The 259,208-nt window shown below is 43.2% G+C and overlaps 4 protein-coding genes and 1 long non-coding RNA gene across 14 annotated transcripts; 3 read left to right on the forward strand and 2 right to left on the reverse strand.

Annotated features, from left to right (window-relative positions):
* The first annotated feature begins 8,068 nt into the window (after nucleotides 1-8,068).
* Nucleotides 8,069-42,435, forward strand: TWSG1 (twisted gastrulation BMP signaling modulator 1). 2 transcript variants are annotated; one of them, XM_032603266.1, is made up of 5 exons: nucleotides 8,069-8,251; nucleotides 9,779-9,935; nucleotides 28,906-29,005; nucleotides 37,332-37,598; nucleotides 39,085-42,435. In XM_032603266.1, exons 2-5 carry the CDS (start codon nucleotides 9,813-9,815, stop codon nucleotides 39,264-39,266), a joined length of 672 nt encoding a protein of 223 aa, XP_032459157.1. In that variant the 5' UTR covers nucleotides 8,069-8,251; nucleotides 9,779-9,812; the 3' UTR covers nucleotides 39,267-42,435. The 2 variants fall into 2 exon arrangements, with proteins under 2 accessions (XP_032459157.1, XP_032459158.1); XM_032603267.1 differs by lacking the exon at nucleotides 8,069-8,251 and adding an exon at nucleotides 8,427-8,563 and having other exon boundaries at nucleotides 39,085-41,207.
* On the reverse strand, nucleotides 34,753-38,574 carry LOC116739134. 2 transcript variants are annotated; one of them, XR_004345469.1, is made up of 4 exons: nucleotides 38,178-38,574; nucleotides 38,037-38,085; nucleotides 37,901-37,958; nucleotides 34,753-35,136 (listed from the first exon to the last, which is right to left on the reverse strand). It is a non-coding gene; the product is annotated as an uncharacterized LOC116739134 (long non-coding RNA). The 2 variants fall into 2 exon arrangements; XR_004345468.1 differs by having other exon boundaries at nucleotides 38,037-38,574.
* Nucleotides 42,436-69,153: 26,718 nt separating the features above from the next.
* On the forward strand, nucleotides 69,154-114,815 carry RALBP1 (ralA binding protein 1). Of its 4 annotated transcripts, XM_032603458.1 has the most exons (11): nucleotides 69,154-69,549; nucleotides 81,302-81,329; nucleotides 92,052-92,344; nucleotides 94,290-94,748; nucleotides 98,200-98,549; nucleotides 99,951-100,112; nucleotides 101,101-101,232; nucleotides 106,387-106,494; nucleotides 111,886-112,007; nucleotides 112,248-112,371; nucleotides 113,130-114,815. In XM_032603458.1, the coding sequence occupies exons 3-11, from the start codon at nucleotides 92,101-92,103 to the stop codon at nucleotides 113,334-113,336; spliced, it is 1,908 nt and encodes a 635-aa protein (XP_032459349.1). In that variant the 5' UTR covers nucleotides 69,154-69,549; nucleotides 81,302-81,329; nucleotides 92,052-92,100; the 3' UTR covers nucleotides 113,337-114,815. The 4 variants fall into 4 exon arrangements, with proteins under 4 accessions (XP_032459349.1, XP_032459348.1, XP_032459347.1 ...); XM_032603457.1 differs by lacking the exon at nucleotides 81,302-81,329 and having other exon boundaries at nucleotides 69,373-69,520; XM_032603456.1 differs by lacking the exons at nucleotides 69,154-69,549; nucleotides 81,302-81,329 and adding an exon at nucleotides 81,823-81,939.
* A 1,142-nt stretch (nucleotides 114,816-115,957) lies between these two features.
* On the forward strand, nucleotides 115,958-122,145 carry LOC116739232. Of its 2 annotated transcripts, XM_032603460.1 has the most exons (3): nucleotides 115,958-116,231; nucleotides 116,973-117,022; nucleotides 120,027-122,145. In XM_032603460.1, exons 1-3 carry the CDS (start codon nucleotides 116,190-116,192, stop codon nucleotides 120,892-120,894), a joined length of 960 nt encoding a protein of 319 aa, XP_032459351.1. In that variant the 5' UTR covers nucleotides 115,958-116,189; the 3' UTR covers nucleotides 120,895-122,145. The 2 variants fall into 2 exon arrangements, with proteins under 2 accessions (XP_032459351.1, XP_032459350.1); XM_032603459.1 differs by lacking the exon at nucleotides 115,958-116,231 and having other exon boundaries at nucleotides 116,243-117,022.
* A 126-nt stretch (nucleotides 122,146-122,271) lies between these two features.
* On the reverse strand, nucleotides 122,272-184,476 carry PPP4R1 (protein phosphatase 4 regulatory subunit 1). 4 transcript variants are annotated; one of them, XM_032603451.1, is made up of 20 exons: nucleotides 184,370-184,476; nucleotides 184,227-184,271; nucleotides 166,098-166,182; nucleotides 165,160-165,266; nucleotides 160,961-161,103; nucleotides 160,367-160,513; nucleotides 157,486-157,593; nucleotides 157,292-157,357; nucleotides 156,255-156,413; nucleotides 155,725-155,852; nucleotides 148,135-148,646; nucleotides 142,931-143,085; nucleotides 141,487-141,582; nucleotides 139,783-139,968; nucleotides 137,806-137,967; nucleotides 127,887-127,987; nucleotides 125,270-125,390; nucleotides 125,044-125,178; nucleotides 124,494-124,635; nucleotides 122,272-123,287 (listed from the first exon to the last, which is right to left on the reverse strand). In XM_032603451.1, exons 1-20 carry the CDS (start codon nucleotides 184,374-184,376, stop codon nucleotides 123,124-123,126), a joined length of 2,769 nt encoding a protein of 922 aa, XP_032459342.1. In that variant the 5' UTR covers nucleotides 184,377-184,476; the 3' UTR covers nucleotides 122,272-123,123. The 4 variants fall into 4 exon arrangements, with proteins under 4 accessions (XP_032459342.1, XP_032459341.1, XP_032459345.1 ...); XM_032603450.1 differs by having other exon boundaries at nucleotides 166,098-166,233; nucleotides 184,370-184,456; XM_032603454.1 differs by lacking the exons at nucleotides 184,227-184,271; nucleotides 184,370-184,476 and adding an exon at nucleotides 183,737-183,744.
* Between the last annotated feature and the right edge of the window lie 74,732 nt (nucleotides 184,477-259,208).

Consider the following 259,208-nt stretch of genomic DNA (forward strand, 5'->3'; position numbering starts at 1 on the left):
ATCCCACATGCCGCGGAGCGGCTGGGCCCGTGAGCCATGGCCGCTGAGCCTAAGCGTCCGGAGCCTGTGCTCCGCAACAGGAGAGGCCACAACAGTGAGAAGCCCGCTTACCTCAAAAAAAAAAAAAAAAAAAAAAAATCTCAAGCAAAGATCCCCTGAAGCTCATTTTAACAGACTGAGGAGTTATAGAGTTATTCTAGAAATTGAGCAATGCTAAATATGTATTTTTCTTAGTTATCCAAAAAGTTAGCAATATTTTTTATTCTATCTCTGATATTCTGACACATAAAACCCAAAAATTTGATGTAGGGGAAATTGACTTTTTAAAACTCGTGAGGTAGTCATGTCTTGTATTTTAAATGAAGCATTTCCACAATTTTTTTTTAATCCTTTTTCAAACCTTAAAGTTTAAATAATTCCTAATTAATCAAATGGCTCAAAAGGTAAGTACATGTGGAAGGATTGACCTCTTTTTTTTTTTTTTGGCCATGCTGCGAGGCATGCAGGAACTTAGTTCCCCCGACCAGGAATCGATCCTGTGCTCCCTGCAGTGGAAGCTTGGAGCCTTAACCGCTGGACCGCCAGGGAAGTCCCTGGAAAGATTGATGTTTAAAGAAAGTTGTTCTGTTGATATAGAGAATGAGGCATATATAGCGTATGTCTATAGAGTAAAAAACACCACCTGTGTGCCCATCACTCAGCTTAAGAGCGGTACCTTTTTCCTCAGTTTTTTTTAATTGTGTAATTTGTATCCAATAAAAATACCCACATCTTAAGTAGGCAGTTTGATAAGTCCTGACAGATGCATACAAAACATTTCCATTCCCCCTGCAGTTCCCTCCTGCCCCCTTGCAGAGTACTTCACCCCGGAGGCCACCGCTTGATGACTGCCGGCGCCATGGATTACCTGTACTTGTTCTTGAGCTTCATGTATATGGAATCAAACAGTATACACGTGTTTTGCGTCTGCCTTATTTCAACATAAGGTTTTGAAATTCATGTTGCATGTGTCAAGTCATCTGTTCCTTTTTCTTACTGAGTGGAAGTATATTGTACAAGCCTGTTTTATTCACTCTTGTTGGTAGACATTTGGATTGTTCCCAGTTGGGGGCTGAATAAAACTACTCTAAACATGCTAATCTTTTTTTGTGAACACGTTCTTTCATTGCTTGGCCCCATACCTTGGAGTACAGTCACCAGGTCATAGGGCATAGATGTATGTCTAACTTCATCAGAAACTGACAGTTCTCCAAAGGGGTTGTACCGTTTTATCCTCCTACTGCCAACTATCAGAGGCCCAGTTGCTCTGAATCCTCATCAATCTTTGGTGTTGTCAGTCTTCAATTTTAGCAGTTTTGGTGGATATGTAGTGGTATCTTACTGTGCTTTTAACTTGCATTTCTCTGATGACTCAAGAGGTTGAACATATCTTTTAATATGTTTAACAGCCATTTGTACATTTTATTTTGTGAACTGTCCTCAAGTGTTTTGCTCATTTTTCATTGTGTTGGTCTTTTTATTATTGATTTGTAGGAAGTCCTTATTCTGCACACAAGCCCTTTGTCAGGTAGGTCTTTATTAACGTCCATAAGAATTTAAGGAATGTGTGCATATCCATGCATTTAGGTTTTGGTGGCAAGGATTCCAGGCAAAAAATTCTGTCATTGCAAACATTCTTAACGTAAGCAGTGTTTGCTAAAATAAATTATAGTACTATATTTTCAACCGTCTATCTCAGAATGCTTTTTTCTTTTTAAATTTTATTTATTTATTAGTTTTGGCTGCGTTGGGCCTTCGTTGTTGCGCGCAGGCGTTCTCATGTTGAGGTGAGTGGGCTTCTCATTGCGGTGGCTTCTCTTGTTGCAGAGCACCGGCTCTAAGCGCACGGACTTCAGTAGTTGTGGCTCACGGGCTCTAGAGCGCAGGCTCACTATTTGTGGCGCACAGGCTTAGTTGCTCCGCGGCGTGTGGGATCTTTCCAAACCAGGGCTCGAACCTGTGTTCCCTGCATTGGCAGGCGGATTCTTAGCCACTGCGCAGCCAGGGAAGTCCCTCAGAATGCTCTAATTAAACTACTTGTGTAACTGTCCCAATTGGAATATTTGGAGAATACAAAAATTCTGTTTTCCTAAAAGGGAAAGAGAATCACAGCAACGTGCTTTGTGAGATGGGCGTGGTACTTAAAAATGAAAAAGATGGGGCTTCCCTGGTGGCGCAGTGGTTAAGAGTCCGCCTGCCGATGCAGGGGACGCAGGTTCGTGCCCCGGTCCGGGAGGATCCCACATGCCGCAGAGCGGCTGGGCCCGTGAGCCATGGCCACTGAGCCTGAGCGTCCGGAGCCTGTGCTCCGCAACAGGAGAGGCCACAACAGTGAGAGGCCCACGTACCGCAAAAAAAAAAAAAGAAAAAGAAAAAGATGAATGTCACATCCATATTTTAAAAAGCATGAAGGGAAGAAAGAAAAACCTCGACTTGTAAGTCTGACAGGCTTAAAGGCAAAAAGCTGAAGTCACTGATTAAGGGAAAAAGAATAGAAAACCTGGACAGGTACAGTCTAATCAGGGATACTACAGATGGAAGCCCTGTTGAAGCCATCTGAGTCCCTGAATTAATGACAACGAAGGCTGGAGGTGGTGAAAAGGAGCAGCTTGTCCTTTAGAGGCATCTAGAAGCTCTGGCTTTCTGACATAAGTTAGCACTATGGTGGAAGTTTCACGAGGAAACATTCACTGAGCAAAAGTATATGGTCAACATGGAGGCAGACAAAAATCCAGTCCAAAGACATCACTAATTCAGAGGGAGTGAACAGGCTGATGCTGGCAAGCAGGTGAAGAGCAGGAGACCAGCTGCCTTCTTGTGGAGGTTTGGTGTGTGGGTTTCTTTGTTTTTCCGTTCGCTTGTTGTTTTATTATGTTTAGCCCTCCCCAACACAATCCTGAAAGAACTCTTGCCTCAGAATTGCTCTGTCTCCACGTGGGATAAAACAGCACAGCTGTGACGCAGTCCCGTGTCCCCTCTTACCTGCCCTGGAGCCTCTCACCTCGGTGCACCCCCATGAGTTTCAGAGTGGAAACAAGGTTTCCAGCCACTGAAGACTGCTCATACTAAGTGAGGTAAGTCAGAAAGAAAAAGACAATACCATAAGATATCATTTATATGTGGAATCTAAAATACGACACAAATGAACTGATCTACTAAACAGACACACAGACGTAGAGAAGTAGAGAACAGACTTGTGGTTGCCGAGGGGTGGAGGAGGGAGGGATTGGGAGTCTGGGATTAGCAAATGCAAACCTAGTATATGTAGGATGGATAATCAGCAAGGTCCTACTGTATAGCACAGGGAACTATATTCAATATCTTGTAATAACCTATAATAGAAAATCTGAAAAAGTATAATATACACATATATATATATATAAACTGATTCACTTTGCTGTACACCTGAAACTAATACAATATTGTAAATCAACTATACTTCAATAAAATAAATTTTTTTTAAAAAGAGTGGATAGGGTTTATGTAGCCAGGAAAAAGAAAAAAGAATCATGTCCCAAGCAAAAAGAAAAATGCAGAATACAGGAGTGGGGAAGTATGAAGCATGCAAATAGACCACCTTGGCTCTATGGAGAGGATTTGTGTAACATCAAAAAAGATCCACATTTACTAGCATGAAAAGACGTTCTGGATATGCCAAATGGGAAAAAGCAAGTTGCAGTGAAGTATTCTTAGCATAATTTCATTTTTTGCAAACGTGTTAATACATGTGACTTAAAAAAGACTGAAGGAATATATAGGAAGCTAGGTGCAATCTCCAGGGGCTAAAAATGGCCAGGGTCGCACATGAAGTCCCAAAATTTTTAAATTCTCTGTCATCAGAAAAAAAGGAAAAAGTTGAATATAAATTAAGAAATATTCTAAATCAGTAAGCTACAAAGTTGGGACCTAATTTGGTAGGCAAGAGTGAGCCATGAGTAAATAGTGGATTTTGAGAAGCCTTAAGAGCTTTTGAGATTTGTAAATCTCTCAATAGCCCTTGATAGCCCTTTGCAAACATCTGCCAAAACAGCATTTTCTCTTAGCAGGCGGGGTGGGCAGTTTCCCCAGAGGTTTGCTAGGCCTCCTGTAGCCCTAGGGACCTGAGCCTCAGAAAAGCTTGCTTGGGCGTTCCTTTTGCCTGGTGGATTCACAACCGTTCATTGCAGAAGGAATTATAAGTATTTTATGAACCCAGAATGGAACAAAACAAAACAAAAATAGCCTCAAGATTTTCTACATTTCTTCTTGTTTAAAACAGGAAGAGTTGAGAGGCCTTTGGAAGTAAGCGTTTTCCTTTCCCCATTCTTTTGAGAGCTTTGCGGTAATTCCCACAACAAAGCAGGGAGGGAAGAGGTGGGGGAAAGGGTGGAGGAAGGAGGTTTCTTCCCAAAGGGCCTTCCATCCCTAGATCTTTCCTTCCACACCACAGGCTGCCAGGCTGTTAGATGTGGCTCCTTTAGTTCAAATCTGTAAATCGAATCAGCTAATTCAGCTGAGTCTCTCGGATGGAAAGCATTAAGAATGGGACAGTGGATTCCAAACCATAATCCCCAAACTGCCGCAGTCAGCCGGTTCCTTGGGACACAGAATAGTCTTCCTGTCTCCACAGGCTGAAAGGCGCACAGGCTGGACGCCTCCTCCAGGCAGGCCCGAGCAATCCCCCCGCCCTTCGCCCCCCCCCCCCCCATCCAGTCCCACCTCCGGCAGGGCCGGGGGCTCTGCCCATACTCCTGTAAGGAAGCTCAGAAGTGGAGAATCCGACCAAACTGGAGTGCTTAGCAGGGGCACCCAACACCTCTGTCTCGGGCTCCCATTTTGCTCCATCTTCTGGGGTGAATTGGCTGGGGTGAGGGGAGGCCCAAAGGTGAGAGTGTAGAAGCACCACCTACAAGAGTGAGTTCACAAACTACAATTGTCCTTGTTATCTCTCTATGCTGGGCAGGATAACACCCCCTCCCCTAGCTTCACTCCCTCTACCCCAGCGGTCCCCAACCTTTTTGGCACCAGGAACCAGTTTTGTGGAAGACAGTTTTTCCACAGATGGGGCGCGGGGGGAGGGGAGGATGGTTTCGGGATGATTCAAGTGCATTACATTTAATCAGTGCGAGCCCTGAGCTTGTTTTCACTTGCCACTTACTGATAGGGTTTTGATATAAGTCTGCAAGTAATTGATTTATTATGGTCAAATCTTTCTGCTAATGATAATCTATATTTGCAGCCGCTCCCCAGACCTAGCATCACCGCCTCAGCTCTACCTCAGATCATCAGGCATTAGATTCTCATAAGGAGCCGCACCCTAGATCCCTCACATGTGCAGTTCATGGTAGGGTTCACGCTCCTATGAGAATCTAATGCCACCGCTGATCTGACAGGAGGAGGAGCTCAGGAGGTAAGAAAATTAATTGTTGTTTTATGGCAGTAAATTTACAGTAATTTGTTAGCAACAATAGGAAACGAGTCACCTCTACACTGTAGTTGGCTGACGGTCAACCACTGATGCGTCTGTATCAGGTGATTGACTCTTACGTGAATCAGTGACATTTGACCCTTTCATCAAACCCTACTAAGAGGCTTTATCGCATTGATAATAAAGGCTTCTGGTAAAATAAAATAGCCACTACAATAACCCCTGCAGCTCTCAAATTCCCAAACCCATTCAGAACAACTTGATAGCCACCTGGAGGCTCAATGGACATTTGATCTTCTAGAGCTTATCAAAGAGGATCTTTAAATTAAAAATAACTGTTTTTAATCTTATTACCAAAGTAATACAGGCAAAGACATGAGAAAATGCAGACAAGCACAAAGAAAAAACATCAACACAAATCGCTCATAATCTTCATTCTAAAAATACACACACTGCTTTAAAAGTTGATACATCATGAATATCTTTCCATGCCAATGGTATTTCTCTGCAACACCAGTTCTCCAAGTGTGATCTGGAGACCCTGGGGGTCCCAGGACATTTTCAGGTAGTTCATGAGCTCAAAACTATTCTTATTTTAATTCTAATGCATTATTTGCCTTTTCAGTCTCCTCTCACACTGTAGTTTTTTTAGAGGATATAATATATATTGCAACAGTTTGAATGCAAAAGCAGATATGAAAATCCAGCTTTCTTCTATTAAGTTTGACATTAAATAGCACAAATGTAAGACAATGCCACTCTTCTCACTATTTTTTTTTTGGCTTGGAATATATATATATATATATTTATATTTTATTTTTTCTGCGGTACGCGGGCCTCTCACTGTTGTGGCCTCTCCCGTTGCGGAGCACAGGCTCCGGACGCGCAGGCTCAGCGGCCATGGCTCACTGGCCCAGCCACTCTGCGGCACGTGGGATCTTCCCGGACCGGGGCATAAACCCGTGTCCCCTGCATCGGCAGGCGGACTCTCAGCCACTGCGCCACCAGGGAAGCCCTATATACTTATTTTTCATAAAATATGTATTCATGTTACCATATAACAGAGTCTATTATTTTTAAATGAGATAATTATTTCTTAAATTTCCGTTTTAACTTCAAAAGTTTTGATAGATGTAGCACACATAAACAAAACCTCTTTGGAGCCCTCATTAATTTTCAACAGTGTAAAGGGGTCCTGAGACTACAAAGTTTGAGAACCTCTGATCTACAATATTAGTTTTTAATATCTGATTTAGCCCATTGCACTGTATCATAGTTCATTTAACCAGTAAGTAATGCTAAGAATAAGATCCTTAAAGTTAAATTTGTGTACACTCAATTATTTCTTTCGGATAATTTTCAGGGATGGTTTTTTTTTTTTTTTTTTTTTTTTTGCGGTACGCGGGCCTCTCACTATTGTGGCCTCTCCCGTTGCGGAGCACAGGCTCTGGACGCGCAGGCTCAGCGGCCATGGCTCACGGGCCCAGCCGCTCCGCGGCATGTGGGATCTTCCCGGACCGGGGCACGATCCCGTGTCCCCTGCATCGCCAGGCGGACTCTCAACCACTGCGCCACCAGGGAAGCCCTCAGGGATGGTTTTTGAAATGTATACTTACTTACTGTACAAAAATGGACTAACAGCAATAATGCAGTCCACCCCGTCAGCCAATCAACTCTTTCCATTCTTTCTGTTTTCTTCATCAACCAAGGGGAATGTGGGCACTTAAGATCCTACCAGCTTAAGACATTAGTACTAGGTCTAAATGGTCTAGTACCATTTCCAAAGGAAAAGTACAATAGGCTCCAACTTAATAACTCTGGAAACTTTTTAAAAAGCAAATTCCCAGGGTTGTGGGAAAGAACTGAGTGCCATTCTCAGTCGCCTTTATCTACAAGCTAACTGTTGGTCACACATGCTTGGGCAGGCGTCTCCTGCCATCTGTCCAGGTGTCCATCCGTCCTCTCCCCCGGCCTGCGACCTTCTGGACCAGCACCCACGGCGCCCCTGCCCTCTTCTAGCGCTGAGCACAAAGCCGGGCGCCCACGAAGGGCTCGGCATTATAAGTGCACTGCGGGACGAAGGCTCTACTCTTGGAGACCCTTATTCAGTAGGTCTGAGGCAGACCCCGGAAGATTGCGTTTTTAATAAATCCTGTCTCCGACGTCAGTGACGGGATTCAGGTATGAGCTGCACTGGGTACCAGCGGGGTGCATCAGTCGGTCCGGCATCCCCATAACGGGGCGGAGACCAGCTCCCAGGGTGGCTGTGAGGAGGCGAGGAGCTCCTGCACATCACGTCCCAGCTCCAGGACCAGGGCAGGGTGAGCCCGGAGAAGGGGCCGGGCGGCAGAGTCTGCGGGAGCCCGAGGCGGGCGGCAAGTCGCCGAAGACGGGGACGGTGAAGAGAAAGGGGGACAGCGCGCGTGGGCCGGGTGGGCGCGGCCGCGGTCGCGGTCGGGGCGGGGCCGGGTAGGGGGTGGGACCCTGGGCGCGCTGGGCCCGCGGGGAGCGTGGCCTGGGCGGGGCCGGGTCGCGAGCGGACAGGAGCGCCGGGGGGAGTGAGAGACGCCTCCTGGCGGGAGCTGGCGGCGGCGGCGGGAGCCGAGGGGGGCGGAGGGAAGCGGGGGGCGGGGGCGAGACAGCGGCTGGCTGGTCTCTCCCTGTTTTACGGCCGAGGCTCGCGGGCGCTGCGCGGAGGACTGAGTGGAGGCGCGGCCGGCCTGCCTCCCTCCATAGAGCGGCGCGCCCGCTCGGCCGACCCGCGGGGAACGAGAGCCAGGCTGCTACGCGGCGCCGCGGCGCACGGTGAGCGGGCAGGGGTGGCTGGTGCCCCTCTGAGACTGGAGGCCGCGGCCGGGCGGGAGGAGCGGGAGGACCGGGCCCGCGCGGCCTGGGCGGCCTCCGCAGCTACGAGGCGGGGCGGGCGTGGGGCGTGGCTCCTCCGCCGGCGGCCGGGGCCGCTGTCAGCGCCTCCCGCTCGGCTGCTGCGCTTTGTTCCCAAGGCCCCGGAGGGAGCCGCTCCCCTAGGAGGAGCTCGGTTACCTGCCTCTGCGTGCCTCGTTCACCTGGACGCCTGTTCTGGGGAGGTTCGGGGAGCGGAACGCAGACGGCCGTGAGGTGGGGGAAAATATCCCATTTTCAGTTGCTGTGGGGAGAAAACTAGCTCTGGAAGAATCCGTTTTCCGATGCCTTCTTTGGCCTCCACGAATACGTGCCGGTGGCTCCGGAGTCACCGGACTTGGGCGTGCGGTTCAGTAAAGCGGGTGGTGGGTCCTGACGGTCCCAGGAGGGTACCCCCGGCCTCGGCCACGGCCCCTGAGGCTTTCTCCTACAGAACCGAGCCACACGGGCACAGAGCCCGGTACTCTTCACCTTCTTCTTGCCTTTGCTTTATTGTTCTTGCTAACACTTAGAATACAGGTTTACAGCAATCATAAAGGCCCATAAACGCACCTTTTATCCGTCTTACATCACTAGTCGTTTATTTAATTGATTCTGTTTGGGGGGTGTGTTTTAAACCCCAAGAAGTTTTATCTTCTTTTTAAAAGTTTAATGACTGTTGGTTGTTCAGCCACTGTCAGAATTTGTGCTGGTCTTTCTTTCCTTTTTCTTTTTGGACTGTAATATTTTCTTCAATATCTTTGAAGAATCACTGGTACCTAAGGTAGAGAATTAAAAGAATATCTTCACATTTTGGTAAGTTAGAGTTCTTAATGCAGTTAATAATTTACTATTCCCTTTGTTATTCGCTAAATTATTTAAGGAGCAACTGTCCACTCCTTCCGCAGAGCTGCTTCATTTTGGCTAATTACGTTAAGAGACAAAATGAGATAGTAACAAGTAGACACTAGAATAATTTGCATTTTTAAAATTTGTCTTAATTCTAAGAATTAAAATATTGATAAATGTTTTTTAAATTATAATACAATATTAATAGTTTTTTTTTGTTTTGCAAAGCAGTGCAGCATTGAAACTACTTATTTGCTTTATATATTGATACTTTCAGGTTACTGATGGTATGTATACATACACACACACACACATATTCACTTTAATTTTCACAGTCACCATTTCTGGGTACTCTGAGGAATTTCAGAATTCTGTATCTTTGAAGATGGCTAACAAGATATTACTGTATATTGTAGCTTTTTTTTGAGTGTTTAAGTAATCTTTCGTTGAGAATAATCTTTAAACAGTCACTCAAAAGTCTTTTAACACAATGAGTCTTGGTTTATTTATTTGATTTTCATTTTTGTATTTGTTTTTACCCTAGCATTTGCCTTTGAATTAAAGTTTTTGTTGTTTTTTTTTTCTTTTTGTTTGTTTGTTTAGCTTCCTGGGAGTTGGTGATTGTCTTTGAAGAAACATGAAGTCACGCTCTGTTGTTATGCTTACTGTAGCCATCCTGGTGTTCCTGACATGGGTCCCCATGTCACTGAGTTGTAACAAAGCACTCTGTGCTAGTGATGTGAGCAAATGCCTCATTCAGGTAGGACTAAGAGTACTTTTTTACTATTAAAATATACTGTAGCGCAGACACAGAGCACATATATACAGATAGAGAGTGTAAGATCTGAGGTAATGAGCCATGACACTGGTCCGGGGTTTTGCCCCCATACTTCTCTTGCATACAAGCAATGTCAGACTCAAGGAATTCAGTATGGAAAATGATATCCAGCTTTGTAAACATGCTGTTACAAGGTGATGAGTAGCCTATTCAGATGAATTAAAGGGTTCCCTTGTATAATCTAGTTTACATAGCAAAGAGACTCACTATATTTAGAAAAAAAAATTTAGCTAGTCAAATCATAGACAAACTGTTCCCTAAATATAATACACTAATTGTCTGTTCTAAGTAACAAGTTACCCCAAACAGCAACTTAATGCAGTAAACATTTATTATTTACGCAGTTGCTGAGGGTTGGGAACCTAGGAGCAGCTGAGCTGGGGGATTCAGGGTCAGGGTTTCTCAAGGTTGCAGGTGTTGGGAGAATGTGCTTCCAAGATGCTTGACAGTGATCTCTCTCTCAGCCATCAAGGCAAGCCTTTCTGAAGAGAGAAGTGAGGTTAAGTAATGGCTTAGTTTACAGAGCTATTAAGTGGCTGTGGAAGGTGGCCTGTATTTGAACCCGAAGCCTGTGGCCTTTCCATACACATACTGGTTATTACTGTTCTTAAAGTTGCATTAATTAGTGGTGAACTTCATGTCTTACACAGCTGTTCTTTCTTTTCCCATCCTGTTAGACCGTCAGCAGTCTTGGGTCTGTATTTATTAGCCTCTCTTCCAGCTGTTGGCTAAGAAATTCAGTAACCACACATATTAGAATTCTGTATAAAGTATGACTCAGCTACCTCTTAGCTGTAATCCTGACATGAGAGCATTTGTATGTACTAGAAGTGGTAATAATTTTTATAGACGAGAGGTATTATGTGCTGATTTGTGACATTTTGGTCCTCATTAATAATTAAAATTTTGGGAAGCCTGGCCTTTATGTGAGTGTGGTGGTCACCATCTCATACTCTGTACCCTCACTTTGCATTTTAACCAAAACATTTAACTAGAGAGGTTGGCTGGTTAGGGTTAGGGTTTTCACTATGGATGTTTTTAAGCATAAATAGAAGAGGGAAGAGTATAATGAACAGCAGTAATAATCAGCAGTTACAGCCATCATTCACTCGGGGCTACCCTTGCTTCATCTCTGTTCCCCTGCACTGTTCACCCTATAGCTCTGTTTAGTGTCAGTCAGACCCCTGATATTATTTTATCATAAATGTATAGTCTATCTCTGAAAGATAAGAACTCTTGAAAACATAGCTATTAGCACTTTAAAAATTAACAATAATTCTTTAATATCACGTAGTTTTATACATGGAAGTTTTTTTAAATTTAATTTTATTTTTTTTTGGCTGCATTGGGTCTTCTTTGCTGCGTGCAGTCTTTCTCTAGTTGTGGCAGACGGGGGCTACTCTTCGTTGCGGTGCGCAGGCTTGTCGTGGTGGCCTCTCTTGTTGCGGAGCTCGGGCTCTAGGCGCGCGGGCTCAGTAGTTGTGGCGCGCGGGCTCAGTAGTTGTGGCGCACGGGCTTAGTAGTTGTGGCGCACGGGCTTAGTTGCTCCGCGGCATGTGGGGTCTTCCCGGACCAGGGCTCAAACCCATGTGCCCTGCACTGGCAGGCGGATTCCTAACCACTGCGCCACCAGGGAAGTCCCTACATGGAAGTTTTGATATGGCACGTCGGCTTAGGCTTGTGCTGGCTGAAAATTTGGTAGTTTTCTCATGAAGTCCAGCTTTGTGCTGTGGTCAGAGGTGAATCTGTGCCACTTCCCACGTTGTTTCAATGTATCTTCATTATTCATTATTGGAAATAAAGTCTCATAACAATTGCTATATTCATGTTTAGGTAGAAATTTACTTAAATCTCAGATTATTTTTTGACTCTCCAAGTCTGTAATTTCCATTATTCAAATAATTAAAAATTGGATTTTATTTGAAAGACCTTGCTTGGTAATGCAGTATTTAAAGAAGAAAGTGTTTGGTTACTATAGATAAAAACTCTCAGAACTTTTTGTTTGTTTTGTTTTTCAGTTTAAAATTCTGTAATACTTACAAAATGCTTCAAAAAGTAGAGTAAAAATTAAGTGTAAAAACTGGAAAATCAGGCGAAGCTTCACCTGCTTGTTAAATGGTGATTTTAGTAAACTCATTGGAAAGAAGGTAGGACTCTTTTTTTTTTTTTTTTTTTTTTTTTAAACCACTAATTCACTGATGCAAACATTTCTGATTCCTGTTCCTTCCGAACTAGGAATCATCAAATCTTTTTCTGGAATAGTAGAGACAGTGCTTCAGGTGCATAGTGGCAGGGTGCTTGGGGTTAAAATGATAGAGGCCTCGAGTATTGAGGGTTTTCTTGTTCATTTATTCCTAAGCACTTATGACATTGTGCTAAGCACTTACTGGACATTGCAGTGAAATGTGATTGGTTCTACCATTTACCTGGTTTTATGGACTCCGCTGATTATTTCACATTCTGCCCTTAACTCTCCTTGCATTCCCTCACTGTGACTGTGTGACAAACCACCCCAAAGGTCAGTGGCTGGAAACAACAACAACGTTTATTTTGAGCATGAATTTGCATCCTGTGTGGTGCTTGGTAGTTCATCTGCACCACACAACATTATTAGCTGGGGCGGCCTGAAGGCTGGCAGCTGAAATTACCTGAGGCACCGCTGTCCACTAGAACTTTCTATGATGATAGAAATGGTCTACATCAGCCCTGTCAGGTACAGTAGAAACTAGTCACGTGGTTGTTAAGCACTTGAAATATGACTAGTGTGGCTGAAAAGCAGATTTTTAAATTTAATCATTTTAATTAATTTAAATTTAAACAGCTGCATGTGGCTAGTGACTGCTGTATTGGATATCACAAAGCTAGGCTAGGAAGATTCTTCGTTCTCTCTCTCTCTCACCCCCCTGGCCCCCTCTCTCTCTCCCCTCCTTTCCTCCCTCCCTGTCAGTAGTCTCTTTGTATGACTTCTCCAGCATGCTGGCTTAAGACTAGCCAGATTCCTTATATGTTGGCTCAGGGCTTCCAAGACCATGTGTCTCACGAAACACAGCAGGGGAAGCTGTATTGCCTTTTATGGCCACACCATTGAGGTTATGGTGTTACTTCCATCATGGTGGTAGGCCCACCTGGATTTAAGAGGAGGGTACACAGGCCTCGCCTCTGATGGAGGAGCATGAGTGTAACACTAAGGAGAGCTTAGTGGATGGGGTGAATGACGTGGCCATGTTTGGAAAATACAATCTGCCACATCTTCACTGTGACTTGACCGGCTGGGTGATCTCAGAGTTTCCTTCTAATTCTACATAGTTCTAGAGAAAGCAACCAACTATTATTATGTGTTAAATATATTTTTTTTTAATCAGAGTATCTCTATATGCCTATTCTGGACATTTAATATGAATGGAATCATACAATATGTTGTCTTTTATGCCTGTCTTCTTTTATTGAGCATAATGCTTTCACAATTCATCTATATTACAGTATGTATCAGTACTTTGTTGTTTTATGGTCAAATAATATTGTACTGTGTGGATATGCCACATTTAATTTATCCATTCATCAGTTGATGAATGTTTAGATTGTTTCCACCTTTTGGCTATGCAAGTAATGGAGCTGTGGATATTTGTGTATAAGTTTTTATGTGGGTATCTGTTTTCATTTCTTTTGGGTATATACCTAGGAGTAGAGTTGCTGGGTCATATTTTCTATGTTTCACATTTTGAGGAACCACTAAAGTATTTTCCAAAGTGGCTGTATACATTTCCACCCCTGTGTATGCAGGTTCCAATTTTTCTACATCCTCACCAGCACTTGTTATAGGCATCTTAGTGGGTGTGAAGTGGTTTTGATTTGCATTTCTCTAACGACTAATGATATTGAGCATCTTTTCATGTGCTTATTGGCATTCATATATCTTCCTTGGAGAAGTGTCTATTCAGAACCAATGCCCATTTTTTAATTGGCTTATTGTCCTTTTATTGTTAGGTTATAAGAGTTATTTATATATTCTGGGTACAAGTCCATTATCAGATATATGACTTGCAAATAATTTCTCCCATTTTGTGGGTTGTCTTTTCACTTTCTTGATGGTATTATTTGCAACACAAAAGTTTTAAATTTTGATGCAGTCTTATTTATTTATTTATTGTTGCTTTTGCATTTGGTGTTGTAGCTAAGAAACCATTGCCTAACTCAGGGTTATAAATATACTCGTCTATTTTCTTCTAAGAATTTTGTAGTTTTAGCTCTTATATTTAGGTCTGCAATTTATTTTGAGTTGATTTTTATATATGGTATTAGGTAGGGGTCCAAATTTATTCTTTTGTGTATGGATATCTAGTTGTCTCAGCATCATTTGTTGAAAATATTATTTTTTTCTCTGTTGAATTATCTTGACACTCTTGTTGAGAATTATCTGACCATAAATGTAAGAGTTTATTTTTGGACTCTCAGTTGTATTCCATTGATTTATATATCTATCTTTTTGCCAGTACCACACTGTCTTGATTACTGTAGCTTTGTGGTATGTTTTACAATCACAAAGTATGAATTTTCTAATTTTGTTGTTTTTCAAGATTTGTTTTTAGTACTTTGGGCCCTTGCATTACCATATAAATTTTAGGGTCAGCTTGTTGATTTCTGTAATAAAGCCAGCTAGGATTTTTATATATAAATATATTTGACTTTATTAATTGGAGTAGTTTTTGGTTTACAGCAAAACTGAGCAGAAAATGCAGAAGGATCCCATATACTCCTTTCCCCTACACATACCCACTGTTTCCCCTACTATTAACATCTTGCATTAGTTTGTACATTCGTTACAATTGATGGACCAATATTGACATACTATTATTAACTAAAGTCCACATTACATTACATTAGGGTTCATGCTTTGTGTTCGACAGTTCTATGGATTTGACAAATGTATAATGTCATATATCTGCCATTACAGTGTGACACAGAATTGTTTTGTTGCCCTAAAAATCCCCTGTGCTTCCACATGGCCTCTGCATCCCCCACTGCATTTTACTGTCTATATAATTCTGCTGTTTCAATATGTTATACAGTTGGAGTTATACAGTATGTAGCCCTTCCAGGCTGGCTTCTTTTCATTTAGCAGTATGCATTTATGGTTCCTGCATGTTTTTCTGTGGCTTGATAGCTTACTTATTTATATTCCATTTTATGGGTGTATCACAGTTTGTTTTCTATTCACTCATTGAGGGACATCTTGATTACTTCCAAGTTTTGCAATTAAGAATAAAGCTGCTACAAACATCCATGTGCAGGTTTTTGTGTGGACATAAAATTTCAACTCATTTGAGTAAATACCAAGGAGCACAATAGCTGGATCATATGCTGAGAGTGTGTTTACTTTTGTAAGAAACTGCCAGACTGTTTCTAAAGTGGCTGTACGGTTTTGCATTCCCACCAGCAGTGAGTGAGAGTTCCTGTTGCTCCACATCCACACCAGCATTTGCTGCTGTCAGTGTTTTGAATATTAGCTGTTCTAATTGGTGTATATTGGTATCTCGTTGTTTTAATTTGCAATTTCCTAATGACACGTTGAGCTTTTTTTCATATGCTTTATTTGCCGTCTGTATATCCTCTTTGGTGAGGTGTCTTTATGTCTTTTGCCCATTTTTAAATTGAGTTGTTCATTTTCTTCCTGTTGAGTTTTAAGAGTTCTTTGTATCTTTTGGATTAACAGTCCTTTATCGGATGTGTCTCTTGCAAACATTTTCTCCCTGTCTGTGGCTTGTCTTCTTGTTTTCTTTTTCTTAAGATTTTTTTTGATGTGGACCATTTTTAAAGTCTTTATTGAATTTGTTACAGTATTCTGTATTTTTATGTTAATGGTTTTTTGGCTGCAAGGCACATGGGATCTTAGCTCCCCAACCAGGGATCAAACTTCACACCCCCTGCGTTGGAAGGCGAAGTCTTAACCACTGGACCTCCCAGCAAGTCCCCTGGCTTGTCTTCTTAATCTCTTGACAGTGTCTTTTGCAGAGCAGAAGTTTTAAATTTTAAAAGTCCAAATTACCCATTTTTTCCTTTCATGGATTGTGCCTTTGGTATTGCCAGCTATGATTTTGATTGGGTTTACGTTGACTCTGTAGATCAATTTGGGAATTATTGCCATGTTAACAGTATTAAGTCTTCTGATTCATGAGCAAGGAGTGTCCTTCCTTTTGTTTAAATTTTTCTTTCATTTCTTTCAACAGTATTTTGTAGTTTTCAGCGTACAGGTCTTATACTTCTTTTGTTAGGTTTACTCATAGGTATTTTATTCTTTTTGATGTTGTAAATGGAACTGTTTTCTTAATTTCATTTTCAGGTTGTTCGTTGCTTGTATGTAGTGTCATAAATCTTAAATCTGTTTTCACCTTATTCTGCTTTTTGGGAGAGTTCCTTGACTTTACCTTTGAACCCTTTCTATTGAATTTTTAAATTTTAGCAATAACTTTAAAATTTTACTTCTTATTTTCTGCTTGTTAATTTTTCTTTTAACACTTTTACTTGTATTTGAATGCACTGTTTTCTCAGATATCCTGAGAATACTTACTGGAAATTTTACTGATGGAGATGGAGGTGTGTCTCCACCCCTCACCTCCCCATTCTGTTACGTGGATTTCTCTTTCTTCCAAGATTATTTTTTTCTTTCAATTTATATCTCTTTCATGCAGGAGGCTTTCCTCAAATGTATAGTGTTCCTTAGTTGTCCATTATAGTTAGGAATGAAGCATAAAAGCCTGATTGGGGGCTTCCCTGGTGGCGCAGTGGTTGAGAGTCCGCCTGCCGATGCAGGGGACACGGGTTCGTGCCCTGGTCCGGGAAGATCCCACATGCCGCGGAACGGCTGGGCCCGTGAGCCATGGCCGCTGAGCTTGCGTGTCTAGAGCCTGTGCTCCGCAATGGGAGAGGCCACAACAGTGAGAGGCCCGCGTACCGCAAAAAAAAAAAAAAAAAAAAAAAAGCCTGATTGGGAGACTGTGTTTGTGGGGAGGGCTGACATACACAGACTGGAGGGTATCGCCTGAGGGACAGGGAAGCCCTCGATGCTGGAGTGTGTTTTCTGCTCTGAGGCTGATCATTTTCCTGCAGAGAAGTTTTTGGTTTGTTTGTTTTGAACGGCTGGTGTTCTTGCTGTGGTCTGGGTGGTGGTTGGTTGGTAGATGCTTGGTTCTTGTTTTTGTGCCCTAGTGTTGGGGGTTGCCTCTGTGGTTTGATAGAAACTTGAACTTTAGTGCCCTCTTTTATTCCTGTTCTCTTCAGTTGAGGAATAGATTGGCTATTGGCGTTTCATGTGCCAAGAACTGTCAGCTGGTGTCCTTAGGCCTCTTTGGTGCTTCTCTTAAAGGGGATCCCCAGAATTATATTCAAATTTGCAAATGTACTGTTTTCTAGGAGAAAAGTCCATAGCTTTCAGGAGGTTCTCAAAGTGGTTGATTGCCCTGAAAAGGTGAAGAATTGCTGGGGCTTTGTTTGCCATCACACTACTAAGTTATTAAAATTCCACTTTCACATTCAACAAAGTACGAGGCACGTTGACATTTTAGATGACAATTATAGCTTTTCTCCTTAAACTTAGAGACAAACATGCACAGAAATGAAGGTGAGAGATAAGAACTTTAAGAAACGCCATGCTATAGAAGTGTAAAGAAACTTCCCTCCTAAGAGGGAGTTTCGCTTTTCTTTTAGTTATTTGGTTTGAACAACATCTGTAGTGTTGAAATGCTGTACTGTGAGGGTAAGTTAGAACATTTGTTTATGTTGAGCCCTCCACAACTCATGAAGTAACTAAATATAAAACATTTTCCCTGGAAGCTCAGGCTTGTGTAAATGTTTTTTACCAGCACAGTCATTCCTGCCTCTCCTACAAGTTGCTATGCAGAAGGGTGGTCCCTACGTAAATATTTATTTTGTGCTTCTGACAGGAAAGAAATGTAATTTTAACATCAGGAAAGTAATATTGTCATCTTCGTGTGTTCCTTTGCTCATAATAATGAGTGGTTGAGCTGTCTTCTTTCAGGGGAAAAATGGTAAAACAGGATTTTGCTTTTAATAAGATCTTTACTTGTTTTTTCTTCTGCTTTTGTGAAAAGAGCATTTAAAATTTGAATCAATATTATGCTTCTACACCAGAAATCTCAAGACCCATTTTGTATTAAGAACTGAAAAACCAGGGCTTCCCTGGTGGCACAGTGGTTAAGAATCCACCTGCCAATGCAGGGGACGTGGATTCAAGCCCTGGTCCAGGAAGATCCCACATTCTGCGGAGCAGCTAAGCCCGTGTGCCACAACTACTGAGCCTGTGCTCTAGAGCCCACGAGCCACAACTACTGAGCCCCGTGTGCCACAACTACTGAAGCCCGCACGCCTAGGGCCCATGCTCTGCATGCAACAAGAGAAGCCACCGCAATGAGAAGCCCATGCACTGCAACGAAGAGTAGCCCCCACTCACCACAACTAGAGAAAGCCTGTGCACAGCAACGAAGACCCAATGCAGCCAAAAATAAATAAATTTAAAAAAATATTAAAAAACAAAAACTGAAAAACTCCTTACTGATTTGTGAGTAATTTTAGCTAATATTTATGGTCATATTTAGGATGATGTAAACTTTATATTTCATGAAGATATTCAAACTTAGGTTCAGAGATCATTGATGCATTCTTTTAGCACTTTACTGGTTTTCTGAATATTTATTTAACGCTTTTATATACTAAATCAACAGTCTGCTTTTTTTCTATTCTAAAAATTGATTTAACTACTAAAGAAATCTTAGATTATCTGAAATAAGTTGGGATTTCAAAGTAGTTTCTCATTAATAATTCTAGGTTTTTTTAATGTATTTTGTTTTAAGTTAAAAATATAAATAGTTCAGGTAACATCAGGAATTTCTTAATCACAGCAAACTAAAAAATTAACTTTCTCTTCCTTTTTCCTTAATGAGTGCTAATTAAATTCCATATTAGTTTTTTTGCTACAGTTATCTTTTTTTTTTTTTTTTGCGGTATGCGGGCCTCTCACTGTTGTGGCCTCTCCCATTGCAGAGCACAGGCTTCCGGACGCGCAGGCTCAGCAGCCATGGCTCACGGGCCCAGCTGTTCTGCAGCATGAGGGATCTTCCCAGACCGGGGCACGAACCCGTGTCCCCTGCATCGGAGGCGGACTCTCAACCACTGCGCCACCAGGGAAGCCCATACAGTTATCTTGATTTGTTACTCTACTAGTAATATTTTGGCATATAGTATACAATGTTCCCTCTTTCCTTTTATAAACACTACTTTATCTTCCTATAGTGTATTCTCTCTTTTTTCTGCTTCCCTGCTCTTAAAAGTTGTGACTCTAACTTATTTTTGTCCTGTTTTGCTTCAGTTAATACCTCATGAAAATCTCTGAAATTAATATCCCAAAGTAATGAGTTAGGAACATCCCTGGTGGTCCGGTGGGTAAGACTCCACGCTCCCAATGCAGGGGGCTGGGGTTTGATCCCTGGTCAGGGAACTGTATCCGGCATTCATGCTGCAACTAAGAGCCTGCATGCTGCAACTAAGAGCCCGCATGCTGCAACTTAGAGCCCACATGCTGCAACAAAGATCCTGCGTGCTGCAGCTAAGACCTGGTGCAGCTGAAATAAGTAAATAAATAAGTAAATCTTAAAAAAATAAAAGTAATGAGTTAGACCTGATGTAATTTAAGGGAAGAGTAAGTTTTGTTTCCCTTCAAATGTTAGCAGTTAGAATAGCTGATAAAGTTTATAAGTGGAGACTAAAATTTATTTTCACTGGCTGTTTCACCTGTTGAATTATTACATTAAAACAAAGATGAAGGGGACGTCCCTGGTGGTACAGTGGTTAAGAATCCGCCTGCCAAGGCAGGGGACATGGGCTCAAGCCCTGGTCTGGGAAGATCCCACATGCCGCAGAGCAACTAAGCCAGTAGGCCACAACTACTGAGCCTGCGCTCTAGAGCCCACGAGCCACAACTACTGAGCCTGCATGCCACAACTACTGAAGCCTGCATGCCTAGAGCCTGTGCTCTGCAACAAGAGAAGGCACCGCATTGAGAAGCCCGCACACCGCAACTAGAGAAAGCCCGCGAAGCAACAAAGACCCAGCGCAGCCATAAATAAATAAATAAATAAAGTTAACAAAAGAAAAAAAAACAAGAAAACAAAGATGAGGGCTTCCCTGGTGGTGCAATGGTTAAAAATCCGCCTGCCAGTGCAGGGGACACGGGTTTGAGCCCTAGTCCGGGAAGATCCCACATGCCACAGAGCAACTAAGCCTGTGCACCGCAACTACTGAGCCTGTGCTCTAGACCCTGCGAGCCACGACTACTGAAGCCTGGGCGCCTGGAGCCCATGCTCCTCAACAAGAGAAGTCACCACAATGAGAAGCCCGTGCAACACAAGGAAGAGTAGCCCCCGCTCACCACAACTAGAGAAAGCTCGCGCATAGCAACGAAGACCCAACACAGCCAAAAATAAAAACAAATAAATAAATAAATTTATTTTAAAAAACCAGAGATGAGGGGGACTTCCCTAGCAGTCCAGTGGTGAAGACTCTGTGCTTCCACTGCAGGGGGCACTGGTTCGATCCCTGGTTGGGGAACTAAGATCCCACAAGTCATGTGCCATGTCCCCCCACCCTCAAAAAAAAGAAGGCCAAAGATGAGGATTTCATTGGGACACTTGGAAGTTTTCAAATATAATTTTAATAGGGAGAATAGTAAAGTCCCTATTTACCCGTCACTTAGCTTCACCAGTCGTCAGGCTGGTCCAGCCTCATCTCTACCTGCCCCTATTTCACCTCACCTGGATGATTTTAAAGAAATGCTTTGGGGTACTTTTGTAGTAAGTAGGATTAAAATTTTGTTACAAGGTTTATATAAGAAATGGGTGTCGTTTGATATATTTTGGTAGATCATGTATGTACATGAACTTGTATGCTGATCTATTTAGCCAAAAGGATAAATTCTGTTTTCTGTATTTCACTTGTTTATATTATTTTCAAGGCAAACGTTTGAATGTATAAAGAACATGGTGATAAGATTTGGTTTAGATACTTCTGTTCCGAGTTTGAAAGTCTGTCTGATGGCCTCCTTAAAGAGTATTAATTTGTCAAAACAGATTTGTTGTAACGTAATTATAATTATGTTTATTGTTTTGAATAAAGGCTAATTGTTCGAGGGTGTGTTGTTTATATATTGGTTTTTAAATATCCATTTGACCTATATAAGGGTTGTGAAAATAGTATCAGCAAAGGTACAGTCTTGTTGGTTACTGATGCTTATACAGTGTTCATTTTCATAATTACCTTTGTTCTTACATTCCTGGGGGTTTTAGGTCAAGATATTATAAACACTTATAGTTTGTTTGATTTAATATTTAAGAACATTAATTTGTGTTTTTGAGTGTGTTTTTTTTTTATTGTATGAAATTAAACTGGATCTTCAGAAGTCCTACTGCTTAAATTTAAAATGTTTACTTGCCATTATAAAAATATTTTGTTCTCAAAGGAATCCACAAAATACATAGAAGTAGAAAAAGGAAACTAAATCATTTATAGTCCTGTTTTCTAAACACAGACTACTCTTAATATTTGATATAGTCCTTTTTAGGTTTTTATTCTATGTTTAGGTGATTTTTAACACCTAAACATAGAATAAAGGTTGTATATTATATATACAGCTTTCACATTTTGCATTTTTCACCAGCATTGTTTTATGTTTCTTTGTTTTTAAAAAAAGTATGTTAGTTTAGAGAAGTTTAGCTTTAGCTTGAAAGTAGAATAGAGAAATATATTTTCTGAACTACCTTCTGTACTGCTTGTTTCTGTACTGGCTTGTTTCCAGTTTTTGGTGATTATGAATGAAGTTATTTACTTCCATGTATAGGTCTTTGTGTGGATGTATGTTTTCATTTCTCTTGATTAAATACCTAGGAGTAGGATTGCTGGATCACAAAGTATCTGAAAAGCTGAGATTTGGTGTTACATGCTGCAGTTTACGGGCCAGGACTTGAATCCAGATTCTGTAAATCCAAGTCATTTGCTGTCTGGTAGACTATAATGTTGTTTTCAATGGTGATACTTCCCTGTTTTAACAACATTGCTAACAAATCTCTCAGATTTTGGCAACAGTTAAAGAATGGAGATATTTATCAGCAACTTTACATCAGAATATAAATAAAAATTTCCCTCAAGTTACTAGTTTCCATCTCTGACCTGGAAATTTGGAAGTTTATAAAATAAATTTTAACTCTTAAAATCTAGGCTTAGTCTTAGATGAATAATTACCCCCCCCCCATTTATTTTGCATGGATTAAGATCTCACCAGAACCTTAGATGTATAGAGAACAAGATTTTCCATTAAAGTTGATTTAATAATTATATAAAATCTGTCTTCTGGCATAAAAAAATTGAAATTCTTTGTCATATTCAAGATTTTCAATAATACAAATGTAAAATACTTTTTTTAAAATTTATTTTTGGCTGTGTTGGGTCTTTGCTGCGCGTGGGCTTTCTCTAGTTGCAGCAAGCGGGGGCTACTCTTTGTTGCGGTGCACGGGCTTCTCATCACGGTGGCTTCTCTTGTTGCGGAGCGTGGGCTCTAGCCACACAGGCTTCAGTAGTTGTGCCGCTCGGGCTCAGTAGTTGTGGCTCGCAGTCTCTAGAGCACAGGCTCAGTAGTTGTGGCGCACGGGCTTAGTTGCTCCACGACATGTGGGATCTTCCTGGAGCAGAGTTCGAACCTGTGTCCCCTGCATTGGCAGGCGGATTCTTAACCACTGTGCCACCAGGGAAGTCCCTTCATATAAGTTTTTAAAGCAAATTGCCAAATTATCTCTAAATACTCATTCTGGTCAACGTAGGATAGCTCAAATGTATAAATTTCTGTTTTCTATTTAGTATAATGTTATAATTTTTTCCACCATAAATGTATTGAACGGTGTGATTACACTTTAAGAACATCTAGCGTGGTACTTCACGATCCACGTCACTCTGGCTCTGACACGCGGAAGCAGTGGTGGCAGGAGCAGCCCTGTGGCAGAAGATCTGACGTCAGAGCCCAGTTGGGCTGGATCACTGACCCATCCCTTCCAGCCTTTCATCTGTACCAGGAGCAGCGCCCATACTTTCCCTGGGACTTCCAGACCAGGGAGGCAGATGATGCGATCATTAACTGGCCCAAGCAAAAAAAAGAATTAAGTATTAAATCCCAACACACTGGTTTTGCAACTCTTGCCATTGATACTTATTTTACCTTTACAAACAATGATTAAACTTTGGCAATAGCACTTGTAATTGTATTCAGGTAGTGAGAGTGAAAGATATAATAGTGCCTTTGATTAAACAACCTGAAGGGTTAGCTAAGTTTAATTATGGGCTCATTCTCTCTAAGAAAGTAATAACTATAATTATTGAGATGCTAAATTAATAAGAAATAAGCTTTATATTTCTCATCTCATTGTTTAAAAAGCAGCAATAGCTATCCAAAACTGGGGTCAAATCTCAGCCACTTACTAATTGAATGATGTACAAATTCATCACCTTATATGAAAATGAAGGTGAATAATACCTTGATAAAGGTTTTATGAGCTCCAAGATAATGCATATAAAACACTTAGCACAGTGCCTGTTAATGTTACATAAAACCCACTTAGGAATTTTGGGGGAGGCTGTGGCAGGAAATGAGTGGAGACACTGGATCCACCTTTCTTCTGTGAACGCTGTGTTTGCTTGGGATCCCCACGTTCAGCCAACTGAGCCGTGCTCAAGGTTAATCATAGGAAGGTTAGTGAATTACGTAAATAGCCAGTCCACACAGGAATCCCACATCTCAGCACAACCCTCTTTCTAGTTAATACGGATGACTTTGAAGTAATAGTGACAGGGAATATAATAATGACGTTTCTGAAGGCGGTGATACAGAATGAGAACATGGACAAGCTGTGAAAGAGATGAAGTATTTAAGGCCTGCCTCTGAACTTTGGTACATAATATGTTCCATTATGGAGCCGTTATGTTGACAGATTTTTATTGATACAATAGGGAAATACTTTTTAAATCAGGGGAGTGCGCCATCATTATTTTGTTAGAAACGCATAGGAATTTACCGAAGTGGGAGGAACTTGGGTGCTTTTTCCTTCTACTCTGGTAGATTTTTTTCAAAGTCTTTTATGATTTAAAAAAAAAAACTCTTAAAAATTTAAAGCATTCCTTTTATCTTGATTCTAGCCTCTTTAGCAAAGCCTTTCTAGTTATAGAAGATTCATTTATGTTCTCATAAATAAAACAGCTAAAGTAAAGATTTCTTTTTAAGTGTCCTGAAGAAAAGATTCTACTTAATTTAAATGGAGTAATTTTTTATGTTTTTCTGTGATCCTTGATTCTTCATAGTTACGTTTTGGTGTGTTTTCTTTCTTTTGTATTTCCAGTATGTGACTTCAAAGCACCTTAAAATTTTTTTTTTATATTTAGAAACATTCTTCCCAACCATAGTTTGCTAGCTGTCAAAAAAATTAAAATGTATTTCCAAATGTGTTTATGACCAAACTTATTTAATAGTGTGATTCAGAAGTACACATAAAGTGAATAGAAAGTAATGGATTTCTTGATGAGCTACACGTTTGTTATTCATAATTATTTACACATAGAAATTCATTGTTTCCTTTCCTTTTTTGACTTGAGAACATAGAAACAAAACAAATCATTTCCACAAATTTTTTCTCTTTAGATTTGCAGTGAGGTTTTTGAGATCCAAAATGCCATATGTTAACTTTGCCTGTGTATTATTTTTCTCCTGGAAATTGAGAAGTTAAATGTGTAATACTGGCTAAAAAGTTTGTTTGAGGAGCTCGTTTCCATTATTTTCCAATCTCCTGGAAAGAATGCTTGCGTGAGTTTTGAAGAATACAGATTGTTTGGTACATTTTGAAGCTTATTTACTCTCTGAAATCTCATAATTTATGAAATCAAATTGGCTTTATTAAGACAGATTTTTCATTCTATTTTGTAGTAAGATGGAAAGAAAATATTAGTTAGCATTCAGCCAGTTTTAGCAGTAATTTTTACCAATGAAGTCTTAACCTGGATTTTTGTCTGTTTAATGGTATAGTAATAAAGCCTGTGTTTCAGTCATTTCTCCCATGTCTCGGCTTCCTAGAGCTTCTCACTTTGTATTCTATCAGTAAATTAAAAGTCATTAAGCATGTTACTTCAGTGCATTGTTCTGTCACACTGACATGTAAAAGTACAGGATAGGCATCTATTAAGAGGGTGTGAAATACATTTAATCTTAAGGGGTAGATAAGGCAAGTTCAAGTACCTTTTAATAGTCTGAGTTTTAACCTTCCGTTAGTTAGCAGTCATCTGATGTTATCGTCCACCCTTTCATTCCAGTTTAAAACACCTCACAAAAACCTGACACTAAAAGGTAGAATGAATGCTTTAAAGACTCAGATTTCTCTAATGTCCATTAAATCGACATTCATTTTAAAATTATTTAGCATAATATACAGTAATTAATTTAACAGGCTACCATTTGAAAGCTGTGATAGGAAAAAGGAGAGACTTATTCTTTGAATAAGTTTGTTACTTTCCTAATATGTTTCTCCTGAGCTATGTAGATAATGTAAATTTACACAAGATAGTAAAGGAATATTTTCTATGGATAATGTAAATTAAAATTTTAAAAAACTTTATTTCTTGTGACTAAGTTGCAACCTTTTTAAAACTTAAGAACAGGGCTTCCCTGGTGGCGCAGTGGTTGAGAGTCCACCTGCCGATGCAGGGGGCACGGGTTCGTGCCCCGGTCCGGGAAGATCCCACATGCCTTGGAGCGGCTGGGCCCGTGAGCCATGGACGCTGAGCCTGCGCGTCCGGAGCCTGTGCTCCGCAACGGGAGAAGCCACAACAGTGAGAGGCCCGCATACCACAAAAAAAAAAAAAAAAAAACTTAAGAACAAAAAGTATCAATATCCTTAATTCTGATGGTATTTTTTTTTAAAATGTGTACTAAGAAAATGTTCTCTCACTCCAAAGACGACAGACAGGTTTTTATGGAGCAACAAGTCACAACATACAGCTTTGGCAGCTCTGTTTTTCTAAATTTCCAAGTAAGTTTGAGTTGGTGTGAATCAGGCATCACCAATTTTATGATGAAGCACCTGTACTTCTCAGGAAGGCCGTGCCCTTTTAGTCCCTCTCTTTCCATCAGGCCTAGCAAGGTTACTCAAGGTGTGCATTACATGCATGTGGCCCAAGTATAGAATTCCATGGTACTAAAATATTATAATTTACATATATTAGGTCACAGCTATATACTGATATCAAACTAATGAATTAGAGCATAGCACAAGTGTTTTTTTTTTTTTTTTTTTGGCCATGCCACACAGCTTGTGGGATTTTAGTTCCCTGACCAGTGATCAAACCTGGGCCCCCTGCAGTGGATTGTGACGTCTTAACCACTGGACCACCAGGGAATTCCCAGCAAGTGTTGATTCTTGAAAGTGCTGTGTAATTGTGTAATAGCTAGGGGACTTTTTGAGAAAAGGAATTAAATGTCAGTGTTGCTATATCTGATAAGGGGTTAATATCCAAAATATATAAAGAACTCATACAACTCAATAGCAAAAAAAAATAGAATCCAATTTAAAAATGGGCAAAGGACCTAAACAGACATTTTTTCAAAGAAGATATATGAATGGCTAACAGGTACGTGAAAAGATGCTCAATATCGTTAATCATCAGGAAAGTGCAAATCAAAACTATAGTGTGCTATCACATCACACCTGTTGGAATGGCCATGATGGCCATCATTAAAAAGATAAGAGATAGCAAGTGTGGGTAGGGGTGTAGAGAGAAGGGAACCCTTGTGCACTGTTGATGGGAATGTAAATTGGTGTAGCCATTGTGGAAGACATTTTGGAGGTTCCTCAAAAAATCAAAAATAGAACCATCACATGATCTGGCAATTTCACTTCTGGGGATATATTCAAAGGAAGCAAAAACCTAACTCCAAAAGGTATCTGCACCCCCATGATCATAGCAGCATTACTTACAATAGCCAAAATATGGAAACAACCTAAGTTTCCATTGGTGGATAAATGGATAAAGAAGTTGTGGTATATGTATATAATGGAATACTCTTCAGCCATAAAAAATGAGGAAATCCTACCATTTGCAACAACATGGATGGACCTTGAAGGAACTATGCTAAGTGAAATAAGAGCAAAAAATCCCCAACAAACTCATGGAAAAGGAAATCATACTTGTGGTTACCAGAAATGGGGTCATGGGGAGGGGGAATTGGAGGAAGGCGGTCAGCAGGTACAAACTTGCAGTTATAAGATAAATAAGTACTAGGGCTGTAATGTACCACATGGTGACTGCAGTCACTACTGCTATATGATGTATAGGAACGTTGTTAAGAGAGTAGATCCTAAGAGTTCTCATCACACGGAGAAATATTTTTTCTTTTCTTTTTATTTTATCTATATGAGATGATGGATGTTAACTAAACCTATTGTAATCATTTCACAATAAATGTAAATCAAACCATCATGCTGTACACCTTAGACAGTGATGTATGTCAATTATTTCTCACTAAAACTGGAAAAATACCAGTTTGCAAAAAATTATGTCACATTAGAATGATTATCTCCAGTCGTCTAGAAACATAATAAGATGAATTTAATAGGGATAAATATTATGTGCATGTTTAACTTTTTAAAAATATGTATAATATCTCATCAACCAGGGAAAACCAACTGAGCCGTGTGGCCACGGAATTTCCCTTTAGGTTGGGTTTGTTTAGCAGTGACTCTCTGGTGGCCAGGGGAGGGACAGAGGGAAGGCTAAAGGAATTACCTTGAAGCTTCATGTACAAAGCAAGCCATGTTAATTAGTTTTCGTGCAGTAACAAACCATCCCAAAGCTTCCTGACTTGAAACAATAACTTTATTTTGCTCTTGTTTCTGTGGGTCAGCAATTTGGCCTCTATCAGCTGGGTGGGTTTTCTGGGCTCATTCTTGTGTCTGTTGTCAGCTGCTGAGTTAGTTGGAGGCTGGCCGAACTGGGATGGCTTCAAGATGGACGGACTTGTCCATGTGGCCCTCTCCCAGGCTTCACATGGCAGCTGGGCAAAGTTCTAAGAGAACAAGTGGAAACACTTCAGACCTCTTGAGGCCCAGACTCAGAACTGACACTAAATCACTTCCACCAAATTCTGTTGGTCAGAGCAAGTTTCATGATCACTTTCATTCAAGGGGTCTGGAAATAGACCCTGTCTCTTGATCAGAGGAGCTGCAAAGAGGGTGACATGGGGAGGGGAAGAATCACTGCCTTCTTTGTAAACAGACTGCCACGCCAAGCACACTGTTTCAGTATATTGTAGATCAATGAAAATAGTTTTTAAAACATGCTTTTATTCACACTTTACATATTGAGAAACCACAACTCCCACTACAGGTCGGCTGGCCATGCATTTAGATTAATTTGGACAGTGAATCTAATAGCTGGAAAGTAAGTTTCGTTCTTATGCTGAATTATTCGTTGAGGTAGTATGGGGGGTAAAGTTATGGGTTATAAAGTAAAATGTTTTCATTTTGTTTCAAAATAAGATAAAAGGATCCAAAATATGTTTTCTGAATGTGTCCAAAAGAAAATCTAAATCTACTTAGATCTAGTAGTACTTAAATGTAAATCTATCTACCTTGTAGATATTTATGTTCCTACAAATAGTTAATGATGTTGAATAAAAAAATTGTGCCAAGAGTAAATTACTATAAATGTAAATATTATAGAGTTTTTATGCTGCAGAAAATTAACAATTTTAAATATAGTTATTTGGAATTTAAAATTTGAACATCTGTCTCATTTCTAGGAGCTCTGCCAGTGTCGACCTGGAGAAGGAAATTGTTCCTGCTGTAAGGAGTGTATGCTGTGTCTCGGGACGCTTTGGGATGAGTGCTGTGACTGTGTTGGTAAGTTGACATACAGTAAAGTTTCTTAATATTTCACATCACAGAATCCTTTACTTTAAGAGACTTTAAATAATATAAATGTATTTTTTGTGCCTAGACTAGGTTCTTTATAAGATACTGTAGGTGTATAGAACAATATATTATTGCATTTGCTTGTATTTAATAGTATTTACATATATATGTATTTTTATAGAAAAGGTCTGGGAGGAAATTAAAAGCTCTTATTCTTGGGAAGTAGGAGTGGAGGAACAAACAGGGTTTTTTTACTTTTTCATTTTTATACTGTTGTTATATATATGTTTTTAAAAGCCATGCAAATTAAATTAGATTAATTTATTTTTTTTAATGAGAGGGGCCAGGGAGGGGGTGGTTTCGGGGGGAGTTGGGCTTGGCAGAGAGCCGAGTTGTTTGTTTGTTTGTTTGTTTTTCTTTTGTCTGCACATATGGGATCTTAGTCCCCAACCAGGGGTTGAACCCGTGCCCCCTGCAGTGGAAGCGTGGAGTCTTAACCACTGGACTGCCAGGGAAATCCCCTGTTGATATTTTTTTATAAGAAGTATGTGGTATTGTCACAGGTAAAAATAGGTACTTAGCATAATAAAAATAGACTATCTTCATTTATATACGACTTCATTACAAAGATCCTTGAGAAACCAAAAGCTGTTTTAAGGGCTTTCTGAGGAACAGTCTCTAAGATGTATTACGTAAAAAAAAAAGCAAGGTGCAAGAGTATGTTTATAGAATGCTATCATTTGCGTTTTGGAAAGAAAATTTACGTGGACAGACTGTTGCTGGGAGAACCACTCATCCTCTCTCTGACCAGTTAACTCTTTAACCCTTTAAAACTGCAGTTCAGCTGTCCCCTTTTCTCAGAATCCTTCCTCATTTGACTGAGATAGGATCCTCTGTGCTATAAAGAGAATCTGTTTCTCTTTTCTGATTTTCTCTTAAGAGTAACAGCCGTAGCTCATTTCATCTTTGCTGTCCAGCATATTCCTCAAATCCTGTGGTTTTTAGATCTGGATCTCTACCCTCAGGCTTTGTTTTGGGTATGTGTGTGTTTGTTTTGTTTTTACTTTTCCAGATGTACACAAAAATAGAGAGCACAGTGAACTACTATGTACCTGCGCCCCAGCATCAAGGCCATACCTGTTCCACTCGTCATCTATGTGTCTATCCCTGCCTTTTTTGGTTGGATGACTATAAAGTAAATAAATAGTTTTACTACAACTCCAAACTACTTTAGTTATTCCTCTCAAAAAAAGAGTAAATTTCCTTACATAACACAATGTCAGTACCACATGATTAACAATACTTCCTCAGCATCTAATACCCGGTCCTACTCAGATTGCCCTAGCTGCCTAAAGGTTGTTTATAGTTGTTTTAGTCAAAGCAAGATCCAACAGAGTCCGCTTAGTATATTTAATTGTTAGATTTCTTTTATTGTTCCTCCTCCCCTCATCACCTTTTAAAATTCCATTGACTTGTTGTAGGAACTAGTGAGTTGTGATGGAAAACATGCCACTTTCTGGATTTGCCTGATTGCTTCCTGTGGTTATTTAACTTGTTACCCTGTCCTCTCTGTCTCCTGTAGATCTAAAGGCTGATCGGACTCAGGTTTAGTTTTGGGAGGCGGGGTGCAGTGTACAGTGTCCCCATTAATAGTATCTTGTCGTCCCGCTTTCAGTGTTGCTAAAATTGGTGGGTGGGTTCAGATGGCGAAGGTTTGACGACTTCATGGTGAGTCCCCACCAGTCTTTCACCCAGTGGTTCCACCCATGGATTTTTTATATATATTTGGCGTTTTAATCAGTTGTTGTCATTATTATTATTTTTTGCTCAAATTGTCCCATCTTTGGTTAGTAGGAGCCTCTTCAACTTGGCTCTTGAGTCTTTTTGACATGACTTCTGTCATCTTTGTTGGTTTCAGACAGGTGGTCCTGGGCTCATCTTATAAATATACATCATATACATCTTATACATTTATATCTGTTGTATAAAACATTCACTTGTTACATAAAACATTAATGTGTCTTGTTTTTTCTTTTTTCTTAATTGAATGTTCTGGAATTTCTTCCACATTAATAGCATTTTTTGGTAGCTCCCTAAAGCCCTGTTGTCGGCAGTAACACTTTATATACTCATTCATCCCTAGGTGGACATGTAGTTGCTTCCAGTCTTGTACCATTACAAATAATAGTATGATGAATAACCTCGTATAGATAGTCAGTTCTGTTTAATACTGCTAGATGTTGTCAAATTCTCCTTCCAAAGGGGTTTATCGTTTGCATTCCCCCCAATGAGGCACATCTCTTCATCTCCACTGGTATCACCCTAGACCAATTCTCCAGCACATTTTGACTGGACTTGGAAACACTGTATTTTGATGGATTTTGAACTTCTTCCTCTCTCCTTCAGAAACTCCAACTCCTTTAAAACACATTTTATTGGATTTTTCCATCTCTTATCCCTCCTTTTGCCTGTTATCTTTGTATCCTCAGTCACTTCCCCCTCATTTATTAATAGCTTCAGTACCTGAATCAACGTCTCACTTCCACCACTAGACCCACTGCCCCTTTCGACAGTTCCAGTGTGCGCATTGAAGATCCACCCTGGCCTTCTGTTCCTAGGCCTCCTTAGTGATGATGGTTTTTAAATCCACCCCACCGTCATTTACCCAACCCATAGGTTGGTGCTTAATTCCCCTCTTTCCTCATATCCAACATCCAGTTCAAACCAAACGATCCTCTGTTGCACTTTTAAAATATGATGTGTGAGAGGCACGTTTTAAAGATGTAATAGGGGATTGATCAAACAAGATAGGGCAGAAGACCAAGAAAGAGGAAAACATGGGTTGAAGGAAACAATAGCTTTAACCAGGAGTTAAGGATGGTTGTAGAACGATAACTGTTATTTCATATGATGGTCAGTCAGGTGCAGCCATAGAGGAGACACAGGAGAAGCTGAGGAAACAGCTTTCATCATGCTCCCAGGTCTCAGGGAGGGGTCACTGCATGCCACGCAGGGTCCCAGGGGAAGTGCCAGGTTTTGGTCAAGTGGGAAAGACAGGAGCAGAGGAAAGTGTTGGCAGTCTTCTTTTGGGGTTTCTTCAGGAAAGGCAGGGTGGGGCAGGGCAAGCAGTGTAGAAGTGGCTAGTCTGAATAATTTTGGTGGACTCTGAGCTGTAGGGGTGGTCCCTAGTTGTCTGGTACATGGCCCCAGGATGGTGAAGGCAGAGGAATATATTGCCTCCCGGGGTGTACTGGCCAGAGAGAGGAGGTCTGGCTCTGCACTGGTTAGTTTGCTGGATCCAAGAATTGCCTACCCCAGGAGGGGCAGGCTCTCTCCCACCAAAAAGGCTTTTTCTGTATTATACAGCAGATTTAAAGCATCAATGGCACAGAGACCTAGGAGACAACTAGCCTGACCAAAGCAAGAAGTGAGGGTTCTGAAGGTCTTATCTCTGAGAAGGAACTGAGTTCCATAGGATATCAAGCATGTACTTGAGAAGCAGAATGATTTTTCAAGATATGCTGAAAGTTTATGTATGGTCCTCAAGAAAAGAAACTTCCAAGCATAGAAATTCCAAGAAAAAACAAAAGTTCAACAAGAAAATATTAGTCCATAAAGGAATTAAATATAGCAGTTCGTTTTCTATTTTGAAAGTTTTCACACATACACAGAAGTGGAGAGAATAGCACGATGATTCCTATATACCTGTCACCTACTTCAGCAGTTGTCAAGAATATGCCACCTTTGTTTCATCTATCCTTTTTCATTCCTTTCTCTTTCTTTGTGTGAAAGTGTTTAAAAAGCAAGTAACATTGTGGTAACCTAAATGGGAAGAGAGTCCAAAAGGAAGGGGATATCCATATGTGTATGGCTGATTCATTTTGTTGTGCAGTGGAGGCTAACACAACATTGTAAAACAACCATACTCCAATAAAAATTAATTTAACAAAAAAGCAAGTTAGGGGCTTCCCTGGTGGCGCAGTGGTTGGGAGTCCGCCTGCCGATGCAGGGGACGCGGGTTCGTGCCCCGGTCCGGGAAGATCCCACATGCCGCGGAGCGCCTGGGCCCATGAGCCATGGCCACTGGGCCTGCGCGTCTGGAGCCTGTGCTCCGCAACGGGAGAGGCCACAGCAGTGAGAGGCCCGTGTACCGCAAAAAAAAAAAAAAAAAAAGCAAATTAGAAACAGTAAATAATTTTTACTCCTGCATTTTTCAATATCAATCTCTAAAGTAAATACAGACACTTGCCTTTTTAATCATAATGCCTTATGACACCTAACAAAATTAACAATAATTTCTTTGTTTAATCTAAAATTCAGTTCATGATCACGTTTCTCCTGATTTCTCAAAAGTGTGTGTATAATTAATTTGTTCAAGTGGATCCAGACAAGGTCCTTGTGTTATATCTGGTTTCTGCGTCTGAGTCCTCCTTTAATCCAGACTGGCCCCCTCTTTTTTTTCTCATGCCATTTGACATACTGAAGAAATAGTATCAGTTTTCCTGTAGAATATCCCACATTCAGGATTTGACTGTCTGCTTCCTTGAGATACCATTTAACTTGTGCCTCTCTCCGTATTTCCAGTAATTTGGAGCTAATTATGAGAGTTTGGTTAGATTCAGGTTTAATCATTTTTTGCGAAGAAGACCTCATAGGTAATGGTTTTCAATATTTTATGGAGTTCAAAGAAAAGTTCATTTCATCTTGAAATTAGAAATATTTTCCTTTGGTTGTGTGACATTGGACAAGGAAATTCTATCATAGTATCTGTTCTGCAGTCAGCAGTGTTCATGGGGTCATGTGAAGGTAGCTGCTGTTTGCTGGTTTTCAACGTGCAGAATCAGTGTTTAATAAGACAAGATTTCATTATGCATAGGCAACAGAATGTGTAATAGTTATAAAATGTGTTGATGTCACAGGAGAAGTTGGGTAGGGAACGTGGAAAGGGCAACAGTATCCTTATCTGCAAATGAGGAAATGAAGCAACGTGGAATAAAAGTGAGAAGTTTAAGTGTATTTAAGATTACAAAAGAAACAAATAATAGTATTAGAATAATATAATTATTAGAAATATGGGAGAGAGATGGGGTTAGTATAAATGAACTTAATCTTCATTTTTCATGTAAGAAGATTAATAGGCAATGTCTGTGGTTGTTTTTACTGCTACTTATACATTAATCATTTTTACTTAAATTCTTGTAGCAGTAACCACCAGAGAAACTTAGAACAGACTTTAAAAGTACAGTTTCGGGTGGGAGGAGGGGAAAGGAATGCTCTTTTCATTGTAAGCTCCTCTGGACTCTATTGTTGCTGTCTAACCAGCACACTAAAAGAAAGGAATAACCCTTTTTCCCCTTAGTCTTAATTTCTACCCTTAAAATGTGGTTTCATTGAGTAAATTCTAACTTGACATATCCTTAGTTTTCAAATGTATGATGAAACAGGTCAGATTTATAAAAGAATTAAGCACAGATTTAAAAACCCCTTCGTATTTAGTTGTTGTAGACCAAGAACACAATAGTCATGAATTCTGGCTCACTGAAAGAAGTCGCATCGGGATTCTGGGCACTTAAAGGATTTGAGATGCTTGCCTTTTCAGTTGTTGCCATTTGTTTCCTGGTTTTTGTCCTCCCAGGCTGTCATGTGCAGAGCCAATTTCTTGAAAAATTTTAGTATAATTAGTATGTAAATGTTGGTAGTGAAACAATGCCACAAAGGAACAAACTTTCTCAAGAAAATGATAATGAAGAGAAATGACAGCTTCCAAAATAAACTTTATAGTCAGCTAAACAAAAGCTCCCTAACAATGATAAACTTCAGGGCAGTGGTGAGATGCTTCCCAGAAAGGTTTTACTAACTGGTTTAAATTATGGGTGGTTAGTAACTCCAACCAGAAAATGATCCATTTTACATAGCGAAAATGGACAACTAAAGAATTTCCACAAAATGAAAAGGTTACTTTTACTGAGCAGGATAACTTCCACACTTCATTCGAAGAGCAGAGTCCATGGTTCACCACCCTTGAAAGAATGCAGAACCTGAAGAGTGCTTTAGTGTGGAAATAGAAACAGAATCCGCTTGCCTAGGAGAACCTCTAGTGATGACCTCTGGACAAGAGCCTAATTAAAAAGAGAAGATAGATAAAAATTTTATAATGATACCATGGAAACATATTACCTAGCAACTGTTTACTTCAGGCTTCCTGGTTTAAATGCAGTGTTTTGAGATTTAAATGAAAAATGCTTTTGGCCTAAGTTTGTTAAATGCACAAAACTCCAAAAAAGTTTGTTGTGTTTTTTTTTTTAATGTAATGGAATCCCCGGATATGAGCACTGAAGTTTTTTCAAAGCCTCAGTAGATGTTGAGTTTAGCTCTTCTAACAGTTGGACTCGTTTCTTCACCCTTTCCTCTCTAATTACTAGTTTTTATTCATTATAGAGTCTGGCAGAAGAATATATTATGTATGTTTGCATAAAATAAGTATTCTAAGTATTATTTGCTTTTCAGTGGCACTTAAAGATTATTTCTAGAATGTGATTATTAGAGCAGTGGACACAAAATCAGGCTGAATCATAATCTTGTCTCTAATCCTAGATTATATAACATTGGACAAATTATTTAACTTATCTGGGCCTTTTTCCTCTTTTATGAGTAAAGGAGTCCAATTTGACCATTGAATCTGTGATTCTCTCACACAGTCTAAATCATAAAAGTTGAGGTATATTGAAAGATATTACAAATGGTATGCACAACCTGTTATCCTCAGCTCTTGCCTTGTTCCTTAAACTAACAAAATGTGGAACACACATGAGAGAGTTTTTCCTTTTCCCTAAATTTATAAAGTACAGGAATTTATAAATTTGGTATAACTTTTCAAACTTTTAATGTGAGGAAAAGGAAAAACTTCATATTAGACCTAGTAGTTGCTAAACAAAAATGAAACATAATTTAGCTTTTAAAAGTGAAATGTTCACAAAAGGAAATCCAGAGGGTTCTGTTTCAGTTATTATTGCTAGTAAACAACCTACCCCAAAACATAGTGGTTTAACACGGTAGTAATCATTTAGTTAGCTCACAGAACTGCATTTTGGGTGAGGTTCTTTGGGATCGCTCCTTCCTGCTCCACACAGTGTCAACCGGGACAGCTCGAAGGCTGGGGCTCATTAAACATTTCCACAGCTCTCTCCTTTATAAAAAAAACTCCTTCGAAGTTTTCTATAGTGACTAATTCTCTTCTGCTGTTTTCTCTTTTAAAAATAATTTTTTTTAATAATTCATTTTGAAACAACTTCAAATGTAGAGAAAATTTGCCAAAAGGGTAAAAAGACTCCCCAGTTATTAACATTTTATTGCATTTGCTCCGTTGCTTGGTACCTCTGGCTCTCGCCCTCTCCCTTCCCTGCCCAACACACACACACACTCGCACACTCATGGGCACACACTCCCATGAGACTTTTTTTGAAACTTTAGAATAAAAGCAAGCTTTACACACAATGTCCCATCACTGCTAAACAACCTTGATCTGGGCACATTGGTGTCTGCCAGATTTTTCCATATTAAAGTCACCATTAACCCCTTTGTAATTGATTAGTATTTTGTACAGTTTTCCAAGAGTACATCAGTATGCTCCTCATCCAACCTCTACCCACCAGCCTTAGCATCCATTGACAACTCCCATCTGATCAAACACCTCTACGATGATTGCCAAATGGTGCTTTACTCTTTCCTTCATTTCGTCTACATTTATCCTTTGGCACTCTGCTAAAAGGAAGAGCTTTCCCTTCTCTTCCATTTTTTTATTCTTTTATTTATAATATAAAGACTCATCAATCCCTATTTTATTCATAGGGTGGTAATCCATTACTATCACTATTTATTTTAATGTTAAAATTGTCAGTTTGGCCAGTGGGAGCCCCTTCAGGTTGCCTCCTATGTTGTTTTGACGTGTTCCATCATTCATTGATCACTGCCTTACTTTCTGGCACAGAAAGGTGTTCCAGGGTCATTTCGGACGTTCCCTAACCCAGCCCTGGAGTCAGTCTTTCCCCCAAGGAGCTCTGTTCCTCCTAGCCAAGGATGGGTATTTAGAAAACAAGATCTGGGCACTTGGTGTGCTCAGTGCTACTAGGGTGTCATCGCCTCTAGGCCCTCTCAGCAAAAAACCTAGGAAGGTATCTAGGTACAGTGTTAGAAGGCACCTGATTTTAATATGTTGGAGCTTGGATTGCAAGGCAGTACCTAAGAATATCTCATGACAGTCAGTGAGAAAAAGAAATTTTATTCTCTTTGCCTTCCTCGCCACCCCCCCCCCCAGGTATGTGTAATCCTCGAAACTACAGTGACACGCCTCCAACTTCAAAGAGCACAGTGGAGGAGCTTCATGAACCCATCCCTTCTCTCTTCCGGGCACTCACAGAAGGAGACACTCAGTTGAACTGGAACATTGTTTCCTTCCCTGTTGCAGAAGAACTTTCACATCATGAGAATCTTGTTTCATTTTTAGAAACTGTGAACCAGCCACACCACCAAAACGTGTCTGTTCCCAGCAATAATGTTCATGCACCTTATTCCAGTGACAAAGGTAACTGCCAAAGTTGGCTTTTTCTCTCTTGCCCCCCTCACTTTCTCTGTGGTCTGTGAAGCCTATATTAACATTATCTTTTAGAGTAGCTTTTTGGTTTTGAGTGTGTATAGTCTTAAGTAAGTTCTGGACTTTAATAACCCCAATCCCTGAGTAAACAAGGAGGAGTTGTTCTCACAACTCCTTCAGACTTCTGGTGATAGAAGTTCTGTTGGAAAATAGATAACCAGGTTCTAATTTTGATATTTATTTGCATTATGCTTTCATTGTTCTTTTCATGAGATAGCAACAAGGCTGCTTACCTTATGCAGAGTTGTTCATCGTCAGGTAACATCCAGAGTGTCCTAGGAGGTAAGGTTTCTATAATAGCATTAGTGCCACGAATGCTGCCAGGTCATCAGCTGAATTTGTTAATGAGCAAGTTGGTATTACATTTACCTCATTTCCAAGTGTAGCCTTACCCCAGGCAGTGCTCTGCAAATGAGTGCTGTTGGTCAGAAGGGACACTGAATGAGAGAGTGACGTGTACAACTTGGAGAAGCATGTTAAGGAACATTTGTTAGTGAACACAGGTCATACCTTAACTTTGGAATGTAAAAGGCATGTAATTTTCATAATGTCTGTGATGTTTTCAAATTAAAGGCTCCACACAATTTCACTGTGGAAGAATAAGACAATTATGAATATTGCAGTTATTTCTTAAAATATGAGATGAGTTATATATAAACAGTATAATTTGTGCTTTCTTATTTGGCTTTTTTGTTGTGCCCTCCATTACAACCCTGTCTATAAAGTCGTATGAACTTTGGCCATCAATAGTAAAAGCAAAACAGCTTTTGTTGATAAAGAATAAGAATCCTTATTTCCTCTCAGGTTAAAGTACTTTATAAGACAAATTATAAATCTTGGGAAACATCAAAAATGTACCGAAATGTGTTTGCTACCACTTTCCCATTATTAAAATGTAAATAATCAATATGCTAGATATTAAATAATTCATAAATTTTTCTCAAAGGTTATTCAAATTCATGATCTAATAAGCAGGAAGCTAATTCCTGGAAACACCACCCAGGATAATTTCTAATAGCTAATGCTGAATTGTGCCACATTGCTAATCACATTGCATCATTTGAATTACCTTATTTTATTGTAAATTCTCAGTATAAATTTAGAACACTGTTTTTCAAACTTGTTTTAGCTGGAGAATTCTCTCCTTATGGAAATCTTATCAGAAATGCCCAGACCCAAGTCTAACATCTGAGGAAGTGGTGAAGGAAGCCCTTTGTGTCCGAGCTGGAGTGGGAAACTCCCTTCTCAATGTGATTAACAGATGTGATCTTTTTTCCCCACACCTCACCTGTTGTCCTGGGCAGACTAGCAGCAAGAGAGCTAAGATAAATAACTGTTAATAACATTCAGCTAAGTGTTAAAGCCTTTCCTGCTTTTCCTATTTATTGTGCTAAAATCTTAATCTTTTATTTTTCAGAACACATGTGTACTGTGGTTTATTTTGATGACTGCATGTCCATACATCAGTGTAAAATATCCTGTGAGTCCATGGGGGCATCCAAATATCGCTGGTTCCATAACGCCTGCTGTGAGTGCATTGGTCCAGAGTGTATCGACTATGGTAGTAAAACTGTCAAATGTATGAACTGCATGTTTTAGAGAAGGAAATGGTATGCACACCAAAGCAATTTAGTCAAGGGTATGAAAAGCTATTCAGTGATGTCTACTGGTTGCACCTGAATGCCAGCAGGTTAGGAAGATGTGAAGAGTTTGGATTGAGTTACTTCTAAAGTATGATGAATCCGGGATTGTGTTAAATTATGTTTATAACTGCTCTTATTGATCTTACTGCCCGCTGGTAGCGATAAACCCTTTCTTCTAAACACATGTACAGCTTTGATCACGTGAGAAGCAAGTGCATAGAGAACACCCTGAGAGAGGAGAGGTTTCTAACACAAAGCCTGGTGTCATTTTCTTGTCACATTCCAGAAGCCTTTTGTGTTGAAGGTTTACAGCATGTTAACATAGGCTATGATTTCTTCATTGTAACTACTCCTAGGACACTGAGTTTTTAGAGTTGTTTGCCATTTTTCACTGTGCCTGGTATTATTTACCTGTTCTATAAGTAGGGTAGATATCCAAATATATCACCCTGTGTTCTCGCCAAAAAATCACCATAAAAAGCTTAATTTCAGACCTCTTTATGTTGGTTTTAGAAGGTAAATGCTTACTGTATTTTACAATTTAAAACACTTCCATAGCCGAATCCACCCTACGCTACACATACCGACAAAGCTGTAGGGAAAGTTTCTCCTCCTCCTCCATCCCCGACCCAGAGTACTGCTGTGGGTAGTGATGAAGCATCCATACCAAGAATTGCAGGGCACACCTGTGAGTCTCTGTGCGATACACTGCTAGGGTATATAAGAAGGGAGAGCTTTCCTCTGACTTAAGGTACCAGCTTAAATAGCTCCAGGAAAGGGAAGCCACTGCCAAGCGGACTCCAGGGAAATTTTATGGAAATGGCAGGGCTGTGGCTAGCTGGCCAGTGGGGATGAGGCTGCTCAGCCGTCGCGCCACCTTCTCCAGTGCACGGGTGGTTGGGGGGGATAAAGCAGAGAATTCCAGGAATGAATGGGGAGGGTTGAAAATGCCCGGTATTCTAGTGGAAGCAAACTTAAAACTACTTACATTCATTACGTTGTTATTTTGTAATCTTTCCTTTAGGTTTGTATATAGATCAGGTGTTCTTGTTAAACAAGGGTTATCACACAGTAGGAGGTTAAGACTGTGAACTGCCGCCCACCCCCGCAAAATTCCCTGTTCAAGATGACATTAACTCTAAACACACTTCAGAACATTTGGGCAGCTTTTTATATAATGTTTCAATGAAGATAAGTTTAAATAGTATGTGCCCTTCGTGGTAATAAAATCTCCATCTTCAAGCATGAACCTGAAACGTACATATTTATATTCAGAGACTCTTAGCTTTACAAAATTACTAATTTCTCAAATAGTGTGTATTTGAATTCTAAGTAACTTTTAGGAATACCTCTTTGTATATCTAAATACTGTAGTATATAAAAATAGATAATGCTCTTTGTATTCATTATCTGGACAATGGTTAGTTACAAGATCATATGTAATATTGTGATTATCATAAAATGTAAAGACTTGACACCTTTTCTGCTCTTTCAGATAACTCTAATGAACACTCAAGGTACTTTTAGCCTTTTAAAAAGTTGAAATTTAGCTCATGGATGTATTTTTTGGATGGGAAAACATTGGGATGTCCTTTTCTTACTTTTACCTAGAATGCCTTTTTTTACGAGTGCCTTGAAAACAAACATTAGCTCCCTTTCTTCATTAATACCTATAAAACTGAAGGTTTTCTTGAATTTACGAGATAATTTTAAGAAGTCTGCAGCCAGCTGCTTCATTTCAACTTTGCTGTTTTTCAGACTCATTTATACTTAGGAATAGAGGAATGCTTTTGTGTTTATTGACAACATACTTAATGTTTCCATAAATATGTCAACAAACTTTTTAAAACTGCATTTATCTTCCTTTTTAGGTATTCATTATTAAATTTTAAAATGTAATATCTCTTGTTGGGAGAATAATTTCTTGAACCATGTTATGTTTTAACTGATTTTTCTTTCCTCTATTTCTCCAAATAGAAATTATCCCTAAATATAATGGTAAGTTGTATATTCAAATTTTACTTAATTTTTTGTCTTATGAAGGGGTTAAAAGAAAGCGTTCACCTAAACGATTCCATATCCAGTTCTATAATATACTTCAGGTTTTGAATAACAATATTTTTACAAATTAAAAGTATAACATTTGGGAAACTGATAGCCCCACTAAAATTTAGACCTTCTATTACCATTCCAAGCACAATTCACTTCTATACCGAAGCTCTGATTTAAAAAAAAAAAAAATTAATCAAAAGTTAGGTTACCTGGGCTTCCCTGGTGGCGCAGTGGTTGAGAATCTGCCTGCCAATGCAGAGGACACGGGTTTGAGCCCTGGTCTGGGAAGATCCCACATGCCGCGGAGCAACTAGGACCGTGAGCCACAACTACTGAGCCTGCGCGTCTGGAGCCTGTGCTCCGCAACAAGAGAGGCCGGGATAGTGAGAGGCCCGCGCACCGCGATGAAGAGTGGCCCCCACTTGCCGCAACTAGAGAAAGCCCACGCACAGAAACGAAGACCCAACACAGCCATAAATAAATAAATAAATAAATAAATAAAATTAAAAAAAAAAAAAAAAAAAAAAAGTTAGGTTACCTTTCTTATAACTGGATCCAAAACATTAAATCTTAAGTCTGTAGGTATTATAAAAGCCATATACAAAAGGTTCTTTCCTCTGGTAAGACACGTCCTTGTTTGTTGGTTTTCCTGTCTCCCCCATAACATCTAATTATTACTGAAACTGTACTCATAACAGTGGCACCAAATCAAATGATAATTCAAATGCAATGTCTTTGTTTACAGAGATGCTATAAAAGAGAGGCCTTCATTTAGAAATATGATTTCTAAAGTTTCAGAAAACAAAATTGATAAAATGTTAGAATATTTGAATAACTATTTATAAATCAGAATAACATCAAAACGGAGAAAAGGAACTAAGACTTCTGAAAAATGAGGTAAATATAAATAAGCCACATATTTAAAGTTTGTTTTTAATAAAATCTTCGTTGAAGATTTTTTAATCTATTCTGCATTCCCAAGACTTTATGTTTATTGTATTTTACATGATCTACAATATATAAAATTATGTATTTTTTTCTTTGGTTGTTCCTATAAACAAAAAAGTATTTTAATAAAAAATTAAAATGAGTGTGCCATGTTTTTGTTAACTTCAGTATAACAAACCAAAATAAGTTTGCCATTTCTGTCTAGTGAGGTTATTGTCCAAGGGATCAGCCCAGGCATGCCTCCTCTCTGGACGTCCCTACAGAGTCTGCTGAAACAAAGGATCTTTCACAGTTTGCTCTCTGTTTTTTCATGGGCTTTATTCCAATATGGGGAAACCTTTGAAATAAAGTACGTACCTTCTCCTTGCTTGCTCTGTGGGCCTTGTGATGCCAGCCAGCCTCACAAGAACTTCCTGGTGGTGGGAGGAGTCACTGAGAGAACAAGGTGGGAAGAGACTCCCAGCCGTTCCAGCACTGACTCTCAAAGGGCAGTGTTACTGGAATTGAAAGCCCTCAGCTGTACAGTCGTGAAATCAGTGTTATTTCACAGAATGTTTTGACAGCCTAGTGGAGGAGGAATCTGGAGAGGGGAAAATTCAAGAGGACAGGTTCCCCGCCTGAGTGACTTCAGGGATGATGGACCTGAGGGGTAGATTAGTTTCAAGAACGATAGTTCATTTGATTCGGAAAGATGTTCTTTCCGAATGGCGGGCAGTCGTGTGGAGCCGAGGGGAGAGAGGGTCAGAGTTGGGGGTGGAGGGGGTCTCTGAGCTTGAGGAGTGAGCAGGGGCCAGACCGTGGGCAGGCTGGTGCCCATGCCCGTCAGCTCCACCCCCGGCGTTTTAGTCCATGGAGCCGGTGGGCACGCCTGCAGCCTGTGGTTTAGGAGTTACGGCTTTGAGCCCTTAGAGATTTTTCCTAACCAACAGAAAATAAATTCATTTTACATCTTTTTATTTTGAAGTCTGTGCTGGAAGAATGGAGGCAGCAACAGCTGCAAGGTCTGGCTTGTGAGATGAGAACCCTCAGTGCAGAAGCAAAGACAGAAGAGACCTCTGCCCTCCCCCGGGCGTGCTGTGACTCGCAGAAGGAAGCTGGGAAAATGCAGAAATGCCCTCATTTGACTGAAGGTAGCACAAAAGTTAGACACAGTCACCACTGCAGTATCTTTACAGCAGAAAGGATTATATTTCCTGCCCTCTCCGCTTACCGCTTCACACTGAAGTCGGGGTGGTCCTGCCCCGCGCGGATAGCAAGGCCTCTGTGCTCCTTTGCCCCAGAGGGTTGAGTTGCCCAGTAGGAGGTAGGCACACAGACAACCTGCTTTTGTTTTCCAAAAGCCTTACCTGCTCCCAGGGATTCTGCTGGGGGAAGGGGAGAGAGTGAGTGCCTTGGCAGCCTGAGAGTGAAGAGAGGGCCTCGGAAGAGGCCTGGACCTCCCTGGCCGCGGGGCTGTGCCAGCTTCCACTCTCCCTGGACGAGGCTGGAGCCCTGGGCGGGCCGCAGCTCACACAGGGGGCCAGGCTCCTGAGCCTGCAGGTGCCTCTTTCTCGAGGTTTCAGCTTAGGGATGTGAGCAGCCCAGCCCTGGTTGTCCAGGGCACCCACACTGGCCCCTAGGGCTCTGTGAGGTGCAGGACAGGTGACCACCTCTCAGGCAAACGTTGGATGCTCTGGGGCTCAGAGTCAGACTTTGATTTAAAGAAGTAAGGAGACGTGACACGTGGTGCCCCGGGTTTATGGCCTCTCAGCTGCAGCCCTGGCAGCCTCGCTGCTCACACTACCTTCTCTCCTTCCTCCAACCGCCCACCCCCACCGCTGGCCCTGCCCCCTCAGCAGCACACCAGGTTCACTCCACCCTTGGGTTTTGCAGGAGCTGTTTCTTCTGCTGCACCAGCTCTTTCTGCAGATTTCGGCTCCTTGTTCTGACTCAGGTCTCAGCTCAGATACCATCTCCGCCACCATTTCTAAAGCAGCAGCCCCTGCCTGTGACCCCCATCCTGTTCCAGTTTTTTAATAGGTGGTGACCCCCCAAAGTGTCTACCAGCCTCTTGTTAATCATCTCTTCTCCTCAACTAGCGTTGGAAGCCCATAAGGGAGGGGCCTTATTTCTCTGTTCATTGCCGCCCTAAACACAGTCCCCTGCGCCCTGGAGGGCAGCACAGACTGTGTTATGGATGAATGAACCTAGCAGATCCTATCAGATTTCTGCTTGAAACGGTGGCTCCCCGTTGGACTCAGATAAAGGCCCAGCTCCTCAGCAGGCTCTCAGGCCCGCAGTCTGGTCCTGCTCACCCCACCAGGCCCGCCTCAGGCCTCCTCATCTCACCCTGAAACAACAGAAAATCTGCACGCTAAAACATTTAAGTACCTGCAATTTTTCATTCGAGGTCAGGCAGTTAATATTCTGTACTTGCCTGACATGGGAAAAGTTCTTACTAATGTAATTTAGTAAATCAGTCAAGAAATAGTCCTTCAGGGCTTCCCTGGTGGCGCAGTGGTTGGGAATCCGCCTGCCAATGCAGGGGACACGGGTTCAAGCCCTGGTCCGGGAAGATCCCACATGCCGCGGAGCAACGAAGCCCGTGCGCCACAACTACTGAAGCCTGCGTGCCTACAGCCCACGAGCCGCAGCTGGAGAAAGCCCGCGCGCAGCAACGGGAATGCAATGCAGCCAAAAATAAATAAATAAAATAAATAATAAATAAAAAAAAAAAAAAAAAAAAAGAAATAGTCCTTCAGCCAAAGTTTGAAAAGAACTTTTCTGAAAGCCGATTTGACTCTCAAGCACGTGATATATTTTCTGAGGATAAAAAGATGTGCTTTGAGTTTTAATAAAGGGCATTATAAACATTCATCAACAAGGACTTATTCCTCAATTGCTGTATGTTGTACTGTCTGTTATTTTAAGCTTATTCATAATTCACAAAAGGGTAATGCAGTAATAATTTGTTATAATTTTTAATTTCCTGTATCCAGATAGATAGTAGGTGCTAAATGTGGGCAGCCAAAAAATTTAAGAACTTTGTTAGATCCAATACTTTGGCTGCAGGGAACTCAGGAAAACAGGTTATTTATTTTTACGTCCTCGGTGTCAAGTACAAGCACCTATGTTGAATGTTCCTTCTGAGTCTGATCTTGTATTCCCTGCCTTTGGACAAAGTTCAGGATCACGTTCTATATTTTTCTTGACGATTTGGGGTTTGCCTCTTGTTTAAGTGGCCTTTCCCCCTGGATTGTATCTGGAGATCTTCTTCCAGATACTGCTAGTAGATTCTTCAGGTTTGGGTTTTTTTTTTAAGAAAATAAATTGGAGTATTGGTAATTAAACTTTTGAAACTCATGCCTATGGGTATTTGGGGAATAAAGCACGTACTGGTAGAATTGATGGCTGAGCTGGTCTGGGGCACAGACCCTGGCTGACAGGAAGCAGCAGCGTTTCTGAGTGTTTTCGCCAAGGACTTTATTCTGAGGGCCCCTCAGCGTGTGTATGAGTCGGACGGTTAAGGACATCGGTGGTCAGTAAGGCGGCGATACCACAGGTGGTTGTAGTAGCCAAAGATTTTGCCAGAGGAGTGTTCCAATGCATTTAATTCCAGCGGTTGAACTTTTTACGTCTGGTTCACTCGTGGTGGCCCATTTCCACCTACGTTTTGTCCTTTTGGAGGAAAAGCTTGTGTGCATTCCCAGGAGACCTGGGTTGCTGGGGAGATTTTCGTTTGCTTCTGCAGCTGCTCCAGGGGGCTACCAACCGAGAAACCCTAGAACTATGTATGATATTCTACAATGTGCTTAAAACAGTAAAAGTTTATGTTCACATTTGCTTGTAGACAAATACAATATCTGGAGGGATTCACAGGAAGGTGAAAACCTTGGCTGCCTCTGGGCGGGCAAACGAGAGGCTGAAGGACAGCATGGGAAGGAGACCGTGTCATCACCTGAACTGTGAGCCATGAGCATGAGTTTACCTTTTAAAAAAATACATAACTAAAACTTCAGTTTCAAAAAAGACACGAACAGAAGTATTTTTCCTTAAAAAGTCAATTTTGTAGCACCCCAAAGCTGGGTCCCTCTCAGTGACTAGCTACCCAGTCTCTGGTAAACATGCTAACATGTGACAGAGACAAAATTGTGTGCCACGGGGAGTCTTGATAGTAACTGAAAACCCCCAAACTGTTGATCTAGTCACATTTTTTGACGGACGGACAATGACATGTATTCAGTTCTCAGATTCTAATAAATTGCTTCCAAACAGGATCTAAGATTTGAGGGATAAGATTTTAGGACAGACAGTCCTGCAGTCTGTGTCTTTTCCTACCTGGGATTTACTTCTTTGTCCTTATAAGGGACTTGAAGAGTGTAAAGTCAGGCCACAGTATTCATTTAAACAGCCACGTCTCAACTCCCTGAAACTAATCAGAACCAACAAAAACATCAGCAAGAAACTCCAAACCTCGACTTTAAAATCCCATGAGAATGCTCTTGAAGAAGAATGTATTTGTGATTGAGTAAAGCACACTGACCTAGGACTGGCCTCCGCTGCCACGTTTACCGTCTGTGAAACTACTGCCTTCGGGGCTTTTCTCCGTTCCCTGTTCCTCCTGCCCTGATGGTGGGGCCTCCATGACATTCTTGAGTTGGAATGTCTTTGCTCGTGCCAGTTTATAAAGAGTTCAGTACACTTGGCAGGACCCGGTGACCCGGGGGAGGAGGCAGCACCAGAGTATGATCGTTCTAAGGTAATTGTTAATTTATTAAAGCAAACCGTGCCTCTCAGAGTGTCTACAGCCCTCCTTTTGTGAGTTGTCTGAGTCGACCTACCCGATTTCCTCCCAGGGACCTTCTGACACGAGTGCAGACCTCGGAACACAGAGCTCGTTCCAGAAGGCCCTGGAGCACAGACTCTCAAGGGATTCCTGGGCCCTGGCACTCGGAGGCCAGGCAGGCTCCTGCTCCAGGCTCCAGAAATGGATCAGTCCCCTTGAAGGAACACATTCTCTTATTGATCAGGAATCTTGAATGAAGTTGAAGAGGTGCAGGTGTTCGACAACTCTGGAGACGAAATTCAAACCGCAGAGCCCCTGCCTTCCCCTCCGCTGCCCAGGGATGTGGGCTGCTGGGGGCCCCGTCCGCCATGCAGGTCACCTACAGCCCTGTCTTTGTGCCCAAGGCTCTCCCATTCTTTTTCTCGCTTTGATTTCTAGGTGAAAAGAAAAACAAACATCCACTGAAAATAGGGGAAAGGAGAAAACGATTATGCATTTACTGCTTGATTTTCCTGATAATAATGGATTCGCAAAATGGATGGGAAAAAAAAAACCCATGATTCGATCATTTCTCAAATTCATATATTTCTCTTGAGAAATGGGTGCACTGAGCAGACAGGCCTGGCAGTCAGGGCTGGGGCTCTTCTGGATGCTTTCGAGGCCAAGCTAAATGCAGAGCAAGGCAGCGGCAGGAAGCTGGCCTCACAGCACGCTCTGCTGGCCTCTGTGGTGCGTGAGGGGGCATCTACCTGCCAGGTCCGGAGCTGCGGGTGATGACTGCCCTCCGGGGGTGGTGCCACGGCACCATGCGGAGTTGCACCCCCCTATCATCCATGTTATAGTTAGGTTAATGTGTGTGCATTATCTGAGCACACCTGGAATTGCCCCACCGGTCACAGCGCTCAAAGGCCAAGTCACAGTAACCTCGAGACCTGGGTCCCTTGCTGGCTGGACCAGGGAGCACGGGTGTCCCAAAGCAGCCTGCTTCCCAGCAGCCGGTCTGATGGTGAGGTAGACCTCATGATGTGGACCTCGGCTCTTCTCTCCCGGGTGTGGGGACCAGGAGCTGCTCAAAGAACGGTGGTTCGCGGTGGGGCCTGACCGACAGAATGACGTCAGGAGGACCAGCATGGCCCGAGGGGTCCTGTGCACGCCGGAACTGTGAAGGGACAGAAAAGGGGTCGCAGGCTGGCCAGTCCGAAGGCAGAGCAAAGCCTCCATGGCACAGGCTCTGGGCCTGCCTGAATCCAGAATGATCTCAGCCCCATGTTTTTGGCTTTTCCTGTATCCTTGTGTGGGTGTTTCCTTGCAACGAACCAATTTTCTTGAGAAATTTCAGTGAGTCTCTGTTCTTTACAGCCCCAAATCCCAAGTAATCCAGTGTTCTCCTAGTATTTTTTCTCTACCCAGATGTACCTGTGTACTTTTTCTTACAAAACCGGATCAGTGAAATGCTGTCTCTTTAATCTTGACAATATACTGTGAGAATTCTCATAAATACCACTAAAACTTCGTAGAATTTCCTCACCAGGTACCCAGACTTCTGAATAGCTGTCATCACACAGCGAAGTCTGGTCTGCTGCCCTCCTACTGGAAAGCGTCTGCCACAGAAACCCAGCACCCAGTTGGGTGAAGTTGGCCCCCCGAGCCCATCCAGCCCCGGTCCTGGCCACGCCTGGCCCGCCTTCCCCGGGCCTCCGAGACTTCTAGCAACAGTTATCACTGTCTCTGGCCAAAACCAATTTTTCAAGAGCAGAAACATATTGGAACTGTCAAAAGAACATGAAATGAAAAAAAAAAAAAAAAAGAACATGAAATGAGCCACAGAAAAACATGAAGCATAACTTAAACAGTTCTACTTGTTCTGTGACACTTCAAAAAGAGCAAATCTGTCATCAAGGTAAAAAACTGAAACGGAAGCCGAGCACTTTTGTGTCAAGTGCTTCACATGGTGAAGATGGCCCTAAAGCCAAACCATCTCAGTGGGCTGTCAAGTGACATGGGTCTTTCAAACAACAGGTGGTCACCCTCTGCCCATGCCTCTCCTGCTCCAGGGCCTTTGAACATCTGCTTCTGTAGCACCTTTGGTGGCAGCTGCACCTCCCAGGTGCCTTGGTGTCCCTGAAGCCTGGGACCCAAGGACCCTAATGCAGGGCGCCCCAGGGCCCCCTCAGACTCCGCCTGGCGGCCCTATCTGTCCCTCGAGCCCTCGGCACAAGCTGTGTGGTGGCCTCTTCCCTGGCCACCATTGACATGGGCCGAGCTCCGTCCTGATCCCTGCACTTGTGGGTTGTGGCCAGCATCGCTAAATGCCAAGATGCTGTCACCACCGGCACACTAAATGCCAAGATACCGTCACTACCGGCACTGGTGCTCATCCGTGTTTGTTCCTGACCCTTGTCCCTCTGGGATCTCTCTAGGGTCATCCAGAAGATTGGAGAAAACAAAGAAACCTCAAGGCTGTCGTGCTGGCTTTGTCCACGGCTGTGTGTCTTAGGGACACGGCAGGAGAAAAAGAAAAGTTGCTCACTCCCCACAGTGTCTGCATCTGCACAGCATCCTGGTGCTCACACGGTCACACAACTGTCAAAACTCATCCCCAAAAAACAACAACAAAAAACAAACCAAAAAAAACTCATCCTGCTGAACACCGAACGCCTGTGCGTGTGGCTGTGTTCATTATATCTTAAATTTTTTCAATAAAAAAGTGAAACCAGAGAGTAGCGCCACATAATATCCTGCCTAATAATATTAGGAGAGGATGCAAATAAATCAGCCTTTCCCCTGGGCTCCCTGAGTCGGCCGTTGGGCCCTGTGTCCCATCCCGCCTCTCCCATCTCTCACTTGGCTGACGTGCAGCCCGCCAGCGGCTCCTTCCGCCTCTGCTCCTCACACCTTCAACCCATCCTCCTCATGGCGCACCCCAGGACCTTTGTAAAATGGAAATATTTCCAAACTTCTCGACTTAAAATCCACAGTCACGTCTCATCTGCTCCCTAGAGGATAACATCCAAGCTCCTAACGGTGCACCACCCACCTCCGTGAGTGGCCCTTGCCCACCTTGCTAGCCTCTGCTCTCACCCCTGCCTGGCTCCCATTTTGTGCTCCAGAAACTAAACTGCTTCCAATTCCCCACATGCCCTGCTTGCCTCCTGCCGGAAATGCCCTTTCCAAAACCACCAAATTAGAATTGGTGCCAGGAGAAACACACACTGTGCTTATGGGCTTCCAAAACAGCAGTCAGGTTTTATATTTTCACCTTAAATCAGGACAGGTACCCAGTTTCACCTGTGAGCCAGATGTGATGTGAAGATGGTGCCCCAGGCGCGGGCCTCAGGCTGTCGTTTAAGCCCCAGCTTTGCCCTTGACCGAATGCACGTCCTGCCCGGGTCACTGAGCAGGTCTGAATCTCATTCCCTTTTATGTAAAACCAGGGTTACAAGCACCCGCTGTAAAGGAGGAGGAACCCATGAACTGTTGGGTGCAGCGAACTCTATAAACTTTTCAGAGACGCACAAATGGCAGCTTAAGGCGAGCTGCCTGCCGTGAGCACGGGGCAGGAGCAGAGCCCACAGTGGGGCCTTAGTGACGTTTTGTCAGATGGGTTCTGTTCGAGAATCCTGGGAAGAATTGTCTATGGCTGGCTCTGGCACGTGAAACACTACTGGCTGCTCCATCAAACGCCGTAAGGATTCCTTCTCCAAGGGCATATTTCAGAACCTGTAGCGTCTGCCCCCAATTATGGGTCATGGTAATGCCCATCACACAGACACAGTGTGCTCCAGCATAGACAGGCTGTGGGAAAATTTTAGAGCACACGGTGGACAGAGCGCTGGACGCAAGAGAACCAGATTCTGAGCCCTCCTCTGTCAGCAGCTTGACCTCCTGGTCTCAATTCCCTCACCTCCCAGGGCTCCACAAAACTAGTGCTAAGGGCCCTTCTAGTTCTTACATTCTGTGTGTGGCCGAGGTAAAGGTGCAAAATGGGTGCTTTAGAACTGAGTTTTGATTAGCATCTGTCTTTAGGTGACTCCAGGATCAATCGAGCCACAAATATTAACTGATCTACAATTATAGTCCAATCTGGCCATTCTCACCATCAGTGAAATATACTGAGCTCAGTCTCCCAGTTCGTATGCTGATTTCTTAGGTGAAATCTCCTTTTCATAGGACTAAGAGGTCCTCAGTTTAAAAGGAATTAGTTAGAAACAGTTACAGTCAATGCCTCTGGGGAATGGGGCTTGACTGGAGGGGGACAGGGAAGCATCATGTCAGATCTTCCGGACTTTGCTTTCTACCTTCTGAATTTTGTGTTTTCTGTTTATACCAGTGGTTCTTTAAAATAGTCACATAAGTAGTTACTGATGAAGTGACTCTGTATTTGGGACTTGCAGGGTGGGGGGATGAAATGGGACCGGCCACGTATGGAGAACTATTGGGTGGGTGATGGCTACTCGGGGAGTTCCTTATACTGTGCTCTCTACCTTTGGGTATGTTTGAAATGTCCCGTAATGAAAATTTTAAATAGTAAACATTTCAATTTGTTGAAAAGCACACTAATGTCATAAACTGCAAGATTTTGCATTATTTCACCTTTTCCTTGAAAATTTTGTTACTGTAATAAAAACACACAAAAAATTCCTTGTAATGAATCAGTTAAATTATTCCATGAGGAATTAGAGTGAGAAACCAGGGATGAGACTAGAGTCAGAGGCCAGCCCCCACTGTAGATGAAATTTTGCATTCCCCCCAAATATATATGTTGAAATCCTAACCCCCGACTTGATGGTGCTGGAGGGGGTGCTTTGGGAGCTGATTAGGTCATGAGGGTGGGGCCCTCATGAACGGGGTTAGTGCCCTTGTAAAAGAGGCCCCAGAGAGCTCCCCCACCCTGACCACCATGTGGGGGTCACAGCGAGAAGACAGCCATCTGTGATCCAGGAGGCACCAAATCTGCAGTCACCTGGATCTTGGACTTCCAGCCTCCAGAACCATGAGAAATGAGTCTGTTGTTTATAGCCGCCTGCTCCGTGTACTTTGTTGCAGCAGCCCCTAATCCCTGCTGAGTGGCAGAGCAGGTTAGTCGGTCACTTTGGGACACGAGCTACCCTCCCGCAACCTGGTCTGTGCCAAGGTAGACACTGTGTCAGTCTGAGCATGTCCTCAGACACCAGGACCCCTGTGTTACTGACTGAGCAAAGCACCTTCGTTTGGAGGCACTTTTCCTGTCTCACTGACTCTTCCTTTAGGGAAACATGGAAGAGGTCGGGCCACTGACCACACAAGGACAGTAAAGAGGGGTCAGACAAGCACCATGAAGGGTGTTCTCCTCTCTGAATTGAGAAAATGGCTTTTATAACCACACACCTGCGCAAAAGCTTCTGTTTTCTGATTATCTGACAGTGAGTGAAGGAGTGAACATATAAACAAGGGTTTCTGGCATTGGGGGAACCAATGGAAAACCTGGGCTTCGATACCACTTGGAGCAGTTTCCCGCTGCTGTTGTTAAAAATTACACCACAAACTCAGGGCTTAAAACGGCATAAATTTGTTCTTTTCCAGTTCTGAAGGTCAGAAGTTCAAAATCCATGTCAACGGGCCAGGGTCAAAGTACCAGCAGGGGAGGTTCCTTCTGGAATCTGAGAATCCCTTTTCTCACCTTTTTCAGTTTCCAGGGTCCGCCTGTGTTCCTGGGGGCTCACAGCCCCTTCCTCACCTTCAATGTGCCTCACTCCAGCCTCACAAGCTCAGATGGCTTATTTGAAAACAGTGGGTTTGACTCTAATATTGGTTTTCCTTTGGAAGACCATGTCCTTCAGGATTTGACACGTTTGAGAAAGAAGGAAATCCACATCCTGGGACTCCTCGTCCTTCTCTTTTCCCTCTCCTCTCCAGAAGCTTCAGCATCCCTTTGCTTCTCCCTGAAGCAGTGATCCTCAACCAGGGGAACAAGAGTTTCTTTCTGGAATGAGATCTGTCAGATTTATTTAGGAGAGAAATATGTAAAAATGCAGATCAGGCTGTGACAGTATAAATCACAAATGGACACAAGCCTAGGCCAGTGGGGGCCACTCCCTACAGTGCACGATTGCCTGGGTGCATTTATTGTTTGTTGGTTATTTTTAATCTAACATGACTGATACCAATGTGTTGTGGATGACAGAATCGAGCAGGGATGAGCTGCTTCCGTCCAGGTGGGTGGTCAAGGCTGAGTTTGCCTATCCACACTCAAGTGTTTCTGTGGCCCACACACAGTTGCGTGGTTTGGAATGCCAAGGCTTCCTTTGAATTCAATGAGTCTGAATTCATTGCTTTGGGAAAATTTTACTCCCTCAAAAGGACTCCACATGTCTCCAGGCAGGACCTGTACTTTTTGTGTGTCAAATAAAAGACACACACAGAACAGTGACTCTGGTTATCATGGTACCAAAATATGGGAGGGTGGGAGGCAAATTGTTATGATCCAACACCACTCTCCAACCAGGGCAATGCTCTTAGGTCAAGCATCCTTTCAAATTGCGTATTTGTGGGGCAAAAAAAGGAAGCTCCATTCGATAGCTGGAAAATTACTGAAAACTTGGACATTGGCACATGGCAAACAAAAAAAGAGAGAGAAAGAAAAACTGTTTGAAGTTAAGAGGACAAAACAAATTTTGACCAGCTTCCTTGTTTAACAGCATGAGCCACCTCAGAATTTATGAGGTCCCCAAAACTAGGTTTGCATAATGAACAATCAGAGCATCTGTGAAGCAGCAAACACATGGAAATCAAGCAAAATCACATCTGCATAACAAATGCTGGAATATTGCTCTAAACAAAGGCTGGTCCCTGACACTTGATGAAAACCCAAGAATGCAGAACAGTGTGGGTGCTTAAAGCAAATGGGGTCAATGGCAAGATGGTGAACAACCCCAAGTAAGCAAGTCTTCCTTTTTAAATGCTTCTACCCCTAAATATGTTTTGCACATGTTGCATTCTTAGCCCAGGGAACTTGGCCATCCCTATGACAACCCCATGGACCACTGTGAGAAGCGTGAAGCCAGGGCTGTACGGTTGATATATCTTTTTTTTTTTTTTTTGTGGTACGCGGGCCTCTCACTGTTGTGGCCTCTCCCGTTGCGGAGCACAGGCTCCGGACGCGCAGGCTCAGAGGCCATGGCTCACGGGCCCAGCCGCTCCATGGTGTGCGGGATCCTCCGGGACCAGGGATGAACCCATGTACCCTGCATCGGTAGGCGGACTCCCAACCATTGCGCCACCAGGGAAGCCCCTGATACGTCTTTAAAATGGCACATCGTGTCAGGTCTCTTTACTCTTAAATCTCTCCATGTACGTGGCATATAATCAGACAGTCCTTTTTTTTTTTTTTTTTGCAACATCTGAACATCTGATACAATTCATGACAATATTAAACTGGCTACATTTGTAAATCACTGATTCAGGCTCTTTTTTTTTTCTTTTACTAAATTTATTTTATTCACCAAGTGGGTTGTGGGCCCTCGCTACTGACCCTGAGTGGCTGGGCCACCTAGACCGAATTTGCCTAGAGGGTGGGCTGCCGGGTTCCTGCTTCCCCACCACGGTGCTCCAGTCTCCTCAGAGCTTCTTGCACTTTTGAGAAGAAACAGCTCCTGGATCAGATGTCTTCAGGGTGAGTAACCTTGTGAAAATGCACCTGTGCCTAAATTGTCTAATAACCTTGTCAGGCTTGTGGAGTCCCACCCTGGAGAGATAATATAATAGGTCACAGCTGCTGAGGTACTCAGAGGATCTGGTTAGAGTCCCGAATCCTGGGTCAGAGTCCCCGGGTTTTGGGTTTCTGCGTTTGTCTATGTTTGCCTATGTCTGACTGTTTTATTGCTAGGATTGGCCAATAGGGGTTGGCCCTTGGATGACTTTAGCAAAACTTTATTAAACCTGATAGTAATGAGTCCCCTGACTCAGGAGATAAGACATTGCTCCTGTCTAGAAACCTTGCCTTATGGAGGTGTCAGGTTTTCACCTGTGCCTAATATGATTGTCTGGTGGTATTGATACAGGTGTGTATTATTAATGGAACCAGACCTGATTACCTTGTTGGGGTGAGAAGGTAAAGGAGCAATGGGAGCTAGGAGAAATCATCTATTTCTGAATGGGTGGTCAGCATGGATTAAAAAGCACAGCTGTGTGTCTTTAGTGACTTAATGAAAGGCAGAGATGAAAGAGAAACAAAACAGGTGGGGCAATGTTATTAGACATTTAAGGAAGGTTGAGATTGTAAAGGCAGTAACAAAACAAACAAGGATTTTATATAACTACTTTCAGTTTAAATAAAAAATACAGTAGTCATACTTGGCCTACATTTAGCCAAGTGTAAAACAAACAAACAAAAAAATCTTCCAAACACAAACAAAACTTGTTAAGAAAAATTTTAGAGGGGTTGTTGAAAATAGATTCTAAATGGTAAAGAGGTCTAGAGGGTGGCCTGAGAAGGCTGGAGTATCTTGAAGTCGGAGACAGTGTTTCTAATGCAGGTAATGTCTAAGAAGCATGTGTGTATGGAACTCTATCAGCAAGTTCAGTGCTTTTCTCTGTTTGTACCTGTCCTTTCTGGTAACAATACGGTTCTTTTTGCTATGTGCTTTTATTCTGTCAATTTTAACATACTATGTTCTTGGTCTGTATGACTTCCTACTGTAGATGGTATACTGGAGTTATGAAAAAGAAAATTATTTTCTTTTGTAGCATTGCCTGGCCCCAATATCAGCTGGAGTCGGGGGAAAAAATGGCCCAACATGTGTCTTTGAATTATAATACTGTTTTACAATTACACTTGTTTTGCAAAAGAGAGGAGAAATCAGGTGAAATCAGCTTTATCCCCATTTCTTGCAAGGGAAGAGCCTTTATACAATTGGACACATTTTGGGTTTTCCTCACTGAAAATTTTTTTTTTAATTTTATTAAAGTATAGTTGATTTACAATGTTGTTAATTTCTGCTGTACCACAAAATGACAGGTATATTATATATATATTCTTTTTCATGTTCTTTTCCATTATGGTTTATCACAGGACACTGAATATAGTTCCGTGTGCTGTACAGTAGGACCTTGTTTCTTATCTTCACTGACAATTTTAACACTCTTTTGTATGAGCCAAACTCATACAAAATTGAGGGAGTTAAAATTGAACTGCTTAAGTGTGTATATATATATGCGTATGTTAAAAAGGAAAGTTTGCTGGGAGGAACAAACATTGGCAATGGTACTAACGGCCAAGGGCTCAATGGAGACCTTGGGCTGAGTGTATTCTACCTGGAAATTGCCCAGATGTCTAGATTATCTTGTCTGTGATCTCTGCTGGGGAGGTAAAATATTTTGGTCATCTACCAGGAAGATTATACCCGTACATGCTCAGAAAGGAAGTGAGGGCTTGAGTATTTTACCCTGTTTCTTCCTGAGTTCCTCTCTCAAGTTCAACTTTGGGTCTAAGAGAGCCCCTCACTTTCTTCAGGGTGATACCGTCACCTCTCCCGCCCTCCTCACCGTCCAAGGTGGTGAGTGACGTGGAGCCTGGACTCCCCGAGGCTCCCCTGCAACTGGCAAGCCTGCACTCAGCACACGGGGGAACTATTAGGAGGCTGTGGCCACATCGGCTGCAGTCCTGGAGCTGCCGGACAGACAGACCTCTAGGCCACAGCTCTGGACACTCTCCTCTAGGGGAAAGCTTTCCACTGTCCCCTCGGTGAGCCTCTCGTCCGAGCTGCTCATCGTTGGGACGACCGTTCCCCAGTCTCTTGTCCCGGGAATTCTCACGGCCAAGCTGTGGATAGACACCACCATATTTGCCTGCTTCTTTCCAGAAACCAAAGTAGGAGACAGAACTGGTTCCTAAATCCTAAGGTTCTTGTTTCCCCTCTGCTTTTGTGGGGAGTGAGGGAAGGCCATTTTCCAGAGATTTGCAGTCCACAGACTGTTTGAAACCGGGGTATCGATGAAGCCTTAACCTAGGAGCTGCTTGCTTGCCCTCTCTCTCTCTCTGTCTCTCTCTAAATGGCCATCCTCGGAGGGGCTCGCTCAGCCCTCAGAACCAGCGCTGAGGTTAGAGGGGTGGAGGGGCAGGCCCGGGTGTGCCCAGGTGCTCCCCACAAGGAGCAAAGCGTGCTCTGAGCCGCAGATGGGCAAACCTGGTGCTTCCCTCCGTCTCCCATGAACGCAAGGGTTTCCCAGGTGCAGCCAATGCTGCAGCATCACGCAGACCTGGAGTTTCTGATGAGACTCTGGTCAACGTCGGGTGCAATCCACAGAGGCCGGGCAGAGGCGGCAGGTGTTTGTTAAAGGCGGTTGTTCCAGGCTCTTCTGTGGTTTTGCTGCCCAGAAGTAAATTGTATCGAGCACCACAATGGAGGAACCCGGTGGGCCTTCAGAGGATGGACTCCCCGGTGGAGACCACGGGGCTATCCTACCATCGATGGTCAACTCCCCTCGGGTCAAGTGTAACAGGTACAAGTCCTGGGCTCCTGACATTTGACCTCAACTGGTTTTTCTAGGTTATTTTGTACATTTTTCATCAGCGGCGGAGGGAAGACCCTCAGAAAAAGCCTGTCTTGCCTGAGCCAGAGCCTAATGACCTCGACTTACTACATCTGGCTCCTCCTCTTGCGCCTCCTGCAGCTCCCACACCGTGAGAAGGGGGATCCCCGCCCGCGGAGTCCAGGCTTCCACCAAAAGTCCTCCGGGGGTCTCAGGTCCTGCCCCAGCCCTGCACCTTCCTTACCAGACAGTCAAGGGGATCAGTCTCCCCTCCCTGAACCCACCAGGGTATTCAATTCGGCCCAGGGGTCCTCTGCTTCAGGCAGGGCCATATCCGTGGAGACGAGTTCCTGCAGGTCCAGAGGATCAAGGTCAACCAGGGGTTTTGTATGTGTGCACCCTCCCCCCTTCCTACCTCTGATCTATATAATTGGGGAAAACGTATTTAAAGCACAGCTTTCTGTATATGCCTCAATGCCCTTGTTCCTTCTGGGAGTAGGATCTCCTGGGAGATCCCTTCTGGGATCTACTAGCAAAATTAAATGATTTCCTCACCAGAAAAAATAGACATTAAAGTATTATCAGATCAGGCTTCCGCCCTTCAAGCTGCACTATTACTCCGGGGAAACAAGCCTCACCCAGGAGCCCCTGAAGAAATTCTACAAAAGGTAAGAGCATATGTTTGGGCTGGTAGGAGGCTGGGAAGAGCCTGGATGTCTGACTCAAGAGTAGTAAAACTCCATCCAGGTGCCCAGGCTCCAAATTTAAAGCAACACCCTTTAAAGAGGGATGCAGAGGAAGGAATAAAGCCTCTGATAAGCACCTTTCTTAAATGCCAGTTAATCGGACCTTGTCAATCCCATATAACACTTCCATCCTGCCGGTACAAGAACCTGGGACCAGAGATGACTGGTTTATACAGGTTTTAAGGGCCGTTAATGTGTAGAGGATACACATGCGGTGGTGCCAAATCCTTATACTTTGCTTACAACTTTATCTGGAGACTTTTATCTGGACTTCTGCTGGACTTAACAGATGCCTTTTACTACAGACCCCTAAGTCCCGAATTCCTGTAACTATTTGCCTTTGAATGGGACGATACAGAGACTAATATAAAGGAACAGAATTGTTGAATGGGACTCCCACAAGGATGGAAACAGGCCCCCACCATCTTCAGGGAAGCCTTAGCCCACGACTTAAGGGATCTCCAATTATATGAGGGAGTCTTATTCTAATATATGGATGATATACTCATTGCTAGTAAAACTAAGGCAGTTTCAAACCAAAATACAATCCTTACTTTAAACTTTCTGGCAGACTGGAGATGGAAAGTCTCCAAGGGACAAGCACAAATGTCTCCACCAACTGTAAAATATCTAGGATTTGAGTTATCAAGAGGACAAAGAGACTTATTGCCAGACCGAAGGGAAGCCTGGGCTAGGGTGGCTGTACCCACCACCAGAAGGCAACCAGGAGGATGCTGGGAATGGCTGGGTTTTGTCATACTTGGATTCCTACTTTGGACTCATGGCCAAATCCCTATATGAAGATCTTAAAGGAAGTGACAGTGAGTCATTAAGCTGGACTGAGGAAAGCTCTAAGGCATTCCCTGCCGTACAAATAACTGAAGTCTGTTCTAACAGAGCTGACCTGACTGAGCAGACTAGAAAATTCAGGTGCGGAAACGGTTACAGACGGAGCAGCTTCATGGACGGGGCTGTGCAATCATAGCTCATCAGGAGGGCCTAGGAGCAGAACCCCCTCCAGGTACATCTGCCCAGAAGGCCGAGCTCAGAGGCCCCCACAGAGCCCTGCATCTTGGAGCAAAGAAAAAGGTCTTTATACTGATTCTAAGTTTGCATTCTCTGTCGTGCATGCACAGGGGGCCAGATGGAAAGAGAGGTCTACTAACATCAGGAAGGAAAGAAACTAAACACACAGAGGGGATACTGGCCTTACTAGACTCTGTCACAATGTGGGAAGAATAGCCACAGGACATTGCCTGGGCCACCAAAAGGCTGAACAGCCAAATGATTTCCTTTACTACGTAACTATCAGGCCGCAAAACAGGCGGCCAGAACCCAAAACCCAGATCCTCAGGCCCTAGCACTCATCTCAGGTGTGGACCTCTCCCTGTTTAAGGCTTAGCATTCAGACACAGATCCAGAGAGAGCAGATGCAGGGGGATTTCATGCTGACTCTAACTTCATGAGATTTAGATGGTGATCAGTACCGAACAACCACAGAGGCCCAAGCATTTAAGGGAAATAATTACTAGGGGTCTACATCAAGGAACTCATCATGGGAGGGATGCAACCTCTCATGAGCTGTGCAAGTTTATTATTGCTCCACAAATGCAAAGGACCATCCAAAAGGTAACACAAAATTGCCTGGTCTGCACCAGAAACAATCTTAAAACCGGGCCACCCCCGATGATAAAAGAGGTGCAAACCTGAGAGACAGAACCAGGAGACGATTGGTAAATAGACTTCACTGTTATACCAGGGGCCGGGGGACATTGTAGATATTTGCTGGTGTTTGTGATACCTTCAGAGGATGGGGTGAAGCTTCTGCACGCAAGACAGAGAAGCCTTCCTAGGGAACAAAGGCCTTACTCAAAGAAATGACCCCTTGTTTTGGGTTGCCTCTTTCAATTCAAAGTGACAGCAGAGGAGCTTTCAAAGCCAAGGTGACTCAAGGCGTGTCTCGGGCCCTCGGAAATCAGTGGAAGCTCATGCTTCCTGGAGATCTCAGTCTGCGGGAAAGACTGCAGCAATGAATCATACCTTGAAAAAGACAGTCACCAAAGTCGACCAAGAAACCAACATAACTTGGGATACGGGCTGACCAGCTGCTCTGCTGAGGGTCAGATCAGCCCCTTAAAAGCAAGCTCCGATTGAGCTCTTGTTTGATGTTCTATGGGAAACCCTTCCTTAAGACCAAGTATCACTGCAGTCTTGAAAATGCTCAAGTGGTGACAGAATTAGATTTGATAAAATGTGTACAGTCTCTCGGTGCTACCTAAAACTTAAAAGCTTTTCCTCAAACTTGGAAAAATCAATGCCTGAGGATCAACAGGGCACACTCTCGAGGACAGGCTGAACCTCTGTTTCATCTTTTTTTTTTTTTTTTCTGGTATGCGGGCCTCTCACTGTTGTGGCCTCTCCCATTGCGGAGCACAGGCTCCGGACGTGCAGGCTCAGCGGCCATGGCTCACGGGCCCAGCTGCTCTGTGGCATGTGGGATCTTCCCAGACCGGGGCACAAACCCGTATCCCCTGCGTCGGCAGGCGGACTCTCAACCACTGCACCACCAGGGAAGCCCCTCTGTTTCATCTTTGTAATTACACAAGTGAAACATGAATTCATGTTCGTTGTTAAAAAAAAAAAAAGCAACAATATGGAAACACATGGAGTGAAAAGTTAAAGCCCTTCACACGCTCTTACCCCCTCCCACTCCCTTCCTTACATCCCGAGTCTCTCAGAGTATTTGTACATTTGACAGACAGGACCCCCCAGTACCCCCTCCACTCCTAGGAAAATTGGTCCTGCCTTCCCCCTCCTCACTCACCAAGATCACAAAACCCAAAAGAATTTGATTCTGGAGCACTTCCCAGAGTGGAGAAGGAGGTGCGATTTTACAAAGGAAAGGTGTCCGGTAGACCCTCAGGAAGAGAAGTGGGACCTCAGCCCTGCTGAGCAGTGGAGGGGCAGTTCAGAGAAGGCGGGCAATGCGGATGCGGTTCTAGTGGAGGGGCCGGAAGATGGAAACTTTGGGGCAGGTGAGGAGCATCTGAGGGGTGTCCCCTTAGACGAAGTTGGGGGCACCTACGGTCCTCCCAGAGAACAGCCTCCTTATTGGGATCAGCCTTTTCAAATTCAGGGGAATTTGTGTCTGACTTCTTCCTGTGATCGTGTCCATCCTACACCCCCATGGGTGGTGGGCTGGGGAGATCCCCAGGGGTCCCCCTCACTGGGCCTGCAGGCAGCTCCATGGTAGCCCCAGGGCAGCCCTGGGGGCTCAGGGAGGACCTCACAGAGTGGAGGGCAGCATGGGGCCTGGGCTACCCTGGACGGAGGGAGGGAGGAAGCCACCCTCCACGAAGTCCTCTATGGATTTGGTTAAAAACCAAAGTGCATCTGAGTAAATTTGAAAGATCTGTTGGCTTTATTCAACGGTTCCTGAATCTAGCAGATACAAAGGAGTTCCGAGGAGCTGTAAAAAATGAGAGACTTTTCGAGGCAGAAGGGAGCAGGACAAGGAGGTTATCCATGGTGGGAAAGTGGGTTGATCACTTTCCCTTAGGTGACAGATGGCAGGGGTCTACAAGGCAGGTCACCCACCTATCTAAGCCATTCCTGATTTTTTAAAAAATAAATTTATTTTTTTATTTTTATTTTTATTGGTGTATAGTTGATTTATAATGTGTTTCAGGTATACAGCAAAGTGAATCAGTTATACATATATCCACTCTTTTTCAGATTCTTTTCCCATATAGGTCATTATTATTATTATTATTTTTAACATCTTCATTGGAGCACAGTTGCCCTACAATGGTGTGTTAGTCTCTGCTCCACAACGAAGTGAATCAGCCATACATATACATACGCTCCTGTATCTCTTCCCTCTTGCGTCTCCCTCCCTCCCACCCTCCCTATCGCACCCCTCTAGGTGGTCACAAAACACCGAGCTGATCTCCCTGTGCTATGCGGCTGCTTCCCACTAGCTATCTATTTATTTATTTATTTTTGGCTGTGTTGAGTCTTTGTTGCTGCGCACGGGCTTTCTCTAGTTGCAGAGAGCGGGGGCTACTCTTCGTTGCAGTGCACTGGCTTCTCATTGTGGTGGCTTCTGGTTGCAGAGTACGGGCTCTAGAGTGCAGGCTAAGTAGTTGTGACGCACGGGCTTAGTTGCTCCATGGCATGTGGGATCTTCCCGGACCAGGGTTCGAACGCGTGTCCACTGCATTGGCAGGCGGATTCTTAACCACTGCGCCACCAGGGAAGTCCCCTGATTATTATTATTATTATTATTTTTATTTTTTTGCGATACGCGGGCCTCTCACTGTTGTGGCCTCTCCCGTTGCGGAGCACAGGCTCCGGACGCGCAGGCTCAGCGGCCATGGCTCACGGGCCCAGGCGCTCCGCGGCATGTGGGATCTTCCCGGACCGGGGCATGAACCCGTGTCCCCTGCATTGGCAGGCAGACTCTCAACCACTGCGCCACCAGGGAAGCCCCCCTGGTTTTTTTTTATATCATTTTTATTCACTTTTTCTTTTTGAAAATAGGAGTAAACATGCAATGTATAGTGTCTATTTATATATTAAGATTCCATTCCTGGGAGAGTCAATCCTTTAATTAAGTTGTGTCTTGGTTTGGTGACATGGGGCTTAGCATAAGTGACTCCATTTGGGGCCTGTTGTTTTTATCAGCTGACATTTGTGTGTGTGAGATTCCATTTATTTTTTTTAAACCATGCATATACACACACATCTTTTTTAAAAAACGAATGGACTCGTATTGAATTTACTTCTCTGTGGCTTGCTTTTTGCACTGGATACATTACAGTATTCCATGTCAGCATATGTAGAGCCGTCTCACTCTTTTTAACAAACATACTTTTATTTATTTATTTTTATAAATTTATTTTATTTATTTATTTTTCGCTGAGTTGGGTCTTCATTGCTGAGTGCAGACTTTCTCTAGTTGCAGTGAACGGGGGCTACTCTTCGTTGCGTTGCGTGGGCTTCTCGTGGTGGCTTCTCTTGTTGCAAAGCATGGGCTCTAGGCGCACGGGCTTCAGTAGTTGCGGCATGCAGGCTCAGTAGTTGTGGCTCATGGGTTCTACAGCGCAGTCTCCATAGTCGTGGCTCATGGGCTTAGTTGCTCCACGACATGTGGGATCTTCCCGGACCAGGGATCAAACCCATGTCCACTGCATTGGCAGGTGGATTCTCAACCACTGCGCCACCAGGGAAGCCCAACAAACATACTTTTAAAATTAGAAGGTGGCTGTTTGTGCTCTTTCTGTTGCTGCTGCTGATGATTTAGGTGATGGTGATGATCTAAATGGTGATGATTTAGAATTAGGAGGCAGGTGATGAAAATGATCTGCAGAGAGACTGGTGGGGCCTCCTACCTGGACTGGATGTGTGGTGACCTGTCCAGAAGGAGCATTGCTATTAACCAGGCTGTGTCCTGGGGGTGGACGGGGTTCCCTAATATCACTTGGCCTCAGCTTCTACATCTCTGCAAAGGAGGTGGGGAAAGTTGTGGAAAATCCCCAAATTCATCTTTTGAAACTACTTCCATTTTGTTTTAGGTGTCCATAGCACAAGCCTGTCAAACCTTTGACGACGTTTTAATGATGTTAAATGGCCTTCCCTTCCCTTTTATTCCTTATTCTCTTTTCTGAAAGAATCAAAGACAGACTTAGAATGTCAGTTTTACCCAGTTCAATGCTTTTACAAGTGTTGCCAAGAAAGAAATTCCCAGATGCAAACATGTCAAAATGATCTTTGTGAAAGGGGGAGCAAAAGCATATTTCAAATGTTGGTGATCAGCAATATTCTTGAAATATAATTATAGCCTTTGAAATCACGTGTCTTAAAATTAATTGTCCCAAGATCACGGTTGGGCTTTTCTTTCACAGAACTTTCAAACAACCTCAAATGTAATGCTAACTGGTGGTTTGTTTTTCATAAGAACGGCACAGAATCTCCTTCCTAGTTAGCTGGTTTAAGTTACTAAAATGGACAACACGACGAACGTGGGTGGGGTCAGGCAGGGCCGGAGCGGATGTGCATCTGAGGTCCTGCCTCTGGCTTGGAGCTTCTCCAGGGCAGCTCTGCCCGCTCCCCCTATCCCCCCATCCCCCCACCCCCGCACCTCAGCTTTCATCGCTCTAACAACTGCTGAGACACCAGGGGAGACCCACGAGCCGGAAATGCAGACTCGAGGTCTGATTCTTCCTCAAGTTAGTGCAGAGGGGATTTCACCAAGTGTAGTTCGATTGACAAAAAATACCGACGTCATTTTTAAATTGTAAAATTGTATTTCCAGATTCTCACCCACGTGGGGGTAACAAAGGACCCACGTGAATGGCTCAGCCCATGGAGTCTGAGATGGAGGAACTGACTGGGGGAAGAGGGAGACCTGAAAATTCTAGAGCACCTCCCACTCCTGGCTTAGTCCTGGATGACGTCACAGCAGCGACTTAACAAACCAGATTCATTGCCGCAGGGCAGCGCTTCCCAACTGAGGGTTGCAGGGGTTCAGTCTGTTAGAAGATAGTTGCAGTGAGCGGGGTCTAAATTGCGGTGCTTGAGCTTCTCATTGCGGTGGCTTCTCTTGTTGCGGAGCACAGGCTCTAGGCATGCGGGCTTCAGTACTTGTGGTGCGCGGGCTCAGTAGTTGTGGTGCACAAGCTTAGTTGCTCCGTGGCATGTGGGATCTTCCTGGACCAGGGCTTGAATCCGTGTCACCTGCATTGGCAGGCGGATTCTTAACCACTGCGCCACCAGGGAAGTCCCAGTATTTGACCTTCTGATTTACTTAGTATGATAATCTCTAAGTCCATTCATGTAGCTGCAAATGGCATTATTTCATTCTTTTTTATGGCTGAGTAGTATTCCACTGTATATATACACCACATCTTCTTTATCCATTCATCTGTTGATGGACATTTAGGTTGTTTCCATGTCTTGGCTATTGTAAATAGTGCTGCTGTGAAATAGGGGTGCATGTATCTTTTTGAATTATAGTTTTGTCTAGATGTATGCCCAGGAGTGGGATTGGTAGATCATATGGCAACTCTATTTTTAGCTTTTTAAGGAACCTCCATACTGTTTTCCATAGTGGCTGCACCAATTTACATTCCCACCAATGGTGTAGGAGGGTTCCCTTTTCTCCACACCCTCTCCAGCATTTACTGTTTGTAGATTTTTTGATGATGGCCATTCTGACTGGGGTGAGGTGATACCTCATTGTAGTTTTGACTTGCATTTCTCTAATCATTAGTGATGCTGAGCATCCTTTCATGTGTTTGTTGGCAACCTGTATATCTACTTTGGAGAAATGTCTGTTTAGATCTTCTGCCCATTTTTGGATTGGGTTGCTTGTTTCTTTAATATTGAGGCTCAGTAGTTGTGGCACATGGGCTTAGTTGCTCTGCAGCATGTGGGATCTTCCTGGAGCAGAGCTCAAACCCGTGTACCCTGCACTGGCAGGTGGATTCTTAACCCCTGTGCCACCAGGAAAGTCCCTCTCTTTTTTTTTTAACTCATTGATTTCTATTCTGATCGTCACTATTTCCTTACTTCTACTTAATTTAGGTTTGATTCACTCCTCTTTTGCTACTTTCTTGAGCAAGCTTTTGTGGGAATGTAAGTTGGAAGTTTAGATTATTGTCTTCCTTCTAGTGTAAGTTTTTAAAATGACATTAATTTCCTTCTAAGCACGGCTTTAGCTGCCTCCCTTAAATCTGACATTTTCCTTCTCATTCATTTTTTGATATTTTCTAATTTTCCCTGTGATTTCTTCTTTGGCCCATCAGTTATTTTAAAATGTGTTAATTTCCAAATATTTGGGAATTTCTCAGATTTCTTTCTGTCGTTGATGTCTAATTTAATTCCATTGTAGAAGGAGACATATTTTGTATGTTCTCAATCCTTTTAAAATTTTCAGACACTTGCTTTGTGGCCTACCATATGATCTATTCTGGACAATGTTTCATTTGTGCTTGAAAAGAACATGTATTCTGATGTTGTTGGATGGTTTTCTATAGTTGTCAAATATTTCAAGTTGGTTGCTAGTGTAATTCAGGTTTTCTATACCCTTGTTGACTTTGTCTTGTTCTATCAATTGCTAAGAGGAATTTTAAATCTCCAACTGCAACTGTCATTTTCTCCTTTCTATTCTCATGGTTTGTTTTACACGTGTTAGAAATTCTTTCTTTTAAAAGGCTATATAATATTCCATTGTATGTATATAGTACGTTTTATTTACCCAATCATCCATCAATGGATACTTGGGTTGCTTCCACCTTTAGGCTATTGCAAATAATGCTGCTATAAACATGGATGTACAAATATCTCTTTGAGTCTCTGATTTCAGTTGAGTATATACTCAGAAGGGGAATTGCTGGAGCAAATGGTAATTCTGTGTTTAATATTTTGAGGAACCACCATGCTGTCTTCCAGAGCAGATGCACTATTATAATATTCCCTTCAGCTGTCAAAGCCATGGTGTTTGACCCCCCCACCACAAATCAAGTCCACCCCCTCCAGCAGCAGAGCTACTAGTTTTCTTGTCTAGCCCCACCTACACTAGTTAAAACTACACTAGTAAAACTATAGTTCTGGGGCAACAGGGCAGGAAAGAAGCAGCCTCAGGCAAGCAGTTCACAGACATCTACAGTTCCTACTAGAATTTTTAGCAGTTTTCAAGAATAGATGTTTCTCAAATTGTTTGATTTCCAATGCCCTGAAACAATCGGTTGTGTTTGACAATTTTGTCCAATTTTACTTATACTTTCTTTGTGTGCAGAGGAATTGTTGACTGTGTCATATAACCAGCGCTGAAAGTCTTTTCCACAGTTTCTCTTTAAGTAGGAACCTGTATTAGTCAGGACCTTTCAACATTTAGTAAAAGAAATCCAACTGAATTAGTTATGACTTTTAGAATTTTAAGACACAGAAAACCCCCCAATAAAACTTATTTAAACAATACAGGAAATTTATGGCTCACAATTCTAAACAGTCTATAGGATCGTCTACAGGACAGGTCAGACAGGTGAGGTTTGACAGTGCAGCTCTAATGATGCAACAAACGCAAGGTTCTTCTTAGTGCACATTTGACAGTACTAACTTCGTCTTCAGCCTCTTTTGGTGCCTTTCTCCTAAACCCTGTCCTTTCAGGCTTTCGTCTTGTAGGAGCAAAACAGTTGCCACCTTTCCAGACCTCATAAATTTACACCATACCAGAAGAGCAAGGATGCTGCAGTTTACTAGAAGCCCCAACCCAAGTCTCGGTGGGTCTCATTGGTTCTGATTGGGTTACAGGACCATCCCGGAAAGGCTCAGCCACCAGAGGGAACGATTATGCTGCATAGCTTAAATGGGAGGAATGAACCTCAGGAGGCAACCAACAAATTTGTGTTAGGCAACACAAATTAGCCCTAAATAATAAATAATTGCATTGGCTTACCCAGCTAGGTTCACATCCTCAAAGCACTTTAAAAGAGCTATACAAACCATGGCCTCTGAGGCTGAAGCCAGTCTTCATGCTGCCAACTCCCGGATTCTCTCCCCCTCCTTTCCCCAACCCCACACTCCCGTTTTGGCCTCATTCATTGTTGGTGCAGAAAGCCTTCTTTACGTTGTGAATAACATGGCCATCAGCAGTTACCACAGTAAAACTCTATCTTCTCTCCCTTTTCTGTGTCCATGTAGCAATTTCCAGCAAGGGCTCAATAGTGCCCGACATGGGTCAGTGCCCATCCCTTGGCCCAATCATTGTTGCCAGAGGCAGAGTATTGTACCCGGCAAGGTAACATGCCCATCCCAGTGGTCAGAGGACACCGTTCTGTTGCCAGAGGGGCAATAAGAAAACTTCAAAAAGTCAGAAAACAATGGCTACCACACACAGACCATCTTGGTATCCAATTATAGCCTCTTCTTGAATGTCAGGCGGAGGGGGCTGAACTTGACCGAATAAGAAATGCAGGGTACAAGGGAGAGACCTATTGTCAGACTGGAGGCAGGCTGCTTTGGGAGGAACTGGGCAGGATGGAGTAGAGGTCAGTCTAAACATGTAATGAAGTTGTAAAGAGAGTATCGCACGCAGGAATGGAAGTGATTGGGAAGGCCCATCCATCCCCAATCTTATCATCCCCCTAATAAAACTGCCAAACTTCATGAGACAAGAACACGTAAAAAGACCCCTGATTTCCAGCCATGCATTAGCAGGACAATTCTTGAAGCCTTTGTGAAGGGAAATGCGGTCATTTCCATCTTCCTCTAGATCCAGTTCTGTCTGCAAGCTACCCGTGCAGAGGGCGGCTCTGATTCAGGACCTCCTCGGTACATGGTGGGGACCCCGCTGCGCCGCAAGGACCAAGGGAGATCCTCGTCGACACCCATTTTAGGAACGCTGAGGCCAGTCCCGATACAGAGTTCTAGACAAGTTTCTCCTCGGAAGCCCACGGCGCTTCCTGCATCCAAGCCCCCAGCAAAAGTCCCCACCCCAAGCCAGACTCCCCTCCCAGCCCCCGGGCCACGGAGAGCCCCACCCAGCGGCGGCTGGGCCGGCCTCCGGGCCGGTTTAACTGGTTAGGGCTGAAGCCCGCGGTGCAGAAGGTCTGCGCCTCCGTAGCTGGGGAACAGGCTGCCCGGAGCGTGGACAGGACTGCGTCTGCCCTTCTCTGGACCTCGACCGGCTCTGCTCCCAACGGTCCTCGCGGAGCTCGCGCGGTAAGCGCGCGTCCTCCCGGCCCCCGACCACCAGAAACTGCGCAGGCGCCGGCGGAGCTCTGGCGCGGCGCGTTCTCTCGCGCGCTCCCGGGTCTCCCCAGTTGGCCCCTCGGCCGGGCAGGCGCCATGCTTCCTGGGTGTTGTAGTGCGGCTCCCGGCGGAGGGCCGCCTGCGGACTGGGCGCTGGGTTTCCGAGGACTACCCATCCCAGCATGCCCCGCGCGGGGGCACAGGGCGCCGGCCCTGGACGGCCCCGGCCGTCAGCGCCGAGAGGAGGACCCGGGAAGCAGGGTGCAGCGGGAGGAGGGAGTGCGCGTGCGCTCTGGGCCGGCTCGCCCGGTTCTGTCCCAATCATTGTAAACAGGCGGAGGCTGGGGCGGGGTGGGAATGGGGCGCCCGAGGCCGGCCGGGGGCGCAGCGCAGAAGGCGGCCGCGGCGGCGGGCGGTCGCGAGGTGGCGGCGCAGGTCAGTGGCGGGCGGCGGGGCGGGCGGGGGTCGCGGCGGGGCCCCGCTGTCCGAAGCCGTCCGCGCGCCTTCCCGTGGCGTCTGTCAGGCGGTTGCGAGGCCGGGCTCTCGCGGGGCGGCTGGGCGGGGGCGTGGCTGCCGGGGGCGGCTGGTTCTGGCGGCTTGTCCGCGGCTCCGGCCCGCCCTGCCCGTTTCTCCCGCTCGCTGGTCGCGGCTCTTGGGTCTGGGCGGGGAGGGTGGGGAGCCGGGCCCTACCCGGGGCCCGGGCCTCGGACGGGGGAGAGGGACTCGGTCTTTTACATAATCGCGGCCGGGATGCTGACGGGTCTCCGGTGCGCGCCCGGTGAGGAGGGAGGGCTCGTGGAAGCGGCGGGGCTCCTGGGTGCTGCGAGGGCATCGGCAGAGCCGAGTTGGGAATTCTTTTCACAACTCCTTGTCAAGCGGGCTGGCGCCCAAAGGCTCTTATGGAGGTCAGCTGGGTGCGTGTGTGTGTGTGTTTATCGTTGTGAGAGTGAAACAGGTTTCGCCAGATATCCCACACCTCAGCCTTACCTGAAGTCCTTATGCTGCTTCAGGTTTGGGGATTCATGACTCCAGAGCCTCCGTCTTGAGCAAGCAGAGCATCTTTCCTCTAAGGCCTGATCGAATGCTTGAAAATAATTAAAATGTTAACTCGAGGGGTTTTGAACGTGCAGGTGCAAATACCGTCGTTTGGACGCTGAGTTAACACACCGACGAGCCTCATTAGGAGAGCTTTCACTCGACGTTCTGTTGGGTGGAGCGGGCTTGTCCCCGCGCTGCAGTACTTTGGGTGGCAGTCCATCATGCTGGGCGGTAGTTCACACAATATTCAAGTAGCGATGATGAGGAACAGGCCCACCTGTGGTTTGCTGGCCACGGAGGTAGCGCTTCTAAATGAATAAGTGGATCTGGGAATGAGAAAGGTAACTTCACTTTCTGCCTTCCGAATTATCTTGGTGACTTGATAATTCCTTTCTGAGTATCTTCCTGAGAATGAGTAATTGCCGTAAACTGTATTGGCAAGTAGTAGAGGTAGGAAGGAAGTTAGTAGAAGGGTTTCCACTTTTCAAAGTGACCCATAGATGTAAGCGAGGTAGGCTAGTTTAACAGTGACCGTTGGGAAATAATTCTTTAAACAGAGTATCTTGAAGCTATGCGACATAATTTACTGTCTCTTTAAAATAGTATTTCTCATTTTAGATCTTCCAGGGACCATTTCTCCCCTACTTTAGAAAACACAGAAGTGGTATCAGAAAGTGCATATTAACTTTAATTTGTACAGGTGTTTGCTTGGCAAGGAGAGGTTGGGCCCAGAATGTAACCCCAAAGTATGTTCTTTCTTTTTTGAACGAAAATGTCTGATAGGAACTTAGGTTAGTATATGTAGAGGGAAAAAGGGAAAATGCAGGTCATTTAGTGTAATTTCTGTGCAGCAGGTACTGTGGAGACTTACAGATGCATGAGGCAGTGCCCCTGCCTTCAGGGTGGTAAGACTTTCTCACTTACTTGAACTTCCGCAAGTACAATATGTTTTTAAGGTTGCTTTGAGCGGAGGAAGGACGGGGAGTGCAGTGGGTGTTCAAAGGAGGCAGTGGTCTGTGTCTTGAGGGAAGAGGAGGAGAGACTGAACAAGGGGCAGTGGTCAGGAAAAGCGTATGGGAGAGGATGAGAGCAGTGAGTATACAGGCTTAGAAAGGATGGGCATTTAGGCGGGAGGAGCAGTGTGAGAAGAGCGCGGGAGTCTGAACAGAGTGAGTTGTAGGATCTGCAGGTACGGCTGACGAGGGCCGAGGGTGGTGGCAAGATGTGAAACTGGGGAGTAGGCAGAGACCAAATTAGGAGTAGTCTTGTAGACAGGTGACGTAAGTCAGCCTAACCTCGAAGCAGACAAGAGTCACTGAGACAGGATGAAGAAGAGGTCTAAGCCTCTCAACCCATTGTAACTCCTTGCTGTGTGTCAAGCATTGTATTAGGTGCTTTATACTTTATGTCCTTGAACTCGAAGAAGGTTTAGGCATGACTGAGGCAGAAATCTTGGGAAAGGAAAGGAAGGCCAAGGGAAAGTTGGACAGGAGGAGAGAGAGCATTGCAAGAACGGGAAGTTGTTCTCTGCAGCTGTAGCATTGGGCTTACAGGGTAAGTAGCATACGATGAGGGTGCACAGATCAGTCCTCAAGTACTTTGTGCCATTCTGAGGATTCTCGAGGGCTTTTCCTTTAGATAATAAGAGAGCTTACGGATTTTAACCAGGAAAGAGTCATGATAAGGTTTTCATTTTAGAAAGACCATTCTGGTTATCGTAGAGTATAGATTTCAGAAGGGATGGAGGGACAACAAGGAGGATGCAGGAAGACTGGTGAGGAGTTTTTGTAATAATTGAGGTGACAGGTAAGGGCCTAATCTAAGGTAGAATCAGTGGAGATGCAGAGGAATAAGTTAATAGCACAAATATTTAGGAGGCCGAATTAATAGGGTTCAGTAACACTTGGATTTGGGGAGTGAGAGAAATAGTAGGATAAGATGACTTGGATTTTAACTTAGGTGATTGAATAGACAACAAACAGTAAAGTATGCTGAGACAGGGAATTCAGGAAGAGGAGCAAATCTGGGGAGGAACAGTATTTTAGCTTTTGGATACACTGAGTAGGAGTTATCTGTAAAACATCCAGGTGGAAGTGCTTGTGTGTGGGTTTGGAGCACAAGAGAAAGATCTTGATAGGAGAGTCATCAAGCTATCTTACAGGTGGTTCCTGAAGCCTTTGATTTAGGTAACACGGCATAGGAAGAGTTTACTGATGGAGAATGGTCCTGGAAATAGGCCATGGAGGGCAATAGCATTTGAAGCCAGAGAGAAGAAGAACTGGAAAGGGAAATTCCTATGTGTTGAGAAACGCTGAGAAATCATGAGGACATGTTGTAGAAGCCCAAATGGGATCATTTCAAAAGGAAGCTATACTTCCCAACTGCCTCTCCAGAAAAAATAAGAATAAAGGAAGCTGTATTTCAAATGCTTTGAGAACTCGAGTGAAACATGGATTTTTAGGAGTCTGTTGAATTTGATAACTAAGTGAGAGCAGTTTCTTAGCATCCTACTTAATGCTACCATTTGGGGAGGGAGCTAAGTTTGAGTTGAGTTAATGGGAGGTCAGAGAGTGGAGAAAGCAAATGTAGGTTATTTCAAGAATAAACAAATCTTAGCTGTGAAGGGAAGAATAGAAAGAAGTGTTAGCAGAGGGTAATAAAGGGTTAAGAAGGGAGTTTTAACTTGGCAAAGACTTGAGCCTGCTTTTCTTATGACAGCTTTATTGAGATATTCACATAACATAAAATTGATCCTTTTAAAGTGCACAACAATTCAGTGGTTTTTCGTGTGTTCAGAGTTGTGCAACCACCTCTACGATCAGTTTTAGAACCTTTTCATTACCCCTCTTCTTCACTGTCAGCCATTCACCATTCCCCCTGCTTCCACTCACTAGAACCACTAATCTACTTTCTGTTTCTGTGGTTTTGCCTGTTCTGGACATTTCATGTACATGGAATCATGTATGTAATCATTTGTGACCGACTTTCTTTACTCAGCATCATGTTTTCAAGGTCCGTCTATACTGTAGCAGGTGTCGGTACTCCATTCCTTTTTATTGCTGAGTAATATTCCACTGTCTGGTCACACCACATTTTGTTTATCTGTTCATCCATTGATGAACATTTAAGTTGTTATTTACTTTGTGGCCATTATGAATATTCCTAGTGTGAATGTGCAAGTTTTCGTGTAGAAATATATTTTCATTGTTCCTGGGTATATACCTAGGAGTAGAATTGCCGGGTCATGTGGTGACTTTTATATTGAACAGTATGAGGAACTGCCAAACTGTTTCCCAAAGCAGCTGCACCATTTCACTGTCCAGTGTAAGGACTCTGATTTCTCCATATCCTCACCAACACTTGTTATTTTCTGGTTTTAAAAATTTTAGCTATACTGGTAGGTGTGAATTGGTATCTCATTGTGGGTTTGATCTGAGTTTCCCTGGTGGCTGATGGTGTTGAATATCTTTTCATCTGCTTATTGGCCATTTGTATATCTTCTTTGGAGAAATAGTTATTCATGTCCTTTGCCTATTTTAACATTGGGTTGTTTATCTTCTTGTTCTTGAGTTGTAAATGTTCCTTTACATATTCTGGATGCTGGACCCTTATCAGTATATATGATATGCAAATACTTTCTTCCATTCTCTGGGTAGTCTTTTTACTTTCTTGTTAATGCCCAAGGCAAAGGTTTTAAATTTTGATGAAGTACAATTTATTTTTTCTTTTGTTACTCATGATTTTGTTATCATATCTAAGAATCCATTGCCAAATCCAAGGGCTTGAAGATTTACACTATGCTTTCTTCTAGGAGTTTTATTCTTATATTTAGTTCTTAGTTCTAAAACCTTAGTTTAGGTTTCAGTTCTTATATTTAGATGTTGATTCATTTTGAGTGAATTTTTGCATATGGCCTGAGATTGGGTCCATTTTTTGTGTGTGGAAATTTAATTATCCCATTCCCATCTGTTGAAGTGACCATTCTTTCCCCATTGAATAGTCTTGACACCCTTGTTGAAAATCAATGGACCGTAGATGTTTGGGTTTATTTCTAGACTCTTCAGATCGACTGTATAGGTCTATATATTTACCTTAATGCCAGTACCACGTTGCTTTGGTTATGCTACTTTTGTAGTACCTTTTGAAATCAGGAAGTGTGAGTCTTCTAACTTTGTTCTCCTTCGTTATTTTTTTGTGGCTATTCAGGGCCTGTTGCAATTCCATATTAAACTGAGGATCAGATTTCCATTTCTGCGAAAAAGGCTGTTGAAATTTTGCCGTGAATCTATAGATCACTTTGAGTTACAGCAATACATTGTTGTCTTAATGATACTGAATCTTTCAATCCATTAAAAAGGGGTTTATTTAGGTCTACTTTAATTTCTCTCAGCAGTGTTTTGTAGTTAGCAGTGTATGCCTCTTTCACCTCCTTGGTTACATTTATTCCTGTTTTATTCTTTTGGCAGCTAATGACCAGTCATTAGCTGACCAGTAAGCTAACAGAACAGAGGCTTCAGCTAATGATTGGACAGAGATTTCCTTAAACATTTAGTACCAAAAACATCTCCCGATATTTTCAGAGGGGTGCTGTGCATCTCTTGGGGGTGTACCTTCAGTACTCAACCACTTTACAACTCTGTCTTAGCTTTCATTTCCTGTTTGTACAGAGGTCAAGGTCATCCAGAGGTGAGGGTGGAGGGCTTTCTCCAGTAGGATAAACTCAGTGAGATCCACCGGAGACACATCAACTAGTTTAAAGACAAGGAGAGAATCTTCAAAGTAGCAAGAGAGAAGTGACTCATCACATACAGGGGATTCTCAATATCATTATCAGCTGCCCTCTCATGAGAAACGGTAGAAGCCAGAAGGCAGTGGGATAACATAGTCAAAGTATTGAAAGAAAAAAACTGCTAACCAAGAAATCTTCGTCTGGCAAAACTCCTGAGCATGTACATAGACCTGCGCGCACACGTTTCTCCTAGATTTCCAGGAATTTGTTGAAGCTGTTCAAGGTCCTTGTTCCCCAAAACACCTCTCAAGGTTTTGGTCTTAGTGTTTGTCCCAGCTGTTACCTGATGCTTCAGGTGGTAGCAGCTAAAACCTCTGCCAGCCCCCTAGTGGCCTTACCCCGGGGGGTGGTGGTGGTGGTGGTGGTGGTGGTTCTGAGTTAGCAGCATTTAGGTGAGATAAAGCAAGCCTTTTCAGCAGGTAGGTCTTCCAGGGAGCCTGGAATAATAATTTCAGTTTGTTTGCAAATGAGGTTTGTTCTGCTGAACCAGTGCTGGGAATGTGGGCTGTTAGTTTCAAGGGTGCCACTGATCTGGGAAGCCCAGGATAGGACTAGAGAAAGTTAAATACCACAAAGTTCTGTGTTCTTAAGCAAGATTCAGCTGTTTTTCTTGAATAAGTGCTCCCTGGATTGCTGCAAGCTTTTGCTTAGTTTCCAGTGTTGTGAAAAAGTTGCTTCTGACCAAGTTTAGGTGCTTTTATGGAGGGGTGCAACTTTTGGAGTTCCTTAAGCTGTCGTTTTATGTCACTCCATCTGTTTATTTAGTACTCCATTTATTTTTAGGCTGCCTCTGTCACTATAGTTCAAGTGAATTTTTTGTAGACAGCATATAGTTGGGTTAGTATTTTCTCTTTCTCTGTTCTTTGCTTTTTTTCTAAGGAATTTGAGGTGCTTGTAGAGATGTAACATAATAAAGGTTTTTTGGCGATCATAAACAGTGCTTTGCTTACTTTTGTGTATTTGGGGGCTAAGGTTTTAAAAAATTATTTATTTATTTATTTTTGGCTGTGTTGGGTCTTCGTTTCTGTGTGAGGGCTTTCTTTAGTTGCGGCGAGCGGGGGCCACTCTTCATCGCAGTGTGTGAGCCTCTCACTGTCGCGGCCTCTCGTTGCGGAGTGCAGGCTCAGTAGTTGTGGCTCACGGGCCCAGTTGCTCTGCGGCATGTGGCATCCTCCCAGACCAGGGCTCGAACCTGTGTCCCCTGCATTGGCAGGCAGACTCTCAACCACTGCGCCACCAGGGAAGGGGAGCTAAGGTTTTAACCTTAGGTCAGAATATTAATTTTTGGTAGGTGTTGCTAAATTGTCCTTCTAAATGTAACAGTTTACACTTTTACCAGTATCGTGTGAACGTGTCTCTTTCTTCACACCCTCCCATTGTTGGGTATCAAACTTGTTCATCTTTAGAAAATTGGTGGGTGAAAAAGAGCATCTTTTAAATTCCCTGTTTTTTCATTTTAAAAGTATTTGTGTGCTTCATGTTCAAATCCTCAACCGTTTTTCTTTTTTAAAAATTAATTTTGAAAAGTATTTGTCATGTCTAGTGCCAGTATTTTTTCTCTAAGTTTCTTCTTGGCTTCTTACATTTGTTTATGGTGTTTTTTAAAATGTGCTTACGATTTTGTGAAGGTCTTTTAAAATGGGAGTCAAGGAAGGAAAAAGCAGTAAAACTCTTCCTTTTTCACACTTTTATGGGGTGGGGGAGGATATAGTTTATAAAATCTCAAGTTTTGTCCAGATATTTTTATAGTGTTTTGTATAGTTAATAGCAAAGTTAAATATTGATTAATAATTATTATCGCTACTTACTGAGTACCAGGAATACCATTTTGTTTAATCTTGGCAGTGCCATGCCAGGTAGATGTCAGTATTTACAGATAAGGAAACCCAGCCTATGAAGGGTGATGGTACTTAGTCAAGCCTACGACTGTGCTGTATTACTTCCTGTTTACTGTATTCTCTCTCCAACAGGGTATCTCCCAGTTTCTTTACTGAGGAATGGGGGCCTGGGTGAGATGGAAATAATATGATTGTGTTTTCCTCAGCCATTAAAGATACCACTGAAGAGACCACACCTTAATATTTTCTTGTATATTCTTCCAGAGATGTTTTATACACATACAGGCAAAGAATGTGTAAACATGTATACATTCTGTTCTAAACAGTCATGATGTAAATTGTGGAACAAGGCGTTTATTTGTTGAGTGCTTACTGTGTACCAGGCACTAGGTCTGTTTCTTTACATTTGATCAGTTTGAGTGAAGCCCTTCAAACTGATCACCTTGAAATGTTGTACAGATATTTAAATATGAAGCTTTTGCCTAAAAGGTAACTAAAAACAAAAATGCTAGTAGAACTCATTTGGAATTGCTTCAGAGCTGATACCTTGATGTAATGAAGCATGACCCTTCATTCCCAATTGAAGGTTAAATTAATTCAAAAGCACTACAAATTGAAAGCCAGATATTGTGACAGGTTGAGACTAAAAGTGCATGCCATTGCCATTGTTTAAAAATGAGGTGTGTTTTTCAGTTATAAAAACAGTGTTTTTGTGTGATTGGGACTTTCTCCTTAATCTTTTTATGAATAAGCTCTTTCGCCAACCTGCCAGTGATAGGTGCCTTTAGATACATATATTTGGATAAGTACTATTGAGAAAAAGGAGGGAGAGGGAGATGAGGGAAGAAAGCTCCCCTCCCCCCCACTGGGAAGAAAGCTTTTAAAGGAAATCTCATAAATTGAAGCTGTAATTTTAAGATGTTAGCAATTTTCAGTTGTTCCTTCCAAAGTAGAAATAGCGAATCAAGAACTTTGACTTTCTAGGGAGTTTCCTGGTGGCCTAGTGGTTAGGATTCCAGGCTCTCACTGCCATGGCCCGGGTTCTGTCCCTGGTGGGGGAACTGAGATCTCGGAAGCCGCGTGGCATGGCCAAAAAAAAAAAAAGAACTTTGACTTTCTGTGGAAAACTATGGGAGAAGAAAGTGTGAATATAAAAATGAAGAAAAAGCTCACTGAAGTCCATTTTGTTATCCCCCTAGAATGGTAACAAGCAATTAAAAAGCAGCAGATAACCATGCTACATTTTTCAGCTAAGCTTAGCATTTTAAGAAAATGAGCATATTATGACATCAGATTTTGCTTCCTCAGGTTACTTTTTTTTTTTAATTCAGACTTAATTTTTTTAGAGCAGTTTTGGGGTCACAGCAAAATTGAGAGGAAGGTATAGAGATTTCCCATATGCCCCCAGCCTCACACGCGCACAGCCTCTCCCGTTATCAGCATCCCCCACCAGATGGGACGTTTGTTACAAGTGAGGACCTGACATTGACATGCATTGCCACCCAAAGGCCATAGTTTACATTACAGTTCACTCTTGGTGTTGTACACTCTATGGGTTTGGACAGATTTATAACAACATGTATCCATCACTGTGGTATCATACAGTATTTTCACTGCCCTAAAAATCTTCTGTGCTCTGCCTGTTCATCCTTCTCTCCCCCTTCTCCCCCAGCCCTTAGCAACCATTGATGTTTTTGTTCTCTCCATAGTTCTGCTTTTTCCAGAATGTCATGCAATTGGAGTCATCTGTTATGGAGCCTTTTCAGACTGGCTTCTTTCACTTAGTGATAGGCATTTAAGTTTCCTCCATGTCTTTTCATGGCTTGAGAGCTCATTTCTTTTTAGTGCGGAATAATATTCCATTGTTTGGATTCTAGCACAGTTTTATTTATTTATCCATTTACCTACCAAAAGACATCTCGGTTGCTTCCAAGTTTTGGCAATTATGAATAAACGTACTTCTGTAAGTTAGCTGCTGCCAACATCCATGTGCAGGTTTTTGTAAGGACATAAGTTCTCAACTCCTTGGGCAAATACCAAAGTCACCAAGGACATGATTGCTGAATTGTATGGAAGGAGTATATTTAGTTTTGTAAGAAACTGCCAAGCTGTCTTCCTAAGTGACTGCACCGTTCTGCATTCCCACCAGCACTGATAAGAGTTCCTGTTGTGCCACATCCTCGCCAGTGCTTGCTGTTGTCAGCGTTTTGAATTTTGGTCATTCTAATAGATGTATAGTGGTATCTTATTTCTTTCCTTAGGTCATTTTTTTAAAAATTTGAGGTATAATTGACATGTAACATTATATTAGTTTCAGGTGTGCAACATAATTATTTGATATTTGTATATATTGTGAAATGATCACCACAATAAGCCTAGTTAACATCTGTCACCACACATAGTTACAAAAAATTTTTTTAAAATAATTTTTAAAAAATTAGATTTATTTTAGTCACATTCATTGTTGTTTTAGTTTGTAATTCCCCAGTGATATATGATATGGAGCATCTTTTCATATGCTTGTCATTTGTATATCTTTTTTTGGTGAGGTGTCTTCAATTAGCTTGTTTTCTTATTGTTGAGTTATAAGAGTTCTTTGTGCATTTTGGATAATAGTCCTATATCAGGTATATCTTTTACAAATATTTTCTCCCAGTCTGTGGCTTGTCTTCTCATTTTTGGTCTTAAGTCTCTTAATTTTTAAGTTCATCCCCCCACTCTTCCTCCTTCCCCTCTCTTTTTCTTTGGTATTAACTAAAGAAACTAAATTGCATATCCCCAGATTTTGAGGCTTAATCAGATTAAGTTTTCATTAGTTTATTTTTGTGAGGCTGGTGTGATTTTCTCTCTTTTTTGTCTGTGTTATTAGCAGTCATTGATCATTGCCAGTATCTATTTTTTTTTTTTTTTTTTTTTAAATTTATTTTATTTATTTACTTTTGGCTGTGTTGGGTCTTCATTGCTGCACACGGGCTTTCTCTAGTTGCAGTGAGTGGGGACTGCTCTTTGTTGCGGTGCGTGGGCGTCTCATTGTGGTGGCTTCTCTTGTTGCAGAGCATGGGCTCTAGGTGCTTGGGCTTTAGTAGTCGTGACACGTGGGCTCAGTAGTCATGGCTCACAAGCTGTAGAGCATGGGCTCAGTAGTTGTGGCACACGGGCTTAGTTACTCCACGGCATGTGGGATCTTCCTGGAACAAGGCTCGAACCCATGTCCTCTGCATTGGCAGGTAGATTCTTAACCACTGCGCCACCAGGGAAGTCCCGCCAGTATCTATTTTTAAATTGCTTATTAAGTGGTGACAGTCTTTTATTTCTTTCTTTATTAGATGGAAGATTTTGATAAAAAGAAACTTCACTGAACAACACTTTGTATAGCAGATTCAGGATAAAATAAATGCTTCCCCCCCTTCTATTTACCAGTTATTCCAAATAATTACATGGTTCTCTAGCATCCTCCAAAGTGACCAATGAATTTTATTTTATTTTAGTATTTTTTTTTCGTGGTCAGTGGGCCTCTCACTGTTGTGGCCTCTCCCGTTGCGGAGCACAGGCTCCGGACGCGCAGGCTCAGCGGCCATGGCTTATGGGCCCAGCCGCTCCGCGGCATGTGGGATCTTCCCAGACTGGGGCACGAACCCGTGTCCCCTGCATCGGCAGGCGAACTCTCAACCACTGCGCCACCAGGGAAGCCTGAATTTTATTTTTGAGTATCATTATGAACTCATGGATTTAAATATACTTGATACTTTAGTTCATGGCAGTTATTAATTTTATTGGCACTCATATAGTCCCATCTTTGGCCAGTGGGAGCTTCTTCTAGTTGACTTCTGAGTCCTTTTGTCTTGATTCCAAGCATCTTTCATAACATCTTTCTTTTGTGACACGATATCTCAGCCTCATCTTATACATATCTTGCTCTTAGACCTGGTGTCAGCCTAATGGAAATGCTTAATAGGCTGCTGAATTACGTTGTTAGGCCCACACAGCTAAATTCGTATTTATGGCTTGGCAATTTAGTAACCATTTGAAAAAATAGTACACGATAGCTGAAAGAGAAAATAAATTATTTCACTCTTAAATAACTAAAATTAGTGGTCTGTGTGTGCCTATTGGACACCACACAGCTTATAATACTTTGCAATCAGATTGGACAGCACCACCCTTATTTCTTGTTCCATGTTGATTTTTTAAAAAAATAAATTTATTTATTTATTTATTTTTGGCCGCATTGGGTCTTTGTTGCTGCGTGTGGGCTTTCTCTAGTTGTGGGAAAGCGGGGGCTACTCTTCGTTGTGGTGCATGGGCTTCTCATTGTGGTGGCTTCTCGTTGCAGAGCACAGGCTCGAGGCACGTGGGCTTCAGTAATTGTGGCACACGGGCTCAGTAGTTGTGGCTCTTGGGCTTTAGAGTGCAGGCTCAGTAGTTGTGGTGCACGGGCTTAGTTGCTTTGCGGCATGTGGGGATCTTCCCAGACCAGGGCTCGAACCCATGGATTCTTAACCACTGTGCCACCAGGGAAGTCCCCCATTTTTTTTTTTCTTTAAATCATAGCTACCCCAGAAAACCCAGCTTCACAGAGGTATGCTGTTGAAAGGAATGTGCACAGTCTAATGTTGAAACTGAACTTCTTTTAGCTGGTAGTTTGTATAGTGTCTGGCAGATGTTGAATACCGCTCTGTTTCCTTCAAATGCAAGCTCCCCGTGGCGGGGATGAGTTTGCTTACAGTGCTCTGGGTGCCTCCGCGCACTGTCTGGGAACCATGGACTAGATACTTTTACCCAGTTTCTGTTGTAACCAATGGTGTGCATTTTAAAAATTATTAAATAACGTTTGTTGGTCTCCCCCGGCCCCAAGTTAACTTCTAATTTACTATTTACTTGAGAATAGATTTTGAGATTATGAAATGTGGCAGGAAAGACACCACCCTCCCCCCCAGCCAAAGGATATGTCATTGCTTTAAAAATGTGCTGTTTTACTGATAATACCAAATGATATTTATTGTTTTTTTTATAAGAAAACTTTTTTTTTGTCCTCTGAATTACAGTGACTGCTGATGATAGCACCTTTGATTTTGTGTAAAGGCAATGTGGACTTTTCTCCCCATACTTAATACACATACATACTCTTTGATTTGGACAGCTGTATGTAGAACTGGATTGTGTCCTCTGCAGCCTTTCATCCCAGGCAGGTGAGATTATTTCTGGCTGCTAGATCCTGTATGTTTTGGCTGCTCATTTTCCAGCACCTGGCATTCTGATCCTCAGAGTTTGAACGTTCACTTAAATAATGGACATAATCTGTGCCCTTTAGATTTCTGTTTCATCTGGACATTGATTTTTACATTTTGCATTATATCAGTGTCCTAAAATAACTTGTGAATTTTTCATGTAAAAGTTATTGTCAGCCTTAAAAAGACATTCATACGTTCGTATTCATTATGATGAACTTCTGAATTTCACATCTTTTAAACTGATTTTACACACATATCTTATCTCAGGCATATTGTTTTAATCAGTGACACTAAGAATGTTGAGTGGAAAACATTAAATCACTATGTCATTCAGTGAATTTCTGTGAGTGGCATGTGAGATGCTAATTGAAAGTTTATTTGTTTGGATAAGCCCCTGGGGGTAGGGGAGAAACTAAAATAAAGATTAAGTTTGATGATCTATAAGGAGAATACAGAAAAGAAACAGTAACCCAAGAGTAAAATCTCTACTGAAGTATAGACCTAAGCAAATGCTGGAAGATTTGAAAGGACTAATTATGTAACAGCCTAATGGGCTGACAGTTGGTCTGTGGGAGTGTGCATGAGAAATTACTCAGTCCTGTAACTGTGTATACTGGTCTGCATCACGGGGCACACGCCACAAACCTCGCACATATTTGCATGGCGAGGATTTCACTGTGAATGATAGGAAACCCTCTAAACCTTATCTGCCTCGTCTGAAGGATTATTTGTCTCACCTCGGTTTATAAACGTAACATTTTTTTTCTTGGATAGTAATATTCATGTTTTAAGAAAAATCCCTTGATGGGGATTTCTCTTTATATACCTGTTCCCTAGAGCATATAAAACTGTCTCTAAATGAGAAGAGCAGCTTACTGGGCCTCAGTGGTTTGTAAAACAGTGTGGTTTACGCGGAACACCTGCTGTCTTTCTGGCAGTCTGGGATTTCGGTACCCGTCCGGCGGAGAACACCAGTGTGACCGGGCTCCACGGGGACCTCGGGCTGTGAGTGAGGAGCTGCCCAGCACACGGTGCGTCACACGTGTCCCTGTGACTCCACTGCCCGGGGACTCCCGGGAGCGTGTGCCTGATTCCTTGTGCCTTTTCCTTTGTTTTTTTGCTTTGTGTCCTTTCTCTGTAATAAATCGCAGCTGTGAGCATGACTGTGTGATGACTTATGTGAGTCCATCTAGCGAATTGCCGACCCTGCGGGTGGTCTTGGGGACCCCCAGCCCAGTTTAAAGACTTGCACTCTTCCCCGCCTCGCTCCTGCACCCCTCTCGGTCTTAGTTTTTTCCTTTCAGCTAATTTTTTTGGTGTTTATTTCCTTTATCTAAATAATATCCTTAAGCTGCTGTTTTTGAAGATAGCAATTTTGGATGTCTTGTGTTAACCTAGGTGTTAGGGTAGATGAGGATTTGGGTGTCTCAGACCTTCGCCGGGCCCCCTGCCCCCAGCCCCCCAGCATCATCCTACCCTGCACAGTGTTTGATTCTGTCAGCACCCATCGTTTTCATGGTGATGATCACACAAATACTGTGTAACCCTGAGCCAGGCAGTAGACTACAATTTCATTTTCTCATCTACCTTTTCCTTTTTCTTAGAGTTAATGGTTATCTTTTATTTTTATTTGCTTTTTACTCTGTTCTCATGACAGATATATTCCAAAAGCTCCAGCGGTTCTTTACCAGGTCTTACTCTTCTTTTCCGCAGTCAGATGTCTGTGACTCCCTTTGTCCTTGGAGCCCTTCTTCCCCTGGGTCACAGGGACTGTGTCACTAGCTGATCACAGGCCTGCTTTTCATGGGGTTCCTTGCTGCCCATCAGGGTCTCATTTCAGGGCATCAGGATTCTTGAACAAGTGTACGGGGGGAGTACAGTCCTTGCCACTGTGTGCCTGGAACGTCTTTATTCTACCTGTGCACTTGAATGGTCCTTGGAACTAGCTGTCTTGTCAGAGGTTTGAAGATATTCCTTTATTGTCTTTAAGTTTCCAGTGTTCTTGTTGACAAGTTGATCGTGATCCTTTGTATGTAAGTTGCTTGCCCTCTTCCCTGCCCGGCAGGAGTCTTTCAGGATCATCCTTCTGTCCTCTGTACCCCAAAACCTCATGATGTGCTTTGGCGTGGGTCTCTTCATGTGTGGTGTGGGGTGGTCCCTTGTGATCTGGACACTCTTGTCCTTTAATTCTGAGAAAATTTGAAGAATAAGAACGTACTGGGCGTGCAAATACTGCTTACAAAGTTGGACATTCCCAGATGGTAGGTTAATGCTGGTTAGTGTTCAGTATGTGAGGTACTAATGAATCAGTGTTTGGATTCCCTTGTAGAGATTTGGGTTAGAGACTTAATTTACAGATTATTTTTAAAAACCGTAAAAATGAGGAAAAGCTGCTTCCAGTGACTTACAGCCTGGTATTTAATAAAGAAAGTTTATAAATACTGGATTTGCGAACTAGTTAAGCAAGCTATGGGTTTTCTGGATGAGGCCTTTTTCTGTGTTGAATTATCAAGTTTAATAAATCATTGGAGTTATTCTCAAAAGCTCATTTCAGGAGACTTTAATTTAGCAATCTGTCTTTCCTACTTACATTGTTTTGTCCCTTTGCATGGGTGAATGATTATTATTATGTGTGCTGATTAATAGTGGTACATGAGCAGAAAAGACTTTTAAGAACAATGCATATCCTAGTTCTTTGAAGGAGTGGATGTTTTTAAGCAATTATTAAGTTTGAGTCTAGCTTTATGACACTTTTTGTTTTTGGCTTTACCTCAGTTATAACTGTCATAACTGTTCTTTTTATGTGAAAATTTTCATTTCAACGTTATAGTTTTGGGGGGTTCTAAAGTAAAATTCTAGATGTATGGTTTTTGCTGTATACTTTTAATAGTTTTTGTTAGATATTGCAGAAGTAACCTTTTATATCTTCAGTTTTCTCTGGAGAGAGATTTCGCACAGGTACCAGCCACAGGCTTTCAGTTGAGAAAGACTGGAAGCAGACATTCCTGTTGTAGTGATTTTGGGTGTGGGGGGAGGTGGGATGCTGAAGGTAAGGGTGGGAGTAGCAACGTTGGAGAAGGAGAGTTCATATTTTTTAATGGCTCATGATCATCACTATATAGCTCCCATAGCTTTTTTTTTCCCCCCATCTGAGGGATTTTATTGATGTTATTAATTTATTTTCAGTGATATGTGACGGCTTGGGTGGATCTAGAGGGCATTATGCTAAGTGAAATAAGTCAGACAGAGAAAGACAGATACCGTATGATCTCACTTGTATGTGGAATCTAAAAAACAAGACAAGCAAAACAAAATGAAAATAGACTCATAGATACAGAGAACAAATGGGTGGTTGCCAGAAGGGAGGGAGGTGGAGGGTTGAAATAGGTGAAAGGGATTAGAGGTACAAACCCCCTGTTATTAAGAAAAAAAAAAAAGCTCCAGGGATGTAACATGCAGAATAAGGAATATGGTCAATAGTATTGAAATGACTTTGGGGACAGGTGGTCACGAGACTTACCAGGGTCCTCATTTCCAAACGGATGTAAATGTCTAAGCCGTGGTACACCTGAAGCTAATGTAAGAGTGGTGTTTCAATAGAAAAAGTTTCAACAGATGTATACGTGCATGTAGCCCACATGCCTGTCAAGAGACAGAACGTAGCCATCAAACCAGAAAGTTCTCTCGCGCTCCTTCGTGCTCAGTCCCTGCCTCTCCCCCACATCCCCACAACCACACGCCTCGATTCTTTTGACAGAGGTGAGTTTGCCCGTTCCAGAACTTCCTATAAATAGTCGCACCTTATGTAATCTAGCGTGTCTGGTGTGCTGTCTTTTGAAGTTCATATGTTCTCTTCTATGTATGAGTAGTTTGTTCGTTTTAAAAAACGCTAATATCCCATTGTGTGAACATATTACAGTTTGTTTATCCAGTGTTACTGGAAATGCAGGTGTTTCTAGTTTTTATCTGGTATGAATAAAGTTACTTGGATCATGTCTGTGCATGAACATATGTTTCCGTTTCTCTTGGGTAAATGCTTAGGAGTGGAATTGCTGGATCATATGGTAAGGGTTCAACTGTAAAAGATGCTGCCAAATATTGATGCTTTTCCAAAGTGGTTAAATGGTACATTCCCACCAGCAATATATTTAACTTTCCAGTGCCCCACATCCTCACCAATGTTAGGAATTGTAGTTCTGTTTGAATCTTAGCCCTTCTAGATGGTGTCTGTTGATAGCTCATTGTGGTTTTAATTTCCATTTCTTTGATGTTTAGTGATGTGGAGCTTTTTTGTGGGCTTATTGACCAGTCATATATTTTCCTTTGTAAATTGTTTGCTCAACTCTTTTGCCCATTTTTGTTTTGGATTGTCTGTTTATTGTTGAATTGTAGGAGTTCTTTATATATTCTGGGTGTAAGTCTTTTGTGAGGTGCATACACACAGACGGACACACACATACACACAGTAAATTGTTCTCCACGTCCTTGCCTTGACTATTCATTTTCTTCATAGTGTTTTTTTTTTTTTTTGCGGTACACGGGCCTCTCAATGTTGTGGCCTCTCCCGTTGTGGAGCACAAGCTCCGGACGCGCAGGCCCAGCGGCCATGGCTCACGGGCCAAGCCATTCCGCGGCATGCGGGATCCTCCCAGACCGGGGCATGAACCTGTGTCCCCTGCATCGGCAGGCGGACTCTCAACCACTGCACCACCAGGGAAGCCCCATAGTGTCTTTTGATGAGCAGAAGTGTTTGCTTCTGTTAAAAAGTCTACTTTGTCAATTTTTAATTTTATAGTTAATGCTTTCTGGTCCTGTCTGGGATATTCTTCTCCCAAGGTCTCAAAAATATGTTTTATTTTAGAAGTTTTACAGTTTTTAGCAGTTAATCATGAATTACACTTTGTGGGTGATATGATGGAGGAGCTCACCACCTCTCTTCCCCACATGGTTATCCATGCCACTTGTTGAAGACTTTCCTTTCCCCCCCGAATTCCTTTGGAACCTTTGTTGACAACCAGTTGACTGTGTACATGTGTCCCTGTGAATTTTCTGTTTTGTTCTTCTAACCTGTCTGTCTGTCCTTGCTCCAGTGCCATGCTGTCCTGATTACTTTTCTGTGGTGTTTGTCTGGAGTAGACCACTATTATCTGAAAGTTTTCTGTCTGGCAGAGCTGTCCCTTTCTGGTCGTTCAGCTGGAGAGGGCAGGCTTCTGTTGTTGTTTTTATCTGAGCCCGCCCGTCTGTCTGGCTTCTTTTGCTGTAAGTCTGAGATGTAGAGACCAAAAGAAAACTCAGGGACCAGTGTTGGTCCTCGGATTCCGAGGTCCCTAGCCTGTCTGCCTTCTTGCTCTACCTGTCAGTCTGTTGTCTTCTCTTAGCTGTGTTCACCAGGAGGAATAGGGATACGTATTCTTTCTTAAATGTTTACAAATTTACATCATTTCTCCTTTTGCCTCAGGAGTAGGAATTCCTAAGTTTTTAATTTGTTTTATTTCCTTTGGCTATTTATGCTGAAATTTACTGTGGACTATTCGAGGCCTCCCTCTTCTGCCCTCTTATTCATCGAGGTTCAGGCTTGCTGTGGCTCTCCAGTGCTCAGAACTGTCCCAGCGCCAGCATGTTCTTTCCTCTGAAATCGCCCTCTATTCGGGCCTCACTCCTTCCTGTGTGCAGATAGCCGCTCCCCTTCCGTTCCTCCCAACTGTGGCTGAGTCAGGTCAACAGCTATTTCTCTGGAGTAGTTTTTGCAAGATAATCTGTTCAGTGCGTCATGAACAAAACTCTCTTCTTTGTCGGTTCAGTGTGGAGACTGAACTGTAAGTCACCAGCTGCTGCAGCAGCACAGAGCAGGGAATGGTCCAAACCTGCCTGGCATTCTGTTGTTCGCGGTCCTGCCCTCATTCCTCTTAGCCCCAGTGTTGTCACTTCCTGGCCTTGGACTTGGTGATGACCCATGCGTGGTGCCTGAGCCCCTCAGCTTGGCTCCAGTTGGCTCTCAGTTCAGAGCCACCTTGTCTTTCAGTGTCTTTTCTGTTGCTTCTTCGTGAAACTGCTCCTGTCCGACTTGTCTTCTTGCCGTTCTCATAACAAGCCCCACATTTCTGCTTGTGTCTGTAATGCCCTGCTCCTCCTGGCATGTGTGCCCTCTTGTGTGTGTGTGTGTAGAGGGCAGGTTACTGGAAAGAATGTGTGTTTCGCGTCAAGCAGATCCCAGTTTTATCTCTTATTGTGTGGCATAGGGTAAGTTACTTCACTTCTCTGAGCCTTAGTTCTGCAGTTTGTAAGCATGGAAAAACACTTTTCTCCCAGGACATATAAGGTTAGTTAATGTATATGAAAGTTCCTGAAGCCACAGGAACTCAAATAAAATGTGGGTTTCCTTTCTTTATTTCTGTAATTAAAAGTTGAGGCTAAGGGCTGGTTCATTTCTTCTCATCTTTGTGTCATTAGCGGACACAGCCTGTTGAGAACATAGAAGAGACTAATTAGATTGTTAAGTAAACAAACATCTGACTACTTCCTGTGCAGCCTGCCTGTGCTGTGTGAAATGCTAGGACTCGCGAATTATTGGGCAAGATGGCCCTATGCTCACAGGTCATTAAAGCCCAGCAAGGCCTGAGCAGCGCTGGAGGTGTGCTCTGCGCATTCTGCGGGCACAGGAAGGGGGCATGGCTTAGACTGGGTGGGGTGGGCATGAGGGGGGATTCCTGGAGAAAGTGTGGCTAGTACTTGATCCTTTTTTTAAAACATTTTTTTTAGGTATAATTTATATACCATAAGATTCACCCACTTAAAATGTCAATTTACGGTTTGTAACCATCACCACAGTCAAATCTAGACCGTTTTCATTACTCCAGAAAGATTCCTTGTGCCCATCTGCAGGCTTAATGTTAAAAGATGAGTATGAATTGGCCCTACAAAGATCCTGGAAGGAGGGCTGGGTTCCAGGGCATGAGGAAGACAGCATGCAGGGAGGCGTACGACATGGGTCCGTGGGGACAGGATGCCCGTCAGTGGTCCGTCTGTGTCGAGCTATGCTCCTTCCCCGCACCTGTGCTTTGGCTTCCCGGGTCTTTGGACCTCAGTTTCCTCACCTGTGATGTGTAACTGATAGGCTGGTGGGAGCTTGGCTCTCTTTAAACTCTCAAACCTGGGCTGGTCAAAACCATCCCTTCAATTAAGGGAAGAATAGAATGTACTTTTAAAAAATAATAGGGCTTCCCTGGTGGCGCAGTGGTTGGGAGTCCGCCTGCCGATGCAGGGGACACGGGTTCGTGCCCCGGTCTGGGAAGATCCCACATGCCGCGGAGCGGCTGGGCCCGTGAGCCATGGACGCTGAGCCTGTGCATCCGGAGCCTGTGCTCCGCAACGGAAGAGGCCACAACAGTGAGAGGCCTGCGTACTGCAAAAAAAAAAGCCAAAGTCAGGGCCTATGAAGAAAACCTAAAAAATTACAGTGATGCTTACAGCTCCTTTGATGGAATTTTTTCCTGTTTAATGTTTTTCCTGATTAGACAAGCAGTAATGTATACTGGGTATAAAACTTATGAAATGCAGAAGAGTAAAAATATCACTTATAATCTTATAATTCACAGATAATTTTTTTTTTTTTTTTCACTACGCGGGCCTCTCACCGTTGTGGCCTCTCCCATTGTGGAGCACAGGCTCCGGACGCGCAGGCTCAGCGACCATGGCTCATGGGCCTAGCCGCTCCGTGGCATGTGGGATCTTCCCGGACTGGGGCATGAACCCGCGTCCCCTGCATCGGCAGGTGGACTCTCAACCACTGCGCCACCAGGAAAGCCCCCACAGATAATTATTTTTAAAGTTCCCTTGTTCTTACAGTTTTTTGCATATGTTTATTTAAAAATTGATATTGTGCTATAAATAAAATTGCTTTCCCCACACTATTTAAATATTGTCAAAAACACAATTTTTATGAGACTAAAAAAAGTGGCCTGTTCGTTTAAAAAAAACCCCAATAATAGTAATACAAGTAATAGATGGGCATGGTAAGGCTCAAAATATGTAGAAAGGATAAAACAAAGAAATCTTTCTCTCCCCCCTTTTACAACTTCCAAGAGTTAACAGTTGTTAACTATTTCAGAAGTTGCATGTTGTGTGAGTTTATATTCCATTATTTGGATCAATCATAATTTAACTGATCTTCCATTGATAGCCATTTAGATTATGTTGTTTTTGCTGTCACAGTGCTAAAATGCGTATTTTCATGTACACATCTTTGAATTCTTGTAAAAGTATATCTGAAGGATAGGTTCCTAAAAAGAGGAATTCTTGGATCAAAGAGAGCACATTTAAAATTTTGATAGGGACTTCCCTGGTGGCACAGTGGTTAAGAATCCGCTTGCCAATTCAGGGGACACGGGTTTGAGCCCTGGTCTGGGAAGATCCCACATGCTGTGGAGCAGCTAAGCCCGTGCGCCACAACACTCTAGAGCCCACGAGCCACAACGACTGAGCCCACGCACCTAGAGCCCATGCTCTGCAGCAAGAGAAGCCACTGCAATGAGAAACCCACACACCACAACAAAGAGTAGTCCCCACTCGCCACAACTAGAGAAAGCCCGCACGCAGCAACGAAGACCCAGCACAGCCAAAAATAAATATATTAAAAAATAAAATTTTGATGTTGCCAAATTGGTTTTCAAAAAAGATTGTGCTAGTTTACACTTCAGCCATCAGTGGATATTCTCCCAAATGTTTGATCACATCCTTACCAACACTTGGTATTAATCACCTTTTTCGTTCTTTGCCAGTCTGATGTTAGAAAAATGGTAACTTATTTTGTTTTTAAAATTGTAATTGTACTTGAACATTATTTTCATGTGGATATTAGTCATTTTTCTGTGAACTGCTTCACATTCTTTGTGTAGGTGTCTTGATTTGTTGAGATTTTCATTGATTTGTGAGAACTCTTTGCTTTTTAGAGAAATTAGCGCTCATAATTTACACATCTTTTTTCACATTTGTTTGTCTTTTGACTTTGTTTATGGTCAGAAATAGTCTTATCACTTGTGTTTGTGGATTTTTAAAATTGCAAAATCACCTTAGAAGTGAGTGCAAAGAGAAACAAGTGATTCTAATAGTTTTTCAAATTAATATCTTGAAGGCATTAAAGAGGAATAAGAACTAATCCAAGTAACTTTTAAACACAGTACTGTGTACCATCTGTCTAATGAAGAAAAAAAATGCAAACAAATCTTGAACTTTTCTTACATTTGTCCTTTGGGTTTTTTTATTCTTTTTTTAAATTTATTTTTTATTGAAGTATAGTTGATTTACAATGTTGTGTTAATTTCTGCTGTAGAGCAAAGTGACTCAGTTATACATATATATACGTTCTTTTTCGTATGCTTTTCCATTATGGTTTATCGCAGGATGTTGAATACAGTTTCCTGTGCTGTACAGTAGGACCTTGTTGTTTATCCGCATTTCTTTGTTGTGTCCATTCTAGCGAAACTAGTGTGTGTGTATTTTAGGACTGAGCAAATGAGGGTTCCATTGTTTCTTTCAACATAATTCCAGTCCAAGATAATATAGCTGTTATCCACATATGAATTGTCCAGTGCAGTATAGAACTATGGCTAATGATCTGTATATATCACTTTAATTGTTTTATAAATTTTGATACTGAACTATTCATGTGTAGTTATATTAACAGTCTTCTTTATTATTCATGGTTGTTTGGCCATAACTTAAAAAAAATTAGGATTTTATGTTGGATAGCAATCCAAAATGAAGCCCATTACAATGGTGGGTTCTTTTTTAGAGGAAACTCTGTGTCCTACTTTGAGAACCCACTTTCATTTGGTTCATTTTTTTCACACTTGAAGATCCAGTGCTTTCAACCAACTCTTTGAGAACCGAAATGTGTGGTGTGCGAATGTAACTTGAGATGGCAAAATGAACAACTATTTTTAAAGGGGGGTTGTGAAGAAAAATATTTTTGATTTGTAAATGCAAGATTAGTTGCTGTTTTGTGTGTGTGTCTGGCGCTCTTATGTCTTGGTGGTCCTTGGGTGACTGTGATGTGCTCTCTCCCTCTGCAGGGGTGATGGGCAGGTAACAGACGCCCTCCTCACTCGTCAGGGAGGCAGCATGACCGAGTGCTTCCTGCCCCCCACCAGCAGCCCGGGTGAGCACCGCAGGGTGGAGCATGGCAGTGGGCTCACCCGCACCCCCAGCTCTGAGGAGATCAGCCCCACTAAGTTTCCTGGATTGTACCGCACGGGCGAGCCCTCGCCTCCCCATGACAGCCTCCACGAGCCTCCCGATATAGTGTCTGATGATGAGAAGGACCATGGGAAGAAAAAAGGAAAATTTAAGAAAAAGGAAAAAAGGAGTAAGTGCCATTTTCTCTGTGCTGTAGCTAAAGTTTAGATAAATTTCTACTCTAATTATGTGTACCTGCTATCTTGTAGAAATATATCCAAAGACTCTTGTTTTATATTTTCTTTATTTTTCTGCATCTCAGTTTTTGTATTTTAGGGTGTTATTCTCACAAATAAAAATACTGAATTTCCAGAAATGGTGAAGTTTTCTGGTGGAGGTTTCTTAAATTTTAAATAAAAGTATGAAAAGTAAATATTGAAATTTTGTCCTTATACAATCTTACTCTCTTGGCGAGGTTGTGTAGGCCAGTTGGGGTACATGGTGAAAAAAGTATGTATTCGTTTTCTGAAGCAAATGCCACCATGTGTTCCATTTATGATTCCTGTTCTGTAAGGATGAATCGTTTAGACATAGCTTTTTAGCATGTTAAAAGCAAATCAGGTGAGTTATTTTAAGTAAGTGTGATTTTAGTTTCACGGTATTTTTAAGTTAATTTGTATTTGAAGCATGACATTTGGATAGAATGCACAAATTGTGTACAACTTGATGAATTATCACAAACGGATACACCTGTGCTAATTACTGATTGTACAAGGCTCTGGAAATAGAGCATTATCAGCATCCTAGAAATTGCCTGTTGCCCCTTCAGAGGGGATGCCCAGCACATCTGGACACTGCCTGATTTTGGACTTCTGTACATGGAAGTAGATTTCCTTTTGTGGGTAGTTTCTTGTGCCCAGTGTTAATGTTTGTTAGATTCATCCGTGTTATTCCATATGGCAGTAATTCATTTCTGTTGCTGGATTTTGCACTAATATACTAGAATTTATTTTTCCATTCTACTGTTATTGGTCATTTGGGTTGTCTTCAGTGTGTGTTACGAATCGTGCTTCTGTGAACCTCATTGTCCAAGTTTATGCATTTCTGTTGTGTGTGTGCCTGGGAGTGGAATTGCTCACAGGCCATGCTCATTTCAGTATCTGTAGATCCTGCAAAACAATTTCCAGCGTGGTTGTACCAGTTGACACTCCCACCAGTGGTGTCTGAGAACTCCAGTTGCTTTCTGTCCTGGTATTATGCCCTTAAGACTTTTGCCATTCTGGTTGGTGTGGGGTTTGTGGTATCGGTACTTTAATTAGAGGGAAATGTATGCAATACCTTTAATTTTTGTTATAAAATAGCTTGTGAGGTAGTTGGCTAAAGAAAAGGAGAGTTTTAGATGTTAAAATAAAAAGGAACAGTGAAACCAAACTAGGATAACTCTAATATTGATACTGAGCAGTTATCAGTGTGAAACCAGGGCTTCTGACTCAGGGAAGTGGCCACCATCCCGAGATTAGGGAGTTTCCTGGTTCTGTTCTCCCCAGATGAGGCTTCAGTCCCAGCTGCCATCTGCAGAACGCACTTAACAGCTGGAGACAGGAGAGCAAAGTGTGATGGGGATGATGGGAGAGTCTGAACAGGAGTGCATTTCGTGTCATGATTGGAGATTGCTTCACATTATAGGAACCAAATATGAAGAAACCTAAGCTAAGTAGAGTGTAAGTTAGAGGGCCTTATTCAGCTGATGAAAGAATGCTGTGCATTATATAGGAATTCTCTCCATTAGCCCTCTGTGTAGATAATACATAAATTAAGATAATAAATGATTATTTATAATAATTTGGTTTGCAAAAATTCCAATTGCACGTGTGTATAAAATAAAACCAGTTTCAAGGGTAACTGGCTCTCTGCTCGTCGCCCTCTTGTGGTCAGGAGACGTCACGGCAACGCCTCGTTTTAGCTGGGAAGCCATTGAATGAATTGCTGAGAGTACCAGGAGGGCTTGGCCGCGGGGTGAAAAGCTAGGAAGCTAGGGCCAGGTGGCACTTCTTTGTCTTGTTTTCAGACATTGAAAATGGACAGTTTGACATTCAGCAGACATCTGACTCATGCTCCCTGCATTTCTTTGGCAGCTGAAGGCTATGCCGCCTTTCAGGAAGATAGCTCTGGAGATGAAGCCGAAAGTCCTTCCAAAATGAAGAGGTCCAAGGGGATCCATGTTTTCAAGAAGCCCAGCTTTTCTAAAAAGAAAGAGAAGGATTTTAAAATAAAAGAGAAACCCAAAGAGGAAAAACATAAAGAAGAAAAACACAAAGAGGAAAAACATAAAGAGAAAAAGTCAAAAGACTTGACGGCAGCTGACGTGGTTAAACAGTGGAAGGAAAAGAAGAAAAAGAAGAAGCCAATTCAGGAGCCAGAGGTGCCTCAGATAGATGTCCCGAATCTCAAACCCATCTTTGGGATTCCTCTGGCTGATGCAGTGGAGAGGACCATGATGTACGACGGCGTTCGGCTGCCGGCCGTCTTCCGGGAGTGTGTGGATTATGTGGAGAAGCATGGCATGAAGTGTGAAGGCATCTACAGAGTGTCAGGTATGGGGCTCGCACCACATGTACTGGTTTTTAAAGATTAGCTTCACTTCCACTTTTCAAAGGAAAGGAACAAATACTCACTTGTGAGGAAAATTGTGACACGGGTCCTAAACCTCATTCATTTCCTTGATCCTTCCAGTTGAACAAAGACCCTCACGCTCTGTGTGTGTGTGTGTGTCTGTGTGTGTGGTGCCCCTCACCTGGGTGCCTCCGTGAGGCTGGGCGTTGGAGGGTGGTCAGCGGGGAGGAAGGACATCTGGGTTCAGGACGCTTCTTGGCCACGAGACACAGTTACTGACAGTCGTTTAAGTATTTCCTGAGTTCAGCTGAGGGGTGCACAATGTTCTTGCTAAATGTTTAGGTTCTTGCTAAAATGTTTAGATGTGGATACCTCTGTGTCCAGGCGCGGCTCTTATGTGCATTAGTGAAGTTGAGGTTCCATTTCTCTACGTTCTGTATGTATGAAAACTTACATTTCATACTGGCAGGAAAGTAATTCATATTGGGTGTCTAAAATCAAGGAAAATGCATGCTGTCTAAAGTAGAAGACTCTATTTCTTACAGAGCAAGGTGGCTTTGTGTTGGTGTAGGATGCAAGTCCTGACCTGTGTGGCATCCGTGCTGTTGTCAGCACGTTCCTGTGGTTCAGTGTCTTGGTCCTGGACCTTGAGGCTATAATATTCACTGCTGCTCATGCGTATTTCATGATGAGTTAAATCATACACATTTAGAATAAAGAGACTAGATTTACTTTTTCCATTTAGTTGGTTCATGCACATTTCTAGAAGGTGGATTTGATATTTAAGCTTTGTTAAGAAAGGGCCAGCATGTTTGATAACTGGGGAGACCTTTACATAATCCCACAGATAACATGTTATCATTTAAGAGTGTTTTGGCTAAAATGCTACTATTTTATAGAAAATAAGATAAATGAATTAGGCACTGAATTTGAATTTATAAGTCCTTAGTTACATAAAAAAATACATTTAAATGAATTTGAAACTTGCCTTTTAAGAAAAATTTATGATGGATTTTTAAAGATCTTCACAGTACTAACATAGTTGCTTCTCTCACGTGATTTTGATAGGTGTGAAGAAATTTTGTTTTAGGTGAAAGTTTCTCTGAAGAGTTCCTACAGCTTTGTTCAAAGGATTCTTTTGTCTTTGACCTATTTTTGATGTTTGCATTCTTTTGGAGTCGGAGGTGTGGGACTCCTTCTCTGAATTCACGTGTCAGAGTGTTCAAACTGAGCTGCTCCCCTGGTTGTTGGCTCCTTGGAGGCCAAGCTTCTGCTTTGATCAATTTTTTTTTTTTTTTTTTTTGCGGTGCGCGGGCCTCTCACTGTTGTGGCTTCGCACGTTGTGGAGCACAGGCTCCAGACGCGCAGGCTCAGTGGCCATGGCTCACGGGCCCAGCCGCTCCGCGGCATGTGGAATCCTCCCGGACCGGGGCACGAACCCGTGTCCCCCTCATCGGCAGGCGGATTCTTAACCACTGCGCCACCAGGGAAGCCCCTGTATTTATTTTTGAAGCTCTGGCAGAATGCTGCATTCAGCACTCTGGACTACAGAGTTTATGGCTGTGACTTTTCTTTTTGAATGCTAACAGTATTGTTTTCTGGTGGAGAACTCTTGATTCTCACTTATCCATATATAAGTTCCAGTTTTAAAGCTAATCTATGATTTTGCATATGCTCTTTCTGTACCTGGAAATTTGTGCACTTTTCACTTGTGCAATTTTCTGGGCAGGCACTGTTGGGGGAAAATTACAAATCTATAAAATGTATGTGAGAGAGAGGAGGTTTTGGTCAAGAATTTCAATTAAAATTACCACACACCATGTTTTACTCAGTAAAAAAAGAAAACAAAGGAATTATTTTCTAACTTTTCTGCTTCAAAATAAAGATTACACAAAAATAAGATTCATATTATTATTTTCCTATTTGGAGTTGTTGATTTCATTTTGTCAGTGCTAGATTAAGTTACTGATTTATTGTGATGGCATTAAGTGGTTTTCACATAAGGAATGTCAGAGCCCAGATGTAAGCACTATTGATTGTAAAATGCTGCTCAGACTAGGTGACTCTGGAGTGTTTGTGTTTACCGTTACAATCTGTCAGCCTTAGTTTGTGGCTTGTTTCCAGTAATTGGCCTAAAGTTATTTTAAAATTGAAGTATAGTTGATGTACAAAATTATATAAGTTTCAGGGATACAACATAGTGATTCAATATTTTTAAAGGTTATACACCATTTATAGTTGTAAAATATTGGCTATATTCCCTGTGCTGTACAATATATCCTTGTAGCTTATTTATTTTATACATGGTAGTTTGTACCTCTTAATCCCCTACCCCTCACTTGCCCCTCACCCCTCCCCTTTCCCCTCTGGTAACCACTAGTTTGTCCTCTATATCTGTGAGTCTGTTTCTTTTCTGTTATATTCAAAGTATAGTTTGTTTTACTTGTTTAGATTCCACATATGAAGTATTTTGTCTTTTTCTGACTTACTTCACGTAGCGTAACACCCTCTAGGTCCATCCATGCTATTGCAAATGGCAGGATTTCATTCTTTTTTATAGCTGAATAGTATTCTGTTGTGTATAGTACCACATCTTGGCCTAAAGTTTTAAGTATTGAAAACAACAGAAAGCTACCTTGTGTTCTCATGAGCAATCAGTGTCACTGAATTATGTCACTTAAATGCACATTGGACTAAAAATCTAAAATACTTAGTGTCTGAAAAACATTTGTGTGTGTTTCTGTCCAGTAAGAAAAGCAAAACAATTCGATTTTAGTAACCCAAAATTTCACTTTTCTTTTATTGTAACCCTGTTTCAGGTTAAGAAAACATGTAAAGAACTTAAACTTAGAAATTAGATGGGTATTATGTAATGAATAATTTTCAAAGAGTTTGTTTAGATAGTGAACTCACCTTTTGCATTTATGATACAATTTTTACTTATAAAAGAGTAGTCACCCACAACTTTTTGCAACGTGCTTGTATGTACTGAGTTGTATTTTATGTTGTCAGTCTTGTGACTAGTTAGGAAGAGCAGTTGGCCGCTCATGTAGAACAAGGCATATGCTTAGATTGTAGTTTAATTGTTGCCTGAATTTTTACCTACCTATCTTTAAATAAAAAACAAGTTTTTTTCCCTGAATCGATTGGCATATTTGCTTGATGTTTCTGTGGTTACTATGACTTTTGTTTTGAGTACTGAGTTTGTCCATTATCATTTAGCTTTTGGTTAAATTCATCCTCTAAGTGTAGTCTTTTATCTGCTTTAATGGAGGAATTGTATGAACCGCGTGCGGATTAACACTTCATACGGTCAGGATGGCCCTTCTCTGATCTCCCCCAGGGGTAGGCACACTGGGGAAGAAAGCCGTGTGTTGGATTTTTTTTTTTTTCTTGATACTTTCTTTCTCTTCTGAATTCGAATGTTCTAAGGGATTAAATCCAAGGTGGATGAGCTGAAAGCAGCCTATGACAGAGAGGAGTCTCCAAACTTGGAAGAGTATGAGCCTAACACTGTGGCCAGTTTGCTGAAGCAATACCTGCGGGACCTGCCCGAGAACCTGCTGACCAAGGAGCTGCTGCCCCGCTTTGAAGAGGCTTGTGGGCGGAGCTCGGAGGGCGAGAAGGTGCAGGAGTTCCAGCGCCTGCTGGAGGAGCTGCCCGAGTGTAACCGTCTGCTCATCTCCTGGCTGATCATGCACATGGACCACGTTATCGCCAAGGAGCTGGAAACAAAGATGAACATCCAGAACATTTCTATAGTGCTCAGCCCGACTGTCCAGGTACACGGCCGGCCCTGGGGATGTAGGGAGGGTTTCCTGTTGCTGAGTCACATACCAAGCAGTGAACCAGGGACGGTGGGTAAGGGGTTAGCCTGAATGTTGGCCTTTTTATTTCACAGTGTGGACAGTGTTGGCGTGTAAGGTAATGAGCATGTTGGCCTTTTAGCTGCAGCTGTGAAATTTGAATATTGTCCAGCCTTTGGTGTGGTTTGTAAGCAGTTCCTGATGACAGTGATCTGTCCTTAGTGGAAGAGGAGCCCGAGGTACCTGCAGTTACAGTTCATCTGCAGTGTTTTAAGGATTTCAGTTACTTCCTCAAATAGCATTACTGCTTAGTCATATCACACACACATACAGACTCAGGCTCAAGGGGCCCTAACGTTATTCATTTGGTCAGGGATTTGACCTGAGGACTTCATGAAGAGGTGTATATAGAGTATTTTACAGAATCTTAATCTGAGGAGGCATTTCAGAGAGGTGGGTGGTGTGTTAGTTGGTGTCTCTTTACAACATAAATTCCTGGCCTTCGTTTTCTGCTGCTCACTTGGTGCTTGCGTAGAGCATGTGTTTTCCTTTAATTGGAGTTACTGATATTTCACTCAGGCCAAAAACAAAGGGCAAAACATGAGATGGGGTTATAGTTTTTATTTTAAGCCTTTTTAGCCAATATACCAGGTTATTATTGGTCCCTGTTATAACACACTGTTACATATAAGAGTGTATTTTCTTTCACTGAAGATTCCTTCATTGTTTGTTGATTATTTTTGGAAGCAAAATGTTTCTCAAATTTCATATTAGTCAAGTTTTCAGAATTTGGTAAATATTACATTGTTACTTAATGTAACTGTAGTAGGGATGTTGGTGTCACAGAAGATTCAGGTGTGTTGTCAGAATAAGTTTTAGGTAGGAAATAATTTCTTGTATTAGCTTTTTAGCCAGCGTAACGTCCTGGTCTCTTAGCATTGGAGCATCTATTTAAACACGGGCTCTGGAGTCTGCCCAGAAGCATTCGTCTCTGGAGCAGGGGCTACCACAGTCAGCCCAGCTCTGCAGCTGCAGGCTCCTTTGTTCCTTAGTAGATCCAGTTGCATGTGTTAAAATGTATCACAGTAACTTGAAAATAAAGAACATAAGATTTAAAAAATCAATTAATGTTATGGTGCTAAAACAGAACAGATTGATGATCATTGGCCTCCGCATCCATTTCTTGGCTTTTCCCCGCAGTTCCTCACAGTGCTGAGTCCATGACTTAACTCGTACTGTCTCATTCTCTTCTTTAAATTGGCCACTAATTAGCAAAACATGTCTAGTCACTACTGAGGATGCACTTAGGCAACAGACACAAATGAAATGAAATGATAATTTTAATATTTTTCTTGCAAATCTTTTTTTTGTTTTTAGATTAGCAATCGTGTCCTATATGTGTTTTTCACACACGTGCAAGAGCTCTTTGGAAATGTGACGCTGAAGCAAGTGACGAAACCTCTGCGATGGTCTAACATGGCCACGATGCCCACACTGCCCGAGACCCAGGAGAGCATCAAGGAGGAGATCAGAAGACAGGTGTGTGCAGCCCCCCTCCCAGCCTCCAGAGCCAGCCCTCGCTCTGACCCCATGGGAGACTGCAGTGCTGAGAACGATGGCCTCCTGTTCTATGAACACTTCCTGTGTGTCTGGAGCTGTGTCAGGCACACTCTTCATGGCACACTGAAGCCAGAACTTCCCATCTGGCACTATTTCATGCCAGTTAAGGCAGAACATCATAGTGGACAGAGCACATGTTTGGAAATCAAAAGACCTGGCTTTAAATTCTTGCTCTGCTCCTAATTAGGCATGTTGCTTAACCTCCTTAAGCCTTGGGGATTGCATTTAAAAATGAGTCCTCTCCTAGGTTTGATGTGAAGATTACATTAAATGAAATAATGCGTTAAAGGTGTTCACCATGGTGCCAGGTATGTTGTAAGCAGTCCAAAAATGTTAGCTTATCTGGACAAGGCTGCTTTATTGGCCTTATTTTACAGAGGAGAATAATGAAATTTGGAGAAGTTAAATAACTTATGCTATGTCACCTGGTTACTAAGCTGAAGAGCCAGGATTTGACCTCAAATCCTTTGTTTTCCCACTGTGCTACTGAAACAGTGCCATTTGGTTGTGTGTGTTTGGCAAGCTCAGTAAGAAATTCAAGGCTAAGGCGTTTACTTATATTTGATAATTATTACATCTTTTGTTTGCATACAAGTTATCAAATCCCTGCTTGCCTTTCTTCCCTTTTGTCTGCTCTGAGCTCCCATTTCTTAGTAGTTGATGTGTTGGGGGAAGGGATGTGAATTGACTACTGGGAACCATTGTAAATTGATGGATTAGAACCCAATGCTCAGGCAGAAAAAATAAAGATGATTTTTCAGTCATAGCCTTGAAAAAACAATTCACGCATTATGTCATTTTTTTAAATGATAATTGAAAAGTAGATTCTGCATTTTTAGAAATTGCATGTGGTTTTAAGATGACAAAACATGGAATCCTATACAGTGTGTGGTGTGTTACTTTCTAGGAGTTTCTTTTGAACTGTTTACATCGAGATCTGCAGGGTGGGATAAAGGATTTATCTAAAGAGGAAAGATTATGGGAAGTACAAAGAATTTTGACAGCCCTCAAAAGAAAACTGAGAGAAGCTAAAAGACAAGTGAGTAAATTTATTATTTTGGCACATCATGTTTATAATGAAATGTAAAAAGAGTGCACTGGAATCTTTTATATACCATTTTAAGTTATTTTTTTAAAGTACGACCCAATTTATATTGGGTTGGCTGAAAAGTTTGTTCGGGTTTTTGTTTAAAAAAAAAAAAGCTGAACGACCTTTTTGGCCAACCCAGTGTAAATACCTTTTGAGGGGAAGTTCCCTGATGGGAGATTTGTTCACATGTTCCTAGTTCTGGATTATTGATCCTTCAGCTTGGTATGAGGGAAATGCTTCATTTAATTTAGAAAGTTGAGTTTTTTAATTAAACAGGCTATTTGGCTAAAAGATGTTTTGTCATTTCCTGCTTGGTCGTACCTGTAAGCAGGTTTCCAGGCGTGAGAAGCAGTCAGATGGTGATATGTTTCAAAGACTGCAGGGGAGTTTGAGGGCTTTGAGTCAGAAACACACGGAGGTACCGAAGATCAAGAGGGGCTTTCTTTACCTGGTAACAGGCAGGGTGGTGTGTGCCCCATGATGAGCTTGGGGTTTGTGAGCCAGACTGTTGGTCTCCCTCTAGTCTAGTGTGTGTTGCTTGGCGCTGGGACTCTGAGTTTCCGGCCACGCCAAGGCTGAGGTCCCAAATCTCTGGACCCCCTTACAACCCACGTGCAGATTCAATGCCAGGGTCCAAAGAGCACTTGCAAGGAACATGAGTTAGCATTTGTCCGAGTGGGACAGCATGGTCCACGGTGGGTCGCACTTGTGGTTTTGCTGAAAGACAAGACAACTGTGTTGCTTCGAGGGCAGCAGTTTGCACTTACGTGGGGATAGCTTTGTCAGGAAGGAAGCTGTGACGGAGTTTCTACACCTGCACTCTAGCACTAGCAGACACCCTCTGTGTATTTTTCTTCCTTTTTCCCCACTTGCCAGATTATCTATCTTTTGCTTCCAGTGCCTGTTTTAAATTAATTATTCCCTTCATGATTCGGCCTGGAATCAGGTTTTAGTGACAGACCAACCAGTCCTCCTGTGGTCACTGTCCACCATGTGGCATTGCCCGTCAGCCTTTAATGAAAGGTCTCTGACTCAGGACAGGGTCACGTGGACTCGGCTTCCTTTCTCTTGTTTCTGCATCTCTCTTGGATAAAGGAATTGTGACATAGCAAACCAGAGCCAATATAGAAAGGGATGGATTACCTCTACTTTGCCATTTTCTTGATGCTGTCTTTTCATGTCTGCTTATTAATTCACAAAGTGCTCCAAAGGTTCCATCAAGTTGATTTCAACTTTGAGGAATAAATGACTTTTAAAGATAGAAGTAATAATATAACTCATTATATTAACAGACTAAAAATAAGAAAGCAGGGCTTCCCTGGTGGCGCAGTGGTTGGGAGTCCGCCTGCCGATGCAGGGGACACGGGTTCATGCCCCGGTCCGGGAGGATCCCACGTGCCGTGGAGTGGCTGTGCCCGTGGGCCATGGCCGCTGGGCCTGCGCGTCCGGAGCCTGTTGCTCCGCGACGGGAGAGGCCGCAGTGGTGAGAGGCCCGCGTACCACAAAAAAAAAAAAAAAAAAAAAAAGCAAGCACAAGATCATGTCAGTAGATGCAGAGAAAGCATTTGGCAGAATTTGACACTTAACTCATGACAGAAACTCGCAGTCACTGCCTTTCAGCCCGATAAAGGGCACTTAACAGAAAAAATCTCTGATTTACATTGTGCTTAATGGTGAAAGTCTGAATGCTTTCCTCTAAGATTGGGTATACAAGCAAGGATTTCTGCTTTTACCACTTCTATTCAACATTGTACTGGAGGTCGTTCTAGCCAGTGCACTAAAACAAGAAAAAAAGGCATAAGGACTGGAGAGAAATCAGTCTTTATACGTAGATGATGTGATTGTCCCTATATAAAATCCTAAGGAGTCTGTACAAAATCGAATGACTTTAGCGACATTGTAGCATACAGGATCAGATGTACAAGTCTGTTGTATTTCTGTATATTCGCAATGAACTATTGGATAGTGAACCTAAAAAGAAAAGACATAAATTAAAAATATATTTATATCTCAATATTGTTAAGATGTTAGGTTTTTACAGATTGATCTGTGGATTCAATTCCAATCAAAATCTAAACAGGTGATTTTGGTAGAAATTAACAAGCTCTTCTAAAATCTGTGTGGAAATACAAATGACCTAGAATAGCCTAAACAGTTTTGAAAAAGGAAAACATGGGAGAGCTCACACTACCTGATACTAAGACTTACTGTAAAGCTATAGTAATCAAGACAGTCTATATTGGATAAGGATAGATATATAGAAAAGAAAGTCCAGAAATAGACCAATACATGTGTGGGCAGTTAATTTTCAACAAAGATGCTAAGACAATTGACTAGGGAAGGTTTTTCTTTTCAACAAATGGTGCTGGAACAATTGGATATTTACATGCAAAAAAAAAAAAAAAGAAGAACCTGACTTCCCTCTTTCCACACAACATATACAAAAATTAGCTCCAAATGAATCATACACTAAGACCTAAAAAAACTTCCAGAAGTAAACAGAGGAGAAGAATCTTATTGACTTTGGCTTAGGCAGTGATTTTTTTTTTTTAATTTTATTGCAGTATGGTTGATTTACAGTGTTGTGTTAATTTCTGCTGTACAGCAAAGTACCTCAGTTATAAGTATATATATTCTTTTTCATACTTTTCCATATGCTTTTTCACAGGATATTGAATATAGTTCCCTGTGCTATACAGTAGGACCCTGTTGTTTATCCATCCTATATATATATACTAGTTTGCATCGGCTAATCCCAAACTCCTAATCCATCATCCCTCTCCTACCCCTCTCCCCCTTGGCAACCACAAGTCTGTTCTTTATGTCTGTAAGTCTGTTTCAGTTTCGTAGATAAGTTTATTTGAGTCATGTTTTAGATTCCACATATAAGTGATATATATGGTATTTGTCTTTCTCTTTCTAGCTTACTTCACTTAGTATGATAATCTCTAGGTCTATCCATGTAGCTGCAAATGGCTATTTTTATGGCTGAGTAATATTCCTTTATATATATACCACATCATCTTTATCCATCTGTTGATGGACGTTTAGGTAGTTTCCATGTCTTGGCTATTGTGAATAGTGCTGCTGTGAACATAGGGGTGCATATATCTTTTAGAATTATAGTTTTGTCTGGATATATGCCCAGGAGTGGGATTGCTGGATCATATGGCAACTCTATTTTTCAATGTTTTGAGGAACCTGCACCAATTTACATTCCCACCAACAGTGTAGAGGGGTTCCCTTCTCTCCACACCTTCTCCAACATTTATTATTTGTAGGCTTTTTAATGATGGCCATTCTGACCAGTGTGAGGTGGTACCTCACTGTAGTTTTAATTTGCATTTCTCTAATAATTAGTGATGATGATTTCATCTTTTCATGTGCCGGTTGGCCATCTGTATTTCTTCCTTGGAGAAATGCCTATTTATGTCTTCTGCCCATTATTTTTTCTTTTGCGGTATGTGGGCCTCTCACTGTTGTGGCCTCTCCCGTTGCAGAGGACAGGCTCCGGACACGCAGGCTCAGCGGCCATGGCTCACGGGCCCAGCCGCGCCGCGGCATGTGGGATCTTCCCGGACCGGGGCACGAACTCGTGTCCCCTGCATCGGCAGGTGAACTCTCAACCACTGCGCCACCAGTGAAGCCCTTCTGCCCAGTTTTGATTGGGTTTTTGTTTTTTTGTTACTGAGTTGTATGAGCTGTTTGAGTGATTTCTTAAATAGGACACAAGGTCCTTGAACTATGAAATAAAAATTTGGTAAATTACATTTCATCAAAACATGCTCTTCAAAAGATATTAAGAAGATGAATATGCAAGCCAGAGACTGACAGAATAGTTGCAAAAAACACACTTGATAAAGGACTTGAACTAGTATGTATAAAAAACTCTCAAGACAAGCCAATTTTTTTAAACTTTATTTTTTTAGAACAGTTTTAGGTTCATAGCAGAATTGAGGGAAAGGTACAGGGAATTCCCATATACCCCTTCCCCCCTCATGCTTAGCCTCCCTCATTATCAGCATCTCCTGCCAGAGTGGTACATTTGTTACAATAACAAGTCAATTCTAAAAAGGCAAAAATTTGAACAGGCACTTTACTGAAGATTGTATATGGATGGTAAATAATCACATGTGAAGATGCTGAACATCATTAGTCATTAAGGAAATACAACTTAAAATCACGAGATACTACTACACACCAACCAGAATGACTAAAATTAAAAATACCAAGTGTTGACAAGAATGTGGAGCAGCTGGAACTCTCCTGTATTGCTCTTGGTTCAATCATTTTGGAAAACAGTTGGCATTTTCTTTTAAAGTTAAGCATGAGGTTACCATCTGACCCAGCAATCCCACTCCTAGGTGTTTATCTAACAGAAGAAGGCATATACCCACACAAAGCAAATACACAGTGTTCATAACAGGTCTTGCTAAAATTGCTCAAAACTAGAAAGGACCAAAATGTCCATCAGCTGGTGAATGGATGAACAAATTGGGGTACATTCACATCATGGAATATTACTCAGTAAACTACTGATACAAACGACAAAATAGACGAATCAAAATTAGCAATGTGACAGATAAAAAAGACTACTTACTGATTAATTCAGTTTATATGAAACATAAGAAAAGACAAAACCAGAGCAGTGGAAAGCAGGTTAGTGGTTGCCAGGGGCAGCAGATGGTGGAAGAGCCCAAGGGCACTTCGTGGTGATGGAGATGTTCAGTGTCTTGATTGTGACGGTGGTTACTTGACTGTATACAGTCGTCAAAACCAGTTGAACTGTGTGCTTAAAATCAACCCCTTCCAAAGAAAAAAAAGTATTACAGAAGGTAATTTATGTGGGAGCGTTCCGGAAATGGTGAGCACGTTAAAATTGAACATTTTTCTTCCAGTGCAGCCACAGACTGAGATCCACACATTATTTTCAAAGCCCAGTTAGCAGATGCCCATACGTCCAGATGGTTCAGCTGACTGTGTCACTCTTATTTTTTCAGTTCTAGGAGGTGAGAAGGAAACTTCTGGACTGGTGATGGTGTGAATTTGTTGAATGTGTTAACAGTAGGCTGACCAGTGCTTTTCATTTCTCTCACTTGACAGGAGTGTGAAACCAAGATTGCACAAGAGATAGCCAGTCTTTCAAAAGAGGATGTTTCCAAAGAAGAAATGAACGAAAATGAGGAAGTCATAAATATTCTTCTTGCCCAGGTAAGCTAAACTTTTTCTTTATTTTGTAAGATTCTTTTTTTAAAAATAAAAATTATGTATATTTAAGGTGTACAACATGACCTCTACATAGTGAAATGATTACTGCAATCCAGCTAATTAACATTATCCTCTCACACAGTTACCTTTCTTTTGTGATGAGAGCACCTGAAGTCTACTCTCGTAGTATATTTCCAGTATTCAGTACAGTATCATTAACTATCATCATCATTATTAGATCTCTAGACTTAGTCATTCAACATTAAGTGCAACTTGGTATTTTTTGACCAATACCTCCCTATTTTCCCCACCCTCCAGCCCCTGGTAAGCACTGTTTGGCTCTCTGCTTCTATGAACTCGACTTTTTCTTAGATTCCACAAATGAGTGAGATCGTACAGTATTTGTCTTTTTCTGTCTGGCTTATTTCACTTAGCCTCATGTCCTCCAGGTTGATCTATGCTGTATTAAATGGCAGGATTGCCTTCTTATGTCTGATTAATATTCATGGTGTGTGTATATGTATGTGTTTACGTGTTTTATTTTTTAAATATTTGTTTTTTTGGCTGTGTCGGGTCTTAGTTGTGGCACGTGGGAATTTTCATTGCGGCGCTTGGGCTCTTCGCTTCGTTGCAGTGCGTGCGCGGGCTTCTCTCTAGTTATGGCGCGTGGGCTTAGTTGCCCTGTAGCATGTGGGATCTTAATTCCCCAACCAGGGATCGAACTGGCATCCCCAACATTGCGAGATGGATTCTTAACCACTGGACCACCAGGGAAGTCCCTATATGTTTTTTGTATATGTTTATATATATATATATGTGTGTGTGTGTGTGTATACATGTGTATTATAAATATATATATATATATGTCACATCTTTATTCATTGATCCATTGACCATTTGGTAGTTTTCATATTTTGACTATTGTGAATAATGCAGTGAACATGGGGGTGCAGATATTTCTTCAATATCCTGTTTTCATTTACTTTGGGTATATATCCAGAAGTGGGATTGCTAGATCATGTGATAGTTCTATTTTGTATTTTTGGAGGAACCTCCATACTGTTTTCCATAGTGGCTGCATCAATTTACCTTCCCACTAAAACAGCACAAAGGTTTCCTTGCTCCACATCCTCGCCAGCACTTATCTTTTGTTTTTTGATAAAAGCCATTCTGACAGGTGGAAGGTGTTATCTCATTGTGGTTTTGATTTGCTTTTCCCTGATGATCAGTGACACTGGGCATCTTTTCATATATCTGGCCATTTGTATGTCTTCTTTTGAGAAATGTTTATTTAGGTCCTTTGCCCATTTTTTAATTGGGTTGTTTGTTTTCTTACTAATTGCATTGTTTGAGTTCTTTATATGTATGATAACTCCTTATCAGATGTAGGGTTTGCAAATATTTTCTCATTCCATAGGTTGTCTCTTCACTCCTTTGTTGCCTTTGCTATGTGGAAGCTTTTTAGTTTGATGCAGTCCCATTTGTCTATTGTATATTTGTGCTTTTGGGGTCATATCTAAAAAATTATTGCTCAGACTCAATGCCAAGAAACTTTCTCCCTATGTTTTCTTCTAATAGTTTTATGGTTTCAGGTCTTATATTTAAGTCTTTACTCCATTTTGAGGTGATTACTGTGTGTGGAGTGAGATAAGGTAAGGATTCATTTTCACTCTTTTGCATGCGGAAAGCCAGCTTCTCAACACCGTTTATTAAAGAGCCTGTCCTTTCTCCATTGTGTAGTAGCATCCTTGTCAAAGATCAATTGACCACAAATGTGTGGATTGATTTCTGGACTCGGTTCTGCTCCATTGGTGTATATGTCTGTTTTTTTATGCCAGTACCACACTGTTTTGATTGTAGGATGATGCCTCCAACTTTGTTCATCTCGTTTAATTGCTTTGGCTAAAAAAAAGGGAGAGAGAGAGAGATTGCTTTGGCTATTTATTACAGTCTTTTGTGGTTCTGTATGAATTATAGGATTGTTTTTTCTATTTCTGTGAGAAACTCCATTGGAATTTTGATAGAGATTCCAGTGAATCTGTAGATCACTTTGGTAGTATGGAAATTTTAACATTATTTCCTCCAATCCATGAACATGGGATATCTAAATTTATTGCCTTTTTTTTATGCTATTGTAAATGGAATTGTTTTCTTAATTTCTTTTTCAGATGGTGGTTAGCATATAGAAATGCAACTGATATTTGTATGTTGATTTTGTATTCTGCAACTTAATTAAATTTATTAGTTCTGACACTTATTTGGTGGAATCTTTATGGTTTTCTGTGTATAAGATCATGTCATCTGCAAACAGTCAATTTTAATTCTTTACAGTTTGGATACTTTTTATGTCTTGTATAATTACTCTGGCTAAGACTTCAGTACTATATTGAACAGAATGGGCATCTTGTCTTTTTTCTGATCTTAGAAGAAATGCTTTCAGCCTTTCACTGGGGTATAATGTTATCTGTGGGCCTGCCATGTGAGCATATCATGTCACTGTGTATGTTCCTTCTATACTCACTTTGTTGAGAGTTTTTATTATGAAAGGATGTTGAATCTTGTCAAATGCTTTTTTGAATCTTTTGACAATACTATGTTTATCCCTCATTTTGTTAATGTGGTATATCACATTATTGGTTTGTGTTATGTTGAACCATCCTTGTATCCCAGAGATAAATCCCACCTGATCGTGGTGTATGATCTTGTTAATGTATTGTTGCATTTGGTTTGTTAGCATGTTTTTTGAGGACTTTTGCATGTGTATGCATCAGGGATAGTGGCCTCTTTCTTTTCTTGTGGTGTCTGTAATTTGGCTCTGGCACGAGGGTGATGCTGGCCTCGTAAAATGTGTTTGGGAATGTTCCTGCCTCTTCAATTGTCCAGAAGAGCTTGAGAAGGACTGGTGTTAATTCTTCTTTAAATGTTTGGTAGAATTCACCCATGAAGCTATCTGGTTCTGCTCTTTTCTTGGTTGGGAGGTTTTTGACTACTGGTCTTGGTTGGGAGGTTTTTGACTACTGGGTCAATCTTTTTACTCATTATTGGTCTGTTCAGATTTTCTATTCCTTCATGATTCAGTCTTGGTGGGTTTTAATGCCTCTAAGAACTTACCCAGGAAGAAATGGCAAATAGAGGGAATCAAAACAACAACAACAACAAAAAACTTACCCATTTTTTCTAGGTTATCTAGTTTGTTGGCATCATAGTAGTATCTTATAATTCTTTGTATTTCTGCGGTATCAGTTGTAATGTTTTCCCTTTCATTTATAATTTTAAGTCCCCTCTAAATCTAGGTAAAGGTTTGTCAATTTTGTTTATCTTTTAAAAAACCAATTCTTCATTGACCTTTGGTATTGCTTTTCTCGTCTCCATTTCATTTACTTTTGCTCTGATTTTAGTATTTTCTTCTTTTTGCTAATTTTAGGTTTGTTCTTTCTCTAGTTCCTTGAGGTATACACTGAAATCTTTCTTCTTAGTGTAGGCATTTGGCACTATAAACTTCACTCTTCAAACTGCTTTTTCGGCATCCCTTAAGTTTTGGTATGTTGTGCTTCCATTTGCATTTGTCTCAAGATAATATTTGATTTCTTCACTGACCCATTGGTTGTTCAGGAGTGTGTTGCCAGACTGCTGATGGTCATTTTATATTATAATTTGAGAAGCTCAACTACAGAGGTATGAATCTTTTAACCAAACTTATGAGAAGATTTAGAGGTTTTAGAGAGGCTTACTTGTATTTGGCCCTACCTTTATGTGGTGTTTGCATAAATGTTCAGCTGGAGGAAGAAACTACCTTTTGTACTGAGTGATTGCTTCTTACTGGAGACCGTTCTAGCTGTTTTATTTCATCTCATTTCACTCACACACAGGTCTTGAGTTATAGGTATTTCCTCTAATTTACAAATTAGTGTAGTTGTTCCATATTAATGAGATTGGACTTCAGTATTTTAAAATTTGTTCTTCCTGATGTCACAAAGTTTGAGATCCTTGAAATGTAACAGATTTTAGCTGATAGTCATTGCTAATAACACCTTTTAGATATTTTATTCTTTGCAGGTGAAAGTCAGTTGTTGGAGATGAATTGTTCGATTATTCATTAATCAATTTGGCAAACAGCTCTTGAGTTTCTACTGTATTTCCAGGCAGAGAGCTAAAGATGAGCTCTTTTCTTTCTGAATTTCTCACTCAATCTTACTGTGTTCTGGAAATTCCCAGAGTTTAACCAGAAAGGAATGAAGTTTTAGGCTCTGACAGCATAGTCAGTGCTCCCAGAAACTCACGTATGTGGGATACCTAAAGCCCCACAAGTTTCAATCCTTTTTTGTCACTTCTGAAAATACATTGTTTTGCCTACCAGGGACGTATAACTCTTCTCCCCTGAAGAGAGAATCAAGTCCCAAATATGTCTTTATTTCAGAGTTTTCAATCTGGTATTTCTTGGAACAATAGCTTTCCTAAGTGCACTGAGGTTAAAGGATGAGCCTCTCTGCGTTTGGAAACACCTGGGGAATATGGATATCACATCTCCGAGAGAGATTCTTTATGCACATGGGAGGCTTTGGGTAGTTGACTTTAGAATTTGACCCTAGCGTCTTTCACATTTGATCACAGGTTCTTATCCTCTCGCTACCTGTTTGGGAAAAAATGCTGTAGACCTTTGCTGCCTCCAGCTAATTTCTGTAGCTTTCCATCTCTGTTACCTCCTAAGTTTTGTCTGCTTTGGTTCTTTCAGTAGGTTGAAAGGGCTAGCTAGATCTTGGGCAGATAGGGATTTATATCCCCTCAGGTGAGCTAATCAGTTTTAGAAAAGCGTATTCTGTTAAAGGAGAATATTTACTGTTTAAATATTATCTCTGGGGACGTGGGTTGAGGAGGATGGTGGCTTGTGGTGAGGAAAAATTTCTTCTGTGAACATCTTTCCATCACTAGATCTACTTTCAGGTGATGTTGATACCAGCTTCTCATCTCCTGGGTCCTTCTTTCCTAGTGACACTGTCAAAGCCCACTGTGGCCCTAAAATAGATTCTCTCAGTGGGAAGGCATTCAGAAAGGACTGGGAAGCAAAAACACACGGAGTCACTTGAACTTTGCTTTGTGCCCAGTGTGCTGGCGGCATGCAGAGCCTTTGCAAAAGGAGGATTCCTAAGTGGCATTTTATGTCTTGAGAAAAATCTAGTCATTCCTCCCAAACAACTTAGTCTACCTTTTCTCAAAGAAGCCTTTTCTTGACATTAGGGAAATGGGGTATTTTTTGGGTGTGCAGTACAACAAGCTTTCCCATAACTTGTGTGTTAGTGTATGGGGTGAAACAATTCAGGGTGACAGGAGACCCCAAAAGAGTGACATTTCCTAGACTCAGACTCTTCAAGGTGTTCACCAGTGGTCATTATTTAGGAGAATGAGATCCTGACTGAACAGGAGGAGCTCCTGGCCATGGAGCAGTTCCTGCGCCGACAGATCGCCTCGGAGAAAGAAGAGATGGAACGCCTCCGAGCGGAGATCGCCGAGATCCAGAGGTGAGGGAGAGCCGCGGGCTGGTTTCCAGGGATGCCGACTGCGGCGCGAGCACAGGTGGCCAGCGCTCAGCCTTCCGTGTGGAGGCGTCAGAGTGACCCTTCAGTTTCTTCTTTATTAAGTCTTAAGGACGGTGCAGTATCGAGTGCAGCCATGGAAAGCTGGTCAGTCTAGAGGCAGACGACGGGCCTGTCTCTGCTGGCCGGTAACGCGCTTCCCGCCCTGTCCCCGCCCCCGCGCAGCCGCCAGCAGCACGGCCGCAGCGAGACCGAGGAGTACTCATCAGAGAGCGAGAGCGAGAGCGAGGATGAGGACGAGCTGCAGCTCATCCTGCAGGACCTGCAGCGGCAGAACGAGGAGCTGGAGGTGGGCGCGGGGGACCCGAGGCTGCACTGAGGTCGTGGAAAGCGCGGGGCTCCCGACAGACGTGTTCTGCTTGCCGTCGGTGACTGACGGGCAGGCCTAGGAGGGGGACTTTGGGGGGTGTCCCACCGGGAGTGTGCAGGGCATACACGGTGTGGGGAGCCGGCAGCACGCTGACCAGTCTCCCTTCTCGCCCTCCCCTCCTCACAGAGGAGACCGAGGGCTGTGGGCAGCTTCCCCTCCCTCAGGCAGGTGCCAGGACAGACCAGCAATTCCACACTGGATCCCAGCTCGGGAGTCCTCTCCCCAGAGCCGCGGACCGAGGCCAGGGGGCCATGGGAGACGGGCCAGCTGGCAGCACCTCGTCCTGCTCAGCATTTTACAGAGCATACGAACATGCTGAGTAGGAAAACGGTCCTCAGAACTTCAGCGCTCAGGCTGTAGGTCAGGCTGCTGCAACGAAGGGAACAGCCCCCTGGTCTGAACAAGGGCCCCCGCCCCATCTGGCCGCCCACCAGGTCGGCACAGGGCCGCTCGGAGTGGGCAGGAAAGGAAGGGACGGGCCCCGGGAAGGGCGCCGAGCGAGCAGGGCTGAGCAGCCGCCCCTGCCGGAGGAGGGAGGTCTGCGGGGCAGGGCGTCACCTGGACTCTGCGGACTGAGGGCGGGTAGCTCCGGTGTGGCGCCAGGTTTCTGTGGTCAGCGGGAGTTGTTGTCTGCAGCCTTCTTGCTGATGTGAGCACTGTTGTTCCCGTCCCTCAAGATCAAGAACAACCACCTGAACCAGGCGATTCACGAGGAGCGTGAGGCCATCATCGAGCTGCGGGTGCAGCTCCGCCTGCTCCAGCTGCAGCGCGCCCGGCCTGAGCCCCAGGCCGAGCCCGAGCCCGTCGCCAGGGAGCCGCCCCCGAGCGGCAAGGAGCAGCCTCGGCCTTCGCCCGGCAGGGACAGGAAGGAAACGCCCATCTGAGCGCCACCCGCCCGTCCGGAGCAGTGGCCTGGAGCCCCGTCAGCGCTGCCTCCACCGTCCCCACTGTAAAGATGCCTCCTCCACGCGGGCGGCTCGCCGCAGGTGACACGAGGACAGAGCGGCAGGCGGTGCGGGCTTGTCGGGCACAGATGAGTTTCCAGCTAGTGTTAGCTTCTTTGAAGATTAATTTCCTTTGTTAAAATAACTTTTAACCCTTGAGTGGCTTCTTTTTAAACCAAAAAATCGTCTTTCTTTCCTTTTTATTACGGCAGAATCAGGATTTTTCTCTCGTTCAAGGGGGAACCAAACAAGGCAGCCTCACTCCTGCCCGTGCCGTGTCCCCTTCCAGGGTCTCCGCTGCCCGCCATTCTCGCCTGTGCCTTCACGCCTCCGTGGTGCAGATTCTGTCCTGGGAGCCGCCTCACATTTCCCGACTGGCCCGAGTGGCTCTCACGGGGGTGACCTTCCCTGCCCCACACCCCGGGCCCAAGTCACCACAGCAGCCTGTGCAGCCGCAGACACAGCTGCTCCGGAGCCTGCCTGCCGGCCAGGGTCACCACGGCCACCCGGCTCCTGCTGCCTGGGCTCAGCAGACGCTTGTCGCTGGGTCGTGGGAGCGGCTGCCCGGACCCGGGGCATCCACACAGAGGATTTGTTTCTCCAACCTGCCCCTAGAACAGAACGTCGTGGGTTGCTTGCTTGGGCTAGAATGTAAGCATCTCTTTGCCTGAATAAGCCATATGGATGGGTAGCTATGCTCTTACACAAGATTTCAGATGTCAGTGTCCACAGGGGCCGGGTGAACCGCTGCTGGGTGCCCAGTTGACCAGGCTGAGCGATAGCAAATGGCTTTCCTCTGGAGTCAGCCGTAGTCCTGACCCCACCACGTCTCTGGCAACCCGAGGTGTCTGGGAGGCCGGCTCGTAGGCACTCGGTCCAGTCCCGCTGTGTCCGAATAAGTGGCTCCACGAGGTTGTCAGCTCTCACGGCTGTGAAGACAAACCCCACACACTCAAGGTGATGGAAACACCCCCCGCCCCTGAGGGCTCTGTCCTCTCCTCCTGGTTAGTATTTATTTTCAGCACCTGTTTAATGCTGTTTTTTATTCTCTACCTATTGCACTGTTGTGACTTGTTGGCCATTATTTGATTTTTGTACGAAAAAAGCTTTGTTATAGAAATCAGCATACTATTTTTTTAAATCTGGAGAGAAGATATTACGGTGACTGAAAATACGGTCAGGTGTCAAATATCAGTGTATAAAAGCCTTGCCGTCCTGTCGGTCATGTTACATTCATGTTATATTTGCTGGCAATATTGAAGGGATTCTTTTGTGTTTAAACTCTAATTTCTATCACAGTGTCATGAATTTTTAAAATTAGTATTTCATCACAGTTGTCTCAGTGTTGGTTAACTAATTTTTGCCAGGACCATTATTGATCAAGCAAATAAATTCAACAGCCATTTGAGGAAAAAAAAATTCCGTTTTTCGTAGCTGTTCTTTCTTTGAAATAACTGAGTGCCCTGTAGCTGGCAAGGAGTTGGTTTGATATTCATTCAAGGTCCAGGAGCGCAGAGAACCTTGTGTGTCAACTCACATTGCATCCCTCACCTCAGCAGAGTCAACGCCCACTTGCTGGTCAGCAGGCTTTGCCGCCATCAGGACTCCTCCTCCTCCTCCACACTGGCTCGTGCTGAGCTGGCCTGGATCTGCAGCTGCTTCTGTGAGCAATGCCCTGGTTCCGGTGGGAGGTGAGCTCTGTCCTTCCAGCCGACGCGCAGGTCAGCTGGCCTGATTTGGCAGAAAGGTTGGTCATGGCCAGCGCACTTTCCTGTAGGGGACGGCAGGGGTCAGGCAGGTCACTGTCCTGGTGCTGATCACGCGACTCCCGGTCGACAGTTTTAGGTTCCAGTTCTGGGGAAGTGAAAACTATAATTTAGTCTCAGTTTGGTGATGTGGGGGCTTCGTTTAGGGCAGGGGTCCCCAACCCCGGGCCACAGACCTAGGAACTGGGATGCACAGCAGGAGATGAGCGGTGGACAAGCGAAGCTTCATCTGTATTTACAGCCGCTCCCTATCACTCGCATTACCACCTGAGCTCCTCCTCCTGTCAGATCAGCGGTGGCATTAGATTCTCATAGGAGCATGAACCCTACCATGAACTGCACGTGTGAGGGATCTAGGGTGCGACTCCTTATGAGAATCTAATGCCTGATGACCTGAGGTGGAGCTGAGGCGGTGATGCTAGGTCTGGGGAGCGGCTGCAAATATAGATTATCACTAGCAGAGAGGTTTGACTGCACAGAGAGCATAATCAATTGCTTGCAGACTCATATCGAAACCCTATCAGTGAGTGGCAAGTGAAAACAAGCTCAGGGCTCCCACTGATTCTGCATTATGGTGAGTTGTATAATTAATTATTTCATTATATTTTACAATGTAATAATAGAAATGTAATGCTTTTGAATCATCCCCAAACTGCTGCCCCACCCCCCACCCCCCCATGGAAGAATTGTCTTCCATGAAACTGGTCCCTGGTGCCACAAACGTTGGGGGCCGTTGGTTTAGGGGACTCCATTTTGGGCCCACTATTTTGTCTTTTAACAATTATCCCCTTTTAATCAGACTCTCAGCCCTGCTCCCAGCTACTGCTCTGGAGCTCTCACAGCTTTTGCTGAGTCTGTGTGGGTTCACATTCTTTAAGCCGGTTGTTCTTTTTGTTCTTTTCTGATGTTCCAGTCTTAGGGAGATCGTTTGCTTGGTGGTTAGCAGCTGCAAACATGCACTGAACGCTTTTGAGAGAATCCAGTGCGCCAGGGTGGCTACTATGATTATTCCGAGCAGGATCATCCCATGTCTGGGGTCCCCGAGACCCTAAGCAATCAAAGTCACGACGTAAGTCAAAGAGCCTATTGAAGGAATCATTTTCTTAAGCCATGTGGCTTGTTCAGTGACCTTATGGAGCTGAATTTCCACGTCCCCAGAAGTGTCAATCCAGGTGCAGCAGGGGGTGTTGGCCACAGCACAGATAACCTCATTGCTCAGCTAAAGCGTAACCACGAGCTCTCCTATTTTCAAGAACAACTTTGGCCAGAGAGTCTGGGGAGTTTTTGCTGGGCAGCTCTTGCTTTAGCAGCAGATTCTTCAGTATCCTTGAGAGTTAAGGAGAGGTCCCTGATCATAGCCTCACTTGCACTTTCTCCTAGCCAGGAAAGTGGAGATTTGCTGAGGGAAGTGAATTTTGAATCATGAATGCCTTCTGGTAATTTTGGCTCGAGTCTGTGGCTCAGGAGTGGAAAGGTGACAGCCAGGGAGGCCAGTAAAATTTCAGGATCTGCAGGCTGCATATGTGGTTTTCTTCTGGTTACCCTTGTCTGGTGTCCCTTCTTTAGCCTGGATGCAATATTCCCTGGGTTTGGGGTTGCTAACCAGAGGTGGGGAAGTGGACCCAGGGTTCCTGATATGATAGAGAGAAGGCTGAGTTTCTTCCATAGAAACTGTCACTTTGGGAATCAGGGTGAAGTTTGTGATGGACAGAACTACGTGATCATCAGCCTCTTGGCAAGTCCAGCAGTTACTCGAAGGTCTTATTACCCACCTTGGCGATGGCCTGAGACAATGGCATTCTCTTTCCAGGCCAGAGCAAAGCAAAAGGTGAACAGAAGAATCAGAAAGGCCTTCATGGGGTAAGAGTTAGGAAAAGGATGGTCAGGGAGGGAAGGAGGAATGGAAAGAAATGTGGAAAGAAAGGTTCTCAATCCTCTTGATCTGACATCTTGGGAAGAAGCATCCTACCTTGATGTCAGCTGCTCCTCTTCCCGGTCGGTTTGATTTGAGGTCTCCAGCGTTTGCAGGGGGCCAGATGTCTGGCAGAGTCTTTTTCAGCTGTGAAATACCCCTGAGGTTCAACACCTTGTAATTTGGCAGCAGTGTCAGTGGTCAAGAGTCCTTGATAGGGTCCTTTCTGTGAGTCTCAATTTTGCAAAAGCGTCTGAGTAAAACAGTAACTGTCTGTAAATGACGAAAGACTTAAAAATGTAATCTAATATCTATGTTTCACAAGGTGAGAGGCAAATCCTTTGAGATTTTCCAGGAGCCCTCTGGGAAACCTCAAAGTTTACTATGAGGTCAAAAATTTAGTAATTTGATTTTAAGAGAATGTCAAAATATCAAACATTTGATTAAATAGGATCACAAATCATTATGATATAATAATGCATCAAAGTTACAGTACCAGATATTAAATGCAAATAGAGAAGGTAAACAAAAGCTAGTGCTCCTTATGTTGAGAAGACTGGGTTTTGTTAAGTAAGAAAAGACCTGATAAAGACAACATGAAGCAGAGTCAGTTATTTTGGTAACGCACAAAATTTTTGCTGTCCAGGCAGATTAATTAAAAGGTAAAACAAACAACAGGGCTTCCCTAGTGGCGCAGTGGTTGAGAGTCCGCCTGCCAATGCAGGGGACGTGGGTTCGTGCCCTGGTCTGGGAGGATCCCACATGCCGCGGAGCGGCTGGGCCCGTAAGCCATGGCCGCTGAGCCTGCGCGTCCGGAGCCTGTGCTCTGCGACAGGAGGGGCTGCAGTGGTGAGAGGCCCGTGTACTGCAAAAATAAAAATAAAAATAAAAACAACAACTAGTTCTTTAAAGAGCACACCAATAATCGAAGATAACTTTGTCTTTTTAACAGAGGGAAAAATCAAATTCTAATTTTGCACCTGTGTAGTTTGATGATAAAACTTATTTTTTTTAAAAAACATAGCCAAATCCTGCAGCCTATGGGGGAAAAAACACATTCACAGAAAGATAGACAAGATGAAAGGGCAGAGGGCTATGTACCAGATGAAGGAACAAGATAAAACCCCAGAAAAACAACTAAATGAAGTGGAGATAGGCTGCCTTCCAGAAAAAGAATTCACAATAATGATAGTGAAGATGATCCAGGACCTCGGAAAAAGACTGGGGGCAAAGATTGAGAAGATGCAAGAAATGTTTAAGAACAAACAGAGATGAACAATACAGGAACTGAAATGAAAACTACACTGTTAGAAATCAATAGCAGAATAACAGAAGAACGGATAAGTGACCTGCAAGACAGAATGGCGGAATTGACTGCTGTGAAACAGACTAAAGAAAAAAGAATGAAAAGCAACGAAGGCAGCCTCGGAGACCTCTGGGACATTACATGCAGCAACATTCACATTACAGGGGTCCGAGAAAGAGGAGAGAGAGAGGAAGGACCAGAGAAAGTATCCGAAGAGATTATAGTCAAAAACTTCTCTAACATGGGAAAGGAAATAGCCACCCAAGTCCAGGAAGCGCAGTGAGTCCCATACAGGATAAACCCAAGGAGAAACACGCTGAGACACATAGTAATCAAATTGGCAAAAATTAAAGACAAAAATTATTGAAAGCAGCAAGGGAAAAATGAAAAGTAACATACAAGGGAACTCCCATAAGGTTAACAGCTGATTTCTCAGCAGAAACTCTACAAGCCAGAGGGGAGTGGCATGATATACTTAAAAGTGATGAAAGGCAAGAACCTACAACCAAAATTACTCTACCCAGCAAGGATCTCATTCAGATTCGATGGACAAATCAAAAGCTTTACAGATAAGCAAAAGCTAAGAGAATTCAGCACCACCAAACCAGCTCTACAACAAATGCTAAAGGAACTTCTCTAAGTGGGAAACACAAGAGAAGAAAAGGACCTACGAAAACAAACCCAAAACAATTAAGAAAGTGGTCACAGGAACATACATATCGATAATTACCTTAAACGTGAATGGATTAAATGCTCCAACCAAAAGACAGAGGCTTGCTGAATAGATACAAAAACAAGACCCATATATATGCTGCTGTCTACAAGAGACCCACTTCAGACCTAGGGACACATACAGAATGAAAGTGAGGGGATGGAAAAAGATATTCCATGCAAATGGAAATCAAAAGAAAGCTGCAGTAGCAATACTCATATCAGATAGAATAGACTTTAAAATAAAGAATGGGGCTTCCCTGGTGGCGCAGTGGTTGAGAGTCCGCCTGCCGATGCAGGGGACACGGGTTCGTACCCCGGTCTGGGAAGATCCCCCATGCCGCAGAGCGGCTGGGCCCATAAGCCATGGCCGCTGAGCCTGCGCTGTGCTCCACAACGGGAGAGACCACAACAGCAAGAGGCTCGCGACCCGCAAAAAAGAAACAAAAAAAACGTCCCAGGGACTAAAATCTGATCACTTGTTAAGTTTCTAGGAAAAGAATTTTTAAGGAAAATAACTTGTCAGATGAGACTAAAACTAGGCCATTAGTTCCCTATGAAAATGGTCCAGGAATTAACTTGGGTTAGTGGATTTCACAGCAGAAAAGGACTACAACAAAAATGAATCACAGTTCGTATTTTGTGTTTACAAATCGTCAAGATGTTCTCAAGGTCAAACCTCCACGAGGGCAAAACACTTGTATTCAAGGGGTCACAAAATGCCCAGTTTGGGAGTTTCTGGTGGAGGATTTGAGAGTCCAGCTTCTGGTGGGGAGGAGACACGTGAGCCCAGGGCTGTGCCCCAGGCAGGTCACCCGGGAACACCCCTCAGTGGGGCCCCGTCATCCCTCTCCATGCACCCTGCTCATCTTGATGCGTTTATAGAGGTGAACGCGGGAAACCTCGAGGTCCTGCTTACTCACATCTATTCCCAGGCTCACCTTCTGTGACTGGTTTCAGTCAGAGGATCGTCACCTTCCAAGAGGCATGGGCTCGGCTCTGAGCTGCTGGGAGCCTCCACCTTTTCTTCCCTGTCGCTCACTGCTTCCAGCTCCTGGAATGCTGCACAGAAAACGTTACCGCACAGGGAAAGCAGCACGGGTGTCCGGGGCCCGGGGCGCAGCGCTTTTCCTGTCAGGGGTCAATTTAAGACCGGCTGCTCCCGCCTCCTGGGGGCATCCCCGACACACAGGGCCCACCCTCTGGGCCCCGGCACCCACTCCCTGGGACCTAGTGCTGCCAGGAGGAGGCCCACCCGGCGCCGGGCAGGGGTGCAAGCGTCCCACACAGGCTGAGTTGCCAGGCCGGCTTTGTGATGGCTCCGAGGGCCTCAGCCCTTGCCAATTCAGGGTTCTAGAGGGTTCTAGACAAACTGCACGGGTCTGGCATCAGAAGTATCTCCAGGGCTTAAGGACAAAGCTCACAGGCAAAAAGGCGACCCCCAAGCCACTAAGAGTCAAAGAGGAGGGCTGGTGGCCTCGGGGTGGCAGATTCAGGGAGGGACACTCACGTACTCACGAGAGCTCTCAGGCGCTTCCTCCCGGGCAGGGACGCGGGGACCGGGGACCAGGCCCGGTCAGAGGAGGCAGACGAGGAAGGGGCTGCAGGAGGCGGTGGAAGAGAAACACCAGCCATGGCCAAGGACATGGGCTGAGCAGGAAGCTCCAATTTCGGGGAAAAAAAAGCTTCCTCTTCACCCTGGTCACTCAAAAGTCCCACATCATCACAGAATTTCTCCTGAGATTAGCTACCCAACATCAATTAACCTATGAGGACATATCATTATTCATTTTTCTACTGTGAAATTAAAAGATTTGGTTACTAACTGGTTTGCAGGCTGTTTTTGCCTCTGGGGCACCTGGAAGAACTGTGGAGTCGTCAGTGTCCTGCTGCCTCCAGGAGCCGGTTTCCTTCCGTCCTCTGGGCTTGGCGGCCATGACTCCATCCACACCTGCGGGAGGACCCGGGGCCACGGCAGGAGGGCTGCACTGTCGCCACTAAAGAAAGAGCTGAAATCAGGAGCTGATGGTCCAGCCTCGTCTTCTTTGAGCGCCGTCAGTGATGGTTCAAACCGGGGCGGCCTCGGCCATTCAACGATGCTCGTGGCCTTCCCTGTCCACTGCCGTGGAGGGACCTGGCATCACGGCTCTTCGGGATCCGAGGGTGTGAGGACGCGGCTCGGTGACATGGGCCCGCGTGATGCCACACGGGAAGAGCTGGCCTAAATTCAAGTTCTTTACCCCAAAATGGACTATTATTATTACCACTGTCTTAAAAGACTGCAGCTATTAGTGTAGAATTCTTATTTATAGAACTGAAGTTTGGGGGAGGGGCAAAGTATATTATTATAGCTTAATAGCAGAGAACGTGCACCTCAAAAATTAGGCTAAATGACATCAAAAGAGATCGCACCCTCCTTCAACCTCTGCTCTGAGGCTGATTGACAGATGCCTTCCCCAGCCACCACCACCTACCACCTTCCCCTCCACAGCCCTGCCCTTATTACCTGTGCCCCACCTTACCTGTGTTTACTGATTCATTTGTCTCAGTGGAATCTGGTCACACATTATTCCCAGTGCACAAATATCCAGCTTATAATGCAAGAGTAAGAGACCGAAGGCTCATCTGTAATGACATATACAGGAAGCAGCCTGTGTGTATCCCCAAATCTATCCGCCAAGGTTCAAGGCCCTACTCAGCTTAACTACAAACCTGGGGAGTCCCCATTAGCTGAGGAGACAAAACCAAAATCACAGAAGCACTGCGGCCGCTCAGAGGCCAAGGGTCTCCCAACCTGGGCTCAAAAAAGCAACGAACATCTCTCCACAGCCCTTCATAAAAGCACATTCACACAGCATCTCACCTGATGCAGACACGCGTGGGCAGGCAGGCTCCACCACCGCCCCTTGCACAGGCAGACCTGGGCTCGGAGGCCTCTCCTGGGAGTGAAGACCCCAGGGTGAGCCCCAGGTGCACGCTTGCCCTCGGTGGGGGGCTGCCCAGGAGGCCCCGCTGCCAGCCAAGAGCAGAACTGGCCCGGGGGTGTGCGCAGATTTCAAAGAAATTACCGAACTAGTTAAAAGACATATTTTAATCTAGTTTTCCCGTTTTGTACTAAAATCATTAATACAGATCACAAATTGCATTTATTCGCAGATATCTAGAAAACAGTCAAAAGTGTATCTATCTCTCTGTATAGATCTTAGTAATAAATTTTATTTGAACAAGAGAACTTGTGCACAAGAGTTGAACAGCATGATTACAGACTGCGGCCCTCCCCAGGGGAGGCACAGGTATGTACAGTATGTGAGACAAAGTTGCACCTCAGAGCTGATCATGATCAAGTCAAAAACACCTGACATACAGTATACGTGCTAATAAATTTCCTTCAGGTCATGACCAGCATGAAAAACAATCAGGACACAGATACTCAGCCAAGGCTCTAAATGTGCACAGCAATATGCTGCATTTAAGAGCTGAAATCAGACTCTTAGTGTTAGCGTCAAGCCCTCGGGAGAAATCCAGAACATATCTCCTTTCCCGTTCACACACTTGGGGCTGGACTGGGCAGCTGGCCGCAGACCCCACGAGGGCCTTGCCCGTGTGGACACAGCGAGGGTTAATACTGGAGGTCTCTTCCCCATCCCGGCTCGCGGCCGCCTTCTGGCTGCACTTCCACCTCTCAGTCATTAAATTAAACCAGCAGAAAGCAACGCAGGCCTCTGGGAGTCCCATCCCTTCCACAAGGAGAATGCTAGGCCAATTCAAGTTTCGTTCAGTCAGGAAGACAGAAGGATTTAAGGCTTCGGTGACGATTATAATCCTCTGAGAAATTATTTTCCCTTCAAGTCAAGATAATAATGTTTACTGTACTTTCTCTTGACTCTGAAAATCCCTGGTATCGGTGTAGGTAACTTGCACCTGCAATCAAGTCTACAAGGGAGGAAGGTCCCCCACAGCTGTCCCAGGCCACGTGTGGTCACGAGCCAAACCTCAGCTCCCCACGAGTGGGGAGACCCCGGTCCACGCCATCTAGTAGGTGGAGGAGGCCGTGCTCATGGCATCTTCAGAGATCTTGGTGCTGGCCGGGTGGATGCTTGCAAAGTACTTGACGTCACTGTCACGGTCCATCTGAAGAGCCATGATGGTCTGCTCCACGGCCTCTTGGTGACAGCTGGCAGAGGTTAGGAAATACTCTGGAAACAGGAAGAGCAAATCACAAATGAAATTAGCTTTGTTGGATTATAAACAGTAACCCAAATTGATTTGTGTTCTATGAAAAAAATCCCCAAATGTAGGAGAAATAGAAGATTTTTTTTTTTTTTTTTTTTTTTTTGGCTGTGTTGGGTCTTTGTTGCTGCGTGTGGGCTTTCTCTAGTTGCAGTGAGCGGGGGCTACTCTTCATTGCGGTGCACGGGCTTCTCACTGCAGTGGCTTCTCTCGCTGCAGAGTACGGGCTCTAGGCGCACGGGCTTCAGTAATTGTGGCACGTGGGCTCCGTAGTTGTGGCTCGCGGGGTCTAGAGTGCAGGCTCAGTAGCTGTGGCGCACGGGCTTAGCTGCTCTGCAGCATGTGGGATCTTCCCGGCCCAGGGCTTGAACCTGTGTCGCCTGCACTGGCAGGCGGATTCTTAACCACTGTGCCACCAGGGAAGCCCCTATCTTGTTTTAATAAGTCTAAATCTCATGATGTTTAATGGCAGCAATGTTAGTAAATATGTTAAAACTTGTACTTGTTACAGCTATTACTTAGCTCAGTAAAAGGAAAAACATTTCCAAGTACAAACCACACACACAAAACCAGAGTCCTCTCTGTCTGTTCAATATGATAAATTCCAAAGGAGAAAAAAGAAGCAACGTTAATTTGCCCATATTCTTTGAAGTCTATTACAAACTTCTTTCTGTGCTTTGTTCGTGAATTCACGCATTCAAATGATATTTATTAGGCATTTCTGGGGGATTACAATAAGTAAAACAACCTGAATCTTAAGGTGCTCATAATTTGCAGCAAAGCAAACGCTAAGGGGCACGTCTTCCGCCTAATGAATGAAACGCAGGAGGAAACTCAAACACGCCTCCCACCCCAATGGCAGCGACAGACTTTCACGTGGGGCGAACCAAAGGCAGTATTCGTCACACGGTCCTCACTGAATTTCCAACTTTTCAAACTACTAAGTTTTAAATTATAAAGAAAAATTCATCTAGAACAGAACAGTGAAAATTCAACATCGCTCTCCTCACCCCTTCATCGTCTTTGTGTCCCTTCTCGACACAAACAACCACTGACAAGTCGCAGCACGTTCTCGGACCAGACTATTCCTATGACCCCAACCCTTCCGCTCGGGCGCCCACCTGCCCTGTGTCCCCACCACCTACCCTCCTCCTCATGGGTCGCCCGCCTACCTTTTTCTAGCAGAGTTTGTCGCAGCGTCTTCGCGAGGAGCACGCGGACATTCGGAACCCTATCGTTTGCCAAGGTGAGCAGGTGTGGCATCAGATGCACAGCGAACTGGTCCATGGGCAGGCATTCATCTTCAATGACGGTCTGGGGACAGAAAGACCTGCTTCAATCTGCCGGCTCAATCGACCAGGCCGTAAGTAATACCAGCTCGCAAAACCTTTTAGAAACAACTTAAGTGCCTCAGGTTTCAGTTACAGCTTTTTAAAACAATATTCCAGGCACTCAGGAGCTCAAAACAAAATGATACAGTTAAGTCCCCGCAGAGACGCACAGCTGTGCGGAGGCCTGGCATCACAGTCACGTTCACAGCCGCAGACCCGCAAGCTCCGTGGACTAGGACGACGGCCAGGGCAGCACCGCTTTCGGGAGCTCGGGGGACGGAGCGGGGAAGGGTGAGCCAGATGGCGAAGCTCTGCCCTCAGGGATAAGAGCGAGGGTGTGGAGGGGGGCAAGGGGCCCAAGGAGACAGGCAGCCGGTGTGGCCGCACTCACCTGGCAGACAAAGACAAAGGCCTGCCGCCCAGACCACCGGGGACAGCGGCCGAAGCTCTCCACCAGCTCGCGGATGAGGTCCACCCCGAAGGTGGGTGGCGCGGCCCGGTGCAGCTTCCGCACCATCTCGCCAACCTAGGGGGGCACGCGCTGGTGAGCCACACCTCTGCCTGGTGTTCTCACCAAACATGTGCTGGGCTAAGGCTGTAAGAACTTGAACACGTACCAACTTGTAGGAAATCCAACGAACAGAAGAAACTTTATCTGCGCACAGATTCAGGGCAATGGGGCGTAGATAGTCATAAATGTCTCTGGGGCTGTATAACTCTAGAAGTAAGATCAGCTGTCTACAAAGTGAATTATAAAAATACAATTACAACTCAACAATAAACACGACAAATGAAAATAGGTTGCTCGTCTGAAGCGTGAGTCACCAAGGTCGTGTCTGTGAGAGGAACACATGCAGAGACCAGCGATTGGCCTGGACGCTGGGTGTCTGGATCTGCATCTAAACAACACACACGTTCAGGACACAAACACTGCGGAACTGTATCCACGGCGACGGACACAGAGCAAAGCACGTCCCGGCTGGCTCCATGGGGACACGGGACACGGTCCCACGGTGACTGCTGAGGACCTGCTGGGAAACTCCCGTCCCCACAGCAGCCGTCTAGTGAGAAGGTGCCAGCAGCCTCAGGCAGCCTGCTGTGTACCAGTCAGGCTCCGGGCAGCTTCTCAGGGAGGCTCTGGTACCAGGGGTGGGGGACACGGGGAGGCCCCTCCTGCACCTACTCCCACCAAGTCACCGAGAACCGGGGACCAGGGCGTCCCCCAGCGGCCTGAGTGGAGGAGGCAACGACACCCTCCCAGGAGGACCACAGACCCGCTGAGACTCCCACCTCCCGGACTGTGTGTCTGTGGCGGGTTACGTGTGCCACCAGCAGGAGGCGGACAACACAGACAACCAGCGCAGCGATGAGCCGCCCTGCCCAAGGGCACGCGGATCCCCCGGGAGGCGCCCCGCAGACCCCCTCCCAGCCTGGGGCGCACAGGGAGGCCTTGCTCTCGAGCAAAAGTCTCCTGTGGCCAGTGGAGGGTCAGCAAAGCCTGTCTGCGCCCCCGCCCGGGCAAGGCCAGGCTGCAGCCGGAGACAGGGGATAGGAAAAGCCCGTTCCCGGCGTGGGGCCGCAGAGCCTCGGAGCCAAGCGCAAGCCTCGTCCTGCTGCGGAGGCGCGGGATGCACTGCCCTGACCGAGCACGGGTCCAGGGCAGAGACACGAGCCCCGGGGCGGGTGGAGGCTCTGGGGAGCCCAGCACACAGGCCTCCCCAAGACCAAGGCCGAACCAAGGGGCAGAGGGCCTCCCCTTGCCCACCACCCGGCGGCCTCCACCATGGGGCAACCGCAGCCCAGGGCTGGGAGGGTGGAGGGGCACAAGGAAGGAGGGGCACGTGTGCAGCGGTGGGGGGGGAGGGGGGCAGAGGAGTAAAGGGATGCCGAAGCGCAGGGCCGGAGGAGAGTGGGGAACGCGGGGGAGAGCCGAAGGGATACAGCGGCGGAGGGGTGGAGGAATACAGGGGCAGAGGGTGCGCAGAGAACGGGACGAGGAGGCCCCCAGCCCCAGCACCCATCATCAGCAAAAGGCAGTGGCAACCCACGGCGGGACGAGATGAAGTGCAGAGGGCACAGAAGGTCATATGGAGACACCACCGCCCAACCCAGCACCTGCTGCCTGGACGGGCTCTGCCGTCATCACCAGCTGCAGAGGAGGCCAGGCAAGACAGAACTCAGGGCAGTTATCCTGTCACGCACCGAAAGAAACTCAGCCCTAAACTCCACACCCAGCAAAGATACCTTTTGAAAATGCAGGTGAGGTCCAGAATCCAGAATATTTAATAAAGAACTCTTACAATTCAGCAACCCAATTTAAGACAAACAGCCCGATTAAAAAATATGCAATGGACTTGAATAGACATTTCTCCAGAGAATATATACAAATGGCCAACAGCACATGAAATGGTGCTAAACATCACTAAACATTAAAGAAATGCACATCAAGACCAAAGTGAGACGCTACTTTACACCCACTGTAATACTGGCTGCAATTAGAAAGAAAAAAGGAAAACAGCAAGAGCCAGGGAGGATGTGGGGAAATGGGAACCCTCATCCACTGCTGGTGGGACTGTAACACACTGCAGCCATTGTGGACACGGTCATGCAGTTCCTCTACAAGTTAAACAGAATTACTGGATGACCCAGCAAATCCACCTCAAAAACCTTGTATCAGTACATCAGTGCTCACAGCAGCACTGCTCACGTCAGCCGGAGGGCAGAGACAACCCAGACGAATGGCTTAAAAGGTGGTGTGTTCACATCACAGTATTATTCACAGCTGCCACGTGGATGGACCCCGGCAACACTGTGCTGAGTGAGGGAGCCGTGCACAGAGGCCGGGGGTTACGCGGCGCACCTGGAGCAAACGCTCAGAAAAGCAAGCACGCACGGAGACAGCGGACTGATGTCTGCGGGGCCGCTGCTTATGGGCGTGGGGTGTCCTTTTGGGAGGACGAAATGTTCTACAACTAGATGGGGGGACACTGCACCAGCAGCAAAAGTGGTTATGTGTATTTTACCACAATTAAAAACAAGTGAAGGTGACATGGTCTTATAAAAAAAAAGCTGAGAAAATTCACTGCCAGCAAGACCTGTGTTACAGGCAGTGTTAAAGGAACAGGATACCAGGCAGAAACTTGGACCCACACAAAGTGATGAAGAAATCCAGGAAAGGTAAAGATGAAGCAACACCCGCCCCCCCAAACAGTCTGATCAAGTATGAGAACTTACTCAGCCAGTTCAGCTCGAAAGCGCCAATTTCTACTATTGTCTGTCACCAAAAACTCCTGAAGCTGATAAAGATATTCTCTTCTTTTGTCAATATGAAGAAGCTGAAGAAACAAATAAAAATATTCACTAGGACATGGCAGAGACATTATTTCCTTTACCTGCCTTTACTGCTTAAAAAACCTCTAAATCACATGGTTAGTTCTTCTGAAGGAGAACAGATGTAGTAGGTACATTTGTTTTAAAAATTGGTATTAAGTCCATTTTCCCTGATAATCCCGTTTATCTTCAAGAGTCGTTCTCCCCTTTTGAAGTATCTGCTTCTTGAGCCAGTGAGTGGCCTCTACTGTCCACTGTCCCCGGGCAAAGCTTTACCAGAACACTCTGTGACATCCTTGTTGTCACACACCCTCTGAAGACAGGGATTATGCCCCTGCTCATGGTGTGAGCCCCGTGGACGGCACTGCGATGCCACACTGTAGGTGCTCAATAAATATCTGAGTGAAAAGAACAAATTTATCCCAATAACCATTCTATAAATATTTAAGAGTAGGTTTATAGTTAACAAGGGGGAGAACCCTAAAAGTTGATATAAACAGAAGCAAATAAATTTAACTGTACATCAAACAGATAAGAGTCACACAGAAAAAGTCTAAGTTTAAACTCAGTATTCTGACCATATATCTTCATGGAACATGTTCCAATGACAGAAAGTGCTGAAGGAAATCTTGACCATTACCTGGTTAATTTGATGTTGGAATAGTTCTAAAACGTCGAATTGAGCAAATGACTAAATAATTTAACATTTTTGAAAACAAGAGTTTTTACCACAATAGAAAAGAAAAAAAATGTGAAAAAAGGAGAGGAAATGGTACTGGACTGGAAGATGCAATATGAACTAAATAATTTTTTAAACTCCCCAAACCAAAAAACCCCCTCCTAGCTCCTGTCCCCTGAAAAAGCCTAAAAGAAACGACGTCCAGGAGCAATGAGCACATCTAGTTCCTGGATCTTGGCTTCTAAATCCCAACTCTCCACCAGAAAAGACCTGGGCTCCTTGGGGAGATCCTGACTCCCAGCTGGAGACAAAGGAGAAGGTAGGCCTGAAAGTAAGACGTGCCTGGCAGTGAGGGGGCCGATCGAAAGGACACAGGAGTGGCTTTAAGGGGCTCTTATTTGCCAGATTTGATGGTCAAAACAAATGACAGGAGGAGCTTCAAGACGGCGAAAGAGTAAGATGCGGAGATCACCTTCCTCCCCAAAGATACATCAGAAATCCATCTACATGTGGAACACCTCCTACAGAACACCTACTGAACGCTGGCAGAAGACCTCAGACCTCCCAAAAGGCAAGAAACTCCCCACGTACCTGGGTAGGGCAAAAGAAAAAAGAAAAAACAGAGACAAAAGAATAGGGATGGGACCTGCCCCAGTGGGAGGGAGCTGTGAAGGAGGAAAGGTTTCCACACACTAGGAAGCCCCTTCGCGGGCGGAGACTGCGGGTGGTGGAGGGGAAAGCTTCGGAGCCACGGAGGAGAGCGCAGCAACAGGGGTGCGGCGAGCAAAGCAGAGACATTCCCGCACAGAGGACCGGGGCCGACCAGCACTCATCAGCCCGAGAGGCTTGTCTGCTCACCCGCTGGGGCGGGCGAAGCTGGGAGCCAAGGCGCGGGCTTCGGAGGTCAGATCCCAGGGAGAGGACTGGGGTTGGCAGCGTGAACACAGCCTGAAGGAGTTAGTGCACCACGGCTGGCCAGGAGGGAGTCCGGGGAAAAGTCTGGAGATGCCAAAGAGGCAAGAGACTTTTTCTTCCCTCTGTTTCCTGGTGCGCGAGGAGAGGGGATTAAGAGCGCTGCTTAAAGGAGCTCCAGAGACGGGCGTGAGCCACGGCTATTAGCACGGACCCCAGAGACAAGCATGAGATGCTAAGGCTGTTGCTGCCGCCACCAAGAAGCCTGTGTGCTCGCACAGGTCACTATCCACACCTCCCTTCCAGGGAGCCTGTGCAGCCCGCCACCGCCAGGGTCCCGGGATCCAGGGACAACTTCCTTGGGAGAATGCACGGCGTGCTTTAGGCTGGTGCAACCTCACGTTGGATTCTGTTGCCACCACAGGCTCGCTCCGCATTCCGTACCCCTCCCTCCCCCCGGCCTGAGTGAGCCAGAGCCCCCAAATTAGCTGCTCCTTTAACCCCATCCTGTCTAAGCAAAGAACAGACGCCCTCCAGTGACCTACACACAAAGGCGGGGCCAAATCCAAAGCTGAGCCCCTGTGAGCTGTGAGAACAAAGAAGAGAAAGGGAAATCTCTCCCAGCAGCCTCAGAAGCAGCGGATTAAAGCTCCACAATCAACTTGATGTACCTGCATCTGTGGAACACCTGAATAGACAACAAATCATCCCCAAATTGAGGAGGTGGACTTTGAGAGCAAGATTTATGATTTTTTCCCCTCTTCCTCTTTTTGTGAGTGTGTATGTGTATGCTTCTGTGTGAGATTTTGTCTGTATAGCTTTGCTTCCACCATCTGTCCTAGGGTTCTGTCTGTCCTTTTTTTTTTTAATTACTTAAAAAAATTTTTTTCTTGTTTTTTATTTTAATCACTTTATTTTATCTCCTTCCTTCCTTCCTTCCTCTCTCTTTCTCACTCTCCCTCCCTCCCTCCCCCTCTCTCTCTCTTTCTTTCTTTCTTTCCCCCCTTTTATTCTGAGCAGTGTGGAGGACAGGTTCTTAGTGCTCCAGCCAGGTGTCAGTGCTGTGCCTCTGAGGTGGGAAAGCCAAGTTCAGGACACTTGTCCACAAGAGATCTCCCAGGGCTTCCCTGGTGGCACAGGGGTTGAGAGTCCGCCTGCCGATGCAGGGGACACGGGTTCGTGCCCCGGTCTGGGAGGATCCCACATGCCGCGGAGCGGCTGGGCCCTTGAGCCATGGCCGCTGAGCCTGCGCGTCCGGAGCCTGTGCTCTGCGGCGGGAGGGGCCGCAACGGTGAGAGGCCCGCGTACCGCAAAAAAAACAAAACAAAACAAAAAAAAAAACAGAAAAAAAAAAAAAAAAAAAAGAGATCTCCCAGCTCCACGTAATATCAAATGGCGAAAATCTCCCAGAGATCTCCATCTCAATGCCAAGACCCAGCTCCACTCAACGACCAGCAAGCTACAGTGCTGGACATCCTATGCCAAACAACTAGCAAGACAGGAACACAACCCCACCCATAAGCACAGAGCCTGCCTAAAATCATAACAAGGCCACAGACACCCCAAAACAAACCAAAGACGTGGACCTCCTGCCCACCAGAAAGACAAGATCCAGCCTCATCCACCAGAACACAGGCACTAGTCCCCCTCCACCAGGAAGGCTACACAACCCACTGACCCAACCTTAGCCACTGGGGACAGACACCAAAAACAACGGTAACCACTAACCTGCAGGCTGCAAAAAGGAGACCCCAAACACAGTAAGGTAAGCAAAATGAGAAGACAGAAAAACACACAGCAGATGAAGGAGCAAGATAAAAACCCACCAGACCTAACAAATGAAGAGGAAATAGGCAGTCTACCTGAAAAAGAATTCAGAGTAATGACAGTAAAGATGATACAAAATCTTGGAAATAGAATGGAGAAAATACAAGAAACATTTAACAAGGACCTAGAAGAACTAAAGAGCAAACAAACAGAGATGAACAATGCAATAAATGAAATAAAAATTCTCTAGAAGGGATCAATAGCAGAATAACTGAGGCAGAAGAACGCATAAGTAACCTGGAAGATAAAATAGTGGAAATAACTACCGCAGAGCAGAATAAAGAAAAAAGAATGAAAAGAATTGAGAACAGCCTCAGAGACCTCTGGGACAACATGAAAGACACCAACATTCGAATTCTAGGGGTCCCAGAAGAAGAAGAGAAAAAGAAAGGGACTGAGAAAATATTTGAGAAGATTATAGTTGAAAACTTCCCTAATATGGGAAAGGAAATAGTTAAGTCCAGGAAGCACAGAGAGTCCCATACAGGACAAATCCAAGGAGAAACACGCCAAGACACATATTAATCAAACTATCAAAAATTAAATACAAAGAACAAATGTTAAAAGCAGCAAGGGAAAAACAACAAGTAACACATACAGGAATCCCCATGAGGTTAACAGCTGATCCTTCAGCAGAAACTCTGCAAGCCAGAAGGGACTGGCAGGACATATTTAAAGTGATGAAAGAGAAAAGCCTACAACCAAGATTACTCTACCCAGCAAGGATCTCATTCAGATTTGACGGAGAAATTAAAAGCTTTACAGACAAGCAAAAGCTAAGAGAATTCAGCACCACCAAACCAGCTCTACAACAAATGCTAAAGGAACTTCTCTAGGCAGGAAACAAAAGAGAAGGAAAAGACCTACAATAATAAAACCAAAACAATTAAGAAAATGGTAATAGGAACATACATATAGATAACTACCTTAAATGTAAATGGATTAAATGCTCCAAACAAAAGACACAAGTTCACTGAATGGATACAAAAACAAGACCCTCTCTACAAGAGACCCACTTCAGACCTACGGACACATGCAGACTGAAAGTGAGGGCATGGAAAAAGATATTCCATGCAAATGGAAATCAAAAGAAAGCTGGAGTAGCAATTCTCATATCAGGCAAAACAGACTTTAAAACAAAGACTATTATTACAAGAGACAAAGAAGGACACTATGTAATGATCAAGGGATCGATCCAAGAAGATGATGTAACAATTATAAATATTTATGCACCCAACACAGGAGCACCTCAATACATAAGGCAAATACTAACAGCTATAAAAGGGGAAACTGACAGTAACACAATCATAGTAGGGGACTTTAACACCCCACTTTCACCAATAGACAGATAATCCAAAATGAAAATACATAAGGAAGCACAAGCTTTAAATGATACATTAAACAAGATGGACTTAATTAATATTTATAGGACATTCCATCCAAAAACAACAGAATACACATTCTTCTCAAGTGCTCATGGAACATTCTCCAGGATAGATTGTATCTTGGGTCACAAATCAAGTCTTGGTAAATTTAAGAAAACTGAAATTGTATCAAGTATATTTTCCAACTGCAATGCTATGAGACGAGATATCAATTACAGGAAAAAATCTGTAAGAAATGCAAACACATGGGGGCTAAACAACACACTACTTAATAACCAAGAGATCACTGAAGAAATCAAAGAGGAAATCAAAAAATACCTAGAAACAGGGCTTCCCTGGTGGCGCAGTGGTTGAGAGTCTGCCTGCTGATGCAGGGGACACGGGTTCGTGCCCCGGTCCGGGAAGATCCCACATGCCGCAGAGCGGCTGGGCCCGTGAGCCATGGCCGCTGAGCCTGCGCGTGCGGAGCCTGTGCTCCGCGACGGGAGAGGCCCGTGTATAGCAAAAAAAACACAAAAAAACAAAAAAAACAAAAAACCTAGAAACAAATGACAATGAAAACACAATGACCCAAAACCTATGGGATGCAGCAAAAGCAGTTCTAAGAGGGAAGTTTATAGCTATACAAGCCTACCTTAAGAAACAAGAAACATCTCAAATAAACAACCTAACGTTATACCTAAAGCAATTAGGGAAAGAAGAACAAAAAAACCCCAAAGTTAGCAGAAGGAAAGAAATCATAAAAATCAGATCAGAAATAAATGAAAACGAAATGAAGGAAAGGATAGCAAAGATCAATAAAAGTAAAAGCTGGTTGAGAAGATAAAATTGATAAACCATTAGCCAGACATAACAAGAAAAAAAGGGAGAAGACTCAAATCAATAGAATTAGAAATGAAAAAGGAGAAGTAACAACTGACACTGCAGAAATACAAAGGATCATGAGAGGTTACTACAAGCAACTCTGTGCCAATAAAATGGACAACCTGGAAGAAATGGACAAATTCTTAGAAATGCACAACCTTCCGAGACTGAACCTGGAAGAAATAGAAAATATGAACAGACCAATCACAAGCACTGAAATTGAAACTGTGATTAAAAATCTTCCAACAAACAAAAGCCCAGGAGCAGATGGCTGCACAGGCAAATTCTATCAAACGTTTAGAGAAGAGCTAACACCTACCCTTCTCAAACTCTTCCAAAATATAGCAGAGGGAGGAACACTCCCAAACTCATTCTACGAGGCCACCATCACCCTGACACCAAAACCAGACAAAGATGTCACAAAGAAAGAAAACTACAGGCCAGTATCACTGATGAACGTAGATGCAAAAATCCTCAACAAAATACTAGCAAACAGAATCCAACAGCACATTAAAAGGATCATACACTATGATCAAGTGGGGTTTATCCCAGGAATGCAAGGATTCTTCAATATACGCAAATCAATCAGTGTGATACACCATATTAACAAATTGAAGAAGAAAAACCATATGATCATCTCGATAGATGCAGAGAAAGCTTCTGACAAAATTCAACACCGATTTATAATAAAAACCCTCCAGAAAGTAGGCATAGAGGGAACTTTCCTCAACATAATAAAGGCCATATATGACAAACCCACAGCCAACTTCATCCTCAATGGTGAAAAACTGAAACCATTTCCACTAAGATCAGGAACAAGACAAGGTTGCCCACTCTCACCACTATTATTCAACATAGTTTTGGAAGTTTTAGTCACAGCAATCAGAGAAGAAAAAGAAACAAAAGGAATCCAAATCAGAAAAGAAGAAGTAAAGCTGTCACTGTTTGCAGATGACATGATACTATACACAGAGAATCCTAAAGATGCTACCAGAAAACTACTAGGGCTAATCAATGAATTTGGTAGAGTAGCAGGATACAAAATTAATGCACAGAAATCTCTTGCATTCCTATACACTAACAACGAAAAATCTGAAAGAGAAATTAAGGAAACACTCCCATTTACCACTGCAACAAAAAGAATAAAATACCTAGGAGAAAACCTACCTAAGGAGACAAAAGACCTGTATGCAGAAAACTATAAGACACTGATGAAAGAAATTAAAGATGATACAAATAGATGGAGAGATATACCATGTTCTTGGACTGGAAGAATCAACATTGTGAAAATGACTCTACTACCCAAAGCAATCTACAGATTCAATGCAATCCCTATCAAACTACCACTGGCATTTTTCACAGAACTAGAACAAAAAATTTCACAATTGGTATGGAAACACAAAAGACTCCAAATAGCCAAAGCAATCTTGAGAAAGAAAAACGGAGCTCGAGGAATCAGGCTCGCTGACTTCAGACTATACTACAAAGCTACAGTAATCAAGACAGTATGGTACTGGTACAAAAACAAAAATATAGATCAATGGAACAGGATAGAAAGCCCAGAGATAAACCCACGCACATATGGTCACCTTGTCTTTGATAAAGGAGGCAAGAATATACAGTGGAGAAAAGACAGCCTCTTCGATAAGTGCTGCTGGGAAAACTGGACAGGTACATGTAAAAGAATGAAATTAGAACACTCCCTAACACCATACACAAAAATAAACTCAAAATGGATTAAAGACCTAAATGTAAGGCCAGACACCATCAAACTCTTAGAGGAAAACATAGGCAGAACACTCTATGACATACATCACATCAAGATCCTTTTTGACCCACCTCCTAGAGAAATGGAAATAAAAACAAAAATAAACAAATGGGACCTAATGAAACTTCAAAGCTTTTGCACAGCAAAGGAAACCATAAACAAGGCAAAAAGACAACCCTCAGAATGGGAGAAAATATTTGCAAATGAAGCAACTGACAAAGGCTTAATCTCCAAAACATACAAGCAACTCATGCAGCTCAATGTCAAAAAAACAAACAACCCAATCCAAAAATGGGCAGAAGACCTAAACAGACATTTCTCCAAAGAAGATACACAGATGGCCAACAAACACATGAAAGAATGCTCAACATCATTAACCACTAGAGAAATGCAAATCTAAACTACGAGATATCATCTCACACCGGTCAGAACGGCCACCATCAAAAAATCTACAAACAATAAATGCTGGAGAGGATGTGGAGAAAAGGGAACCCTCTTGCACTGTTGGTGGGAATGTAAATTGATACAGCCACTATGGAGAACAGTATGGAGGTTCCTTAAAAAACTAAAAATAGAACTACCATACGACCCAGCAATCCCACTACTGGGCATATACCGAGAAAACCATAATTCAAAAAGAGTCATGTGTCAAAATGTTCATTGCAGCTCTTTTTACAATAGCCAGGAGATGGAAGCAACCTAAGTGTCCAGCAACAGATGAACGGATAAAGAAGATGTGGCACATATATACAATGGACTATTACTCAGCCATAAAAAGGAATGAGACTGAGTTATGTGTAGTGAGGTGGATGGACCCAGAGATTGTCATACAGAGTGAAGTAAGTCAGAAAGAGAAAAACAAATACTGTATGCTCACACATATATATGGAATCTAAAAAAAAAAAAAAAAAATGATCAGAAGAACCCAGGGGCAAGACGGGAATAAAGATGCAGACCTACTAGAGAATGGACTTGAGGATACGGGGAGGGGGAAGGGTGAGCTGTGACAAAGTGAGACAGTGGCATGGACATATATACACTACCAAACGTAAAACAGATAGTGGGAAGCAGCCGCATAGCACAGGGAGATCAGCTCAGTGCTTTGTGACCACCTAGAGGGGTGGGATAGGGAGGGTGGGAGGGAGGGAGATGCAAGAGATATGAGGACATAATGTATATGTATAACTGATTCACTTTGTTATAAAGCAGAAACTGACACACCATGGTAAAGCAATTATACTCCAATAAAGATGTTAAAAAACAAACAAAAAAACCCGACAGAAATAGATTACATTACACGGAATAAAAAAGTAATTCTGGAGTCCACACATATTAAAAAAAACTTCCAAAAAGGCAGAGGAAGAGAAGGGAAAGGTTATCTTTACAGGAGATACTAACTAGTAAACACAGAAGGAATTACAAAGAACAGAAAATTAGTATTTTACAACTCACACAGTAACAAGTGATTCAGGCAAGAATCAGGTACAGATGCAGAAATGCAAAAGCACTGTGTGAAGGACTCAGGGAAAGAAATGTTCAGAGTTTGAAAGAATCGCCCACTGAGGAGTCAATAACCTCGATGGAAAAGTGAGCTGACCCATGGCCACGGGACCGGACTCAGCATCACCAGGGACCCAAGAGCCAACATCGTGTTACCCCTGACGCAACCCAGGGACCTAGGTAGAGAGGCAATACTCTTGGCAGACAACACCTGTTTAACCTGAATCTAACTGTGTGACAGCGCTCAGGCAATTTCAAATTGGGGGGCATTCTCCAAAACCACCGGCTTGGCCCCTTCAAAAAGGTCCATGACATTACAGGTGAAAAGTCAGGGAAACTGTCCTAGATTTAAGATGGCTAAAGAGACGTGGTATTTAAATTCTATGTGCAATTCCCCACTGGATTCTGAGTTGAGGGAACATTATTGGGGCAATTAGAGCAATTTCAATTATGATACTTCTGCACCTCAAACTTTACGACTACAATAGTTCTCCAGGATTAAACAATTTGTAAAGTCAGCGCTGCTCCTGTCAGAGACCAGAGATCCACATCAGAGTGGTGAGGACACACTACAGAAGGCTTAATGTCCATGTAATTTCCTACATGTTAGTTCAGTAATTATGAGAAAAAAGGTACAAATGTTTGTAACCATGATCTAATGTCATTTAAAAATGAAATTTAGCGTAATTTTTAAATTCAACACTGAGGTGACACTAGCAAAACTGATCAGAATGGGACTATTTTTTAACCACATGGTACCATCAAAGTCATGGCGACATTTGTTACACAGAACATACAGAAACCTATCTTGATGGCAGCATAAAGTCAAAACTTTAACTCTACAGTAGAATTTTAGTGTGTTTTTATACAAAAGAACTTAAAAATTACCTTTAGAAAATCATGCAAGTGTTTAAGGACACCTATCCTGACTTCATCGAGGTCTTTTAAAAATCCATTAAAAATTGGAACCAGATCTGCAGCTGTCAACTGATCTCCAAGGATGACTGCAAGTTCGTGGATGGAGAAGGCTAAGGTCCTTCGAACTTTCCACTGCAGAAATAAAGACAACTGCGTGAGTAAGCTGATCACAAAGTCTTGGTACTTTAACTTTTGCACAATGTATGAAGGTTAATTTATTATATCTGAATGTTATTAATCTCAAGTTAAATCAGAATAAAATAGTAATAATAGATACCAAGTTTTAAATGCCTACTTTCTATCAAAAACTGGCAGAAAAATGCAAAATCCCTGCACAGTATATGTTATCCCCCTTTCACTTAGGAAGGAAAAAAATGCTTGGAGATCACTGGTGGTGAAGCCTGTGTAGCTCTCAGAGCACCAGATGCCCAATTTCCTGGCGTCCCACATGGATCGAAGGCTGGCTGGTGTGCCTCTCCCTGCACTGGCCCTCCGGACTCTGCACAGACTACCCTGGATTAAAAACAACCACAAAACTCGTTTTAAAGAACTGGCAATTAGGGCTTCCCTGGTGGCGCAGTGGTTGAGAGTCCGCCTGCCGATGCAGGAGACACGGGTTCGTGCCCCGGTCCAGGAAGATCCCACATGCCGCGGAGCGGCTGGGCCCGTGAGCCATGGCCGCTGAGCCTGTGCGTCCGGAGCCTGTGCTCCACAACGGGAGAGGCCACAACAGTGAGAGGACCGCATACCGCAAAAAAAAAAAAAAAAAAAAAAAAAGAACTGGCAATTAAAGAGATACAAGATTGGAAAAATCTCTTGCGGGCAGCCCTGGAACAGAACACCGGAACAGAAATGTGCTCCATTTACAGGAGACTTTATATGTCAAAAACATCTTTTTCTTCATGTGGCCTTAATTTTAAAAAGTTTACTTTCTTATTTAGTTTAAAACTTTACCTGCTGAGAAGCTGTTTAGACAAAGGCTTTATCCCCGCCCCCAAACACAAGAACCTGTTCTTGAGATAATATGCTGTACCCATGTTCAATGTATCAAATGGGAGAAGGCAGGATGTTTGGATAAGCCCTACCCATCCAGAGCCGTCCCCGTCACCAGCAGCTCCGAGAGTCCACAGAATAAAGGTGGAAAGCCACTCATACAGAGGGTGAAACACTTGTTGGTCTGTATGTTACACAGTTCCACCCCTGTGTGTCCCACGTCCAGTTCCACCCCTGAGGGCTGAGCAGGGATCACCTTCTCCAGAGGTCAGAGGAGGGACTTAACCTATGTTCCCAAGGGGACTCTTGACTTCCAACTTGCCAAGTCAACTGAGACACCGAGGGATAACCATTCACAACTCAGTATAAATTAGTCTCAGCAGATGCCTTCGAATAACTGAGAGATGAAGGTCGCTGAAGGAAAAGGGACTTGGGTGTATAGAAGACAGACCCAAGGGCGGGGGGAGGTGAAGTCGGCAAAGCCTGGGAAAACAGCCACAAAGAGCCACAAACGACCAAGGGTCAATGTTTCCCATTTCTTGTTTCTCAAACGGGTGGTGGTGGTGAGCACGTGTGCACAAACGGGCACGCACACACCCATCCACCTTCTCCCACCCGCACTGCGCTGCCCGCTGGGCCCAGACCCTGGCAACCCGAACACGACTGCAGTCCTGCTAAGGTTGAAAAATATCAGGGAGGAAGCATTTATAACACTGTTTCTGGGGTAAAAAGAAACCCTATATTCTCAAGAATTAATCTGCACGTAAACTTTAGACAACAGCAGCTTTGAGTTAGGAACCTCAGCAGGTCAAACGGGAAGCTAATTCTAGCACTTCAGACAAAAAAGAAGAGAGGCTGCTCAGGTGGAGGGAGGAGCCTGGACCCACGGGGGAGTGCTCTGGTGTCACCGGCAAGCTCTCTGCACGTGAGGGAGCGTGGACAGGGGCCCCGCACCTGCATGTCGGAGGCCAGCGTCTCGTAGGTCTCGCGCAGGCAGTGCCAGTTCTGCCGGCCCAGCGTCAGTGCCACGCCCGGCAGGCTGTACGCGCAGTGCTTGGCGATCTCCGTGTCCACTGTCTGTGCCCGGGAGGGGTCGGTCATGGAGAGATACTGATCCAGCAGGGCCTGGGGCACAACGTCCTAACCAAGAGAGAGTGCAGACTTTGTAAACTAGGCACACTTGCACCTCATACAGTAGTGAAAAACCAATCTCCAAGTTTCAGGTTTCCAATAACTGAAAAGAGATAAGAAAACATGCTGAGGGAGATACATGTATAAATGAATAAAAGCAGCTTCAAGGAGGAAAACAACAAACAAGATCTTAAAACAGAAAACAGTTTAGAGGATGATGAGAGCTGCTTACTAAATTTAAGAGATACATTAAAAATAAGATCAGCGCCTTTCAGTGCTGGCAGAGATTGCAGAGTCTGAGGTAACCTACTGAATGAGGCTAACCTAGTGGATGAGGCTATCCTAGCAGATGAGGCTAAGCAGGCCCTCTTCTGCACTGTCACCAACAAGGATCTTAAAACGACAACAACAACTGCCTTTAGATGGAAATTTAGCAATTATCTATAGAAACTTAAAGTGTACATACCTCTAACCACTTGTATAAATGTGAGGACAAGAAGAACATATCTACGATCTTGCTTATGTATGCGAAATATAGCTTTGGAAGGAGCTACAAAATAAAGATAAAACTGGCTGCTTTAGGGGAAAAGCAAAGCGGGTGCTGGAGGAGAAAAGCTAAGGAGGAAGCTGAATTCTGAAGTTTGTAAACGTATTATCTATTTTTAAAAAATAAAATGGAAATTCATTAAAGGAATGAGACAATCTGTATGCACTGGCTTGAAAAAGCATGTTTTAAAACACTATGAATACCAACTCCATTTTTAATAAATAGAACAAACAAAAACAAAGGACTCGCCCCCTTTGACCTAGGCAATCTACTTATAATAATGCACAGACAGTCCCAGGAGCAAAGCACAGGCATGATCACGATGAACGTGGCTTTACTTGTAATATCACAGCACACCTACACCTGGATGCCCGTCCCAGCCCTGCTCACGCGGGGCCGTGTGGGTGCTGTGCTGGGGGGGCGGGGGGGGGCGGCAGTCTGTGCTCCTGTGCAAAGAGCTCCAAGACACGACTCTTTAAGAAAGAAAAGAAAAAAGAAAGACAGGCGTCACCACATTCCAACGACCCCACACGTAAAGCCTCCGATTCGAGTCACCCTGCCAGCCGACAGCACTTTACAGCGGCTCTGGGCCGCACTCCCACGTTCTCCTCTCTGAAGTCAAGCTCTGCCTTACAATCCTTGGCAACTCAGGCATGAAGACCCGGGCGCGATGGCCTGGCTCTATGTGTCTTTGAAAGAGACAGGTGCACGCCGACGCGCGGGCGCGTCCGCCTAGGCGCGCTGAGGACATACAGGAGGACCCAGGGTCGCGGTCACCCTGGAGGGGAAGGGGTCACAGGTGTGAGAAGAGGAAGATTTCTGCTTATATTTTACTCGACCGCTTGAATTTTCTTATCAGAAGTATGATAGATCAACCCTCATTTTCAAAACATTATCAGAAGGGCCAAATTTGGTGAGAAATGGGTTTAAAAGTGGACTTAACAACACCCACACAAAGTAAAGAGTTTTGGGTCACCTACCTGCACTTTAGCTCTCCTTTCCTCATCGGGGCTAAAACCACCACTGGTGCCCGAGTCTGAATCATCATGAATATAGCGAAGGGCGGACTCCATATTCTGTTGGGAGAGAACGGCCACGTGAAGAACTGTCCTGTCTGTGAGTTCCCTTCATTTAAACCATCTTACTAAGTTACTCACCTTTCAAGGCCGCCAGAAGATAAGAATACGTACAAATTCTTCATGCTTTTAAACATTTATAAACAGACCTAAGACCTCATAAGAATTCCCCTGCCTTAAATCAAACTTTCAGAATAGGTTGCTAAAGGTATGAAAATAAATTCCAGAACAAATGTAATTAAAAAGTAAATTTAGAAGTAATTTTGAAAAGGTCCCAATATCTAAAATTAGCTATCAATAAAACAGTATTTAGAGGTTGCTTTAGGCAACTGTTGTATGGTATGTCACACACAGTTTTTCTTCTACTATTTCTATTCCTGGCTATTTCTAATTTCACAAACATACTGGGCTGGCCCAAAAGTTCATTCGGGGTTGTCATGCGATGTTACAGGAAAACCCAAACCGACTTTCTGGCCGACCCAATACTTTTGTAACAGCCCCCACCAACCCCAAAATGAAAACAAAACACCTTCTAAAACTCAGATAAAGTACTAAAATCTCCGATGATGCTAAGTGGGCAGGGTTGCATTCTGAAGCCCTGGTTTTACGCAAGATTTCTAGCTACACTGGGTGTCACCTAACAGAAAACAAGCCAGGAATCCACCGGGGCCCTGGGACCCCCGTGCCCCCATGCGTATGAGGCCCCCCTCCCTGAGCTCAGCGTCCAGGCCGCTCTGACCCGAGACCACCTGCCTCTGGCCACCAGCATGTGTTCCTTCTCCCGCCGACACACACAAGGGATGAGAACTACTGACACCGCGTGGTGCTGGCTTGGTGGGGGGTCGGGGGGTTCGGGAAGGACGGTGCAGGACACAGGCAGGCGGGCTGGTCACAGTACCCACCCGCACACTCCGGGGTCCAGATAATCCCGCAACACGGCCTCAAGTCCCGGTCTTCCGCTCAGAACACCGTGCTGCTCGCTGCAGTGAAATGGTCCCATCAGAAACAAAGCACCCCTCCAAAAAGAAAAGGGAAGAGTTAATTACTCTTGATACAGGGCTTTGTCTCCAGCAAGATTATTTCACTGCAGTGAGCCACACCCACACCGAAGCTGCGGAGTGGTCATGTAGACAGTCCCGGGCTGACTATTAACTCCAAGCTCTGGACATGACACTCATGTCACAGAGACAGGACGTGGTGACGATGACTTTTACTTTATGCAGAAGGGAGACGGAGAAAACCAGCGACAGACAGGACGTGGTAACTGGGCCGTGACGAGCACCACGGCTGCCCCGCAAACGGCACCGGGGCCACCCAGCTCACTGTGCACGCCCTGCGGAGCCCTCACCTCGACGGTCTCGCTCGTCAAAGGCCCGGCGGTGCCGTGGTCAAGTCTGCAGCCAAGGAGCTCATCCTGCGGGGCCCTCCGGGCAGCCTCGCTGGCCTCGTCGCTGGTGTCCAGGCTGGAGGCGCGCAGGGCGGCGGCCAGCACGTCCACCTGCGCTGTGGGCAGAACGACAGGCCTGTGAGCGTGGGGCCGCGGGTGCCCGGGCTCTCCCTGTGCAGGGTTATGGGATCAATGAGACGCAGTGCTTTTGGGACACTGCCATCGAAAAGCTGGAAAAAACCTCTACTGTGGTCAATCATTAGTTCTCCGAGGGCAAAAAGTAGAAAGCTAATATGCTTTCATGAGATTAAAAACGTTTACCCACTACTGTACATTATTCTGCGTTAGTATGAAAAGAGAGATGCTATCTAGTCAATTTCAGGGTCAGTGAACTATGTTTTGGGAACGCATGAGCGGGACTGGCGAGGCTTACTTACTAAGCTATCTTAGCAGGAGAGCCGTCACACAGACCCTGCCAACATAAAACAAGGGGAATTACAAAGATTTCTGTGGCTGTTACATTTAAACATCTCATATCTCATTCCGGTTTATTTTACTTTTCTCTAATTCTTTTTGAAAGTGAAATGAGTGACTTGTCCCAAACACAGGGATCCCAAACAAGCCCTGTCTCGCTCGCAGGAAACCAAAATGACAGATAACCAAGCAGCAGCCCTGAAGTGTGGCAAATGGCATCGTCTACGTTTTGAGTTACATCTTCTTTATGAAAGTCATTCAAAGTGAAGATAAAGCATTCTTCCTTCCCCCCAACATAAATGAGGAATTTAGCAAAAAGAAATTGTGTAGCATTACTTCAAGTAACAATCCACCTGGATGCTCAAAATATAGGAATTTATAAAGTTTACCTGCAAGTTTATTTAGTACAAAGATTAGAAAGTGTGCTCCCACTCTACTTAAAGATTATTAAAAAGCAATCAGTATTTTATTAAGATAACCTATTACCATGCTATAGCATTTATAAAATTCTAGTTAAGTATACAAGGTACCCAGCAAGAGAGACACAAGAAACATACAGGATGATGACCTAACTGAAGGTGTCTCATCATGAAAAGTTACTCACGGAAAGCATCCTCATTCTTTTGGGGATTTCAGCTGCAATTTGTACTAACCTAATCCTTTACTCACTTCAGCTCCCCTTTTAGAATCCTCCAAATTTCCACAATGAAATCACAGCAGAACTAAAGGAGGCTGACGGCCTGGAACATGCTTTTTGCCCCCGTAGACGCAGGCGGGGGGTGTGAGGGTGGGCTCCCTCACGCATCGCGACCTGTTCCTGGGAAGCCTTTCACAGAACACGCCTCACACCGGCCACCAACCTGAGTAAACGACAGCCTCCTCCTTGTCTATGTTATTCTGTACCTTTAGGTTTGTACGTTCACAAAAGTTTCAGTGAGTCACACTGAGGTTACCTCCTTCAAAAGACTGGTACAAAGGTCATGAGGACGACCTCATGCCCACTCACGGAGAGCCCGTGGCCCCGGAGAACCCAGGCTTGCCTGAGACTCAGCAGATGGCTCCCCACGACCAGCGGAAGGAAACTGAGGCACAGGCCTTCACCACGTCTGCGTTTTCCTCACGATGCGGGCGGAAACCCCAGGATCAGAGCCCACGCGGTCCCTGGTGACTTGCGCTCAGAATCGGAGACAGCCTGGAACCTGGAATTTCCTGCCCCCCCCTGAAGTGCTGGTCTGGCTGAGCTCACCCTTTCCATCTCTGACTCTCGCACACCGTCCTGGAGGTTAGTCACAAGTTCCTAACAATTTCTTGCTTACAATCAACGAACAATATGATTTTTCGGACCACAACTGCCCAGTGGACCCAGTTATTCCACTGGCCCCAACGAAACTGGAGGCAGCTCTGTACTTGCTGGCCTGGCCAGCTCCCCTCTGCAGTCTGTGAACTGGCCACAGCCAATCAAACCGGCACCGGTCACTATTCAGCCGTGGCTCAATCCTAAATCAGCCTGGCGATGCCACACGCCAGAGAGTTTGGAAAAGGGGCTCTCTTTCACCTTCTTCCCATTTTACTACCCCCCTTTCTCTCCTTCCACATAGGATCTACTTCTGTCCCACAGCTGAGAAAGGGCCTTCTTTTTCTGACAGGAACATCTCATTCTAGCTCCTGGAAACACTTAAGTTTTTTGATTAGAGACCCACAAAGAAAAAAAAAATTAATCTATCAATGCTTCAAAGAAGGTAAGAGTTAAATTGGTATGACTGTGAAGCAAAGGCTGCCTTAGAGGGAAAAAAAAAACCCAACGCTTGCTCTTGTTTCCCATGACCTTCCCACCAAACAGCATGGAAAAGAACAAGGGACCCAGTGGCTCGTGAAAGCAGAAACTCGACTCTGAGGGTCCACCCCACCCTGACGGTCCCCTGCCCCCAGTCAAGAATACACACACGCAACATAACTAGTTGAGTTCCTGGCCAGAACTTAGTTTCCAATTTGGGGTTAATTCTGCCTTTCAAAAAGGTAGACATTCTCTGACAGACTGCTCACAACCACAGATTAGGAAAGAAAAAGCACCCACAGTTAAGGTACACCCTTCAAAAACCCAAAACACCTTCTAATAGTATGAAAAGTCAGAAATAGTTACTACAATTAACACGGGTTCAACATGCCCTCATGCTCAGGAATTCTGCAGCCGAAGCCCTCCCGCCCCCAGCCCTGCCCACCGATGTTTTCCTGCAGAACATCTGACACAGGCAGTTTTCACATTAGGTGTCTCACCCTCTGTGCTCTCTGAGGCTGGGATTTCTGTCTGGTCTGCTGCTGGTACATATTCACTGCCTGGAAGAGTAGCTGGCACATAATAGGTGCTCGATAAGTGATGCTGGATGAATCAGTCAATGAATATGTTACAGAAGTTTCAACATTATGGACAGAAAGAACAACATGACAAATTTAAACTGTAACAGGTGTAAGAGCTGCATTAGAAAGAGAACTGATTAAATCACAATATAGTATTACTACTAAAATCTCAATCGCAGCCTGTAAAGTGTAAGTCAAACCGTGTTAGTCACCTTCTGAAACACCAAGTCATATCCTGAAACTCATGTGTGTCCATGTAGGGCTTTTAAAAAAGCAAACTATGCATATTACTTTCAGCTTATTTGTTAAAAAAAGAGAATTTAAAGTAGCTTATTCAGTATTTCCATTAATATTTAGTAGGTGTCTACTACGTGTCAGAGAACCGACTAGCAGGGGTGTACAGGGAGAGCTCCCAGAACGGGCCAAAGGCCAGTTAGGAATCTTTCTTCCATAAAGCTAAGGAGCGTACAAAAAACAAGACGTGAGAGTTACTGAAGTTTGATCGACTGAACAAAACTTAAGTTGACAAATAATAAAATTTATTTCAACAAAAAGCAGAAACCCGTAAAGACAACGTTTATCAAGAGCTGACCACCCCAAGATGTGCACATCTGAGGTGTAATTCTGTCTCCGTCCTCCTCATCTGGGGTGGAAGGGAGATGGCAAAGGCAAGATTCTGATGAACATTCTAATTTGTCAAACAAAACCAAGCCTCAGTATTTGCTACATCACCAGGTTGTCATAAAATGCAGAATTCTGGGCTCAAGGTGGTAAAAATCAAGGGCAGGAGCCACAATGAGGAACTAGCGAGAGCAGTGAAGCTGTGAGGTTTTCAGAGAAAATAATCCACCGCGAGGGATAGAAAATAGGACATTCTACGGAAAACACTCATAAGGAGGAGGAATGAACTACTGGTCCACGAATGGCGAGGATAAACTGCAGACACAGACTCAAAAGAGGCTCACGGCGCCCGATACTATTCACAGCATTCTGGAAAAGGTGACTGTCTGCCAGTTAAATTAAAATAACTTTCAACCATCACGGATATGAATTTGCCTTTAATCAAACAAATCATTTAGTTTTTCTCCAAGCATAAAATTACCATAGGAAATCTTTAAAAATCATGATACGTTAAAGCCAAATAAAGATAACTGCTAATATCACCTCCACTGATGAAATTTTCCAAGTTTAAACACAACAAGTTTTGCGTGTTTTAGAAGGACACTGAAGGTTTCCCTTTGTCTGCTTTAAAAATAGGTATTTTGCTAACATTGAGCAAACTGACAGTTTAGAAATTTTAGCTTCTAGAATGAACAAGGACAAAAAAAAAAAAAAAAAAAAAAATCCACGGGCTTCCCTGGTGGCGCAGTGGTTGAGAGTCTGCCTGCCGATGCAGGGGACACGGGTTCGTGTCCGGGAAGATCCCACATGCCGCAGAGCGGCTGGGCCCGTGAGCCATGGCCGTTGAGCCTGCGCGTCCGGAGCCTGTGCTCCGCAATGGGAGAGGCCACAACAGTGAGAGGCCCGCGTACCGCAAAAAAAAAAAAAAAAAAAAAAAAAAAAAAAAATCCACAAAGTGATAAAGGATCTGAAGACTTGCAGTTTGGGGATTTTTCAAAATTGTTTTTTGTTTTACGGTAACATTTCACAGGTTACCGTGCTCAGTAGGAGCTCTGATGTCGCTGGCATCAGGTTCCTACCCCCAGACCGTAAACCACCCCCTGGCCCCGGCAGGCAGAGTGGGGTGGCCTGGGACCTCGTTCCCACACTCCTATTCCACTGAGTGAGAGCAACTTGTTATTTTCACACACAACAACCTTCAAGGCTGCCGTTCACAATGGCAGAATCCAGGTGACACAAGTGTAACCCAATGGAACAAGGTCCAACTGAGAAACAAAGACACCAGCAGGCCCCTCGCAAACGCCCACAGCTCTTAAAACACCACGTTCCACAGGAAGATACGTATCTTTGTCCACTGCTAACAGACTACAGTCTTTCCGTAAAACACAGCACTGCATCTGCTGTTTATAAAAAGGTTTATGAGATCCAGAGCAGAAGAGTTAAGGCAGGACTCAAGGGTTAAAATTGTAAAAACAGTGAGTGAGCGTGAACAAGTCAGAGAGCGATTTGTGAACTAACACATCTGTACATGCTACACTTAGGAACACAGTAACGGGCTCATCTGAAATTTATTTCCTAAAATTCAGACTAATCACATTTATCCAGACAAGAATACATGATGACAATGGTCAAAATAGATTTTTAAAAGGCAATTTTTCTGGGGAAAAAGTCAGAAAATAACATTTTTTATCAGAATAAAGAACCAACTCCCATACCTTTCACGTCGGGATCGTCAATGTGTGGCTCCAGATTTTCTATCATCTCTTCCAGCTCCTTTCTGGTGGCCATGGTGATGTTTGCAGAAGCCGGGGCGGTGGCTTCAGGCGTTCCCTCCAGCCCCTCGGGGCCGAGTTTGTTCCCAGAGCCCTGCTCCAGCTCCACATCTAGATCTATTTCGGGAAGAGGAGTCCTCCAGAAGTGGAAGGAGTTGTACAACTCCTGATCCAGGGGAGCTGAGTCCTGCGCACTGTCGCCCACCTCCAACCGAGAGGCAGACCTGCAGGTGCCGGGCTTTTTATCATCCTCGTTACTAGCTGCCTCCTGATGAGGCTCTGAGGACAAAGGACAAGGTAATGAGCTGTCCCCTGGAGGCTTCCTAGGGCTTTCAGCACCAATGTCCGGGTCCAGCGCACCTTCCAGTTTGACACTGGAATTAAAAACAGTGGGGTCTGTAGGAACATCCTCTAGCCTGATCTGCGCATCCTCTGGGACTTCTTCACCTCTGGTCCTTTTATTGTGTTATTTGGGAAAAAGAAAGTGAAAGTATAAAAATAATTACTGAAAAAAAAAAACAATGAAAGATACTACATAAAGCATTTAGACAAGTATTAAAAATGACAAATTATCCACACAAATTCAGTAGTTTATTTAGATTACTGATAATGCTTCTTTTTCCATCAGTTGTTCTGTGCTCAGAGATGTAAACATCTGTTAAGTCTAGATATTAAAATATTATGTAATAGTTGGAGGAGATAACATTTAAGAACCCCGGGATTCTATAATACCATGCTAATTTCAATAATAAAAAAAACTAAAAAGAAATAGTAAGAAGATAAATTCTCACAATGCATTTTAAGCTAAATACATAGTAAAAATTATCTGATTTTTAGGATCATGGTATTGCCACTGTGCTCCAATGACCTATCAAAAAGCTGAGAATTAAAACCTCCTTGCTTACACAGAAAAAAAAAAAAAAACCTCTACACAGCATTAGAAAAGATCCTTATTTACTATCTCGCAAAATACATTGAAGTCCACTTAAGTGTAAATAGTTATTTTTATTCCTTCCACACTTTCAGCTCTACTCCCAAAAGTTTTCCCCCCTGCAGCCATGACTTAATTGACAGAGAGGTAGGTGGTACAAGCCCCGGGACCACAGCCCATGGGTCACCGCCATCCACCACCTACACAGAGGCTCTAACGGCCCCTCAGAGTTTATCTGACTCAATTACCCTTAACAAACGCATGCTGAGCACCTACTAGGAGCCAGGGAGCGACACTGGTGGTGAGGGTTCCTATGTGAATGAGAGGCAGCTGCTGCTCCTGAGATTAGCATCAGAGGCAAACGCTTCCTGCAGAGTGGTAAGGAGGGAGCAAGGACACCGAGCTTGGAGGCAGATGCGCCAGCTGCAAGGAAAGGCTTTCCAGGGAATGACAGGAGCCGTGGGTGGAGCAACCAACACGTGCTTAGGAGGCTAAGGGAAAACCCGCAGCACATGCAAAGGCAGGGGTGACAGGAGAGGTGCCACACCTTCAGGAAACGGCGATGAGTTTACGACGGCTCAGAGAGGGAACCGATGGAAAAGTGAAAAGTCGGCGGAGCCACTGCGCCCCACAGTAAACACCTCCGGAACGTACCCTAGGGTACAGGAGACAAGGCAGGGGTGAAGAGAGTTCCATTTTCAGATGCGTTATTTCGGAAAGGCCGCCGGGAAGCAGGACAGGAGGTGCGCCAGGTGGCAGGGAGTGCAGCAGAGCACGTGAGGAGAGGCAGGGACGCCCTTCTGAACAGGGCGGCGTGTCGGGGCTACAGAAGATGGCAACACACTCAAATGACGCCAACGCCAACACGACTGCTCACTTCCCGCTCGCGGGGCATGAGAAGCAAAGAGAGGAACCTGTGAAGATTTCCAGATTTCTGGCCCGAGCGACTGAACAGGTGCTGGTGGCACCGACTGCAAGTGAAAAACACCAGGGCAGTTTGAGGAGGGGGTTTCAGTCTGGATGGGCTGAGTCGGGATCTACATGGAATTCCAGGCGGTGACGTCCCTGGGAAACTGGTCAGAGCCCAGACAGACTGGAGGGCACCTCAGAAGGACTGGCCTGCATGTGTGTCATGACAGTCGTGCAGAGTGACGAAGAGCACGGCATTCCTCCTGTACAAGAGGATGCCTCAGACGAGCATTCTTCAGGCTCAGAGAAAAAGGTCAGAAGAGGTGAAGAACTGAAAACACAGGAGACTGATGGAATCACTGATAAAGCAATGTCTTTCTGAGAAGGAAGACTAGGGGCTCGAGAACACAGGTGGACAGATTAAATGGGTGAAGAGACAGCTCTTTCTAAGAAACACGAAAGGGAACTGAGGATGGATATGTAGGTAAATTTGTCAGGTGAGGGTGGGGTGCTCCCCTGAAACATGGGCCCTTAAATATACACAATGAAAGACATTAAACAGGAGGCTCACCCGGCCTGTGCCCTGGAGGTGACGTTACCACCGACATGATATCCCAGTTACAGAGCCACCATATGTGCTCTCAGGAGATCACCAACTTCCCTGATTGCACTTTATCTCATAGTAATGTTCACACTGTTTTCAGAAACGAATTTTTTTAAAAACACGTGAATATTTAAAAAATATATTTTTTAGATACAGATAAAAATATTTAATACCTCATCCGAAAACATACCACACAGTGATAGCATTTAAAATTCTGGTGTTTCTCCACCATGCTTATAATCATGAAATACATAACATGCACACATAAACTGCGAGAACTCGAGTCTCACCCAGCACTGGCGCTGCAGATTCCACATTTACTCCTCATTCATAAAATGAGGGACTGGCCTCGATGTCTGTAGCATCCTTTCCCTCTCCAAAACAGTCCCGAAGCAAGGGCTCTTATGCAAAATAAGTGTCTTCTATATGTGTATGAATTACGTGGTATTTTCCAATCACGACTTTATTAATTTTTTCTTTTGTTTTAAAAACGAGTGGGATAATGGGTAAAATCTGAATAAAATCTCTAGATGACAGTATTGTATCTATGTTAATTTCTTAATTTTGGTAATTAGAGTCTGGTTATGTATTAGTATCTGTGTTTTGAGGAGTGAAATATTGAAGGAAGGTAAAAAGAATATCATGTCTAAAACTTATCTCAAAGAATTCAGAAAAAAAAAGTAATAAAGCAAGTATGGTAAAATGTTAACATCTGGAGAATCTGAAAGAAGTGTTTATGGGATTCTTTGGCTATTTTTACAGTTTTTCTGATATCATGCAAACTGTAATTTTAAAATTATAGTAGGGACTTCCCTGGTGGCGCAGTGGTTAAGAATCTGCCTGCCAGTGCAGGGGACACGGGTTCGAGCCCTGGTCCGGGAAGATGCCACATGCCGCGGACCAACTAAGCCCGTACGCTACAACTGCTGAGCCTGTGCTCTCGAGCCCGCGAGCCACAACTACTGGGCCCGCGTGCCTAGAGCCCGCGCTCCGCATCAAGAGAAGCCACTGCAATGAGAAGCCCGCGTACCACAACGAAGAGTAGCCCCTGCTCGTTGCAACTAGAGAAAGCTCACGCGCAGCAATGAAGACCCAACGCAGCCAAAAATAAATAAATAAATATTTTAAAATTAAAAAAAATAAGAATTATAGTAACAGGACATTGTTTGGTGGTGGTGGGGAGCAAATGGCTGAAACTTAAAACTTCACTTGTTATCTGATGAATTTAAGAAACTTCCACTTAAAATTCACAAAAAGAACCCAATTAAAAGGCCATTTAGTATGGAAAACTATTCCAAGGGCCTGAAGTTCCTGGATCACTATCTCATCTTAGCATTAAAATTAAATTTTAATATTCTCAGCAGGAAAAACAAAGAGAATCACCGGCCAAGTCATTCTATTTGCCTTATGAAAAATTACTAGTTTGTCCCAAGTTCAAACTCCTCGTATGGTTTTAAAGAGACAAAAACATTTTCCCTCATATGAAATTCTGGGAAGTATTAAATTCTGTACAAATAAACCGTCTGCTTCAAAATAAACCGTCAAAAATATAAATTCTCTAAATACATTTTTTCCTGGAGCTGGGGAACAGTCAGTGCACAATCAAGTGAATTCTGACATTCCTAACGGTCGGTCTGGCAAACGCTATCATACAAGCAAACGCTATTCTGAGGAGAATGGAGGAGACTGAGGGCTCGCATGAGGAGCGGAGTAGCCCAGCTCCTCGCAGGTGTAGGGAACAAGTGCGGCAGAGCGTCAGCCAGAAACTCATCTCCTCGGTGCCTACGTAAGCTGAGAGTCAGTATCTTCAGAGACCTGGTGACTCAAGACTGTGGCCTAGGAAAGTGCCCTGGGAACATCTGGTCCCAGACACTGCATCCTGAGATGAGAGCAGACACAGCCTCCAGGTGCTGTGACTTCATAATGGAGTCTCAACATCAGTGAAATACTGCCAGATTTGTACCAGTAACAATTTTACTTACACATAGTTAGCTTTAAGCTAAACTGACAAAAACTAGCAAGAGCAGTGCAGTTACTTAAGGCTTATGAGAGAAAATCTATTATTTTCTAACAATAACTCATTCTACATTTATCATGTGCCGAGCATGTACCAGGCCTGGTGAAGGCGTCAGAATACACAAAGATAAAAACCAGGCTGCTACGCGGGGGGACCTGCAGTCCCCTGGATGAATGTGTGCAAAATACACAGCCAAGAGATATGACTAAAACCAGTGCTCGTGCACCAGTGCTATGAACAGCCAGGATGCAAAAGCTCTGAATTTCCTCCAAGATTCTTGGAGGTAGTTTGTCCAGACATTCTCTCTGTTAAATGAGGTGTGGGTGAAACAGGATGGCGTCCCAGACAGAAAGAGGGAGAACCCAAAGAAGGCAATGTATTCGGAGAGCGGTGTAATAGCTGGTTTAACTAAACAGAAAAGAGGCTGCACATTTCACATAACTTAAAAGTGCAAATCTGAATGCTTAACTCTGTTTCTGGAAGCACAGCTTTTATTAACACCTTCAAAGAAGTATGAACAGCCTGATCAAGGGTGAGTGAGAGATAAACCTGGTATTTTATAAAGTCAGAGGTTTATAATCAATAAATGCTTCAAAGAGTATTAAGTGATATTAAATGTTTCCAGGATCAGATGAAACCCTACAGAAGAAATAAACAGTAGCAGAAATATATTGCCAAAAACTTGCTTATTTTGTGAGATATTCGTTTGAGAAATCTGAATTCTAGGAAACTGAGAGGACCTCGAGAACGGGAACCAAGTCCTGGTTCATCTGTCTACAGTCGCTGGTTCATAGTAGGTGCTCAATTAATTTTTGCATAATTAACCAATCAGTCAACCTTAAATAATGAAACTAGATTTAAGACAGCTCAAAACAAAAGCCAGTGCAGTATTTAAGAGAGGGCAAATTAGCTAATGGCTCTGAGATTAATAATACCTAGGACTACACAACAGCTTTTACAATATTTAACAGAACTCCTTTCTCAGCCAGGAACTGTCTCCCTTACATCATTAACACAATTCAATAAAGTCTAATAATATACTGAGAATCCAATGCTACAAATAGTATTGACTTGACACTAAGACAGACCTCATTACAATGGAAGAGGAGTTAAAGTTTGTAGCTAAAAGATAATTAACTGCCTTTAAATAGCTCTTCCAATAATGTCCTATACCGGCAGTTAGCAAAACTACCGGCCATGGTAGCCACACCAACTGTCTTTGTCAATAAAGTTTTACTGGAACACAGCTGAGCTCATGCATCATGGACTGTCTACGGCTGCTCCCACACTGCAGGAGTTCTGACGGAGATCGAACATATTTACTGCGTGGTCTTTTACAGGAAGTTTGCTGACCCCGTCCTAATAATTCTCTGTAAATTTATATCACTTCCTAGACTCTCTCCAGATACAAAAATAAATAAAAGCTATGCAACAGTCTTCATACAATTAGTACCATTAGGGAAAAGGTCGCTGACTTCAAAACTGAAGAGCAGGTAACACCTCTCCCCTCCCCACTTCATCACTCTGTCACATTCCCTGCAGCAGCTGTTTTCAAAACAATGGACAATGGCTTCCCTGGTGGCGCAGCGGTTGAGAGTCTGCCTGCCGATGCAGGAGACACAGGTTCGTGCCCCGGTCTGGGAGGATTCCACATGCTGCGGAGCGGCTGGGCCCGAGGGCCGTGGCTGCTGGGCCTGCGCGTCTGGAGCCTGTGCTCTGCAACGGGAGAGGCCTGTGTACCGCAAAAAAAAAAAAAAAAAAAGAACCGACGGACTTTTCTTGCTAGGAAGACAGGTTTAGAGTGATTTTTCTTCCTTTACAAAATACAGTACCTCAGGTTTGTTTGGCTATTCAGCAGGATGGTAGGAGAATGGGCAAAAAGGTAAAACAAGGCAGCAGAGAAGAAAGGAAGAACTGCCAAATCAAAACACCAAGAAAACAAATATCACGGTATTTGTATAAATATGCCCAGCACCAAGCTACAGAAGAAAATGTCCATTAGCATCATGACAAGGGAGGACAAGGCACTCTGGTAACTCAGGCATTACAGGCAGGGCTGTTTCAGAAACAAGCACTAACTGAGCTCAAGTTCACACCTGTCAAAGTCTGTGCGTTATTTCCCATGCACTAACTGAGGTCTGAACCGTTTTTCCCCTAAGGATATATTAAAATACTTTTTTTTTTTTTTTGCAGTACGCGGGCCTCTCACTGTTGTGGCCTCTCCCATTGTGGAGCACAGGCTCTGGACGCACAGGCTCAGTGGCCATGGCTCACGGGCCCAGCCGCTCCGCGGCATGTGGGATCTTCCCGGACCGGGGCACGAACCCATGTTCCCTGCATCGGCAGGTAGACTCTCAACCACTGCGCCACCAGGGAAGCCCTACTAAAATAAAATTTTAAAAACTAAAACTCAAGTAAAATTTTTAAATGCAAAAAAAATTAAAATCAGAGATGTCCTCTTTAAGCTTTATTTGAAAATCTGGTTGCCTTATTAAATGCTCTTAAAAGTTGATATTCTAGTTAGTAAGTGCACTAATTTGGTGCTAATCATTAAAATACTTTCCCCCTCAATTGAGAAATTACAATCATTATTCTGTAGACAGAGAATCCAAGATCCACAAAATTAACTAAAAAGAAAAATAACAGTAAGAAACTGACTATGTAGTAACGCATATTCTTAAATTAGGTTTTACTCCGTATAAAACCAAACCCTTTAAATTGTATAACCATTACTTTGTATATTCTAAATGTTAACAGATGGCTTGCTAGATAAATTGTTTATTAAATAAACTTACGCGAACATTATTATCAAATCTATCACTACAGCTTTCTATATGCCCAGCACCAAGCTAATTGTGTTACGTGTGCCTTCATCTTCTCATTTAAATATGTAATTAACCAAAGAGATGTTTAACAAATGTATTTAAAATAAAACTCTATTAAAATATTTACCAATTTTTGTAATCAAGAGAAATAGTAAACTCTCCAAAAAGAACATTATAAAAATACTGAAAATGAAAAAAAATGCTCAGAAGCAGTAAAACTGGAAAGCAAAGTTTTAAAAAATCATACCTAGTTTTGTCTTCTACTGATGTATCTTCTGAACTTTTGTTTTCTTCTTTAAAATACTGGCCTGAGCTAGATGGATTAGCAAAGGTAGATATGAAAGGTCCCAGAGACTGAAAAGCTGCTTGCCGAACCTAAGAAGAATAAAAGGACAGGAATAAAACATAAATCCTTCTTCAGCTAGGATTTACAGTTCCCCATCAATTATTTTCTCCTTTTTACTTTTAAATATTTTTATCTTGGCTTGAATGTTTAAACCATGAGAATGTGAATATGAGACCCTATAAAACATTTGCATGGAACAGAAATTTCATCCAGTTAAAAAAAAAAAAAAGTTAATATAGTAGTCTACTGTCTACTCCTAAAAGTATTGATAGCAATAACATCCCTTAAATGATAGCATCCCTTAAATAACATACCTTAAATTAGCAATAACATGACTTAGATGATGAATTATTTCTTAAATTATGAAATCAAAATCACATCTTCTGTAAAATGCATTCTTTTACAAAAATGATAATTAAACAAAACCTTACCCAACGTGAAGGATCACTGATCAAATTAATAAATAGTGCTGATAATTTAGTCCGTCGAATTTCTTGACATGTTGCACAAGAAACCGCCATGAAGCACTCAGCACAGGCCTTGCGGACTCCCCACACGTTATCGGAACAAAGCTGGAAAAACCTGGGCAGCTGTGCGAGGAGGATGGTGTTTCGTTAGGCAGACACACAGCAGGCTTCAGGAGTTACTTTTATTTCATTTTCTGCTTTCACAGCATTTAAAACATTAGATCTTCTTAATGAAATTTAGAAGACCCATTTAATATTAATACTTAGCAGTTTTAAATAAATCACACCCAATTCATTCCACTACTGACTACGGAAAATCAAAAACGCTCCGAACACGTACAGCTTAAATGTTATCCAAGAGCTTGTACTTAACGTTAACTATTCCTCATAACAGATGGTTTCAGAAACTCTTCAAGTACATTAACTTGTACATTAAGCATTTTTTATCCCAGGAACTAACCATTTAAAAATCACCTGCTGTAAATTTAATTTGTCATTAAAATACTTGAGGGTTGCAATAAAATTAAAAGATTCATTTGAATAAATAAGAATTGATTTTATAGAAATGGGAGTTAAAAAGGGATCAATGGTTCTTAACACATCTGCATTTTTAACAAACCGTCCTTAACAAACACAATTCAAGTGCCCAAATTACAGAAATTTAAACTCTTAAAGTCATATTATCTTTCTGGTGTACATCCATGGAATTGTATTAGGTTGGCAAAAAGTTCATTCAGGTTTTTCTGTAATAGTACAGAAAACCCAAACGAACTTTTTGGCCAAGCCAATATTAATACACTTTGGGGGTAACTGTATGTATTTCAAACTTCACATGCTACTTTGCAATGCACTGCTTTCTCCTTAGTTGTTTTTTTTTTTTTGGCCACACTGCTCAGCATGCAGAACTTCCCTGACCAAGGATCAAACCCGCGCCCCCGGCGCTGGAAGCGTGGACCACTGTGGCGAGTCCAGTCTCCATAGTTAATTTCTGCAATACTTACCAACATTTCCTCAGTAGCTTGCTGGCCAACTACGCTGCAAATATCTCCAAAATTGGCAGCACAGACCTGACAACAAAAGCATCACTGACATTTCAAAATATTACAGCGTTCTTTAAAAATAATCTTTTAAGTTTCACAGATCAATATGGTAACCACTAGAACCATGTATTCTTAAACAACAACAAAAAAAATACCTTTCGAACATGAAACATTCTGCAATCACAGCACATCTCACAAAACCTAGGGAGGATAAGACGCTCTGTGATGTCCTTCCCAACCATGGGAGCCATTTTGCACATTATCTAAAATAAATAAGAACAAAACCACACTGAATATATCTTCAAACTAAGACTCTTCCAGTTTGCTAATTTATTAAAAGTATATAATTTAAGGGAATATAAAATATGACATAATTACACTACATACATCACAAAAAATTCATCTTATTTATCCAAGTTGAAGACAGAAAAACTATTGTTAACTACTACTATTAAAATCAACCGATAATTATTAAAGGTACAATAAACCCTGAGAAAACCCTAAAAATTGCATTTTTACCTAAAGTTTCAATCTTATTAATCATTTTGCCTAATAAATTTAAGATTAAAAAAAAAAAACGGGGCTTCCCTGGTGGCGCAGTGGTTGAGAGTCCGCCTGCCGATGCAGGGGACACGGGTTCGTGCCCCGGTCCGGGAAGATCCCACATGCCGCGGAGCAGCTGGGCCCGTGAGCCATGGCCGCTGAGCCTGCGCGTCCGGAGCCTGTGCTCCGCAACGGGAGGGGCCACAACAGTGAGAGGCCCGCGTAACGCAAAAAAAAAACGACCTACACATTTTCCCGATAAAAATAAATGGTGAGTTTTCAGAAGATTATCCACAAGAAGGATCTGGATTTAGTGTATCTGCACTGCTAAGAAAGGACTATACAGAAGCAGTTCTCATCTTGCGAAGTACCGTTTTCTCTGAAACTCACGCATGTGGGGACCACGTCCTTACTCTGCAAAGCCTGGGTTCCAAGGGAGACAAGGACACAGATCTGATATGTATCACACATGATTCAGATAACACAGTTTTGGGCAAAGTGAGGATGAACCTTTTGAAAACCAGCCCAACGCATTTAAATATCTGCCCCCACGCAGTTAGAATACAAAGAAATCTGACTGTCGTCATTTATCTATTATATCTACTCCTGGCCCATGCAAATATGACAAGAAGCAAAGGCATCGGGCTGGAAAGAAAAGAAAACTCTATTCATAAATGCATGACTGTCTACAGACCAAATCCCAAGGAATCTACAAAGAAGCCACTGGAACAAATAAGTGAGTTTAGGAAGTTTGCAGGACATATGACAGAATAAAAAAAAAAATGTACTTCTATAAATTAGCAACGAATAACTGAAAATGTTTAAAAACAGTATCATTCACAACAGTGTTAAAAAAACATGAAATCTAACAACACACACACATGCTCTGTCTACTGAAAACAACCAAACATTGATGAAATGAAGAAAAGACCTACATAAACGGAGATCTGCCCATGCATTGTTAGGCTGGCACCATCCCTATCAGAGCCCTGGCCTCCTCAGAGTGGCAGGTGACACTGACATCCCCCAATCCCCAAAGCAGTGTTGTTTCTTGACTCCAGACTGTTTCTAGGCATCTCCAAGCCTGAGTTAATGATCCAAAGATACACAGTATCACTGATCTAGCATAATTAAATTTCTTAGAATGAATTATTCCCAAAACAAACAACTGGGAAGGGAGGGAATGCCAAACATAACAAAGTTAACACAACCAATTGTGAGAGAATCACAGGTTTCACACTAGTGCTGGATATAGCCTTTTATTATAATTATAGTGTTTTACTATTCTTAAAATCCGTCAAAAATTATAATAAAGCAAGTTAAACTCTGCTCAATATAAACCAACATTTATGCCAAAACTGATTTCCTTTTTATTGAGAAGCTTGTGAAATTTTAAAAAAAAAATCAAGTTTTGGAACTTGACAGAGGTAGTGCTTTGTACAACATTATGAATGTACTAAATGTTACTTAATTGTAAACTTTAAAATGGTTAATTTTATATTATGTGAATTTCACTTCAATAAAAATGGTATTACTGAAAAATATCTAAATTTATTAACTGATACCTGAATATCTAAAAATAAAATAATGGAATTTCCAGTGGAAAGGAACAAGAGAGAAAACCTAATTCACCCTACGAACGATCCAGAAGCACTATAAAATTATTTTTAGTGTAACTTTTTTCATATCAACAAAAATGCAACTATATCAGGTTTAAATAGCAAACTCTCACTATCCAAATAGATCTGAATAAATTTTCAGATGGATTTATCACTTTTCTATTTTATTATAAGAATTCTTACTTTCTGAACTGAGGAACCATAGATGTGAATTATAACAGATATTACTATATGTAATTCATACCCTATTTATGATGGCTCTCAAATAATCAAAATATTTGCTAACCATGTCCAAAACACCAGAGAACTCACTATAATACTTGACTTTATTATGTGCATAATGACTTAATCTGTGTATTTTTCTAATAATCATAATTTATATCATATATTCCTTCCTGCCAAGACCATACTGTCAAGTACAGTAGCCAAGCAGCATCCCTCTTTTTCCTACTATGCTTACATGGTGCCTAGAAAAGTGCTCGACAGCAACTCAAGGAGCTCAAATGTTTCTTCATTCGATACAGGGTTTTTAAAATTCCACTGGTTATTTTTGCGATCTTATTTTTCCATTTTGATAATGAATTTACAGTTAACTTACTATTTTCTTGCTGTGTATCTTGCTTTCTCAGAGCCCACTGATAGAGCCATCGAATTCCCAAGTGCGTCTGCACAGCATGGGGCCCCCAGAAAAGACACCTTTTCCCTTGGAAGCCTATGTCCCTTTCTAGCCCAGCACTACATTTCAAATGTAATGATTTGTGGCTACTCTGAGACCCAGTATGTGTCAACCCTACAACATGTAATGCAGTGTCATATTTAACAAGCGCCTCCTATCGGTCAAGCCAGTGACTAATTCTTGCTGAGCTCTGCTTACAGCCACAGCTTCTGTCTTCACGTCGTCATTGCTGTCGGGGGCGGTCAGCTCTACGAGGACGGGGCACACTTTGGTCTCCACATCAAACCGCTCAATTAACTCCTGCTCCAGCAGGGCCAGCAAGGCCGCCTGACTCGTTTTCCTGACCTAGGAAAAAACAGACACGTAAACCAAGTACACACACAGTGTAACAAAACTTAACACCTGAATTTCACAAATCTGCGGATTCCTCACCCAACTAGAGGGGGTTCACAACTGGCAAAACCTTGCTAATAAAAATCTGTGGTTATTCTGCAAAGACAGAACTTGGTAGGTTGTGCTGTAACAGATGAAGTGGAACAGAAAAGCCATTCTTGGAAAAGAGGTCTCCAAGTGCCAACCTTTTTGAGGGCCGCCTGGGAGGGCAGCGGGTGAGCAGCAGCCACCAGGTGCTGTCTGTTGCTGTGACCTCCCAGACTCTCCACAGCCTCATTTTGAAAAACAGAACAACAAAGTCAAAGAGGAAGGAACATCCCAATGTGACCACCCAGTAGGCCGCCGGGAGTGCCCCAGACTACACCCATTTCTGTAAGAACGTGGGCAGGGCCCTCCTACCTGGTTATTCTGATCTGCGAGATATCTAACCACAATGGGTAGCAAGTACTTGGAAAACGCATACGGGATCGCAGGCCGGTTTTCTTGACAAAACAAGGCGATGTGAGGCACCTGCTCCATCAGCTCTGCTCTCACAGTTGGCTCTATGGAAATAACAGAAAGGTGAGCTGAAGCATCCTCCCCAGAACCAGATCCTTGCCGGGCGGGGGAGTCCTCAGGAAATCTCTGGACTCTTCACCTCGCATCACATCATGAGTGCTTAGAAAATGCTCTGCAGCCTGCGATCCTTTTCACAGTCATGGCGAGGTCGACCCCATCCCAGATTCTGTCCTCAGAGCCTGCGATACTTCCTGTGAGGACCGGGTCTGTTCACCTGAACTCACATCGACTATAACACGGCATCATCTTCAAACTCTGCTAGTTGAGAACCTCCAGGACAAGCCGTAACGACTGGGTCCTAATCTAAATGCAGCCAGCCAGTGGAGGGTTTACAGTTAGACTTAACTAAGATGATAAAGGGTCAGTGAATGCTAAGGGAAACCAACAGATTTAAAAAAACAAAACAATCTGAAAAGACCCAAGTACTTATGGCAAATTTAAATGTGACAGATATGGCATTTCAAAAAGATCAACTGTTCCATAGGTAATGGTAGGAAAGTCAGCAGGTTATGTGAGAAAAAAAGGGTAAGATCCCTATACTGCTCTCTCTACATAAATTCTAGGTGAGTCAAAGTTCCAAATGTTGGGCTTCCCTGGTGGCACAGTGGTTGAGAGTCTGCCTGCCGATGCAGGGGACACAAGTTCGTGCCCCGGTCCAGGAACATCCCACGTGCCGCAGTGCGGCTGGGCCCGTGAGCCATGGCCGCTGAGCCTGTGTGTCTGGAGCCTGTGCTCCGCAACGGGAGAGGCCACAACAGTGAGAGGCCCGCGTACCGCAAAACAAAAAAAAAAGTTCCAAATGTTGTTTTCTTTTTTAAGATCAAAAGCACTAAAAGACAGGCCTTCCCTGGTGGCTCAGTGGTTAAGAATCCGCCTGCCAGTGCAGGGGACACGGGTTCGAGCCCTGGTCCGGGAAGATCCCACATGTCGTGGAGCAACTAAGCCCGTGTGCCACAACTACTGAGCCTGCTTGCCACAACTACTGAAGCCCACGTACCTAGAGCCCGTGCTCCACAAGGGAAGCCACCACAATGAGAAGTCCGAGCACCGCAACGAAGGGTAGCCTCTGCTCATCACAACTAGAGAAAGTCCGTGCGCAACAACAAAGACCTAACTCAGCCAAAAATTAAAAAAAAATTTTTTAAATGGCAAAGGATATGAATACTTAGTTCATTAAAAAGAAATGCTCATCTTTTAAAAAAAAAAGCACTAAAAGACAACATTTAAAAAAATGTTTAGGGGATTCCCTGACAGTCTAGTGGTTAGCGCTCTGCGCTTCCACTGCAGGGGGGCACGGGTTCGATCTCTGGTTGGGGAACTAAGATCCTGCAAGCTGTGGGGTGTGGCCAAAAAAAAAGTTGAACCTTGAGGTGGGAAGCCCTTTCAAGGCAAACAAAACCCCAAAATTAATTAAGACCAGCTACTTTCACTTTATAAAGACTTCCTTATAGACAACAGATGTAGCTAACAGGAGTTCTGTATTTTGAACCATGTACAAAACATATACTCAAACAAAAGTAAACTTAAAAATGAAAAAAAAGGGGCTTCCCTGGTGGCACAGTGGTTGGGAGTCCGCCTGCCGATGCAGGGGACGCGGGTTCATGTCCCGGTCCTGGAGTATCCCACATGCTGCGGAGCGGCTGGGCCTGTGAGCCACGGCTGCTGGGCCTGTGCGTCCGGAGCGTGTGCTCTGTAGCGGGAGAGGCCATGGCGGTGAGAGGCCCGCATACCGCAAAAAAAAAAAAAAAAAGTGAAAAAAAAAGGATTTTGGGGTGGAGGAGAGGTAATATTAAAAATATTAAAGACTGCAACTTTCCCATATCTGATGGAGAGACAAGAATCCTCAAATTCATGGAAGTTCCCATCACAGTGGCTCTGACACCCCTCCGGCCCTTCCATTCCTCCCAAACTACTCCTAACAGTCAGAGGAATCTCCCAACCAGCCTTCCGTCACCCATCTTTTCCTCAAGTCAACCCACACTGCTGTGTTTCTGTTCTAAATCACAAACAAAGCAAACTCTCCAACTTGGCACAGTATAAATTTTTACAATCTGGCCCTCAACCACCTTATTTAAGTCTCATTCCTCTAAACTGTAGGCCCAGTAAACTCACTGTTGGCCAAACGGGCCGCTGTCCTGAGCTCCCCAAACCTCTACACCTGTCCTTTCCTCTCCTGAGCCCCCTCCTCCCCTCCCACCCCATCAAACCCAACTCAAATGCCACCAACTGTCCAAAGCGGGCCCCAACCCTCCCTGGTATAATTTACTGTTAGTATGTCGGCTGCATTCGTTAAACTGTTAATTTGATGACAGGGATTCTTACTCATCTCAGTAAGGCTCCAGCATTTAATCTAGAACCTGGCATACAGTATGCACTGTTTTCACATTTACTGAATGAATTCAGAGTGTAAATGTCAAGAGAGATATTTATCAGGAACTCGAGATATATTTTAAAACACATGTAGAATATATGTAAAGAACAGCACTGTAGTTGGTAAACAGGTGGAAGAAAACAAACACAAATTCCACCTTAAAGAATATCTACATCTCTATGAAAGGAATGAACACAATGGAATGCAATAGTGCCAAAATTTTAAGTTACATTGTTTATCTCTGCTAAATCTAAAAATAAATTGTAAGTAAAAATCATAATTGATGAGACCCTCCTAAAACCATTCTGGAACAAGCATATACATGAGTAATTATGTACACAGAACATCATAATAAGATAGAAAATTAGGAAGCTTACTAATGTTTTTTTCTATAAGAAAATAAAAAATATTTAAGGCTTACATAAATAGTAAACATATTCCCATAAAGTGAGTTGCTTACCAAAAGATGAGCTCATCTGAAAATTAAAGGATGAGAATTGTTGCTATGCCAAAAGTTTGATAAATTGAAAAATAATACATTTTAATAAAGAGGTCATGGATTTAAGAAAAAAATTTTTATTTGATTTTTGAATCGTTTCTAAAATCAAATATAAAGATATGCTCAAGGGCTTCCCTGGTGGCGCAGTGGTTAAGAATCCGCCTGCCAATGCAGGGGACACGGGTTCGAGCCCTGGTCCGGGAAGATCCCACATGCCGCGGGGCAACTGGGCCCGTGAGCCACAACTACTGAGCCTGCGCTCCACAACGAGAGGCCGCGACAGTGAGAGGCCCGCGCACCGCGATGAAGAGTGGGCCCTGCTCGCTGAAACTAGCGAAAGCCCTCGCATAGAAACGAAGACCCAACACAGCCAAAAATAAATAAATAAATAAAAATGTTTAAAAAAAGATATGCTCAAAACAATATTAGGTAAAAATGGTAAATTTTATGTATGTTTTACCACCATAAAAAATATTTTTTAAAAACGTAATAAACCGTATTCTAAGCCTCAAAACAAGTTTACCTCTTTCTTAAGCAGACTCTCCTCCTCTTTCCACTTTAGAGACAAACAGCCTTAGTTTTACAAGGGGTGATAAACATTTTTTCTAAGTAAAAATGCATTTTATATTTGCCAAAAAATTTACAGCCCACTCCATCCTTTTAATTTATTCAAAAAATTTTTCAAAACAATTTATTAATTCTAAAATAGTATTAATGTACATGATGCAAAACAATGTTCTTAGTTTTTTCTTACAAGAAATTTTCAAAGTTAAACTAAATGGGCCTACTATAAAATGTTTGGATCTTAGTAACAGGTTTTTTTGTTTGTTTGTTTGTTTTTGCGGTATGCGGGCCTCTCACTGTTGTGGCCTCTCCCGTTGCGGAGCACAGGCTCCGGACGCGCAGGCTCAGTGGCCATGGCTCACGGGCCCAGCCGCTCCGCGGCACGTGGGATCTTCCCGGACCGGGGCACGAACCTGCGTCCCCTGCATCGGCAGGCGGACTCTCAACTACTGCGCCACGGGGGAAGCCCAGTAACAGGTTTTTATTTTCTTGTTACTGATGGGTCTGATAATTTACTTAGGAAATATATCAAAGAAATCTCGCATTACACTAAGTTTTTCGAAACGTAATTTAGTAAAAGAAACCTTTCTCTGCATAAATATATACCTGAATCATCAGCTAATCTGCTAATTCTTTCCAAAACAGCAATACAATCTCTCTCATCATCACAGACTTCCCTCAGTGTGTCCAGCAGACTCCGGGCCACCATTTGTCTACACAGAAAAAGAAAATTATATGATGTTCAGTGGCATTAATAGTATTTAGAACTTTAAAAGGCAGAATCCATATAGTTTAAAAGAAAATTTTTCTTAATACATTTTATAACATATATTAAGTCCCTAATTTCCTAAGTGACAAATGCCAGTAGGATTTTATTTTAACAAGATGAGATTGATTATTTACCAAAATATGTTTCACCTTTACCTGATCTGACAAATTTCTAAGGTCACTGAAAATTTGTTTCAAGTAGCTACCTTCAATTATCATAAATATGGGAAAGTACAATCATTCTTCATTATATAAAATGTTACCTTTACATATTTTACTCAATGAGTTTTATACATCTATACTCAAACAATTTTATTCACAAAGACTTTGAGATTTCCCTGAGAAGTCTGATACAGGTGGTCTGGGGGCCCTAGGTGGAGAAACAGTGCATTAGGGAGAGTGTGAGCGCTGGTCACTGCCGTGTCCCTCGCCCCTTGGCCTCCAGTCACCTGGCCCGCGGCAGGCACACACCACCACCTGCTGGAGGAGGAACTGACGCCTCAGCAGTCACTTTAATGAACATTAAAATTATGCCTAACAGCAAAGAAGCAGTTTGCTTGTTTTTGCCGAAAAGTCAAGAAGGAGTGCTGCCTGCTCACAGGACGGAGGAGTAAACGACTGTAAAGGCGGCCACGGCTGTGACCAGCAGTGAAGCTGGGTGACTCAGACCACACAGTAATGACATCTACTTTCAACTGGATACTTCTGTTTACTGAAATTCATGCAATAAAAGCCACACTTGTGCTTCCACCTTAATGGGAAGCATACGCACATACCTGTTAAATACGTTCTCGCTCGCAGCATACTTGTCCAGTCTCCCCAGGGGCGTCAACATGTCATCTTGTGAGACGAAGTCCAGGGCTGAAGGTACAACAATCACATCAGACTCTGAGCTGCAGTCATCCACACCAACTATCAGAGACATCAGAAATACTCCTTGTAACACTGTCGCACTAAAAGGTACCCCCGCCTCTCTGAAGCAGCACAAGGAAAACTGCCCTGTGTTGTTCTTGGAGTGGCACAAAAAGTCACGAGAGAATCTCAGAATCGGTTCAGAAGCCACGACTGACTGACGGATGCTTCTTCTCCTTTTCTACAGATATGTCCTAACTGCCCCTAGAAGCACAGGGGTCAGTAGAAACTCAGTCTGGGGTGATCAAGGAACAGAGTGATCAGAAAAGAGTGATCACACAGACCTGAGAACTTACATGTTCAACCAGAACACTAACAACTTGTAAATAAATGAACTGTCAAACACTGACAGTTAATTCTGCAAGGCAGTCAGAGAACAACTCACATTATATACAGAACAAAGACACGAATGACAGCAGCCATCTCATCAGAAAGAATGCCATATGAGAAGCCAGAGACAGAAGAGCAACATCTTTAAAGGACTGAAAGAAAAAAAAAAAGTCAACCTACACCTCTATACCCAGTAAACAGAAATTGTTCAAACACAAAGGTGAAATAGAGACTTTTTCTGACATACAAAAGCTGACAAACAGCGCCAGCGGCAGACCCACACTACAAGAAATACTAAGAAAATGATACCAGGTGGAGAGCTGGATCTTTACAAAGGAATGAAGACTAGCAGAAATGGTGACTAGGCGGGCAAACACAAAAGCCTCTCCTTATGTAAAAACATCTCTTTAGAAGATAATTAACTGTTTAAGGCAAAAGTATGTACTGTAAAACAAAGAAAAAATGTATTGTGGGGTTTATAACATGTGTAGAAGTAAAATATATTTACAACAGCACAAAGGCAGAATAACAGGGAGGTATATTGTCCTAAAGTTCTTTTATACATATTACGTGAAAGTAGACAGTAATAAGTCAAAGGCACATACTAATTATAAACTCTACAGCAACTATTAAACACCACAAAAAACCCCACCCAAAACATATAGCCAGTAAGCCAATAAAGGCCCTAAAATGGAATCATAAAAAATACTGAACCCAAAAGAAGGCAGAAAAAGAGGATAAAAGGAAAAAGGAAAAGATGGGACAAACAGATGGGAAATAGCAAGAGAGAGGAAAACCAAACAATATCAATAATCACATTAAGTGCAAATGCTCTAAGTAGCCCCGCTTAAAGGCAGAGATTGTCAAACTGGATTAAAAATAACACCTAACATGAAAATAATTCCTTACATAGTACAGAAAAGTTTTAACACGTTATTCTCATCTACAATTCATAGCAAAGTACCTTATATATTATGAATCAGAGCTGTAAGAACCACCCAGACACTCTCATTTGATCTATTTCCTCCTCTAAGACTGTGGAGCTGGCATGACCTGGAAGGCACCTTTATGCAGGCGCTAGAATTCTATGACTCTGACCAAACTGTTTCATCAGTCACACGCTTGTTAATCTTGAAGATAAACGTTAATAGTACTGATTCAGGTCCATAAAAAGTCAGGGGCTTTTGGGAACAGTCCTAGAGCACTGACAGTCTAACGTTGTCGTGTTTAAGACGAGCTTGGAGCACTTACCCTAAAATTCAGACCCCAGATCTCATATTCAGGTCCCGGTTGCGCAGGTCTGGAGTGAGGCCCAGGAGCAATCATTTATAATAAATACCGGCCACTAGCTCCAATGCAGATTGCTGAACAACTGTACTCAAGAAACATACGCTGAGAGGGTTACAACCCGTACCTTGCTTCCACTTACGTTACCACTCTACCCATTAAGGTTGACAACTTCTGTACAAAAGGGAGTGTTCCACTCCAGCAGAGGCACTGGGGACAAAGGTACATTTCTATTTCCCAGAACTGCAGCCTCCTGCCAATAACTGTGGAGCCGTTTTGTCCTGAATCATCCTCTCCAAATTCAGGATTTCCTCATCAACTCTTGATTGGACTGGGACTTTCCTGGTGGCGCAGTGGTTAAGAATCCACCAGTCAATGCAGGGGACACAGGTTTGAGCCCTGGTCCGGGAAGATCCCACATGCTGCGGAGCAGCTAAGCCCGTGTGCCACAACTACTGAGCCTGTGCTCTAGAGCCTGCAAGCCACAACTACTGAAGCCCACATGCCTAGAGCCCGTGTTCCACAACAAGAGAAGCCACTGCAATGAGGAGCCCTCGCACCATAACGGAGAGTAGCCCCCGCTCGCCGCAACTAGAGAAAGCCCGCACGCAGCAGCGAAGACCCAACACGCCAAAAATTAATTAATTAATTTAAAAAATTCTTGATTGGACTAAATGGCTCTGCATTTCATATTTATGGAGGCAGCAAGGATGTGATTACCATGGCTACAGACTGCATATCTAAGTCTTACCCAGCCACCCTACAAATGCCTGCCACAGGTTACAAGGAGAAACACAAAAATAATCCATAAAAACTATCACCACTAAGAAAGAAAAATCCTACAGCATTAAATGATGGTACAGTCAATAACATCCTCAGATAAAAAAGACAAAACAGGGCTTCCCTGGTGGCGCAGTGGTTGAGAGTCCGCCTGCCAATGCAGGGGACGCGGGTTCGTGCCCTGGTCCGGGAGGATCCCACATGCCACGGAGCGGCTGGGCCTGCTGAGCCTGCTGAGCCTGCATGTCCGGAGCCTGTGCTCCGCAAACGGGAGGGTCCACAATGGTGAGAGGCCCGTGTACAGCAAAAAAAAAAAAAACACAAAACAGAGGGAGTAAACACAGCTATACTGCTGCAAGAATCATATAGCTTATGCAAAGTAGTACATTAATTTTAAATAGATTATGGTAAATTAAAGACGCAAATTACAACCCTTAGGAGTACTCTCTAAAACATGCAAGAAAGGATGGCTAGAAAGCCAACCGAGAGTTAAAATGGAATGCTAAAAAATACTGAGTTAACCCCAGAGAAAGTCACAAAAGGAGCAACAGAGAAAAAAAAAAGACAACTAGAAATAAGCAACCAGATCAATAATTACATTACTTATAAATGGACTAAACATTTAGGTCAAAAGGTAGAGAATCCCAAACTAATAACAAGGTAACAACTATAGTCTGTTACTCAGCTATAGTCTGTCTACCAGAAACACATTTTTAAAGTCAAAATTTCAACCCATGGGTTGAAAGAAAAGGATTACAAAAAGGAGAGAGATAAAACATGAAACAGTAAGCATAAGAAAGCCAGAGTGGCTATTTTATTACCAGACAAAATAGACGAAGACAAGGAGCATTACAGAAGATGAAGAGAGACCTATCATCACCCGACCTGTGCCCCAGCACCCCTCCTTTCTGGGTCACTAAGTTGATTCTGGATTCTTGGACGTTACAGCAGCAAGAGCCCCTTACAGTGTTCACAGCTTTAAAAATCCAATTTCCTACACTGATGAAGTGAAGAAATCATGTCAGCTTTTAGTGTTATTTGAAATTTCAAAATGACTTAAAAGTAATGAAAACAATGATCACTTGAAATGTTTTTTCAAATTATATCTACGCTCCCCAAATTCCAGTGCTCCCTCTTCCCCTGTAAATTTACTGTCTTGGGTAGCTGAAGGGGGACCAGGATGGAAAGGAAAAAGGAAGATGACCTAAAAGGTCAACATGAGACAGAATTCCTACACTTACATAGGAAACCCTCATTTTTCAAAACTTAATATTTAGTTATAAAAGCTTCCATGAAGAAGGTAAATGACAAAAGTGTCAGTGAAATCTTGTGTTTTTTAGTGAATTCTAACAGAATTCCTAACTGGAATAGAAACCTGGGATACGAACTGAAGTCTTATACTGAAGGGTTAGCCCATCTTGTCTCAAATCAGACTCAACAGATCCTACCAGTTCCAAATCAGGACAAGAATCAAATGTGTTACAATGCAAGTTAAAGAGAACATCCAGAAAAACAGGACAAGAGAAAGAAATGATAAAACAAGGACATTTATCTTTGTTACTTGTAAAACTGAATCCCCCCCCATCGCATGAAGGTAAGAGACCATGCAGCATAAGAGAGAGTCACCCCTGCATTTCAGGAAGGGCTCCATCCACTTTCCACTCCCCACACCAGCACCAGCTCCAGCAGAAACCCAGAGCCATAGAAACCAACATCCCATTCTTTTAAATTTAAGGAAAACAGCATCTAAAATGTAAAAATTTTAAAGTTGGACCCATTTGAAATTTTAAAGATGATTATCACTACACAGTTATAGCGACAGTGATGTGAAAAGGGCAGAGGCTTTTTAAAGTTAAGACAGATCTGGGTCCAAATCTCATGTTCTGCTCCTTGTGAACTATGCATGTGGACTTAATGCAAGTAATTAATTAATTTGGCTCCATTTCCTCACATGTAAAATACCTGTTTGTTGTCAAGACTTTAAGACACACAGACAAAGCTAACATCTATAACGCACCTAACACGGTGTCAGGCTAGTACATCCATGTTCCCTCGAACCGGCAATTCATTTGTTTCTGATACAGAGAATCTCATCGTAGTTTCCCTGTGTTTTTAAATGTTTTCATTCATTTCATTCAATAAGTAGGACGGCACATCTACTGTTTAAGTGCCAGGCACTCAACAGGGAACACAGATATAAAAACTAGACAGAAATTGTATGCATGTATCTATGTACACACATGTGTATATATGTGTGTGCCAAGACACAGACAAAAATATGCTACTAAGAAAGATGCACGGTGTAAGAGTACATACACACCACGTGTGCCGTCCACTGTTACACTTCTAGGTCTGCCCTGGTGAGCAAGAGAAGGCTTCAAAGCCCAGCCAATTCTGGGAAGGTGCACTGAGGTCTGCCAAGCAGGACAGAGGGCGGAACAGGGCGTCCTAAGCCGAGAAGCCCAAAGACAGGGAGTCGAGGAAAACCAAGTCATGTCTAGAAAATGAGTAGTTGTTCAGGACACGTGGGGCACAGGGTTCACACAGAAGTGAGGCAGGAGGAGGAGGGGACGGTGACCAACCAAAATCAACTTAGCCTTCTAGTTTTTAACAGAGTAACATTATTACATTTTGCAAACTCCTCCCACCTGGCTGGAGAAATCGCACTGCCGCCCTGTAACTGGGACTGGCGCTTGAGATTTTCTAAGCAACAATGGAGTTAAATTCAACCATTATCTCCTTTGAGTGACAATTCCGGGCAGCGGAGATACTTATTCAACTATGTTATAATAAAATGTGATTTAAATGATCAATTATTAATTAAAACCACCTTTTTTTTTTTTTAATTAAGAAAGAAGCAAAGATCGTGGTGTCTCTCCCAAGCCGAGCCGCCTGCTGGTCAGCACATGGCATTCTGAGAGCACCACCGCCAGCCTCGCCTCGCTCCCCGAACCATCATGGAAGCCCTTGGCCCCGCCAGGAGCACAACTTCTCACCTGAGGGAGGCAATTCCAGCTCCGCCTGCATCAGCACCATGAGCCGCTGTCCTACTCCCCATCAACAAGGCTCAGGTATGCTCCACATTCGTGCTAACTTCATGCTCATTCAACAAGACTTCTGAGCCTACTCTTCTTAAAGCTTACACTTCTCTCAGACGTCCCAAACCTCTATTCCAAGTCCCCAGAACTACCTTCAAAAAATCACCTTCCATTCCTATCTTACTACCATACATGCATTTGATGCCAAGTCAGGAAAAAGAACGTGCCAGCAACCATGAGCACAGGAGCACGGGAAGAGCAGCGTGAGGGGTCACCCGTCCCCATACCTGCTTGAGGGCAGCGGGAGGGGGCGCAGAGGTGCTCAGCTGCTGTCACGCGCGCCTCAGAACAGCACCTCACCGCCCTGTCTAGACAGAGATTCTCCCACCACGGCCATAAACACCAAGCCCCTCACCGAGGACTCAACCCCAGAAACGATGTTCCCACACGGAGGGAAAGGAAAGGCTGGCTGCTGGCCCTGCACACGTGGCCGGGACCACACTTTACGGGCAACACAAGGTAATTAAGGGCCATTCTGACCACCTGGGCTTTTTCCTGAAACACTGAATCCAGAACTTAAGCCTGCTAGTCTCTAAAATGACTTTTCATCAGACTTCTTAAAGCTGTAGCTCACCTCCTCATCAAGACAAAAGCAATCTGTCCTATTTCTTTCACTCTTGTGACTCTTCTCAAAGATTGGCAATAATCTGCCAAAACTAGGGACAAGGCTGACTCTCCCATCCCAACACCCTCGTCTTAAATCCTCTTTCCTTGGATCTCTTGGAATAGTTTCTACCTTTCTAGACTATTCTTGCTTCTCACCCTGTTATGTAGGTAGTTTCTTTCCCCCTACTTTGTCCTCCTATACACATTGTACACACACACACAACCCTCCTCCCCTCGATAAGCCACAGCTTCCACTACCACTCACAGTGCAGAGGACCCCAAAGTTCTCCTGCTCTGACCCCCACGGCCGGGTGTGCAGGTACTTCAGAGTCTGCACCTCCATGTCACGTGTGTTCTGAAAACCAAACTGTCCAAACCAACCTTATAAAAAATCAGCTCTTCCTCATGACTCTGATTACCATTTTCCCCAGTAACCGGCAGTTCTCAAACTTGAGGCCTTCCGTTACTCTGTAAGGCACTTTCCTTGCCGTCACATCTGATCAGTCGCTAAGAACTAGAAATTCTACTTCTATGAAGCACTCTGTATTCCCACACCTCTCAGTTTCCAATACCCTAATTCAGAGGCTCTGATATCGTCTGCTTAGAGCAAACTGGGGTATTTGAACCCCATAAGGTACATGAAGCTCTCCCGAGGAATAAATCAAGCCGGTAACTCCAAGGGCTATACCAGACCCCAACCTCCAGGAGTACTCCATCACAAAAATGTGCCTGGGCTGTGGATCGAAGACTTTCCCTTCACAACCTCCCACCTCCCATGACCTCAAGGCTGCAGTGCTGCACTGCCCCCATGCAGAAAAGCCTCCACTGCAAAGCAAAGGGATCCTCTGCAACACTGATGAAGTGTTAAGAGTTCAACTCTCTAAAGGCTGTAATACATACTTTTACAAGTCAGGTATTCATTCTTCAACCCTTTGCTTTCAAAAAAATTGAAAGACCGATAGCTCATTAAAAGTAATTTTTAAATTTTTGACACATAGGTTGGAAGAAGTTCAAGGAAAGTAGTGGCATCGCTAGTAAAACCCTTTCCATCCACTTATCTATGTCAACAAAATTTCTCTGGGCTTATAGCTCTTAAAATAAAAAGTAGAAATTGATGCTAAATACTGTCTTATTCTAGCAATAAATTATATTCACCCATGAATACATGTTACTTTTTAAAAGCTCCATCCATTTTATTAACAGACACCTATTCAATAAAATTTTGTTTACCAAGTGTTTATCATAATTTGCAATACATTCTGGTTGATCAACTGAGTATTAATAAAGAAGACAAAGTTTTAAAGTTTTTTTATGGCCACAGGAAATTAAAAATTTCAATTTCTCCTTATATCTTTGGTGCAAAGAAACGTGATAGGGTGATCAATAAAACTTGCAAGCATAAAAATATATTAAGGTAAAATTTTGTGCAGGAAATAGAAAGATCAAGAAGAAAAAAAGAACAATGTAAAATCCCCAATTTAAAGTTTATTCTTGAATTTTTGAAAATGGATGATAGTGTGAAGTGCTACATTTAGATTCCATTTTTTTTTTTTTTTTTTTTGCGGTACGCGGGCCTCTCACCGCCGCGGCCTCTCCCGTTGCGGAGCACAGGCTCCAGACGCGCAGGCTCAGCGGTCGTGGCTCACGAGCCCAGCCTCTCCGTGGCATATGGGATCCTCCCAGACCGGGGCACGAACCCGCGTCCCCTGCATCCGCAGGCGGACTCTCAACCACTGCGCCACCAGGGAAGCCCTAGATTCCATTTTTAAAAGTGATTATGACAGTTTCATTTTGAAAATACCTTTAAACTTGAAAATGTCTGAGAGAAAATTTCCGAGATTAGTTTAGAAGGTATCCAGTCATTAAGTTTGAAGACCACTGCTCTCGACTATCACAACGGTCAATCCACTTACTCCAGTCTCCTCATCCTAACCCGGTTTGCAAATCGGAACCACTTCCACCTTCCGAAAGCCCTTCCTCCCTCCCCTCCCCCACCCGTCTGGATGAAGGTACCGCTCTCCCACAGTAATCCAAGGGCCCCCTGATCCGCCCCCACAAACCCCGCACACAGCCTGGGCGGGGGGCCGTTTTCTGCAGGTGCCTCACACTTTTCCACCTGCTCCATGTCTGCCCTCTTTACCATCTCAGCTTACACTCACCTACTCACCTACACTCAGCCAGGAAGTTATTTCCTACTCTTTCTGATGAAGAGCTCTTCCTCCTATGAACTCCCCACAGCCTTGGGGGCCGGCGCTTTACTCCACCAGCAATCGCAGCGTTTTATTTTTTCTTCTTTATTTTTTTGTTCCCCCACCCCCAACCCGGCAACCGAAACACAGGTAAAGTCCCAGAAGAGGAAGCCTGTCTTGCTAATCTTTTTATTACCTAAACAAACAAACAAATCCAAAAAATGGGGTCTAATGCTTCTCCAGAAGAATGCCTATTCATTAACATTTGTTAATGAGAAGGTAGTCCACAGAGACACCTGCGGAGACAAGGGTCTTTTAATAGCACTTAATCCTCCCCTAAGACACTCACAGACCATTAGCATATTAGCACCTTTGAGAAGTACTACACCCAAGAGAACTGATTAATTTGTACAACTTAACTTTCACCAAGCTTGATGAAAACATCCTTCTATTCTCCACACAGCCTCTAGGAATATCCACTAAAACAGAAACAAGCTGATGATCTGTCCTCCTTCAATCTTTCCCTTGATAATGCTAAGGCCACAATAAACTTGCCGAATTTTTTTTTGTTTCCCAAGTCCTTTACATCTTAGAAAATGAAAGATAACGAGACACACCATACAGATTTAATCATTTATAAGAGTTACCTTAACATTTGGGGCTTTAAATATTTTAACAAATAAACCAACAAACAGGAAAGGCAAGCTCTTCTGAAAAGCAGAAAGCCAGCAAGGAAATGTAACTGATTCAGGTAAGAATCATCTACACACACTAATACTAATGGGTGAATGTTTGTCTGGGAATGGGATATCCCCCAGCATCAAGTCACTTCTCTTACCAACTTTTGATACAGAAAAAAAAAAAAAAGAGAGAATCTTTAAGTGGAGAAATCTGGTAGACATCACACCTTAACCAAGCTGTTAAAATCAAATCACCACCACCAATGATGGAGAACTGACATCAGGTGCCTTTTGAGATGAAGCACTGAGAAAATCACGGAATTACTTACATAGCATCTCTGCACACACACCAAGAGGGAGGGAGGGAGAAAGGAGCATAACCTGAATTAAATCACGAGGAAACAGATAAAACCAAGCTGACTCTTCAAAACTACCAACATCATGAAAGATAAAGGCTGAGAAATTGTTCCAAACTAAAGAGACATGACAACTAAATGCAATGGCAGGAGCCTCGATTGGCAAGATAGTTGCTATAAAGGACATTATTGGACAATCGCTGAAATCTGGGAATGAGCTACACATTACATAGCTGATTTGTATCAATGTTACACTTTCTGAATTTGAGTGATTATGAGAGCCTGGCCTTGCTCTTAGGAGATACAGGCTAATGGTCAGGTCTACAACTTCTTAAAAAGGTGCAACAAAGAAATTAAGATTAAGAATAACCTATACATTACACTGTGTGTCTGTAATTATAATCGTATAGAGAAAACAAACAGCAAACTGCCAAAATGTTAACAATGTTGAATGGAGGTGAAGAGTTTGGGGAATTAACTATAACACCTGTGCAACCTTTGTGTAACTCGGAAAATTCTCAAAGTAACAATTTAATTAGAAAACAAATCATTTCATTATTTTACTGCAAATTACAATACGTTTTATGGCCTTATTCAGCTTGGCCAGAAAATCACAATTCATCTCAGCAACTATATACTGAAGGCCTACTGCGTGCTGGGCTCTCTGCTATGGGTAAAGAATAAAAATGTTCCAGATATATATCCTCAAGCAACAGGTATGTCAAGTTTCAATGTGTGACAATATGCTTATCAGAAATCCTTTCTTCAAATATATTAAAAGTTTACTAAATTCTTAGAAATGATTTTTACTAGCAAATAAGTATAAATTTGTCCTAGAGCATATTTAATTTCACAACTGAATTTAAGCAGGAATAATGTGCTAAAGTTTACTCTATGAATATTTCAAAAAACATTTCCCTAAAGTATATATGCACATAAAAGAGGAAGGGGCGTGTTTATCTACTTTCAAATTAGGTACCAAGATCACGTTTTCTATACAGCATTCTACTGGTCAGAGATGCAGCACATCAGAGCGTTTGCAGGTGTGGACTCCCATACATTATAGATGTGGTGTTTGTTTCTCCAGTGTGCAAACATTTTCCTTGCAGTCCTATTAACCCAATTGCTTTGGTTAGTAATCCTTTTTTCTGTACATAATCCAAACATAAAACTTGAGCTAATCCAGGTCCAAATAATCACCAGTCCCCATAAATGAGGTACTTGAATTTATCTAAAGTCTTGACGTTTTATTTCTACCAAAAACTAATTTGATAGATTTAAATGTGAAAATAATTTCTATCAAATCTGACTTTGAGTACAACTTCAAAGCAGTATATAAATTTAAATATAAATTCAGCAATAAGATTTTGGACTGCCCACTTCAGTAATCAGGTAGTGCCAGGATCAGACATGTCAGATCACGCCAATGTTCTTGCCCACTTTTGCTCCAATGACTGGCTCCCTTATATACGAGTGTTTTAAAACACAAAGAAAAAGGGTATATTGTGCTTCCAACATTCCCATGGCAGGCACTACCTGGACAAAAATGATTTTACCCACCAAATACTTGGAACATGCTATGACCTTCACATCGCCCAGAACCTCTAGGAGGTTAGATAACTAAATAAGGGACAAATTAAGGGAGGTCAAAACTGGAAGGCAGGAAGAGTACAGTAATAAAGAGTAATAAAGACTGTGCCGGCCAGGTCTAGATGTAACCCAACACTTGCAAGGGAGGTGACTGAGCCAATTACTTAACTGTTCAGGTAAGCCTCATCAGGTGCCACTTCTGTAAATTTGTGGGGCTACACACCTCACCGGGGAATAGTGTCGGCAAGATTATAGCACAACACCCAATACACAGTATGACAACACGTGGTAATTTTTTTTTTTTTTTTTGCAGTATGCAGGCCTCTCACTGCTGCGGCCTCTCCCGTTGCGGAGCACAGGCTCCGGACGCGCAGGCTCAGCGGCCATGGCTCACGGGCCCAGCCACTCCGCGGCATGTAGGACACTCCCGGACCGGGGCACGAACCCGTGTCCGCTGCATCGGCAGGCAAACTCTTAACTACTGTGCCACCAGGGAAGCCCAACACGTGGTAATTTTAAAAATGAACAAAATCCAGAAATTTCTCCCACTTCCCTTCTGCAGCAAGTTAAAGAACTATGTGAGAGGATATCTGAGGAAAAAACTTTAAAACCTACAAGGTCTGAATAGTATTCTACCCTCTGCCACCAAGCCGTGTGTGCAAGACCTTGGGCCCAAACTTTCTCATGCTTAAAATGAGAAGGATGAATATATAGTCTGTCCTCTAGCTCTTGATTTCTGTAATTCTGGAATCATTGGCTCACGACAGGCATAGCACAATTCAAATTTTTAAAGTTTATGTGATTCTCTGGATTATACACAAACCAATTTAAAATATAAAATTCAACTTTTGTTTACCAATATTCTTTTGTTACCATTAAGGCTGACCCCAAATGGTGAAACGTGCTTATTAGCATGATAAAAAACAAGCAATATGTTGCTTCTTTTAATCTGGTGATCAATATTAAGATGAAAGTGAATTTAGTGATTATACAGGTGGGCTTTGTTACAGTAGAACCAGCAAGGAAAATGTCTCAAGAATTTAATCACTTAAACTTTCATAAACTACCATACCTCACCATAATCTCAGACGTTCTTCTGTTCGCGGATTACAACATCACATTGCAGGTATGCCTTGTGAGATATTTAGAGTTAAAATAAATGACACTGGGATGTCTTTAAAGTACTCTAGCTGCCTCCTCCCAACCCCTACCCACAAAAGTTCAGATGTTAAAGGAGAGTAAGTAAAAGGTGGGTATAGGATGGCTCATTTGCTTTTGTGTATTTTCGAAATTTCCCATTTAAAAAGTGAACAGGGCTTCCCTGGTGGCACAGTGGTTGAGAGTCCGCCTGCTGATGCAGGGAACACGGGTTCGTGCCCCGGTCCAGGAAGATCCCACATGCCGCGGAGCGGCTGGGCCCGTGAGTCATGGCCGCTGAGCCTGCGCATCCGGAGCCTGTGCTCTGCAACGGGGGAGACAACAGTGAGAGGCCCGCGTACCGCAAAAAAAAAAAAAAAGTGAACAGTATTTACCTTAAAAAATCAATGTAGTGCATAATATTAAAAAACTAAAAAAGAAAAATATCATGAATGCAGAAAAGCATTTGACAAAATCCAACATTCATTCCTAATTTCAAAAAAGGTCTCAGGAAAACCCAGGGGGCTTTTCTCAACCTGATAAAGGGCATCTGTGAAAAAAATAATAAATTGAACAGTGAAATTCAAACTTCCACGCTTCAAAATACACTGTTAGGACAATGAAAAGAAAGTCAAGGGATGGAAAATAATATTTGCAAATCCCATATCTGAGAAAGGACCTGAATTCGGAAAATACAAAGAACTCTCAGAACATAGTAAGAAAACAACCCAATAAAAAAAGATTTGGACACTTCACCAAAGAAGATATATAGATGCTAAATGAGCACATAAAAAGCTGAGCATTATCAGACTTTAAGGAAATGCAAATTCAAACTGCAAAGAAAAAAACACTTAAGAGACTAAAGTGCCGGGCAAGGGTGTGGGTCACCTTGGACTCACACACGCTGGTCGGGGCGGGAAGCCGTACAGCCACTTTGGAAAACAGTCTGGCAGGTTATCTACCAGAGAGAAGGGAATGTTACATCCACACAGGTACTTGCACCTGAGAGAGCCGTGACGGCGAAGAACTGAAAGCAGTCCAAAAGCCTAGCAACATCTTAAAGACAGAACACCTGAGAGAAGTGATGCAAACTTGCTCAAGATGATACAGTGAATAAATGGCCTGAACCTGGCTCTAAGTTTATGAAGCCCAGCGCTCTTCCCCCTTCACTGAACTATACCGGGACATATTCCAGAAGCGCAGCACGATCAACGCTCAAATACTAACCAAACTGGTACCAATTAGGCCAGAAAAGGAGTCTGCTCCTAGGTCTGAGGAGAAAGGGAGCTAAGAAGACTGACTTGTAAGGAGAGAGTTGGGGACGGGCGTGGGGAGGTGGCCCTCGGGGGACCTGCAAGCTGGGAGACTGTGCAAAAGTCCCCTCCTACAAGTTGTAGGGAGCACTGGCCTCTTCACCACCTTCACCAAAGTTGTAGAGGTGTGTCACCCGCTCTTCTTCCCAAAACATTAAATCAGGTTTACTTTCAGATCCAAGTTAAAAGCAAAACAACACCCCAATTCAAGCGCAGAAACTGCCCACCCTCTCATGTAGCTGACGGCAAAAACTGTCATCAAGACGGAACAATGAAAAATTCCATAACATAAGGCAAACACAGGGGTGAAGTAACAGTAGTTTAATAAACAAATATAAAATCTTTGTTTTGATGAGAGGAGGAAATGAGGCCAAAGGACCAGAAATATATAAACCAGTGATCAACACGTGGCAGACTAAGAACTCCACCCAGCAAGGGCTTGTTCTCTCTCACAGGTAGAAGAATAAAAACCTATGCATTTAGGTGTTGGATCCCCCACGCCCCGGTCCTGCAGCTACAAGCCCAAGCGGCTGACACGCATGGTTACAGAGAACAAAGAGTACTCTCCCATTTTTTTCTTTTTTTAAGAAATTCTGTATGGGGAATTATGACCCAAGGCATCATTAACTGATTCTATATGCATGTGGGTACCACTAAAACCATTTTTAAGCACCTTTTCTAAGACACCAACCATATTATCTCTAAACAAAGACTTCTCCTGTCCAGTCTTGCTGGTAGCAATCAAAACATGCTACAAGTCTCATGACTTGCTCTCCCAAATCCCTATTTAACAACACTTCTAAATATTATGATTTTCAAGGGCACCTTCCTCAGGTTTTCGACCGACTCCCTGGCCACCACAGGACACAGCCCCAACCTTTCACTCCTCGCTTCCCCAGGTGGCGAGACTCTAAGAAGCTTATCAAACCCAGTTTTCAGAAACAGTCGAGGGCCCAGAGGCTCTGGACGGAGTTTAGTCTAGGTAGTTACACCCCATTAGTTCTGGATCCATTGTTAATTCACTGTTTCAAACCTGAAAAACAGTATCACGTAAGAGGACTCCAAAACTTTAACAGGAAAAATTCTGTGCTGTGTCATATTCCAGAACACAGCTCCAAAAGCCCTTCCACAGCATGCTAGTCACAGCTGAGAGAGGTTAACATAAAGACTTACACCTGAGCCTCATTTGAATCCCCTCCCTCTAGGTTAAATTAAACCTCAGGCAGCATGCTAGATTCATCTTCAAGGGTATTTATTCTAAGCACAGGTTCAAACAAATCGCCTACGCAAGCTGGGGCAGCTTGATGGTGTAAATTGGGCAATCTAAGAAAAAACAGTGTTTAAAATACAATATTTAGAATCAGGAGGCCTGGCTTAAAATTCTGGTTGGTACTTAGGAATTTTGTCCCCTGAGAGAATGATTTAGTCCCTCTGCATATCAGCTGACTTATTTATTAGTATCGGCACACCAGAGCCTACACGTCCCACGGCTACTGGGAAGAACCACCCGCATACAAAAGCTACTGCAAACCACTAAGCATTACATCATCTTTCTTTTAAAATAATCTTCTTCAACATATTACTGACAGAAATTTAAATTTTAATCTAACTCCTGTGAAATTATTTTTACAAACGTTAACTCACCAAATCCTACTGTATCTTAAGTCCCATCTCACCTATCCTAGAAATCTAGCAACTTCAATGTACATCAAAATTGCATCTGTGAAGAACCGACAGTAGAAATTTAAAACTCTTTCTCTGAAAGTCTATCCAGAATTCTGCACTGACTTCCATCATTCCAGGCACAGGAAGGGTTCACACAAGTCGGAAGTTGCTCTGCTTTCACTCTGAAATTCAAAGTGTGTTTCATTGGACAGTATTGGAAGTATCCCTTTTAACCAAAAACAAACTTAGTTTTTCAATGCATCATTCTCCTAAACTTAATTTTTTTCTAAACTTAATTTTAATAGTACCTTACGATGATGATATTTACTTATCTTTATGACCTTTTGAGATGTACATACAAGGCGCCATTTTTCACACATTAGGATTTTGTTTCTTTTTCTCCAAGGGTTACCAGTCAAGTCCATCTCTGACCAACCCTTTTCCAGTTCACCCACTTTTCTACTGATTCTACACAGAGACTTGGGGTCTTAAAATGAAACAGATCAAATTAACGACCTGAGAGCCTCATCTCAGGGTCTGGCAATGCCCCCCCTTTCAAGATCTGGACCCCACCCAGGGCCTCCCCCCGGCGCCCCAGCTTCTCATCACTTGTAGAATAGTATTTACTCTCTCTTCCGTCTTAGTCTAGGTTCTGCATTTAGGAAAGGTGACCAAGAATATAGAGCTGGAGCAAAGAACAACGTCTTCCCCTCTCAAAGGCTGACTCAGCCCTGGCCTGGCTGGAAGGGGCAGGTCTGGAGGCAGCCTCCACCAGCGCTGCCCAAGACAGAAGACCAGGCTCAGGAGACACAGCCCAGTTGTGCGGGCAGCCCAAGCCCGTCTCTAACGTCTCTGGTCCTCTCTCTTTTCCAGGATGTGCAGAGCCTCTCCATTCCCTGCCCGTCCATCTCGCCCTGGACCAAGGTCCCACCGCCAGGTTCCTCTCACCCTTCCTCCCTTCAAAACAGATGCCGAGTGGTCCTTCAGCTGGCCATATGTTCCAAGATCCCTTGTTCCTGAATATTCTGGGTAAAGGTTATCACCTGTAGAAACTATAGCAACTAAGAAAATAAGCAATGATTCTAACAACGACTTCAACCAAATTATAAATATGTAAATAAACTGTGCCTTCAAAGGTCGAAGATTTTATCCTAAATTAAAACACACTGGACAATACTGTAAATCAACTATACTTCAGTTAAAAAAAAAAAACCACACTGGGAATGAACTGGACCTTAAAAAAAGTTAACTGCAAGCATTAGCAGCAACTGTAAATATGTAAATTCTGTGGTGTAATGGTCGACATCAGTATTCCCTTCCCTCAACTTTCCTTCCAACTTCCCTCACTCTTTACTCATAACAACAACACATAATAGTCACTATTTCCCTGCTACTATTCTAAGTGCTTTACATGCATTAACTTATGTAAGGCTCTGAACAACTCTATGAGGCAGGTAATATTAATTACAGCTGTTTACAAATGACAACACAGACACAGAAAAGTTCAATTGAGCTGCAGGAGTCCGTCCAAAGTGACAACGCCAAGAACGGAACAAAGCAGTTCAGCTCCTGAGCCCTGTCTATTAACAACTGTGCTAGGATGCTTCTGACACCTTCATTGTCACACTTAAATTAAAACTGCTTGTAAACCACTAGAGGGCACGGATTGTGACCATCCTTCACACTGCTCTATCCTCAGTACCCAGCAGAAGTCTGGAGGGTCCTGAGAAATCACTGTTGAGTTCTGCACAGGTAGGCTGCCCCTTCTAGACTGTGCCCCTTAAGGGTGAAGGGCCAAAGTACAGCTCATCCTTTAAGCTTTAAGTGTGCAATGGCACCTAAGTGACAATAAATGAATGACGGTCCGCAACACCTGCTGAAGGAAAGCGTCTTCTATCTGCAAAGCCTTGAACCTAAATACAAGCCTGAGAAGCCCCCGTCTGGAGACAGTCACCTCTCCAAACCTCTCCCATTCTAACTTTGCAGAAAATCAAGCGCTGCCTTAACTAACATTTCAAACTTACCCGTAGGCAGCCCAGAGTCCTACGGTACAACGTTAGGGAAATGCAAGTGCTGTCCTTCACTACATGTGCACTGCTGCCTTAACAGAGAGTTTTACTGAAAAACATAAACCCAGACTTCGCAAAAGATAAGTTTACATATGGTTAATTCACTTTCGAAATACTTTTTAGAGACTCCTAAAGAGTAAATTCCCCTCACTTCACTCAAAACCCCCAGTAATTTAAAAATTAAGCTTCATGTGGGCACGAGAAACCACATTAGACATGCTAAGGATTAACTCCACGGCATTTACAAGAGCAATTTCAAAGCGAAGCTACCTCGGAATTCCCGACTTGGATGATATTAGGGTCAGTGAGTCTCAGCACCGGGCGGGCTCTCCCCTAAGCCCCACACACGTCCCTCCCGGGTCACCACTTCAACTCGAAGGCAATTTCCAAATTATCTTCCGACCTCGGAAGAGCACATACGAGAGAGACACTTCCTTTCTGACACTCCTCCAGGAACAATGTCAAACTTTCTGCTTTTCTTGAAGCAAAAGACCAAGCCCTGAAAACTTCACTGTCGCCGGGAAAGCCGAGATGTGAAGATGCAGGAAGGCCCGGCTGAGTCGCCAACATTTGCGCCGAAGAAAGACAGTCGGTGAAGCCGGACCATCCCGCCCAGGCCGCCCCTTCTGCCTCCGCGGCCACGGACCCCGGATCCCGGACCCCGGGACGGCGCGGCACTGGGGCGGCCTCGGGAAGGCTCCGTGCGGCGGGCGGCGCCCCGACCCGCCCGCGGCCCCCGTCCCCGCCGAGGCGCCGGGAACCAACGGCCGCGCTCCCGCTTCCGCCGCCGGGGCTCCGCCCGAACGGCCGCCGGCCGCCCCCGAGCCCGCGCCGAGGCCTTGGGCGCCCGCCGCCCTTCCTCCCGCCCGGCCCGGGCCCGGCCGCTCACTCACATCCGTCCGCGTCCTCCGGCAGGTCCTCCTGCAGCAGCGTCAGGTCTGCGCCGAAGGAGACAAGAAAGGCCGTGAGCCCGCCGCCCGCCTCCCGCCGCCCCGCGCCCCCGCCTGCCTCCCGCCGCCCGCCGCGGGGCCCGTACCCGCCATCTTGCGGCGCCCCCTCCTCCGCCGTCGCCCGGGGACCCGGGGCTCCAGGGGCGGTGCGCGCGGCGGCCGGTGGACGCGCGCGGGGGGCGGCGCCGCGGGGACGCGCAGGGCGGGCCGAGGGCGGCGGGCCGGGGGTGGCTCCGGACGCCGGGCGGACCCGGCCCGCCCCGCCCGCCTGCGCGCCGCTCCGCCTCCCGCCTCGCTCGCTCCGCCCGCCGGCGCGCTCTCGGATCAGCCCGGCCCGGTGGTGCGCGGAGTGTGGTGGCGCGGCTGCTGCCGTCGCCGGAGCCCCGCGCCTTGTGGCGGGCGGGGCGGGCGGGGCCTCCCGCGCGCTTTGTTGGGTCACCGGCGCCGCCCGCCGGGCCGCGCGCACCGGGGGCAGCGGGGCCACCTCCGGGCGAGAAGCACCGCCTCCGCGCCGGCCGCCGGGCGCCGCGAACAAAGCCGCGGGGACGGCCGGGCTTCCCCGCTGGTCCCCCGCGTCCCGGCGCCGGGCTCAGGTCCGCTCCGCCGCCCGCGCGGTGGGCGTGTGACCCGGGTGTAGGAGGACGGGCGACCCTCGCCCCCGGGATTGTCGGGATTAATGAAGAATGGCCGGAACCGAGCACCGCGTACTGGGCATCCCGCAGGTGCTGCGGGAACGGCGCCTAGCATTAGCTTTTTGTCTTTAAATAATTTTGGTAGCCCTTTAGGTGCTCAGCTGAAATGTGTAGCACAGACTCTATTATTCCACACGTGTTAAGTGATGAACGCAAGCTCCCAGTGCAGAGTGGGGGCCCAACCCAGGATTTCTGACCCACTTCCCACTGTCCTGTGTCCAGGAGTGCAGCCCACCTCCCCGTCTCCCCAAAGCCTCCAAGATGGTGATGCCCTCAAGGGAGACAACACAGGGACTTGTGTAAGTGATGCCACGTTGGGCTCTGGGGGAGGAGACGAAATTCTGAATAGTCTGCACGGTGGTCTTAATCAAGGACATTATATTACACCAGAGCCTCTGAAATTCATAATTCTGGGTAATAAAATGGGTCCCACGTAGCTATTCCAAAAACTTCCCTCTCAGATGCAGGATGGAACGCATATTGCATAGTATGTATTAGGTTTCTGAGAGTAATAAAAGCTGGAATAGCATCTCTAACTCTAGGTGTGTGTCTAATTTTCTCAAACATAGAATAATTAAAACTAAAAGCCAAACGGGCACAATCTAGTTTCACACCCTTATGTGAATTCAGCTGATACTCTCAAAATGACAAGGAGTTATAAATTCACAAACTATCAATTGACTCAATCCGTGAGAATTTTGCCTTGCTGACACCCACCATTTTAGCAATTCTGGGTAGGAGGAGGAGGACAGAGCATTTGGCTCTTTACACTAACTGGTGGTCTCCCTGCAGCAACACAAAATCGACAGAGCGCCAACTAGGCTTCAGCCCCTGGACACGCAAAGGTGAAGAGAATGATCTGGACCATCTACCCAGTAAAGTCAGACTTAACAATTCTCAGTGATGGTGATAAAACAGAGGTTATGCACCAAATGCTAGCCTGGGATACAGATCAACTAACTCTGCCTTGGGTAGCGAGGCTGCACAGTGAGTTTTATCTCACGTTCTCTGGGAAGGCAGCCAAGGAGGAGGGGCTGGGTAGTTTTGTCCATATTGTTCAGGAGCTGTGCATTTGGTTATCGTCTTACCTGCATCCCATGTTACAGCAGGTCCCTTGAGGCAGCTCGGTTTTTAGACATTTCAGTGAGGATGTTCTTATTCACGGTTTGGCACAAGCATGTTTTTTACATTTGATGTTTTCTCCCACTCTCTAGTCCTTTCTCAAACATACAATAAAAAAATTTTTACACCAGTATTCACTCTATAAAAGGCACTGTTTCCTCCTCATAGAAAATGGTATTTAAAGAACAGCCATTATTATTCTATGCCCTTACCCCAACTGTACTTACAGTGTCACACCTGTGGATGCTGGAAGCTGTGTGTCTAGTGGTCAGAGCACAACCCAGAGTCTGCTCTGCCCCTGAAATCTGCAAAATAGAAGGAATGTCACAAGTCACTTTTAAAAAGTATTATCCTACTATGGCTATTAAGGCCTGGATTTTTCAGAATAAGTCCTCTTCCAAACGATAGTGAAAACTTTTATGAGTAGCCACGGAGCCTTGGACATTGATAAATTTGACTCTTGAAACACAAACATAATAAGTATCATGGGGAAAAAACTGCTAATAAACAAAAAACCCACCTGACATTGCTTGCTGCTGTGTCATTTATTAATTTTTGTATTGGTAATTGAACCGTTTACTTTTATCTTTAGGACGATCCTAAAGCTGAAAGTATATAAAAGGCAGATCTTTTAATTATTGTTTTGAATAATAAAAAATGAATGAATCTGAAAATGGAGACATACAATAAAAATGTTTTTTAAAGAAATTTTTAACCTTTGTTTTCATTCATCTCTGGGGTTTTTTTTTTTAGCCAGGTTGATGTCCCCCACAAACTGCCACTCTCCAGTAAAAAGAACAAATACTTTTTTTTTTTATTAATTGCCAATCTCTTACCCAAAGCCTCCTATACATGTTTTCATAAATTGTATAAAGGTAAATATTTAAAATTTTAATCTTTCCTTTCTATGCTTCTTTTAAGCCTCCTTTAAAGCTCCATGTCAAGATGACATTCCAAATTGTGAAATCTTAACTTTTACTAGAGCTTTCATAGTTTGGCTTTCTTTTTCAAAGACATTGGATCTCTTTTTATTCACATTGGCTAAAGATACATTTTCTCACACCACCTTAGGAAAAGAATAAAGACTAGAGGGAGAAAATAGCTACAGAACTGAACCCTGTCCAGAGTTCTCTCTACTCAGGCTCTCCTTTCTCCATTTACAGGAGTTGAAGGCTGCCCATAGATGCAACAGAACTTCAACTCTGTCCGTGATCAGCCAGACCGCCAGTTTCTTAGCATAGGCTTGTTCTGAGCAAAACAGTGCAACCTAGAACCACCACTGTAAACAGAGTATAAAGGAAAGTAAACCCTCTGTTTCTTATCCACCATGTTAAGGACTCCAGTGCTTTTCACAGCGCTCCAGATCAGTAGAACCAAAAGGATTCTGCATTGAGGAATCTTGCGGTTATTCCAGCTGAGGTACGGCACCCATCCAATTTGTTCCACACATTTTAAATTTATTAGGAAAACTAAGAAGTGAAAATAGCATTACTGAATTAAAATGGCAGTGTTGGTTTCCTTTATGCCTTTCTCTCCAAATGCACAAAGCCTCAGTGGCAATCATGTTCAAAGCAAGGTGGAAGAGCCTGCCCCGATGTCTGGCAGAGTACGTGCTTGAGGAAACGTTTATTATTCTGAATCTGAATGGATGAGTCAAGTCGAACCAGGAAAAAACCATAAGCAAACCACATACTCAAACCCAGATAAGCTCAGTGATTAAACTATGCCTTGATTCTAAAGTCTTTTCATACTACCTCTGCCCTCTGGTTCTATGATTCAGAACAAAAGTTTCTACTCCAATTTCACTTCTGTGTAACTAACTCCTTGTAACAAAATTCCTTCTGTTCCTGGTCCTTGATTCCTTCATTTGGTTTTAAAAAATAAATTAAATATATATATTTATTTATAAAATATGCACATATATAGGCACCGTGACACAACACAATTCATACAAAAGATAACTACTCCATTTTTTAACTTTTTATTTTGAAATAATTTCACAGGAAATTGCAAAAAATGTACTGGGAGGTCCTGTGTACCCTTCAGCCAGCTTCTCCCAATGGTAATATTGTACATTTTGCAATATTTTTGAGATGTATGTACTAGGCATTATGTTAGGTGCTTTCGTGTACTTTCAGATTTAACGCAAACAGCTCTGTGAAGTAGGTATTGATATTTACGTTTTTCAAATAAAGGAAACCAAAGCTCAAAGAGGTTAAAATTTTGACAAAAGTCAGATGGCAAATAGGGGGGCTGGGATTCAAACGCTGGAATCCTGATTCTAAATGATGCTAATAGGATTTGTATATCATTATGCTCATGACTTTTCCATCAAAATTGTCCCTCAGCCAATTTCTCTGGCATCAGGAAAGCCTCTGTCCTTTCACATGTACGGTCTTGGTATCATCTTTTTTTTTTTTTACTTCCATTAACACATCAGGCCCTTCTTTCTTTTATTATTTAATTTTTATTTTCTTTATTTTTTTTGGCTGCATCAGGTCTTAGTTGCAGCACACGGGGTCTTAGTTGCGGCATGCGGGATCTTTCTTTGCAGTGTAGGCTCTTCGTTGTGTGCAGGCTTCTCTCTAGTTGCGGCGTACAGGTTTTCTCTTTAGTTGTGTCACGCGGGCTCCAGGGCATGTGGGCTCTGCAGTTTGCGACACGCGGGCTCTCTCATTGAGCCCATTAGCAGTCACCCACCACTACCACCCCCACACACCGCTAGCCCCTGGCAACCACTAATCTGTTTCCTGTCTGTACCAATTTGCCTGCTCTGGACCTTCTATATAAACAGATTGATACAGCATGTGGACTGGCTTCTTTCACTTAGCATCATGGTTTCAAATTTCACCTATATCGTAGCATGGATCAGTATGTCATTCCTTTTTATCGATGAATAATATTTCTTTGTATAGATATACACCATGTTATTTATCCACTCATCAGTTGATGGATATTTGGGTTGTTTCCACTTTTTAGTTATTACGAATAATGCAACTATAAACATTCACATGCAAGTTTTTATGTAAATGTATGCTTTCAATTCTCTTGGGTATATACCTAGATTGGAATTGCTGGATCATATGGTAACTTTAATATTTTGAGGAATTGCCAACTATTGTCCAAAGCAGCCACACCATTTCATATTCCTGTCAGTAATGCATGAGAGACCCAGTTTTTCCATATCCCCTACATCAAATGTGGCTCTTCCAAAGTAAAGCTGTCTTTATTCACAAATGATGTGATTGTATATGTTGAAAATACAAGAATCTGCAAATAAACTTAAAATTAAGAAGTAAATTTAGCAAAGTCACTGCACACAAGGTCAATTCTATAATTATAAGTCAGCACCCAATAGTTATACACAAAAATTTAAAATTTGATGCCCTTTGCAATAGCATTTAAAAAAGTAAAATCCTGGGCTTCCCTGGTGGCGCAGTGGTTGAGGATCTGCCTGCCAATGCAGGGGACACGGGTTCGAGCCCTGGTCTGGGAAGATCCCACATGCTGCGGAGCAACTAGGCCCGTGAGCCACAACTACTGAGCCTGCGCATCTGGAGCCTGTGCTCCTCAACGAGAGGCCTCGATAGTGAGAGGCCCGCACGCCGCAATGAAGAGTGGCCCCCGCTTGCCGCAGCTAGAGAAAGCCCTCACACAGAAACGAAGACCCAACACAGTCAAAAATAAATTAATTAATTAAAAAAAAAAAGTCAAATCCTAAATGGGGGGAAAGGATAAAATTAGGAGTTTGGGGTTAACATAGACACACTATTATAAGTAAAATAGATAATCAACAAGGACCTACTGTGTAGCACAGGGAACTATATTCAAAATCTTATAATAATCTAAAATGGAAAAGAATCTGAAAAAGAATATATGTATAACTGAATCACTTTTCTGTACACCTGAAACTAATACAACATTGTAAATCAACTATACTTCGATTTTAAAAAAGTCAAATTCTACAAACAAATCTAGAGAAAGATATGCAGGACCATTATATAGAAAACAAAAGAAATTACTGAGACAAATTAACCTATTAAATTCTTAAAAAATATATATAAGGCTACAGCAAGGCCACAGATTAGAAAATTCAATTTTGTAAAGATGTCAATTGTCTTCCAAATTGGTTCACAGATTCAATTCATTCCCAATCAAAATCTGAGCAATTTTTTGTTGTGTGTGGATAGTGACAATCTGATTCTAAATGTCTGTGTGGAAATGCAAAGGGCCAAGGCAAAAATGCAAAGGGCCAAGGCAAAAAAAAAAAAAAATACAAAGGGCCATTCTAAAAAAAAAAAAAAATTAGAAATGCTATTACTAATTTTGAAGAACAACAATATGGGAAGAACTTCCTCTATTGGATATCCATGCTTACATCCAAACTACAATACTTAAGAGAGTGTGGTATTGGAATGAACATAAACAAACAGACTGATAACACAAAATGAAGAGTCCAGAAGCAGACCCACACACATGTGGATGCCTGATTTATGATAACAGTGGTAACACAGAGTAGCAAGAGACAGACAAAAGCAGTGCAGCAGAGCTGGGAGCTGGATCAACTGGGGTGTCAGATGAGGACAAAAAATGAAACTCGATGCCTACCTCACTCCATATACAAAAATCAATTCCAGAGGAGCTGAGACACAAATATGAAATGTAAAGCAATAAAGCTTCAAAGGAGAGGAAAGGTGGGGGGGAGGGATAAATTAGGAGGTTGGGATTAACATATACACATATATATAAAAGAGATAATAAACAAGGACAAACTATATAGCACAGGGAACTCTACTCAATATTCTGTAATAACCTAAATGGGAAAAGAATCTGATAAAGAATAGATATGTGTATATGTATAACTAAATCACTTTGCTGTACACCTGAAACTAACACAACATTGTAAATCAACTATACTCCAATTAAAATAAAAAGGTTCAAAAGATAACACAGGAGAATATCTTCCTGGCCTTGGGATAGGGAATTATTTCAAACACAATAACACTGCCCATGCAGGAAAAAGATAAGTTGGACCATATTAGAAGTTCTGTTACCCAAAGACACTATTAAGAGAGCAGAAGCTATCAAGTGGCAGATAACTGCAACACACATAACTGAAAAGAGTGTATCTTCAGAATAGTCACAAAACCACAGGTCATTAAGAAAAGGACAGACAATCCAATAGGAACCCAGGCAATATATGCAAACAGGCAGCTCATAAAAGGGTATATCCACATGGCAAGTAAACACATGAAAAGGTGCTCAATCTCACTTCTCATCAGGGAAATGTAAGTTAAAACAATGATGAGATACCATAAAACACCCATCAGAATAAAAATAACTTAAAAGGTAATATCAAGTACTGTTGAGGATGTGGAGTCTTATATTCCTATTGACGCTGTAACAAATTACTAAAAATTTAGTGGCTTCAGGCAACTCGAATTTATTACCTCAGAGTTCAGTGGGTCAGAAGCCTGACACAGTTTCACTGGGCTTATGGAGGTGTCAGAAACTGCACTACTTTCTGGAGGGTCTGGAAGAGAATCCATTTCTGTGCCTTTTTTGCTTCTAGAGACCCTCATGGTCCTGGGCTCCTGGCCTCCTTTCATTTTCAAGCCTGGCAAAATTGCATCTCTGTGTCCACCCTTCCATGGTCACATTTGCCTCTGACCCGCTTCCTTTCTGTTCCACATTTAAGAACCTGTGATGACACGGGCCCACCTGTGTCATCCAGCATGATCTCTCTCCATCAAGATCCGTAACTTAATCACAGCTGCAAAGTCCTTTTGCCACATAAGGTAACATATTCACAGGTTCCAGGAACAAGGACATGGATATCATTTTGGGCAGGGAGAGGGGTGTGGGCATTATTCTTCCTTCCACATACAGCAACACAACTTTTATACAATGCTCTTCGGAATGGAAATTGGTACAACCACTTTAGAAAATATTTGGCAATATTTACTAAAGTCAAACACATGCAGAACCTATGACCCAGCAATTCCATTCCAAGGGACATGTACATTCACCGCTATTTGTAACAAGCCCACAAACTAGAAAAAATCCAAGTGCCCATCAACATTAGAATGGGTAAATAAAACTGCTATATTCGTGCTATGGAATGCCATATAGCAACGGAGATCAATGAACCACGGCCACACGCTATAAAATGAATGCCTCTCACAGACGTACTGCTAATTGAAAGAAGCCAGATGCTGCAGAATACATTCTGTGCGATCCCACCTATTCAAAAGTTTTAAATGGGCAAAACTAACCTTTGGTGTTAGAAGTCAGTTTAAAGGCTGCCTTTGGGGGCACGGCTAATGACTGGAAGAGGGCCTGAGCAGCACTTGAGAGGGTATTGGGAATATTCCATTTCTTAGCCTGAGTGGAGGCTGCCTATGAGTGAACGCTCTGTGATAATTTTTCATGCTATGTCTTATGATTTAGGCCACTTTTTTCTGCATGCATGTTTTACTTTGACTTTTAAAAGTTTACCAAGCACGCAAATAATGTGAATGCACTGAACACTACAGAACTGTACACTTTAAAATGGTTAAGATGGTAAATTTAATATTGTATGTCTTCCACACACACACGATTTTTAAAAATGTATTTAAAAAAAAGAATTTGCCTCTTCCTGAAAAATCTGGGTGACAAAATCTAACCCAGCACCAGCACCTAAGAACTTTAAACACTCTGATATCATATGAGTGATATCATATGAGTGATATCATTTTCTCCATATCATCTTTAGGGAGAAATAAATGAAGAGAAGTAGGAGGAGAAGGAGCGGGAGGGACATGAAGGGAGGAAGAGGGGGAGGAGAGGGGGGAGGGGCGGGGAGGAGAGGGGGGGAGGGGCGGGGAGGAGAGGGGGAGGGGCGGGGAGGAGAGGGGGAGGGGCGGGGAGGAGGAGGAAAAGCAGAAGAAGAAAAAAGAGGAGGAAGAGGCGGAGGGGCGAGGGACGGGAAACCAGAAGAGGAAAAGGAAGTATTTACCTGACTTAATTTGATTATTTAGTACTACTTTTGTTTTTGAAGCAGGGCTCCCCAGGCAGGTTAGAGGCACCGCGCGCACCCTTGGTTTCTTCCCTCCCCTTCGGGTCCTCAGCCGCCCGCTTAGGATGCTCAGGCCCTCCCTGCCCCCCAAGCCCCTCGGGTGAGAGTCCCCGAGCCTGAAACTGGAGAGAGAAGGAAGTGCTCCCGCCTCCATCCAAAGGCAGGGGCTCCGCGTCCTGGGTCCGTGGATGGGGAGCGGTCGTCACACCCCCTTCCGATGTGGTTTCCAGGTCTGCTAAGTGTAAATTGTAAAATACAAGTGCCTTTCCCGCGGTCTGTTGTGAGGGTCGAAGGAGTGAATACCTGTAAAGCGTCTTCACTTTACAGTGCAGACCGCGGCTGCACGTGGTGAGATGCACAGAGAACCCTCAGGTCACCGTCCGCGCCGCGCACTTGCGCATCCACGTCGCCGCTGTACGGGGCAGCGTGGGTACCTCCAGGTGAGCTCTGATGGCTCCCTATCTTTAGCTGTCACTGCGCCTCAGCAAAGGGAAAGGATGCCCACCCCAACTTAACGCTTCGCCGGATGGACTGGGCGCCCCGTGCTCACGCAGCTTTCACGTCCATCCTTCTGCCGGTTTAGCAATAAATAACGCGTATTTTAGGGAGGTAATGGCATTTGACTCCAGCCTTCGTGCTTTTAACTTCTGCGGGATTTCAGCCAGGCAGTGGGGGTGGGGGAGCCCCCGCCACTCCTACGTCATTTCCGGCATCCCCGAGACTGCGCAGCTCAGTGACCACGTGTACGCCCAGGGCCCCAGCGCATGCAATCAATGTGACAATGTCAATAATAGGAATAACCGTGATATGGATTTATTATCTGAAGATGCCCTTTCAAATATAATTAAGCAGTCTAAATATAACTTGGAGGAAAATCTCCTTATGTGCTTCCTGTTCTGAAATTCTGTCAAAGAGCTACATAAATTTATAACTGCCAGAGTGAATGCTGCAATATAAATACTGTGAAAGCTAGTATTTTATAGAGTGTTTTAGATAGTTAATTTGAGAAAGAACATTATGTACTTTTGGAGCCAATAAATTTATATAAAAATTTAATTACGAACATAAGGTAATAGTGATTATATCATGATTCCTAGCTTTTCAGAGTTTTGTTGTACTCATGATCCTATGATTAAACAAAATAATCTGTAAGAACTGCTTTTGATTTTTAAGTTTTTTAAAACCCCCCTTTAAGCCAAGAATCTTTTCCCCCAAAATCCTATTTGAAAGCTCTACACATCTCATGAGTGACATTAAAATCATAATGTTAACTCTGCCATCTCAATTTTACAAGGAGAAAAAAATCCAAAACAACATACAATAAACCCATAATGAACTATCTTTAATCCAAATAGATACACTAAAGTGTATAACTAGTAGGGAAAAAATATTAGAGAACTAGGTATCCCAAATCCATTTTTTTCCTTCTAATAAACTTAAAAATAGATGCCACAAGAATACTTCCAAGAAAACAATTTCTTATAGATTTGAGGCCACAGAAACTACAAATTAAAATAAAAACCTTATCAAATTTTTTGTTATGGTCTGCAGCCATTTTTTTGGTAGTTGAAGATAAGGTATTTTTGAGATTTTCCTGGGTAGTCAGTTCCTTCAAGCAAATAAATTACGGAAAACCATTTTCCCCAATTACATTCTGTTATGCACAAAGATTAGTGCTGTCATTCAGTGTACTGGTGACAACTGAGTCTCATAAATGTGCAGTCGAGTGACTACAGAAGTAGTATAGATGACAACATTGACAAATTTTATTTCTATAATATAATGTCAAACTTTAAAATATTGGTTACTAAAATATTTAAGGGTAAAATTATCTTAATAATGTTTTATAACATGCCATTTATTTTTGTACTTCAGAAGCTTAATCTGTGATGGTGATTCTGAGCTCCTGCCTCAGCTTTGAGTGAAGCTGGAGTTCTCCCGGCTTCGGTTGAGTGTTGTTTTTAAGATCTGGTCATTTGGCGTTTGGTCATGATATGTATTCAGGGCACTGTTCAAATGTACATAATGAATAAAAATGGTGTGTATATGCATATTGATGTGCATGTCACATGATTATCTACAGTTTCTATTTTTCAACACCTCCCAAATCAATGTGGGTTGATAAGAGACATTAGCCTGTGATTATAAGATGAAAATATTTGGTATATATATTAAAAAGCTACAAGAAGTGAGTTTTCTTGAATGACAGTAAAACTTATTTTATATATTTAGTGGGCAACAGACTTCAATAGACATAGAAGATATACGCACGTGAAAAGATGTTCAATATCACTAATAGGGGAATGCAAATCAAAACCACAATGAGAGACCACTTCTCACTCATTAGGATGACTATTATTAGAAAGGAAGGAAGGAAGGAAGTAGCAAGCATTGGCAAGGATATAGAGAAACTGGGACACTCATGCATTGCTGGTGAGAATGTATGATGGTGCAGCTGCTGTGGAAAACAACATGTCAGGTTCTCAAAAACATTGAGCACAGAATCACCATATAATCCAGCAGTTCCACTTCTGAGCACATACCCCAAAGAACTGAAAGCACATACTCAAACAGATATTTGCACACCCATATTCATAGTGGCACTATTCACAAAAGCCAAAAGATAGAAGCAACCCAGGTGTCCAGTGATGGAGGAGTAGGTAAACAAAGTGTGGTCTGTATGTACAATGGACTCTTATTCAGCCTTAAAAAGGAAGGAAATTATGACACATGCCACAACATAGGTAGACCCTGAAGACATTCTGCTAAGTGAAATAAGCCAGTCCCAGAAAAGAAATACTGTATGATTCCACCTATATGAGGTGCCTAGAACAGTCAAATTCATAGGGTTTCAGTCTGGGGAAGATGAAAAAGTTCTGGAGATGGATGGTGCTGGTGGTTGCCCCACAATATGAATGTACTTAATGCCACTGAACCGCGTCCTTAAAAGTGATAAATCTTATCAATAAAAAATTTATGTATTAAAAATGTATATGCAGTATATACATTTATTTGACTACCCTGGGCAGGGTGAGAATCAGGGGATCCTGAAGAGGTAAGGGGGAAAGAACACAGATGTAGGAGCTCTGGCTTTGAGATAAAGCATTTTCCTAGCCCACCATAATGATGCAGTGGAAAGAGATGTTTCTCTGAAAGATCTCAATGCCCCAGCTGGCCCAGCACCAGCCAGTGGACCAGGGCCCAGGGCGGGCACCCAAGCTGAGTCAGATACACTACGTGATCATAGACCAGGAGGACTTGGGGCGGGGGTGCACACCGGGGTCTTCAAGAGGGTCCCAAGGTTAAAAACTGGGCCACGTGCAAATACCAAGGCCAAATGGGCCTTGACTGGATCAAGGGGAGAGGGAACTGGATGGGAAATGGTAGATGAAGTGGTGAGAAGCCCGACCGCCTCTGCTTAGTGGCGGACAGAGCTGCTGCGAGTGGATCCACCTGGGAGAGCACGTAGGCCCCTAACTGAGGTTAGCAGCGACGATGCCTTTAGGGCGCGGTGCTGGGCGGGAGGCTTTATGGACCTCAGCACAGGAAGCAGAGCCTGGGAAGGGCCCAGCCTCCCACACTCTGCTCAAGGCTTCTCTGCCTCCTGGCCTCCCTGCCTCCATCTGCCCAGCTTGAACTTGGAGTTTTCCTCCCTGAATTACCTCTAGACGGAGGACCCTTTGGTTGGTGTCCACAGCTTTCAAGTCACCTCTCAAGGATATTGTATCTCGGGTCTGTGCAGGCCTCTGGACTCGGGCCCTGAAACCCCACAAACCAATCCAGACCAGCCCACCCAGGACCCCAGCCTCCTTCGAGGGCAGAGTTTAGCATCATTCTTTTTAGTCAAATAGGACATTAATGCTCACTGGAGATGTGGAAGGATAAATAAACCTTTACCTTTATCTCAATTTATTCTGAGAAGTCCTGGCTGGGCAAAAACAATAACTGGTCAGAGGTCCTAGGTGAAGCGTGCTCCCCAGGCAGCCCCGGCGGCAGCGCTGGGGGGACTCCTCCTCTGTGGATGCAGTCACCTAGGTAGCGGGTATGTCATCCTCCGGTGTGAGAAGTATGGGGGGTGGGGGAGACGGTGGAGGCTGGGAGAGGGGCTTGGCGGTTGCCTCCACCCTCTGCAGGTGGCGGTTTTATGAGCAAAATGCATCAAAGATGCAGTGACTTAAACAACTACGCCCATTGGTTTGCCCCAGGATCTTGCCTCTAGCTCCCCACCCCTTTGACCAAGCCCCAGGTCAGCTCACCACGCCTCTGGAGACCAGCGACCTGCCAACCCGGTCACCTCGGCCTGCAGCTTCCTCCTGAGATTCTGCTGAAACTCACACAGCTGTACACCAAAAGAGCAGCGAGGGCAAGGCCTGTGGTTGCTCCCACTTTATGGACAAGGAGACTGAAGCTGAGGGCCCACATGTACCTAGTCATTGGAGGCTGGAATTGGCGACACCTCAGGAGAGCACTGCCTGGTTGCGTAGGGGGACCGTGGCATCTTCCTACCTCTCCCAACAAACAAGACCCTGAAAATACCAACCTTCCAGGTTCCCCCCAGATTACAAGCTCAGATGTCCACTGAGAGATGTAACTGCATCAAAAAAGTTCTGCAGGGACTTCACTGATGGTGCAGTGGTTAAGAATCCACCTGCCAAAAAAAAAAAAAAAAAAAAAAGAATCCGCCTGCCAATGCAGGCGACACGGGTTAGAGCCCTGGTCCAGGAGGATCCCACATGCCACTAAGCCTGTGCGCCACAACTACTGAGCCTGCGCTCTAGAGCCCATGAGCCACGACTACTGAGCCTCTGTGCCACACCTGCTGAGGCTGTGCACCACAACTACTGAAGCCCGTGCACCTAGAGGCTGTGCTCCGCAACAAGAGAAGCCACTGCAATGAGAAGCCAGCGCACCACAACGAAGAGTAGCCCCCGCTCACCGCAACTAGAGAAAGTCCATGCACAGCAATGAAGACCCAACGCAGCCAAAAATAAATAATAAATTAATTTTTTTAGAAAAAGAATCCGCCTGACATTTCAAGGGACACAGTTTCGATCCCTGGTCCAGGGAGATCCCACATGCCGTGGAGCAACTGAGCCCGTGGGCCACAACTACTGAGCCCACGCACCACAACTACTGAAGCTCACATGCCTAGAGCCCGTGCTCCACAACAAGAGAAGCCACTGCAATGAGAAGCCTGCGCACCGCAACAAAGAGTAGCCCCCGCTCGCCACAACTAGGGAAAGCCTGCGTGCAGCAACAAAGACCCAATGCAGCCAAAAATAAATAAATAAAATAAAATTTAAAAAAACGTTCTGCAGTTTTTTGGGGTCACAGTCACCTGACATTTCTTTCAGGGGAGGGGGTGGGGCTGAGGACTCCAGGCCAGACTCAGATGAGCAAGCAGGACAAGAAAATAAGGCCCTCAAGGCCATTGTGACAGACATGGAGCACCACGTGTCAATTTTATCAGATGTCCAGTGTGGTGAGAGGACACCAGAAACGACACGGACCCAGTGTCCAATCATACCTCCCCACTCACTCTGTCATCCGTGAGCTTCACTTAGCTCAGCTGTATAATGGGAACAGGACTGTCACTAGGGTGGCTGGGACAATTAGATGACCTGATTTAGGGAAAGGTTACCTGCACCTGACACACAGTAAGTGTGTAATAAATGTTAGTTTCCATATTCATTTGCTTCTCTTCTCACTGCCTGCCTGGTAATGGTGTCACTGTGCTTCCCAGGACACAGGGAGTCACAGCCTGGTCAGTAAGACAGCTGTTGGTTGCTATTTCACTTCCTCATTAGCTACTACAGGTCACTACCTGCAAAGGACATTTAATTAATAGGATTGCCCGGGACTTCCCTGGAGGTACAATGGTTAACACTTCGCCTTCCAATGCAGGGGGTGCGGGTTTGATCCCTGGTCGGGGAGCTAAGATCCCACATGCCTCGCGCCAAAAAACCAAAACATAAAACAGGAGCAATATTGTAACAAATTCAATAAAGACTTTAAAAATGGCCTACATCAAAAAAAAAAATCTTAAAAAAAAATAGGATTGCCGGAGTCCAGAACTGCTGAGTGCCTGATAAAATCATCCTTTCTTTTTTCATTTTACAGTCTATGAAGCCCCTGTGTAAGGTATTACAGCCCCTCTGTTGTTAAGCGAAACAGCCTGTGAGATCCAAGGGCAGGTGTTAGTTCCCATTCACCAATGAAGATGGGCCTGATGCTTTGACCCCGTAGAGACCTCGCTTAGGAGGTGTGGGTGTCAGTGGCAGAGTCAGGGCTGAAACCTGGTCCTTCTGGGTTTCAGAAACTCAACCCTTCTGTCTCAGTCAGAAGTTTTAAAGTAGGTGCAAACATTTGAAAGTAGGTCTGTAGGCAACATGGAAGCAAAAAGGAACCTCAATTTTGAATTTTTAATAACTGTCATCATTTCTAACTTACTTTCAATCTTTGCTTAATGTACATGGACCCTTTTTTTTTTTTTTTTTTTTGCAGTACGCAGGCCTCTCACTGTTGTGGCCTCTCCCATTGCGGAGCACAGGTTCCGGATGCGCAGGCTCAGCGGCCATGGCTCACGGGCCCAGCCACTCCGCGGCATGTGGGATCTTCCCGGACCGGGGCACGAACCCGCGTCCCCTGCATCAGCAGGCAGATTCTCAACCACTGCGCCACCAGGGAAGCCCCCCATGGACCCATTTTTTACTGTGATTTTTTTTTTCACTTTATTTTACATAAACGTTTCCACATGAGCTGATTTAAAGACTTAGTGGAATTCGCTGAGGGCCTAGTTCTTTGTTTATAGGTTCACCTCTAGGGAATCCCAGTTTAGCAGGACGAACAGACTCCTTATAAACATATTTTGGTTAATCCATGACCACTGACCCCTGATCACAGCCTATTGTGAAAAGTCTATTGGAACCGCACAACTGGAGTTTGTCTGCAGGTCTGGCCACGCAGTGAAAGAGCTCCTGGGCTGTGTTTCCATGTCCGGTCCCATGTCTGCTGGCCATGCTGCCACGTCTGTCTCAGACCTGAGGACCAGCACAAGGATGTGTGAGCGATTTCTGTAGTGTATTTATTTAAATTGTTTTGTTGACTAAAGATGATTATTTAAGGACATAAGGTATTTCAACAAGTATCATATTGAGTAGATTATGTAACCGACATGCTTGAGTTTACCAGGAATTCACTCTCAGGTTAGGGAGCCTAGCTGCCTGCCGAGTACCTTGCACGGTTCCTACATCAGTGGTCCTCATGCTGTAGCTTCTAAGAATCCCCTGGAGGGCTTTTCAAAGCAGATTGCTGGGCACCACCCCAGAGTCTCTGATTCAGTGGGTCTGGGGTGGGGCCCGAGAATGTGCATTTCTGACATCTGCTGATGCTGCTGGCCACACTTTGAGGACCAATCACACACAGAAAGCTTGTGATGAAAGCATGGACTCATCTCACAAACCTGCATTGAAAGCAATTGCTTCTTTGCAAATTTGCAGACTTCCTCTTCTGAACACATACTACTTTGCAATGAAAAAGATTAAAAAATAGAAGGGGTAGTAACTTGAGATTTTCAAAATTTCATGTCATAAGAATGTATGATTGTTTCCATATGAGACTCCTCTGCATTGAAAGAAAAGGGAGCAAGAAACCAAGGTACCCGTGTCCTAAATCCCTTCAGACCCAGCTCAGCAGCCCCTGGATGAGAAAAGCCTGGGAGAGGCTGCAGGATTGGATTAGGGCCAAGCAACCAAGCTCTTCAACCCTAACTAGCAGCAGTGTTTACAGCTTTACGTTAAGAATGCAAAGTAGGGCTTCCCTGGTGGCGCAGTGGTTGAGAGTCCGCCTGCCGATGCAGGGGACACGGGTTCGTGCCCCGGTCCGGGAAGATCCCACATGCTGCGGAGCGGCTGGGCCCATGAGCCGTGGCCGCTGAGCTTGCGCGTCCGGAGCCTGTGCTCCGCAGTGGGAGAGGCCACAACAGTGAGAGGCCCGCATACCACCAAAAAAAAAAAAAAAAAAAAGAATGCAAAGTATAAACAACAAGGACCTACTGTGTAGCACAGGGAACTATATTCAATATCCTATGATAAACCATAATGGAAAACAATATGAAAAATATATGTGTATAACTGAATCACTTTGCTGTACAGTAGAAACTAACACAACATTGTAAATCAACCACACTTCAATAAAATAAATATTAAAAAAAGAATGCAGGGCTTCCCTGGTGGAGCAGTGGTTGAGAGTCCGCCTGCCGATGCAGGGGACACGGGTTCGTGCCCCGGTCTGGGAAGATCCCACATGCCACGGAGCGGCTGGGCCCGTGAGCCATGGCCACTGAGCCTGCGCGTCCGGAGCCTGTGCTCCGCAACGGGAGAGGCCGCAGCAGTAAGAGGCCCACGTACCGCAAAAAAAAAAAAAAAAAAAAAAATTATATAAAAAAAGAATGCAAAGTAGATGAAAAAGACAACAATTGAAAGACACTGCATTACACTTCTAAAAAGCATCTGTACCTTTGGGAATGCCGAAGTGACATCTAGGATATGGCCTCTCTGATCTTCTTCCTTGCAGGGGAGAAATCTCTGTTTTCACAAAATTAAAGAACAACGATATTGCTCTTTTTGGTAAGGTTCACCTGCGAGACACACAGTATCTGAACTGAATCCATCAATCATGGGGCGTGCTCTCAAGTGAAGGGAGGAGAAAATTCCCTGCAAGGTCCCCAAGGTTGCTGGTCTTGCCTTGGATTAAAACCTTTCCTTGGAGACCTACAAATCAAGGAATGGGGCTGAGCTATTTGCTGTTTAAATACCACAAGCAACCTACTCTGGCCACATATAATCAACTCAGAACACACAAAATGTGGGGTTGAAGGAACAGCGGGGGGCCCTAACCCTCGCTGCCACCTGTCAGCTGTGTGACTTTAATTCACTTATTTGTTAATTGAGAAAACATGTAATTATTATGGGCTCGTATCTGCCAGGCACATAGTTTACAAAAGGGACTTAAAATTTTTCTTTTGTAAAATAAGGATCACTCTCACCCGCCTCCCCGCTGTCAGGGACCACGTGCTGGGAACCTCCAGGGTCTCTGGACCCAAGGGTCTTCTTCTCTCTCTCTGTCCCCTGATTACAAGCCACCCCGCAACTGTGACCTCCCTGTGACGCTCTGAACTTTAGGTGTTTGGGGAGCCCGATGATACAATGCAGTGAAAGTGCCTAGGAACTGCTTCCTCAGGTACCAGACACCAAACTCACGAAGCTACTTTAAAGAACTTTCTGTGTGAAACACGCCCCGACAGGGCGCTAGGCAGGGGATCCTGTCACCTGTGGTGGATCGCATGCATGATTACAAATAACGCCCTCCCTGCAGTCCCCACAAAGCCCCTAACAAACTGCCTTACACTTAGTGGGAGCTCAACTGTTTATTGACTGAAACCCAGCACCCTCAAATCTAATGCTTTTAAGCAGTTGTTGTCCAAAGGAATTTGCAACTGTTTTTAAGAAGATACTTATTAATTTTCTCTCCCGGGGCCTATCCTCCCCAATATTTGAAACAAAGTGTCTCTTGAATTAAGCATGGAATTCACATTTTCCATCTCATGCTGACTCCATCTTTAGAAGTGAAATTACAATTTATTCCCACAGAAAAGAAAATATTGGTGGAGGTACAATTAAGGAAAAAGATGTGAAAGGCGAAGTCCTTAAATTCCAGACATCATATCTTTTTAGTAAATTCTTTTGTAAATAGCGGTCAACTCAGCTAATTGGAGAACAGTTATCATAAAGCCAGACCACAGGTGTAATCCCTACCTGGGGTTCCAGTACACGGATCTGCAGCCACAGACGCTCCTGGGCCCCGGGGAAGCTGTCGGTCACTAAAGAGCCTGCAGCTGTGCAGACCTCTGTGACTATCTGGAAAAAGTCTGTCTTTGGCTGGCAGACTAATAGCACTTACTTTGTATTCTCATAAGTGGAGCCTCGTTCCTTTATTATAATACAAAGAGATTAGGACACCAGTGGTCTTCAGTCAGTAGGTGACCCAGCAAGAGGCAGCGAGCCCTTCTGACGTGAATCTGTATAAGCACCAGACCTGCCCCAGTCACCCAGCGTCTTCCTTAACGTATTTCCTCGTTTCTCAACTTCCCCAACAAAAAAGTCACTGACAGAGCTAAATGGATAATTAGTGTGGGTAAAATTTTTCTGCCGAGAAATCAGGGTGATAGTAGAGTGAGAAGATGTTTAACCTGAATATATCACGTTTTAACATCTAACTTCCAGATGATCGAAATACAGGGGCTAGAGGAGCAAATTATACAGCCTCTGGAGAAAACAGAATTCTAGAAAGTGGGAGAATAAATGGGTCAGCAATTCACATCAACGAGTGAATGTCAAGATTAAAAGCAGAGAGTACTGTTAAATTAAAGGAAATTAAAGGAAAAAAAATTTTTAAACAACCAAATGTAAGCGTAACCTCAGTTGAAGTTTGGTTTGAGTAAACCAGCTGTCAAAGACAATTTGATGCAAATGTGAAAATCTGAGCATAGGCTGAGTATTAGTTGGTCAGAGGGGAATTACTGCTAATTAGGTTTCGTGTGATACTGCTGCTACAGTTAAGTAAGAAAAACTCTTTATTTTCTAAGAATTACATTCTAGGTATTTGAAGATGAAAGAACATGTCTATAAAAAAACTTTCCAGCAAAAGAAAAGAAAAAGATGAAGAAAACGTATGAATGTTAATTGTTAAATCTAGGTAATGGGTAGATAACACTATATTCTTCTCTGTACTCTTCTGATGTTTAAAATTTTTTCAAAATAAAAGGTTAAAAATATACTAGATTTCATATTATGTTTAGTTTCCTGGCTTTCTCATGTGTTAGCTGTATGAGGCTGCACAAGTTATTTAAATTCTCTGAGCCTCTGATTCCTCATTTGTAAATTGGTGATAATGAGAAATTCAAAGTTGCGTGAAGGTTTAATCATATGTATGTGAACATGCTTCATAAATGGGCAAAGCTCACAAGTTTTGCTCCTTCTTTTCGTACACTTGGCTTTTTAAAAGTCTTGAAATAAACTGGATTGCAAAGAGGTTCAGCAGCTCTCCAAGTGATTCAGGTGTTTGTATTAATTAGGGTTCTCCAGAGAGAGAGAACTAGTAGGATGTAGCTATATATCTATCATCCATCAATCAATCGATCTATCTATCCATCCATCCATCTATTTATCTAGCTAGCTATCATCTACCTATCTATCTATCTATCTACCTATCTACCTATCTATCTATACCAAGAGAGACCAAGAGAGATACAGAGACAGAGAAAGAGAGATATAGTTTACGGAACTGGCCGCTATGGAGGCCAGCAGGTCCAGATCTGCTGAGCTGGCAGGCTGGAGGCCCAGGGAGAGATGGTGCTGCAGTTGGAAGGTAGGCACTGGCGGAATCTCCTCCTCTCCGTAGGACCTCAGTCTTTGTTCCGAAAAGGTCTTCAACTGATTGGATGAGACCCAGCCACATTTTGGAGGGTCATCTACTCAACTCCATCTATTGATTTAAATGTTAATCTCATCTAAAAAATACCTTCACAGCAACATCTACAATGTTTGACCAAATATCTGGTTACCATGGCCTAAACAGGTTGACACATAAAATTAACCATTATCGTGTTTAATAAATAATTGATTAATGAGATAGCTAGTGTTTTTCTCTGTACAATTCTGTGCAGTTGCCCAAAATTGGTCTGCTGTTGGTGCCATTCTGAGTCACTCGATGTCATAGCTTTCCGACTGGCAAGAAATATTTAGGGGTTAAAAAAATACACCTAAATTTAATTGGCGCCTTTCCTATAACTTCTTATCCAAAATTTACCCTCAAACAGAATATAGTAAATTCCTTGTTTTCCATGATGAGAATGACCTATGAGAACAAGGGTCCTTCTGTCCCTGCACTGTTGTAACCGTGGTAACTGTAGCCTTGGTAACAAGGGCGCAGAGGAAGGGCTCGCAGCAGAGAGTAATGAACGAATCCATGATGAGGGGACGGAGCAGATATCAAAAGTGCAGTTAGTAAAGCGTGATCAGGATATCACATGGATATATTCTCTGATAAAATGTGGCTGCAGTCCACATGCATAGAATAAATTCCATTTCAGTTTAATCTGAAACATTTTACTTTTTGCCCAGACATTTGGAGACCCGGGTTATTGAAGTAGCAATTGTTAAGTAAAATATGAAGATCATGTCCAAATATGTTCTTCATGGAATGTTTCATATGGATGGAATGACATACCAAACATTGACATAATTTGTCTCTAGTGAGACTTCTCAGGGGAGCCAGCCCCAGGGCTTTCTAGTGGGCAACTGTACAGGGTGCGGGACTGCCTTTCCCAAAATATCTCCCTGTCATCTCAGGGCATAAAATTCCTGAAGGGCCACAATTTGGGGTATATTCCTTAAATCTTGAGAGGATTTTAACTCTCTAGCATTCTCAATCCAAACGCAAATACTTCACAATGATAATATGTGAAACCTGTCGTTTTAATACTTCAGCGGGGATCAACTCAATCTATCAATTGACTCACCAGTTAGATGTCTCACATTTTTGTTTCTTTATGAGGACTTTTCCCAGTTTTGACAATTCAGAAATATCCATAATCAATTCTGCCCTTGTAACTGTAGAGGAATCCAATTCTGTGAAAGCCATTGAGTTTGTGTTTCGTGTTTCTCTCTTTTTCCCCCTTACACGTTCAGTTAGATGTACATTAGAAATTGTCTGTTTCCACGGAGGGGTAGGGCAGTGTCCAGGGCTCCCGCTCAGGGAGGGGTCAGGGCTGTGGAATGCCGTTGGATGACTTTCCGCTGACGTGTCCTTGGTAGTTGCTAGGGTATCGCCCATATGTTTATACATTTATATAAAAATGACCTAAGGGATGAAGAATTAGCACCAGCACTTCAGGGATTTGGAATCTTTTTCAGAAACCTATTAGATTTCTCTTTCTTCAGTCCTTCCAAAGTCAAAAACCATACATTGTACAGAAAATAGGAGCAAGAAACATTTATATAAATTCACAGTTGTACTGTTGGATTCTCATAGAATGTTATCATATGAGCAGATATTACACTGGGAAATATAATTTAAAAAATAAATAAGCCCCAAACCTGTAGGAATAGTTTAATGTTTCCCAATTGTATGTTAAGGTCTATTGTGAATATATCCACCTCATAATACCCATCATATAAGTTATAATCTCAAGCTGATACACAACAACTTGCATTTTGACTAGAAAAACTCCTGTTTGGTTCCCTTTCCTGAACAAAATTTTACCATATTATACTAGTTGTAAAATCACTCAAGATACAAATGGTTTAACAGTGATAAAGTCATATTCTCTGAGAAAAGAGTTTTCACGCCCTAATTCTATTTTTTTGGTAACAGAGACATTGGGAATTGATAGAAAGAGTGCCTTATCTCTGCTACAACCAGAAGCAGCACGATATCACATTCTCTGGGGCAGCTCCTGAGTGCACAGCTCCTAGAATTATGATGAAAATTAAATGGAACAATGTATTCAAGTTCTCAGCCAAATGCCTGGCATATTTCACTCTCCAAGTCTTAGTTTCTCTTGCTTATCCTAAGGGATTTGAAATTTGTATATAGAATATTTGAAAACTAAAATGATCATATAGATGGGACTTTTTATGAATCAGGCAAAATTCTGCTATTACAGGTCAAGGTGTTTCCTGTGTTTGTATTTTACATTAAATCAAATCTATTAAAACATTTTTAATGAAGGGACTGAAATCCTTTCCCTTCTTCTAAGAAGGCCAACCTCTTCCAAGAAAGTACAACCTTGTCGTGTTAAGATCACGTACATATTGCTGCCCTTTTGTCAAGATAAAGGACACATTGTATGCTGCAAGTTCAAAGGTGCATCTATAAAGCAAATGTGCCTATAATTAGTATGACAAACATTATTTGCTAGGCAGAAATACAACCATTTTGTCCTCTAAGCTGATACTCAGTTGTTTTGGGAAATGATGCATTTTAGATGTTTAATAAATCATTCACAGAATTAGGTATCAGCTGTAATTCAACAAGTCAACAGGCTTTTCTTTAAAAATTTAAAACAATTTTAAAGTAGCACAGACCTCCCTATTATATACTGATACTTAAACAAAGCCACAGGTATTGGAGGAAATCTCTTGCCCTTTGCAGTTTTCTTCTCACACGTCCTTTTATACTAAATGTTTGGTGTGGCTCCTGTTCTGATGGATGTATAATCTCTTAAAAACCTATTCTGTGTTTCCTAACAATTCATTTCACGAAATATTGGCCGACATGGTGTTGCCTCCTGTTACAAAGACACCGAGCTATCAGCTCCCTGCCTTCACAAACGGCTGTTGTTCCCCACTGACCAGCCCCCAATCCCTGCTTCCAGAATTCAGGCCCAACAATGTCAGAACTGTACTTGCTAGTAGTCATCCAGGTAATTTCAAGATGCCCATCTTTTAGAATGTGCAAAAAAATGGAAGGTCTCAATATAAGATTCTCTCAAATAACAGAGTAAAAAGTTAGGCAAGATATCACCGTCTCAATTTCTGTAAAATAAAACCCAGGCACTATCACAGATGATAGACTGGCACCAACACCAAGCCATTCATATCAAACAGAGAGAATATTGACTCTAATCCCTTTAGAATGGGTGCTACTATTCAGAGTTCACAGTTGTCTTTCCTGATTTGTCCTCTATTAGATTTTTCCTTTGACCTTATGAATCTTCCTCTGGTTTAAAGCCTACTTGTTAATGGTTCTCTGCACAATTGTATCCGTTTTTGTGCTGAAGGCTGCAAAAGTCCACTAGGTTTGGGCACCAAGGACAAGTGAGTTGCTGGATATCTCTTGTGCCTCGTTTACTCCTTCCGGCCAGGAGAACATAAATGCTTGGCACTACGTGTGCTCGGGGGAAGTCCAGACAGTACCGAAGGCCATGGGGCTGCCATGTGTTGCTGTTCTGTGAAATGTCAAAGTGTAGGGCAAATAATAGGAATGAGCCACATGGTTGCCCCCCCGCCCCCGCACCATCTCTTATCAGAAAGTCAAATGTAAGTTGACTCAGCTTTGGCAGTGAGCAGAAAGTGGGCTGCAGAAGCTGAGGGGGCTGCTGGAAATGAGGGGGACGTCACTGTAGCCGTTCCGTTCCCTCCTGGCTCCTACAAATGGTGACTTGCATAAATGCAAAGGAGGAAGTGAAGCTGGGGCTGTCCACCACTTCTTGATACCCTGGAGCCAAAGTCCTTCCAGCCTAGACTCAATAAAGAAACACACAAGGCTGAAGGTCGTAGGATGTACACTCCCATTTTGGACTATGGACACGGAGGGGCAGGAATATCATTTACTGAGTGTCTGCTGTAACTCACACCCAATGCCCATGTGGTACTCATAATAATACTGTGAGGAAGTACCACCCCCAAGGACAGAAAATTGATGAGAAAGTTGAACCATAGAGAGATTAAGTAGCTTGCCAAATTTTGCAGAGTTAACAAGAGTCAGAAGTGAGTCTCACCCAAGTCTGATGATGAAGCCTTCAGCAGCTTTAATCACTAGGAGCGTGACTGGAGTAATGGAAAAGGCACAGACTTCAAACACACAGAGTTTAGGTGGAGGTCCAATTCCCTTACCCATCACCTTTCCTGCATCCCCATCTCCTTTTTCCCTCTCTAGCATTTACAGTGCTGAACCATGATCTTGAGCTGCCCGCTCACTTGGTCTGGGCCCGACTTTCCTTGTCTATAAACAGGTGACAAGACGGCAGCACTGACCCAAGCGTAGGCCCGTCGGGACGGGGCCCACACACAGCCGTGCTTCGCTATGGATGAGCTGTGTGCTTTAGCTTTCTCTGTGCACTGACTCAGTGTTTGCTGTTCTGATTTGACTTTACAGAGACCCTCACGTGGGTCACACTAATTGTTGTTCCGGCATTACTGCTTAATACGGTGTGAACTGGGTAGTTGTGTATCTAGCTCTTATCTTGTTCTTAACAATATATGGAATGTCTCTTTTCTTCAACAAGTGCCATTACGCTTCAGACCACTTTAAAGCAAGAGAATGTTCTGGCAATGGCTTATAGACAAAGTGAGTTAGCCCTGTGGTCGTGAGCCCTGTGGTGCCTTATCTTGGCTTTATAACTATCCCTGCAGACACACCTGTCCTTGTTCAAACTGTAGTAGGAGGGGCCTCAGGCCAGAACTCCCTGTGTTGTCTGTTTGTTAACAAGGCATGGAAAGGAGATTAATTCCGCCAACCAGTCCTGTGCTGATAAAAACTCAGAGGAACTATTCCCTACAAGAAGTACAAAAGTATCAATTCCCTATAAGAAAAGTTTCCGATCTAAGGTAAGGACGTTGACCAACATAAGTGCTGTTTTGTTTTTTAATTATTTTGTTATTGGATTTTATTTAATTTTTTCACTTTTGATTTTGTTTTGAAAGTTAAAGAAGTTACTCTTTTAATACTACTCAGCCATAACAAAGAACAAAATAACGTCATTTGTAGCAACATGGATGCAACTAGGGGTTATCATACTAAGTGAAGTTAGTTAGAAACAGAAAGACAAATATCATATGATATCACTTATATGTTGAATCTAAAATATGATACAAATGAATTTATCTATGAAACAGAAACAGACTCACAAACAGAGAACAGACTTGTGGTTGCCGGGGGGGCGGTGTGGAGGGATGGACTGGGAGTTTGGGATGAGCAGACGCAAACTATTATATATACAATGGATAAACAACAAGGTCCTACTGTACAGCACAGGGAACTGTATTCAGAATCCTATGATAAACCGTAATGGAAAAGAATATAAAAAAAAGAATGTGTATATATGTATAACTGAATCACTTTGCTGTACAGCAGAAATCAACACATTGTAAGTCAACTATACTTCAATTATAAAACTTCACTAGAACCACTCACAGAAAAGAAGAAAAAAATAAAATAAAAGAAGTTTCTCTTTTATTCTCAGTAGTTCAAGGGGTCCCAGGGCAACCTTGCTCCTGGTAGTGAGGATGTTTAATAGAATGGGGACTGTTGGTTATGCCAGTCAGTCTTAAACCTCTGGCAGCTCATTTTTCCTGGCAGTGATGGGATGACCACTACATTAAGACCTATTATTATTATTACTTTTTTTTTTTTTTTTTGCGGTACGCTGGCCTCTCACTGTTGTGGCCTCTCCCGTTGCGGAGCACAGGCTCCGGACGCACAGGCTCAGCGGCCATGGCTCACGGGCCCAGCCGCTCCGCGGCACGTGGGATCTTCCCGGACCGGGGCACGAACCCGTGTCCCCTGCATCGGCAGGCAGACTCTCAACCACTGCGCCACCAGGGAAGCCCAAGACCTATTATTTTTAATAGTCGTGTGATCTCACACGCTCTAGGTACCTCTGCCTGAAGCATAATCATTCAGCCAAACAATATTCACTAAACCCTTACTCTGCGCAAGCCTCAGTGTTTATCACCATGGAGGATGCAAGGAACAGGGTCGTGATTCCTTCTTAATGACACTTAACTTCTTTTGGCGGGGAGGGATTGAACAAAACAGGCGGTGTCATAGGGCATATGTCATATAATTAACTCCTAGGGGAAAAAATGTAAACTTGTGATTTAGAAGTTCAGAAGAGAGATGGACCCATGGCAAATTTCAGTCACTGGATCACAAATTCATTCAGTCACTCAACCAGTGGGGATTTACGGACTCGTGCTTAGGTGCTGAGGGAATTTCAAGATGAATAAGAAAAGGTCCTTCCCACTGGACTTGCAGTAAAGTAGACAAGCTAAGTCATGTACACAAATAACTATAATTCAAACAAGGAGGTAATAAGTGCCGCAAGAGACATAGAGATAAATGTGCTGGAATTTCTGATCACAAAGGGACAACAGCTTGGAGCCAATCCAAGAAGGCTCAAAAAGCAGATATTCAGATGGAGCCCTGCAGCAGGGGCAGGGCCTGCACATGTGGAGATGGTTAAAATCACTCCCGCCAGTGGCACCCTGACAATGTCTTCTTAAGTTGGACATTGGCATTTGGAATATATTTTGCATGGAAACAATACTCTTATCCGGTCTTTGGTCTCCCCGGCCTGTCCACAAAAGCTCATTTAACCCACAATGTATGTGAGGAATATAAATATATTCTTTCAACTACACATAGATATTACATCAGGGTTCCTGTGGGAAAATTCCAGCTGTGCAAATATTTGAAGCCAGGCACACATTTCCTGCTCTCCCACTGTGGGATCAGGGCCCACCCCCAGCTTCCCCCCCAAGACCCCTCAGGCCTCCAGCCAACACATGAGAACAGTGAAGGCTTCTGTGATGGGGGAGTTTTGCAAGGGAGGCTCCAGGTTGTGGGGTCTGGCCCCCTCTTCTGTGGGGAAGGAAGGTGGGCGTGGGGTCAATCAGAGCACAAGTGTAGGAGCCGGACAGACTGGGGCTGGTATTCCGGAGGGTTCCAGAGTTGATCCTTGAACACCTTTTTGATCCTGAGGTTGCTCATTTGTAAAAAGGGGGAAATTGTCATCATCATGTGTAATAGTGCCAACTTCGGAGTAAGGTTTCAATGAAACGTCTAAAATACCTACCCCGGGGACTTCCCTGGCGGTCCAGTGGTTAGGACTCGGCGCTTCCACTGCCGTGGCCCTGGGTTCAATCTCTGGTTGGGGAACTAAGATCTCTCAAGCCACGTGGCACGGCCAAAAAAAAGGGGGGTGGATTTTAATAAATAAGTAAGTAAGTAAATAAATAAATAAATAAAATGCCCAGCTCTAGCTCACCACAAGTGTTTAACAACACGGAGGGATGAGTCATCTGGAAATTGTGATGCTGCCTATTTTAAATAGCTTTGCAAAACCCCACTTTCCTGCCTGTACCTCGAGTTCACTTGTCTCTACTCCAGGAATGAAGAAGGAACTGCAAGAGACGCTCCCAGTGTTGGCCAGAATCTAGAACATTCTGGAGACGATGGCCACACATATGCATGAGTCCTTTGTAAATGGTAAGATCCAGGGCACATGGGAATCAGTGTTGATACAAGTCTGGCTGTCAGAGATGGTTCCCAGATTTCCCAGCCGCTGGCCAATTGCAGTGCTTCCAAAGGGAAGGGAAATCAGACAGCCGGGAGGGACCAGAGAAGCAGGTTGGGTAAGGGAGCCGAAACAGGGGTGCATGGGTATTTTTATTTAAAACTGGTCAGGTAGAGTCCTCACCTTTTACAGACAAATACTGAAACATTTAGAGATGAAGTGATAGGATGTCTAGGACTTGCTTCCCTGGGGGCCAAATAGTTGAGGGTGCAGATAAAATTGGCCATCTCTCTTCTTTGGTATAGGCCTGAAATGTTTCATAGTAAAAAGATTAAAGATGACCAGATAAATAAAATCACTTATTCTATAATGGGGCAAATGTTCACATGTGTCCTGTGCTGTGCCCCCCACACCCTGCCAGCAAGGCTGACCTAACTAGCAGCCCCTGATGCATCTCCCCTGGTCCTGCCCCTGTGCCCTGGGACCGGCTCCTCCCCACCGGGGAGTGTGTAAGCAGCATTGTGGAGGAGGTTGGCTGTCCCTGTTGGGTGCCCCGACCCTGCTGTCTTTATCTTCCTCCTCCCTTTGGCCCTGCCTTGAGCTCAGGACTCCTGTGTGCTCTGTTTCCTGGTCCCCGACACCGGTTTGGCCAGCTGCCTCGCTGATGCCTCCAGCACCCAGATGTTTCCACCCTTCTGACTTCTCTTTTGAATCTGGAACCTGGTGCTTGAGCTCAACCTAGTCTCATTCCTGGTGCTTCTTTCCCCCCTTTTCTCTCAGTATGGGCACCTCACCCTGTCTCTGTGATCGACTGGTGCTCACAGCTCAGACTGACAACAAAAGGTGGAACGATTACATTTTTTCAACCCAAAAAAATAATGTGCATTCCATTTCCCAGTAGTTTCATTATGGGATTTTTAATTTACTATTTCTTTTGCTTTAAATTGATCAATTTCAGCCATCTTAATGAAATCATTCTAGTAAACCTCTGAAGCATTAGAGTACATACCATCTACTCATTTCCTATTGCTGCTCGAACAAATTGCCACAAAATGCGTGGCTTAAAAAACATACATTTAATGGAGCTGGAGGAATCAGACTCCTTGACTTCAGACTATACTACAAAGCTAGAGTAATCAACACAATATGGTACTGGCACCAAAACAGAAATATAGATCAATGAAACAGGATAGAAACCCCAGAGATCAACCCATACACCTATGGTCAACTAATCTATGACAAAGGAGGCAAGGATGCACAATGGAGAAAAGACAGTCTCTTCAATAAGTGGTGCTGGGAAAACTGGACAGCTACATGTAAAAGAATGAAATTGGAACATTCCCTAACACCATACACAAAAATAAACTCAAAATGGATTAAAGACTTAAATGTAAGACTGGACACTATAAAACTCTTAGAGGAAAACATAGGCAGAACACTCTATGACATAAATCACAGCAACATCTTTTTTGACCCACCTCCTAGAGAAATGGAAATAAAAACAAAAATAAACAAATGGGACCTAATGAAACTCAAAAGCTTTTGCACAGCAAAGGAAACTATAAACACGATGAAAAGACAACTCTCAGAATGGGGGAAAATATTTGCAAATGAATCAGTGGACAAAGGATTAATCTCCAAAATATATAAACAGCTCATGCAGCTCAATATTAAAAAAAAAAACAACCCAATCAAAAAATGGGCAGAAGACCCAAATAGACATTTCTCCAAAGAAGACATACAGATGGCCAAGAGGCACATGAAAAGCTGCTCAACATCACTAATTATTAGAGAAATGCAAATCAAAACTACAGTGAGGTATCACCTCACACCAATTAGAACGGGCATCATCAGAAAATCTACAAACAACAAGTGCTGTAGAGGGTGTGGAGAAAAGGGAACCCTCTTGCACTGTTGGTGGGAATGTAAATTGATACAGCCACTATGGAGAACAGTATGGAGGTTCCTTAAAAAACTAAAAGTAGAATTACCATATGACCCAGCATTCCCACTACTGGGCATATACCCAGAGAAAACCATAATTCAAAAAGACACATGCACTCCAAAGTTCATTGTAGCACTATTTACAATAACAAGGTCATGGAAGTAACCTAAATGCCCATCGACAGATGGGTGGATAAAGAAGATGTGGTACATCTATACAATGGAGGAACAAAATTGGGTCATTTGTAGAGATGTGGATGGACCTAGAGACTGTCATACAGAGTGAAGTAAGTCAGAAAGAGAAAAACAAATATCGTATGTTAACGCATATATGTGGAATCTAGAAATATGGTACAGATGAACCAGTCAGTTTGCAAGGCAGAAACAGTGACACAGATGTAGAGAACAAGCATATGGACACCAAGGTGGGGGAAGTGTATGTGTGGGGGTGGTGATGATGGGATGAACTGGGAGATTGGAATTGACATGTATATACTAATATGTATAAAATAGATAACTAATAAGAACCTGCTCTATAAAAAATAAATAAATTAAATTAAATTTAAAAACGACAACAACATACATTTAATCTCTTACAGTTCTGGAGGTCAGAAGCCTGAAGTGGGACTTACTGAGTTAGAATCGCGGTGTTGGCAGGACCATGTTAGTCTGGTGGCTCTGGGGGATTGGTTTTCTTACCTTTCCCAGCTTTTAGGGCCTCCTGCATCCCTTGACTCATGGTCCCCTCCCTCACGGTCAAAGCCAGCAGTGTAGAACCTTCAAGGATCTCTCTGACTCTGACCCTTTCTGCCTTCCTCTTCCACTCCAAACGACTCTTGGGATTACATTGGGCCCACCTGCAAAATCCAGAATAATCTCTTTAAGGCCAGCTGATTAGCCATCTTACTTCCATCTGTAACCTTCATCCTCCCCTTGCCTTGTAACCCGACATAGACACAGGTTCCAGGGATTACGATGTGGATATCTTTGCGGGGGGGGGGGGGCATTATTCTGCCCACCACATACCATATTAGAGATTGAATGTTACTTTAAGGAGATTCAGGACAAAAGTTATCCCAAGAGTGAAGTGGTTGGTGGTTGGTTTAATAAAACCGTAGAGATGACCAAGATACTGTTCAGTTAAATTTGTTTAAACAAACTGGTGATTGAACCTCTCACACCCCACACTATTGGTCCCCACCTTGGCCTTTCTGGGTTTCCAGGAAGGGCACTTGGTGATTTTGAGTGAACTCCTCATCTTTATGATGCTGTCTCTTTGGTAACAATAAAAGACCCACACTCATCATTTATTGCTGTTGGCCCAGCACCACCCTGGACTTGCTCTCCGCACAGCCCCAGGGCCCCAGCTGAGCTACATGAGGGCCGGCGCTGTGCTGGGTGCAGGAGACCCTCAGGCAGAGAAGAGAATCCTGAAGCTCGAGGGGAACTAGCTTCTATTTTTCCAGGTTATGTTATAGATGAAGAAAATGAGGCCTCAGGACGCTAGGTGACTTTACAAAGACATACAGGAAGTGGTGTCAGGGATCAGAACAGGAAGCAGATCTTTGAGGGGCTAAATAGAACCCACCTCATTTTCTTCCCAAATCACCGCTGGTAACATCTATAATTCTTTTAGAGGAATACTTGTTTTAGACTCACAGACACAGAGAACAGACTTGTGGTTGCCAAGGAGGAGGGGGGTGGAGGAGGGATGGATCGTGAGTTTGGGATTAGCAAATGCAAACTATTATATAGAGAATAGATAACAACAAGGTCCTACTGTATAGCACAGGGGACTGTACTCAACATCCTCTGATAAAACATAATGGAAAAGTACATGAAACAGCATGTATGTATATGTATATGTATAAATGAATCACTGCTGTACAGGAGAAATTAACACAACATTGTAAATCAACTATACTTCAATTAAAAAAAAGAATATTTGTATTTAACAAGGTCAATGTCACTTACGTGTTAGGAGACTAGAGCCTCATGACAATAGAAGAATGAAAGTCCTTTGTTCCAAAAGTATAAGTGAGCTAAGGCGTGGAAAAACAGCGAAGAAAAGTAGCACAGTGAAGACAATGGTTAAGCCCGAATTCAGAATAAGCTCCTTTCACATGCTCAGGCCAAGCCTAGGGAGGTGGTACCTCCTCTCACGAGTTGTCCCAGATGTGGGAGTGGGGGCAAAAGGGGTGCAGCCCTCTCCCTAGATCCTGGTCCAAGGTGGGGGACTCATGATACCAACTGTGCCCCAGCTCTGGTGGTCCCAGCCCGCCGGCCCAAGGAAGCAGTGATGCACAGACTGTCCAAGTCCTGCCCACGCCCTTGCTCACGCTGTCAATACTCATTCATTCATTCATTCATTCTCAGTAGCGAGTGCCTGCTCTGAGAGCCAGTGCAGCAGGTACTGGAGAGAATGAAAAAGTGAAGAACTCTCCGGAGCCTGCCGTCCAGGCGAGTTGTTCACAGAATTAAACTTTCATGGCACTGAGCTCTGTCATACAAGCCACAGAGGTAAACACAGCCTCAGAAAACACAGCCATTGGAAGCGTTTGAGTGCCCAGAAGGTCCTCCCGGGGACAAGCCCAGAAAGAGGGCAGCACTCGGCCAGGAGCCAGAGAGAGGCCAGGCGTACAGCCCTGGTCAGAGGCAGGAAGCTGGGTCAGGTTTTCAGAGCAAAGCGAACGTCCGTGATGCTGCTCAGGGCTAGCTCCTCATCCTTTGGAAATGACTGTCATCACTCAATGGACCACTTATAGTCTGTTCAAGTCTGTCTTTCTAGTGAGAGATTCTATTAATTCTCAGGCGAGCAATCAATAAATATATGTTGATTGCTGTATCAGGCCCTGGGTGGAATGTGCTGGGTGCTTCCTTATTTAGCAATTCCATTTGTAAATGAACCCAGATCTTAACAAAAGGGGAAAAAAAAGATACACTTACTTTGTGACGTTTTTGAAGGGACAATTGATATTACAACTCTTCTCTTTAAATCATATATTTAATTGTGAGGCATTCTCCCCATCAGGTGCTCCCAGTTTGATTCAACAGTCTTGTCAGTTGGTTCCCCACGATCAGACATCTGAGTACCTAAAGAGAAATGTTTCCTGCATAAAGGCTATGGAGATGATGTCTATGTTTTAAGTGTGTAAAGGTGATGTCTAGTTGAACAGTGAATCATTTAATGTGTTAAATAATGCAAAATGAAATCTGACAAATGGTGTCAGATTTGAAAAGATATAGGCTATTTAATTCAGTTTTACATCATTTAACTTTGATATTCTAATTCATTGCCATATAAAATGAGCTTTCATGAGAGGGGCTGATTTATCACCATTACTTTTCTTCCTATTTCCTTTTCTGCTTTCCTTTTTAATAGTACTCCTGAAATAGGGCTACAGAGTTATTTTTAAAAACAGCTCTTGATGCGTGTCAGATCAACAGCAAAATCATTTAGAATTTAAAATAAAGTACATTTGAGGGTCCTTATAAACCTCACCATGGAGACCAAAGAGTGAACAGTTACCATGGAGATGTGTGTGTGAGTCCACTGTGCCCGGAGTTATGATCACACAAAGTCAGATATTAGCATGAATTGGAAATCGTATGTAAAGCATTTTCAGTTCCTCACTGAAAGCCTGCTGACAAATGAGATTAATATGAAACAGACTTCAATGCTCTAGAAGTGTCCTCATCCCTTGCACAGGAAGAAAAAATCTATGGCTCCCGGACTTCACCCAAATTCCTGATTCAGTTTGGAGAGGCGGCTGAGCAGTCATATTTTAAACAAGCTTCTCAGGAGACTTTGAGAACCAGCCCAGCGTGAGACTCTCACAAACTGGAGTTTCTGGGCAGGTAGTCATCAGGAACGGTTTGGTCTTGGTTAAATAAGAGTTTTTGCTGATATTTCAGGGGTTTACTTTGACATTAAAAATTAATTGCAACTAATTAAAATTCATAAAAACCTAGTTCTTTTTTTTTTTTTTTTTTTTTTTGCGGTACGCGGGCCTCGTCCTTGTTGTGGCCTCTCCCGTTGCGGAGCACAGGCTCCGGACGCGCAGGCTCAGCGGCCATAGCTCACGGGCGCAGCTGCTCCGCAACATGTGGGATCTTCCCAGACCGGAGCACGAACTCGCGTCCACTGCATCGGCAGGCAGACTCTCAACCACTGCGCCACCAAGGAAGCCCAAAAACCTAGCTCTTTCTTAAGTATTGACATTCAATTCACATACCTTGCTCTATTTGCTAATTTGACACATCTTAGACATCATTTTTATTTAAATTTAAATTCCCATTTAAATTCCCTTTGTATAATTGTAATTTACTTGAGTTTTTAAAAGATACCTAAAACTTTAATGCAACAAGACTGTCCCAAGTTCTTAAATAGCTAATTAAAATTTAAAAATTAAACTTATAATCTCTTCAGCATTCTAATACTGTAAAAGCACACTGAGATTTCGGCTAAATAGTCACAAATCAAAAATTATGTATTTCAAATTTGAATCACTATGCTAACTTCTCTGCCTCTCATAACCCAGTTATTAAAAACTTTGCAAGTATATAAAATGCAAATCCTCAAACCGCCATAACACAAAAATACATTTATTAAAACTCTACGGGTTTGATCTTAAACATTTCTAGACTTAATTCTAAATCTTCTCAGGGAGAAAATTTCCTCCTTGCTTATCCACAAGAGGTTTTGGAAGGGTCACTGATGGATGGGCTGTGCTGAGCACACGCTTTCATCACTTTGTACGTGCTGGGATTTAAGGTTTTCACCTGGAGCTTGTAGATGGCAGTCATGACAATCACCATTGCTGCAGATGGTGATGTGGTCTGGGTCCACCACCTACCAGCAGGGCTGTATGTCTCAGCTGCCTGACCTAGGCATCCGAGGGTAGTATGGGAGGTTGTAACATGGTCTTCCATCTGAATCCATGCCTGGGGACTCAGGTAGGAGGAAGCATGAAAACAGGAGGAAGGGGACTGGACACTAGGGTCTCACCTGGTCAACAGATCTTCTAGGAGAAGATGATCATAAAGGATTTCCCAATAGGGAGAATAGGCAGCTGATTTCCAAACAACCGGGGTCTGAGAAGTAGTCCCCACTTGGACTTGGTGAAAGAGGGTCATAGTCTATGTGTCCACCTGGTATTGATCTGCGCTAGTTAGTGCAAAGACTAAACTGCTGTAACAAAGAGCCCCCAGCAGGCTGGCTCATCAAAAACAGAGGTTTATCTCGCTCTCACTTAACAGCCCTGTGGGAAACGGGCCACAGACCGAAGAGGAGGCTGTGCTCCTCAGGACCATTCTGTGACCCAGGTACCTACACACTGTTGCTTCATTGCCCCCCAGGGCTTCTTAATCTGGGTTCTCGGACACCAAAGAGTCCATGGATAGAGTTCAGAAGCTCCATAAATTTGGATGGGAAAAAAAAAAAATCACATCCCTATTTTATATTAGCATTTCCTTCAATTATGAATGTAGGCAACAAACCTGGTACTATTAGCAGTACTTATGAATTTATCATCAATATGAATAATAGATATTTTATATCAATTTCAATTGTCTTAAAATATCATTTATATTCATCCTTACCTTGAAGTTACGGTAATTATTAAAACTGCTGCTGGGCTTCCCTGGTGGCGCAGTGGTTGAGAGTCCACCTGCCGATGCAGGGGACGCGGGTTCGTGCCCCGGTCCGGGAAGATCCCACATGCCGCGGAGCGGCTAGGCCCGTGAGCCATGGCCTCTGAGCCTGCGCGTCCGGAGCCTGTGCTCCGCAACGGGAGAGGCCACAACAGTGAGAGGCCTGCATACCACAAAAAAAAAAAAAAAAAACTGCTGCTACTTATTATTAGATACCTCACTAAAGAAACATATATATTACTATATCACAGATTAGTTTTTAAAACACTGATAACATTTTATGCATATTTCAATATAAGTTCTTTATAACTTTAAGAACTTTATTTTCTATTTACTTGTGTATTCTACTTTTTCACTGAGTTGCAACATATACACAGTGACTAAAATACTCAAAAGTGTTAAATTATACATTTTAATGGTATCAAAATATAGAACTTCATCACCCTAGAACGTTTCCCTGTGATTTTTCCCTGTTCTTTCACCTTGCCGCTCTTGGGAAAGTAACCATTATTCAGACTACCGTTACCATTAATTGGTATTAAATGTTCATGACATTTAAATGAAATCATATAGTGCGTGCACTTCTTTTTAAAAGACAATTTAAGAGCGGTTTTAGGTTTACAACAAAATTGAGAGAGAGGTACAGAGATTTCCATAGACCCCCTATTCCCACATGCAAAGCCTTCCCCATTATCAACATCACTCTCCAGACGGTACCTTTTTTTTTTTTTTACTAAGGATAACCTACATGGACACATCACAATCACCCGAGGTCCATAATTTGCCTTAGTGTTCACTCTTGGTCTTGTACATTCTATGAATTTGGACAAATATATAAGGATGTATGTCTACCATTATAATATCAGACAAATATATAAGGATGTATGTCTACCATTATAATATCATTCACTGCCCTAAAAATCCTTTCTGCTCTGCCGATATTCATTCCCCGCTCCCCAAGCCCCTTGAATATTTTTTTATTGAGATATAACTGACACATTATATTAGCTTCAGGTGTAAAACAATGATTTGATATTTGTGTATATTGTGGAATGATCACCACAATAAGTATAATTAACGTGTACACACTTTTGTGTGGGTTTCTTTTACTCAACATAATGTCTGTGAGGTTCATCCACACTTTTGTGTGTTTCGGCAGTCCACTCCTTATACTGCTGTATAGTAATTCATTTTATGAATAGAAACAATTGATTTGTCTATTCTCCTGTTGTGGACATATGAGTTCTTTCCTATTTTTGACTATTATACATATAAAGCTACGATGAACATTCTTATGCATACCTTTGCAAACATAGGCACTCATTTCTCTTGGGTATAAACCTACGGGTGGGATTTCTGGGTCAGAGGGTAATCGTATGTGTAGTTGTAGATTCTGCCAAACTATTTTTCAAACTGGTTGAATGAGTTTACTCTTACTAGGAAGCAATGTAAGCATTCCAGTTGCTCCACATTCTCACAAATATTAGGGATTATCAGTCTTTTAAACTTCAGCCACTCTAGGGGGTATTTGTGGTGTATTTTATTTCATGCACTTAAAATATATTTTTCTGAGAAGGAATCCATAGACTCTCAGAGAGGTTCATGGCACAAAAGATTTCAAATGCCTGGTGAAACCTGGATGCTCTGGTTTTCTAACTCCAGGGGAGGACAAGAAGCAGAAGTTCAGGACAAGCAACTTCCTTTCGATGATGAGGAGGAAGTTGCTCATAGCTTTTCACTTAGTCACTTGGCCATGCCCAACCTCACAGGTATCTGGGAAATGTAGACTCTGGCGGGGCAGCCACGTTCTGGGTCTAAACTCTACTAATATGGGAGAAGCGATGATTAATTACTGGCAGTCTCCTCCAGGATGCTGTGGACAGTCCTGGTGGTTTTTCAGTGGGGTGGACTTCCACAGCTGCTAAATGGACCTCCCCCGGGGCAGGCAACTGATGAATCCCCTAGCTGCCCTGTTCGGCCTTTCTGGGACGTATTGGAGTTTGGGGCATTGGTTTCAGGCCCTCATGCTGAGCCTGCCCTCAGGCAAACAGGTAGGGTGATGAGGTCCATGAGGTCCTCCAACAATGGATGTATAAGACATGCTATTTTAGATGCATCAGTGAGTAACTGCATGACCAAGGGTGAGTAGGGCAGCTTCTCTGGAGAGAAGTTGGAGGTATTGGTGTGAGGGTGGCCTGAGTCATGCCTTCATCAAGTACCTGCAAAACATGTTGAAACTTTTCCAGGAAGTTGTCATAGCATCTCAACCAAGGTCTCCTGGGTCATCCCTGAGTGTGGCTTTTACCCACTTCTCAGACTGGGTACAGTGGCCACGTAAAGATGGCTGTGGGCCTGGGGGTCAGCTGTCCCGTGTCTTCACCCACACAGACCAGCAGCTACAGAAAAACAAAGGTGGGAGCAAGTGCGAACATGTCCATCATTGGAAATGCACAGGTGGCACCAAATTAGGTGGCTGGCATACTCCTACAAGGCCAAAGTGATGGGAGAGGCTTTGCCACGTAATTTGAGGTCAGAGTGGAACCAATAGTCTTTCTTCACAGTGAACTCACACATGCCAGCATGGGTTGGGATGGAGATTTGAGTCCATATGAAAACCGAAGAGGGCACTGAGAAAGAGATTAAATCCTGCAGTGTAAGCTATGTATAATTAAATATATATATATGTATATGTGTATATACATATACACTTGGAAACAACCAAAGAAAAGCAAAAAGTCAAACTCCATCTGGGAAGTGGAGAATCACCCAAATCCCTTCCTTCCCACCCCATCTAATCTCAGGCTCCTGTGCTTGTTATCCCCCCACTTGGCAGCAGATACAGGCAGAGATAAGAATAGCTTTGATTTCCAACTCAAGGAGGGGCTGGGAAAATTTCTAAGCTGCCAGAAGAGGTTTGGGATCTGCTCACATCTGGTGTTGGGTGTATGGTGCCACCAGGAAATGGAGGAGGTGGGAACTTTGGGAGAAGAAAAGGAATTACAAAGATGAATAGCACTGAGGGAGGAAAACGTGGTGCTGAGGGGAAGAAAGTTTGTTTACCTGATGAAATTCTATTAGGGGAACTTTGGGCGGTGAGGCTGGGCTTTCAAGCAGGACACAGAGGGATGCATTAATGAGAAGAGAAAGCCCGAGGGCCGGCTTTATCACCGTCTCCGCAGCGCCTGCAAACTCTGCACCGTGGGGTCTGAACGCGGTGACCCTGAGTTGCTGGAGTCGTGTGTGATGTGTATGAATGCACTGGACCTCCACCCTCCTGGTGCCTCCAGCCTGGCACCGCTAGCGAAACGGCCGGTGGGTGACTCAGGGTGTGCGCGGTTCATCAAGGGGGCTTGTGGAAAGCCATGCTCTCCGAATGTTATGGCTCCTCACTGGGTTACAGGGGGTGTTTAGATGGCACGTCAGCTTTGAGGCTGTGAATTCCATTCAGACCTGTCCAGAAATTCTAGTTTGGGAAAAGTTATAAATAGTGTTCTCATGAACACTTATGAGGAAAAAACACACAAGTGGAAACACCCATGGGCGAAGGCTCTGCAGACAGATCTGAATAAAAGCTTCTCGTTGGCACCCAACACACTGGAATCTTTTGAACAAAGCCTCAGGCCTGCCTGGCAGAACGTGAATGCCGACTGGGTATTGAACAAAGTGTGCTTCCTGGACAATACAATTCTGACCTTAATACTCTTTTATCTTTCTCATTTACAATATTTGGCTTGATGAAGAAGCGTAATGGTGAATGTTTCCTTGGCAATTTGGCAATAAACATGGACATCTGTATGAATATAAAGTCCCATTTGGTATTTGGGGGCAGAATGACCAGTTCATTAATGCGTGGGTAAAGTTTCTTGGAAAGTGAAGGAGGCTGTGTGAGATCCAGCCTTTTTCTTAAACATGGTCATGTACTGGGCTGTGCTGAAGCGGGGCAGAAGGGGAGGTTGGTCAAAACTCTTCATGGATTAGGCTTGAACCCTTGAAAAGCCCAGACACAGAGGAGGAAATTGTTGATAGCATCAGAAATCCTTCCCAAGGGGTGTTTCATCAGCAGGCTCCTTATGGCTGCAGGATACAGCCTCCATTTAAAATATAACAGAGGGGAGTTTGGGGTCTTTGATCTATGAGCCACCCGTTCTGCTTGCTCAGCCCTGCAATAAACCTTTCTCCCCTTTCTCTCTCTCTCTGTATATATATATATATATATATATATATATATATATATATATACATACACGTAAAACAGAGGTTTCGCAAGTGAAAGGAGGAAGGGAAGCTTAGTCAACAAATGGCATCAACTCATTTGCTTCAAATCCTTCACTAAAAGTAATTCATTAAAATTAGAAGTTAAGAATAAAACACCAGCCATAGGAAGACTGGAAGAAAATATAAATGAATGTTAATCAACCTCTGGTGTGTGTATGTGAGGATTCTTTTAAGTTTGGAAGAAATCACAGAGAAAAATGATAAATGTGAATGTATGACATCTTGAAATTTAGTATCTGCAAATAACAAAAAAAGGCAAAAAAGAGAAGAAAAAGACTGGGAAATAATATCACAGGTCAATGAGAAGCAAGTGATTAATCGTTGCCTTAGATCAGGTTCCCTGGCAACAGACCCAGATGAAGCATAGTTATTCAAAATGTTTATTGGCTCTAAGCATTTATTGAGGGATGAATGGATCAAGAAAATATGACATTTATCATTTGTGACAACATGGGTGGACTCTGAGGGCACTGTGTGAAGTGGAATAAGCCAGACAGAGAAAGACAGGTACTGCATGACCTCACTTATATGTGGAATCTAAAGAAAGAAAAGTCAAACTTGTACAGAGGAGAAGTGGTTGCCAGGGACTGGGGAGTGGGGGGAACAGGGAGGGGTGGGTGAAAGTACCAACTTTCAGCTCTGAGGTGCTAAGGTCTGAGGATCTAATGTATGACTGGGGACTATAGTGGACAACACTATATTGCAAATACGTGAGGTGATGGGTGTGCTAATTAATTGGATGTGGAATCCTTCACTACGTATGTGTGTATCACATCATCACGTTGTACACTTTAGATACCTTACGATTTCATCTGTCAGTTATACCTGAATAAAGCTGAAAATAAAAAAGGAGTTTATTGGGGAGGGTTCTAGAATGATCACCCGTCAGGGAGTGAAGCCCCATGTCTGGACTCTCCTGGACTCTGCCCCAAATATCTCTGCCTGTGGCTGATTTTCATCTGTTCATTTTCTCTGTAATAAACCACATCCATCAGTATTACAAAAACTGAGGGGGGTTTGGGGAACCCCCAAACTTGCAGTCGGTGTCAGGAGGAAAGGCAGTCTCCTGTGAGAACGGTTCTAACTGGACAGGGGGCTGACCGGCACTCAGGCTCGGGGAGTCCATGTCCCTGTGCCTCTAAGGAGGAAGCTCTGCGGAGGTGCTCGGAGCTGGCTTGACTCTCCTCTTTCTGGGTTAGTTCTCCCTTTGATTCTGCGATAACTAGTATCTTTCCAATAAATTATCTGCTTTTTCTTAAGCTTTCCCAAATTGGGTTCTGTTACTTGTAACCAAATTTGTAACAGCTATAGAAGAAATAGTAAGTGCTATGAAGCATAAGGTGGGGGACAGACTCCCACAGGAATTCCTCTAAAAGATAAATAAAAGTTTGACTCATGAGGAGGGGACAGGAAAGAGAGAACAGGGAGTGAGATAGCCCCAAATTTGTTATGACACTGGTTTGTTGTTTCTAAAGTTGGGACATCAAGGGAAAGGCTCAAGCATTTTTCCTGCCTCCCTGACTCAGAGTAAACAACAATTGATGGGAGAAGTTCTTTATAGAAGGATCAGAGATAAGGATTGCAGGGGAAAAAACAGAATTAGAAAATCATCACACTTCTCCTCTAATGAAGCAACAGATGAAGGCAAAGAAGAATGACCTCTAAAGCCGGTAGGTGCACAGTTGATGGGGAACATTCTGTGGGACAGTCAGGCTGGCCACACCTGAACCACTGATCAGTCTCAATCTCGATGTGACTAAAAGCAGGACAACCAGAACTGAAGGCTCTTCTTCATGAGATGCAGTAGGAAATGGGCAGCCCCACCTTTGATGTATTTTTGCTCCCAACCAAACTGAACCAGAATATCAACAAACTTCTGGATTTAAGTGCCAGTTTACAGGAAATATGGGGCATATATTAAATGACCAATGAGGATTCAATCAACCAAAATCAGATTGTGAGAAATTCTATAAGAAAATTGTCCCAACGTCTTCAACAAATAAATGGCATGAATAAAAAGGAGAAGAAAGGTAAGTCGTTAAAAACTAAAGAGCCTTGAGACTCATGAATCAAATGCACTGTCTGGACCTAGTTTGAATCCTGATTTGAACAAACTGATTGTAAAAAGACATTTGTACGACAGTTGGGGAAATTTAAATACTGACACTGTATTTGATAATATTAAAGCATCTTTTTTTTAAAAAAGAGAACATAATATATTGTGGTTATGTTAGAGGAGAAGAAGAAGAAGAAGGGGAATGGGAAGGGGAAGGGGAAGGGGAAGGAGAAGCAGAAGAAGAAGAAGAAGAATTTTCATCTCTTAAGAGTACATCCAAGGTATTTCTGGAGAAATGTTATGTTTTCTGGAGTGACTATAAAATAGTTGAGTTGGGGGAGATGGATGGGAGGGGTATAGATACAACAAGATTGTTCAGGGACTTCTCTGTGGTCCAGTAGTTAAGACTCCACGCTTCCACTGCAGGGGGCATGGGTTCGATCCCTGGCTGGGGAACTAAGATCCTGCAAGCTGCACAGTGTGGCCAAAAGAAAAACAACAGTTCAAATATTTATAATTGCTAAAGCTGATGACAGGAAGTCACTTTCTTCTGGATGTAAAATCAACTTTTGTGGATGTCTGAATATTTTCACGATAAACAGGACATTGGGAAAACTGGGTAACATACCTCACATCCTACACTTGGATAAGTAAGGCTCAATTATGAAAACAAAAACAAAAACCACTGAAAGAAATCATGGAAGAATTGTTTTCACGATCTCAAAATCTGGGAGGGTTTCTAAGAACGATCGCCTTTCTATTAGTGTTCTCCTGTGAGTGTGTTCCTTTTGTCCGTATTTTATTAATGCTTTGGTTCTATCACAAATGACATTTGATGGTAGTTTACTTTTCTGGGCTGTTTTGTCAGGTTTTCATATTAGTGTCAGGATACCTTCATAAAACAAATTGTGACATTTTCCATCTTTTCCAAAGCTCAGATTAACGTAATTTTTTTGGAGATAGTTCTCCAAAAACTTGTTCATTTTTTTCCCCAGAGGTATCCAATGAAATGCTGAGTGTTTTCCCCCTCTTTTAGTATCAGGATGAACTGATGAGTTTTTATATATTCAGTGTTTCAATCTTCCCTCCCAGTTGGTTCTTGTGTCCTGAGACATTAACCTCGAAGTCTCTGATGGCTTCCTTGCTTTCTGAAATAAGATATTTGAGGCTCATCTTGTACTTTTCCTGCCCTGGACCTGTAAACAGCCATTTCTCCAAGAAACCCTGGTTCCTTTCAGTGGGAAATGGTCTTTAGAGACCACACAGTGGATGCCAGGTGCACTCATGCTACTGTTGTCATTGCTTCTGGCCTTTTCAGTTTGGAGCTAGGAAAAGCATGTTAAATTTTTTTGAAAAAGAAAAATACATCATGAGTTCATACTTTAAAAAATGTATATATGTTTATTTATTTGGCTGCGCCGGGTCTTAGTTGGGGCATGCGGGATCTAGTTCACTGACCAGGGATCGAACATGGGTCCCCCCTGCATTGGGAGTGCAGAGTCTTAACTGCTGGACCACCAGGGAAGTCCCAAGTTCATACTTATTTTTCCATTTAAATTAAACATCTCATGGACTTAACTTCTTGATTTTATATTTGTATCTTCTTCCCCTTACGTTGAATAGCTTGGATCCTAATAAAATTAACATAATTACTTCCTATAGATATATACATTTATAGTGTGTGTGTAGGGGGGTATGAGTACAGTGGTTGCTTAATAATATGGCAGCTTGGCTAAGCAGAACTACAGTCTTCAGAATTCCCTTCCCGGTAGATCTCTGCTTAGGGTTGGCATAAGAGAAATTCGTGAGAGATTCTGAAGTAGCCATGCTTCCTCTGAAAGCCAGTGTAGGCTGTGCCCTGCTGGAGCTCAAGCACATTTTGTGGGTCTGCTGCTCACCTGTTGGTGTGGGTAGCATGTGGGTGCAGAGTCCTCCGATACTGTGGGATCTTGTCCTTCAGCTTCTCCAAATTCTGGGCCGGGTATGAGAAGAGAGTGGGGAGAAGTCCCTGCTGCCGCCCATTTCACATGAGCCTTTCCTTCCCGGCCACGGCGCTGTGACTTCAGGCTTAATGAAGATGCAGAATAAAGAGCAGATGAGACTTATTAGCCCGCTCCACAGCTGTGCAAGGTCAAAGCTTTGTATATGAGTCCTTTATTCTGTGGCATTTCTAGGGGTTTGGCTTCTTCCGTTGGTTCCTGACTGGCACACATGTATAAACACATCATATATATGTATGTATACATGACTATATGCATATCTATGCATACATGCATGTGTGTATTTATGCATATATGCATGTATGTATATATGTACTACTATCTATATGAACTAATTTCAAGACAATACTAACATTATTGCTATCAATATCAATATAATTTAAGATTTCTATGTGATTGTTTTTATACCCAATATTATATATTGGATAAAACATCTCTCTTCCATGATTTGAAATACCACTTGTTTCTTATACTAAATTTTCATGTTTCTTTGAGTCTAGTCTGGACTTCACGATATTCTAGCCCACTGAGGTCTCTATTCAAGTGTCAGTTCTACACAATTTTAATCACTATAGCTTTCTAATATTTTTTAATATCTGACAAGTCCCCCCTCGTCTTATTTTTTTTTTATATTTCAGATTTTTCCTGGCAATTTGTTTATCTTTCCTACAAAATTTAGAATCAACTACTTAACTTTTAAATAATCCTGTTAATATTTTTATTGGTTACACCTGTTTTGATCATTTATGTTTTCTTAGAAAATTACTCCACACACATTAAGATTTTTTTCACACAAATCTTACATGTTAACTGTGGTTACACTCCCTCATTCTTTCCAAATGAAATGGTGTTGAATCACCTTTTCTTTTTTTTGTTTGCATCTGTCCACAAATTGTTTCTTTCAAAGCTTTGGATTTGTCTATCAAGTGTATTATTTTATGTTTTAATTTATTCATTTTTGCTTTTGACTTTATGATTTCCTTCCTTTGCACTCCTTAGAGAAAAAGAAATTAGAAGAAAAAGTGATTGTGTATGAGAAATATCTGTTTCAATGTAAAGGAAAAGTGTCTCTTTCATTCCTTCACTGAATAATTTTTAATGCCTAGTATCTAATGTTCTGAATTAGATACTAGACAAGAGGAAAATAAAAATATCCTTTTTGTAGGGAAATAGAAATCACCCCAGCATATAAATACTATCAGATTCACAGGAATGCTTCTCTGGAAATTCTAACCCTGAACTGGCAGGCCCTGCCTTTTCTCTGGCTCCGTTTATAGTCACCTGGATGGCTTCCCCAGCTACGGCCTCTCTATCTTTAATGGAGTAACAGAGTTCTTAGAATTGCAGTTAATAATATACATGTGTTGGCCTGAGAAGCCCGGGTCATCGCTTTCTCACTGGCGTCTTCAGACCGGCACTGCCTCTGAAACCATGCCCTTGTGCATTAAGAGACCTGAGGATCAACAGGTCACTGGTTTTCTAGCAATCAAGAAAAGGTAAGTGGATACTAACAACAGGAACGTGGCAACCAAATGGCACTCTCTTGCTTCTATGTAACTACTTATTTTTAGCGTATACTTCCTCAATTTAACCATCTCTCTTATGTGTAGTAAATGGATGACAACCAGAAATGAAATTCCCTACTCGAGAAGTTCAGAAGGCAGTAAAAGATGTTCCTTTCATCTCTGAGTTTCTATAACACAGGAGATTCCTTTTCACTGCTCCACACAAGCATAGTGGACCTACAAGGGCTGTTCGTTTAGAGTCACTGCCGTCTAGTGTTAGAGGTTAGAAATCACCCAGAGGCTGGTCCAAGCCCTTTGCAAGCACAGAGCCAGTGGGCCGTCCAAGGACATGGGGAGCTCGGGGACGAAGGGGTTCCAGTCTCAGATCTCCCGGCCTCTGTTCTTTCCGTAATATCTCATTTTCTCATCTGAAAAACCAGGACAATCATAGCACCGGTAGATACTATTACGTGAGTATTAAGGGTGCTAACATATATAAAGTGCTTAATGCAGTAACTGGTGTATCACAGTAAGTGTAGGCTTAGATTTTTAAAACTTTTAACAGATACCTGCACATCCTGAATCTTCCACACTTAAACAGTCATGGTGTCCCTGGGTTCCTAGAATTACATGGTAAAGAAAATAGAGCAGTCTTGGATTACAGAATTTTAGGTACGTTTAACTTATGAAATGGATGGGCGGCTACAGCATTTCTACCTAAGCAATGTCTACAGAGAGCAGACCGGCTGAAGCAGAGCAGTATCTCACAGTTAACCCACAGTTTTTACTTAGATATCATACCTACTGGCACATCATGAAAACGGCTTAGGTTTAATTCAATTTCTATAATATTTCATAATAATTATAATTCAATATAGTATTGAGAAAAAGGTCAACTTTCCATGCCAAACCCCCCATGTTGTGGGTTAACCGCTGGGGAGATGCTGTGAAGATGACAGAGCACTGGGAGCCCTCCCTGGACTACTGTCTGTTTCCTCCACTCAACACCACCTCCATGACTTCTCTTAAAACAACTCAAAGCAGCAAACTTATTTTAAACCAAAGTGTTAAGTAAATTACTTCATGGTCCATTATATTTACTTCTCACAACATCAGGTCAGCGAGAGAATTTCAATATCAAGGTGATGGGGTTTTTACGTTGGGGACCTACTGGTGACCTTTCAATATGCATCTGGCAGAGAGCACCTGAAAACCATCGACTGGACCAAAGATCAGCGGACTTTTCTTCTTCAAAGATCATAGATGAGGCCCAGGTCTATTGAAAATGTGCGGGGAAATGGATTCCAGCTGAAAAAGGGAATGTTGGATGCTAGAAAAGGATACAGGTCCTATCCTGACATGATGAGAAGTGAAGACTGGCCTGGGGGACTTGAAGTAGGTTTTGACTCCCAACTTCTGCCCTTCAAACTGGTCACCCAGCGTGGCTCAGCCTGATGCTGTTTGAATATCCTCTTTTTCCACATAAATGAAGCTCCAAAAGAGTTTGCAGTGGGTTTATAGCATGAGTGGACAGGGCCTGTGCCTTCGTGTTTACATCGGATGAATAACCAACCTTGGTAGCTTGTATTTGGGGCGGAAGGGAGGGGGAAGGGGCAGATGTGCCACAGAATAGGAAAACCTCTCCTGTGTCTCTCAGCAATTCTACGCCCAGAATACTTCTGTCCTCTCCGTGCTGCTTCACTTCTGACACTCTGGTCACCAAACGTGTGGGGTGTTCTCACGCCAAGTGCTTCCCTGACACCAGCTGGTGTCCTGCAATTTACCCAATTCTGACGCTTATCTACGTGGAGAGACATTCGGATCCCATAGGCCAAGGGCTCATTCTCACAAGACTGCCTCCATGTCAGTACACCTGTGCTTCTGACCAACTGGCTGCATATCAGAGGTTCCCACGTCCCCCTCCTTGGGTTTGATCATTGGCTAGAATGGCTCACAAAACTCAGGGAAATACTTTACTTCCTATTGCCAATGTATCACAAAGTATGTCTCAAAGGATGAAAATGAACGTCCAGGTGGAAGAGATGCACAGGGAGATCTCCGGAAGGGCAAAGAGCCTCCATGCCCTCTGCAGGCTCACCACCGTCAAGCTCCTCCATGTGTTCACCAGCCCAGAGCTCTGAGGAACCCCATCCTTTGGGGTTTTTATGAAGATTTCATTACCTAGGCCTGCTTGATTAATTCATTGGCCTTTGGTGATTAAATCAACCTCGGCCCCTCTCAGCTCCCCAGGTGTGGAGTGTGGGGTATGGATAAAAGTTTCAACCCTCCAATCACAGGGTTGGTTCCCCAGGGAACAAGCCCCATTCTGGGGTTGGTTATCTAGAAGCCTTCCCAAAATCATCTCACTAATAAACTCAAATGTGGTTGAAAGGGGCTTGTGATGAATAATGAAAGGCACCTTTATGCCTCTTATCACTTACAAAATTCAAGGGTTTTAGGAGCTCTGTGCCAGGAACAGGGATGAAGACCAAGTATATATTTCTTATTATAAATCAGAATACAACCATAATTTTTTTACCCAGTCACCTGCTGATGAGCTTTGGGTTGTTTCCAGTTTGGGGCAACGATATGAATATATGTTTTTGTTCCTCTCAGTTAACACCTGAGTGGAATATTTGTATCATATGACAGGTGAATGTTTAAGTTTTTAAGAGACTGCAAAACTCTTTTCCAAAGGAGTTGTACCATTTTACATTCCCACCATCGGGATATGAGAGTTCCTGTTCCTCCACATCTTAATCTTAGTTATTTGAATAGGTAGGTAGTGGTATCTTATTGGGGTTTTAATTTGCATTCTCCTAATGTGTAATGATGTTGAATATCTTTTCTTGTGCTTATTTGCTATTCATATCTTCTTTGATGAATGTTTATTCCGATCTTTTGCCCATGCTAAAATTGTTTGTTTTATCATTGTTTTAAAAGTTCTTTATAGGAGCTATATACAAGTCATTTATCAGATTCATGATTGCAAATATTCTCTCCCAGTCGTGGCTTGTCTTTTCATTTGCTTAACATTGTCTTTTGAAGAGTGGAAGTTTTTACTTTTGCAAAAATCTAATTTATCCATTTTTTCTTTAGTAGGCCATGACTTAGATGTTGTATTAAAAAAAAACCTTTAACTCAAGGTCACAAAGTTTTCTTCCATTTGTTCCTAGAAGTTTAATAATTTTAGGTTTTACATTTAGGTCTATGACCCATTTTGAGTAAATTTCTGTATGGGGTATGAAGTATGAAACAAAGCTCTTGTTTTAAAAATGTGGATATCCAATTGTTTCAGTACACTGAAAAGATTATTTTCTTCTCTGAATTGCCTTTGTATCTTTGTCAAAAATCAGTTGTGCTTATACATATGTGGGTCTATTTCTGGACACTATTTCGTTCTACTGAACTGTCTATGTTTATGCCAATACTTTGCTGTTTTGGTTGCCGTAGCTATAAAAGAAGTCTTCAAATCAAGTAACGTTAGGCCTCCAACTTTCTTTTTCTTTTTCAAAGTTGTTTTGGCTACATACATTCTTTGTATTTCCATGTGAATTTTAGAATCAGCTTGTCAATTTCTACCACAAAATGTGCTGGGATTTTGACTGGGATTATGTTGAATCTACAAATCAATTTGGGGAGGATTGGCATCTTAACAATATTGACTCTTCCAGCAAATGAACAAAATCTCTCTCTCCATTTATTTTGGTCTTATTTAATTTCTCTCAGCAACGTTTTGTAACTTACAGATCTTGCACGTCTTTTGTCAGATTTATACTTAAGAATTTTGTAATTTTTGATGTTATTGTAAATGGTATTTTAGATTTTCAATTTCTGATTGTTGCAAGTACATAGAAATACAACTGTTTTTTTTTAAAAAATAAATTTATTTACTTAATTTTTAGCTCCGTTGGGTCTTCGGTTGCTGTGCACGGGCTTTCTCTAGTTGCAGCGAGTGGGGGCTACTCTGTTGTGGTGCGTGGGCTTCTCATTGCTGTGGCTTCTCTTGTTGCAGAGCACGGGCTCTAGAGCGCAGGCTCAGTAGTTGTGGCGCACGGGCTTAGCTGCTCTGCAGCATGTGGGGTCTTCCTGGCCCAGGGCTCAAACCCGTGTCCCTTGCAGTGGCAGGCAGGTTCTCAACCACTTCGCCACCAGGGAAGTCCCTACAACTGATTTTTAAGTATTTATCTTGCATCTTGCCACCTTGCTTAACTTATTAGTTCTAGCAGATTCCTTCTAATTTTCTACATAGATGATCAAGTTATCTGTAAAGAAAAAGTTTTACTTGTTCCCTTCCAATCCACCTATGTTTATTTTTATATTTTCCCTTTATCACACTGGCTTGAATCTCAATATACTTATTGAACAGAAGTTGTAAAAGCATAAATCCTTGTTTCGTTCCTAATCTTAGGGGGAAAGACTCCAGTTTTTCACCGTTAAGTATGATGTTAGCTGTAGCTTTTTATAGTCGACTTTTATTAGGCTGAGGACATTTCCTTATATTCTTAGTTAACCAAGAGGTTGTTTTTATGGGGTGGGGTACGCGGGCCTCTCACTGTTGTGGCCTCTCCCGTTGCAGAGCACAGGCTCCAGATGCGCAGGCTCAGCGGCCATGGCTCACAGGGCCCAGCTGCTCCGTGGCATGTGGGATCTTCCTGGACTGGGGCACGAACCCGTGTCCCCTGCAACGGCAGGCGGACTCTCAACCACTGCGCCACCAGGAAAGCCCCTAACCAAGAGTTTTTAATCATGAATGGGTGTGATGTATTACTTCCTGAAGGTGGACTGTGATGAGTTAAGTATGTCAGGTTGGTTGATTGTGTTTTTCAAGTTTTCTGTATCCTTACTGATTTTCTGTTTACTTGTTCTACCAATTATTGAGAGAAGGTTGTTGGAATCTCTGACTGTAACTGTGGACTTGTCTATTTCTCCTTGTAATTCTATCAGTTTTTACTTTATCTATCTTTCAACTCTGTTATTATGTGCCTCAACATTTAATATTATTCTGTCCTCTTTGTGAATTGATCCCTTTATCATTATAAAGTAAACTTTTTCTCTGGTAATATTCTTTGCTCTGAAATCTACTTTGCCTGATATTACTATAGCCGCTCCATATTTCTTTTGATTAGCATAGCATAACTTTTTCCATTATTTTACTTTTATTTATTTTTTAAAAATTTATTTGTTTGTTTGTTTGTTTTTGGCTGTGTTGGGTCTTTGTTGCTGCATGCGGGCTTTCTCCAGTTGTGGCGAGTGGGAGCCACTCTTCATTGTGGTGCCTGGGCCTCTCATTGTGGTCGCTTCTCTTGTTGTGGAGCACAGGCTCTAGGCGTGTGGGCTTCAGTAGTTGTGACTTGTGGGCTCAGTAGTTGTGGCTTGCAGGCTCTAGAGTGCAGGCTCAGTAGCTGTGGCACACGGGCTTAGTTGCTCCGCAGCATGTGGGATCCTCCCGGACCAGGGATTGAACCTGTGTCCCCTGAATTGGCAGGTGGATTCTTAACCACTATGCCACCAGGGAAGTCCCCATTATTTTACTTTTAACTCTTTGTGTTTTTATATTTAAAGTGTGTTTGTTACAGCCTGCATGTAGTTGAATCTTGTTTGTTTTTTTTAATCTAATCTGAAATCTGATTTTGAATTACAGTGTTTAGACCATTTTTATTTAATGTGAGTACTGAAAGGATTTGGTTAAATTTATCGTCTTACTATCTGACTATCTTACTATTTGACTTATATTTTCTTTGTTCCTTTTTCTGTCTCTTCTGCCTTCTTTTGGATTGAGTATTTCTGATGATTCCATTTTATCTCCTTTGTTGGGTTATTACCTATAATTCTTGTTGTATTATTTAAGTAGTTGTTCAGGGTTTGTAGTATTCATCTTTAACTTATCACAATATACCTTCAAGTGATACTATACCACTGCATATACAGTATTATAATAGTATACTTCTATTTCTCCCCTCTGAATCCTTGTGCCACTGTTGTCATACATTTTGCTTTCATCTATGTTATGATTCCTGCACTACATTGTTCTTATTTTGGTTTAAATAGCCAATTATCTTTAAAATATATTTAAAGAAAAAAATACATATTTACTCATGTAATAAACCACATCTGGTGCACTCTATTCCTTTGTGTGGATCCAAATTTCTACCCGGTGTCGTGTTTTTTTTTAACCTAAAAAAACTTTTAGGTTATGGAAAATTTCAGAGTACACAAAAGTAGAGAGAATGGTACAGTGAACCCCCATGTATCCATTACCAACATTTTGTGCCATTTTTGTTTTCTAGCAGGTGCATGTGTTATATATTAAAACAAATAAGTAAAATTATGAAAATAGCCATGCTATGGAACTATGGAGCCAAAAATCTTTGGGTTGAGGGCCCAGGAATCTGCATTTTAACAAACGTCTTGCCTAGCAGGTATCCTTTTCCTTCTGTTTGAAGGACATCCTTTATCATTTCTGGTGCTGCAAATGTGCTAATGATGATGTCTTTCAGCTTTTGTCTGTCTAAAGATGTCTTCATTTCACCTTCATTTTAATTAATTAATTAATTAATTTTTGGCTGTGTTGGGTCCTTGCTTCTGTGCGAGGGCTCTCTCCAGTTGCGGTGAGCGGGGACCACTCTTCATCGCGGTGTACGGGCCTCTCACCGTCGCGGCCTCTCCCGTTGTGGAGACGCGCAGGCTCAGTAGTTGTGACTCATGGGCCCAGTTGCTCTGCAGCATGCGGGATCCTCCCAGACCAGGGGCCGAACCCGTGTCCCCTGCATTGGCAGGCAGATTCCCAACCACTGCACCACCAGGGAAACCTCTCACCTTCATTTTTAAAAGGTATTATCACTGAGTATAGAATTCTAGGTTGATAACTTTTTCTTTCAGTGTATTACACGTTACTCAACTTTCTTCTTGCTCACATTGCTTACCACAAGTAATCTGATGCTGTTTTTATCTTTGTTGCTCTGTCTGGAATATGTCTTTTTTTTCTTCTGGCTGTTTTTACCTTTTGCTCTTTTTTTCTGGTTTGACAAATTTGATTATGATGTGCATTGGTGTAGAAACCATTGTCTAATCCAAGGTCACAAAGATTTACTCCTGTATTTTCTTCTAACAGTTTTATAATTTTAGCTCTTACATATAAGAGTATGATAAACTTTGATACATTTATTATACATTTATGATATATTTGATACATTTTTGTGTATGGTATAAAGAAGGAGTCCAATTTCATCCTTTTCTTATGTGTATACAGTTTTCTCAGGACAGTTTGTGGAAAAGACTATTTTTTCCCATTGAGTTTTCTTAGCACCTTTGTTGAAAATCAGTTGACCATAAATATGAAAGTTTTATTTCCTGTCTTTGAATTCTAAGTCATTGATGTAGAAGTCTATCCTTATGCTAGTGCACACTGTCTTAATTCCTGTAGCACAGAAGAAAGTTTTAAAATTGGGAAGTGAGGTTGCTCCAAAATTGTTCTTTTTTATCCAAGATTATTTTGGCTATTCTAGGGTCCTCTGAATTTACATATGAGTCTATGGCCAGACCACTCTGAATGCACCTGATCTCGTATGAATTTCCATATGAATTTTAGAGTCCACCATGTTAATTTCTGCAAAGAAGCCAGCTGGGATTTTGATAGAGATTGCGTTGAACCCATAAATCAATTAAAAAACTAATTTCTCTTTATTTATATTCTCTATTTGATGAGAGTGTCATCACACCTTCCTTTACCTCTTTAAGCATGGTTGCCTTTAGTGTTTTTTTTTTTAGACTTTTTGTTTATTTATTTATTTATTTATTGGCTGCTTTGGGTCTTCATTGCTGTGCGTGGGCTTTCTCTAGTTGCGGTGAGTGGGGGCTACTCTTTGTTGCAGTGCATGGGCTTCTCATTGCAGTGGCTTCTCTGTGGCAGAGCACGGGCTCTAGGTGTGCAGGCTTCAGTACTTGTGGGACGTGGGCTCAGTAGTTGTGGTTTGTGGGCTCCAGAGTGCAGGCTCAGGAGTTGTGGCGCATGGGCTTAGTTGCTCTGCGGCATGTGGGGTCTTCCTGGACTAGGGCTCGAACCCATGTCCCCTGCATTGGCAGGCAGATTCTTAACCACTGCGTCGCCAGGGAAGTCCCCCTTTAGTTTTTAAAATATATTTATAATGACTTCCATGAAGTTTTTATCTATTAGGTCTGACATCTGGGCTTTCTCATAGGTAGTTTCTGTTGTCTGCTTTATCCGTGTGTACAATCCATATGTCACTGTTTCTTTGCATGTACTGTAATTTTTTATTGAAAAAATAGACTTTGTAGATATTGTGACAATTGTGACAATGCTGGATACTGAATGCTCCCGTTGCCTCTCCACCCCCAGGCTTATTTTATTGCTGTTTGCTTATTGATTTGTTTAGCGGCTTGGTGGTATTATTTTAGTGAAGTCTGTTTTTCCTAATGTGAAGCTTCGACATCAGTGTTCAGAGGGTGCAGCTTTGGGCGTGTGCACAGTAGTGCTGGCAAAACTCCCTTGACTGTCTCTTTCCTTAATCTTTCATTAAGCTGCTGCCTCTGTGGGACTCATAACCAGCTCTGAGGCTCTACTGATTGGCAATTGATTGCTCTATTGTTTTCCACAGTAGCCTGTAGGTTAATTGCTCCACTGCTCATCAAACTAAATTCAGGCCCCTTTGCACAGGTAGTTTTTGAGGTTTGTTCCGACTCTAGGAGGGTTCTTCTTATATCTTTCTTCAGCCCTTCTCTGGCAAACGAGCTGGGCTATACTTTAGCGAATTGCTCTCAGCTACCAGCCTTCTCTTAACCGCTTATCACCTAAATCGTCATTATTCTCAGGAGCATTCTTAAGCTTGAACTTCCCCACACTGTGCTCCAAATAAAGTCAGTTCCTTTGGGGAGAGTTTCAGAGTCTCTGTCCTTATGGCCTGACTGCTTGCCCCGCAAGGGTGCTGGACAGGGGTGGTAGGCTCTGCTCTTCTCAGCTTGCCTCTCGGCACCAAATCTCTGTCCTATGAGCAAACAAAGGCAAGGGCAACAGGGGCCCTGTGTTCTCTGCCTGCTGTGCACGTGCATCAGTAGTCTCCATCGTAGGAGTGGGGACGGGGTGGAGGAAGGGAGCCTCTGACCTCTTGGATGCGCTCACCAGGAGCTTTGCCTTTGTAACATGGCACTGGGGGTAGGAGATGAGAAATGCTGGCAAGCTTCCCTCCCCGAGGGATGCCATAGACCTTGACCTGGAGCTTCTGGGCCACACCTGCTCAGACTGGAGCATCCATCAGGCTGAGCTGAGGGGGAGGGAGGGAACAGTTCTGGCTCAGGTGCCATAAGCTCTCACTGTTTTTACTGAGACAGAGTGGATTTTCTTGAATAAGCGTTTCTTAATTTGCTGCATGCCCTTAAGACATATTTCAGAGACTTTAAATGGTCATTGAAAAGAATAATTTTCACTAGTCATGGTTGTTTTAGCAGTGGATCCATGGAGTCCTCAGGTTACCTTCCTGGGAGTCATCCCACTCTGTTCACTTTTTATGATGCCTTTCCTCTGGGTTTCATTTCTGATAGTTTCTATTGCTATGTCTTCAAATTCAGTAATATTTTCTTATCCAATGTCTAATCTGCCTTTAATCCCACTCAGTGCATTTTTTGCTTCAGACATTGCAATTTTCATCCGTAGAAGTTTCATTTGGGTCTTTTTGATATCTTCCTTGTCTCTACTTAATTTTTTGAACATATATAACACAGTTGAAATAACTATTTTAATGTCCTTGTCTTCTAATTTTAACATCTGGGGCAGATCTGGGTCAGTTTTAATTGGTTTTTCTCCTCCTTTTTAGCTTTTATTTTCCTGGTTCTTTGCTTAACTGGTAATTCTTTACTGGTTGTCAGACTTTGGGTGTGGCTATTTTGTATTCCCATAAATACTTTTTTTTTTTTTTACATCTTTATTGGAGTATAATTGCTTTACAATGGTGTGTCAGTTTCTGCTTTATAACAAAGTGAATCAGTTATACATATACGTATGTTCCCATCCCCATAAATACTTTGGAGCTTTGTTCTGGAACACAGTTAAGTTACTCTGAAACAATCTAATCCTTTCAGATCTTGCTTTTTGGACTAATTTGGCAGGACCAGACTAGTGTTTAGTCTAATTTTTCCCCTTTTCTGAGGACCCTACACAATGTTCCACGAATGAGGAGGGTTTCAGCCTGGCTGATGGGAACAGGCACTATTCCTAGCCCTGAGTGAGCACCAAACACTGTTCCCTGTAATCCTTTCAGGTGGTTCTTTACCTGGTCTCTGATGATTTCCTCACATGGACATGCTGGTTGGTGGGTGTTTGCTGACTATTCGAGGGAGACCCCCTGCAGATCCCAGGGTTCTCTCTTTTTGAAGCGCTCCCTTGTCTGGTGCTCAGCCCTATGAGCTCCAGTTGCCCTATTCTCCACAGACTCTCATCTCTGTCCCCACAATCCAGGGAACCCACCAGGCTTTGCCTATGTTCCCTGCTCTGCACCACAGTCTGGAAACTCTCAGTTTCCACAGGGTGGGGCAATCATAGGGCTCACCTCATTTCTTTCTCATCTCTTAGGGCTCACTGTCCTTTGTTATTTACAGCCAGTGTCTTGAAATATTTTTTAAAATCCAGTTTCTTTTTTGGGGGGGGGCAGGGTTTTTCAGGCAGGACCATATATCTGGTCCCTGTTACTTAATCTTGGCGAGAAGCAGAAATCTAGAACCCCCTTGTTAATTTCTGTATTCCTCTCTGAATCCAGTAAGTGAAACCATATTAAATCTACATGCTAATAAGAAAATAAAAAAGCATATATAGTAAGGTTCTTTTATGTATAAACAAGGAAAGCATCTGGACACACACGTTATTTAAAGATATTAAAAATCAAATGCAAATAGCTGCTCCAGATAAATTCTGATCTCTCCCAGTAGGTTGCCTTTTGTGAAAAGATCTCCAAAACCAAAGGCAGAAAAAGGATAATAGTGATCACTTAGAACATTCAAGAAAAACTTGCATAACTGTCCCAAATGTCTTCTTCATTTGTGGTGTGGTATCTCTCTCTCTCTCTCTCCTTCCTTTCCTTTCCTGCTTCTACAATTGCAGTATCTGAAACTGGCTTTAGAGCAAAAAGGAAGACTACTTGCAGTGTTTATGTTAGTAGCTGAAAAGTTGGTTTCACTTAAAAAGAAACTTTTTAAGTAAAATAATAAAATGAAAAATAACATATTCAGTATTTCAAAATGTTCCTGTTTCAAAACCCAAACAAAAGCCTTAGAATACTCAGCTTGCATAGTTCTGTTTTTACCAGATGATGGAAAACACTGAAACCAAACCAATTCCTCAGAAATGTGTTTCTAACCACAACTCCATGTAGGCAGACAAACAGAATTTACGTCAGTTCCTGGAAAAGAGAGGCCCAGGAGCCACACTTAACTGTTTCACCTCCTTTATTCCTGTTCCTGGTTGCCTCGTCTTCAGAGGGAGTGACGGCCAGTGTCAGACATGTCCCTTCTCTTCTTGCCTCCATGCCGATGGTGCTTCTGGGTTCTGGAGGGTCTGCCCTGGGTTTCCTGGATGCCTTTCTCTGGCTCCTGGTCCCTCCCCAACTCTGTCCAGAAAGCCCAGGTCTCCCTAGGTTCTTTTCACAGTGACCTGATTCAGGCTGAGGCAGAGGCTGAGCAGGCCACTGTACTTTGGGCTCATCTCAGTGTCCCCAGCTCTTGGTGCCCTGTTCTGTGTGTGGCGATCACCGTAACAGGAAAATTTCAGGGGTCAACAGAAGCAAGAAGGAATGTCCAGCTGACTTTGTTCTTCCAAGTCCAGTTCCTTCTGAGTCCCTCGTGTTCCCCCGTTGACCTTATGAGATATCCCCCAAACTGTTCAATCAACATCTCCCCTTAACTACCAGTGTTTTCTGGCCTAAGCTGGCTCCAAGTTGGTTCCTATTAGGAGACACAAAACTGCTTAGATCTGCTTCATTTCAAGGTGATCTTGGATTATTAAAAAAAAATCCATGCAAATTGTTGGAGAGATGTTAATGATGTAGTAATTTTTTTTTTTGCGGTACGCAGGCCTCTCATTGCTGTGGCCTCTCCCGCTGCGGAGCACAGACTCTGGACGCGCAGGCTCAGCAGCCATGGCTCACGGGCCCAGCAGCTCTGTGGCATGTGGGATCTTCCCGGACCGGGGCACGAACCCGTGTCCCCTGCATCGGCAGGCGGACTCTCAACCACTGCACCACCAGCAAAGCCCGACGTAGTAATTTTTATATTTTGAAAGTTATATGTTAGAGAAGTTCTGTCCAATAGAAATATAATGTGAACCACATATGCAATTTTTAATTCTCTAGTAGCTACATGTGGAAAAGAGAAAGCAAGTTAAATTCATTTTAATAATATATTAAATATTATACATACTATCTCTCATTTCAATATGTAATCGAAAAATTAATGAGATATTCTGAATTCTTTTTTTCATACTAAGTCTTAAAAATCTTACATATTTCACACTTACAGTACATCTCAATTTGGACCAGCTGCATCTTACACACTCAACAGCCACACGTGGTTAGTGGCTACAGGACAGCATGGTTTTGGGGGCTTTAACTTACAGGAATGACTTTAATAGTGTGAATCTAAAATGCCATAGGAACCAGACATTATTTAAAGGGAAGTGGGGCCCCATGGTGCCTTCATATGTTACCATACTGCAAAGAAAGGCACCTCTACTCCTCCATAATGTGGACCCTCTAATGATCGGGGACTTATCCAAAATTAAGAAGATGACTGAGGAGAGCAAGGAGGGTACTCATTATTGGTTCAAAAAATATCAGTTGTATGTGTATTATCTAGGACTATGCTAGGAGCTGAAGTTACAAAAATAGAAACACTTTCCACATTCGTGGACATTACTGTCTCTGGAGGGAGAGAAATATTTATCAGAATCACACAAATAAATGTGCCAAGTGTTATGGAGGAAAGAAGCCAGAATGATGAGAGCAGAACCTGGGACTTGCTCTAGTCTGGAGTCTGGGAAATCTTCCTCAGGGTGAGGAGGTTTGAGCTTAGATCTGAAAAGATGTGTGAATGCTTAGGGGCAAAAGGAGCGGGGCGGGGGGTACATCCCAGGAGAAGGAGCATGTGTAAAGGTGGCAGGAAGCATGGCACATTTGGGGACCTGGGACTGCAGTGTGGAGGGAGAGAGGGTGCAGCAACGGCCGGGTCACGCCTAGTGTGTTAGACCTGTTACACGTGCTGGTCTTTATCCCAAGAGCAAAGGGAAACCATTTTTGGGATTCAAGCAAGGGACGTGATGTAATCAGGTTTAGTTTTGAAAAATTGTTCTGATAAACGTTGAACAGGATGAGAGGTGTCTGTGGGGAGACCTGTCAGGATGCTAGTGCAGGAATCTCAGGGGGAGACCACGGGGGTCCACATCACGTGGCAACAGCAGAGATGGAGAGAAGAGGGCGACTCTGAGAAATGTCAGGAACATAAAGGAGAGAGATCTTTGCTGAGGGGGCCAGGGCATGGTTCCAATCCTTGCACTAGGACAAGCATAAAGAAGACTAGATTCGGGGAGGAAGGTCTTGTAGAGTTTTAGGGGCCCAAAAGACAAGCAAGGTGGGATGGTTGGGTAGGAAGTTAGATATGAGTCTGGAGCTCAGAGGAAAGGTCAGAACTGAAGAAGATTTTGAAATCACCCGTATCCACACCATCCTCCAGCCACCCTGGCCTCTTGGTTCCCCGGAGAGTTGTGCTTGAGTGCCTTTGCCTATGTGGTTCCATCTGCCCCCAATCCTCCTCCCTCTCCCCTTGGCCTAGAGACTCCCTACTTTTCCTTTAGATTCTAAATCACTTGTCATTCCCTTATGGTTACCTTTCCTCACCCCCAAGCCTGTAATAAACCCGCACAGCCCCACATACCTCACCTTGTGGTACCTGGAGCAATCACCAATCGCAGTTTTACGTTTATTTGCCTCCTCATTTGACTAACAACTGTCTCTGTCACTAAAATGTAAGGACAGGACCAAGTCTTTTTTTTTTTTTTTTTAATTAGATGGGCTTTATTTTTTAGAGAAGTTTTAGGTTCATAGAAAAATTGAACAGAAAGTACAGAAAGTTCCCATCTGCCCCCTCCCCCTACCAAAGACACAATCTTCTCCACCATCAACACCCTGCACCTGAGTGGCACGTTTGTTAGAGTCGATGAATCAACACTGAAACATCATTATCACCCAAAGAACATAGTTTACATTAGAGATCACTCTTGGTGTTATATGTTGTTTGGGTTTTTTTTTTTTTTTTTTTTTTTTTTTTGCGGTACGCGGGCCTCTCACTGTTGTGGCCTCTCCCATTGCGGAGCACAGGCTCCGGACGCGCAGGCTCAGCGGCCATGGCTCATGGGCCCAGCAGCTCCGCGGCATGCGGGATCCTCCCGGACCGGGGCACGAACCTGTGTCCCCCCCCATCAGCAGGCAGATGTTTTACTCCTTTTTAAATTGGGTTGTTCATTTTTTTTACTGTTGAGTGTTAAGGATTCTTTGTATATTCCATGTCTGTTTCTGTTCACCATCATGTACCAGTGCCTAGGGTTATAGTAGGAGCTGAGGAAATGTCTACTAAGTGAATAAAGATGCGAAAGCAAAACGGCAGATAATTCAAGCTGTGCCTAAAGATTAGTTATTGAAATAAAGAGTATAAGAGTGAGATGAGAAGAGAATATTAGGACGAAGATTTTGAGGATTTCCCTCATTTAAATGCTGGATAGAAGAGAATATCCAAATGGCCACAGAACATAAAGCAATTCAACCTCATTAGTCATCGGAGACATGCAGATTATAACCACAATGAAATACTACTACACACCCACCAGAATGGTTAAAATTCTTGAAAAGAATGGAATTACCAAGTATGAGCATCTGGAATGCTCATACTCTAAGGGAACCGTAAATCCATACAACCAACTTGGAAAACTGTTTGGTGGCATCAATTAAAGCTGAATGTATTTACATTTTATCATCTAGCAGTTCCCTGATTAGGTATCTATCCAACAGACTGATACATAGAACTTCATGATTCTATATATAAAACATTCAAAAGAAGGGAAAATGAATTTATTGCATTAAAAGCCAGGATAGTCACTACCTTTAGAGAGAGGTAGTAACTTGGAGGAGGGTCAAGGTGGGGATGAGTCTAAGGTTCTGGTATTTCCTGATGTGGGTGTTAGTTATGTGAGCGTGTTCAATCTGTGACGATTCATCAGGCTGTTCACTTTATGATTTGTGAGCTTGTCTTCACACATGTTTATACATTAATTAAAAATTTATTTAAAGAGAAAAAGAGATCTGTTTGGAGTCCTCCAAAAGGAAGTGGTAGAACTCTTTTTCCATCCCCCTCAGTGCCTGAAAGACTGTGAGTCTATGGGCCATTTTAAGAGCAAAGGAACCCATCTATAAAAACTTCTCACCCATTTTCAATGTTGATGCTTTAACTTAGAACCTAATACTCAGGAATAGACTTACTTGATGGTCATGGGATGATAAAAATATTTTGGAAATGGTCTAGGATATTTAATGGGTCATGAGAGAAAACACTTGGGCCTCCAAGCTGTGTTCTGCTATTGATTCTTATCAACGTAAACTTTTTTAGCCAAGACTATTATAACATATAAAGGAAATGATTTATCTGCCTGGATGCTTGCTTTGGTTTTTGTAAATCCATTGTTGATGAATATTAGAGTCATGAGGAGCTCTCAGCTGAACTTTAGGTAATTGCTTAGAAATGCTGTAACAGTTTCCACCACTGAAACAGGGTTGAGCATGCAGTTATAGACAGAGCTCGGTGGATTCTCGGAAGCTCTCTCTTCCACTCCCTGGAGAGAGGCTGCTAGGTGATTGTCAGTGCCCTGAATTGTGGGGTTGGGGTAAAACAATCTATACTAGGAAGAAGGGATCTAGTAGAACAAAATAACACCAGGATTCTAGTCAGAAGAAATAGTACCCTCGTCCTGCTACTTGCTGTGTGACTGTGGGTAATTACTAATGGCCCTCTCTGCACCCCAGGGTCCTCATCTACAACACGGGGATGATTCACTGTTTCACTGGGTAGGATGATGGCCTCACAGATTTGAAAACATTTAGCATGTGGTAGGTGCTCCATAAACATTCTCCTGTTCCTTTCATAACTGAGAAGTGAGGAAAAAAACACATGGTATATAGATATAGAGAACAGACTTGTGGTTGCTAAGGGGGATGGGGGTGGGGGAGGGATAGATTGCGAGTTCGGGATTAGCAGATATAAACTGTTATATATAGGATGGATAAACAACAAGGTCCTATGTATAGCACAGGGAATTGTATGCAATATCCTGTGATAAACCATAATGGAAAAGAATATAAAAAAAAGAATGTCTACACGTGTATAACTGAGTCATGTTGCTGTACAGCAGAGACTGGCACAGCATCGTATATCAACTATACTTCAATAAAAAACACGTTATAATCTATATTTTTTCAGTAAACATAAACTTTTTGGTAGTACAGCTGTTGAGTATATAACCTATCCAATGGCATAAGCTAGTGAAAAGTGCTTCAGCCTCAGAGGACCTTGGTTCAAATCCTGCCTGCCGTTTGCTAAATATTTGACCTTAAGAAAGTTACTTAAGTATCTGAAATTTAGTTTTTTTCATCACAAAACAGTAAAATGTTACTAGTTTCCCCACAGGCTCTTGTGAGGGTTAAGAATGATGTATAGACTAGCCATGGGTCTCTGTAGGTGAAACCCCACCTCACCTGGTCTAAGCCACAAGAGAGGGTGTATTGGCTCTTGTTGCCACATTCAGGCAAGGGCAGAGGTGATCTGGCCTGGGGGTAGCTGCTACCTTGGACCCATGCTGGTACTTCTATTCTTCTAAGACACTTATCAAGAAAGGGGCCCAACCTGGGTTCTCCAGGCTTAAAATCAACATTATAAATGCTGTCTCCTTTAAGAGTTTCCCAGTCACCTGACCATGCCCCCCGCCCCCCACCGCCCCCGATCAAGGTAAAGTTTGTGACCTCTGCCATTTCCCTTTCTTCCACTGTGGGTGTTGGCAGGGTCATCACAGCTCTTTCCCACCTCTCTGAAATGGGGGAATTTGAAGCAATCTTGAGCTTTCTTGCACTGACTTGGATACATCAATTTTTTCTCTCCTAAGGGTGAGTTCTTTTCCAAAAGATACATTGCTGGGAGACTAAGATAAGGGGTACCTTTGAGGTGGGGTCTTGGTGTTGGAGATTGGCTTTCAACTCCAGTGCATTTAGTCATGCTCTCTCCCTTATGCAGATAAATCCAAATCAACTTATTAACTTTTCTTTATGCATATGAGAAATAGGTATCATATACTTACTTGTATTTTATATATTTTATATTATTTATAAATATATACTGAATAGTTTTTCTACAGGCTCATTGAACTCCCTGAAACTCTTATTAATCCTTATTAACTGTTATTATTCCTGGAAGTATAGCACAGTATTTAAAAGCACACATTTTGGTCTAGGAAAAAATGTGACTTTCAATCCTGGTTCCATCACTGACCTCTGGTATTTTAGGTTGACCTCCCTCTTAGGCTTGGTTTCCCTAGGGAATTATCTCATATACAGTTTGATCTCCAACAGTCCTATGAGGTATTAATAACCATAATTTATGCAGACATCTGATGCATATGTCCTTGTTTATTATTTTTATTATTTATTTGTATGTTCATTCTGGCCAGCACCTTAATAATCCAGAGAAATGAATGCCTCAAATTCCTATAAGAAATCGACATTACATATAAAGAACAAAGCAAAATGTATTACTCAGCTCAGACTGTCATAACAAAATACCATAGATCGGGGGGACTTAAACAAGAGAAATTAATTTCGTCAAGTTCTGGAGGTTAGAAGTCAGATCAGGGTTCAGCCAATTCAATTTCTGGTGAGGGATCTCTTCCTGGCTTGCAGATAGCCACCTTCTTGCCGCATCCTCATGCAGCCTTTCCTCAGTATGTGTAGAGAGAGTAAGCAAAGCAAGCGGGTGTCTTTTCTTATAAGGACACTAATCCTATCAGATAAGGGCCCCACCCATAAGACTTGATTAATCATAATTACCTCCAGAAAAGCCCCATTTCCAAATACAGTTACATTGGGGTTAGGGCTTCAACATATGAATTTTTTGGGAGGCGGGACACAATTTAGTCCATAGCATGAAACAAAACAAAATTAACCTAAACTTGAATATAGCTAGAAACAAATAAATCTAACTGTGCATTAAATAATTACATAAACACATATAAAAAAATAATTAATTCAATTAGCTTTTGAACCAAGTACTCTGACTATATAGCCTTAGTAAATAGGAGGAAAAAAGAACTGCAGAGAAATCGTGAATTTCTTTAGTAGTTTTGTTGTTGGAAGGGTATTGGTTTAGTGATATTGGAACTATTTTATGTATATTGAAGGACAGATATGTTATGTGTTGTTGGGAACCAGGGGAAAGGGAAATACAAGTAAGTCATGAAAAAGAAGAGCTGTAGTTGTGTTAGCATCAACTCATGTTTGTTTGTTTAATCTAATCCATTGAAAGGACCTATATGCCCTTTCCAATATCACTTAAACACCCAGCACCAAAATCTTGATGTCTAAATACTATCCTCCATTAAAAGGAATCAGGGCTCCTTAGAGAAACAGCTGACAGCAAGTCTGGGACAGGAAGTAAAAGTGAATTTGAAACCTTTACTGGGTCAGATTACTTATTAAATTCAAAGAGAAAAGATGCCTTACAATGGAGAAAACTGGACACCACCTGTGCTGAGTTAGCATCACTGCTAATGGGATAAATTTACATCTGTGCCCCCTGCTCGGATGCAATGGGAAGGATACAACATCACCTTTGTAGTTTTCTTGCCAAAATGTTTAACCTAAATCTAATTAGGAGGAAACAATTATTCACATCCAGATTGTGGAAGATATTCTACAGGACAAATAGGTCTTCAAAATGTCAAAAATCTTGAAAGATTGAAGGAGACAGGAAACTGTGGATTGTATAATAGAAATCAATTAATATAAAATTAATTATCATGATTATTAATATGATGATTAATTTTATACTAATTGTTCAATCATGTTAAATATCTCAGGAATGATAATATTATTGTAATTTTATATAAGAATGTTTTGTTCTTGGGAGATACAGGCTGAAGTACTCAAGAGTGAAGTGTGATGATTAATTTCAAATGATTCAGCCAAAAAAAGGTGTTTTATGTAAACATCTATTTATATAAATATATATATATTTATATTTAAACATATAAACTTCAGTACTTCCAGACTGAAGTTTGTTTATAAATATATAATTTACTTACAATATATATATATATTTCAGTACATCCAGACTTGGATTTCATGGGCCAAAATAAATTTAAAAATAAATTATATTTAATTTATTTTTTATAAATAATTTTTTAATATTTAACATACAGAACAAAATAAAACAAAAAAATGGGGTAACTGATGTAAAGTTGCTAGCTCTGTATTTTGTCCAATAAAGACTGACATAAACAATTGAAAAAGTCATTATTCCATCTGTTATATTATGTCATTAAAAATGTCATTTTAATGAAATAACGACCTCAAAGAGAAAGCAGTCTGTTATCTCAGGGTGAAAGTTTTTTAAACCAGCTGCCTTTGTCCGTGTGAACACACACGTTGTTCCTGTACGCCACGGAAAAGTGAAGCTGGTTGGGCCGGCGTGGTCCCCAGGCGGGCGGTGGGACCATGGGGCCCAAACACCTCCTGGCTGGGAATCGCATGGCTGATGTCCCCGTTGGGCGGCTCTGTTTCCAGCCTCTGGGAGAGAGAAGAGCAAGCGAAATCGGTCCTCCAGGACCTACTCCCCCGGCCAGCTCTGACAGTAAATGTCTCCTTTCTGAGCTGAAACAGACTGCTCTGTGGCTCCCGCTCTTTGTTACTTTGCTGTCTGAAGCACCTCAGAATTTAGCCAGTTCCATTTTTCCCCTTGGATGAGGTTAAGATATGAATCCAGAAAGAAGTAACCTGGGAACTGATCTTTCGCCCTCTTTTATGAAGATGCCTGTGATAGCTGAAGGTTGTCATGTTTTCCTTAATCATCTCTAGCTCTAACACACCGGTCTTTCAAATATCCTTCTTAAGCTGTGGGCTGGTTACTTGATTTTTTTTCACTTTTAAGCTTCCTTCATGTAGCACAAAAAAGGTATTCACTCCTTCTGTAATTTCTCAAAGTCTAGACGTTAAGAGCACTCAAGAGGTGTTTCTACAGCTCTAGTTAGTGTGTGTCTGTGTGTGTTGTGCGTGTGTGTATGCTTGTGCACACATGTGTTAATAAAATCACAAGGCTGGGATGCAGGTTTGCTTTCCTTGAAAATGTTTTGCATCATGCATGTTGGAGACCTCATCCACTCAGAAGTGGGGTTTCCCTATTTCCAATCTTTCCCTCTTTCTCCTTCTTAGCTGAGCTCTCTAATCTCTGAGCTGTGGCTCTGAGATATTTACAACAGGCTCTGACATTCGGGAGGGGGGAGCAGCTTTGAAGTTGAATATGGCCCGACTATGGCTCCTGAACTACGCAGAAGTCAGGCTCTCCTAGTGGTGATGCTCCAGAGTGATGCTCCCAAACACCCTCTGGCTGAGCTTCTCCTGACCCCACTATCTTTATAGGCCAGTGGTTCCCAGACAGAGCTGTAAAATGAGAACATCTTATATCTGATAATAGACTTGTAAACAACAAGGAAAACAAATAAAAACTTAAAAACCCAAACATCCCCAGTATTACTACTACCATTCATAAAAGAAAGGATATTTTGATACCCATGAAGTAGGAAAGTCATAATCCCAGGATAACTTGGGAGCTGGGCTTTTGGCTGTGAGTATGACAGAGGGTACAAGAAAGTGCCACAGCTGCCCTTGGGAGCTTGTGCCCAGAATCTCAGCCAGAGACAACCTTCAGGGTCTCCTTGTCCAACCTCCTTCTCAGGGTTTAGATGAAATATATCACTCAGGTGACGTCCATTAACGGAGACACAGCTACAACACAGTGTAAAAAGTGAGAAATCCTCTCAAGGATGTAGGATGATGTCCATCGGGAGGTAAGAGGAGAGGGAAAGCAGGGCTCAGGGCGCAGCCTACGAATGAGACTTTGAGGAGTGACGTGACTGAGACCAAACATTCTCAAATTTCAGTGTACATCAGCATCACCCACAGGGCTTGTCAAAAGACAGAATCTGGACTCTGATTTAGTGGTCTGGGGAGGGGCCTGAGAACTTGCGTTTAGGACAGTTTCCCAGGGGATGCTGCTGCTGCTTGTCTGCGGATCAGGGGTTTAGAGATGCAGAGACTGGGGCTTAGGCAAAGGTACAGAAGTGAGAAAGTAGAGTGGGTTAGTGCAGGTAAGACGGGCAGGCAGGATTCTGCAGAAGAGTGAACGCCACGTGAACGAGCACCATACAAGATTTTTGAGCCAAAGAGTAGAATTTAAAACAGGATCACATAGACAGGAATGAAGTGCTGACACAGGCTACAACATGGACAGACCTTGAAAACATTATGCTCAGTGAAAGAAACCAGTCACCAAAGACCACATATCCTATGATTCCATTTATGTGAAATACCCAGGTCTGCAAATCCATGGAGACAGAAAGCAGATTAGTGGGTACTAGGGGCTGGGGAGATGAGGGCGTGGGGAATGACTGCTCAATGGGATTGAGGTTTCTTTTTTTGAAAAATTTTTAATTTTAATTAATTAATTAATTTTTGGCTGCGTTGGGTCTTCATTGCTGCGCGAGGGCTTTTCTCTAGTTGCGGCGAGCAGGGGCCACTCCTCGCTGCGGTGCGTGGGCCTCTCACTAGGGTGGCCTCTCCCATTGCAGAGCACAGGCTCCAGGTGTGTGAGCTTCAGTAGTTGTGGCACGTAGGCTCAGTAGTTGTGGCTCATGGGCTCTAGAGCACAGGCTCGGTAGTTGTGGCACACAGGCTTAGCTGCTCCGCGGCATGTGGGATCTTCCCGGACCAGGGTTCGAACCCATGTCCCCTGCACTGGCAGGCAGATTCTTAACCACTGTGCCACCAGAGAAGCCCTCATTTTTAAAAAAATGATTTATATTTTATGCTTTTAAACATCTTTATTGGAGTATATGAGGTTTCCTTTTGAAGTGATGAAATTGTTCTGGAACTAGATCCTGGTGAGAGTCACAACATAGTGAATGCATTAAATGTCACCAATGGTAAATTTTCTTTCTTTCTTTTTTTTTTTTTTTTACGGTATGCGGGCCTCTCACTGTTGTGGCCTCTCCCGTTGTGGAGCACAGGCTCTGGACGCGCAGGCTCAGCGGCCATGGCTCACGGGCCCAGCCACTCCGCGACGTGGGATCCTCTCGGACCGGGGCACGAACCCGTGTCCCCTGCATCGGCAGGCGGACTCTCAACCACTGCGCCACCAGGGAAGCCCAACAATGGTAAATTTTATGTTATGTGCATTTTTACCATGATAAAAAAAAAAACACCCAGCATCATATTTCTTACAAAATTAGGTTCTATCACAATAAAATATTGATAATTCCAACAGATAAAAGACGCAAATTTGTATATTTAGAGTGGTTATAAACCGTTTCAGGATACAACTTTATACAGAGAAAAAAAGAACAGAAATAACTGACTATGTGAGTATGTGTGTGTGTTTTGGATGATGAAAATAATGATTTCCCTCTTGTTAGAGTTTCTAGAAATTTTCAATAAATATCCAGATACTACTTATATAATTAAAACAGATTTTAAAGGAGGAGAAAAAGGAGAGTACCAGCTCTAGTATAATTTCACCAGAATAACTGAGAGGGGTTGGTTTGAGCCTGAGCTTTGGGACAGATCTGGGTCTCAGAGACTCGAGAGGGCAAGGGCATGAGGAAATGAGGTGTCCCGAGCGGAAGTGGTGACTGTCCACCTCCTGCCCGAGAGAACCACTCCACGGTTTCCTCCAGAGACCTCCTCCACAGTATTCAGCCTTCCCTCTTGTACTTCTCTTTGGGTTTTTCCTTCATTGAGCTGTCAGCATGTCTCAGGATTTCATTCGTTCATCCATTCATTTTCTCAGCCAGCATTTATTGAGCATCTACTGTGTGCCGCTGTACTTCATCCATGGAGCCAAGGTGCAAGCACACAGCCGTGTCATTCTGGCCTTATATTGTTTCTTTCATTTTTTAAACACAGCTGTTTTCTATTCCTGGTCTGGGCTGCAGCCCTTTCTCTCAATTCCCTTGGATGGTGAGGAAGTAATGCCTTTTTTGTTTCACTTCTCTGGACACTGCGGCTGAACAGGTTCTGGCTAGCCTGGTGGTGCTGTCTGTGGAGTCTACCCAAGCAGTGCCTTCTCCTCCTGGGGTCCACACCCCATACGGAGCCTGGCTGTTTTACTCTGAATGACTCATCTCTGCTTCTGCGCCAGCCCTTTCTCTCCAGTTCTGACACTTCCTGGTCACTGGCTTCAACCTCATAGGCCACGTCTTTTCTGCTTTGGAACTGGATCTTTTATCTCCAATTTTTATTTTTCAATCATTATTGCCCTCTTCTCACAACACTGATGTGGTCCAAACCGACATGTATATTCATGAATTCTCACACTCTGGCCACAGCCTTGGATGTTGGGGAAACAGTCGATTTCTTCAAAGGGTCAAGGCCAGAGGTGAGTTCAAACTGTGGCCTCCTGATGCCAGGGCCTCCTTGCCGACCTTCTGCATCTCTAGCTCCTGGCCTCGTGTTTGGTGCACAGTGGGTGCCTGGTTAATATTTGGGGAAACGGAGTCAGGACCAGTATGTATGCCACTGGGTGGCAGATTCAGGGCAAAGAAAAAATCAGTTTTGTATTAGTTAGGATTCTTTAAAGAAATCGAATCAACAGGATGTATAAATAGAGCGAGATGTACTGTAAGGAATCTGTAGGGTCAGCCAGCAGGCTGGAGACTGGGAGTGGAGTAACAGTTCAAGTCTGGAGGCTGTCTGCGGCAGAATTTCTTCTTCCTCTAGGAGATCAGTCTTTCTCTATTAAGTTCTTCAACTGACTGTATGGGTTCTACCCACACTATGGAGGGTTATCTGCCTTACTCAAAGCCTACTAATTTAAAGGTTCATCTTATCTAAAAATACCTTCACAGAAACATCAAGAATAATTTTTTAAAATTTATTTTTTATTAAGGTAACATTGGTTTATAACATTATATGTTTCATGTGTACAACATTATATTTCCACTTCTGTATACAACTATAGCATGCTCATCACTAGAATAATGTTTGACCAAACACCTGGGTACCATGGCCTCACCAAGTTGAGACACAAAATTAACCATCCCGAATATCATTGCTGAGTTTATTGTCTGCTCTTTAGGTAAGAGCTCCATGGCAGTGAGAATAATCTGGTGAGTGGAAAATGTTGTGTTTCATAGACATGATATCATTTTTACTCTTTGGGAGTGACTCCCCAGCCCTGCAGAGAATTCCAAGATGTTCCAGGTGCTGACCTGGTCCCCTCTGAGCTTCTAGTCAACAGGTGGAAGTGGGACCTGTACCAATGGCAGTGAGCGTGTGAACACGCCAGCCGGCACTGGCCCTCTCTCTCGTCTTTGCAGTTAACTCTTGATTCTCATTCTTATCCACATATCCCTGCCAACGTCTCAAACTAAAACCAAGTACAGTTCAATGCATGGTGTGGTAGTTAAAGGGCTCACTGAATAACCCGTCTGGGCTGGAATCCCAGCCATGGCCACGCGGGCAGACCCTCAGAGAGACCATTTGCCTTGGTCGCAAGGACAACAGCACCTTTTTCTAGGCAGGAGGAAGTGACACAATTGTTATGAGATGCTAGGCATGGTGGTACCCAGCTGGCAGTTGACACTCAGTAAGTGTTTACTCTCATGGTTAAGAGTCATTCTCCCATCCAGACTTTCAGGTTCAAAAGGGGAGAATGTCACCAGTGACCCTGACTTAACCTTCCAGGTCCTTTTCCTCCCCTCCTTACCCTCTATATGTAAATGTTGTATTTTTAGCAAAGAGCAGAGAACTTTCAGACTCTTTATCCTTCTCCCCCACCAAAACCTAAAAATACGCTTGATGAGAGTACAAATTTGCTCATGCAAAGTAGAAGAGAAATATTGCACCAGAGAAAAGACGTACGAAGGCACCCATGTGACAGAATGGCTGTGAAGATATATAAACATATGTAAAAACACACACACACATAAAGAAAGAATGTGTGGCTCAAAAGGTCAAACCAGTGCAGCCCAGCAGCTTGAATGGGCACTGCTCTTTCTGTCCCACTCACAGAAGCATGGGGGTCTAGGTTTTACGACTTTGCTAGTTTGATAAGTGGAAAGTTGTTTCTTAATGCTTTAATCTGTATTTTTACTCACTTGTGAAATTGAATACTTTCTTCATATATTCATTTCCAACTTGTGGATTGCCTGACTGGGCCTCCTTATTTTTTTTTAAAGACTTTTAATTTTAAAAAATTTATTTAATATTTTTTATTCATTTATTTTTGGCTGCATTGGGTCTTTGTTGCTGCGTGCGGGCTCTCTCTAGTTACGGCAAGCAGGGGCTACTCTTTTTTTTTTTTTTTTTTTTTTAAGCAGGGGCTACTCTTTGCTAAGGTGCGCGTGTTGCTCCGTGGCATGTGGGATCCTCCCGGGCCAGGGCTCGAACCCGTGTCCCCTGCATTGGCGGGCAGGTTCCTAACCACTGCACCACCAGGGAAGTCCCTAAAGACTTTTTTTTTAAGGGCAGTTTTTGGTTCATAGCAAAGTTGAGAGGAAGGTACAGAGATTTCCCATATACCCCCTACACTGACACATGCATAATTTCTCCCATTATAGAAATCCCTCACCAGAGTGTACAACTGTGACAATTGATAACCTACATTGACACATGATAAGCATTCAAAATCCATAGTTTACATTAGGGTTTACTCTTTGTGTTGTATATTCTTCAGGTTTGGACAAATGTGTGACACGTATCCATCATTATAGTTTCATACAGACTATTTTCACTGCCCTAAAAACCCTCTGTGCTCTGCCTGTTCATCCCTTCCCCCTGACTCCCAGTGATCCTTTTACTGTCTCCATAGCTTTGATTTTCCCAGAATGTCATAATCATACAGCACGTAGCCTTTTCAGATTGGCTTCTTTCACTTAGTAATATGCACTGAAGTTTCATCCATGTCTTTCACGGCTTAATTGCTCATTTCTGTTTAGTATTGAATAATATTCCATTGTCTGGATGGACCACAGTTTATCCATTTGCCTACTGAAGGATATCTTGTTTGCTTCCACATTTTGGCAATTATGAATAAAGTTGCTATAAACAGCTGTGTACAGATTTTTGGTGTGGATGTAAGTTTTCAACTCCTTTGGGTAAATACCAAGGAGCGTGATTTTGGATTGGATGCTAAGAGTATGCTTAGCTTTATAAGAAACTGTCAAACTGTCTTCCAAAGTGGCTGCACCATTTTGCATTCAGCAATGCAATGAGCGTTTTTGTTGTTCCACATCCTTGTCAGCATTCAGTGTTGTCACTGTCCCAGATTTTGCTATTCTAATAGGTAGGTAGTAGTAGTACCATATAATTGAGCAATCACACTCGTTAGTACGGGTTATAACAAACTGGTGTGGCTTAACTGTTTAACATGCAGACCCAATTTTGGGGTCATGTTATACTCACAGAAACTTATTTACTACAAACGTCTCTCTAAATCTACATCATATACACATGTCATGTAATACCTAAGTGACATATACCACCGCACACCATTAAATACACCCGAGTAAAGACACCAGTCTGCTTAATCATTCCCAAATGTTAAGAGATTTCAGTTGTTTTGCCCTTTTAATGCCACAATTAATGCAGCTGTACTCCTCCATCTCAGCAGAGATGACTTTTTATTTCTCAAATGTATCTCTTTGTGTGCACGTTTATTTGTGCACACACAGGCAGGCTTTCTATTTGCTCACTTTTCTGTGTGTGTTTCCATGTTATTGTCCAAAAGAGGACGTGATGGATCAAAATACATGATCAGTTTTATGGCTGTCATTGGCTAGATTTTAAAGAAAGAATGGAGTGGTCTTCCCAGTCCCTTGGTGGACTTTCACTAAACACTTGCTGGTGAATTACGTGTTTCTTTTAGAAGAAATCCCCACACAGAACCTTCTGAGATGAGGTCCAGGGTGAGTATTCCAGGTCAACCATCCCATTATGTGGATGCCCCAGTCCTGGGGTCCCGTCATGAAGACGACTGTGGTCTCCCAGACCCATCAAACAGGAGTCTCGTTTGAATCGCATGAGAGGACAAAGACCCTGCTGCGACAAGTCCTAGGTAAAAAGATCCATTTCTAATCACTTTTTTTTTTTTTTTTGCGGTACGCGGGCCTCTCACTGTTGTGGCCCCTCCCGTTGTGGAGCACAGGCTCCGGACGCGCAGGCTCAGCAGCCATGGCTCACGGGCCCAGCCGCTCCCGGACCGGGGCACGAGCCCGTGTCCCCTGCATCTGCAGGCGGACTCTCAACCACTGCGCCACCAAGGAATCCCTCTTCTTTTTAAAAGAAAATTCTAGTCATTTTCACACCCTGGTGATACAGAGACGATCCTTGCTTCATCTATGGGCACCCCTCATACAGACAAATAATTCCATTTGGTTATCAGTTTAGACCCTGACCTGCTGTAAAAGGGGTTTAGTGGCTAATTATGTTTGTCAGCAGGAAAGTCCATTAACAATTCCTGGGAAATAAAAATAGAACCTGGGTGATAAAGTCTAACCTTGTTTCCTCTGCGCTCAGTCTAGTCAGCTGGCTCCCAGGGTACCGCGTGCAGGGGCCTTGTGCCCGGCCCTTCAGACCAGGGTTCCTGGTGCAAAACGGCAGCGCCGGCACCTCAGCTCAGGGCGCTACACAGAAGGTCCGTCCCCGCGCACTCAGCTCAAGATGGCGGGCGGTCGCCTGCAGAGACGCAGCCCTTAAGGGGCACTGCGATGGGGGGTGGGGGGCGTGAGCAGCAGCTGTGCCTGCGCTGCTGGCGAGAACTCCGCCCCCTCCCCGCTAAAGCAGCCCCAGTCGGGCCTGTTGGGAGAGCGCGTGCTCTGGGGCACGAGCTCCCACCTCCCCATTCTTTGATCAAAGAATAAAGCTTTCCTTTGCTTCTGAACTGAACTCGGCCTCATTGTATTGGAACGACGCTGGGCAGGACGCTTGTTGGGGACGGGAGGGCAGGTGAGTTGCTGAGTCAGTGCTAGGAGAGGTGTGAGCAGAGCATGGACTCAGGAGGAGACCTCACGGGTGAGTGGAATCTGAGCAGGTTTCTGGAGGCTGATGGATTCCGCCAGCGGGGCAGAGAAGAGGCTGGTTTGGGCCACATTTTTGCAAGATGTGCCGAACACTTCGATTGCGTCTTGTAGGTGCCGTTGAGGACTTCAAGGCAGCAGAAAAGCAGAAATCCAGGTGAGTACAATGACCTTTTGCTTTACAAAAAGTCTCATAAGAAAACCTTGCATGTTCCATTTTTTAAAAATTTGATAAATCCTCAGTTATGTACCATCAGACTTTTATCCCTGCTTAAGTTGTATCAGAACCTCTTCATATTTGCAGAGAATTGCAGAGGAGTCAGGCCAGGCCCGTCATACAGTAATCCTAGAGTATAATGACAGCGTTCCTAGGGAACATTATACCTCTAAGAAGCTGAGACCCACCCAGGACCTGACACTCCCCAAACACATCTTGGAGCAGCCACCGTCCCTCCTTCCCGGGAGAGCATGGTGCACAACCGTGGGGTGATCATGGGGACCAGGGTTTTCATGAGGCCAGTTTTTACGTCCCCAGGGGTGACCTGGCTGATGAGGGGGGTGGTGCGGTTGACAGACCAGGGTTGGCACTTTGTGAAGCGCTCGGCCTGGTCAGAATGAGACACAAGTGAGGAGATTTTAAGGGGGTAGGTGTGGGCAGAATAAACAGAGGGGTGATTCTCAGGGGAGAAGGCCTGGATCAGCGACTGTCTGGGGAGAACCCAGAAACCACACAAGCATGGCAGACACCTAGGCTAGTGGAGAAGCGAGAAGAATGGGAAGAGTCATGAGAAGAGCAGGGGAACCAATGAGAAATTCTGCCAGCCCACTTGTATGGGGATGGTTCTGCCTCAGTGACCTATTGCAGTTTTTTTTTTTTTTTCTTCCCTATTACATTTTTTTTTAACATCTTTATTGGGGTATAATTGCTTTACAATGGTGTGTTAGTTTCTGCTTTATAACAAAGTGAATCAGTTATACATATACATATGTTCCCATATGTCTTCCCTCTTGCGTCTCCCTCCCTCCCACCCTCCCTATTCCACCCCTCCAGGCTGTCACAAAGCACCGAGCCAATATCCCTGTGCCATGCGGCTGCTTCCCACTAGCTATCTACCTTACGTTTGTTAGTGTGTATATGTCCGTGACTCTCTCTCGCCCTG

Source organism: Phocoena sinus, chromosome 14 (assembly GCF_008692025.1).
Source record: "Phocoena sinus isolate mPhoSin1 chromosome 14, mPhoSin1.pri, whole genome shotgun sequence".
NCBI lineage: Eukaryota > Metazoa > Chordata > Mammalia > Artiodactyla > Phocoenidae > Phocoena > Phocoena sinus.

What these genes read in the sequence shown, in the direction of transcription:
- TWSG1 (XM_032603266.1), top strand. Translation starts at nt 9,813, where the DNA reads ATGAAGTCACGCTCTGTTGTTATGCTTACTGTAGCCATCCTGGTGTTC. An exon ending in TGAGCAAATGCCTCATTCAG is followed by an intron (nt 9,936 to 28,905) that starts GTAGGACTAAGA and finishes TCTCATTTCTAG; the next exon opens with GAGCTCTGCCAGTGTCGACC. An exon ending in TGAGTGCTGTGACTGTGTTG is followed by an intron (nt 29,006 to 37,331) that starts GTAAGTTGACAT and finishes CCCCCCCCCCAG; the next exon opens with GTATGTGTAATCCTCGAAAC.
- PPP4R1 (XM_032603450.1), bottom strand. An exon ending in GCCGGAGGACGCGGACGGAT is followed by an intron (nt 166,234 to 184,226) that starts GTGAGTGAGCGG and finishes TGTCTCTGATAG; the next exon opens with TTGGTGTGGATGACTGCAGC. An exon ending in TGACGAGCGAGACCGTCGAG is followed by an intron (nt 141,583 to 142,930) that starts GTGAGGGCTCCG and finishes CTCTCCCAACAG; the next exon opens with AATATGGAGTCCGCCCTTCG.
- RALBP1 (XM_032603456.1), top strand. Translation starts at nt 81,836, where the DNA reads ATGTGGACTTTTCTCCCCATACTTAATACACATACATACTCTTTGATT. An exon ending in TAAATATTCTTCTTGCCCAG is followed by an intron (nt 106,495 to 111,885) that starts GTAAGCTAAACT and finishes GTCATTATTTAG; the next exon opens with GAGAATGAGATCCTGACTGA. An exon ending in GAGATCGCCGAGATCCAGAG is followed by an intron (nt 112,008 to 112,247) that starts GTGAGGGAGAGC and finishes GCCCCCGCGCAG; the next exon opens with CCGCCAGCAGCACGGCCGCA.
- LOC116739232 (XM_032603459.1), top strand. Translation starts at nt 116,589, where the DNA reads ATGCCTTCTGGTAATTTTGGCTCGAGTCTGTGGCTCAGGAGTGGAAAG. An exon ending in ATCAGAAAGGCCTTCATGGG is followed by an intron (nt 117,023 to 120,026) that starts GTAAGAGTTAGG and finishes ATCTATTCCCAG; the next exon opens with GCTCACCTTCTGTGACTGGT.